The sequence below is a fragment of the Coturnix japonica genome, chromosome 7 (assembly GCF_054131305.1).
Source record: "Coturnix japonica strain WE chromosome 7, WE-NBRP24, whole genome shotgun sequence".
In the NCBI taxonomy this organism is placed as follows: Eukaryota; Metazoa; Chordata; class Aves; order Galliformes; family Phasianidae; genus Coturnix; species Coturnix japonica.
Window position 1 is genome coordinate 24024650 of NC_140669.1, and position 287851 is coordinate 24312500.

Here is a 287851-nt window from a genome sequence, read left to right on the forward strand (position 1 = left end):
CAGGCAGAATGAACATTCTTAACATAAGTCATGCAACTCATTGTAACTCAGGCAATAAGTGAGAAATGTTTACACTTTTCAGCAGAGTACTATGGCAGCAAGTAAGTCTTATCATTGTAGTTCTAACATTGACTAATTCATTCTTCTATGATAAAAAAAATTTTAGTTCAGAACAAGAGAAATGGAACAGAAGTTACAGACAACATAACTCGTATTGCAAATACATCTAACATGAGTTTGATTCATTCTGTAAGAAATACTCATCTTGCTCGACCTTAGTTGTGATCTATGAGAAAAGCACATTCACCAAAACTTCTTTGAACTGCTTCAGAGGTGGCCAGCACTGAAACACAGCTCCCCTCCTCACCCTGACCATCTGTGCTGTGCTTACATGCCCACTACTATCTAACAACTGATCGAGAAGTTTAAAAGGGATTACAGATCCTCTGTCCTTTATACAATGATTTGCCCATTTCTTCTACGAGCAGTTCCAAAGGTTCACTTAGCTCCATTATCAGGTCCACTCAAAATTCAAGTTTTAGACCGAATACAAACTTCTGAACTTGGAATTACCTGTGAGTTACTGTATTGCAAGGAGCGTTGGTTTTGTTTAAAAAAAACAAAACCAAAACCTACAATCCATTTTCCCAGTGAGATATTAAAGAGAACTTTTTTATTCCAGTCTCACATGAAACACTATTAATGGCTCTAAGTTTCCTAATCTCAAACATATTCAGTAATGACATCACCCCAAACTGAACTGTTGAAACTAGACAATCTAATAAGTCCATCTACCGCTACTTCATCACACATATTTTTCAGTTACATACTGTAGAGTCCCTGGGAGAAAAACAAAACAAAAGAAGGTAATTTAGAAGAATCAGCAGCTATGAAAGTGTTGAAGTACCATTTCTTCTCAGAATACAAAAAGTCAGCATCCCTATTATACCGGCCTTAGTGAAAATGTTCCATTTAAATACCTTGGATGAGCACCAGTACCAATTAAATCTGTAGCAGCCTGTTCCATTGAAAAGGCTTTATTGCAAAGTTTCAGCATATTGTAAACCTCAAATAATTTTGGGTAAATCAAACATACAAACTTCTTCTCTGCTTTTGGAAAAGAGGGAAAAAATAGACCAAAATATAGACTCATATTTGTAACAAGAGGCCATTTTTAATGTAAAGATTCTGCAGAAGGCAATTATTCTAATAGCTTTGGATGTTCAATTCGTGTAATTGTCCAGTCCGGTTTTGCTCCTTCTGTAAATTCCCTTTGGAACCTGGGAAAAACAAAGAAATACTTCTGTATTATTCCTGTGAAGGCTCATAGAATGATGCTTATGCACCCATGAGGAAGATACACATTCACTTTTTACATTCTTTAAGTACTTAATACATATTCTGCACTGATACAACACATTTTCATTTCCAAACTAGTTTTCACACCGCTAGCCCTTGGACATACAAGGGGAGAAAAAACTTACTCATAATTTGCAGTTAAAATATGTCTTTTTTCCTTAGTGTTTTCGTCTCCAAACACAACCTGGAAGACTTTGGTTTCACCTGGTACATCATCAGGTAGGTTAGCACCATTCAGATACCAGAAACGCATCAGGATACTAACAAACTTTCTTCCTGTCAGAAATAAAGCATTATATAAACTTCATGTTTCTCAATTGTCAGATGTTCTTTACCCACTATTTAGCTCAGTGTCTACTGAGACCCACAAAAGGTAGTTGACTTCAGTCAGAAAAAGTATAACAGAATAATTAACAACACAGCTATTTAAAGCAGCATTCACATTGTTAAGCAATAACAGAAATACCATCAAGAGAAAGGCATGTAATTTATGAGCTCTACCTCATGAGAATGTATACAATCTATCCGTATAAAAAAGTTGGTTATCACATCATCAAAACCCAACTATTTGTACAACAAAAGAGGGTAGAGGAATTCAATCTCAGAAGTTAACAAGGGGAAAAAAAAATCTCCAATAGCAGGAAAAAAAGCCCACGAAATTCTGATTCCAAGACTCAGGTCAACTTTGACAGAAGATATCATTCAACATTAGTACTTAAAAGAAAACTTGTTTGAGCTTAACACTAGCTTAAAAAAAACAAACAACAGTGTTCTGTAACTATAACTCATGAAAGAAAAATAGTAGTGAAGGCAGTAAAATGTCTTCCATTATCCAGCTTTAATTATTATTCCTGGAAGGTACATATTTTCGTATTGCTAAATCAATCACCCTTCTGCATATAGAAGAGTCACTGCTCGAGTGGTTTGAGATCAAGGACTAACAACAGAGTTAAAATTATAAAAGAGGAATGAACAAAACCTACACAGAATTCAAAACAGTACCATAATTTAGTAACAGTACCAGGTTCTGGTTTAAAAGGAAATTAGGGAACTAAATGCAGGTGAAGTACAAGCAAAAGAACAAGGAATGAAAACAAAAAAACAAAAAACCAAAAAAACAAAAAAAAAAACTAAAAAAACCCCCAAACCCTATTTGTACAGAGAGCAAAGCAAGGAAAAAGACCGCCCATTGCATAAATGTGTTAGAATTCTCACATACCATCATCATCATAGTAAATGCGAACATCTCCTTCTGTTGTGTACATGATTGCATCCATGTCAGCCGCTAAAGCATCCCTGTGGTTCTCAGAGAGTGAAGAAATCTTTTCCTTCAACATCTGAAGTACCTAGGTTCAGAAAATCTTGTGCTTAGTTCTTCATTCAGAAGCTGAAGTAGCAACCTTATCTATAACAGTTAATAAAGAGGGCTCTATTGCTGTAACATTTGTTTAACATTGTAAAACATAGAGCAACTGTGAGCAAAGCACTGGGCGCTCCCAAGCCCTAGCTAACCATACTACAGAGCTATTTAATATTCAAGTCAATGAAAATGTTTAGAAAATACATCAAAGCAGAAGTTGCACAGCAATATATTTAAGTCCAGAGAATACCAGTTAAGTTAGTTTCCACCATCATAATTATGCTTTGCCTTAACACTGCTGACTTTGCTATATGCATATTCTTTACATTTTGATTCAATCATTTCTCAGTACTCGGTGATTTCTTTGTAAATCAGTTCCACTACCACTAAGTTTAACTTTGCAATTTCATGATCCACGCCCCCACTAGCAAATGTTTAAACATTTTCCAATCAGTAAAGAGTAGAAAACCATTCCTTTAGGAGTGAACTTACAGATTACACTCACAGTCGTAGCTTTTGAGCATTCTACGATATACACAACAGTGTTATATAGAAAGGGTGTGGTGCACGAGCTGCATAACCTCAAGCACCACAAAAGGAGACATCACAAGGAAAGATGAAGTTATGCAGCATGTCTTTAACTCATATTCAGTTTTTAATCCTAACTTGAATTTCTTCTTTCAAAAGACAAATTCAGAGGCTGCATGGAGGTTCAAGCATTGTTACCAGACTCTAGCTTCTAGTGCATGGTACGTATGAATTTCACTGGCCAGAGCAAGACACTAGCATGGTATCAGCATTGGCCCCTGCACACTTTGACCATGAGCTACCTCAATGACCTGAAGAATTTCAGATGACCAGAGGAAAAGGAGATGCTTTTTCAAAACATCTGTAAGAAAAGAAAAACCACAGTCTACTGCTAACTCTGCTCAGAGAGGAGGTGAGACTTTCCAGCAGGGATGCACTGTGCCAAAAATTCTGTAGCAGAGGAATTGGTGGCAATAGGACAAACCAAGCTGAAATCCAGGAACAGGGCAGATACAGCCCTGAAGCACGTCCTCCTCTTGACTGATGCACATGCTACCTCTGTCCCCAGGGAAGGCCGACACAACTTCAACAATTTGGAATTCATATATGACAGGTACACCAGAAATCCTATCACACAAAATAATAGGGCAACCGATCCCAATGCTTAGTGGCAAGAACATCTTTTTCCATCATAACTTTACTTCATAATAGAAAACATCAGCTGGCAGAATTAGAGATTAAAGCATTTACCTCTGCTGAAACCAAGCCGTCCAGCAGGTCAAGTTTTCGCTGAGAGAGCAGCTGTGAAACAACGGAAAAGGCCTACAGAAATAAAAGAGAAATACACAAATAAACTATTTTGGGTTTGCATACTCTTCGGGCAAATACATTGTTATAGGGTGAGCTACGTAAACATTATGATTTAAGACTTCAGTGTTTGCAATGTATATTACCATTGAAATGAAACCCCTCACAGCATTAAAAAAGTGATTCTGTTAACTAATAAAAGCCTAAGAGTTTTTCCTATTCTCTTTTAGAGCACATCAGTTTTGGTAATACACAAACAAGTGCCTTTCTGTGTAATGACTGCAATGGTCTACAGCTGTTTTCACACTTTTTTTTAGTAATTCAAAAGATCAGCTGATGTTCCCTTCCCTGACTGACCCCTGCCCAGCCCCTTCCCAAGTCACCTCCCAGTCAAAATAGATGCTCAACGTTGAAAAAACTAGGTTTCAAACGTACTGTAGTCCCTAAATCTCGGATGCTCACAGCCACCCATCTCCCTCAGTTCTGTAGGCAGCATCACACGCACATCACACGCAACATCACACGCACATCCATGAATCCAAACGGTGCACATATAAAACGCTGACGGTATGTTTCGAGATATACCGCACTTACAAACGAACGAGAAGAGCAAAGCAAACAGCGTTCTGTTCACATCGCAAACAGCGTGCCGTGCTTCTGCCCGGCTGTACCTCGGCTTCCCAGGCACTTTAAGGCCACCCCCGCTCTCAGCTGCTGTGTAATGAACCCGGATCCTCACCTGCTTGGCGCCGCGCGTGAACTCCTCGATGCTGAACTCCGAGTCGAAGTAGAGGCGGATGAGCAGGTAGTAGAAGCGGGTGCGAAGCCACGCCAGGGGGTTGGTGATGCGCACCACCACCACCCGCCGCTGCGGCCCATCTCCCTGCGGGCCGCTGCTGGTGAAGCGTGCGGCGGAGAGAGTGGGTACAAGGCCGGGCAGCGGCGGGGCCGGGACGCGCCTTAGGAGCGGGGCTGCTCGGGCCGCCCCCGGGACCAGGAGCGCGCCCGTCAGACAGCGGGCACGGCGGGGAGCAGCGCGCAGCGCCAGCATGGCGGCCGTGCGCCCCGCCCCGGTACGTCCGAGCGGACAGCGCTCCGCCGGAAACGCGGCAGGAGTCGGGGAACGATTCTGCTCCGTTCTCTGTTCCCGGCGGACCGACGGACAGCGGCCGTTGGGGGCGGACATGGAGCGGAGCGAGCAGCCCGTAGTGCAAGTGCCGAGTCTGGACGGCGTGACGAGGGAGCGCTTCGTGCGGGCCGTGTACCCACGGGTACGAGCATGGACACGGGGGAGCGGGGTGCCGGGGATGCGGCGGGGGATCCAGCCATGTCTCCTCCTTGGAGGTGTTCAAGACCAGGTTGGACGGGGCCCTGGGCAACCTGATCTAGTAAAGGTGTATGTTTGGTGGCCCTGCCAGGCAGGGGGTTGGAACTACATGATCCTTGAGGTCCCTTCCAACCCGGGTCATTCTGTGATTCCTCAGCCAGCAGGCAGGAATGAGTGCGGCTATTCTTTGGCTCAGCTAATGATTCCGCAGTGATCGAGTACACCCCGCCTGCACCACCACTGGATACAAATGTCATTCTCTGCTGTTGTTTCTCTTTCTCTCCGTCCTTAGAGAGAGCCAGTTGTGCTGAAAGGAATGGAGCTGGGCCCTTGCACAACCAAATGGACAGTAGATTACCTGAGCCAAGCAGAGGGATCTAAAGAAGTAAAGATCCACGTTTCTGCAGTACCACAGATGGATTTCCTCAGTAAGAACTTTGTGTATAGGTACTTCCATCCCAAATCTCTTGTATTGGAGGCAGATGTTTGTCACTTTTAGAAGCAATTGTGTAAACTTGAAATGCTGTAGAACTAAATAAGTATGATTAAAACAGAATAAGTAGAACCAAAAAACCAAACACTTAAGTCTTAATGTGAAATTCCACAATGTAAAACTGATGTGAGTGTTGCTGCAGTCCCATCGTAAGCTTCATGCTGCTGCCTTGTATTTGTATTGGTTTTGGAATTGGCTTCAATGGCTGTTGGATTTGCTTGCTAGGGTCTGTACTGAAGGCAGTTTAGTAAAGCAGAGAAGTTTGTAAGATATGGTGAGAAAGCTTATGATTTTAAGCCTTGCATTTAGATCATGTTATGCTCACTGACTGTATGAATTTCCATGTTCGCGTTTCAGAACCCTGCCTTTTGATGTGTTTGTACGAAGGGCAGCTGAAGTCAAGCACAAGGACTACTTTCTTTCTGAGGTAACTTCCTTAGTGACACAGTTTCTTCTCTCAGTTTTGTATTTGGAGGGGAAAAAATAATTGTAATGTAAAGTCTTAGACCAGTAAAGCACTGGATTTTAGAGTTAATTATTTTGTGCGGCTTGGAGCCAAGAGAAAAATGTGAGGGCAAAGAATTCTTCTGCATGTGTACAGTATGGTTAACTTCAGCGGTCCTGTTCCTGCTATCGAAAACTAACTGACATGAGCAAAAGCTCCAGCAAGAAATTGAGTGACCTAACCTTGCTTTAAAATACTTGGGTACTTCGGGTGTTGTATAAGAAAACATCATGAAGATATGAGTTTGATTACATCTGCTATCAAAAAATGAATACAGATTTATTGTAATAAAATTTCTGAGCAGTGAACTCATGGCAATCTTTATGCAACTATGTTCAAATTGGATTCTTCAGATAATTATAGTTAGCAAGCAAACTGTTCTAAATGCAAATTTGCTTTTCACTGTTTATGCTACATAGGATGCCATTGATTTGAAGCCAACTGAGATAGCTTCCCATATCAGTGATCTGAAGAATAGGAGTTAGAATCTGCCTTTCCTTTGAATTCAATAAAAGCAATACTGAAGCAGCTGACAAGTCTTCCCCTTCACTCCTCGCTTAATTTACATTTCCCATTTGTTGAGATGAACAGCAGGGAGCAGTAAAGTATAACAAAGTAGCTGAATTTCTGCATCTGTTTGTGTAACATTTTAATGTAGCCCTACATTAGATTAATGAAAAAAATGTAGGCACTTAAGTGTATTTCTATCTCATGTTAAAACCAGAATGATTATTTTTGTGTATTATCTACAGGATGAGAAGTACTATTTGCGATCAGTGGGTGAAGATGCTAGGAAGGTGAGTTACCTGAGACTGCAGTTCTAATGTTGTGAAGCAGCAATTTTTTTTGTCACCCGGCTGTGTGGTATAGCTATAAAACTTGTTCATGGTCACTTTCTCTAGGGATCTGAGTGGATTTATGTCAGAATATTTCATCCTAGGTGTCCAAAATAGTTGCTGTTAAGAGAACTTGGCTGATCATTGAAGAGTATATCCTTTATATTCTATTCTCTAGCCATTGCTGTAATCTAATCTAAAAGGATTTCTGATGATCACTTCTTTAGTGTGATTTCTAGCAGTCATGGTTCACAGCAGCTCTGTCTATTTTTGCTACCACTGGTGACCAAGACTGAGCTGAAAGAATGGCAAGTGAAAAGCTTTGTTTGCTGAATGAAATTCTGGCCCTGTGTTCCTTGTGACATGAAACGATAGTAAGGTGCCTCCTTATTTTAGCATGCATAAATGATTTTCTGACTGTTTTGTCCTCTTTTGTCCAGGATATTGCAGATATCAGAAAACAGTTTCCTGTTTTGGCAGAAGATGTTCAGATTCCAGAGTATTTTGAGAAGGAACAGTTTTTCTCTAGTGTCTTCCGCATCAGCTCAGCAGGATTACAGCTATGGACCCATTATGATGTAGGTAATAATATGATTAGCATCAAATGTTACTGATGGCATTGTGGGGTTGGGATATTAAGTTACAAATCTCTGTTGACAATTTTCTGTTAATGACAAACTTCTCATAGGTAATAGTATGATGGTTTGGGCAGTCTGTTGCTGCAGTGCGGTAGGTTCCAAATAAGATGGTCTTCTGACATGCAGTGCAATTGCAAATAAATGGATTTGTAAGAAAAACAACTTTTTGCAACGTAAAGGAGATTTAAAAAAAATCAGTAGAAAAAAATTATTATTAGAAAAAAAATCAGCAAAATGTGGTGGAGGTAATACTGAAAAAGAAAAAATGTATTTTGCATTATATTTTGCTGTTTAATGTATCTAAAGAGTGGTATACCTTGTGTTTTAAGATGAAAGAACTTGATTCCTGTACAAAGGAAAAGAGTAAAGTTGCTGGAAAGTGGTGTTATTTTTTTTGAACACAGTATTTTTAAAGAATCTGCAGCTAAGGGATAAGATTGCTCACATTCTTAAGTTTTTTTAGCTAGTTCTTAATATATGAGGGATTTAATGCTCTTCATTCTTAACTTCTGGCTGACATCTCTTACTGTGCTCATTTCAGGTAATGGATAACTTCTTAATCCAGGTAATGGGTAGAAAGCGAGTTGTTCTGTATAGTCCTCGAGATGTACCATATTTATATTTGTCAGGTATGTACATCATGCACTACTCATTCAGAGCTTGGTGACCATAGTTGCCCCTCCAGTTCATAAGTGTTGTGCTGTAGGAAATCAATCTGTAACTGATAACTTTAATTGTAAGAAATTATTTGGTCCCTCTGATGCAGTTTGCTTTGATCAAAGCCAAGAATTTTAGTGATGCAAGTTAGGAAATCTGCAAATGAGCCCTGCAGCTTTGCTTGGTTCTGTCTTCAAGACTTAACTGTGGAGCACTGTGCTCTGTCCAGTTTTGAAATGAAGTTATATATGTCAGTGGAATTATCATTTAGTGTTAATAAGGTTGTGGTTGCAGGAGAAATAGAGACAAGAAGAGAATATTAATCTTCAGTAAATGAGGAGCGCCAACAGATTTGCTTGGCTTTTGGACGAGTTACAGAACAATAAACAATACTAAACTGTGCTCAAAAACTGCCGTTTTCAGCAGTGTATTAATGCTTTGTTTCCATTTATTCCTTACTTCTGAAAATGTCCCTAGGTACTAAATCAGAGGTGCTAGATGTTGATAACCCAGACTTCGAGAAATACCCACTTTTTGTGAAAGCCAAGCGCTATCAATGTCATCTGGAAGCAGGAGATGTGCTATTTATTCCAGGTAAGTAACAAATAGATCCTGTCTGTAATACAGTAAATACAGTAGTGGAGGCTTTTCGTCAGGTAAAATTAGCTTGGGTGATTCTGACACTTGTCATGAGTCACAGGGAAGTTTTAGATTGCAATTTTCATTTCAGACACTTTTCTTTCACAGCTATGTGGTTCCACAACGTCATTTCTGAGGAATTTGGAGTGGCACTGAATGTCTTCTGGAAACACCTTCCTGCTGAGTGCTACGATAAGAGTGACACTTACGGAAATAAAGATCCCACAGCAGCCTCTAGGGCTATACAGATCTTGGACAGGGCCTTGAAAACTCTTGAAGAACTGCCTGAAGAATACAGGGATTTCTACGCTCGAAGAATGGTGTTACGGATCCAAGAAAAAGCCTATAGGAATGATTATGGATAAAATAACACATTGTAAGTCACAGTCTTCTGCGGAAGCAGAGAACTATGTGTTAATACAGGAACTGTGCATGCACACACAAACACGCTTTCTGTAAAGATAAAAAGCAATGTTGATAAACTTTGTTATACATAACTGTTGGCCTTGTAGGATGTTTTGTTTTTCCTTATGTGATGTGTTCAGTCCCTTTTCTACAACAAAACTCATATCTGCAGTGCCTGCACTTGTAAATCTACATTTTTTAAATTATTTACATACATTTTTGTAAAAGGAAGTTTTGGTATCTAGACAGATTTTAGCAGAGTGTACACTTAGAAATAACTGCACGTCTTCCTGAATGCCTCCTTCTATACTACAGTTTAGGAAAGCTGTAGAAATTTCTATGGGGTTCAATAGAGCCATTGGTGGTAACGATGATGGTTTCTTTCTCACTCAGCCTGTGTGGGGAGCTTTTGCTCCCTCTTGTGGTGAAACTCCAGAGCATAATTAAAGGCTGAGCTGCGAATAGTGCAGCAGCTTGACCACAAGGTAGATGGTGTATCCCTTGCCAAGCTGAATGAGGCGTTATGCAGGAAACTGTGTTGCAACCAGTCCCGGCCTCAGTGCACTTAGGCATCACTTCTGCTTCTGTAGCTGTAAAATATGTGCAATTAACTTTCCCACAAATTCAATCTCCAGCCAGAAAACCAGAAGTGAAGATATAGGAGATATAGGATCTGTTGGGAGCAGTATCTGGAATGCATTACGTTACCATCTGAAAGGAGGCTGCAATGTATCATTTGGCAGCCAAAACTATCTGTGTTTACAGAAGCCATGTAGAATGAAGGTGTGCATGTCACAGAAAGGGTTTTATATTGCCCCTTGGAAATCTGTTACACGAGCAGTTTGGAAGATGCAGTATTTATCTGACATCCAGGTCAGCCTGTGACTTCCAGCAGTGGGGCTATTTTCTGGAGAATGGTATATTTTCAAAACCCTTTTGACTAGATATGTAGGGCTAATAAAGCACTGGAAAAAAACTCTTCAGAGTAGCAGGGGCTTGCTACACTGTGCCCATTCTTTCTCTAAACCTATTCTTCTTGGCAGTTTAACCCAGCAAAAATGGCTTGCTGCCATGTGAATGGGCACCCAGCCATCGGAATGAATAGACATGAACTGACTCAGTCAAGCGATTCTGATGGGCATCATTGTGCACTTTGTGGGTAGAATTTAGATCTAGGATAACAAACAGGTCTGTAAAATTTTTTCTGCAGTTGAAGGATTGCTTGTGCAATACTGCTTAGATGGAACCTGTGCCTGTTGGGCTGGGAAAGGCTTTGGCGAAGTTGTAATGTCAAGGGCAACACACGAATTGTTTTTGTATGTTAGGAGTAAATGGAAAGGCTCAAAGAGCCTGCAGGATACAGAAAGCTGTTCCAGCACTGTGTCTTTGATGCAGCTCTGTTAACTCTAACTGCCAGCAGCTTCTCATTACGCTAGCACAGAGGAAGTACTGTGCTGATCTCTCACTCTACCACTTCTTAATTCTCTGTTGCAAAACGAGAGGCACAAAAACTAGACTGGTGTTCTCAGGCCCTCTCAGCATTTGGGTATAAATAAGGAAACTGTTCTTCAGATGTAGTTAACCAGTGTGGAGGCAGCCCAGCAGAAAAGCTGCAACAATTTGCTCGTTGGGCTAGTGTGAAGTTTGAATTGGAAAATACAAATCTGGCTGGGCAGAGACAATCATGAATTAAACGTCAGCCAAGAGCTATAGGAAGTGCAGCTACTTCTGCTTCATATTTCCAACTTTACTTTTATATGACAGCAGATGAGGTCATCTCACTGTGACCATCAGCTGGTGGTCACCCAGCCCTGCTCATGCTTCTCTTCCATTGTGTTATGAGAAATGCGAGTGAACAGTTTTTTTCCCCCCTCATCAGTGAATACCTAGTGATGTAAGCACATATTTGAGAAAGACAAACAAATAGTATTCCATGCAGATCAGTGAGAAGGTCAGCACAGCAGTTATTCTGTCAGCATCATAAGATTTTTTTTCCCTTTGAACCAATTTCTTGAGTCTCTTAAACAATTCATATAAAACACATTGCTCTGAAATGCTGTTAAATTAGAAACCAAGCAGTTTATATGTGTATTTTCTTAATCTGAGCATAACGTGTCTAGTGACGCAAATACTGAAGTTAGTGTTCAGAAATAAAACATTAAAAATAAAAAAACCTTGGTGCTTTCAAACCACTGCGATAGATGTTGTGAAGTAAGCAGTAGTGATGAGTGAATGGTGTAAGTATTAAAGAAATAAGCTCCAGCTAACACAGTGAGAGAACATACGTAGCCACATTGAAAACCAATGACTGAAATAACATATTAGAGCTGCTTATGTTCTGTGGAAGTCTGTCCTTTAGGGAACCACAGCAAAATGGGATCATTCCACAGTAAAACACATGAAGTTGTAGAACTGCTGACCATCTTAGACATTTAAAACAGTCACTCTTAGCATACATAACAGGCTAGTTAGCTGATACAGGCTGCTCTGGACCAAGTACTTACAGTATCTGCAGTCAGTAGTGTTGTATTAGGCGAGTGTGCGCTTTTCGGGCTGTGACGAGATAGGTCCATCCCCATGCCATCAAGATATATGGTGTATACGTTTCCAGTGGGCGTACACGAAGGGCATAGGGTATATATACGTGTGTTAGCTTCAATAAATCGCCATTTTACTGCTCATCATATTGGTGTCATATCAGTAATTGGTCAAGCTGCAAACTTCCAGAGAACACTGACAAGATAAAGGTAACAAATGGTGACCCCGGACGTGATTGGAAGTGGAGCAGCTATAATTCTAACGGCGAAGGTTCTCACTGCGGAGCGGTAATTATTTACTCGCGGAGTGGTGAAAGACTGGGACGGGAGGATTGGCCATAACTCTTCGTCAGGCAGTAGGGAGAGCTCGGAACCCCCTCGGTACGGTTGGGGAAGCGCCAGGTTGGGGCCAGGTGGGATACGTTTGGCCGGAGGCGACATGGAAGCCGTTATTAAGGTGATTCTGCATGCATGTAAAACTCACTGTGGGAAGGATGTTCCTTCTAAGAAGGAGATTGCTGCAGTTCTTTCGCTGCTAGAGAAGGAGGGGATGTTAACATCTCCCTCTGATTTATATGATCCCAATAACTGGGATGCGCTCACAATGGCGCTTTCACAAAGGGTGCTGGCCACCCGAAAAGTTACAGAGTTCAAGGTCTGGGGATTAGTCTTGGAGGCGCTTAAGGCGGCAAGGGAAGAGAAGATTGCGGGGGATCGGGCTAGGGAACTGTTGGGGCTGGGGGCGAGGGGAACCGGGGGGGGTCTCATCTCTCCTACAGATCCAAAGGAGGAGAAGATGGCGCCGACCCCCTTGGCTCCAACTGACGTAACACCTTCAAGAACAAAGAAGGAGGAAGTTGAACAAGACCACTCAGCTCCAGAGTACACCCCGCCCCCACCTCCCTATCCAGCACGAAGACTATATCCTTCATTAAAATCATTTATGGATGAAGGGGGAGGGGGACCCTCGGTGGAATGTACTGTTGCTCTCTGCACAACTGATAAGAGGGCAGTGGGGGAGGATGGTACTGTCTCACTGCCAGGTTCTGCCTGTTGCTCTAGTCACTCCCCTGAAGGGGCGGATCACTCCGCCCAGCAAGGGGAGGGAGGGGGTGGTACTTCGTTACTGTCTGGTCCTGCCTGTTGTTCTAGCCACTCCCCTGAAGGGGCGGATCACTCCGCCCAGCAGGGCACTGGATGTGGGCGTAGCACTTCGATGCAGACTGCCCCGGGACACGCCCAGGAGGGGTGTGGTCCTGTGGCATCTGGCCCGTGGAGCCCGCCCACACTCACTGACTGGGCTCGGGTGAGGGAGGATCTCAGAGCAGCCGATGTGACGGATACGTTTGCCTTTCCAGTAACAGTGAATACAGAGGGTACAGCTTGGACCCCTTTAAACTCTAAGGCGGTCACTCGCCTTGCGGATTTGGTCAAAAACAAAGGCTTGCGCTCTCCAGTGACTATGGCAGCAGTTGAGGCTCTCATGGCCTCTAGTCTTCTGCCTTATGATGTGGTCAGCCTTATGCGTGTCATCCTTGAGCCTGTGCAATATACCTTATGGTATGACGAGTGGAATAGGCTGCTTCAAGTTGTGGTAGCCGCTGCGACCCGCGATAATAACCATCCGGCTAATGGCCAGGGTCGAAAAGACAAGACGACTCTTGCGCGTCTTCAGGGGTTAGCAGATGGCATGGTGGGATCCCCGGAGGGCCAGGCGAATGCGCTTAGAGCAGGGGAGTTGGCAGCGCTCACGACCGCAGCCCTTCAGGCTCTGCGGATGGTGGCTAAGGTTGCAGAGCCTGTGCTCCCATGGACAGACATCAAACAGGAGCCCTCCGAGCCATTCTCTGATTTTGCGAATCGCTTGATCCGTGCGGTGGAGGGGTCTGACCTCCCAAAGGGGGTCCAATCTTTAGTCGTGATAGATTGTCTTAAACAAAAATCGCTGCCAGACATTCAACAGATTATAAGGGCGGCACCTGGGACTTTGAACACTCCAGGAGAGATCATCAAGTACGTGCTAGATCATCAGAAAAATGCACCATTGACTAATGAGGGCTTTGTAACTGCCATGCAGGGGATGGCTGCTGCAGTAATGGCAGCCTCTCGAGTTGGGGAAAATAAGGATAAGGGCCCATGCTTTAAGTGTGGACAGCTTGGTCACCTTAAAGCCCAATGCCCTATGAGGATTAATCAGAAGGAATCACAGGGACTGGGGGAACCTTGTCAATTGTGTGGTTGGGCTGGACATGATGCACATCAGTGTCAAAAATTCAAGGTTTTGCCACAGGAAAACTGGTACGGGAGGGTGCCAATGGCCCAGGGCTCCTTCCCACTCTTTTAAACTGGTCCAAGGGTGCAGACCTCATAGTGGCGTTGATCATGGACCTCCTGATCGGCCGCCTAAGGAATCTTGAATCGACAGAGCGCAAAAGAAGGACTTTCTCGTGGATACCAAAGAAAAAGAAACCTGAGAACTCAGAGAAACAACCCTTGCTGCCAACGAGAACTACCATGCTAATGCTGTTGTGCCTTTTGTGTCTGTGTTGGTCGCCGGTGGGGGGCATTCATTTGATTCAACAACCGGGGAGCTTATGGGTTACATGGGCTAATCAGACAGGAAGAACAGACTTTTGTCTTGCATTACAGTCAGCTACGTCACCCTTTCAAACATGCCTTATAGGGGTCCCAGAATGGGATGACTCTGCATTTAAGGGTTACCTTGGGAAAAAGAGTGGCTGATTGCGGTTCTGCAATGGACTAAAAAGAACTTGGAGGTGGCTGGGAAATGATTCTGTACGCTATCTCGGAAGGAAAATGGCTTGTACTATTTGTAGGTTAAACATCACTCTTCCCGAGGAGCCCCAGCAGCTGGATTTACTTGGCTCACAAATGGTACAAAATGATACTTGGGACAAGAATAGCTCACAATGGTTGTCCCCTGGGTGCATGATCTTTGGCTCAATGAAAAGGTTGTCTCTGACTAGGCAGCAACTTCTTGGTCCAGAGGGCCCCTACTGGGACCCGAAAACTAATCAAACTGTCCCCTATACCCTTGTGTATCCCTGTGATGATGAGACCTTTGATATTGATGGAGGATATTGTGGGTTTTACCCTAACGGATCGGTGCCTTATCGTTCTGGAGATTGTCCTATAAACGTCTCAATAGGTGAGATTGTTAATATTAGCAGGACGGATGGGTCTGTCCGAAAGGTCGACTGTGAAGATATGGCATTCAACACAGGTTGTTGTGTTTTCCCTATCCCCAAAGGATCATTTTCGTTCATGGGAGAACTTTGGAACAGTGATACAGCAAAAGCCTTACCACCAGGGATATTTCTTATTTGCGGTGATCGTGCTTGGCAAGGGATTCCTAAGAACCCAGTAGGAGGTCCTTGCTATCTGGGGAAATTGACTATCTTATCCCCAAGTATCTTTGAGATCTATAAGGCATCTAATCATTCGCGAGCCAAAAGGGATATGCATGCTCTGGAGCCTGACTGCGGGGACGACGTAAGGTTATGGGGACCCACTGCTAGAGTCTTTGCTTCTTTCTTTGCTCCCGGTGTGGCTGCTGCGCACGCTTTAAAAGAAATTGAGAGATTGGCCTGTTGGACTGTTAAACAGGCTAATGTTACCTCTCGGCTACTCTCAGATTTGCTTATAGATGTAGAGAGCATTAGACACGCTGTGCTCCAAAACAGAGCGGCAATTGATTTCTTACTTCTGGCACAAGGTCATGGGTGTAAGGACTTTGAAGGGATGTGTTGTTTTAACTTGAGTGATCATAGTGAGTCGTTGCACAAGAAGTTGGAGTGGTTACAAGAACACACCAAGAAGGTTGGCATCCAGGATGATCCTTTTGGAGATTGGCTGGGAAGTCTGTTTGGAGGTATTGGGCCATGGCTCAAGCAGCTACTTAAGGCATTAGTGATAGGGCTTCTTATATTTCTTGCATTAATGATATGTGTGCCATGTATATTTAGATGTCTACAAGGTTGTTTGCAACGTATGATAGAAGGAGTGTTCAATGAGAAAATGGAGTTCCAGCGGTTATACGCGAAACTCTGAGCAGAAGGATGAATGTTATAATATAACCAAAGATGCCTTGAACGTATTAATTAGAAACTACTAATATTGTTAGATATAGCATCGTTTATCTCTGCATGCTTTGCAATCTGCATATCTCCCTTTATAAATTACTTGTTTAGATAAGGACTAACACCTTTATATAATTTAGATTAGGACTAGCGTTCGCGTTGTAACGGGATAAGGCTTTCTTGGCATGGGGAGGGGGAAATGTTGTATTAGGCGAGTGTGCGCTTTTCGGGCTGTGACGAGATAGGTCCATCCCCATGCCATCAAGATATATGGTGTATACGTTTCCAGTGGGCGTACACGAAGGGCATAGGGTATATATACGTGTGTTAGCTTCAATAAATCGCCATTTTACTGCTCATCATATTGGTGTCATATCAGTAATTGGTCAAGCTGCAAACTTCCAGAGAACACTGACAAGATAAAGGTAACACAGTAGTAACCATATGTTTAGGGTGAAATTTGAACAAGTGCTTTTAGAATGTAATCAAGTTCACAGCAACAAAAGTATCAAAGTATCAAAAGTATCAAGGATGACACACAACTTCAAAAAAAAACACTTCTGAAGCATTTTTCCTAATGTTTCCGGTAATAAGAATCAAATGCCAAAACTGATGTCAAAATACTCTTTTAGCATCAAGATTCTGCCCATCATATGCATGCTGAAGGTTTGATGGACCTCCCTTGACTACATGGTTCTCTCCAGGTGTGATATAGATAGAGTCTGTGTTAAATGTCTAATTTAAAAAGACTGGATTCAATCACAAAAGATCAGAAATATTTGCAATTGCTTTCAAACGTTCAGGATGAATATATTTGCCTCATTCACATAGTTAGTCTCACAATTAGTCTATTAACCTGACAGAGGCAAGGATGATTTTACCACAGTAAAGGTTATATTATGTATTACATATATATCTATGTATTACTTTACAGCTTTAAAAGATTCTTTTATTCTCTGGCCAAAATGTCTCTTTACATACCTGGGACATTTAGAGTCAGCCATAGCGTCATCTCTGTGAAGTGCCAACCTATTTGAAAGTGGTGATTTCACAGTGTGAGAGATGAGCTGTAGATATGAATGTTTCTACATCTGTGCAGACAATATAGGCGTTATGTACGCTCAGAAGTATTAACTACTACTATAGAGACATCACTATTTTAAAACCCAAAGTACTCTGAGCAAAACGCCTGCCTTCATGGTGAATCTTAGTGATGTGGAGCAGCCTGTACTGTGTGGGAAACATCTTGGTGGCATTTTTTTTCTTTTCTTTTTGTCAGTGGGAGAAGTGAAATATGTTATGCTAATACTGCTAAAATGAGTTCAGTCAGGAGTGTCTGTCTGGCACTGACAAAAGCAGTATCTGTCTCCTCCACATGGGTGTTACATGACCTTACACAACTTGCTTACTTTATGTGATTTTAGTGGAGTTGAGAACACACATCTTGGACCCTAACAGAATTAAGAGACCAGTAAGATCAATGGACTAACCTTAGCCTCAAGGTTATCATCGGCAATATTTACATGTGCCTAAATATCTGTGAAGTTAAGAATACTATAAGTTGCGTGTTTTATTTTTTTCCTCCTTCAGTCTACCTTCTTTACAAAAATGAAATTAGATTTCAATACAAGATTGCAAAGATTCTGAAGAAGTAACACAAACTGTGATTTGAAGAGGCTGTCTCCTGCAGATTGCAGTCTGAGACACGAGCCTTTGCTTTTTGTTTTGTACAGGGACACCCTGCACCAAATGTACATTTGTAGATCCTGCTAGGCAATACCTAAAAATACGGCACACAAGAGAGCACAGATTAACAGCTATATTGCTACAAGATGGGTTGTGAGGCTCTTGGCTTCTCTGCTACAAGGAATACAAAGCACTGCTCAATAAGGGTTTTATGCTAAAGCAACTATAGAAGGATAGAATCACCAAGGTTAGAAAAGACCTCTAAAATCATCCAGGCCAACCATCCACCCATCACCAACATTTCTCACTAAACCACGTTCCTCAGTATAACTATGCTGGCTGCTACTCAATGTAGCTTATCAGCTACAGAGTACATTGCATATATCCTGTATTAAAACACACCTGGCACTATTGATTATTTGTGTTATCAAGAAACAGTGCAACAAATACCTCAAGCAACATGATTAATGATTAATACATGATTACATTAATACATGATTAATATATAATACAGTTATGCCAGAACCATATATAAATTCTGTAAAAATGATACAAACCAGTTGAGACATCCATAATTTTTCATGAAACGTCTTCATCCTTTCCATTTTTTTTTAATCATTATTATTGCAGGATCACGTTTACAAAACAGTTTAAGTTACCCAGATAGAGAATGTTATGCAAATCCAAAGTATTCTTAAAACTTAATGAATTATTTGAAAGAGACAAGACAGGATTATCCTCGAAAGTACAAAATTCAAGACCAATAAGATCACCTGACAGGACTGAGATTGACATCAACAAAGGCAAGAAGAATAGTAATCAACTTCCGATAAAGTTTAATGATATCTTGGAGGGTTTGATTTTACCCACATCTTTCCTGCTGTGTTTCCATGGGATACCAAATAAGTCAGTGCAGTCTGGTTTTTAACAGACCTTCAGTTATTTAGTTTATTTGATAGATACCTGCTTTGAAACCCTAGAAGAAGATCTCAAGAAACAGTGAATATATACCATTCCACTGTTACACTGAGCATAGATGAAAAATAAAACCCCAGTATAATTTAAGATATGCACTAGAAGTAAATTGATAGATCTGGTATAAACACAGTACTTCAACTTACAGTCTCTAAGACAGAATAAATTCCTTCACTCCACACAGGCAGCAAAGTAACTTCAGCTGAGAAAGGACAACATTCACAGAAGCACCGCAAGAGGGAGAGGTAAAAAAAAGTGACTTTTGTGTCTTCAAATAGCTCAAAAAGGCTCTTCTAGGAAAACTTAAGTGCACAGTCAGATACAAACACATTTATCAATGAATATCCAGACTTCCTAATTCCTGAAGTGACTTTGCAATAACTCCTATGACTATCTAAATACATGTCACTCCTAAAAGTTATCTCTAAAACAGCAATAATGTAAATTTAGCAAGCTAGAACAGCTTACTTTAAAGTACTAGTGCTAACTTACATATGGAGGCTGAAAGATGTTATCACTGGGAGAACAAAGGATTTCAGTAACATTTTAAGACTTGGACCCTCAATCACCTCTCGAAATTTGAGTCCAATTTATTACAGAAGCATCTACAGAAATGTGACTACATTACCTCTTGGTAGGAAACAAGTCAGCTAAGCTTCTGGTATTTAAGACACACTCAAAATGGAATCATTTACCTTACGTGTAATTTGGACAATTTCACAGAACTGAGCAGTGTCTCAAAGGGATTTTTAACAGCTGTAGCTTGAAACATATTAGCATTCCTCAAAATCTGAAGAATCTCTTTCCTATTATCCAAGAAGCAAGCAAGTAACATGAAGGATAACAGCTATTACATACCTGGTTGCAGTAAGGATGGTGTAACATTCCTTACTCCACTCAAAAATATAAGGGTAAAAAAGAATGGAAGCCACTCAACTTCAGGTATTTACATCTAAGCATACTAAAAATCTGCCTTTACAGCTATCCTCAAGAAACAAGCACGTACAAACTATGACCCATGTCATCCTAACATAGAAACATTCACACCCTTAGGTACTTTACAACAGCTTTCCTACGTATGCAAGTTTCCAGGAGGCTCTTTTAGAATGCTGGATGCTAACTGTGCTAACACAAAGCCTGCTCTGCAAAAAAAGATGTATTCAAATAAAATCATTTTTTAAACTAGGTCACCACAAGCACCAGACAAAGCATAACGAACAGAACTCAACTGCTTGTTTAAGCATTTTACACTCACGTTGAAGTGTTTTCACCCATTACAAATAGTTTATTTTCTATATTTTTTTGCATATCATTTTTAACATGCATTGTAATAAACGAGGCACATCCAGCAGAGTACTACAACTGTTAGAGAATGAAAAAAAAAAACAGGCGGTTTTCCCTCCACAACATCACAGTAAGTTTAGCTCTATAACAAAGTGCTTATTCTTCAAACTAATACAGCAATGCTTGAGCTGATTTTGCTTAACAAATTATTGTAAGCCACCTCCACCAAACACGTTAGTGTTATTTCCAAAGGGCAGCTGCTCAGGAACTTCTGAAGATGATGCCAACATTTTAATAGCTGTTCACAAAAGCTTGTAGCAACCCAGTCCTGCTGTTTTGGCTGGCACTCAGTTGGTTAGAAATGGATCTATGATCTGGTAATTAATATGTGCATCAATATTGCAACAGATGTCAGAATACTGTCTCCAGTGAAACCCGTATATTCAAAATATCCCAGTACAGCAAAGATGACCCAGGTCTTTCCTTAAGCAGTTTAAGAGTAACAGGAAGCAAGAAACAGGGGGAAGGGTACGCTAAGCAATCAAACATGGGAACAGTGTTGAACAAAAAACTTCTCTTCAGAACTGAGCTGTATTTGTTTCTACAGTTTTCACTAACTTGCTTTTGTATTTCTATCCTTCAGGAAATCCAAAGCCATTTTAAGCCACAGGTTCACTGTTAAAAGCTGCAGTTGTCTTTAAGGATCCCCTAAGATTTATTTGTAGATAAATAGAAAACGTTGTTTACAACAATTAAAACAAACAAACAACTGCATTACGTCCATCTTCCATGCTGAAAAATACTCAGGTTTGAGGCAAGAGCAACATTTGCCTGGCTTTGATTTTAGTTAGAATTGGGTGTTGGTTTTGTTTTGCTTTTTCTTTTTAATTTCCTGCCTAGAACATTAAGCTTTGAATACAGATCTTTGGACAGCTCTACAAGCAGCTACTGCAATATGTGGAAAGGAGAAGAGTTCTACAAACAGAAGAACTACAAAATGGCTACAGGCAGCAGACCAAAATTTTTAATGCAACTTCTCATAAATCATGTACTTACAGCTTGATCTAGTTGAAAACTAATGCTACGGTTTGTAAGAAAAACTTCACCAGTCCAAAATCAGAAGGGCTACAGTTACCCCTTGAGTTGAAAATGCAGATATTACTGCTGGTCCTTACAGAAGTTAGTCAAAACAATAGCAAGGTAAGTCAAAAGAGCAATAAAATACACCCTTACAAACATTCTTGGTCACTCAACGCAGCTAAGTCTAAATTTTCAAACTCAATGCAAAATGGCTATTCACAAGCAGATACTGCACAATGAATTAAGGAAACTTCACAGGCACAGAAAAGGCAAAGAGCTCACAAAGAAGAAAAACAGATTGACACTATTGTTCCAAAGGGAAATACTCATGACTTTCTCAATTAGGAGAAACATTACAAAACTGGAAGATCTAGTTAAGTAAAGGAAACAATCTTCAACAAAATAAAAAACTAAGATAACTCTAACAATCACTACCCTTCCACCAAAAAACTAATATGTCTGCCATGGACACAGACCAAAGTTTTTAGCCCTGGAAGCTACCAAGCTGACGTATCCAGACATGTGAAAGTCTAGAGTACTTCAAACTCCCATTGAAGGCAGCATATGACTTTAGATACCCAAGACTAAAAATTCTGCCAGTAATTTGACAAGAAACACTCACACAACACAAAACATTTATAGAATAACTCTTCATAACAGTTTTGGGTTTATTTTTTTCCCTTTTCAGGAACCGGGTGATGACGTCTTGCAGATGTCCACCTTTTGAAGCTACTGGAAATGTGTATATTAGCAACTCAGGACTGATTTCATATTCTCTTCAGAAAGCATCTGCTCAAAGCTGTAAATCTAGATAACAGGATCTACCACGTCAAAAGTGCTTTTACGATGAATATACTATTTTGATACAGTCTCAAAATACTTCATGTACTCTGAAATGGTTATCTAAGGAGGGAAGTTCATCAGCAAAATGTAGTTGATCATTTATTTCAACACCAAATTCTTCAAGTACCTGTACAAATTTCTCATGCTCTCTCCCAATCCACGACCTCATTGTGTCAAACACTTGATACGGTGTAACATGAGAATGAACTTCAATTCCTGTCTGTGCGAGTTCTTTCAGCACTTCAGGATAAGTAACCCAAGTATTGCTTCCTCCCGAGTGACCACCATCCAACCAGTACATGGCTTTTATGTTTTTTAGGAAGGCAGCTGTGTTCTTGTCTTTCTTCGCTTCTTTCAGCTCATAAAGCAGCTGGTTCAAAACCACACAACCTTTACTGAAGCCAATCAAAGTAAACGACACTGCATCTACAGCAGACGGTGCAACGAAGTTCATGGTGGAATTATTAGAGCATTCACAATCCTTCTCTCTTTCTGTGGCTGAGCAGCCATTTGCTGTAGGAACAGACTGCGGCTCTGATTTACAAGCAGACACTTTTGCATCCTTGCTGAAACCATGCACAGTTTTCTGGGACTGCAGAATATTCTGAGAGAGTCTGAATGCATTAACTAGCAACGCGTGGAGATGCTTGAAAGCTCCAAAATCGGTGCTGTGCTCTGGTGCCCCAAACATGTTGCTAGTCACAAAGTTGTCATAGCAAGTGAATTTGTGCAAGTGCATTCGAGAACATTTTACAACCCAAATAAAACTATCAGGGAATCGGTGAGCAAGTATGGTAGCAACATTTTCAAAACTCCAGTGCTCCCACTGAAAGTTTTCTGGGTGGCAAGACATGATGTCATAATAGTTCTGAAAAATTAAAAGATAGAAAAGACGCATTACTACATTGAAAAAACAGCTCAGCTCCATCCAGCACATCCACAAGGAGGGATCACGACCAAGAGAACCATTTGGCACTACAGAGATGCTCTCTTACTAGGCTCTAAGAACTAGAAATATGTTAAATATTCCATTTAATATAATTTAATTAAATACTCCATTTAAATTCACCTATTCTACTTCAATTTTTTTTAACACACATTTTTATATGTCCCCAAAATCAACATAATTAAAGTAAGTACCTTCGAGTACACATCATTTCTGTAGTATTCACACTCCAAAAGGAAATTAAAGTATTACTCATTTTAATATGACACAGAATAATAGAATTGCTTAAACTGGAAGGAATTTTAAAGTCCATCCAGATCCAATCCCCTGCAATGGGCAGGGTTGACAACTACTACATCAGCCTGCTCAGGGCCCCATCCAACTAGGCCTTCAGCGCCTGCAGAGATAGGGCATCCACAGCTTCCCTGAGCAGCCTGTGACAATGCCTCACCCCTTCCTGAGTCAAGATTTTGTCCCTACATCTAACCTAATTCACTCTTCTTTTAGTTTAAAGCCATTCCCCCTTGTCCTATCACTATCAGACCATGCAAAAAGTCAGTCCCCCTCCTGCTTGTAAGCTCCCTTTGAGTACTGAAAGGTCGCTGGAGACTTCTTTTCTCCAAGCTAAAGAAACCCATCCTTTAACCTTTCCTCATATGAAAGGTGCTCCAAAACACACAGTTATAACATATTTACTCCATTTGCAGAAATACTGTTTCTCTTATTAACAGACAAACAATAGACCTAATCCTTCAGGAATAGGTTTTCTCACGCATGATCCTCACCCCTGAATCCCTAAAAGCAGAGAACACGGATCTGTTACACGTCCTGAGGGCAATACAAGCACTGGACAAGCACAAGCAGCAGTGGCAACTTAAAGGGTATTCTTAGTCCGTGCTGACCGCTGAAATGGCAGTTAAACACTACCTGATGTGTGCAGTCACAGCGTGCACTGCAGGCTCCTTTCGACGTCTGTCAATGCAGAGACAACACGTGCCTCCTTACAGGCACGGTCATAAACACCTCGAAAGCAGCCAAGTGACCGTGCTATCCACAAATCCGCTGTGGAAAGCTCCCGTTTTCTAGCTCCCCCATCTTTCCCAAGTCACGCTCTGACACAGCTCCACCAAAAATGCCGCCCCGAGCACTGTTTACAGACGTTTCCCCCAGGCTGCAGGCAGGGCCGGCTCCCTCAGCCGCAGGATTCCAGCTCCCCGCCCCGTACCTGCAACGTACCTGCACGTCTCCCGGGAAGTACACGACGTGATGCTGAGGCGCTGCCGGGCCGCGCGGGGCCGGAGGCAGCAGCAGCAGCAGCTCGTTGGCCCGCTGCGGCTCCGCGCCCGCCACCTCCGGCAGCCGCAGCCACGGCGGGTTCAGCCGCGATGAGGAGAAGCCGCCACCGCCGCCACCGCTCGCGGGCCCAGCGGCACAAGCGGCCGGTGTCCCGCAGAGGCTCATGCTCCCGCCCAGGCCGAGGGCGGCGGGGCCGAACAGCCCCCACAGCAGCGACGCTGCGCCCGCCCGGCAGCGCCCGCTCATGGGGCCGCCGCTCACCGCCCGCAGCTCAGCGCACTGCGCGCCTGCGCCAGCCGTACTCACTGCCCGCCCTGCACTCACTGCCCGCCCATCGCTGCCGCCGCCCATAAGGAAACCAGAACGGCGCGTTGCTCGTGCCCATATAACGGCCTCCCACCTCAGCTGTGGCGTCATAGAACTTTGAAAAAGAGCGCGAGGGGCTGCTCTGTGCTAATGCCGTCGAGGTTCTTTTTGTTGCTGGTCACCTCACTGCGCCTTGCTACCTGTCAGCAGGGCTCTGAAGTGATTATTTGTTGAGATGCTCCACTGATGATCCCTTGGTCTCATCCTGTGTTTGTTAAGTGATGCTGAGATGGTTGTGTCTGGTTTATGTTCAGTGTGGCCTTGTTTGGAAAGTGTACCAGACTGAAAAAGTGATGAGGAAAAATTGGGCGGTGTTTTTGTCTGGATTTGCCGCTGTAACCAAGAAGGCCCTTATGTGTGCTGCTGTGGGGCACGTTCAGTGCTGTGGGGTGCCCTTGGTTCTGTGTGGAGCAGTTCATTTCAAAACATGTATGTGGGCCCTTCTCTTTTCTGAAGGTACTTCTGTGTTTATCAGAACGCCTGTATGGGAAACTGGCAATCGTGGCCTAAGCCTCTGGTTCATCAGATGAGGCAAGTGTCAGGTCAGCTGTGGGAGCACAGGCGAGGGTAATTCAGCTGTGATCCCGGAAAGGATGGAGATTGACTCCATCTCTCCTAGACTTAATTTAAGGAATGACCACCACTAAGGCAGCATCTTTTTGAGATCACTCCTCTGTGGAGATTGCCTCGGTGTTTTCCAGCCAGACTGAAGGAATCCATTTTGGTGAGTTTTTCCTATAGGCAGCCTTCTGGATATTTATCACCATCCTTCTTGTATTATTACCATCTTCATGTTATTTTCATGTTATAGCACCTTAGGTCTATCTGTTTCATTTTAGTTATGTTAGCTTGAATATGTGAGGACGGACATTGTAAGAAACATTTTCTGTGTGTTTTGCATTAAGAAAGCTCATTATTCACTGCAAATAAGGAAAAGAGCCTTTCCACCCTCCTATTTTTGTATATTTGTTTATTTGCTTTGGTAGTTCTACTTTGAGCAATATGTGTTTTTTTTTTAGTACTGAAACAAGATTGGAGACAGAACAAGGAGTAACAGCCAGAAACTGGAGCATAGGAAGTTCTGCACGAATGTGTGTAAGAACTTCTTTACAGTGAGGATGATGGAGCACTGGAACAGGCTGCCCAGGGGGGTTGTGGAGTCTCCTTCTTTGGAGATATTCATGACCTGCGTGTATGTCTACCTGTATGATCTGGTGTAGGGATCCTGCTTTGGCAGGGGGCGTTGGACTCAATGATCTGTGGATGTCCCTTCCAACCCCTGCGATTCTGTGACTGGTGCCTTTGATGAAGGCTGCTCCTTCATCAAATGCTTGAGTTGTTATTTTGAAGTTATTCTTTCTACTTAGTATTTCCAGGAGAAACTGGACTTTATAATTTATTTATTTATTTATTTATTTATTTTGTGATTTATGTGGCTTGTAGATTTTTATATTTTAAAAAATTGTCTTAAAACTCATTTCTACTATTTCATGCATGGAAATTATGTTTGGCATAGTTTTCTTAGATCTGTAATGAAGAAAATTTGCACCCTTTCCTGTTCACCAGGAGAGGGCGGTATGCAATGCAAAAACCTGTTCTGGAGCACCCTTTGCTTATAACTGTGGCCATGTTTTGGGGGCTTGATGTTGGAGGTGTGTTTCATTAGATCTAGTAGTCAGTTCCAGAGACTGCCTTTAGAGCTGGAGTCCCTCTGGAAATTCAAGTAATGCACCCTGACTATGATCCCAAGAGTTTAAATCTGAGCAATGTGGAGCTGTGGAGTGGTTATGTCTGGAACTGCTTGAAGCACAGTCAGCAAGAGCAGGTTGTTCAGGATTCTGGAGACTCCACAACCTCCCTGGACAGTGTGTTTTAGTGTTTGATTACGCTCTCAAGATATAAAGCTGTTTTAATGATAAAACAGAATTTCCTCTTTCAACATGTGCCCGCTTTTTTTTAAAAAGGGAATATTTATGGAATGCTTTTTTGATTTTTCTCTGTAAGTATGTCCCAAGGCTGGAAGCTTAAAATGGAACCTTTCAGAACCTCTGCTACTGAAGCAAAATTATGAGGGGGAAAAAGCCCTCTAGTTTTCATTGTATAGATGTTTATTCCAGTTCATACAGACAGTTTTTCTTAATCCAATTTGAGCAGATCTGGTCCACACTGACATAAAAACTTTTAATTGACAGAGCTAATAAAATGTTGTCACTACTATGTTTTATTAGGTAGGAAAAAGTAATACCTGCTCCATATATAAGCACATGAAAAAGCACGAGTGGTTTGGTTTTATCAGGGATATGTTTGTAAAATTGACCAGTTGTCTGAATAGCAACAATAACACTCCTGTACTCCAAAGTCTGGTTACTTGGACTTTGGTAGCTAAGTTTGGTTTGCACAAGGAGAGCTCTGTTATGACTACTGAAGTTCCACAAAGTAGTATGGATCCATCTAAGAGAACAGGCTAGGAAAATGGGAGGCACTCTTTTAGTAAATACTTCTAAGTGATGTGAAAGATTATTATCAATAGCAAGAAAAATCTGTGATCTTGCCCACATCTTGCCTATGTTGTTTCCTCCTGATGGGTTTGGCTTATCCAAAATTTCTTCACAGATACCAACATTTTAACAAATGTTTTAAAGGTTTAAAGTTAATATATGAGGTAGTATACAGGGCATTCGTCTTCATGCCAAATGCTACGTGAGGTTCACAGAAGATTGTGAGCACTAGTCCATATATTAGGCAGAGATCAGGTGCACAAAAGCACCAAAATAATGAAATGGGCTCCTTTTTTAATAGGAAATGATGGTCCATATAATGGGAAAAAATGGAAAGTACCAATCTAGTCCTAGTTTTAAGAAGATGAAAGCAATTTCACTTCCACGGCATAAGAAATTTTAGTGGGACTGATTTCTCTGAGTTTACTTTGTGTGTTTGTGATGCAGCTTTTGCAATACACGGTATCTTCAATGAATCTCAATATCGCTGCTCAGCGTGAAGCGAAATGATGGTGATTCATGCAGCTTTGGTTTCTTAGTTTCTAAATTTATTACATGTATATGGATTAAAAAATTGAAAATAGGAGCAAATGTGACACTAGAAGATGGAACTAAGTTTTTTTATTATTATTATTTTAGAGTGGAAATGTTTTTGTAAGGAGCTGGTTTTGGCTTGGTGATGTGTTTATGAAGTATTTCAGAAGCCAGAAAAAACATACTGAATAAATGTGCTAATAATGCTAAGGATATTAGACTATTAAGTTTAAGTGACAGCACTTCAGTACGGTGTTAAATAGAATATGGGCTCTTTTGTTTCATAGGCAGGTCAGCATAATTGGTTTTTTCTGCTGATGCTCTTTGCAGTTGCTTTTGCTTCTTTCTCTCACTTTCTTTCTAATTCCTCCCAGCACACTATTTCTGTGGAAGTATTCAAGCCTACTACAGTACTTATTATATCTTAGAAGATGCACGTATGCACGTGGTCATCTTTGTATTATAATTGATATTTTATTTTCAGACTGTGTTCAGATTACTAGTTTGCAGCTTGATAGAGGACTGGAAGAGCTGTGAAAATACCTGTTAAATACTGACAGGAAACTCATTTTAGATAGCACGCAGCTGTGTCTTTCATTGTTAAGTAACACTTAGAGGATAGAGTTATGTTTCTCTGTGGTGAAGCGTACACAGAGGAATTCCCAGCAGCTACACATTGATGGATGGTGAGGTCTTGACTCAGATTTCTTACTGTATTAGCGGCAACAGTTCAAATGAAATGACCTCTGTTTTGCTCCATTTCAAGCACTAAACAATTCTGCTGAAATTCCTACTGATAACTATGCTTGCCAGCAGCCGTCTTTTGTGTAAGGATATTCAGGAGAGCATTGGGGAAATAATTATGTTCCAAACGATTTATTGAGTCGTGTGAAAGTGCGAGTAAAACCTTTTCAGGATACAAAATAAATCCCTGTTCTTTTTCTGTTAGAGTTCTATTGGGAACCTACTGAAATAGCAGGGTGTGTGATCTCATTTCCTTTTTTTTTTTCCACTGTTGAGAAAAAGAAACAGGGAGTATAAAGAATTAAAAATTACTGATGCTTTTCTCTAGAGTTATTTTCCTGTGGCAGGTTGTTTTCTTTAATCGGTCTGTCTGCACTACAGTTTATCTATATAATCTATCAGTTCTTCCCAATGGCCCTCGTGACCACTTTCAGTGAAGAATAAGAGTTTTAGAGCAAATAACCTGCGAGTACTGGGAAAACTGCTATATGAATAGATGAGGATAATTCAAATGAATGTCTTCACCGAAGGGAAGTAGGGAGGAAAGTTGGCCTTGGTACCTCCTGTTTGGAAGCAATTGGCTGAAAATTCTGCCTGTGCTGGCTTCACATGTGCTATCTGTTGTCTGATCTGGTTCTTAGAGGGTGTAGTGCATAGAAAGGACTGGAATTATTTAATAGAGAAGTTTAGGACGGAGGTCGTGAGTCTATTTAAAACTAAAACTTAAAACTTTGGTACTTCTGCTATTCATGGAATGCGTAATTAAATAAAAAGCAAAGAGCTTGTGTTGCAATTTGTCTAAGAACATGGGAACAGCTTGTGGCTTAAAGAAACTGCAAACTGTCTGGCATAAATCAATATAAATTGGAAATCTGGTCAGGATATAAATGAGCACGTGGTGGCCCTAGAATTGGAAGGAGGTTTTTATTGTTTAAAAGGAAAAAGTGGGCCAAAGCTCAGCCCCTAACCATTCCTGTGGTCTGAGATGTATCTGGCAGTGAAATTAAGAAAATCTGGCTTGTTCTTGTCTGCATCTCAATTTCCATTCTCTCACTCTTAGCTTAGCTACTGCGAGTACCAACCTTTATGTATTGAATTTCAACATATCGATGATAGCCTTAATTTGTTTTTCTATCTATCCTGGATGCCTTTGAGTTTGCTCATTGTTCTGCAGAGCTGACTAGAGTTGTCCTGAAAGAATTAGGAGTAGAATTCCACCCTTTGATAATTTTTTTAAGTTTTAAAAATGTGAGTTTTAGTGAGAGCAGATATGATTGAATGATGACATGAAATCTGATGGAAGGTGTTTGAGTGGTGAGATTTGAACTTCCAGCAGAAAGCAGCTAATTCATACACAGTGCTTGAATGCTGCCAGTGAGCTGTTAAGGTGGTCGTCTTACTGAAAGGCACTTACTGGGTGATGTTAGTCCACCAAACATTTATCCTGATTAATGGGAATAACTAAGTATAAGAATGCTAACCTCTTATTATGGTTGTCTGAGACTGATACTGTCATAAAGCTAGACATCAAATTTCCTAATAGCTGTTCTAGTCCAGATATTTATCTAAATATTCAATAGTCAGATGTTTGACCTCAGTCATTAGACTACTGATATCTAAGCATCTATTCGAAAAGTAATATTGTCTGTTTGTCACACTGAGATATTTAGCTAAGTGGAAGATGCATTTACAGTGATGTAAATCTGGTTTCAGATGCCCAGTTCTTTTGTTAGTTGAAACATAGAACTGGTGCAAAGATAAGTGGAAATAAGGCAAGGATATTTTAGTGGCAAGTACTAAATTTGTAATGAATAAAAATTATGGAGAAAATGTAAAACATTTTTCCTTACTATTAATTTCTTGTTAAAATACTTGAGTTTAGCAATGAATATAAGTGCATTTTTGTTATGTACCAACTCTGACTTTTGATAGAGAAATAAGATTTGTCTTTTTTTCCCCATTAAACGGCACTGTTACTGTTATAACATGCATAGTTAGTGGTACTGATATTTATGCAGTATGTGAATACCACAAACCATCAAATATCAACATTCAGTGCCTGGAAGGAGTCGTTACTGAGCTTTGCTCAACACCAAAAACAGCTGCATAAAATGTTGATTTTATCACATGTTCTGTCATTGCATTGTATTGATTTTAAAAGTGCTTCGTGTTTCCTAGGAAGTAGTTTACAAAATCTGTGTTTTCCCACTCTTATGTTGAAATACTTCATTTGTGTAGCAGGTGGACCTTTAGTTCAAACAAAGTTACAAACTTACAGGACTTATTATCCAAATATCAAAAGCTAAGAGAACCATTCTTCAAATCAGTGGCTTCAAATGAGTTAAAAATGAGTTTAGTAGGTCAGCTCCTTGGAGCTCCTTTGGGGGCCTTGAATCCTTCTTGAGGAGAAAAAGCATTGAAAAGATTTGATAAGTATTTCAATTATTCTTCCCATAGCTGGGTCCAAATATGCAGAGAATTCTGGCTAAACCACCACTCTTGGTTTTGTTTTCATTTAAAGTTTCTCTGCTATTCAGTTAATTCCATATTTTTGTTCTGAATGCTTAATGGGAGCGATGGATATGCTTCCCCTCAAATAGGCTAAATGTCTGTGTTACAACACACTGTGTTTAGAAATTGTACAGAGTTCTTTTTCTATCAAAATATAACACTAAGCAGACTTCTAAACATAACAGATTAGATTCTAATTTCATTATTTTGCCATCAAATCAGAGGACAGAACTTTATAATGTAGATTTTGTGTTTAGAATTCCAAAACGTTAATTACAAATGGAAATTGGTGATGAGCAAAGATGGAAATAATCCTTCTATTAAGGTCCTCTTTAAATGTTACAGCTTAATTGTGAGTTAAGTTCTGTTGGTGTGGCTTAGTACCAAAGTAAACTCCACAGGATAGCTGTGCATTTTGATAGTTGTGATATCTGCCTGCATTGCAGCTGATACTATTTAATCTGCCAGTACAGGATTTTCAGTCCTAGCTATGAGTTTTCCATAACCCATTTATAAGAAATAGGTGTTATCAACTTTCTCACTCTTAACCTCTTTCAATATCATACTTGTGAATGGGCTACTGATAACAGTCCTTTAAATTGGCTTTGAAGGCATGAGATGAAAATAATGCTTGAAGGTGGATACAATTATGACATTCTAGAAACATACATAATTAACTAAGTTGGTCAAGATATAATTGCCAGTCTTGGCTAGCCTGGCTTGTCAAGGTAGGTCTAGCAAGGTGTCAGCTTTTACGTTTTTTGAGTCATGGTCCCTCTTATTATTTTCCAGATCAGACTCCAGAATGGAGCTCTCACCCATGACAGAGATGATAAACAGAGCTGAGATACTGTGGATATATTTTCCTGCAAAGAGCTTTCTTCTTGCAAGTAACATACCTACGTGGGATTTTTGTTTGGAGGTTTTGAGAGAAGAGGAAGAAGAAATGAATTGAAGGAGGTAAAGGACAAGGAATTAAGAGTTCAGTCTGTAACAAGACTTTGAATATTTCTTGATAATACTTATGGGTGAGGAGGAGGTTGTCATTACCACAGTTAAAAATTGAAACCCTGTAAAAGGAGATATTTGTTATTATTCCAAAATAAAGCTGCCAGAATCAACAGTAATACTTGTAAGAGGTGGCTGTAAGAGGCTGAAATTGTTCTGAAGTTAAACTTCAGAATCCAAAATTTGAAGCAAATACACTTCTTTTTCAAAACATGTAATATTTTAAGCCCCTTGTGAAATTTTGTTAGATAAGCATTACCCTTAACAATCATATGAAGCTTTGTGTACTTTGTGGTTTTAATCTCCGTGTTTCATAGCTTTCAATTGCCAGACAAGCTAACATTGATGAACGAAAGCTGTCAGTTTTTTTTTTTTCCTTTGACAGCTTCGGCTGAAGCAAATGAAAAGCAGCATAATTCATCTGAACAGAGAGTTCAAGTGTTTCACAGTTCTTACAAACAGCTGATCTCAAGACTTGTATTATTCTAACTTTAAGGATTTGTTGCTTTTTATCAGTCCTCATTCTAGAGCTAACGTGTGTTAGTGGGGTTCTTCTTAGAAGATGTGAAATTAAAGAGGAAAGAAACGGGAGCTTCTTCTACATGAACATTTGTAGTGCTTGCCCCTTAATGTCTAATCCAATACAATTTCTTAAAGTGCCAATCCTTTCTGAAAGTGCTGGAATTTGTGAAGCTTAATTTCTGAAAGAAATTAACCCATTTGTAGATCATGTTAATATTGGTCATCTTTCAGTTTAATAGTTGCAGCATTACTATCTGCAGTTGCTGTTAACTTTTTCTTCTAAATAAACCAACCTGATTGAGGATGTAATTTCTGTAATGTCCTGAACACATGAGCTCTTCTGCCATTTTAGAAGAGAAGCAGTGTGTGGCTTTTACTCTCTTGTTCTCCATCGTAACCAGATACACAAAGAGACAGTGAGCAGTTACACCCACCTGAAGTGTATGCTGCTAAGCACTCCAGTTCATTTCCCAGCACTCTTTCAAGCTTCATTGCTAGAGTACGAGTCACCAAAAATTCCTTGTGCTTAGTCCATTGTGTGAATATAAGTAGAAGTTTACACTGCACAATATGGTTATGTACAGTTCATGCTTGTGTTTCTATTTAGTGTTATGATTTCCTGTCATAGTTTCTGGCTTTTGTTTGTTAGTGCCCTGAGTTTATTTGCCCAGGACTAGTCACTTCTCTATGTTTCCAATGTGCTTCTCCATTAAAGCAGGATGTGAGCACTCTGCTTGGAATGGAGCATGTGGGTCTGCTGCAACTTTAGTTGGGTTTGTATTGATATTGGACCTTTCTGTTGAGGATATGCTAAATGGATGACCATAAGAGAAGCTATTTCCTGTCTGCTGCAGAGTGGTATGGCTCAAACTTTACAAGTATTATAGCAGCATATTTCTAACTCACTGAAAAGGACTCCAAAGTAAATTTAGTCAGCAATTAAGACTTTCCAAATTCTGTTGAATGAAAAGTAAAAAGAACAGCATGCAAGATCTGCAGATGGCAAAGATGCAATTTGGAGCAAGCAATTCAGATTTTCCTTCTCTTTCCACTGAGAACAATCTAATTTATTTATTTATTTTTCTCTCTCTCTATCTTACTCATTATTCAGATAACTGTGGGCATTTGTTTGTGGTATCTTTTTGCAGCCAAGTGACTGACTGCATGTATTTGACAGCCCAAATTCTGATATAATACTTTTAATTGGATGTTTAGGTTACACGATGTGTTTCCGTTCTCTGACTCAATGACCTTTATTTCCATTAAGACTTCCCAAATAAATGTTCAGTTCCTAAATTAGCAGCAAATAATTGTTTGTACTTGTACAGTTCCCTGTCCTCATCATTTCTGCTGGGAGCTTTGGGTACTGTAGGATCTGCAAACAATGGCCGTGACCTGAGATTGAAATAAAAGTTCAAGTGAATATTTTGGGGAAAAATATTAAACCATTTTCCAGTTCTATTTCCATCTGAATTTGAGAGTTAATGTTGGTCACTGAGGGTGGAGCACGGTGTCATATATGTACCATTATAGAATATCCTTTCTAGCTGTTTTTTAAAAAAAATAAATTGATCATTTTATGTTTAGACAGATATTTGTACTTTTAAATCTAACTGTATCTTGAAGAGAGGAGCACTTTCTTTGCTTACAGAGCATAATGCAGTTCTGCAAAACATTGTTAGGCAAGCAGTATGTTTTCTTGTACTAACTGTTTTCCTGTCTGTGAAATACTTGTAAGCTGGAATAACTTCATCTGAGTATATAATACCAAAATATCTCTGCAGGATGTGGTTCAAATGTTGCAGTTACACAGTCTGTTAAGTGCATCGTGTCTGTACTCCTCATACCTGCCCAGGTAGAAATCTCTGCAAAAATACCAAGCTCAGATATGAGAAGTAAGGAATATCCCCAGTTCTTGACTTCAACTGGAAGTAAAGGCACTCATGCTTTTTTAGAGTGCTGGAGAACAGAAGTGCCTTGCAAATCATCATTCTATGGCTAGTTGAATGTTGTTACTGCTTCACTGACTTTATAGGCTTTGAAATCTTGAAATTTCAGTTAAGTTTATGACTATCGTGTTTTGTCTTTGAAGAAACAACCAACCTGGTTCATATAGAGCTGTATGTGATAGGTCAGTGGGATAAATAGACTTTTATATAAGTGTCAAAGTGAGTTACTTGAGAATATGGCCAAGTGCTAGAGATACTTATTTTCTATCATACTTAGAAGAGCAAACACTCATTTTGATATGGTACTTGATTTTGCTTTAAATGTTACTGCACTTCAATACTGAGCTGTTCACTTTGATATTACTTGCATGGCTTTAAGAGGAAACCTTTCTGATGGAAAGATGAACATTTGGAACTAGAAAAGCTTAGCAAAAAAAAAAAGATATTTCTTAACCTTAAAATTTTGAGCTTTTTATCAGTTGTTTCCTTTTACCTGTCCTTGTTTCATTCATGTTAATTAATTGACTTGAATTCCTACTCTTGCATCTCTGTACAAATGAATGCTTTGTTAACCTATGGATTACTTTAAAGTATGTCAGACTTTGCTGCGGTCATGGAAATCGAAATCTGCTGCTTTTCATTTTGATCAGTCGTTATGGTTTCCTCTCTAGCACTAAGCAACATCGTCACTGTTTTGGTCTTTTAGCTTTTAAGAATCTGTTGATTTTTCTGTGCTACGTTAGAGGGCAGCAGTAGGCTAATAATGCGGGAATCTCACGGCGTTCTTTTTCTGTCATCTTGCCGCCTGGTGGCAAAATGTGGAAGGCTGTAGCATGTGAAAAGATTGCTTTCAGAGAGAGAATTTCTTCTACTTATATTCACACAGTGGACTAAGTTCGGACTGTTTCCCCACAAATCTGGTTTCTTTGTATTCAAGTGAATATTTAAAATAACCACAATGATTTTCACACAAATGCAGAGTTGAACTCTGCTTGAAAGAGGGTGGAGAAAAAGACTGTCATAGTTTCTTTTCTCAATACCAGCTTAAAATGCTCGTACTCTGCCTTACAATTTCAAGCCTAATTCTGCTTTTGTCAAAGTAATTGGTAAAACTTCTACTGACTTAAGCTTTTGTGCATGTTGTGTATATTAGAAGTATCTCTAATTTGTTTAGTTGCAGTTAATGTCTTCAGTGTTGTTTCAAAGTGGTCATATTCGGTCTTCTCTGTTTTTTGAACAGTTACCACTCAGTAGCAGCTGAAACACTCTTGAAACAGTTTATCCAAACTGAAGGAGACAACAGCTTTGGTGTGTTGAGCAGCACATGGTGAGTTTGTCAGTTTTTTTTTTAATGGTTACCACTGTAGTTACTTTTATATTATTGTAACTGTTCCTAAAACACAACATTCAGTTCTTTAAGATACAGTAGTGAATTAAAAGCTAATACAGAGTTGATGACAAGAATTCTCAAGGTCTAGGGCTCTTCCATTTATTAAAAAAAAAAAAAAAAATTAAAAAAAAAAAAAAGCCACCCCCAAAGAAACCCTTAACGTTTGCAATGTCTTGTTTGTTAGCTTTTAAAAAGATCATTATTATAGGATCCTATTTTTACGTAATTTTCATCTGTTACTTAACCAGAAAAATGTGTGTATATATGGAGAGAGAGAGAGATCTCTCCTCAGTTTTAAACAGATTTTTAACGCATTACTATTTGACTAATTGCAAGCCTTATCCCTTCCCTATGGACACCATTACGAAGGCAGTTGTCTTACAAAGTGATAAAGATTTAGAAGTTTATATTAAATATATTCTTATATATTAACATTTTGAAGTAGACTTAGGTAGATTTTTTCCAATATTTTCATAGGTAGTGTAGGATTCTTCAGAAGTGTACTGCAGTGAAATACTTCATGAAATGGTTGTTGGGCTTTTATTTTTATGTATAAATATAAAGCATACGGATATGTGTGCATATATTCAAACATACATTCTTCAGTGAAAATGATTATTTCGCCATATGCTCAAAAACGCTGCTTTCAGTTAATGCTGTTTTGCTGTTGGTTCTGTCATGATGCTTAATTTTTAATGAAATTAAAATGTAGTTCTTCCCTGATTCTTGGACTATTTCACATTCAATTCCTTAAGGAACGGCGTAAGGACAACACTAGGTTTGCATTAGTTTTATTTTTCAGATCATGCACATTTTTGCAGTCATTGAGGGTTCAAAGCCCATGACAGTTTAAATAAGGTGGCTATTTAAATTGTAGACCTGAGAGGTTTTCAATTTTTAATGTTTGTTCTCTGAATAAGATGATGCTGGTATAATTTAAGGTACTATATTGAATGGAACACAGTGACCTGTTCATGATGAAGTAGGCTCACTGAGGTAACCTTGGCAGTGGTTTAATGCTGCAACTTTCTGATGTTGGTAAGGCAGACTTCAGTGCCCATGCATTAGGCCCTGCCACCTAAATGATTTAATTACTCCTCACTATCAAAATACATTATTTCTTGGCCTCACCAATGGACAAAAGTAAGTATGAGATTTTTCTTATTTCTTTGAGTATGTATGTACATAGGTCACTCTGAAAGCAATACCTCCTATTTATTTCTGTGTAAATTACAGTAGATAGGAAGAAAACAGTAGCACTATTCAATAGAGTTAATTCCGAAGTACTAGACATTGTTTTTTGACATAGTCACAGCCATTATGTATGCAGTGTTGCCAGCAATGAACAAGAACCTGCATACTGTACTTGTAAGGAATCTTATCCAGTAGAGGCGATCGTCTGTTTCTATTGCTAAAATGCACAATCTGCCAGCTTGTTGTGTCACATCCACTGTTTGGTCTCTGTAAATGTTGAGCAAGTGTCGATTAATGTCAATCGGTTCCATTTTTTCCCATGTGAAGGAATTCAGTGACACACCTTTGCTTCATCTGCACTTCCAATGTCAGACACATTTTCGTCAGACTTCCCCACAGCTGGTATCTATTGCACAGTGATAACATGTAATGGAATATTGGTTCAACCTTTACTGCCATACCACCATCAGTTTCATCTGACAGTGTGAGCAAACAAGATAAAATAGAAAGTAATACTTTAGAGTAGCCCTTGTGTATGGGAACTGTTGAGTCATGAGTTCACACTTTTCTATGCTATTATTTGACAATCCCATTCTTTCTAAACTGTGTATGTATTGTGAATATACTTATATGTATATATTTGTATGTGTGTGTGTGTATGTGTGTATATATATATATATATATATATATATACTGAAACATTATTCACTGCTTATTATTATTCACTGCCTAGCAAAGTGAAAGCAGGATGTGATGGTTTTCAATATTGAAGAATTAGAGGTGGAATAAATGCAGAAGCAGGAAAAGTTGTTTAAAATGAAGGACAATATAGACAAAGATTTAAAAAAAATAAATCACAATACCATTATAAGTGTGTTCCTGTAGGATCTTAGTAGGAGGATTCAAACCATCACTATTGATAGTTTAGAATCGAATTTTGTTAGATTAGTGGGAGCAAGGAAACCTCTCTAGTTTTAATTCAGATCCTGACAAATTGGAGTGGAACTGAAAATTGTATCAGTCAGACTGGATCTGTAACCTAATGTGTTCCACCCCCCCATACTGTATTGCTAAATGAGAAAATTTGAGTGCTACAATATGACACAAATATAATATAAAATTCAAATTAAATGCAATGACACTCTTCAATGTGTTAATACAACATGTTAAATGACCAATTCTTTAAATTTTAGTGTTTAACATATTTGTTTTGATAGTACATAAGGGAACTGCTAGAACCACTACGTAAAGCAGTTTTACAAGTTGCCATAGTGATTACATCGTAGAGTTCAACAGTGTTCTTTCTCCTTTCTTATTTCTCTTGCATAATTTTGAAAAGCAAGCAGTTATTTCTCTTTGATTGTAGCTAATGGAAAGTTCAAATAGATCCAAGCTGTTGTGAATTTTGATTTGTGCTCCTTGCCCTGACTGTACTGAAATAATGACCTGTTTCAGTTTTCCTGTGATTTGGGTTCTTTCTGCCTGCTTAACTTGCTTGTGCAGGGTGCAGATCATACAGGGTGAAGTCAATAATTTCAAAAGATCTCTGGTGATGTGTCTATCCGTTCTTGCGTTTTAAGCTTTGTCCCCCTGTGTGACTCCATTCAATACTTCTAAGCTATATATCTGCTTAATAATTGGGAGGAGTGATTTTGTTTTCCCCCCAATCTGCTTTGATGATTATCTTTAAAATTATGAACTCAGGCAGAACTTAGTAAGGAATGTATATTCAGACTGTCTTCTTACTGTTGCTCCTTCCAGAGGCCATAAATTAGCATATGCAATTAGTGTTGCATGAGATGTTATCAAATGGGACCTGTACGAGGGAGAACTGTTGTTTAGCAGAGGGTGGGGAGCCCAAACACCAAGGATAATATTCAGTAATTATGCTATAGTGACCAAGGTAAAGGGCTTTTTCCTAGTTTGAGCTACCTTGTGCACAAATCGCTGCACCCTTACCAATGGAGGTGTGTCAGTGTGAAGAGAGTGACTGTGGCATGAGTGGGGCATAAGATATTTTAATGAAATATCTCCTCTGAGCAAAGAATAAGTTCTGCCTAAGCTTTATTTCTGTAAGGATCTTATATGCCTGAAGAGCACAGACAACATTTAACATCTAAGCACTATTTTACATGTAGAACTTACCATATGTCTATACATATCTGGAAGATATCGTCTCCCTGTACTCAGCTCTGGTGAGCCCAAACTGTGAATTCTGTGTTCAGATTTGGACCTCTCACTTCAAAGAAAGACATTCTTGGAAATTTCTTTCTTGAAAATTTCTTCTCAGAGTGGTTAGGGATTGGAGCAAGTTGCCCGAGGAAGTGGGTGGAGTCATTGTCCTTGGAGAAGTTTAAAGAAAGTGCGGATGTAGAGCTTAGGTATGTAGTTTAGTAGGCAGTATTGGTAGTATGTAGACAATTGGACTAAATGAGCTTAGTGGTCTTTTCCAATCTTAATGCTTCCTTGATTCTATATATTTATATACTTACGTGCATGTATACATGTATGCATACTCATGATGACATAAATAGTGTGTATGTATTCGTGAACCTTCTCAATCTGCTTTTCCAGGCTTTTACTGGGAAGGAATGGAAGCTGGGTACGATTCTGAGACTGTTGGCTTGGGGAAGCCATCTGTTGGCTCAGATCCAGTATGTAAAGTCTTTTGTATTGTTTCTCTGCCAAATGTAAAGCATGTGTTAAAGTGACAATCAATGAGTTTACAGTAAGAACATTCTTATTCATAAATGCTTAATGTTTAATTTTGAAGCAAACAGTGTATCTATGGCTATCACATATCCTTTCATTAATTCATATTAGTAACCTTAAGCATCATTATTTATGTGAACTACAAAAGTTCAGGTGATGCTATAGTACAAAGCTGGTGGAGCCGAGACCTGTTTTACTGGCTGAAGATCATATCATGAACTCAGAACAGCTTGATGTCATGCCAAATGATTGAGAAATTTGCTCGCAATGTAGTTTTTATGCATACTTTCAAATTCAGTAGCTATTTTAGACATAATAATGTAACTGTTCTGAGAGTTTTTGAATGACTGGCAAGCATCTAGAAGTACTTAACAGCTTATATTATTTTATTTGTATTCAAGTTACAGTTTACAGAGGGAGTTGGATATAATATGCCACCTCCTCTCCTTTCAGCACAGTGCAGAAAACATCATAAATTGTCAGAGCCTTGGAAATGACAATGACTGCTTAATCACTCCTAGAAAGCACTTCCATTGACATAGCAGAGAACAAAAATACTCTGGAAAGTGAAAAACAAAAAACATTGCTGTATTATTCGCTTCCCATGTACATGCAAGTCCTGCTTTTCAGAGTGGATGTGTTGGTAAATAACAGGAAACGATTTCCTAGCTCAAACCCTTCTTCAGGTACTACTTGAAGACTTATTTTTTTTTTCTTTCAGGTTTGTGAAACTAGTGGTTTTTTGAGACTGCACCTTGGAGTTTTCTCTTTCTTCCTTGGGGCTTTCCTGATCCCACACCTTTATTTGCAATTGGAATGGTGCTGACTGTTGCTCAGTGCAAGCAGTAGTTTTGCTGACCAGGATCTGGTGTTGATTTAACAGTGGACTCTATCAATTTTTCTATTCCACAGTGGATTTAGTTCTATTCTTCATAGTAATTCTTTCTCATTACCTGGCATACCTGAAGAAAAAAATGAAAACTTCATGTTTATGTTCTTTCTAGTTGCTTATTAACTCATTTTAATGCCACCTCTGATGCAGCCTTACAGGGTATTTTCCTGTGGCTACTCCCAGCATTGAGCAAGCTGGAAAATCGGCAGTGATATACTAGTACAGGCAATGCTGCTGTCAGGACAGCATGCCACTGAAGTGCCTGCTCGTTAGACTGGAACTGTCATCTCTATCAAATAGCTGTTTAACTGTGATTAACATCCACTATTTGAGATATGCTGTTCGACTGAACCCTATTAAACTTGTCTTTTTATTTTGGATTAGCAAATGTACAGCAAAGTTGTCATGGCAGATTTAGTAATTTTTCTCCCAGTGAGACTTGTGCTGTTTCAGTGTCCAATGATGTGGATTCTAGGAATGAGTGATGAATCTGTGAGGCAAGTGACCTTGTATCTCCCAAACACTCTGGGCTGTGCAGTCTGCTTACCCTGTGAAAAAGCTGGTGTGTGGTGCTGTGCTCTAAAAAGTAGGTTCATAGACTCACTCACAACTGGCTTCAACAAAGACAGAAGCAACATCAAATGTGACAGTTATTGCTAAGTGAGGAAACAACCAGTTGTTTTGCTGCTTGAGCCTAAGAATATCTCAATTTGTCATTCTGTAAGAGAAAAAATGTCCCAGGTTATTTTTTTGTTTGTTTTGTTTTATTCAAAGGGCTTAATGTAGTATTTTTAAAGCCTGGATGAGCTAATCAGATGAAGCAGATACAGTCCTAAGTGCAATAATTGGAGTTAGTAAATAAAAATGACATGCTTTTTAAAGGCTATTATTTTCAAAGCTACAGTTTCTCAGTTCAGGGATTCCCTTCTGCCCTCCCCAGCTCCTGCAAAGGCCCACCTAATAATTTTTTATTATGGTATTTTTGTCAATTCTGTAAAGCTAAAAAATTTTCAATATAAATAATTCCTTTTCTATGAAATCAGGAAAGGGACTGACATTACAAAGCTTACTGTTGGTGTGATTCAAGGAGATTTCCAAAGCTGACAAGCATGGGGCAGGAACACTGTAGGAAACCCATGTATGTTGTCTGGTGTAATAACATTCAGGCCTGGCCCCTCCTAGCGGCTTACCTCCCCACTGAATATTTGTTTGCTTTTTCACTTGCAAATTTAGCTTGTGACCGGCATCTTTTCCATTATTTTGCATTACAAGTAGCAAAACTTCAGCAGACTGGATCCTTAAACAATTTATGTTAACATGGTGGAATTCTAAATGAGTTTATGAAACGTAACTTAGAAAACAATGAAGAAAGCTGGACTTTCCAACTCTTTTTACATATTTGGATTATGTCAGGATTAAGTGTGATCAGGAGCAGCATAACTTTCTTTCAACACATGAATAAAGCATTCAGCATCCAAGCACTCTTTGGATAAAAGTTGCTTTGGACTTGTTGGGTGCAAGTCCCTAAATAAATATCTTAATAAGTCACTTTGATATGTTTATTCACTTTCTGTTATATTATAAACAATCAAATTTAATGTCCATCTGCACTGTAGGTTTTTGCACTGGCTGCAAAATTCACTGACTACAAGCTATGCAGTTGCCTTATACAGTCAGTGCCAAGAAGGAGCATACTGCTAATGCACCTTCAAGTGCTTGGGCTGGTGTATGTATGGGAAACATCAAGAAAGGGAGGAACCTTTGTTTTAAGAAAGTCACTTGGAGAAAACACTAAAACTGAATCACCTTTGCTTAGGTTGTCACTGGCCCTCAGTACTTGTGTTATCTTCTAGTCTATTGTAATGCAAGTTGCAGTTTTAAAGATGACATGTAGTAGTAAGAGCAATATAACTGCATAAAATCTCTACATATGTATGATTTTGATGTCTACATCTGAATGCTACAGTTTCTCACTTCTCTCTGTCTTATCTGAATTATCTTATTAAGAATCTTATTCTTACCTGAATAAAACAGTAAACCTTATTTAGCTCTGAAATGTGTAACTAGCTTTGTCAGCAATAAACATTTTAGAAGTCCTGCTTTGGGGGGATTGGCGTGTTGTTGGTAAGTAATTCAGAATTTACTTAATGTCAGTCGCACTGCACAGTAACAGCATATCACCTTTCATGTAATAAAAGAGAAAAATAAATAATTTCCACCACCATCATATCCAAAGAGAGACTCTGATCTGATTGTGTTATCTGCTGTGACAGCATGACTGCCCTTGAGGTTAATGTTTGTATGTGCTTTCCTGCTATGCTGAATGAGAGCTATGGTTCTGTCATGCAGTCCTGTATTTAGTGTATTGGCTGCTTATGTGGGCTCAGTAAGGAGATGTTACAAGGTATAATCTGGGTAATATCAAACATGTCAAAATGGAAACTGCCAGACACAAGTAGAAATAATCTCTTGACATTTAAAACAGTGGGATACAGGGACATTGAGACGCAGAGAAATTGACCTCTGATAGTTTCCTGCTCAGAACCTTACTGAGAGCAGGGTCAAATTCAAATACAACATCACCTCCGATGTCACATCAGAGAGACTGAAGATGCTACAGCTTCTTCTGGCTAGCATAAAGGCAGCCATTGGGTTCTTGCCTGTTAGAGGTGTCTGCAATGAGACTTACTTTCTTCTTACTGTAATAATATTTGATGGCATATTTTGAAAAATGCAACCCTCTTAGCTTCTAGTCCTGGTTACTGCTATGTGTCTCCAGGCAATTCCATACCAGGTTACAATGCTAAATACAGGTAATAAATAGGAACTGATTATATCACTGTATCAGAAATTAGAAACCTTTGTCATGCACAATATCTTCACAAGAATTTCAGTTTTGGGAATCAATTCCTTGAAGTTGATGGTTTATCTGCGTTCCAGCTCATGTTAGAAGAAAGAAAGAAACACCTAAGTACTTCCTAATCTTATTCCAAAATTAGGAGCTTTCCTAATGATGAGAAGGATAAAAAGCATGGGAACTTAGCCTCCTATGCATTTACTAAGCAAGCCCTGTTGAGCACTGCATTGAAGTTTGCCTTTCCTTATTTCTCAGATTAGCACGTCTGGGGTTGCTCTGTTGTGCTCAGGTTGTCCTGAAAATGGACATACTGGAAAGTGTGGAAATAAATATGGTATGTACCAATTAGAGATGGAAATCAGTGGAAAGGCTTACCAGATGTTGGAGCATGGACATGTCTGACACTTTCTTTCTAGTCCTTACTCTGCTCTCTTAGACTAAGTGCACTTCAGGTTGATTTTTGAGGTGGCCTATTGAAGGGTGTTAGTTTCACTCTAGAAATGCCGTGATGATTGGATTGATATTCAGTAGGAAAGGAAGCTGTTAATGTGTGTTCTGCCTCTCAGATGTTGGCTCTTGTAAAAACGTACAGAAATCAGCAGAGTTACTTCAAAACAGAACTCAGTCTGGGAATGTATTTATCCTAAGTCCTGGATTCTAGAGTTATCTACTTTTAAGTTATGGCTCAGAAATTCAGCTACCTCCAGTTTTCTGGCTTTCATGTTTTGCTTTCCAGTGTATATGTAGAATGAATTGTGCTTTGGGATCGCCATTCTAGTAGCTTGTTTACTCCAGCATCAAAACTAGTAACCCTGGCATCTGTTCACAGTGAGGTTATATAAAACCTCCATGTCTTTATGGTGGACTCCAAAAACTGGACTTACCTGGACACATTCAGCTTAGTCCCATTTCTATTAAAATCCATTTTGTGGTAGCAGGGTGCTACTATCAGCTTATTTTCAGGAAAAACTAATGGACTGGACACATCTGTCCTGATGACAGGGTGGGTGTTGATGTCTAATAATGATTTTGATGTTTGGTGTACTGCTTACTGCCAAAGTGTGGTACAGTAAGTGCCCTGAAAGACTTTACTCCAGTATTGAAATACGACTCACAAATATGAAACGTTTCTAAGAATTTACAATTAGCAAAAGATTGCTTTTGAAGAATACATGGCAGTATAAAGCAGCTAATTGAGCAATATATGCCATAAACACCTTAGAAGAACTCTTAAATAAGGGCACTTCGAAAGCTGACTTTGGAAATTCACCATCAGAATAAAGAGCTGATATGACAGACTTGAGCAGCTATAGGGAATTACTGAGATATTGCCAGTATAATTGTACCTGTGTAGTAGGATTCATAATAAAGTCCCAGTTAAATTTCCTTTGCAGGCAACAGAAGTTTCATATGAGCCTGAAGTAAGACTAGAGTGGGGATGAAGCTTCAAATGCTACACAAAGAATTTGGTAATTCAAACACCACTGAAATGAATAGAAGCTAAACATCAAACGCTGTAGGTGGTTTGCAAACAAGTCTTGAATTTTAAGTGATCTCTTTTAAATCTTACTGAGACATCTAGTAGGTGATAGAATAAACAGGAGCTCTGACCTGAGTTTGTCCTCTTTGTAAAGACAGCTTGCTGTACTGTATTTATTACAAAATTACTGACTGGGCAAGGATATTTAATATGTTAATATTGATGTGGTTTTTATGATGGCAGATTTTGTGGTCCCACATTTAAATCCATGGATATAGCAGATTAGAAAATACTGCTGTCCTCATTTATTTTTCATATTGCACAGCAGAACAATTTTTTTTTTTCAGATCTCTACCTCATTTTTTAATTTTAATTTTTATTTTTGCTAAGCAATTTATATAGATGTATAGTTTCAACAAATAAGATCTTAACCATCTGTGGCCAGAAACATCTTAACTATTTGCATATGGGTGATTCTATTGTTGTTATCAAAAGTGCTTGTGATCATTCTTTCTTTATTTTCTTGGATTTTTATTTTTATTTTATTTTTTTTTAACTCAATGTAACAAGCCCCTCACAAGCAGCTCAGCACTGTTTGATTTTTTAGTGCCTGTTAACAATAGAAAGGATTTTAAGTTTGGCATCGATTATCACTATATATATATCATGATGAGTTTATATATTGAAAAAGCAGATAATGTCTCATTTTAAAGTAATACTTAATAAGAAAAAGTAGGAAACACTACTGGAAGTGGTGCTTCATTTTTATAATAATACAGAAGAACTGATCTATTTCATTACATTCCTGAAGAATAAGTTGTGTGGTGTTGAGGACATTAAAACATTCAACATACAACCTACTTTAGTCTTAGTATAATCAGACTTGCATCAAAGCATTTTAATTTGAGAGAAGAGTCTAGTTCTCAAGGTACACCAGTTAAATCCTATATTTTCACACAACACTCAGATGAATGAAAAAACGTTTACTGCTTTTATGAAACTCTTGACTTGGGTGATGAGGCTTAGAATCCCTTAATTTTGGTGTGGGCAGTGCAGTGCTCCCTGGTGGTTTGTATTTTTCTTGAGCTGTGCACATACCATTAATTCATGCCAGACCCTGGAAGAAAAGATCAGTTCAATGGTAGATAGAAAACTGAGATAAAGGCGAAGTGATTTGATGAATGTTGTTGCCCAGATGATGGAATTTAGTGCCCTGCTCAGAGTTTTAGTTATTCTGGGTTTGAGATAACTTGTTTCTTAGCAGTACGAACTCTCCCTTTCCTCTTTTTCACCTGATTTTCAGAATTTGAATATGTCTGCCTGCTCTCATCTCTAAGTATGTCATGCTTTCCCTCCTTTAAGATAGCCTAAAAAGATCCCAGTACTTCTAAAGCACAAGGAGGTATTTACAGTTCTCAAAATATGTTTCAAGTCATTAAAGTCTCTGAAACCTGGTTGCTGGAAGTGCTGAGCTTCTTTCTGGTGACTTCAGCTGAATTTGTGAATTGACACAAAAGCAACTCTTAGAAATCGAGCATATTTGCATGCTTAAGGGTATGCTTAGTTACCTGATTTTATTGAAAATGTTCACCTTAACTGTCTGTATGAAAATATTACAATGCCCACAGAAGCCTTTTGTACTCCATGTAGTGCAATGGCTAGTCAACACAGCCATTTCCTTTTGAACAGAGAGGATAACAGATACTCTTAAAACTGCTCTGTTTGATTAGAAGTTACGTTCATTTCTTTACAAAGAAAACCATACCTGAAGCATGTGCTTGCCCACTTAGTACTGCTTCAGATGCATACAGAGAAGAGAAGTGTTCTTTTGGGGACTATGGTAAGATCTGGACCTTTGTACCTAGTCTAAACTCTCTTTGTTCCAGATACACTCAGAACTCACTATTGCCCATGATACCCAACTACAAAGATAGCCTGAATTGTGTAGTAAAAGGTATTTCGTATCCTTGTAGCACAACAGCTTATTTTCAGATTATCGTAATTATTGGTTTACTTAAATTGTGTTTCACATCTTTACATTGTGTCTTTACTGTGATTACTGATCAAGTTAATTACAAAAAATACAGTCTTCTAGTGCTGGCAGTTGAGAGGTGTGTTCTCTATGCGCTCTTTATGGAGCAGTTGTTAGCTCTGAACAGGTTAGTAAGCATTAGAACTGGGTGGGACTGGTCAGGATGAGCCCACCAAAAAGGAAACCTTTATGTACTTTAGGAATAGCTCCAATGCTAATATGGCCTAAGGCACAACAAACTTGGTGGTTTGGGTGGATTATCAGTTCATTCGTATGAGAAGCTCAAAGCAGACCGTAGGTGGTGTGAACACAGGTGTGAACCGAGAACGGAGTACCAAGATAACCAAACCTCACTTCTTCTACTGTTTTCATCTGGAAGTGAAATGTATCAAGAAATGATACTTTTGTACTACCATCTTAGTGAAGAAAGATGCAGATATTTTTAGACTTCTGGAGATACAATTATCTGCTTTGAGTGGGCTGCAGGATCACTAAAGAATAAATAGAAATCAAGCTTGGGGGCTGAAAGAGTAAGGGACTGAAATTTCTACTCAGACTTGTACCAGACTGCTACGCTTTTATTCAGGTAGAGCAAGAAATCAGAAACTCAGGTTCTGAAGATTCCAAAGGTTGACATTCCAACCAGATCCCGGATTTACTCATCCTCAATTAACAGAATGAGTCCATTTCTATCAAACTGCCTGACTTAATTTTTGTTTTTTGAAGGGAATGTTATCATACCATCTTCTTTATTTGCTGTTCTTATTTATTTATTTATTGCCATTTGTATTTATCAAATCTTCAAACATCCTTAGAACCAGATTACAAACTCTAGTGGAGATGGATGTATATTAGTTATATGAGGAATCAACAAGCCTATCCAGGTGAGCCCATAATCTACCACAGAAGCATAACAAATTAGCAAAGATATTAATCTGTGACTAGCGTTATTTCTTTTTGGTACAAGTCTAATAAATGCATCATAGCAACTAAGGATCTCTAGTGAGAAGCATACTGTACAAAGTGCTGATTACAATCAGAAAAAAAAGGAGATTCCCTGCTCCCAAGAGGCATATAGTTGGTGTATAAACAGCAGCACAGGGGCAGAAAAGCACAGTGAAGTACTGAACATGGGTATTACAACAGAAAGTGTGAGGTGATGTAGAAGAGAACAGTGAAATAGTTTTACACTTTTCTCATTTGCAAAAGGCTACATGAGACAAAGATGGTTTCTCTAGAACTATAAGAAGCAGATAATGAATACTGGTATTACTTGCAGAACGGGGAGCAGAAAGCTGTCATGACAAAATACGAAATGAAAGAAGTAGAGCAAGATTGGTCCTAGATGCTTTTGAAATAAAAATGTTCTACTCAAATTCTTTCTAATAAAACCATGTAAAAGTTGAAGAGCTATGTGAGATTAAAAAGAAAAGATTCGTTCTTTTTTGTCGATTATTCCACGAACTAATTGACCATCTGAGCGTCCTAAAGCACTCGTGAAGTGACTGTCATAGTACAGTGCGCTCAGAAGAGGGCAGCATCAGACTGAATAAGTGGGGAGAACAAATTCTGAGGATTTCAGTCCAGCTGGGAGAGATCACAACATGTAGCACAAACTCAATTGGTAAGTTTGTAAAGATTAGAACCAAGGTCCGTATTCTGATGTTTAAACAAATTAAATCCAAAATTACAGGATTATTAGAATATCTCTGTTGTGACATGGTAGCATTTTGTTATCTTACAATAGTAATACATTAGTAAGAGTACTGGTTACAGGACCTTCTGGCTGTGATACCTAGTCCTCTAGCTGTGGGCCTTTTGAAGTCTAAAAATGGAAACAACACGAGAAAAGAACCAAAATTCAAGAAAATGCATTCAATGATGAAATGCTACTGAAGTCATAGCCAAGCTAAAGTAAACTAGATATCAATACAGGTCGCAGTCCTTACACTAGTCCTGAAGAAAGCTGTCAAGGACTACAGTTTGGCTTGGGATCAGGAATTGAATTAGATGGTTTTGGACTAAAGAAGGCAAATTTTCACATAATTATGTTACGGTTTTAGTCTTAAGTGAACTTACTAGAAGTTTTTACTGTACTAGAAGTTTTTACTTGTGTTACTGGGTTAGCCGTTCTCTTCTAGCTTCTGATGGCAAATAATGCCTAATGCAATGGGTTAAATTCTGTTCCTATTTGAAGAGCCAGTATAAGAGGAACAGATTTTACTTTAAAAAAGTAGCTAGAAATATGGTGAAGTCATACTGATGTCAGTATGTGTGTGGAAGTGCTTTTAAGAGGACTCCAAAATGAATTCCAGATCCTTAGGTCATTAGAATAGCTAGACTGTCAACCTGCATAGTGGCAATAGGTGACTTGGGGAAAAATGTGGAAGTTTTTGTTGCAAGAGCTGTCTAACTACATTTTTAATCAGGATATAGGGAGATAACAGTGTACGCTGAGAATTCCTGCTGGCTTTGATTTTGAAGCATTTCAGTAATTACAGATATTTTGCTGAATGTACTTAGGGTTTCTGGCTGAGGAAGATGCATTATGTTTCACTTGATTCCATTCTTATAAGCTAAAAGAACTGGAACGTGTAAGCTGTTCTATTTTCCGAATCTCAAGGTAGGTTATTTAACCTTGTATTATGAGTCAAAATCCTGTTTCAGTAAAGGCTGCATGTGTATGCACTTAATGAACAAGACCCTAGAGGTTTGTAAAGCACCTAAGTTTATATGTTCCATTAAATATGATCTTCACAGACTAATTAGTTAGAAATTTCACCCTTGCTTATAGTATACATTGTTTTATGGTCAATAACACTAAAATCTGTGTAAACCGTGTTCTTTATTAATAAACATTATGTGCTTCTGGCTTTCAAATAAGGAAATGGATTACTTGTTTTTCTCTTGTGTCTGAACTGCTGGCACTGTAAAATTCAAAGAATTAGAATGATAGATTAACCACTTCATGTGACATATTAAAGCTGTACAGATAATTTAGTTTTATAAAAGCAAGACTCCAGCAAGGACACTAGTACAGTAAACTTAGATCAGCAGGATCCAATTTGGCACGCTTCTGGAAGGGCGTGAAATCTCTGGGGATCAGTACAAAATAGCTTGATTGTCTTCCAGTACTACAGGTTTGGATTCAACCAAGATTAGTACTTGTTAAAATTGATTATTAGCTACTACTTTTTGGATAACTTCTGTTCAGTTCCTACCATATAATGCATATAATTAACACCTTCTCCATATATGGCACTTTTGGCTTTGTAACTGGAAATGGAATGATTCTGGATGTGTACCACCCTCCCCATCCCTGCAGAGGCCTCTGTGGGTTAGCATTTGAAACAAAATGGTGAAAGAAAGGTTCTCTATGGAGCTATAGACTTATGTGATAAACTTCTGTTCTGCCAAGGCATACAGATGTGATCATTCTCCCAGTCCAAAGGGGCTCCAGATGATATGTACTCAGGGATATATATAAACAATAAACTAATTTTAGTTTAGTTAATTTGTCAACTGATAGGATTTCCAGTTTCTGACAGCAGAAAATACCAGCAACCCTAATGTTTTCACCCCTTACTTCCCCAAAAAGTGAAATTATTGAAACAAAATGGCCACTTATCCTAGAGTGGCAGATTTGCTATGTACAGTTAGCCATGTATGCGTATATGAAGACCTGAAATGTGTGGCAGCCCAAACGTATTTATTAAATACCTCTTGCAGTAGCAGTCTCTTCTTTAGCCACAGTTTATAAACAGATGCTGCAAATATTTTAATGATTTAATTAGAGAAATCAACCTAGTAGTTACCGTGGCAATGAATAGAAATGTAGATTGCCTTTGTATTTTGCAAACGTGGTTGTTAAGCAGCAAAGACAGACTGTGGACCAAGTGAAGACCGATTCCTTTTTGTATTGTATTAGTCCTGTCTGAAGTAAACAATTTATCTGATTATGAATATGGTTTTGTTTAAAGCAGCAATGCTACCACATGCTGCATCTGCCCTGGCCCTCCAAGGATGTTTCCTAAATAACTATCATAGTTCTGAAACGCATGGAGAAGCACACGAGCCAGTATCCAGTGGAGAACTACTCACTTTACAGAAGTAGTTCTTAGATACCTAATGTAGACTTTCTTTCATCTTATACATTCCATTTTTTCATTTCCTTTTTTCCCAAGTGTGAAGTATGTTTAGAAGGACATCATTTAGAAGATGTTTCCAAAGGTAAATCACTTTTTCTCTAGGGAGAGGGAGGTGTTCAAATCACAGAGCTGAACCTCCATCTACTCAAACATTGTCTCAGTGTGCTAAAAAAACCCAAACAAACAAAACCAGAAAGTAGGGGGTCTGTGGGATTGAGCAGATGCTTTTCTTGCTGCATGTGAAAGCAAAATTATATTTCTACTTGGATGATGGAATTCCCTTAGTAGGCAGCCATGATCTTGTTTACAAGGAAATCTCAACCATTAGTGTATATGCAGACTGCTTATGGTTGGCTAGTTGGCTTTTAGCAGAGATGTTACAAAGAAGAAATGAGACATCTATTTGGTTGAAGTAAGCAGTCTCTGTTACCACATCCATATTACTAACTTATGTTTAATTGCTCAGCATTTATGAGGTTCATAGTTTATTGTCTTTCTTGCCACACAATCGCCTAAGCAAGTTTAAAAAGCTCCAAGTTTCAAAGGCTGGAGTTTGGGTGCCTGCCAGCACAGATCTGTTTAACAAACAGGCAGCAGGGTGCTTATTAGTAGGTTGTGGTTTGCAAACTGTGAAGCCTTTGGGGCCAGAAACACTGATCAAATACTGGATCTATAGATCACTAAACCCATTAGATGAAAAAGGGGAGTACCACTGCATATAAATATATTTTTCATAGGCTTCAATTAGGCCAGCATAAATGACTCTTGTAAATCTTTCTGTTGACCCAGCAGTCCAAATACTAAACATTACTATAAGTAACAGTTCCAAATTGCTTCTCTTAGAATATCCCAGTGACTTTAATTATATAGTACTTGGTACTAAAAGAACAAGTGCCAAATTCCTCCTATTATTTGTTTATTTCAGTGTAACAAATAGTGCCTACATGCAACTTGAAGTACTTATATATTATTCATAAAAGCATAACAAAAATTGGCAGTAAATCAACCACTGCAACCACCAGGTGATTAGCTGGCTGTAGTCAGCACAGTTCTGTGAAAGTCAGCATGAGTTTGAGTTCCCTAAAGTCACTGAGGCTATGAAAATTTCTAGTTGCTCAGTATCCAAACAAAGGACTTTACAAATGATATTTCACCCCTCTAATTTTGAGCTTCAGTTCTAGCTGCACTAATGTCTGATGTCTGTAGCTGTCAGTAGCTGCAAGCAGCAGCTTCAGCCATGAAGTTTCTGAGTGTAGGTTTTACTGAGTTAATTAATTTAACTTCTCTGGCTTTTTTTTTTTTTTTTTTTTTTTTTTTTCCCCACAATTGTTTCAGGCCGTGAATCACTTGTGAATTATTTGTGACAGCAGCCACTACAATAGTTGTTCATGTTGTACCTCTGTCTAACGAAAATGATGTATTGCACCAGTCTGTAAGGAATTTGTTGCAAATGTTACTATCAGAAAGACATTTAGTTTCAGGTCTCTGCAGGCTACTGGAGAAACATATATTTACATAGTATAAAAGATGATCAAAAACTAAGTTACCTTATGGACATGCAGCTTTGTTTTAGGTCTCATTTTAGCAAGATACTTAAGTATGTGTTGCATACGTTAGCAGTTCCATACTGACATGTTACGGATATTTGTGTGTTTAAAAGTCAGTGCCTTTATGTTGCTCTGGTTAGTGCAAACTGGGGCTTCACCATTTCTCATGTCATCATTTCAGAAGAATTAAAATACATATGTATTATCAGGGTGGCATTTTTTGAATGTGTGCTTTACTTGGATGTCTTTAACTCTTCAGTTACAAGTCTAAATCAGATCATTTAAGGGCTATCTTAGCCCTATCAGGTAGGAAACCAGAGTCAATTGCTCTGAGACTTAATTAGGACTAGAGGCCAGATTAATAAATAATGATTCACGTTTCAGGTTTCTTAAATATCACTCTGCAAGTATACATATCAGAGGTTTATTAGCCTCATTATTCCTGTGCAGAACTGACATCTAAGAGCATAAACAGGAACAAAGACTAACTGAAAAAGAGCCTAATGCTAATGCAGAGTACCTACATACCATTTATATAGGGCAACCTAAAACCCAGCAATTTATCTTATCCAGCGTATTTATTTTTTGAGTTCTAGCACTCTTATTACAAGGGAAATGTAATTACTCTGTGACCTTTGTGTTAAGCTGATCCTTAAATTAAGATGTTTTGGTTCCCAGTTTCTCTTTGGGGCCATCGGCTGTAACTCAGCCAAAGCAACAACTCGCTCTACCGTGTGTGAGGACTGATAGCACTTTCCCCCAGTCCAGTTGACAATACATCTGTTTTTGAAGCCTACAGTGTTTCAGGTGTGTTGCATGGGAGAAGGGTAGGAGCCAGCAGGCCCTGCGTGTTATCATCTTTTTTTCTGTTATATTCCCTATGGCTGGAGAAACTTTTGTCTCTTTGTACAGCTGGAGCAATATGAAATCCTTAACAAAGTAGCTGTGTGGGAGTTAATGCTTTCCAGTACTTACCTGGGCCACTAAAAGGGATCCTAAGTAAAAAGCAGTAGTTGTTTTTTTCCTGCTAGATTGTCAGTTCAGAATAAAGAAAGCACATTACTCCCACATTCCTCTCTGTGTTAATCTTAAAACTTCTGTCTGTGGCTAGCATCTGCAGACAGCAATTGGTCCTGTATGGGGAAACCTCTAGCTGGAGTACAGCAGTATTGCTGTAATACACAGGTGCAGTAAGGAAGGAAGTGATGTAGAAATTAGCTTCGCTCATCTTTCTCACGTTTCAGCTCTTATTTACATGACATCACAACAGACAAAAGGCCAGAACTATTTGCACTGCTCAGATCGAAAAATTATGCTCTATTAAACCAAAGGATTATGGATAATGCTGTGAAACCGGACCAATGTTTTCATGAAAACAAGTCAACCTTATTTGAATTCAGGCCATCTTGCTTTGCCTTATATACACTTTTTGGCTGAAGTTCAGCAGGGGCATTAGGAGCTGCTACTAGATGAGTGCTAAACAAACTCTCACAGCCAAAATTAAGAACAGTGCTGTCTTCTGCAGGGTTTTTTTGAAATCTAATTAAAGCAAATAGTTGAGAATGATTAAAAGGCATACAGCAGTTTAAGATAAGTTTATTATAGTTAAAAAAGGAAGCTCTGTAATTTAAAATGGAAAGTTTGTGAAGCTTCGGGATAAACTTCAGCAAGGAAAAATAACAGGTTTCAGATATTCCAAATATCATGCGTTATCCCCATATGATTGTTTTATAATACCAGCTTCCTTAGTCCACAGTGGTCAGTGTTAGAACACCCGCTCTGCACAACACCTCTTGTAGACAGCACTTAGTCACCTCATGCCTGTTCCATACCAAGGCTTCAAGCTTTGTGTTTGAAAAGGAGATGATGATTGTACGTGTATCTCAACTGAATCTGATTTCATCATGTTCAGGTATGCTTTGAGCAAGATGTTGGGCTAGAGACCTCCTGAGATCTTTTCCAACCTGAATGATCCTACCAGTCTAATAAAACAATGAGTGCTAGAACCAAGATACAATAAGACCAAATAGCCAGGGGATAGTATATTTTGCAAGGGTTTTGGTATTTCAAGTAATATCTTTGCATGAGAGGGAAAGAGAGAGAATATTTAAATGTTATTTAATTGATAGTAGCTGTTATTTAATCTACAGTGTCAGATTTATTTGGTTAGTTACTATAATTAAATTCCAACTGACTATAGAAGCATACTGAAAGTTAACAACTATGTAATAAACTTTCTAAGAAACAATTAAGTGTATTGGGGAGACAAGTCTGCAAATCTTGTGGTGCTTTAAAAAAGGAGGCAAAGTAGTATCTGACAGCAGTATAGTTAAAAGTATGGTATTACATTTAAAAAAAAAAAAAAGCCTTTGTTTTGCCATTTTGGGAGCACCAATCTGATAGTGAGCAAAAAAATACCGTGCAGTAGACTAGTAATGTAGAACCTGCAGCCCACACTTTGAGGCTGTCAGTGTTCTGTAATTGAAATCAACCAGAATACGAGAGCTAGAGTGTTCTTTCTGTAAGAAGAGGAGAAGCTAAGTGACAAATTCTGCCAGGTGTGCTGCTCAGGGTATATCCTGATTCTGAATGTATTCCTTCAATATGAACCATTCTTGCCAGGCATTCTTATGACTGTGGCAAAGTGCAAAGCCTGTTTTTCTTTCCTCCTCTCCCCCCTCCTCCTCTCCCACACTTTTTTCTTTTTTTGTATTGGTATGTGCTTTCTAATTATTAATTTCAACATAAAGTAAAGTAGGCAGAGTAACAAGCACAAGAGGTGCGGCAGAACATATCCTGAGTAGTCTGTGTGATTGACTGTGTGATAGCTAGAACCAGAATAATCTTCAGACTATCTTATTGCTTCTTTGATTTCCTACTTAAACTGCAGATTTTCCCTGCAGGAGTAATAGTTATTTTGTCCAAGTCATGTTTTGAGACACAGTATTAAGAATGTCAAGAGTTTCTATTATTATATATAATATACCTTATGTGTATATTGTTATATGTAATAAATATTTACAGCAAAATTATTAAATGTTAAGTGAGATATTTTAAAGTTAATTTTAGAAGTACTGTGAGATAGATATTCAATACTTTTACATAAAATTAGTTGTTGAACTGGAATGGAAAATCAGTAACTGAAAATCCTAAACCCAGAAGATTTTCTTGGGGGGGGAAGCATAGCTAAATTATATTAGACAGTTCTCTTTAAGTGGTTCTTAATAGCACAAAGAAAATCCAATACTTAGCAAAGTACACAGCGCCTTCAGCAGGCAGATGCAGAGTTCCCTTGGAAGCTCATAGGCAGATGTTTAAAACACATGGCTGTTTTGCAAATTAGGCTGAAATGATTGGTGTGATGCTTCATAGTCTAATCATTTTAACGCTTTAGACTTGGTCTCATGGAAAAATAATATACATAAGTAATTTCAGAAAACTTGGAAGGAATTTCATGCTACCACTAGATGCATGTCCTCCCAAAATGGAAAGCATGTGAAGAATTGTTACACATAGAGATGATGGTGCTTTTGTTAATCAACAGGAACAAGTAGTTCAACAGAAACTGAATAACTGGAAATAGTTCTGTTCAATCAAATAACAAAATAAAATACAGAAAAATAGGAATGCTTCTGATAACTAGCATGAAAGTAATGAAATGTATACTGTATGATTGAAAACCACCTCTCATCTTGTAGCATACATGCTGTGCAAATACGCCTAAACTATTACACCTCCACTCATTATAAACCATGAAAAGCTTTAATGATATCTTCCAGTAGTAGCCACTTGCTTTCTTTACCTTAACTTTTTTTTCTGTAAGATCATGGAAATGATTGCAGAATTTGTTCTTCTGGCCACATACTGCTGGGATAACAACTGCCTGCTTTGATAATGTCTTATTTGGAAACAATTGGTGTTTCTTTATGGTCTTATGGTTGCCACACAGATGCTTACTTTCTTTCCATTTGGAGCTCTGATATGTCCTAAAAAGTTCACTAATTATACTACAGAAAGGTTTCTCAAGAGTGAGCCAACATGACAGGTGATCCACATCCTCTAGACATTTCACTTGTACGTCAGACTCATTGTACGCAGGCACACAATGACCCTTGAAGAACCTGTCATGAAGAGTCTTATTTCTTTGGGTGTTTTAATATAATTGAGTTGTCAGTTTCATTGATACACAGGGTATGATGTAAAGCTTTGTATGAATGTAAAGGAGTGTGTGAGTTTTCTGTGGGACTTAAATATTAGATAAATGACTAAAATCTAAGATGACAGTCACATTTTGTGAAGTGGTTGACAGCATGACACAGAGCTTGCTGGCTGAACTTTTAAGATCTATTTGTCTGGCAGAACCTTTAGCAGGAACCCAGTAAACCTCACTGATATTTAAGAGGGCTTGAATTCATACCCTCAGTGGGCAGAGTAGAAACATGCATGGGGCAAGTCTCTTCTCACTGGTGACAAGTGACAGGTCGAGGGGAAATGGCCTCAAGTTGTGCCAGCGCAAGTTTAGGTTGGATGTTAGGAAACACTTCTTTACAGAAAGGGTAGTTAAGTACTGGAATAGGCTCCCCAGGGAGGTGGCTGAATCGCCATCCCTGGATGTGTTTAAGAGCCGTTTGGATGTGGTGCTCAGGGATATGATTTAGCAGAGGGTTGTTACGGTTAGGGTATTATGGTTAGGCTGTAGTTGGATTTGATGATCTTCAAGGTCTTTTCCAACCTGGGTAATTCTATGATTCTAACACCTACTCAAAGTTAAGCTTAGTTTAGCTTCCATTTATAATCAGGATTTATCTGTTGTGGCAGATCCAGGCATTCATTCGTATCTTCATACATGTGCAGTGTTAACATAGGTATGATAAAGAGGAACTTGATCTTGTATTTCTTACTCAGGCAAAACTCCCACTGACTTATTGAATCTGACTTGGAAGTGCTGTTAATTGATTTTTCAATAGAGCTTTTATTGTAGTGCCCTGAGAGCCAGTACAGGTTTTTACAAGATTATACAATACATGGGTTTTGTTCTTGATTTAGTAAAGAAAAACTACTGTGTTTATGATAACAGAAACAAAGTACTTCTTAGGACTTGACAGAAGGCCAAGCTCTGTCTCGCTGCTCAGTGTATGGATAGGCAAATCTCACACAATTATATTAAGTAGGACTTTTTGACATGTTTTTTCTACACTTTTGTTGCACTTTATTATTAGTTGTTCTGTTAGTTATGCGTAACTTAATACTGTGACTGCTGGTCACCAGATGTTGTGTTTACTGTGGTAAGGAACGTCATCACAGCTGTGAGCATCCATAGGATTCACCCTTCAACATATGATGCTTTTTGCTTCACGTTGTACTGTATTAACAAGCAATAATCCAAAGCAACTCTGCAGCCATAGAATTCAATATTATGCTGTCAGCAATCAATTACAGAAACACACAATATTCAGATACACCATTTGTATCATTATTAGAATACAGTAAACTCTCTTGCTAGAACAATAGTCAAATCTTTACAAAAGATAGGTTAAATTACTAGATTCCAGTCAAAACAATCTCCTTTCATTTTCCTATTGTTAAATTGAAACTTTCATTTGAAAGAGCTTTTGCTTTTCCTTAGAGAATGCCTGAGTTTTAAAGTCATCGCAGTAGCTTCTTGTCACCCATATTTTATATTCTGAGCCATAAGAAAAGAGAGAAAATTGTTTACCTGCCAAGCCTTGACTGGTAGTAAGCTCCCACTGTTTTTTTTCTAGCCTGCTCTCTGCATGCCCGCTTTGTTTCTTTCTGTGTAGCTGTCCTTAGAAATTTTGCTGCAAATCCACAGTCTTGAAGAAAGAGTAAGCACTGTGATAATATGAGCTTCATTTCAGGATCAAAGCTCAGTCACCAGAAATTTCATATTCACACTTTTAAATAAATGCATGTAATCCATTTGTGGGTGCACTGTTTTAAGCAGGTAGTAAACTAAAATCCTTAAGCCAGCATATCCTGTCATATTGTATCCGACTTCCAAATGGACTTTATGATCCATTTCCCTTCTTTACCAGCCACGGTGATTATTTATTAAATGTAGGTACTGAAATACTCTGTAGCAGAAGGAACTTGTGTGATGATGAACTCTGGAGATGCAATGATGCACTTCTCAGCCAGTTCCCTTAATTTGATGAAGTTATCAAATAAAGTACAGTCAAACTCAAGTATTTCTTGTCTAATAGGGATGGCCAGCTTGAGATTTTTAAGCTAATACAAGCCAGATTTTATGATTATCTGTTTAAGTTACCCATCACTGACTATTGGAAATCTCCAGATTCAAAGAAGTTCCTAATCTCATAAAGCAAGCAAACAAGTAGATTATCAGATTCTTTTTAATGCTTTTATGACTGATTTATTTTACCAATTTTTCTTAATTGCTTTTTCCTTAAATTTGACAACTATTTGATCTTAGGATGGTGTGTTTTGTCATTGCTTGTATACATAATGGATATGAATAAAGGACAGTGATATGTAAATCAATCTGTATACTGTGGAGGAATAGAAGGATTATCTGCTTTGACTTCAGTTAGAATGGGTTCCTAATCAGTCAGAGAAACCTGGCAACTTCTTGTGTTCTTTTGTTTCACAATTGGCATACCTTAAAAGGTTACATGTAGTACATGTAGTACATGTGAAAAATTCATCCTCTGCTTGCCAAACATGCAATAACTTGGCTTCCTATTCTCTCTCAGCATGAAGGTGATGCTAGTATCACAATATGAATATTCTTGTCAGAAGAAATGACACCGAGGGACCTTTTAAAAATACATATTTTCTCAGTTTGACTATCTGCAATTAAAGAGGATTCTTGGGGTAACTGCCTGTTTGTCTCTCAGCTGCATTTCTCAAGAGGGAAAGTTCAGATAATTTTCACAACCAGAGAAGGCTCCAGTTTGAGGCTGTGCACAAATACTTTCAGATGCCTGGAAGATTAGACAGAGCTTGGAAGCAGCATCCCATCTCTCCCCATATCATTGAAAATGGGAGAAATTGACACAGAAGAACTCTGCACTTCACAAAATGGGGTCGTATTGCTGTCCCAAGTTTTCACTGCGTTTTTTTTCCTAGGATTCTTGGCTGAGATATTCTTGTCCTCAAAAAGACTTTGTATCTTGAAAATCTAAGTGCAAGCATAGAGTCATAGTCTTTATTTCAAGAGCAGCTGCCTAAGAGCTAAGGGGGAAAGTCTGTAGCTGGCCAGTCTCTAGTCAGCTTGGGAGCCAGGTCCTTTCTATGGCTGGTGGCATACCAAGTACATTAGTTGTATAGTCACTAGTCTGAAGTTGACAAAAAGTGTGTGGAATACAATTTCCTTACAAACTGTGTTTAGAAAGCAAGTAACAATGATCAAAAATTAGCACAACCTTTTATAAGTGTTTCCATTCATTCTTAAATGAGTTTCTGCTGATCTTGTAACTTCTTTGTTTAAAGGTGATGGTACTTAAGCTTTCTCTACAACTTTTTTTTGTTTAAAGTTGGTAGGCTATTTAAGCAGAAGTCAGTTCTACTCAGCAGATGCCACCTGAGGGTGTTATGTTACTTGACAATCAGGTTCTCTTAAATAACATTAAATTTTGGTACTTTCACATTTCAGTGAATCTCAATCTTTGCTGAACCAGCCTAATAAATAAGATACAAATAAATGAATTGGATATGAAAGAGCATCAACTTTTGTGATAACATAATTTATTTTAATACTTGCTTGAAGTGGAATGCACTGGCTTTTCAGAGCATAACTGTAGCTTTGTTTAGGAATTACCTTTCAGAGTAGTTTTAGATAATTTATGCCAAATTAACTAACGAACTGTAATTTTCTCTGCACATAATTTGGTATAATCTGATAATATGCTCAATTGGAACATGAATCATGTGTGAAGGGATGCAGTATACATTTTAAAACACTTCTTGACCTGCTGTGAATTAGTGTGTGTCTGAATGGGACTGAGAACTGTTGTGTTCAATGGATCTCAAAGCATTTTACAGTGCAGCACATTTTTTCAGGTAACTTGATATGAACTGGGAGCAGAACACTCATCAACAGCCTTCTGAGTACTCAGCTTTATCTGCTTGACTCGTATATGTCTCGTGTTCATAATCATAAGGAGGTTTATTGATCTCTTGCTAATGGCTTTTACACATTTCATGTTATTTGTAGTGCTTGCTATATTTGGGGTGGACATCACAGTATTTGTCTTATTTTTCTATGCTGATTTCATGATTCCAAACAGAGTAACATAGCTGGAAAGAGACTGCATCATAGAAAGAGTGTCCAGCTTAGCTTATAGTGTTGTGCTACTGACTTAGTTCTAAAGAACAGCAGATTAACTGACCTTAAAAAGTAACTACAAGTTTACAACCATGGCAGCCTGAGGAGTCTTGTTTCATTTCCTTGTTGGTAACCAGTGGTGGCTTATCAATAATTGTTTCTGTTTCTTGTGAACTTGGAATCTTGTGAAGTTTTAAAAAGTGAATAGGCAAGACAGAAAGGTGTTGTGACTATATTTACAGGCAGTATTTGTATGATTTTGGATTTGAAGACACAAGAAGACTGGTGTATATTCAAACTTCTGATGAAAGAATTCATGAAACTTACCTACACTTTCTGTATGTAATAGTGTTTGGGATTTCCACTTGTAAATGTTCATAATTCATTCAAAGGAGTAGTTCTTAACTGTGCTGTTATTAAATCCTTTGAGGAGTTGTTATTCTTACTAAATTCTGGTATGTAACTGCTCATCTGGTTGAAAAGGAAAATCAGTGTGGAGTCTATTTTTTCCTGTTAGACACCCTTAGAAATCCAGGCTCACAGCTTCTTCAGGCTTACAGGCTACTAATGAACTTGTGCTTGCATGGGAATGTCCCTGAGGACACAAATAAGCAGCAGTCCTTAATATCTTGATCTTGAAGACTTATTCTGCATAATTAAATGCAAGGAGAGCAAGTAAATAAGGATTATGGAGCAAACATATAAGGACTAAATATTTCCAAGATTGCTTGTCACTTCACATTTGGAAATAATAGGACAGGTACTCAGTTCCTGTACACTGCTGCTCCATTGAAATAAACTGTGCTTTGACTGTCCTTCTAGCTGTGGCTTTGCTCCAGTATCAGCTACACGCTGCTGTGTGTGCATGAGCAGCTTTGATGCTGTGAAATAAGTGCGCTTTCCACATAGTAAGCAAACAGAGAAATCTTCAGTAGAACTGTTGCAGAGTTTGGGAGGGAGCATGGAGTGTATTCCGTGTTTTCCTTTGCAAATGAAAGATTGCTCTGTAAGTCCAGAAGGTGTTCTGTTTCCCTTTGATGAGTCAAGGTCAGCTAGGGAATTTGTAAAGAAAAACATTCTCAGCATCCTCCATGTAAAGTGTCCTCACGCTTAAGAGGGCAGTGTGATTAGACAGAATGGACTTGCATTTCTTCTTTGGTGTGTTGCTGAACTATGCGGTTGCTCCCTCTTTTATCTGTTGAGTGGGAAAGTCACTGTGGTTTTAAAGCACTTTGAGGCAAATGAGGTTACTTCTACGTGGTAAGAATTTGCTTACTTCAAAGGCGAGCCAGTGTTAACAGAGGATATTAGCTACAGGTGCAGCCACAAACTATTTATGTGCAAACTTAAGCAGGTTCAGCCTTACTCGCTCCTGGATCTTTGTGTCAATAAGGATTTTATTTCAGATCAGTATTTGTGCTTCTCACCCATTTGCGGACCCTCAGTAGCCTCTAAACTGTGAAGAAATCCTGCACATACTCCTTTGCCCCAAGCTAGGAAACACAACCACCAGGAAAGAGAGGTGAAGAGTGAACTCAAATTTATATTGATTTGTATACTGGGTAACTTGAGACAGAATGACTTGTTTCTCTCTTCTCCCCTGTCCCATAAGCTAAGAAGTTGGAGAAGGTTTATAAATGTTTGTGACACTTTGTAATAGAGTTTGCTGGTACCTAGACAGCCTAGTCTCTCAGGCTATGCAGAGGATGACCAAGAGCATCTTGCTGCTCAGTAGCAAGGCCAGGTTTCTTGAAAAATGCTACTAAAAGGCATGATTTCTCCAAAGAGTATCTGATAGTACTCTGTTTCTTAATTATCACCCACTGGGGCTTTAAACTCACAGGATATTGAACAGTAAAAGAAATTGTAGCTTACTGTCTGTCTCCATAGACATGTGAATTCGACTCTCAGTTGATGCCATGAGCCCTGAGGTGGAGGGGCCATTAAGGGCAATTCAGCACACGTTTACATTTGACTTCTGGTTTCTTAGATGAGGCTGCCAAGGCAAGGAACAGTTAATGCCAATTACATTTAATGCCAATTACAGTTGTGGCTTTTGTGTGAAGAACACCAGTCCAGTAGAAGCTGTCCTGGGACCACCATGCTGTTTTACCAAAAAAAAGTTGGAAATAATTTTCAGTCTTGAAAGTACAGCATCTTGCCAAGGTCTTTGGAAAAACTTCTGCAAATGTTTTCTTCATGTCAAAACCAAGAAATTCCTTTCACTGCATTAGTGACGTCTCTACCTTGACTTTTTATTATTATTTTTATAATAATTTCTGTTTTTTTCACAAGTGCTTTAGAATGATCTTCTGCATGTGATTAAGTTCTGTATGTGCTTGAGGCTTTCATGAACAGAACAGATCTTGACCTAACTTTTCCTTTTCACATAAAGTTATGTGTAACTGAGAGGCTGTGCCAGAATATACTGTGTGAAAACCTCTGTGCCAGGTAGGTTCCCATTTCACCAGGGTAGCACTGATTTCTTTTCAATCCTTGGTTAACATTTCCATACATCTAAGTATACAAGTCCTGGAGGATTAATTTTACATCTTGTAAAGTAGTTGGCTTTGTTCGTGATAATGCACAGCCTTTGTTACTATTACAGCAAGTCATGAGAAGGTTCAACTATTTCATTAGCTGGCTGAAAATAACAGAGTCTAAAGTTTCATTAAAAGCACATGTAATATTCACATTCCAAGATCATTTGGAAACTAATAGGAATCTAAGCCATAGTATCCCAACAAAGTTTGAGCCATGATAATCACTTTGAGGGTCATACTTTAGTGATAAGACATTATGTAGTATTGCAGTCCCAGCCATTAGTGGTAATCTCCATGTGGTGTGGAAAGTTAAGGTAAAGTGGTGCACGCTTTGCTTATGGGAGCATGTTATGTGGGACGCTTTCCTGCAAACAGGTACTAGGTTGAGAGGCTGATTTGGGTACCTTGTATTTTTCTCTCAGGTTAAGCTGTGACAAATAACTGCTGGAGGGTATGACAGATTGTCTGAAGAGACACCGGCAGGATGTAGGCTCCTTAGTTTGAATGCTGTGCAAAGCTTATGTAGGGATTCCCTCTCAGATTAGGATAAACTCCATTTTCCTCTTCTCCATAGACCACACAGTAAATTCTTGTCATTCTTTCTTCTTGTTTACAGATGATTTGACCTGTGCTGCATGCTCTCTCCCATGTGGGTCACTGCTAGTTACAAGCACTGGTGTTCTGATCAAAATCCCCCTTCTTTAGGTTGGAAATGAGGAACATTCAGGAGATGAAGTAGCAGCAGAAGTGTCAACACTTTTTTTCTCATTATAGCCAGGTCGCTTTTATGGCTACTCCTGTCACAAAGAAAGACAACTACCTCTCTCCCTCCATGTTTGTTAGCTTATTCCCTGCACAACACTATTCCCACCCATTTTCCAAAATCTAGATTTTCCTCTGCAAAACTCTCTGCCCTGAACTTTGTAACTAGGATCCAAATGTCCACTGTTTCTTTCAGAGGTCCTTCTGGGGGGATAGGGCTTTGGCTCTGTCTTAAAAAACAAACAAGAATTGCTAAACAACACCTGGACAGCTGATGACAGCCTCACTCTATTCATACACAGTTTTCAGGAGAGCAGCTAACCACTGCATCTGGCAAGCTGGACTCTTACTGAGTGTTTAGGCAGTATCACATCTTGACCAGCTCCAGAAAGATGTGGAGAAATATTGAATGTGTTTCTGAAGTCTAAATTTTATTAGTGTGATCAAATACACCAGGGACTGTGACTGAACTACCTCAAAAGCTGTCCCCACCAACCCACACCATTCTATGATTCTGTGATCCCACGTTTTGCTTGTTTGAATATCTGTTTAACTTAAGTAGTTAACATGGAGAAGGACAGAAGCCTTTGTTAGAAAGTGAAAAACAGAGTCCGTAAAGTGAAACTGTAGAAGTTTTCATTGTATGTGTTTTGAGGAAATCTAAGGAAACGAGGAAGTTAGTTCACCACCATGTGTTGATAATCAAAGGGCATTTTGATAGAAAACACCTGCAGCAACAGCAAAGCACTTTTGTTAGAAATATAACAAAAATCAAGGTGGTTTTGACTAGTTCTCAGGGGTCACTCTTTTAAAGAGGTGTAAAGACTGAAGAAGTTAATCTTAGTATCTGTTTGAGGCTTACTGACAAAACTCTGAAGCTGTGGAGGTTTATCAATTCCCAGTCCATTATCTTTAGAAATAGATGGAGAGCTCAGTGGAAAGCTTACTGAAATCAAGAGGAGAAATTTCCCAGAAACTGCCATGGAATTGAATCAGGTAAAAAGTTTCTTTGGAGTCCTTTGTCCCAAGACTTCAGAGTTGGAAGCCTTGTCTTTTCTTTAATTTCCGTGAGGAAAATACCAGTGGTGAGATGGAATTAAATACAGTAGAGCAAATTTTGTCTGAAATGTAGCTGGGCAATGCATATGCCTTTGGATAAATGCAGAATAGGCTGTAACTGAAGAAGAGATAGTAAAGTCAAAAGCAGTTTTTCCATTGGTAGCAATTTGTTTGCAGTGCAAGAAGTGAGTTCAGGCTGGGGAGCTTGAGAGACTCATCAGCTTAGAAACAATGTCTTTTATGAGTTACTAAACAGGTTTCTTAACCTGCAGAATTCTAAGGGAATCTCAAGGGAATGCTAATGTAAAAGCGATTTGTTAGAAAATGTGCCTGTAATAAGGACAACCATATAATGAAGGAGGCCTGACTGGGTTAAAAGAGAGCTGGGAATGTAGAAGTGATGCAGAATAGCCTAGCCAGTGTTTTTATTTGCTAACACTCTCATGGAATGAGCTGAAGTAATTAAATTTCACATAGTGTTACAGCCTTACTTGTGTCTTGTCTTCATCACACAAAATTATTTCAGCCCAGAAGTAAAACACTAAATCAGAAAATGTGAGATGAAAGATAAGCAGAATACATGATTTTGAGTAGATTAACTGGCTGTAAATACAGGGGTGAAGATGTTGACATTTACAATTATCAAAGCTCTCTTAGCATTTTTTTTTCTTTTTGCAGCACTTTCTCAGCCACAAATGTATTCCCACATAAGACAGTAGCAGTGTTTCTTTGTAGAGGCATTATTAAGTACAACAGAATTCCTAGTGAATATCTAAGCTTTGAATGCAAACTGTTAGTGTTTTCTTTCCTTCCTATGAAAAAGAAAATTAGAGGTTTATTTGAATTATATGTTTTTATCACATTCAGATGACAAAATATTCTACACACACGTTGCTGAGAATTTCTGTTGGTAAGATTTTTCTTAAAGATCTCTTCTTTTACACGGAGCGTGTATTTGAAAACTTCAGATAGTTAAAGAATGTTTTCAGCGTGGAAACAGTGATCTTGCTCTAATTTCTCTTTGACTGATCTGACTGAACTTTCTTACTCACCAGAAGTGGCAGGAACATGCACAAAAGCGTCCTGACTCACAGGGCTGAGGCAACGATAGTTGACTGAGAACCAATATTGCATATGAGGCGTGTTTCAGTCTTTGCTTTTTTGAAGGTTTATTAAGTTCTTCCTTCTTAATTAGATTGTTATAAGCAGCACGGTGGATGAAATGAAAACATCACAACTCCATGTAGGACTTAGGTTACATTACAAGAAAAGTTAGTTATGTCTACATGGCACAATGCAGCACTGTGTAGCTGTACCAAGCTAGCACCGAGGACCAGAAGTATAGCATTGTGAGCTGCAATTATGGTATGCAACAGAGGAAGCTTAGTGATGCAGGCTGGTGGCAAAGTAGCCACAGGCAGGAACACTGAGAGTTTGTGTAGTTGTGACTTCCTTCCTACTCCTCAACTCGCACTGTTTGCTTCATTGCCTGTAACCATAGAAGGTAGTAGATGTACATATGTTCTTTCCACTCTGCTTGTAGACTCCAGTGCTGGATTTTTACAGGAGTGCCTCGGAAATGTTATTTTTTTACAGTGCTCAGGAAGTGCATTCTCTGGATTCATGAACTGTTCCTCAAGGTTACAGTGCATGGCCCTAGCCTCTATGAACAGACCTGCTAATTGCTCTTGCGTACTCTTTTCAACCAGCTGCTAAGTTCAGTTAAGTACTGTTTGTTTCAAACAGTGTCTGCTTTTGCTTTAAAATTAGGATACACATGCAGACAGATTTAAATCTTTATCTTTCTTGATGTAATATTCTACTGATGCTGAAAAGGAGAGAGGGGGATGGACTCTGTATCAGGGTCTGTGGTGATAGAGCAAGGGGAGATGGCTTCAAGCTTGAAGAGGGTAGATTTAGCTTAGATATACGGAAAAATCCTATTACAGTGAGGGTGGTGAGGCACTGGGACAGATTGCTTAGAGATGTGGTTGATGCCCCATCCCTGGAGACTTTCAAAACCAGGATGGATCAGGCCCAGGGCACGTCCCTGTTCATTGCAGGGGAGTTGGACTAGATGGCCTTCAGAAATCCCTTCTAACTAAGGATTCTATGAAAAATCTGACAGCTTTGTATACTGACCCATGTGCAGTTCTACCCAGTTAAACAGTGAACTGTCTCACTGGAAAGTAACTATTTCAGGGACTTTTTTTTTTTTTTAAGTGTCAGTTTTCATCTGGAAGATTTTAGAAGAGGATTAATCACTTCCCAATTCTGTTGAACCTGAAACAAGGCTTTCTGACTGAAATGCACGTAACTTAATTTTCTTGTGGCTGAATGCAAAAACCAGCAAGAAACCATGCCATCCAGTCAGGATACTTTAATTTTGTTGTAGGGAGAATAGGCAGTGGAAATACTCATGAGAAAAAAACCAACAGGCAGTTTTTACCCCTGCTGCAGTGGGCATATCTTTAATTTCAGGAAGCGTGGATTCTTTTGCTGGGGTTCTGGGAGAAGACCATCTGGCAGCAATCAGAATCTTGCTTTGTCAGTTTTGTGTTGCTTGCAAGGAGAGCAAAGGCACCAACACAGACTGAGCACTGGAGTGAAGTGTATTATGTAATTGCAAAAATAGGTGTAAAATAAGAAATTCAGCATTTCCATTTGGGAGAAGAGCAAGCAGAACACATTGGAATGTCCCAGCTACCTTTCATCTTACTGACTGGGCAACAGAGAACTTTGTTTTTCCCACTGCTCTGAGGATGTAAGGAGGGAAAACACACCAGAAGCATTGAAACACTTTCTTACTGCTGAAGTTCTCGACTTGAGGTGGCACACGTTGCTGAAATGTGCTGAGATTCCACTTATGCTGTAAAGCACACTGCAAGCTGCTGAGAGCTCTCAGAGAGCAAATGTTTCAGCAAGAGAGAAAGTCAAGAAGCTTCTAAGAGTGAAGCTGGCCAACAGTTTCATGTCAAAAGACTTATAAAACTAAGAGTGTTTCTAAACAAGATCTTTTGTTGCTTCTGTTAAATGCTTCTGCTTTTTCCAAAGCATTTTTTTGGGGGGGGGGGGAAATAATCCAGGTTTTCTAAAACACTGATTATGATGTGAAAACCTTTTCACAAGGGGAAAAAAATAAAAATAAAAAATAAAAAATAAAAAGGAGGGCTTTGATTTCTCTTAAAAATGAGCAGCAAGAGTCATGATAAAATTGACTTTAAATATAAGATGAAAAATAATTTCAATATTTGAGCTTTTTCTGTTACTGCATTCTGAGTGTAAGCATTTCATCATAAATGTAGTGAACAGCACAAGTGCCGTAAGGTGCCTTACAAGCATATATGAAATAGTTTGTATCTCTGGCTAATGTTCACAAAACAGCATTTTAAATATGTGTCTTGCAACATTTTTACACAATGTAGCTGCTTCCATTTATACATTGTAGCTGCTTCCATAAGACCTCAGTAAGGTGTCAATAGCTCAATTTCCATTTCTTAAAATACTGCTGGGATCTCTGTGCTTTTAGCTTTCATATTATTAAAACTTTGACTCAAAGCATCATGTTAAAGTATTTATGTGTGTAGTGTCAAGTGCGAATATTGGCATTCAAACTTAGCATTTTCCAAACTGCCAGCCAAATGTCTATTTGGGATATTTGGCCACAAACACATAAATAGCTGTTTTTAGGTTATTTTTATTATTCTGTTGTTGCAGGTTGCTTTCTGTGATGGAGTGTGAGCATTACTTTTAATAAGTTAAATATTTTATATAATTTCTCTGTTTTATCCAAGTAGGAATTTAAATATCTGAACAGAGTGGTTTCACAATGTGTTGTGTGTGGAAATAATTCCAGGTGTCACAAAATTTATGTCTAATTTGAGATGTTTTCAGAAACATAAACCAACTAAAAATGTTCCAGATAGGCCACCACAAAAGTGAAGAACAACAAAATCATTTCCAAAAATTTCCCATGTAAACCTTTGCTTTGGTTTGCCATGTCTTAGTCCAACTGCAAAAAGATGAATCTGTGCTCTGGGATATTGTATGCAGTAAGTGTGCCAATCAACCAAATAGCGCTTTTCAAACATAAGTGAACTTATTTTGCTCAGAATAATAATATTTGAAACAGGAACAGTGTGAATGTATGCAGGGTTTCTAACTTGTAAACTATTCCTCATGTGTAACAAACACAGCAGTGAATGAATCAGTGCTAAATGCCACATTATTATCAATTCAAAATCCCCTTTTTAATGTATATTGCATTCAGGGATGATAGAAATTTCAAAGAATCCAAGAAGATCAAGATCCTAAAATAAGATGCACTTCTAGGTCTTCTTTATTGCCCAGAACAGTGCAGTGTGTTATCAGTGCTCATGTTCAATGCAGATGTAAAAGGTTTGATGACTGAGCTCTCAGTCAGTTTGTCAGTGTAGGTCAAATAGATTGTGCTGTCCATTTGACAGGATGTTGAGCCACTTCCCAGCTACTGAGTTAATGTGCACCTGTTGGGTTTGTTGTGACCTTATGAAGGTATTCGCTATGTTTCTGCCCAAGTGTTTGGGTGGTATTGGCTCTTTATTTCAAGGATCCAGGAAGTAATCACTGAATCATAAAATGACATGTAGGAAAAAAAGATAACAACATTCAGAATACCCAGGGATCTCAGCCGAGATTGGCAGCATTTTGCTTGCTCACTGAATCTTCTCCAGAGGGATATACATATTGGTGTTATGATAAGTGTGATATTAATATTATCGTAAACAGAAACCAACATTTGAAAAGAGGATTGTTTATCTTATATGATATGTGATGAGCAGAAGTCTCGGATGCCTTCATGTAGAACCTTTGTGTGTGGCTTCCTTACTGTGTTAAGAAAAAATCCTTGCATTTCTAAGCACATTACAGACATAAGCAGGAGGGAGTATTATGCGTCTGCCTAATTGCCTGAAGGATGATGATTACAGCCACTATAAAGAGGTGAGGAAATACCATTGAAATTTTCTCTGCTGCAATAGCAGAAGCATGAGGTTGCTCCTTGAATTTCTTCTACAATTGGTCCCTAAGGGAGATAAGTGTGGTCAGTTCCCAAATCTGCTAATTCTGACACATATACTTGGAGAGAGGCAAATTAAAATGTCTGCAGGGATTAGAGACTGCTGCTGACAGTGCACATGGCCTGCACGTGAACCTGTGGTCTAGCTGGGATTTCAGAGCATTCTCCACATGGCTCTGAGATGAGCCATCCAGCCTTCTTTAGGAGGGAGCTGAAAATTTGTCAGACAGTTAAAAGGCTACAAAAGAAACAAAAACTTCTGTGGATTACAGAATTGTAGGAGTTGGAAAGGATCCCTAGAGGTCATTGAGTCCAACTCCCTGCTAAAGCAGGATCCCTACAGCAGGTCACACAGATAGTTATCCAGGTGATTCTTGAATATCTCAGGGCAGCCTGTAAAAGTTTTCCTGGAATATTTTCTGCTTAGCATCTAGTGGGTTTGACAGACCTCCTGTCAGTCTCTGGGAGGTATGGCAACGTTCTCCTAGCACACAGTCTGCCTATGGATTTGTGAACTTGGGCTACAACTGTTTGCTGAAGATGAGACCTCAAAAATGGAGGGGGGGGGGAACATAATAAATTCCATTTGTAGCACACACAGCAGCTTCCTGATGGAAAAACTGGGACATCAATGAAGTAATACGAAATTACTTAAACACCTAGAAAACTTCTGTCTTTACCTTGCTGGAAGTTTGTTAACATCAAATTAAATGTATGTGGCAGTTCATCACACATTGTTATTTGCTACCACAAATACACTGCAAAAAGATCTTTAGTCCTGTCTTCCTCTAAAGAGATATATTAAATTAATTAATCGATTGATCCTAGTCGAATCATTTCTTGCATCTCAGCTGTGGAATTTTAGGGTATTAGGAAGTTTGAGACAGAGGAGTCGATTGCCAAGTCAGTAGGAACTTTAGAAGGCTGTGTCAAAACTAAGCTCGTTTGACATGTGGGACCGAAATATTTGAATCTGTATAGTGATGAGAAGACTTGGTTTTGGTTTGGTTTTGGTAGGTCTGGAAGAGCAGTTGGTGTCCTGTTTTGCAAGACATAGATATTATAGTGCTGTGATGTGGAGACGAAACTGCGTTATTTCTTGCATTGTAACAGCAGACATAGTTGTTTCATAGTGATGGATAAACAGTAATGAAAAATGACTGTTGGGATAGAGGTGTCAGACACACATTGCTCACAAATGCATATGTACTGCTTTGGACTGTAGATATCCCACTGATTGTCGTAGTACCTGAGCTGCATGTCTATGACGCATACATTCCCATGCCTGTAGAACTATTTTCTGAAAGCTGTAAGCTGGGACTAACTTAGGTATGTGCCAGTTCTTCTAATGGATTACCTAGCCCCTAGATATTAATAATTACCGTGTAAGTCTTTATCGATGTGCTAAGACTTAAGGATTATTTCAGACTGACCTGTCACCAGGAAGGCTTGAAGCAAGACTGATGTTGGCATGAATAACTCCACTCTCGGAAATCGTTAGCTAATTTGGTTCAATTTTAAAATGCGTGCTGCTTCTTCAATGTAAAATAATAAGAAAATAGCTGTTCTAACTGCTTCTATCTGTAACAACAACGCAGACCTAATGCTTACTTCAGGTGACTCGTCTTCTCAGGGAAAGTGATTCTGGGTGAGGGAAGTGAGCAGTGTTTTTTGTTACACTGTTTTCATTGTTTCAAGAAATGCTGTATTTAGAGATGTGTGATTAGTAGGATTGTGCTGCTGTCTCCTGCAGCAACCTTCCCTCCCTCCCACCTCCTAATGAGATATCATGGTGAGAGAATTGTGTGAGAGAATAGACATATCTATACACAGCATTCATTCAGCTTTGCAGCGATCAGCTGTCAGTCCTGGGAACCCAAAGACTCCTGCGGAGCACCAGTTAGTGGTGACGAGAACAGAGGATCCTGCATACAGTCTTACGTTAGCCACAGGTCCATGGATTCTCAGAGGAGTCCTGTGCTGTTCCAGAAGGGAGTAAATTACATCACTGTCAGCATCAAACTGTTTAGAAACTTGGTATATAAGGTGGCAGGCAGGTCTCCAGAAGTATTTCAGCCAGCTGAAAATGTATGATCTTAAAAAAGCAGTTCGTTACGTTTGAATAAAGATTACAGAACTCTTAATTTAAGACAGTTGAACTGCTTTCAGTCAGGTAAACAGAAGAAAAGCTTGAGCTCAGAAACCATGTGTTCACTTTGCTCTCCTGCAGAATTCCTATGTGACCTGGACAAATAATTTAATCTCTGTTTCCATCTAAGAAGATCCAGTTATAAGACTCCTTTAGTCTGCCTTAAGTTTTTAAATTATGAAGTTTGAAAGCAGGGATTGCCTTTTCCTATATGATTCCTACACTATTCCTACGGGAATACAAGGTATTCAGTAGGAGGGAACCTAATTTCAGCTGAGTCTTTGTTGTTACACTGGTAATAACAGTACCTCTGAAATACAACGATCCAATTATTTAAGATTAAAGGAAGAAGTTACATATAGGCTCTGAGGTTTTTCAGATTGCCAGGGGATTTCTTTTACCTCCTAGAAATCTGTGTTGTTATGGAACTGGCTGGAGGGAGAAACTGAGAATCTGGAACTGCCCTTAGAGTAAAGGGAGGTAATAGACTCTTACATTAACAGAAATCCTGTCAGTGCCTGTGGGAGAGTAAGGGAACTGCTGTGCACACCAGAGCAGGTGGACTGCTGAATTTGGGGCACAACGAGTAAAGTTATGGGTGGGTCACAAGCTTCCTTCCTTCCTTCCTTCCTTCCATGTTTTTGGTAGTAAAGGCAGCCATGATTTAAGTGTCACTGCATGGCTTTTGAATGAGTACAAAGGAGCAGGCAGATGGCTCCACTGGTTTCTGAAATGAGTTGCAATCATATCTGTGAATCAAGCAGTGGCAAATGATGGCTATCTGCATTACAATGCCTCATACTGCTGCTCTACCAAGCTGCAATGCACTGCAAAAGACCTCCTTGCTGTGTCTGTGTAAGGTATAGTGCCATCCTGACAGGAAGACAGAAAGAGAAATGCTTTTTGCTACAGCAAAGAGCAGACTTAACAGGAACCAAGTCTCACTAATCCAGGACTGGTATTATTTGTTACCTTTTGCTTGATTGCATCTCATGAATGGTTTCTACTATTGTTGATTTTTTTTTTCCCCTGTAAATAATGCAGTGTTCTTTAAGTTAGCTGTTTGAACATGACTTTCCTACCAATTCAGTGAAGTGCATAGAGTGTGAAAAGATGCTTTCTTAGAGCTGACACTTTCAAAATAAGTTTGTTGTCTCCTGTATTAGTTTCCACTTCTGCTGTCCTGAGATGCTGTGAGAACAACAGGTTAGCAGATTTTGCCTGATCAGAAGTAGGAATAGGATCAGAAATCCTCTAGCTCCTTCCTCTACTCAGAGCATTTATTCTTATTCATATAATGAAAATGCTGCATACTAAGGTCCTTTAAAAACAACACAGCTACTTCAAAAGCTGAGTTAGTAACTCATGGTCACAGCCCAGCTGGTTCAGAAGTATGTGCTCTTCTCATCACTTCTTATTTCCCTTTAAAATCAGATGGTATGTAAGTACTGGGACACAGACAGGAGGGAAACAAAATATCCAGCCGATAGCAAAATCTCCAGCTCTATAAATAAAATTCAAGTCCTAACAGGTAGACATCAGTGATAGAAATCTAGAAGAAACTTGTTCCTTTCTTATTTACAACCATGTATCCTTAAAAGAAAGACACTGGTATGATTGATTTTTCTCCACACTGAAGACTGGATTTTTTTCTTTTTTTCTTTTTTATTTTAGAATTAAAATAGAATTTGAAATTTTTACATGATTAAATTTATTGGAACCTCAGGATTTTTAATTCTCTAGATTTTTTTACTGAGTAGCATAGAAAAATAGCCTCTGTGCAGAAGGATTCTTATTCTAAAGAGTAGCATGTAAGGGAAAATTACGTATACAAAAATTTTCTAATTAAAATAGCATATGCATTTATTTTTTAGAAATTTTAAATTCTTTATTGTGAAGTAGCTATAGAATTTCTTGCATTTGACTAGGTGGTGTCTAGTTAAAGCAAAGGAAGCATGGCTAATGAATTTGGAATTGTTCTTGTGGTGAAGAGTACAAAAGATTTGACTGTGAGTAGCAGCCCTTTTGGGCTTGTGTGCTAAGTAAATGGCTAATACTTTTAGAAGTACACTTGTATTCACTGATAATGATGATAACTAGCTCCTGATCTCTTGCCTTCAAAAACTCCTATTTAAACAAAAGCAGTTGTTGCTGTCAAGTCTGGAATCTTTATAGTCTTTAGTCCTAATGCAGTAGCTGAATACAGGTTCATTGTCCTGTGCTAGAGCATACTGAGCCACACGTGGAGAAGCCAAGGCCTCCATTTATGCGTGTTCTTTGGTGTTCTAAGTGCAAATCAAACATATTTCAGTCTAGAGATTATGAGAGTGTAGATTTCAGTATTACTTAATCACCACACTAAAAAGTTTCAGGCTAGCTAGCAGTGAAATGTCTTAGAAGCTTTAGGAAGCAGATATTCTGTTTAAATACAATAGGAAGCAGTCCAAACTTGCAAATAATTATGAGAGGTCTGAAGGATTGAAGAACACATATATATGCAGCTCTACATCCACTGTAATTCTCTCAGTTTCTTAAAGGACTTCATTTCACAGTGAAGAGAAGTATAAGACACCCCAGCAGGGCTTAGCCAAGAAGTCTGTTTGCTGCCAGCACTCCTGGAGTCATGGGAGAGTAGGAAAGTGGGGAAAAAGCTAGGAAGGACATGGCAGGAGAGCAGAGCTTTTGCACTGGAGTGGTCGCTTACCCTGAAGCTGAAAAAAAGAGGTCTAAGTGACTGACTCTGAGAGTGTAGAGCTTGAGGAGTGGTCTGCTCTCTGTGATGTCTGAATAGAACCAGTTTTATGAAGACATAAAGAATAAGTAGTAGTTAAGAAAGACCCGTTCTTGACTGGAATCAAGCACATTAAATGAAGATTGTTCAGAAAGTAAGATTTGTGTGACGGATCATAGAAATAGACTCTTTTATGAAGGGTTTTGAAGGCTGTGCCAGAGTCTGAGGGAGCATTTGGCACTAGGATGTTTGCTGAGAATCAGACAACCACTCTGTAATTCTCTGGTCAAGTGAATTCCTATTGTTTCTAAACTATTGACTGGGATGAGTACAGGCACCAGTTTTACTACCGTGAATTTCTTTTTCCTTTCTTCCCTTCTTTCATTTCTTGAAGGTTGACAGTCATTTTTAGGGTGTGCAAGCTTTGCTGTTTTAAGCTGTGGTGAAGACTTAAAGCACTGATCTTGAAAGTAAAAGGAAGGAGTACCAGGCCAGCTGTGCTGGATGAGCTTTAGATACAGGCTCTTCACTTAGGTCAAATGAGTAGTTTGTGCTAAAATCCTCCGTCACTCTCTAAAGTGCTGACCACTGGTAGGAAAACATAGGCAGAGTAGATGGTGAGAGCTGACAGCATGTTACTTTATGGTCCTATCTAGTAATACAGTATATCTAGTAATACAGCATTGTGAGCTTGTACACAGTTGTGTCAGACTGTTGCAATTCCTATTCCACAGAGCATGCAGTGCTGTAGAAGTTTGAGTAGCATCCTAGTGTAGAGTAGCTGTCAGCTGACAAGGGCGCACACTTCTACCACTGAGTATTTTTGTGTAACAAAGCAAACAACTATTTTATCTGTTTAACTACACAATGCAAATTCCTCTTGCCCAGAGCATGTCTTCTCATTTTAAATATGTGTTAATTGAATAACAGACAATATTTGTCACAAAGGAGCAATATATCTCAAGGATGTCTGCCACTGGATACTGACAAACTTTGCAAAGCAGTATGTTTTTAAGCAGCACATCCTCGCTGCGCCATGTGGGTTCTGCTGTGGCTATCGTTCCAGACAGGACTGGCCATAACCTCTGGAATAGATCAGCAGTGTGAGCTTTGTTTTGTTATTGTGGTAACTCTTGTAACTTGAGAAGTCAATAGCTGGCTTCTTTCATTTAACTTATCTTATAATACAGAAATGGCAGTGTGCTTCTGGTATGGAAACCCAATTCTGTTTACTTTTTTTTTCCAATTCATAAAGAAACATTATGTTCACCAAGTCTTACTGGTTCAATCATTTTGAGACTGCAGTCTTGAGATTATGCCCCTGAAAACTCCTAGGAAGGATTTTTGTCTAAATATTCTCGGGAGCCAAGATAATTATTATATGTTTTAAGTGCTTGTCTTCATCTAGGATATCAAGTCACTAATCTTAAAGACCTTTTGGAATCAGATTGTAAGACCATCCTAAGATCTATTAAACAAGTTTGCCACTCAGAGGATGGATACTCTAACTTACTAAAATCAGCTCCTTTCAGATAGATCAAATCAGATACTCAAAATCACTAGTCAGTTTTAAATGCTAGAAACCATCACTTAGTGCTTTTCAATGATGTATCATGTTGACATATGAACTCATAACCACTTAAGACATCTAGAATTATATGAAAAAGTTTGGAATGAGGTTAGAATCAGATCACTCCCCTTTCTGGGATGCATTTTAAAAACATTGTATCAAATGTGTATCAGCAATGGCTCTGTTGATTTTGATGTTAACACTTTATGTACTGTCAGAGAACGCTAAGATGAATCCACACTAAAATACACCATTTTTGGCCTCGGAAGCAAACTACTCACAAGGCAGTAGATTACTGGAACAAATAGGACACACAGGTACAGCTCTTAGTCTCCACAAAGATAGAGAAAGCAAAATGACAGAGTTATACAGGCTTTCTCTACAGCAGGAAGTTCTTGCTCAGATTTACCAACTACTGTCACTGTATCACTCATGAAAAAGCTTGTGATGGAGAGTCCCTGTTACTTGAATGGCCTTAATAATTGCTGTGGGGGTGCGTCACTTCACCTTGAAAAATGTTTGGTAATAGAAACATCAAAATAAAATCGCATTCCTGTAGACCAGGTTGCACTTTGGTTATGACTGGAGATGTAAGTCTTAGAAAACCATACTTGCATATATGCTACAGTATCCTCCTGATTTTTATCCACCTGCTCTGAATGATTCCCCCTTTTGCTTAAAATAATTCACCACTTGCACTGTAATGTGCCTTGTAAGTGAGAGTATCTTGAAGTAGAGCTGTAATTACAGTTAAGGCTTCAGTATTAACTTCTTCACAGTTCAATCCAGTGAGAATATTTGCATAGGAATTGGGAACTGTAGGGTTTTGGGGGAAGGTCATTTTTTCCAAAACACACTGAAATAAATTCTTTTCAAATGCTGATTTTATCCAAGGATACAAGCATTGGAAACATTCTTCGTTGTACTATTGTTTTATTGCAAGCATATTTGTAACTAGAGATGAGCAAAAATAATTAAAATCCAAACTTATTTTCACGTGGCTGGTTCTAAAATTGGTTTGTACTTACATACCAATTTTACTTTTTGTTTAAAGCACCTATTGGGGACTGGAAAACGCAGGCACAAAATCAAAATTGATCTTAAGAACAGTGAAGTAGAAGATGGGGAAAGGAGAGTACATTGAGAGCAGTAATGGTATTGCAGATAAAGGATAGAGAATACCTAGAACAGAAAAATCGATGTGTGTGAAAAGGAATGAACGTGGATATTGCTCTAGAGAATGAGGTATTCTCTACTGCTTTCATGATAACTGTAAGAGTGAAGAATTTTGGTATAGGTATTTAAATATTTTCCGTGGACAATTCAATTCAGCGAATCAAAAATAATAATAATAATCATCATCATCATCATCATACTGCATGGCTTTTAAAACACAGGAAAAGAAAATCATATTCCTATTTGTTTGGGTGAGCACTGCAAAATCCGTCATAAGAATTTCCACAAATCAGAAACTAAGAAGTTCACCCTTCTCTAATATTAAACCTCTGTTTTTTCCCTGACTAATCATCATAGGGGCTTCACAGAAAAGAAAAGTGCAGTTTGCAGGGTATCCTTTCACTTTCTGAGACTCATCTCCAATGTATCTCCGGGGAAATGGTTTTAAGTTAAAAGAGGGAAGATTTAGGTTGGCTGTTAGGGGGAAGTTCTTTACTAGGAGAGTGGTTAGGCCCTGGAACAGGCTGCCCAGGGAGGTTGTGGATGCCCTGTCCTTGGAAGTGTTCAAGACCAGGTTGGACGGGGCCCTGGGCAACCTGATCTTGGTTGCCCAGGGTGTATGTTTGGTGGCCCTGCCAGGCAGGGGGGTTGGAACTACATGATCCTTGAGGCCCCTTCCAACCCGGGTCATTCTGTGATTCTGTATCTTTAGCTGTTTTATATATAATGCATTTGCTTTGATTTAGGAAAGAAGCAGTCATTTTTCAGGTTGCCCTGTAATTGTTGATATAGAGAGGAGAAGAATGGGAACAAATACTGTAAATCAATTCTATTATTAAGTTCACATAAAAGTTCCTATAACCCATGAAAAAAATTTACTGGAGCCATTTATGCCCTTAATGCAACAGCACACATTGATTGTCTTTCAAGAGGAATTTCCCTTTGAGACCTATTTGGTTTTATGTAAAACCTTACTCTTTAATGAATGACCAGAAAAACCATGAATGGGAGCAGGGGGTTGTTTCTCACAGACTACAGTCACCTAGCTGTAATGGGAAATACCAAAAAAAAAAGATTCTGATTTGGTATTTCAGTCTGGTATGCACACTTCGTGTGTATTTTGGATCCATCTGGACTTAGATGCATTAGAAACCCATGGTAACCATAGGGATGTAAACTGAGAAGGACCCCTTAGAGTAGCTGACATCAAGTTCTAGAAGTTCTGTTAAATTTGGACTTGCAGAGAAGCATCAAAGGTGCAGCAATAGCTGGTACTATTCTCCCCCTACTCAGCTCTGGTAAGGCCACATATTGAGTACTATGCTCAGTTTTGGGCCCCTCACTACAAGAAAGACATCAAGTCTATAGAGCATGTTCAGAGAAGGGTAGCAAAGCTGGTGTGGGGTCTGGAACACAAGCCTTGTGAGGATTAGCTGAGGGAACCGGGTTTGTTTACTAGTTTAGTAAGGAGAAAGGGAGGCTCAAGGGAGATCTTATTGCCCTTTACAACTACCTGAAAGGAGTTTGTGGTGAGACTGGAATCTGCCTCTTTTCCCAGGTAACTAGTGATAGGAAGAGAGGGAATGGTCCCATATTGCATCAGGGGAGGTTTGGGTTGGATGTTAGGGAAAAATTATTCTCAGAAGGAGTAGTGAAGCACTTGAACGGGCTGCCCCCTGGGATGTGGTGGAGTCACCATGCCCGAAAGTGTTCAAGAAATATTTAGATGTTATACTAAGGAACATGGTTGAGTGGACAGTATTGGTGGTATTTGGACAGTTGGGCTAGATGATCTTAGAAATCTTTTCCAGTCGAAATGATTCTTTGATTGTTGTGTGGTAAATGCAGATATAAAATATTTGGAGAACGAAAGAATTTGATTATAATACTAAAATTAAGTAAAGCAGATTAGTCTGATGTTAGCAGTATGGAAAAAAGCTGCATCATTCTGGAACTAATGTGCATGGGCAAAGTATTAATGTCAAAAGATCGAATCTTTACTTCTTTTCCACCGCCTCAAGTTTTTGTTTAGGTCTGGGCAGTTAGAGAACACTAATGAGAGTTTGGCTTTGAGAGTCTTCTTTTAAATTTTATTATACACAGGCATTTGTTAAACCTAGAGCCATCCTGCTGCATATCCATATTTTTTTTACTCAATCTGATCCTTTTCCAAATGGCTTGTGATAAACTCAAGTCTGCCAGTTTGAGCTCAAAGCCTTGCAAGACGTTTCAAAAATGCATGATCTGAGAGGGGAAAAAAAGAATTGAGAAACAACTGTCTTCATTCCTGACACTGTCTACTGGTCAGTTGTTAATGAGTTTGCTTCCATTTATGCAGCTTATCTGTGTGTTGGCCAGTATGGCTAAATCTGCTCTGCAAACTGTCATGGGGCCATTTGGGTTTTGCTCTGGAGTCAGCAGAGGAGGACATGAAATGCTGTCTCCAGAGTGGCTCAACGGTATTCACCAACCATTCAACTTCTTGGAGACCCCAAAGCTCCAGATCTCATGATGAAGAATGCATTGTCTCAAGTGAAGAGTTGAACTGTGTTGCAGAGTAATAGGGAATGCATTTTGTGAAGGAAAAAAATAGTTTTAAAAACCAAAGATTTTTTTCTGCCAAGTCAGCATGGTACTTAATTGGCTTACCAAGGAGTCCTTGGCCAAGGAGAAGAGTAGGCTGTGTTGACAAAAGCAGTGGCAGAGAAGAGACAAGTGAGCTTATGGGGAGAGTTCCTAGATTGGCTCAGCTTTGATGTAGGCCCTTATTCTTATAAGACAAAGTAAAAACGTGGAGGATGGGAATCAATCCTAATGAAAAAAAAAAATGACTGGAATTGTTAAGATGTTTAGGAAGAGGTGTTTCCTACGTGGCCATGGAGAATACTTGCTGATTCAGATCAATGCAAGGTCTCTGAAATCAGAAAGCAGGGTCTGGAAACTAGACCCACAACTAGTTCATGGTGGATCTTTGTCTGCTACTGCTAATTTGTCTGTAGACATGTAAAATGATGTGGTTACACATGCAAACGTGGCCCATGGAGAAAGGAGGTTTCACTCCCCATTTCACAACACAGTGCCAGTGCTACCCTGGGGAATTCTCAGTTTTTTTGTGTGCTTTACTTCTTTCGACATATAGTAATTAGAAACAATAGCAGTTGTCATTTTGTGGAGTGTTGTGGAAATAAAAAGTGGAAGGTGCTTGGATGCGATGCTACAACAATGTACTGAGACTTTAGATGGATGACACGATATTTCAGTTCTGCTCAGCGGTAAGGAAGAGTATTCATTTCTCTGATTCTTTTAGCTTTTTACTGAAGTATTAGTATCGTCTCAAAAAAATATGCATTTGTTTCCATCAGGGCTTTCTAAGAGAAATGATTCGGGGAGGAGGGGAACAAAAAAACATATTTTAATATGATTATAGATAATTCAATTTCCATGCTAGTGATCAGCAGTTAATTAGTGGCTGAAAACATTAATTCAGTCTGTGAACCACAAAACTACAGTCTATTCCAACGACTCTAAGATAGAGCAAACCTTTGGAGCCAGTTTAGTAATATAAGTAGAGCACAAATCTGACCAAAGCGATCTAATGAAAAAGTTCAAGCGCGACCCAATGGTCTCTAGAAAGTTAGAATTCCAGAATAATTGAATTCAGAGTAATTTCATCCATTTGTGTGGGCTTCTGTGAAGTGGGAGATGGACAAGAGTTTTATTTCATTCTGGCTCATCTAAAGAAACCTTAGACTTTTCCTTACCGATCAGATTACCTTCAGTTTTCAGTATGACATTTTATAACAGCTTGTTGGGACTGTCTGCTATTGTTCCTCACGTAATCTTATGGAAATTCTGGGTTGAAGTAAGCACAATGATTCTACCGCCATGATTGGTACACATTTTCCACACTCGATAAATGTGAGTGATTTGCTAAATGCCTGCCAATTACATACTGTAACTTTCCCTTTTTATGCAATTATTCATATAATCTAGAGACTCCAATCAGTGATAGCTTGTGAAGCTGCCTTTATAACAATTAAACCAGTTGTGGTATCAAAATGAGTTCTTGCTTTTCCTACCGGCTGCTACAATTTTGGTTAAAAGGATGGTGAATATAATCTACAGCAGTTCCAAAGCAGGGGAAGTGCTGCAAGCAAATTCCAGCATGGTTTCTTTTCTTTTTTTTTTTTTTTTGTCTGGCTTTTTGCAAAGTTCCCAGCAACTTCCATCTGTCTACCTCTGGCATCCATGTAATAAGTTAATAGTGCAATAATAGCTGATGAACTGGGAGGGAGCAGAGAAAGCAGCAGAGCTGTGCTAAGAATGGCATGATGTGCCCTTACTATGATAAAGTGATTCCATTCCATTAAATCACAAAGCTGTCTCCACTCTTCATCCCATATGAGCGGTTGAAGGAAAAAAAATTGTGGAATTGCTATAGCTCACTGCAGCTGTCAGGAAATGATACTAATTAGTTTAATTTGCAATAACACAAGCACTTAACTCTCCAAATAATCTAAGTTAGTAAGTCAGTTTTTATATTATGACAATGACATGTTTAAGAGCCTCTGGAGCAGTGATTTCTTTAACCTCTGACTCAAATGTTTTACAAAGGAACACTGCAAAACTCTTTGTCCCGTGTTATTTCAGTACCTGCTTGGTAGGGCAATTACTTGGTAGGAAACTGTGGCAACAAAATTTAGGAGGAGAAAATCTGACAGCTGTCATACACTGGGATCCTGCAAGGCAACATCAAGAAATCTTATTTCAAACAAAAATCTCTGTCCTATTGTATTAATTGCTGTAAAATTATATCAGTGATAACGATCAAATTGGTCCTATCTCCTCACTTATGCTGTTTCTGCATATGGCCGTGTTCTCTTATTTCACTTTTTGAAATCTAGGCACTTGTCTTCAGGTGTTGCATGTAAGTTTTATTTTTCTGTCTGCTGATGAAACATATGGAAATGGTAGCTCAACTCAGAAATCTTTTTTGCACCAGGTTGGCTTGAAAATAATGAGATTTAAATAAACAGTCAAAATCAGTGAGGTTGGTTTCGTTTACTGCTTGCCTGTAGACCTCATGTATTTTACGCTGGACAGTCATAGGTGGCTATTGAATTGTGTGCAATTGTCTGGTATAGTAAGCAGCCATTTAGTGTAACATCAACATGTCAGCTTTAGAATTGTAGAGTAATCATATATTGAGAATGGATGGGATACTTTATACATAGACAAGTCCTTGTTTCAGGCTCAATTCAAATTCAAATGTTACGTTAATTAATGAATTGTTTCTATTTTCAGTGATTTTAGTTTTGCTTAGGATGATGATGAGGGAGAGGGGAAGAATGAACACTGTTGTGGCTTATCTTCATTTTGGGATTAAGTATTAAACTTTGGAGCAGAATTTGTTACTAAGAGGAATACTTAGCAACAAGCAATGGAACTGTGGAAATTAGTGGTTCCCAAAATACTCTGAGCTGACTTTGAAGACTTGACTGCATTGACTTCTAAAGGCTTTGGTCAGACTTTCGAGGTTATATCTTAAGATCTTTTTATAATTGATACATTTTCACTGTGCAGAATCAGTCATGCCCCCCTAGAATGTCTCCTTCCTCTGCTTTTTGAATTCTATTTCAAAACAGCCTCTTCTAACCTTTAAAAAACGGAATGCCAGGAATAGTGATAACAATTCTGAGAGTAGATCAATGAAGTAAGCAGGCAAAAAAATAGTCTGTAATCACAAACACACACACACAAAAAAAAGTCTTAAAAAATCCTATTTTACTTAAAGAAAAAATTGCAGAACTTCCTCTTTGTCCTAGTTTCTGTAAACCTCATAATTCAGTTTATCAACTGTCAATAACCAAATGCATGCTTTTCTTTTCCCAAGAGCTGATTAAAGCTGTGGTCTTCTCCTTTAATTCGTGGCATTCCATTCTGTTGTTTCTTCTGGAATTTTCAAGCTGAATTGCTGTAACTAATATACCACTAACTCTGCACTGCCTTGACCTTTTGAATCTCCACTTTTTAGCAGAAAATTGGCCTAGAAAATTTCAACACAATGAACGTTTTTAACATTTTTCTTTATCTCAATCCAGAAATACACATACACCATCTTATTAAGTTAGTTGGCCACTAGTATCTGGTTGGGTTAGACAGTTCTAAAGATGAGAAGATAGGAAAGGATGAACTATTGCATTTGCAGTGGATTAGCTGTAACCAGGAGGAGACCGAAAATGTGGTTCTTTTGGCCTCACTCTGCAAATGGGATAATGCCTGTAAGTCATGGTATGTATGCCCATATATACTGTGATTACAAGACCTCTCAGATGTACTTTTCCTATCAGAAATACTCAGTTTTTCATATCTAGGAGAAAGGTTTTGCAGTAGAAAATAACAGTTATTGGAAATAAGACCGTGATCATAACATTTGCTCTTTAGATCCTGCACAAACTGAGAGTATGTCAATTGACAAGTGCTAAATATCTTTTCTAAGTAACCAGACACCATCTTCTTGTGACCAACAGTGCCATGTCAGGACTGCTGCTTGTGATGGAGCCTTAGCAACACATTCTGTTCTAAAATGGAGGCAGTGGAGTTCTATGGAGAGGAGAATATCTTTTCTTAGGCTTATACTATGTGGTATTTGGACAGTTATTAAAAACACTCATTGAGGGGTGCTATGTACTTCATGAATCATTTTGGTAAGTCAGTGCTGCTTTTTAGTCTGCTTTCCTATTTCCTAATGTTCTAAAGAAAATATTGGTATTTTTCAGGCTGTAGTGCGCTGTTTTTGCAGACGCATCCTACACTGGGGCAAAAGCAATGTGTTTTGATCAGGCTAGCACAAAACAAAAAGTGAAATTACCCTTGGTCAGGGAACTCTGTGCTTTCTGGGTAACATTTTCAGACAGAATGACATTTTCCCATGAGTTCTGGCTGGACCATGGGCATGGAGTGTAGAGGAATAGATAAATGACTCAAACTGCTGTATTAAAAAAAAAAAAAAAAAAAGAAGAAGAAGAAGAAGAAGCAATAACCAGGTAATGATAGTTGTCTGGCTGTATGGAATTGCAGGATTCCTTTGAGAAGTAAAACCTTGTTCAACAGGTGAAATGGAAACCTCAAACTAAAAAACTAAAGTGATCTTGTTGCCATCAGAGGGACCTCACTGCACAGGACCAGGAAAACCAATATGCCATGTTTTTCCTAAAAGAGTAGTTTCTGAAACCTTCTTCATTTAGCTGGAGCTAGTAATTCCAGGTAGTAACAGGACAACTTGTAAGTTTCCCCCTTCACCTTTTCTCATCTACTATTTCCAACCCTCATCCTCTGTATACCTGTATCTGGTACTGACTTCAGTGTTATAAAAACATAGGTTTTTGAAGTGAAATCTGGGAACACTCATAGTGTAAACATGGTTCACCTGGATAAATTCTTGTACAAATGACTATCACAAGAACAAAAAGACACATCACTCACAAAAATAAAAATCATAAGACTGCTGATCAACAGCACAAATTTGTTATTAAAATGGGATTTTCCAAAATAGCTCCATTAAACAGTTAAATACTTAAGGGAAAAAAACTTTTTCAGCATTTGAATCAAAGTGAGTAGGTTTAAGGCAGTCTGCTTTCTGAGAACAGCAACAACGTAGCTGAATTGAAATATTCTCCTTCTCTCCACTGTTGTTGGATTCATTTGTTCTTTTTTCTTTTTATTGCTGCTTCTTCTTTTTTTTTTTTTTTTTCTGTAGGTTGTTATATTCTAAACCCATCATGAAAAATATCTTCTCCTAAAATGTGCAATTACCCTCTGTCACTCTCAGATCTCCTCTGGTTTCTGAGCTCATTTAATAATAGTGAACAGATGAGCAAAAGTTACAAATGAAGGTACTATCAATTTGATACACAGCACATAAATACCTATAATGATAGTGTGCTTGTCAGCATCCATTGTTTCCATTTCTGTCCATTTTCTGCTTCTACAGGGAGCATCATCATCTTGTGCAGAAAGTGAGAGACAAATAGGGATTTAAGACTAAATAAAAAGAGTCCAAAGAACTGTAGAGTGTTTAAGATGGTCTCTGTATTCCCCTAGATTTTAGGCTGCTGGATTAAAAACTTTCAAGTTGGAGATTCACATATTCCCTGAGCCAAGACAAATCTGGAAAGGTTTGTTTACAAGAATCAGATTGAAAGAGTGAATCAGGGCAGAACATACAGGCTTATCTCTAGTATGTCAGAAGCAAAAGCTTGTTTTGTATGCCATATTCTATTTAACTTAACTCATATCCAAGTGGATGCCGCAATGAGGAAGTGTGAAGAAATGAGCATTGGAAGGTTCTGAAGGGGTGGCCTATGGGAAAATTAATGGACAGTCTTATTTTGAATGGGAAGGAGAGAGACAAAAGATGAAAGTCCAAAGGTATGAAAACAAAAAAAAATCCCCATAAATTCCCTTACATGTATTTTGACGTGTTAGTATTGCTTTGTTCATGCCACCTCTCAGCACTTTCTGGCAGTCATTATGCAGTCATGCTAATATTAGAGTAGTGTTTATGCACTAGTGGATTGTTCTTCTGATAGCTGTGGGCAGGGCTGGCTTGTAGCGTAGATGCCATTATAAACAAAAAGCTGCGTGGGCCCACGGAGCTTTTCAGTGACTGTAGTGTAATAAACCACAATGTTTGCTGCCTCGTGGGTCATATGTGGGTGGAATGCTTTCAACAGCAGTCCAGGCTTGGAAGGTGCTGTCCAAGCAAGAGCTCTCAGTGTTCCTCTAGTGTCCCATTTAAAGTGTGCAGGTCTGCAGAAACTGGCTGGTGAATATTTTGGCCTCTTGTGTCACCCTGGAAGTGCTGTGCAGTTTTGGGATTTGTCCTGTTTCAGATGTGCTAAATTTGCATCCATATCCTACAGTCTGTTCTAAGGGGAATCCTTAACTTGTACTCAGAGTTTGCTGGAAGTAAAGAGACATCACAGACCCGAATTGATTTTACTCATGCAATTTAGGTCCAATGGGGCTTTTAACAGAGGAACCACGGGGCAATTTGAATGAATGTGTCTGGACTGTGTGACATTCCAGGCTACCCCTGCTAGAAGCACTTGTGCCAGGCTTCAGAGCTCCCTAACTCCAATAAAGGAACTGTGTGTGCAAGGGAGGGCAGAGTGACAGATTACAATTCTAGTGGAAGCTGTGGGGCCATGTGGGGCTGTGCAAACATGCACATCATTTCTCCTATTTTTGCTGTTCACTTCAAACAAAGACAGAATCTGAATCTACTATTTCAGAGATTCACGCTTGCTGCTTTTTGTAGGTAAAGTACTATTCTGTGCTCTGATTTTAATATATTCATTTCTCAACATTTTAAATGGGAAAAAAAATGCCACTGTTCTATGTAATATTTCAAACATCAGTATTTACAGCACAGGCTTCTCCAAATGGGTTGCGCTGATGTTGCCCTAAGAAAGCACAGTACAGATGGGACAAGGCTGGGCTGTGACATTTTTTATGAGCAGTGGGAAAATCCCCTCAGGGCAATCATTTGCTTTGCTACACACAGACATTCCAAGGCAGAGTCAACAACAGTCTCTAAAATACCTTCCTCCAGAATACATGCTTGTTATTGTGATGTGAAATGTCGGACTTCATCAGGACTATTTAGGCAGTGCTCCCATAATGAAATTTTTATTCAGTATTCCACTGTTTCTTAAGGGAGTTACCCCATGTATCTTAACTCTGAAAGGAAACCCAATCGCTACCCAATTTCTGTTGTGGGGTTAGGAAGGTGTCTCAATGTTGATGATAAAACCAGGAATTTTGGAAATGGTGAGGAAGTCACAGATGAGCCCTCCCCTGCAGCAGTTCTATTCCCAACCCTCCCTTCTACTCCTTCTCAATCACTGTGTGGGAGCACGCACATGCATGGGTATGCATAAACCTCCTGAGGAAACTGAAGCTATTATGTCTTCACTCACTGTATTCTACCCATTCTAGTTTGATTTTGTGAGGTGCACAAGACACTGACACACAGATGATTAACTGTAATTTATATTTATGTATAGCAGCTTTTATTCTAGGACTTTGCCTTTTTTGTCTTCTTTCCTCTTGTTCATATAACATATTTTTTATGAAAAATATTGTGTGCATGTGTCAGTTTTATAGGACAACAAGCTGTTTGGCCATTTCTGTGAGCAGGAGTGAAAGTTAAATGCTCTGCTCAATGAATTCAATAAAACCCTTTTTCCATATGTGCCTCTGTTGAGATTGGGTCCAAACTCAGGGCCTTGTCATCCAATCCAGGTGAAAAATTTCTGATCCTAAAACCCCAAAGTCACAGCCTGTGAGTCCCTGTTGCTATATAAATATTCCTGGTTGATCTTCAGCTTCCCACCAGCCTTCTTGTTGCAAACTTCATCTAGGAACAAGATGTTGTCCTGAGATCTACCAGAAGGATTTTTCATTCTGCTTCTGTCCTTGTGCACCCGTGCAGCAGCACCACTGGACTCGTCTCACAGCACAAAAAGCCAAGACAGAGCTGCACAAGTCTTTGTTTGGTAAGTCATCCTTGCAGTGAACAAGATAAGCTGCAGTGCTCAGCTTCAGAACAGTTGTAATGGATGGGGTGACTCACTGTGGAACTAGATGAAATAAACGAATGGGTTATGTTTTTTTATTGATTGAATAGATGTTCAATCAATACAAACCCGAGGCCAGATCTGTGTTGTAACATAGCCCAGTGATTAGTATCTCAGCTGCGAATACCACAATCAACTTCTTGCTGATTTTATTCTGCACTTAAAAATAACTTGCAAAACCACAAGGTGATATTACCTTCCTATAGATCTTCCTTCTTATTAGTTTTGAGGTTTAATTATATTCCTATTTGTTCTATATCTCTCCCAGACCTGCCTCCCCCTTCTCGCTCACAAACATCTGTGTACAAATGATGTACACAATATAATCAAAAGGACCCAAAGGTGCTTTGCTAATTTTGGGCATGATTCTTTCTTTTAAGCCATTAGCTTTTCATCAGTGAAGTGGTGTGATGAGCAGCTAAGCTAGCTGTCAGGCTGTGTCACATAGCTGCAGCAGTTCAAGCTACTTGAAAGAGAAAGTCTGATGCCCTTTTCTCCAAAGAATGAGTGTTCTCCATCCTTATCGTAGTGATCTGCCTAGCGAGGCTGCTTGAATTAGCAGCCTTTGTATGTATGTACACGTGGGAGAACAGATGCTGATTTAAAACAACAACAACAACAACAAAAAACACAAACAAAACAACACTGTGAAAAAGATTGCAAAAGTCATCTGTTTCAATGACCTTTTAATTCTGCTTTACTGGTACTCTAGAGGACATGGCTGTCAATGCCATTTACATCTCTGAACTGAAGGGGATGTGTGGCCATGAGATAAGGACATTTGTTGAATCATACAATCATAGAATGGCCTGGGCTGTAAAAGACCTCAAAGATTACCTAGTTTCAATCCCTTGCTGTGGGGATATTCACCAACCATGAGACAAGGCTGCCCATAGGCACATCCAGCCTGGGCTTGAATGCCTCCAGGGATGTGGTATCCACAATACCCTTGGGCAACAAGTTCCAGTGCATCACCACCCTGTGAGTGAAAAAATTCCTCCTAATATCTAACATAAATCTCTCCTGTCTTAGTTTAAAACCATTCCCCCTGTCCCATCACTATCCACCCTTTTAAACAGCAGTTCCCCCTCCTGTTTATTTGCTCCTTTCAAGTACTGGAAGGCCACAATGAGCTCTCCCTGGAGCCTTCTCTTCTCCAGGCTAAACAATCCCAGTTCCCTCAACCTTTCCTCATAGGAGAGGTGCTCCAACCCTCTGATCATTGTAGTGGCTCTCCTCTGGACCTGCTCCAAGAACTTGGCAACTTTCTTGTACTAGGGGCTCCAGACCCAGATGCAGTATTCCAGGGGGGGCCTCAAAAGAGCTGAGGGGGAGCTTCAGGATCCTGGCAGACACGGGGGAGCCTGACCACCAGTGAAGGCTGAGGTAAAGCACTTATTGAGCACCTCAGCTTTTTCCATGTCTGATTAAGCCAGTTCTCTGTCCTCGTTTATTAGAGAGGGAACACTCTCCTTGGTCTGTCTCCTCCTGTGTACATACCTGTAGAACACCTCCTTGTTATTTTGCCACAACCCCTGCTAAGTTCAGCTCTATCCGTGCCTTGGCTTTCCTTATCTCTACACACGCAGACAATGTCCCTATTTTCTTTAAGTTCCCCTGCTTCCGTGTCTTGTACATTTCTCTCTTTTCCCTCAGTTTAAGCTGCCAGTCCTTGCTCAGCCATGCCAATGACCCACCTCCTCTGCTTGATTTCTTCTGCTGGGATTCTTCTACCATTTGAAGTTCATAGTTGACTTAGCTCACCCAGTTCCTAGTTGCAACAGAGGGATACTTTTTTTCTCAAAGCATTTGTAAGACCTGGCTTTTGTTTTCCTCAAAATATAAAAGCACGAGAGCCAACTGCCAGGTTTCACGGTGTTCCTTTAAAGGCAGCAAGAGGTAGCATTACAGTTAACAAATGGCCGGCTGTTCTGGGATGAACACACATCAGCCCAAAATCCAGGCTGGGACAGAGAAGGACGTATCTGTGGAACTCCGACCATACTGTGTGGTTCTGAGACATATTCCAGACTCTCTGGGTCAGAGCAAGAACTTAAGCTTGTCTTCCACGTGGTAAGACTGTTGCCAGGTTCTAGCTGGTAAAATATGCAAGCTGAAATATAAAATTATATTTTACAGGTAGTTTCATCAGTGAACTACCTCTGATTCTGCTGAAATATTGGATTTCTCTTCCAGTTGCACTACAGTCCTTAAGTTAAGTAACCCTATCTCCAGTGTCAGAACAGATTCCTCTTATACTCTTTAGCACATCTTTTTTCAGAAATAATGTTTCTCCTTATGAAGAAATCAGTAATTGCATCTTTTAGATTGAAACAAAAAATCATTCATACAAGTTCAGGTGAAGTTTGCTTTGTAACAGTAGCTGGATTTTGGCAGCTGAAGCGAGTTTGTGTTCAGTATGTCTAAAGTAAAGAGTCTTACTGTTCCAAGTTCATACTTAGATACCACATCTAACCCAGCAAAAAAATGAGTTTGAGAAAGCTCCTCAAATATGGACTACCAACTAGGAGAGCACTCAACTATCATTTGAAATTATAAGGTTTGTGCAAGTTTGCCTATCAATAAATTATAATACATCTGCCATTCAGGTCTTGTTACTGGGAGCTGGAGTGGAAGAGCATATATTGTAACCTCTGCAGTTTTGCTTTTGCCTGAGGCAAGTTCCCAGCTTCACTGAAAGGAATGGCAATTCTTGCGTGTGTTCGGTGACACAGGGTTTCTTCTCTTTTTTTTTGTATTATACTGGGCAACAGGCCCCACTGACCAACATCTGGGCTCAGTCTCCCTAACATTTATGAAATCTGCCTAGCAGGACAAAGCTCCAGCGTACAGAGAAAATAATTCTGCTTGGAGTTGTTAACACTGCTACCAAAGGGATATAGTATGGTGCCTTGCAACCCCAACAAAATACAGATATGAGAGTTTACTCTGCATCTCACCTGGTCTAAGGCACCCTTCAACTTTGTCTTTAATTTTGCTTATTTTTCCCCCATAGCTGAAAGCTAGATGAATAATTATCAAGGGCTGAGTATACCGCTTATGGCCTAGGCAGCCGCAACTGGGACTCTGCTTACTCTGCTGCCCATCTGCCCAAGGGCTGTGTTTAAGCTCAGCTCTAGGTATCCCCTGCTTCTTCTTGGAAGTAATATATTTTCTAAGTGAGAAGCAAATGATCCATTCAGAGTAAGTAACTGCTCAGTTGAGACTAAAAAACTTTTTGCAGTGCTGAAGTAAGAAATAGAATAGAATTTTGGACAAAGTTAGTATATTTGATTGGAACTGAAGGGCAGGTTTGATTATTTGTTTTCTTCCTCTTGAAATCATTGGTCTTGGTTTTAAATCACTTGTTTTTTAATTTATTTACATTTTAACTGAAAAAAATATATATATCAGAATGAGGTGTGTTGTTTGGAAGATGTGCTGAAGAAACATTTACATCTGGAATGTAAGAATCCTTGTCCCCAGATGTGTTATCTACTGATTGGGAAGTGGCGTTGTGCAAAAATGCAGGTAGTGCAGAGGTCTCTGATTTTTCACATATCTCCATCAGGAAAGGTATAGAAACGTGATGGCTTCTGGCCTTCACTCCGCAGCTTGCTGTCCTCTCTTTTCAATAAATTCTTTAACTGAATGATAGATTCAGCCTGCTTACTTGCAGTTTCTCACATATACTATATAGAAAATACATGCAAAGTAATATATAAAAGCAATTCAGTTGTGTGACTGGAAGGGGTGAAGCCTGGCTGCACCTCTCCTGGACCCCATTGAAGGGCTGACTGCCACTGGGGGAAGATCTCTTTCCTAAGATTGCTCCTCTTGGATTTTTCCCTGTGAAACTACACAGGAGAGCATTTTTCATGTATTTTCAATCATCCCTTTTGAACGTCTCTAGCTATACTACCTATGGATACAATCTAACCATATCACTCTATTTTTGTTGATTATACAGTATTCCTAATGCACTGTCAAATGAAAGAGTCCAAGATCCTGAAAATCAATTTGAATAATTAAATACAGATACCTACTTGTTTAAATGAAATGTCTCTAAACCCTAAGGCAGCAGGATCTGCAAAAGAATAAGTCACCAAAAATGAGAGCATTCATGTAAAGTCAAGGTGAACATCAGACAGAGACTAGCAAATACTGATGAGCTGTCCAAGACTTATAACTTGGCTGGTGGCACAAAAATGGAAACTGATGGTTTCTTCAAGGCAGGTTTCTCAATATTGCAGCACAGTCTGAGCTGTAGGTCAGTGGTTTCATTTACTACCACAATGGTTACCACAGGGACATAAAACTCTGTGTGTCTGTTAAAAAGCCACCCTTTATAAATCTTCTTATCAAAATGAAGTCATTCAAGTGACCCTGGACTTGGCTCCTATGCTGTTCCAGGCTTTCTGAATTCATTTGCAGCTGAACTTTTTCCATCTTTCTGTAGATACAATGAAACAAGTTGAAAGTTATTTCACTGGTTATGGCTCCATATTTTTTGACATATTGTTCCAACTTGGAATGTTCTATGATTCTAAGGTTCTATGATTATTCATTTTTGTTGCATTGATAGTCTTTGAGTAGTGTTCATAGAATTTGTGGCTGGGCGAAAAGAACACATCAGTAGGTATACATACCTGACAAAATTTGTCTAACATCTCTCCTTACAACTTGGTACTATCTATGGATTTTGCAAGTGCAGATGGTGCTGAATTTTGCTGATGTGAGTTGTTTAAATCCCTTGATTTAGTAACAGCAAAAGTAGTTTTCTGAGATAGCTCAGATTACACTTATTTTCTAAGGAGGCCTGGTAGAATAACCCAAAGAACAACAGAAGGCAGAAAGATGGGGCAAACCTTCTTTTGTTTGTTTGTTTTTAGATATTATTCCAAATTCTAGTTAACTTGAACAAGATTTTTTTAAGCTTATATTTAGGCTGCACAAATCTCAGAGTTCTTCAAAAACAGGATAGATAGGAAGGGAATCACCTGGAGCTGTATTCAGTGTTTGAACACTCTCTATAGCAAGAGGGAAAGAATTTAGTGGTATTTATTATGGAGAAACTTAAAATCAAAATATGTTGGTCCCCAAAATGGTGATTAAATAGCAAAAAGGTTCCATATTTTAGCTTTGTTACTTGTGCAATGGTACAGAAACCTGCTCTGGATGCAAGTGCGGAAATGGGAATTTTGCCATTGATTTTTATATATGTAAAATTCAGCCCTGTCTCTTTAGTTTCTTTCCTATTCTGGGTTGGTTATTGATCCAGACCAGGTGATGAGCCAAATGAAGTTTTAAAATATTTAAAATGTGTGAAAGAAAAGATAATAAGCATGCACTATTTTTCCCAGGGAATGTCTAAATGTTACTATTAAAAGAGACTGACAAAATGTGTAATCCAAACATGTGTGTCCCAACAGACAGTTCAAATTGATTCTAAATATGGAAAGACTGTAGATCATCCAAAACCAAACGAAAATCTGAGAATCTGGATTCTGCTTTGCATTTTGGAAATGTTTTCCCTGTTTGGGACGCAGCCTGGTCTGGAAGAATGCTCAGCACGAGGAATCAGGAATGACTGGGGAACCTGCCAGTGACCAGCTGCGTAGCCTTGGGCAGTCATTCAGCTCCTCATCTCGCTTCCGTCTCACACAAAGTGAAGCTCAGCACATACAGAGGGTGAGAAGCTGGAGAGCAGTGGGACAGGGTCCTTGCTGTCTTTCTTGAGCCTGCCTTCATGTGGAACAGCGATGTCACGGTTCTGCAGGCACTTGGCTGCCCCTTGCTCAGGGAAATAGCAAGAACCGCACTTGGCAAGTTCAACATTTTAAAAACAAACAACCAAAAAGCCCTTTACAACTGTCAGCAAACTTACCCTTAATGATCTAAGATTGCCTAATGCGTCAGATTGGTTTCCTTTTCCAGATGTATAAAATAGGAGGTGGCTTGTGAAGGAGAAGCTCTTGCTTGTGCTTTTGTGACTTCAAAGACTGAATCTGGTAGAAGATGAATCAGACTTGTGCTTCTGTGTCAATATTATTTCTGAAGGCTTCACCTAAGAGACCTCTCTATAGACAGAACTGGAGCAAAACCAGAAGTGTAGCACGAGCCTCTATGTGGCCAGGCTGTGTGCTCACTGTCAGACAGGAGCTCCATCAGGCATTAATGGAAGTAACTGCTCATGTGGAAGTTGTAAGATGGCAATACTATATCCCAGAGTACAATTTCTGTTATTTGTTATGTAGCTTCAACTCTACTAAGCCTAAACCCACATCCGGCAAAGCTTTTCCCAAATTACTCTGGCTCTGATGCAGGGTAGATTCAGTGCTTCGTGTCATTGCAGAGTCTGGGTCATTCTTGATGTTTTAGGGCTGGATTTCAGCTGGTGCAGGCTTGCTGTCCTTAGTGGCTTTGTTCTGGGCAGTGGAGGAACAGCTTCAGATCTGCGTGTGCCAAATGTGTTTTATCTGCTTTTAGAGCCTTGGAAGAAAAAATGCCTTCTGTACTACTCCTAGTCCTTAGCAAATACTTTTTCTTTACTGAAAATCTGCATGCCTTAAGTATCTGAATTTTAATCTGTTATGCCTCCTATTACCACCCCCTTCTTCCCCTAGTGACTTCTGGAAACATTCCAGTGGACAATAAAACAAAAAAATCTAGGCTGCCAGTTACTAATTTAGGTTCACTGAATGTGATGATAACCCTTAGCAAAGTTCCTCCAGCACTTGCACTCCGCCTTGGAAAGACACGCTGTCTGTCTCTCATGCCAGATTTTGCTGTGGGACACAGGAAGTGCCATCAGGAAACTGCCTGTATTGCTGCTCAGACACCATGTGAAACTTGTTTCTGATCTGCTGTGCATCACTGCGGTGTCAGCCATGCATTCCCACTTCCACTGAAAGTTTATTTACCTTTCTATTCTCCATTCAAGCGCTAACTAGGTTTCACCACTGAAAACATAAAGAGAAGAAGGTAAGGCCTAGACAAGAGCCTGCCTTCTCTCTGATCTGCCTGAAAAAGCAAAAGGGTCAAAAACAGATAATGAGTGTATTTCCAAATCTGAATTCTTTACTTAATAATTAGAATAGTTATGGTTTGGCAATTTCATTTGTTTGTTTTTTAAACAAAGTTCTGCTCAGTGTTGTAACTGATCTGGTTTCATGAGGAGCTTATCTTCACTTATACTCACTAGGAAACAATAGTAAAACATGTTGCTTGAAATCCTAAGTACTGTTCAATGTATTTTAATGGAACTGTGGTCTTTTCTACTATTGGAGAGGCTGTGACCAAGTACTTTAGATGAAATCTTGATGCTGTAGATAACAAACAAAAGTTTTGTTGTTGTTTTCAATTAGATTAGGAATTTACTCCTAGAAGAATGAGAATTAGAATGGTATTCAAGGGAAATAAGTTTTGCTTGTTTGTGATTTTATTTTTTTTTCCTAATTGCACTAATCTTAGAATGGATCCATTTATAAAAAAAGATCGGATTAGTTGGTTGCAATGATTGTTTGAATGGCAAGAGCAATGACCAAGGACTGATCACAGAGGAGACTTTTCTCTTTTCTGTTTGGAACAGAGAAGTTTGTGAGCTCTGCCTGCGCTCTAACCCAGCCCTAAACCACTAAAGAAGTAGATTTGTTGGTAGATTTGTTGTCATTAAAGGGTTACACTGTAGACTGCCACTCCACTGTACACAGAAAGGGACAGATGTCATAATGACACGGAGAATTAAATATTGAGAGCGCAACACAGAACAACATTCCGATTTCATTTGCTTTTGTACAGCTGTACAGAGGCACATCACAGCAACATCAAGTGTCTGTTTTTCTCCATATTCAGATGGCCTGTATCTGTTACACTGTACTGCACATTTTTGCAGCAGTGTGTGGGAATCTGGATTTCAACAGCCTAAGCTGATGTTCAACTCACACTGCTCCATCTTACTCACATGAAGCTGACAGAAGCAACATCTTGTACTGGTCTGTCTGAAGGGTGCTGTTACTGAGGCTAACTTGCCTGCAACAAGTCTATTTCTGTTGCAGCATCTTGTGTACCAAACAAGGTAGCCTCGCATGAATTGCTTTTTTTGTTTGAAGTGAGGCCTTGGCTAACTCTTGCTACATGCCCAGGGGCTGTTTCAGGGAGCACCAGTTGCCTTGGATCACCATCACATCAAGAATAGTTCTAAGCCCTTGGTGGCACAGGCCTTTGTGTTCTGGAACCTGGGAACATTCTTAAAACTGCTAGATACTTACTACTGGTGAACCTCAAGTGTTACCTGGCACAAAATGCACTTTGATGAATCTGTCTTTTTTTAAATATTAAAAGCAAAGTTTGTTTTTTTTTTAAACCTCCCAGCTGTGTAAATAAATTCAGGTTTGATTGCTGTAGCTGTGTGCAAGTGTAGCAGGAACATCCCAATGTGCTGCTGCTGAGACTATGAGGAAAACAAAAACAGGCAGAGCTCTCCTGGCACCTCGGAGCAGTTACTGAAGGTTTCGACACCTGAGTTGATGATGATAGGAATAAATAAATGTGCTACTTGGTCACGCCTTTGCAGGAGGGGCTGTGTGGTCTTTGTCAGGATAAATAAATGACAGGAAAAAATAGAATGGAGAAGGAATTACATTTAATCCAGAGAGGATTCACTGTGCAAATCATTTTCCCCCCATAAAAGGTGAAACATTCACATTTCCAACTTTTTATGGTGGTTTGAAATAGGAATTGTTTTTAATCAACTTGAAAATTGTATTTAACCAGGAAAACATGCAGCTCTAAGCAAAATACTACAACAAACCTTCCAAGAGGTTATCAGCAAACCAACAGCGATTGTGCAGCCCTCCAGAAGTTCTAAAAAGGACTCGGTGCTGCAGAAAATGTTGACTTTTTGAAGGAGTAGTTTGCATGAATGTAGAAGTGATGAATAATAGCCAAGTAAAGGCTCAAGGAGCTGCGACTGTAGTGAGGGAAGTGGGTGGACAGATCTCTGTATACAACAGTGCTAGGAGCTGTGGAATTGCTAGAATAGCCCCTGCCCAATGTAAACACCTTTCAAAGAACGTTTGAGAGGCATTTTGTCAGTCAAATATAAACAAAGGCTACATTTGAAATTGCAAACTTGTCCAAAGTCATTTTTCCTTCAAAGGTTGTTTCCCTGTTTGTGCTCATTCTTGTGCTTTAAAAAAACAACCCAAAAACTTTTAAAATGGCAAGCTATTTTTAATTGTTTAAAAAACAAAGCAAAAAACCTTTCACAAAGCAGTAAGTAAAACCAAATGCATCTTCTAATAACTTCCTTTTTCTAGGAGCAATAGTGGGTACAATAGAAACTGCATCGAAGCAGCCATTACCCAAGAACTTTTAGGAAGTGTCAGCACTACTTCTGAATCAGAGATCTCATGAGCATATAGAAAGAACAGTACGAATATGGGGTTTTTTTCTTATTAACAGTAAAAAATGCTGTATAAGGATAATAAGATCAGCTCTTACAATGGTTTCCCATTCAAAACCATTCCAGATTGTGTTACAGTCGAGTGGCATGATCCCTTAGCTGTCCCTGTGCTAGGATGCCCCTGGCTTCAAAGGTGCGCCGTGCTCAGGATGCCACGGGACCTTGACCTTGACTCAAAGACAAATAATTCGCAGTGCTCACTTCCACTCACAGTGAGCAAAAACTACAGAAAGGAAAGGGAGCAAACTGCCTGATAGTGTCTTTATTAGCCGTTGTTAAAGGCATGAAAATAAAAATAACAAATCATGCAATTAAACATACTGGGAAATGAATTACGAATGATACAAGTGGGTGGCATTGAGATCAGACTCTGCGTAACATTACATCCGTGTTTATCTCATAGGATATTCTCTGGTCGTTGTTACAGTCACGAACAATCAGTTCCTCTATGTCATGGCTGTGTGCAGCAGGTAGAGCTGCATGTGTTCCGTCTAGTGGCTGGCTGAGCTGTGAGTTTCTTTCCTGCAGGTGGAGCGTTGCTGTAGGCTTTGCTCCATTGATCCTCTATGGTCTGATAAGCCGGCTTTGTCTTCAGGCGGGTCACACCGGAGAGGGCCGGCAGTGCTCTCCTCTCCCCATCTCCCGATGGCAGTTAGTGATAGCCCGTATCTCGGGTCTCCCAGGTCACTTCTACACGTGGCTTGTTTAACTGTCTGCTGAAAGCTTGTGGAGGGAGTGGTGACTAGATTGCAGCTGTGCATTGCTTGATTTGTAGGAAACTGGATTGCAGCAAAATCAGTCATAGGCACTATTTGCAGACATTTGTAGGAATCTCACAATGAAAAATGATGATTATTGGACGCTCCCATAGCTTTTCTTGGTCGCAGCATGTATCACCGAAAGGACTCGCTACGTTCCATTGTATTGCGGCAGGCGGCCCTGGGAAAGCGCAGCCCTGACATCACCTCGCTGCCTTCCTGGGCAATCCGCCCCTATGTAAAACGGGGGGGGGGAGCGGGGATGGGAGGGAGCTGCGGGGATGCTGCTGCCCCCAAGGGGGAAATCAGCGCGCTGCCAGCTCGGGGCTGTACCGTGCAGCGCTGGGCGGCAGCCTGGGCTCGGGATCAGGCCCCGGTCTGGATATCGGGTAATGAGGTCATAAACGAAAGAGAACTGCAGCCTGGCAGTCGCACGGCCACTTTCCATGCCTTGTTTCCCAGCAGCCTACCGCACGTTCTGCTGCTTTATTAGCTGTTGTTTCTCATTTTTGGAAAGGGATCAGGAAGCTCGTTTTAGCCGCAGTGGTAAACTGTCGTGGCAGAAATAAGGAAACAGTTAAAAGGGAGGGGCCGCCGCTTTGTGCGGGTTACTTAATTGTCTTCATCGAAAATATATGGGAAAAAAATAGACCTCGGGCTCCCTGTGCTTTTCATTCCCGAGCCGAGACCCCCGCGCCAGGCCTGGCCGGCAGCAGCCTCCCCAGCTCGGCGCCCATAAGGCAGGGCCTGTAATCAAGGTGGAAACCGAGAACGTGATGCCCTTGGTTCTCTTCCTCGCCACCCGTTGCCGCCTTGCCCCGCGGCGCGTCCCGTTCTGGAGGGGTGGGGGTTCGGGTGGGGGTTCGGGTGGGGGCAGGCAGTAGGGCTGGCAGCGGGCGGCTGCTCCGCTACGTTCCTTCGCCTGCGGTCGCCGCACGTGTGCTGGCGGTTCACGGGCGAAGGGTCCAGGAGCGGGCCCGGGGGGATGTGTGGAGAGCGTGCCTCGCCTCCATCTCGCAGCAAGGCAGCGGCAGCGCTCCGTGCGGCCGAAGGGAAGCGGCCGGGGGGAGTCGTGACGCCGGAGGCCCAGATGGGAGAGCGGGAAGTCCCCGGCATTTGGCACGGGCCGCTGGCCTGGCGTTTCTGCTCGGCCGTCCTTACGTACACGGGGCAGGAGGGAGGTGGGGCGGTGTGGCGGGCCGCCTCGCTGCCCGGCGTTTGCCCGACAGCTGGCGGCCGGACACGGGCGGTGCTGGGAAGGTTCCGCTCCTGCCCGTGCCGTGTCCGGCGGCGTGCTGCGGACGGGGTCTGCCTCGGGGCCCCGACTCCCGAGGCATCTGTGCCCCGCCCTCCTCCAGCACCACGGGCCGCAGGAACCTCGGAGGCCGCTGCTGCCGTCCGTTGTCCCCGGGCCGGTGGAAGCAGAGCCTCCCTGCCCCATCCCTACAGCCGGAGCACGGCTGCCGCGGCGGGGGCTTCCCAGCCCGCCCGGTGCTTGATGCGGCTCCGCGCTCCTCTCACGCCCACCGTATCGCACCAGCGGGGCCGTGCGCAGCCCGTGGCGGCATCGCTGCACCGCGGGCTCAGCGTGGTCTGGCACGGGGGACCGGAGCCCTCTGAGCAAACCCTTCGAGATGGACACTCCTCACCCTCCCTGAGTCGCAGATAGACTCCCCTGCAGTGCCGCAGGAGCCACCGACTCGTGGCCGCACTTCTGGGCAGCCTTTCCAACGAGTGCGTTAGAAAAAGAGCAGGGCTGGCAAAAGCTTGGCCGAAGTTGGGCAAATCCCTCCCTGGTGGGCAAAGGGAGAGAAAACACCCCGCCACCAGCCCACCGAGCAGAGGGCTGGGTGAGCTCCTGCTCTGGGCTCTGGCGGAGCCCAAGGGTCGAGCGCGGTGCGGGGCGAGAGGTGCAGGGCTGCCCCTAGGGACGAAGTCAATGCCCGCGGAAAGCTGGCAGCGCCACAGGTTGGGGTTGTTGCGCAGAGGAACCGATCCAGTAATCACTAGGGCTATAATACCCTTGTTTGTGCTCCGGCATGTGACACAATCCTCAAAATGTAGTAGCACCGAGTTACCACCTCTTTATTACTTTCACGAGCTAATAGGTGAGGTGACTGTTACCTTCTGTACTGGAAGGAGGCTCAGAGAAGCAGACAGGTAACTCCATGCTGCTCGCTTTTATGATGCGAAGGGTAGGGAAGGGAGAGTTAAACCAAAAAAAACTAGAGACCGACCGTGAAATCTGAGATAGTCAGTAGTGACCGGCTCGAATCTTGTGATTTGATTTTATTATTATTATTGTTTCTAACTGCGATTGCAAATATGTCGGAGAATCAAGGACCTCTTCTAGCCGTGTGTGAGCTGCTTTGTTTTGTCCGAAGGTTGATTCGGTAACGGGCGCCTCCCGTTCCGTCACTCATTCGCAATGGCTCCTTAACGGTAGGGTTTTCAATGAAGTTTTTGTTGTCGCGCTTTAGGGAACGGAGCTCGGGACGGAGCCGCGCCGTTCGTTTCCCCCGCGCGGGCCGGGGAGGGCCGGGAGCAGAGCGCTCCTTTCGCAGCCAACGCGGCGGTGCCGGGATTGGTGCGGCGTCTCTGGGCTGAGACGTACCGGGCGTAGGGATGGATGCTAGACAAAGTGTCTCGTGTACAAACCGCTCCGAATATTTACAGGTAATTGTGCTGACCGAGCGCTGAGGTCTCGGGGCGACGGGCACCGTGCGGGGGCCCGGGTCGAAGATGCCCGTGGCCGCTCGGAGGCCGCCCGGGGAAGGTTTCCGTGCCTCCCTCGGGGCGGCGAGGCAGAGCGTGGTGGCCGTGGGGCAGCGAGCGGAGCCCCGTCCCCGCCGCGGACACGTCGTTTTCGGGATCGTTTAACTGCGTGGTTTCCAGCGGCGGTCCTTTCGAACCCGAAATCCGTCACGGTCCCCACGCGAGCCCCGGGAAGGGAGAAGGGCCTGCGCGGAATCTCTGCCCCGTTCGTCTCCTTGACCAGGAGGCCGGCCGATTCGGGGCACGGCCGGGAGCAGCCGTCGCGCGTGGGCACGGCACCGTCGGGGGCCGAAGCGAGGTCGCCTGCGCGGGGCCAGCGTGTGGGAGCGGGGCAGCGGGCGGTACGGGGCCATGCCGTGCCGGGCAGCCAGGACCCGCGGCCTCCGGGAGCCACGGGCGGTCCCGCAGCCGGTGCCCCTTCGCAGAACGAGCCAGCCCCGACTCCGAGAGCTCGTCGCAAATGTTTGTGAACAAGGGAAGGCGATATCCTGAGGTCGCGGGAAAAGACCAAGGGCTGCTTGCAGGCGGCGAGGCGGCGGGGTTTGCCATTTTCCTCCCCCGGGACCCCATATGCGAGTCCTCTGCTGAGCGCTGTTGCTGTCAACACGGGGCTTGCGAAACCTCAAGTGCTTGAGCGCTGCCCGCCGGGCCGCTGTGGGGCTTTGGGCATGGACAGGAACCGGGATAGGGACAGAGAGAAGCCCGCTTCGCGGCGTGACCCGGGAGGCACCGGACTGCCCCACATTGCCGCACCTGTGCGGTATTTGCGCTCTCGTGGGACATTTGCCGCTCTTGTGTATTAGGGTGCGTTTCCTCGATGTGTTCGGCGATATTCTCAGCCTTTACAGTTCAATAAAACCTCTGTTGTTTGTCTTCACTCGAAATTCCGCGCCGTGGCTGCCCCCTTTCCCCGGGCAGCTCCGCAGCCCTCCGCTATTTGCACAGAGAACCATAAAGCCGCAGCCCCAGCCCCGCAGCCCGGGCCCCGGCAGCCGCAGGCTCTGGGGGCGGCGGCACCGCACGGCTCCCGCAGCAGCTCTTTGTGCCTCGTGGTGCGGGCAGGGAGCTGCGGGTTCCGGGTGCTCCGTGCCGTTTGTTTTACGCGAGCGGGCTGGGTGAGAGGAGCGGGTTTGTTAGAACGGGTAGAAGTCGGGATTGAGAACGCAGAGCGCGGTGAGGGACGTGGTGGGATTCGGGAGAACTCCCGAAGCGACGGTGCCCGACGGGGCGGCTCCGTTCCCTCGAGCCGGAGCCGGCCGTGCACAAGGGCTCACACGTCGCTAATTGACCCAAATCGTCGCAATGACAGCGCCGCGTGCCGCGGGCGCAGGCTCTCGGTGCGCCGTACTAGGAAGCGGCCGCCGTCGCTCGCCCGCAGCTCGGCGGCAGGCGGGGGCCGGGAGCGTTCGGGGCCGGGTCGGCTCCGGTTCGTTCGTTCGTTCGTTCGTTCTCGTGGCTGTGCGGGTCGCCGCGCTCGCATCGGAAGCAGCGGAGCCCTCTCTTCGTTTCTGGCCGGGAGCGCTCGCTCGAAGAACAGCCGCAGGGCACGGCTCCGCGCCGCCCGCTCCCGACGGTTTCAAATACAGAAAGAGATTTCTTTTGGAAAATCCCTACAAAGCCGCACGGCCACGCACGGGGCGAGGGCGAGGGAGTCGGGCACACGGCGGAGCGGCCCGCGTGCGGCCACGTGTGTGCGGGGCGAGCCGTGACCGGGTGCGGGCAGAGGCCGGAGCCGGGCGGGGCAGCGGCGGGGCTGCGCCGTGCCCCCGTTGTGCTGCTACCGGGACTCTTCCTTGACCGTCGCTACGCGGCCCTTCGCCGCGTTACCGGCGTTAGCGGCGGCGGCCAGCGACATCTCCGACGGGAAGGATGAAAGCGAGGGTACGGTCTGCACAGACGTTACCCTGCCAAAATCACCGAGTCGCACCTCGGGCGCCTTAAAGACGCTTTTGGTTTGGTTCGGTTTTTCTTTCTGACGGGCACGGCGCGTATCCGCAGTGCGAACTGAGGCGTCGTGAGCCGCGTGGCCGAGCCTCGGAGCTCGCGGGCTGCCGCTCCGTTCGGAAAGCAGAGACGTGCGAACGGGAAGCGGCGATGCGGCCGCCGGCGGTGCGGGCCGGAGCCGGGGCTGTCCCGATGGGTTCCGCGGGACCCGTCCCAAGGCGACGCCTCAACTTCGCGGCCCGGCCCGGCAGCGGCGGAACCGAGGCGCGGCCCTGGCAGCGAATCTCGGCACGGGGATGCCGCTGAGGAGTCGAACGAGAGCTCGGGGCCTACACACCGCCCCACCGGGATAACTTAGACGATGTCGGGGCGGAATGGCGGGGCCCTACCGGGCCTGGGCAGTGGGGCCCGGCGCAGCCCGAGAGGGACGGCCGCTCCCGCAGCAGGTGCTGCTCGCCCTGCCCGGCCGACGAGGGGCCGCGGGCGGGAGGCGCTGCGCCGGCACCGATGCCCGCGCGATGGCGCTGTGCGAAGGGGACGGCGCCGGGCCGGGCAGAGCGGGGACTGCGGGACGGCCCCGAGAAGGGCTCGAGCGCGGGGCTCGAGTCCCGGATGCTGAGAGGGGACCCGGGAGCCCTCGCTGCCCGCGGCCCCCCCGCCCTGCCCGGATTACCCGGGGCCGTCCCGCCGGCAGCCGCGGCCCGGGACCTCCGCGCTTCGAGGTAGCGCCCCGCGGGACGGCGCTCCCAGCCCAGGCGCACGGTGGCCGCGGCCGTGCCGCGCCGAGCAGCCGTCAGGTCTGCGGCGCCCCCGAACGCAGCGATCTACGGGGACGCGGGGAGGACGGCTAGAGCCCGGGAAGCGAGCAAAGCGCCCGAGGACGGGGGTCCTGCGGTCCCGCCTCGAGCAGCGAGGGCGATTGTCGGGATGGGCCGAGCGGGGCGGGCGTGGACACGGCCCGGCCCGGCGGTAGCGCTGCCGGCCGCCTCTGGAGCGGTGGCCAATGGAAAGCAAACCTTGCCGAGGTGGTGGTTCCGTTCGTTTGCTTTGTGCAGAGTTTTTGCTTTTTTTTTTTTTTTTGCTTTTTTTTTCTTTTTTGTTCCGGAAACTTGGAAGCGGGGAGCGGGGGCTCGGGGAGCTCACACTGCTCACGGCGCCGGGCGGGAGGGCAGGAAGCTCCCGCGCTGCAGTTCGCATTAGAAAAGAAAAAGAGGTTATGGTTAGTAACCAGAAATCCATTCCTTCTTCTAGCGAGATCAGGGACGGACGGGAAGAGGCGACGGGAAACAATCGCCCCTTTTTATTCTTTTTTTTTTTCCTTTTTTTTTTTTTTTTTTTTTTTTTTCCGGGGAAAATAATGGCAACGTGAAAGTCCTACACAGGAGGAAAGAAAAGCGTTTGTACTTTGAAACAGAAAGAAAAAGAAATCATTGGGAAAAACACGGCAAAGAAAGCAAACACGCCGTGTTCTAAAATCTGCCTGAATTCATGTTAACGAAACGGGGGCTGCCGGCCGGGACGCAGCGCTCGGTGCGGGTCCTCGCCCGTTCGAAAACAAAACCCTTCGCTTCCGCGTCCGCGTTTCTTACCGCTGACCGCTGCCGGCTGCAAAGTTGGGGCAGCGTTTCGCAGGGCCGCCCGGCGCGTAACAGCACGGACAGAGCCGCCGGCACCGCGGGGCCCTGCGAGCGCCTGGCAAAGCGGGAGAAAAGCAAAGGCCGAGTAAAGGTGCCGAGGGTTCGTTGCAAATAAAGCAATCGCCACATATATATTTAAGTGTATTTAATCGTATGTATTATTCAAACGCCCTTCTGACTAGTTTAATAATTTAGAATCGATAGTTTTCCTAAAAACTTGATGAAATATTTACACGCTATAAAACATTCATGGATTAACGAGGCGGCGTGCTCCGATCGGAGCCGTGCCGAGGTCCCGGGATCCGCACGGCTCCGCTGCCGGGACAGATCCCTGACGCCGCGTGAATGGAGATCCTCCGACGGCGGCGTTTATAAAATCGCTCATTAATGGGCTTGGATTGAGTCCCTCCATCCATCCACATCATCAGATATAATAATAGTAACGAATCAGACGGGGAGATCCTGGCTAAACCGTTGGCATTTTTTTTCCAGAAGTGTCGAAGTCCCAAATTCCCAATTCCGCCAACTTTGCGGCCATTGATCCGCGGGAGTTCGGAGTTGGACATCAAAGGTAAGAACAGAACATTCTGCGATTATTCGATATAGCCCGGGCAAAACGGAACTGCCCCGTGCGCGGTGCGGCACTGCGGCGTGAGATTGAGGAAAAAAAAAAGAAAGAAAGAAAAAAAAAGGTGGGGGAGGGAGGGGGCACCTCGATTTTTTCCAAAAGAAAAGCGACACTTGGCCCAACTGCGGGGCTGCATCGCGAAGGGAGAGGAGGGGCCCCGAGGGATGCCCGGACCCGCTCTCGCGGCTTCGCTCCGTCCCGGCCTGGGGCAGCTACACCGCGGCGGTGCCCCCCTCTGCCCTGCCCTGCTCGGGCTGTACAGCAGCGAGCGCCGCAGCCGCGGTGGCGGAGCCGCTTTTCGGGACCGGGGAGGGAAACGCGGGGCCGAGCGGCGTCTCTTACCCTGCCGCGCTCCGCCGCTTCCCTGCCATCGCTCCCGGCACCGCGCCGGGACGACCGAACGCTCACCGGGACCGTCCCCACCGCTCGGAGCCGAGCCCGGGGCGGCACGGCGGGGTCCGCCGGTGCCGATATTTTCTCCCCCCCCCTCCCCCCCGCAGCCCCCTCTTTTTCTTTTTTTCTCTTTTTTTTGTTTTGACCCTCCGGCGCCACCGTAAAAGGCACGGCTCTTAAGGCGGCTCGGTGAAGAGGGCGGCGTGGCGGGCGGCACTCGTAAAGCAGAAAGCGGAGAGGCGGACGGGAGGGGGAGAAAAGCCGGGGGCACCGGAGCAGTCCGCCGCTTTTTCCCCCCGGCCGTGCGCCCCAATCCGCCGGCGGCAATTTCCCCGCTCCACCTTAACGTGGGGCTCGTTCCGCCGGTGGCGGGCGGAGGGAGCTCGGGGCGCGGGGCTCCGGCGGCCCCGGGCCGGGCAGGGGGCGCTGCGAGCCCTCGGGGCGCTCCTGCGGGCACGGCCTCGCCGGGCAGCGCCGCACCTTGCACCGGGCCCGCACCGCGCCCCGCCGGAGCCCCGCCCGCTCATCCCCGCGCGTTTTGCGCTGCCCGCGGTTCCGCTGATCAATAATTCAGCGGCGGCAGCAGCCGCTCCCGGCCGCCTCTCACCTCCTCCCGGCCCCGCCATCAATTATTCAGAGCTCGCTCGGTAGCCGCCTGCAGCTGGGCGCCGCCGGGGCCCCTACGTTGGCAGGGCCACCCGTTCCCAGCCCCCGGCTCCTGTCAGAGGGGCGGTGGAGGCTGCGTGGGACCGGGCGTGCGCCGGGGCTGGATGCCGGTGGCAGTTCCGTTCCTGCCCGGTCGGTCCCCGCTCCTCAACTCCGGCTTATCCTCTTCTCTCTCTCTCTCTCTCTTTTTTTTTTTTTTTTTCCTCTTTTTTCCCCCCTTTCTCCCCCTTTCTCCTTCTTCTCCCGACTCCTCCTCCACCCCTGCCCCTCGGCCCTCCCCCCGCCCCGCTGCCCCGTCCCCGCGCCCTCCTGCCCCGCTCGCCTCCCGGTTCCCCATCCCGCTGCTCTGTCCCTTCCCCGCTCCCTCCTTTTCCCCGTCCGGCTCCGCTCCGTTTTCTGTCCCCGCTCGCGCCGCTCCATGCCCAGGCGCTCCGGTCCCCGCCAGGTGGGTCTCTGCCTCCCACCGGCGGCCGCGCCGCCGCCCGGGCCCGAGCGAGCCCCGCGGCGCGGTTTTTGCGGGGGGGCGGGCAGGGGGAGGGCTGTGGGGGCGAGGCGGGGTGGCGGTGTTTGGGATGCACAGCCCTGGGACGGCCGCTCCGCGCACACACACGGGCAGGCACACGCACACGCGCGCACACGCACCGAATCCGAACGCGAGGACGGCCCCGAGCGGGACTCGCTTCGTCTCGATGATTCAACGCCGCCGATAATCGCTCCTCCGCTCTCCGCGGCGAGTCCCTCCCGCCGCCGCCGTCGCCGGCAGAGGAGGGAGAGCTTAAAAGCGACGCCGCGGGGTCGCCTCTTTCCGCGCCGCTCGGGAGCGGCTCTGCGGGGCGCCGCGCGTCTCCCGTCCTCGGCACGCGCCGCTCCCAACGCGGTCGCGGTTCCGCCTCTCTCGATCCTCCGCTCCGCACCGCGGCGGCGGCCCCGCGCCTCCCCGCCCCGCGCCCCCGCCCGCCCGCTCCGCTCCGTGCCGTCCGCCGCCCGGGACCCGCCGGGAGGGGGCTCCGGCCCCGCAGCCCGGGGCGAGGGCGAGGAGGGGGCTAGGGGTGGGGGGAGAGGGAGAAGGGAAGGAAACGGCGCGCGAGGAGGAACCGAGAAAACTTTCCACCCTGGATTCTCTACTTTTGATCCATGGACAGAGCCCAACTCAGCCAACTTACAGCCAGGCTCTAAGCAGTAAGTACGGCGGCGGCTCCCGGCGGTCCGCGGCGGGCGGCGCTGGGGGAGGCTGCTTCTTCCCTCCCCTGCTCCGCGGCACCTGCCCGCGGGGGCTGCCCCGAGTCCGCCCGGCCCCGTCCCGCCGGGAGCCGCGGGGTCCCGCGATCGGGCGGCGGCTGAAGCCCCCTCGTTTCTTTTGCCCTAGGTCCGTGCTCCTTCTACTGCGACCTGCCAGCGGGAGCCGCGTCCCCGAGCATGGAGCGGAGGAGCGAGAGCCCCTGCCTGCGGGACAGCCCCGACAGAGGCAGCGGCAGCCCCGATGTCAAGGGCCCCCCCCCCGGGAAGGTGGCCAGGCTGGAGCAGAACGGCAGCCCCATGGGCACCCGCGGGAGGCCCAACGGCGCCGTCGCCAAGCCCGTGGGAGGTATAACTGTGCTGTGGGCTGCGGGAGCGCGGGCGGGTCCTGCGGGAAAGCGTCGGCCCGGCCGCGCAGCGCCTGGCTCGGCTCCGAGCACCGGGAAGCGGCGGCCCGGCCCGAGCGGGGAGGGCGGCTCGGGGTACGGCTCTGCGCGGCGGGCAAGCGGCTCTCGCGGCTGGGATGCGCTCGGCGGGATGTAAAGGGGACGAGAACGCACGTGCGAGGGTCGGCTCTGACAGCTGAACTCTTCGGTGTTACTTCTGCAGCGGTCCCGCAGTTGTTTGCGGTGCCGTAACTTTCGTACTTTGCTATTTCGCTGCCAGTCGATTTCGCGTTCGGAGAGTGCTCCACGTAACACACGTGGTTGCTTTGCTTTCTTTTCCTCCAAGCCGCCCGGTTCTCTAAAATGCTCTGTTTTCCCGGCCGACTTCTGATGCCGCTGTATTTAATGCGGCGTAGCCTCGTGTTTGGAAAATCGCATCTAAAAGTCCCGAAATAAGCAGTGTGCTACGAGCAGGGCGGGCCACACGTAACGTTACCTTTCTTCTAAAGCTTCTCTCCGTATTTGTATTTAAAACAGCGCGGAGAGGGAATACGCAAACGCGGTTGTTTATACACAAAGAGTTTGTGTAAATGACATTGCGAGAGATACTTCGGGCTGGCCGTCACATGACTCCCTGCTACGTGAGATTTATTTAGCGATTTTCCATTAGATGCTGATTTAGACCTCTTTGGCTCAATAGGCGATCTAATTGCTGAGCTTTGCTAAGGGGCTGCAGATCTTATTTTCTTTTATTTTAGAAAAGTAGGACTCATTTCTGTACCTAATGAAGGGTAAGAGACCTCTCCGGTTTTCTCTGTTTCTTGGATCGCTTTGTGTCTGCTTTTAAACTTCTTAACTGTTTTCTTCTAACCTAGAGGAGAAGAAAGCTTTGCAATGAGAGACCTGTAGCATTAATCCACTTACAAATTGATGGAAAAGTAATTATTGAATAATTATAAAAATCAACGAGTTAATCATATACGAAGTGCTGGAGTAGTAATGTGTGGAGTTTTGGATGCCTTTGGGAGACCGAGGCGTTATTGCTGCTCATTTTTATGGGGAATTTTAGAGCTGAGTCTTTTTGCTGGTGGGCCTTGCTGAAGTACTCTTTCAAAGAACGTTTTTAAATGTTTTGTAATCTGCATATTGCTTTCTAATTGCTGCTGCGGTCGCTAAGAAATTCCTAGGGCTTTACCATGATATTGGTGGCTCAGATTGAATCTGGCCTGTTGGGCCAGGGAAGCTTTCTCACACAACAAAGGCTCATTTCTGAAAGTGAACTTTTAAGAGCTTGCATTTTCATTCATTATTCTTTGGCTCGTTTCTGACGCTGGGTTAGAGTGGAGTGTACAAGTGTGGGGCAGGTAATGCATGAGAAAGTGTTTGTCCTCGCTGGTGTTTTTTAAACAGTCGGAATCTCTTCAGTTCTAAGCGATTCATAATAAAGTTTATTCATTACTCCGTATCGATATTGAAAGCAAGAAGAAAATTATTCCTGTCTGAATACTTACCTAGGTTCTATAATACTCAATACTAAATTAGTTAAGGCAGGTTTCTTTAATAAGATAATGGTGCTGTTTAAAATTGATTTCATTTTCTTCCTCTCCTGGAAATGCTCTCAGGATAAATCGACAGCTGATTTCCAGATATTTTTCCTCTGCTCTTTTTCAAGTCCGATCTCTAAGAACCTGTGTGACCGAGCGATCTCTTTCTGGATGCAGATCACACTGTTTCACTATGTCTGGAAGTCTGCATCTTTGCAGTAAATGCTGCAGCATTCTTAATTCTCTTTTCTGTCCAATTGTGAAGCGCAGCTGTAAGCATTAGCAGGAGGAATTGTAATCTACCGACAAATTAGTATAAAACTTCTCTTCAAACAAATATTGATAAAGGCCCTTTTAGAGCTGTTCCTGGTTTTGATAAAAAGGGATCTACTGAAGGATGTGGTGAAATGACATCCAGGGTTTTGATTGTCAATCTTTCAGTTTGTTCTTAGGTTTCAACCTCAAAGTAAGTGCTAAAATCAATTGAATGTGAACTTCAGGAAAAAAATGTGAAATACTTTATTGAAGCCAGAGACCATTTTAGTTTGCATTTATTTTATTATTATTATTTTTAATTTTATTCTGTAATGTGTATATCAAGATTTTGAAAGCCAAGACAGATACCAATAGTTCTTTTGGGCCTTGGAGAGGTAAATGCTGACGCTCCTTCTTCCCTGTCAAGTGTCCTGTTGGTCTGACACTGTGTGTTTCTGAACAAAATCCCCGAGAACAGAAAAGTCAACTCTAACTAACTGGTGCTCTGATGAGAACGATGACCTTTGGTAACAGGTTTTATAGTCACAGTTATGTTTGCTACCATTTTCTTTTTACAGGGACTCCCTGAAAAAATAAAGACAGGTTATATTGCTGTAGGGATTTGTAGCTTTTCTCCTTGGTTTGTGAGTGGGGAAGTGTGTGAATTTCAGCTTTAGTAGAGCAGGCAGAAGAGCAGTTATTCTCATGAAAATATTTGCTTTTATGACTCCTCTTTTTTTCTCCTGTTCCTAAACTGAAGGTACTTAATTCTGAGGCCATTACACAGCTGTAATAAACTAGCAAAGGTCAGAAAAAAGATAAATGAGCTCTTAAAGGCTGCAGTTAATGGGGGCTTTAGAAGATCCGGTGCTGTTTACAATATTGTTAGTGTCAGTGCTACGTGTTAGAGTCCAGTTCTTGTTTGCCCTGACTAGCCCGGTGCTCTGTAAAACATTTCAGCAGTTATCCAACTTGTCTGTTCTGTAACTCATATACAAGGAAGCACCGGTGCTCAGATGCACAGGAGAGGCAGATTTATAAAGGTCCCTGGGAAGACAACAAGAAGAAAGGCTAATATTGCTTTAAAAAACATATGAAGCCTGGGAGAGAGTTTGAAGCAAGTAAGAGCACTGTGGTGTTGACAGCTTTATGTCTCTGTTGGGTAACATTCACTTACTAGAATTGGCGTCTCCTTGCAGTTAGTAATTCACTCCATAAGGATTTACGGAAAAAAAAATCATTAATGGCTAAGAAACTTATATTTGTAAGATTGTTGACCATGGTTCATGAACCTGTTTGTGTGTTAGTGGATGTGCGTACGCTTTTATGTGTTTGTTAGGAAGAGTCTAGAAAATGAGCATCTGCAGCCTCTGAGCGCAACTTACGGTGCCAGGGTACGGGCAGAGCTGTTATGAAATTTGGTTTGCTGAGGTACCAACGTAGAACCTACATACTGCCAAGGAATGTGTTCAGGTTTGGGGTGGGAAATGACTGCAAAAAGATTGCCGATTAGATTATTTTGATGCGCTCTGATAGTAATACATTGTGATTCACTTAACTGCTATAATACGTGATTTAATTGACAAAATATTAATGGAGAAGGAATCTCAGAGATGGCTCAGACTAAATGATGCGGGACATTGATCTGCAGTGTGATTCCCGTGCTTATGTGGAGTCGGGTGCATGGGTAGTATGGATGGTGACTCTCTGATGTAAGCCCTGGAGGCTTTGCTGTGTCAGAGCCATGTCTGCCCAGGTACGGGGAGAGATTTGTTCTGAGCTCTCTCTGGGGCAACAAAAGTACTGACTGAGGGTGGTTAAAGAGTTATTGGTCAGAATCCGTTCTATTTCTGCAAAAAATGTCATAGGATCTTCGCTGTCTTGTGTATCTCTTACAAGCATTTAATGTACTTCAACAGAGAGCAAAACTCACATGCAGCTGGAAGAGTAGAGCTTGCTCAGCTCTGCTATTCTGCTCTAAGCAGTCAGGTGGCATTAAGCACTCGATGGGATCCTGAAAGGAGCAAGAAAGCATGTTCTGGTTGCCCTTACTAACTGAGCAATAGGGTCGGTGAAGTTTCACATGATCTTCCTACCTAGATGAGGGGTATCTCCTTGCTTCCAAAAGGAAGCACGTAGCTATTTGGAAGAATTGAGCGTTTTGAAATACAGAAGCACGAGGGCTGCGGATCCTTGTTAGTTCCAGAACCAACAGTGCGTGACTGTATTTTCTGTTGCAGAATAGTTGGAAAATGTTGCCTTTTGTTTCAGTATGATTCACTAGGAATTACGAGGAAATGTAAATGCGTTTCTAATACGTAACAAGGAAGAGACTTTTAGTTTAACGTGAAGCTTAAGAAAAGCAAGGCAGTGATTTCTTTTCCATGACTGATGCCTAAAAATGGATTTCTGATCTTTTCCCCGATTTCCCCCTCCTTTTCCAGTCAGCTTATGTCACTTAAATAGAATAAACAGAGCAGTCGCTCCTGGAGGGTCATGTAGTGTATCAGCTGTATTTCTGCTGAGGTAGAAAAATAGCCTCTCTTTATGTGTTTTCGGTAGTCGGCCTGTTATTAAAATAAAGACACGGTCGGTTAGAGTATACGTGCAATTGAACATACACATTAAACAGAATATAGGGTATCCACCCATTCGGTGACCTAGGCATAATTTGATGTTTAGGGTAATTTTGGAACTCTAAGTTGCATCTGCAGAAAGCCACTGGCAATTTTGAATTCGAGATTTAAGATTAGCTGTAGCAAGATTGTATTTTTTCCCACAACAGTTCCTAAGTATTTAGCGTCATCTCCCCGCTTCCTCCCCACCCCACACACAGCCACATCAGTTAACTTGATGCGTTGTCCTCATCATGAGCCAAAGGAAAGAAAAAGCAACCATCTCAACCATCTTTGAAGAAATCGCCATTAATTCTTTTTCCCCTCCCTGTGTAAGTCGTGTCCTGCCTTCCCTTTCTGTTGCTGGGACAGTCAGAGTAGATTCATTGTCAATTATTTATAGGGCTCCTGTTTGAAAACTCTTGCTGGAGTGATTCTGTCAGTGACTGCCCAGGATTCTCTTGCTGCCTGAGGAAGATGGCAAAATTGTACTGAAATCCACCAAGATGCCAGTGAGGAAACATCCTTCTGAGAAATGTAGCTGCAGTGTCTTTCTGTCTCAGAATTTATATTAAGTATTTGAACATCAAAGGAAGAAAAACAGTTTTAAACTTTTGTTGTTACAAATAAATGCTTAAAGATTAAGTTTAGAGATTTCTTTCCTAAATGCTTAAGTTTTAGGAGCCTTTATATTCTATTTATGTATATATATATTTCACTGCACTGAATATTTTGTCTAGATTAAAAACGGGAAAAGCCCAGCATAGTACAGTTGTAATCAAATTGTCATTTCGACAGTCTACAGTTGCCCTTGCAGTTGTAGTAGAACCTTTCAGATGGTATCAGGTAATACCTTCAAATGCCTTAAAAGTATTTGAGTTTAATGCTCTTCATGGGGATACTAGCCTGAATAATTCCATGGTTTCTTTCATTACTGCTGTTTTCCTGAGAGCTGTCTGCCTGGGGTGGTGAGGAAAGAGGCCACAATGGAGATGTGGAGCTGAAGTGAGCTGCATGGAGCAGTCAGATTTCTTGTCACTCGCAGGGGCACAGAAGGTGGTGATACGGTGGCAACCACGGTGGTGGGAGCTGAGGACAGCTTTAGTGCAGGCATGTATTTATATTCACCGAACAGATGTGTGACCTGTTTAGGAAAACACTTTTTGGTGTGTGTGATTGAGCAGTCCCCAGCCCGCTTTTAAATCCTATTTTTAAACTTCTTAAAATAGCTGAAAATCTGTAAAACTAAGGAAGATTTTTTTTTCCCCCTGAATCCTAAATTGCAAAGCGCAGATAAGTTAGGCCTTTAATTACCGTCCTTCATTGTAATCTAGTTAAATTAGTAACTACTGCTGTGTTTTAGGATTAAAGGGCCAGTTGTCCAAGGTATGAAGCATTTACCAGCTCCCTTTGAACTGACAGATCAGGATTTGTTCACGATAACCCGTGTCTGCTGCTGGCCCTGGTGACTGCCAGCACAGCGTGGTCTTCCTGGAAGCATGAGGGGTTTGGGGCCAGCCCAGCACGCCTAACGAAGGATGGGGGCCCTCCTCCTGTACCAAGCGTGCTGGGTCATGGACGTTGATCCTCATGGTGATGTGTGTCATTAGCAGAGGTTTAGGGAGCAGTCAGAGCCAACAAAAGGCACCTGAGCAGCTGATGGCTTTTGAGAAATATTTCCTAGCCTCTAGCCATGCTAAACAAAAATTGCCCCCACCCAGCTTAGTACTTGTTGCAGAACACTCGTCAGCGACATACCTGCTCTAGTGTTACATGCAAATCAGTTAAAACGGTATGGAGCACATAAAGCGCGCTTTGCCGTTTAATTTGGGAAGAACCATTACCCATCTCAATGAGGCTGTTGTGGCCATTCACAGCAAACTGACGCCTTTAATGTGCGCTGTGTTCTCTGGCAGCCGGTGCTGCCGATGCTGTTGGAGTTGTAACATTAAGATTTTTTTTTGTTCTGAATTCCACGTTCAGAAGCAGAATCGTGCACTGCAGCTGTTATGTGTACATTGCCTCCCATCTTCATTCGCTTTGATCCAAGTGTTGGTATGGAAAAAGATATCATTCTGTATTTCCAAATTGATTACTTTTATTTTACTTTTTTTTTTTTAATGTGAACTAATATTTTAGTTATTTTTGTTGTTGTTTTTCCATTTTAAATAGCTGGTTTTTTTTTCCTTTCTAAATCCCTGTATGAGCTCTGCTGATAGCACCTGAAAGTTTAAAAATATACCAGAATTTCAGCATTCCGCTGTTAGCGATTATTTGTATTCAAGGCTGCTGACAATGTGAAACCCTTACAAACAGTATTTGAAAGTTGTGTGTTTGTTAAATGTAATTCTTACTCTGACTCCTAAAGCTGTGAACAGTGATGTTGCTGATATCTGAGGACTTATTTAAAACATTCTATGAGTCTTTTCTGCTTGGAATAAGACTACAGAAATAATTTACAGGGTGGCTTAAGATACCGAGCAAGATCCCTGCATTGTCAGTATCGTAATCCTATTGGCAGGGCAGAGGCTGCATGTCTGAGCTGAAGATACGTTTTCAAGTGTCTGTCAAACACTAAATGAGGAGACGGTAGGGAAAAGATAAGATTGTTGTAATTTGTAGTAGATTTATGAAGAGGACTCAAGGAACTTGAGAAAAGAGTCAGGTAGCTCCAGATAAGAGTTTAAGGATGTGACTTGTTTTCTGCCTGATAGTTTAAACCCTGTACGTAATTTCGCTTTACCTGATGTCCTTATATCAGTTGGGCATGCAATATTAAGTAGATGGGCATGCAATATTAAGCAATCTGACAGTGTGTTGTTAGTAGCAATGCCAGCAAGGTAAAAAGGCTCAGAAAAAGTTTAATAAAAATAGCCCGTCAGACTGCTTTATATGAAACTGAGGTATCTCATGAAATAACCATGCACCCACTGCATGTTTGTAGGTTGGACAAAACATATCCCACTGAAATATGCTCCCTTATTTATTTCCAAAGGCACATGAGGAGATGAAAGACGCTGTTGATAGTCTGCCTCTCAAAAGTGCAGAATCTGGCCACAAATGTCTAATGAGAGACCTTTTCTTCTATCCAAACCGCGATTTGTATCAATGCATACAGATGCAGATTGCCTTATTTATCTCTCTTTTAAGATATCCTGTTTTTATTGTATTTTGTTGAGGTGCCGCAAGGTTAGTCTGCCTTTACTTATGTTTCTCTGGCACTGCACTCACTAGAAGCTGCTGACTTTGTCTACACTTGGACTGAGACTTCAGATAAGTGAGGTAACTTAAATATAACTATACCATCCTGGTAATCTAAACTCAGAGGGAGAGTTTTGTCATAAATTTTGCTGACAGTCATATACTGGAAATGAAGCTCGTCATTTTCAGAACTATAACTGAGCTATTTTTCCAAAGTAATATAAATTCATATTTTGAGCATATTTTGGTTTATATGCATTTCCATTATTTATATATTAAAATTAGATGTGCACAATTTCCAATCTTATTATTTTGAGTGGTTATTAAGAAATGTAGTTATAAATTATGAGTTCTACAATACTTCGGTGTAAAAGGTGATTTTCATAATGTCTTTTCCCAACTTACAAATAACTTTTTTGCCATAATACAAACATGCTAGCAGAGCAACATGATAGATGTCTCTTTAAGTATCGTTGTAAAAGAAAATGACTTGTATTCTGAGGCTGTGGATAGTTTATGTTGTTTTGGACCCATTTCCCAAGCAGTGATCGAAAACAGATTACAATAACAATTATACAGTCAGAAGATGCAATATCCATTTCTGCTTTAATTGAGTGAAAGAATAATAAAAACATCATTAAGAAAAATGAGGTGGACCTGTCATATACTCTACCAATTTTTAGACTTGGAGAAAATGCAGAGTAACAGAAGTATGGGCTTTTTTCTCTCTCTCTCTCTTTTTTAAGTTGAGTTTGTAGCTCAAGCTCTGGATGGTAGACTTTGTGACAGCTGCTGCGAGTGAGGATCCAGTAAGTGGGCTTGTCGCTTGACTGCTCTTGTTGAGCATTATCTGAGAGCCAGGGTTTGGCTTAACAAAGGTAATGCTTCTCTCATTGGTTTGGACCTTACTAATTATATTAATACTGTCATGGTATTGCACTGCCTTGCCGAATTGGTGGGCTCAGAGATTGCTACGAAGAGGAGGAAAGACTTCTCCTTCAGAATAAAGTGCTGTGCTACTTTGTGGGGAAAAAAGGAATCTGCTGTAATTATTTTTTCCATGGGTGATTTTTTTTAATTTTTTTTTTCTTTTTCTTTTTTTTTTTTTTTTTTTTTTTTCCCCTCCACCTCACCTAATTGTGAACCTGGTCTTTTAAACCATTAATGAGACAGGTTATTGGGTGACCCCAACGTCTCAGGCTGCTGCCCTGCACACGTTGAGGCCCTGTGCCAGGCAGCATGTGCAGCTGTGCTGCCCTTGGGATAGAACCCAGTTGTAATTGAAGGCTCAAGGCTGGGGGAACCTGGCACACAGTTTTCTCCGAAGCCGAATGCTAGAGCTGTGAGCCCAGTGTCCATTCAGCTGTACTATGCATGGAAGGAGATCCTCAATGCAGCAACCTTGTCTGTAGTCATACACCACGCAGCTTTGTAAATCAGCATTTGGAGTGGCATCCGGAAGTGATCTGGGAGCCAGCTCAGCCTTTGGAGAGCAGATGTAATCTGCTCCCTTTGGCTGACACCTCTGAGCAAGCACGTGCATTTGTAACAGCAGGAGTATCTGGTTCTCTGGTGTAGCTTAGCATGTAGTGTTGGAACTTAGCCTGCTGAGCCCCAAAAGTTTGGGTTGCTGGCTCTTAGCCAGTGAACCCAAGCATGGTAGGTTGGCCTCACTGGGTCCTTTGCACTTTCTCCCCAAAATATAGCTTACTGGCTGAACAGATCAAGTGAACTGTGTAGCTGAGACGGGGGATATGTCTGTTGACTCTTGTGAATATTCCTGAAAGGAGGATCTTTCAAAGGAAGAGTTGTCAAATGTATGTATCTTATTTGTGAAAACCTGGGTTGTTTCCCACACAGCCTGTTATCTTCACTTGAAAAAGAAGGAATCTGGGGATGCCACTCCAAGTTCTCTTTCCACAGGGCTGTGAGATGTGGACAATGAAGTTGTAATTTAAGATTGAGCCTAGATCCCATTCTTGCTCCTCAGCATGGTAAACCATAGATGCACACTCAGTGAAGACATGCAGCATGTTGAGTGGGGGAAGGGGAGGCTACATGCTTCCCAGAGCAGGCTTCTAGAACGTGGCTTCTATGTCTTCTTTAGTTATGGGTTCTCTCTTCCATTCACTCTCCTGAAGATCTGACAGTGGCTTCTGAGGTTCCCTCGTACCAAACAACTACCGTCTGGTAATGATGTTGCTGTAGCATTAGTTGAACTCCTTGCTGAAAGCACAGCAGGATGAAGGGCTCTGTCAGTAACCACTGGGTTTGGTGGCAGTTACTCTTAGACAGTGTGTAATGTTGTTTATCCTACCTTCTGCTTCTAATTTTTGTCCGTAAATGGTTCTGCTGTATGTAGTTTAAAAATGAGCTTTTCTAATGCTACCAGTGTCTAAAAGACATAAGAGAAAGACGCGATGATTACGGATCTACTGAGCTTGTCTTACAGCAGGAACAGCCTGTAAAAGGACTTGAGGAGGGAGATGTAGCTGCAGTCTCAGTAAGCTATTCATCTGGTAACATGAAGGAGGATGATAGTATTTCCTCTTGTCAGGGGTTGTTCACAGAGGAATGGACGTGAAGGGGAAAAGATCTTGCTGGCGAGTCCCAATGGAGATCCCACAGCAGGCCCGAGCATGCTGCACAGCTCTTCTCCAGAAATAAAACCTCAAACCAGCTCCAAAAGCTTTTCTGTTACATTCCAGGGGACTTATCCTGGTACCAGGAGACTAGTTAATAGAACCTTCATTAAAATGCTTTTGCTCAAAGATGTTTTTCTTTTTGCTTTAAAAATTATATAATACGGTGGCATCTGCTAGCACCACCAGTTAAGGGCTTATTAGTGGTTTCAGTTTTCAGGGTTTTAAAATGTTGGTCATTAAAATTAATTCTGGGTGGAACTCGGCTTAAAAAGTCTTATCCCCCTCGCCTTTTATTTTATTTTATTTTTTGTTTTTGAAGTTGAGGGAAAAAAAACAAGAAAAAACAGACCCCCAAACTAAGCAACAAGAACCAAACCAACAAACCCTTCTGAACCCTAAACTTGTTTTTAAGTCACATAAACCAAAACTTAAAACTTATAGAAAATTAATGGCTTTAGAGGACTAGAAAAAAGAAAAAAAGGCCAGCTTAATTTGAAAGGGTTTCCTTCACTGGTTTTGAATGAAATCAGTATATTTTCCATTAGTTCATATTATAAATTACTGCTGCAGGGTATTTTTTCTTCTTGTTTTAAGTGGGAGACGCGTAGAAGCAACTGAGCTGTTTTATTTAGGAAAAATGTAGCAGTAGCGTCTTTGCCTTTCAGTGTGAATTGGAAGGACTGTGCATGGTTCTTGGTGAGCACACAGGCCTGGTGCTGGCATAAGCTCTTTTGTTTGTGTTTGGGGCTGCCTGGCAGGGAACTTTGAGCTGGAGCAACGGGACCGTTGGCTGTGCCTTCTTCTGTCTTGAGCTCCTGTAAAACAGTGTTTTGACGTCCGCATTCTCCTTTACTGCTCATTTTGGTGGCCGAGTGGAGAACTGGATGTGCTTTGTTCTCCTGTTTAATTGCTTCTGCCTCCTGACTGCTCTGCTGCAGTCTTAGCCTTGCCTGGCTTAACCATTCTGCATCAGAGAGATGCACTCGATGCTCAAGCAGCTACTCTTCTCTTAGACCCAGGCAGGGTGGCAGGTCTGAGCTGACACTGAGTTACTGTAACTATTTCAGCAGAGGTAGGGAGCTGCCAGGAGCAGCTGTGCCACTGTCGGTAGCAAAAGGCCTCATATCCCTTGACTACCGATTCTGTCCCAGGCACACAGCTGGAAAGGCTGTACTACAGGTAAATATTCCATGTCCCCCTTTATTTCTCATTTCTCCTTAGTTTAAACACATGCTCTCAATGCTGCACTTTTTAAAAAAAAAAAAAGAAATCTGAGTATTATCAAATCAACTTACGAGTTTCATAATATGTTTCTGTGGTGGGATAGTGGCCTGGAATATTTTGTGTCAAACAGTAAAGCTGTTATTTCAGCTCAGGGAAAGATTCTTTGGCGAGTTTAGCTGTCAGAAGCACAGAAGCAGGGGACATCTGCAGAGATGTTAGTGACTTCTTTATAAAATTTCCGGAGAGCCGGGGTAGTTGTGATGGTTGGTGACTGAAGCCACAGAAAGGACTGGAAGCTGAAGAAGGATGTAAATAATATCTTGTGGTTTGCATTCACCATTGGCTAAAATATAATATGTAGAAATGCATTTCCTGCCTACAGATTTATTGAATATTTAAAGCCAGAAAAAATAACAGAGGAGGAGAAAGATATTGTCCTTAGTTTATTTCCTCTGGCCCTCCTCAGACGAAAACTTCTACAATGTAATATTATTTAACATGATTTTTTATTTGTTTGTTTCTTTGACAAACATTGTATTAAAATCATCTGTGGGCTGAGTTCTTCTTTACTAAATTGCATCCTGGAACAAATTATTTGCAACAGGCTTATAAACCCTCAAAGAGTAGGAGTTTAACAGCATCACATTACTGCTTGTGTACAGAATCAGATATCCCGTGTTTTGTCTAGAACACATTGGAGAGCAGAGGATTAGCAAGAAGCAGGATTCTTCTCTCTGAACAAAACTTCTTATTATAATGAGATGCTTGGCACTTCTTTTTTTTGTTGTTGTTGTTTAGGACTGCACATCTGTGAAGGTGCTGGTGTTGCCTCTGATATTTGACATACAGATTTCCCACAGGCCTCCTGTCATTGTGCACACTGAGCTTTCTTCGTGTCTTTCCAAGTGCTTAGTGACAAACAACTGCAAAGTAACTCCTCTAGTCCCCAGTAAAAAAGATTTATGGTGGAAGAATTCCCAGCCTCATAATGAGACTGTTGTAAGTTGGTGCTGTATATGTAGGAGGCTGAAATACTGTCCATTTACCCAAACTATGCATTTATTGCGAGATTGGTGCAAACTGCATGTATTTTGTCCAAGTTAATTATATTTAACATTTATGAAGTGGCTTGAAAGTGAGCTTTAATGGATGTGAGTGACTCTTGTTGGTATGTGTGAGCTCCATCTCATCTTCCTCTTTGCTGGACTGCACGGATGCAGGCTGTACCCAGGGTCTGCTTCAAGCCTGATCTTTCCCAAGTGTGAACGGTCGTATGTGTATGTGGGAATGGCACAGACGTGCCTGTTCAGCCTGTCACCGTGCATCCTGTATCTGCAGACCTTATTTGGACTCTGCAGGATTTTCTGGGTTAGATCTCACATTACCACCAGCTAGAGCTGTGCTGTGATTTCAGTGTTGAGATCAGAACAGAACTGTTTTTTCAAATACTTTCTGGTTTCCTTTCTCTTGAGGGGAGAAAAAAATAAGGGAATGCAGTTGATCTTATAACTTTTTCTTCCCTCGTTGTATGTTTGTTCATCTAGGTGAGCCCCTGATTTCTGCGTTACGCACTAAACTCTCATCTCTGTAAGCTACAAACCCTGATCCCTCTATTGAAAAAGTGGCACCCTGAAGCTTCACTTTATTTATTTTTTCTTTGTGATGCTGTTCAGTTTTTCAGAATCTAAGTAATAATAATAGAAATATTCATGTTGTACTCGGACGTGGGGTGGACGTCCTTCATGCAGAAACAAAGGTATTTCTGAATAACTAAGGCTGTCCAACTCGTCTGCTTTTTGCCTTTTCAGTTAGAGGGGCAGGATGTTGGGAGGAGAACTGGCGAGCCTTTCCTGTGTCATGTGGGTACTGATTTCTCTCTTTAAAGCGACTTTCTCAGTTTAGGTTCATTTTTCAAATTTGTTTAGAAGAAAGGGAAATAGAGCTGAGTACCAAGTCAGTGTATTTAAGGTCAGCTCTATACCAGTGCAAACGGATATAAATAAATGCACTGTTTTCCTGCCACTGACATTTGTTGAATGAACTGTTCTCGCCTGAAGAAAAAGCAGGACCAGGTTAGATTTGGGGACTTCTGTGGTTTGATTGCTTCCTGTGGCTACTGTCAGTTGTGTAAGCATGTTTGATTGTTAAATGTGTGGAATCTTCACCCAAATAATTTCCTCAAGAAGACCCATGCTTTAGTAGCAGAGCCACAGTCTGTTGCAGGGAAGGGCCTTCGTATGTGGAAGCCCAGGTGAGATTGCTGGTATTCTAGTGTTTTGGAGGCATTCAGGATTGAGTCTCATAGATCAAGTGCAAACGGAAAATGCAATGGGTAGTCAGGAGTGTGGAACAACCTGCTTTTAGCATGTGCATGAGATTTTTAGTCATCTTAGCATCCTTCAGAGTTTTTTTACTTCTTTATTTTTCACTCTGGACTTGGCGGTACATGTGTAAATGAACACTTGTGGATGCTGCTTGCTTTTTCCTGGGCTTGATTTCTCTCCCTTTCCCCGCCCCCCCCCCCCCCCCACTGGAATGATTAGCTTAGAGAATGACCATGATTAGCTTAGAGAATGACCCGTGGTACAGTCACTGCAAGGGAAGTGTTTTCTGCATACAGTAATGAAGAGTTTTCGGTAGTTAATGAATTTTTGAATAAATGTCCTGATTTCCCAACCATATAAACTTGCTTTGTTTTGGAGAGAGATTACTCTGTGTGTGTGTCTCTGTTAAAAAAAACAACAATCAAAAACCCCGAGCATAACGGCAACAACACAAACTTTATTTTCCACTTTCTTCATTTGATAAAAATCTCTCCACTGTAAAATGATTTCCTTTGGGTTTGACACCACCATTTGATCTCAGTTTTTAATAATTTTGGTGGGTTTCACTCCCAGAAGAAAACATGCTTGTGCTATGAAGTATTCCCACTAGAAATCTGGGAAGTCTTAAATCCTTGTGTTACTCAGGGCTAAGAACTGGCTTCTTTATTAATTCTCTGCTAGACAACCCCTGTACAGTAAATCTTTCCATAACACCATGCTGTTGAAATTAATCAAGCTGATGTTTGGAAATTGTTCAAATTAGATTAAATTAAATAACACCTAGATGGTGCTCACAACTTGTGCTGATGGAAACAGATTTTAATCTAAAAAGACACAAATTTTATTGGTGCCTCTTCTTATTGGTTGATCTTCATATTACGCTTATTAGGATGAACAAGCACAGCTTCCAATTTAATGGCCAGTAGAAGTGGGTGGCTGTAATATTTTAACCTCCACTACAGCTTTTCTGTCGCCTTTTCTCTTCTGGTTTAGGTGTTGTGGTCATGTGGAAGTTGGTGATGTGTACAAGTTTGACTGCTGGTAGTGTCACCTTTATTTCTCACTCTGAAGCACTGGATGAAGTATATTATTTGAAAATGAACAAAAAAAAACCCAAAAATTCAATGCAGAATTTCTTAAAGATCTTCCCTGTCCTGTCCTTTAGTTGGCTATTAGAAATTAACAGTTTTGTGCTTGCAAATCTTGCAGCCAAAAGTGTTCTCCAGGGAGCTGCTTGACTTCAGTCTGGTAATATTTTTAACTGGCTTCAAGCTTTTGTTTAGTGAATATTTTGTGTGGTGGAGTGTCCAGAGTTTTCACTTCTTAGACAGTGTACCTGCTTCCGTTTTCTTCATTTATGGAATGAATTACTCCATGGGAAAATAAAACTACAGAGTGAAACTAGCAAGAAGGAGAAAATGTGCATTTGAGCACAAGTCTCTCTGCATATTTAATTGCTTCTTGATTTCTTTGCTGCTTAGATGAGTCTCAACTAAAAGAAATGCAACCAAATTCATGCAGCCTTCTCTGTACAACACAAGTTCTCTATGAAAGCAACTGCAGGGCTTAACTCCCACTTCTGATTTGTTTTAAAAGTATTTGGTAGACAGAGGTACCGATCACCACCAGCCATCTGTTCTTCTGGAAACACTTTGTGTTCCCTTCCACGGAATACGGGGAATTCTTGTGCATAGGTATTCTTTTAAAAGGTTTTATGTCGTCTTATTTTATGTTCCTCTAACACTTAATGCTGTCTATATGGGATTCAAAGCACTGACAGAAGCGCTGAGGAGCTGTTTCTAAGTCAGCCTAATGAAATAATATCAAGTAGAAAAAGTCTTTTGGATAATTTGTAATCGTTACTGATGTTCTGTGTGCAATTCAGCGTTGTGCTCCTCCTTTGAGAAAACAAATGTTTTCTTTTTAGCCCTCAGATTACCCCTGGATTTTTCCATGTGTGAAAATGAATGCCGTATGCTATCCACCATGAGTTATACCGCATCATTCACTAAAGCATCTCTCTAAAGCTGGGAGAGCAAACGTACAAGAGTTTTGCTCAAAAGGGATCTCAGCCTTTTTTGTGTGTACGTGTGAAGAGGGAGGATGACTAGTTCTGGCTGCTCAAGCACTAGAGAAAAGAGCTGAGGGCTTTCAGGATTTATGAGTTAGGCTTTTCTTACTGCACGCAAGGCTTCATTCTGGATGCTTGGTCTCCTGCTCTCTTGAGTATCACTGTAAATTGTTCAACTGGAATGATGATGAGGATGGTCTGGCTTGCATCCCTCTTCTGTAAGGGTCCTGTAGTGAGGTGGAGGTTCCATTTATTGTAAGACATCGTGCATACTGGTGTGTAAAGACTGTTGGTTTTAGCTGCAGGTGGTTTTCCTTCAGATTTTCATGTACCAGAGGTATGTTAATTTAGATTCAGATAATATCAAGGAACAGAGAAGTTCATGGTAATAAATCCATTTGAGATGTTATAGCTTAACTCTTTCCAGTGCAAAATAGAGAGCAGACCAGATGAGATTTCCTTGGAGTGAGGTTTGCTTTGAAAGAAGTTGGATTTCTCTTGTTTTCTAGGAAAGGAAAATTGATTTTAGGACTCCATCCACAGCAGAGGCATAGCAACTTGTTAGCAGTGGCAGATGTGGTAACCTGCCCTTTGTTCTCTCTTTTTAAAGTACTAATGGCAGCTTATTGTCAGTTTTGCTGGGTCATTGAGCTTAGAGCTATTTTTACAAAAGCTGTATCTGTAGCAGTGCTCCTGCAATCCTGGATGACCCAAATGGGCCATTTAGAAAATAATTATGGGCAAGCTTCCTGCAAGTCTATTGAGCCATCCATACAGTGGTGTTGTGACAAGAGCATTTCTACCATCTGAGATCCTGTTTGAGCTAAGACTGTAAGTTTTGGGCATACATTCGATGTGCTGAAAAGGTGGAAAGACAGTTCAGCGACTAGGAAAGCAGGCTGCAGGAGGATGGAAGATGCTGTGGCATTCCTCTCATCAGTTTGCATTCACCCACTTACGCTGTCTTGCCAAGATGTGATTTACACAACCAATATTGCAGTCTTAGCATTTGGCCAATTATCTCTCTTTTTTTTTTTTTTTGTTGAGACATTAATAGCCCCATCAGAAATGCTCTGACAGGCCTTATGTTCGGTGGGAGGGCATGTTTGTTGCTTACAGGGGTTAAATTTCATTTTAACTAGTTAAATGATTTATGGACAAACAATTTGGCTTTTAACCTTGGAAAGGAATAACAATTTTGTCATTGACTGCAGTGAGAACAGAATCAGCCCCGCTCTTTTCAGAAAAGCACACAGGGAGATTTTTCACTGTATGTTCCTGAGTGTGTTAAAATCTGTTTACTTGAACTTGCAAAATGCATTAGTTTATCTCAGCATCGGTGCTAGAGAGGGAGCAGCATCGACATGATGCTGTAACCTACTTACCCATTAATAAAGATGTGATTTAAAGCAGAATGCTAAAACCTATGAACTGCGTGTCTGGGCTTGTAGCTACTGCTGGTCTGCAGTTAGAATGTCCAACTGGGAGCTAATCCCTGCCAGCTACGGCAGTAAATGATAAATGTGTATCTAAAATACATTTTAAGTAAATCTCATCTCTGCAAATTCAGGCCAGGAGGATTCAAGTCCCTTAGCAGGTGTTACTGCTGTGACTGTATCTATTTCTGGGCAGAGTGATTCCTTCTAAAGGGGTATTTGACGACTGGTTTGCAGATACTAGAACTGCTGATAGATGATCTTAATTAATCGGCTTTGTATAGAAGGAGAACCAAAATGTGGCTTTCTCCTCTCTTTCCCTTATGAAGACTGGGGTCCAGGAATGCAGTGATCTGTATCTATCCTTTTATGAATATTTTCATAATAATTATTTCCATATTCTCTACATGAAATTGTCATATTTGTTTCTGAAAAACAGGATTAAAAAGTAAACTAGTAGACTTTGAGGCAAACCCTACATAGCACATTTTGGGAATAGCTTTAAGCTTAGATTAGTCTTTCCCTTAGTATTTCATAGCTTATTTAAGGGCTAATGAATTATACTTATCCAATTAATAAAATTATGTTGCTGGAGGTAATGATTGTTTTCTTCTGCCACGCACTGCATGGCCTATAGCAAATGATGGAAATAGATGTTCCAGCTCAGTAAGTTTTCTGTGTTTTCCTTTCATGCTTTTCCCTCCATGCAGACATGCAGTACTAAGAGGCTGTGTTCCACAGATCAGTTTGTTTCTGGCCTGTCTGTACTATGGGATCCCTTTAAGTTCATGCCCCACAGTTTGTTACCAGAGATGGCTTGATCTTGTTACCACAAAAGTAAATTTACAATAAAAGAGAATGGAATTAAATCCAGAACACTCACTGAGGTTTTTACTTCTGTGATTCACCCTCATCCTTGATCCTAATTCTGAGAGCTGTTCTCACTCTGTTCATACAGTAAGAGGGAGAATACTGTTGGCTTCTCCGGGGCTGCTGGTCCATTAGCTGCCACCAAAGTAATCATTTTCAGCAAAGTCTATGCAAGAGTGTTTACTTTGCAGAACGAGTAGGATGGCCACGGTCTGGAAATGTGTGAATTAACCTAGTCAGTCCAAGAAGTGCATATGGGACTAGCCACAAACAATATCTCCATGACATTCACTGTGCGGAGAGAATCAGAACAGTGGTGTTTACATGTCAGGTTTTCAGATGTCTGAGCGTGGAGAAGCCCTGACCTGCAAGAATAGGACATTCAAGGAACTGTGTGAAATTTATTCAGTATTAAAAAAAATCTTAGTAGAAAAATCTCATTTGTCCTCAAGCTGACTGTTATTTTGTTCCTAAATTGTATTCTCTGGGGCCTTTAGTGTGGTTTGTAAATGAGTCAAGTGACGAGACTTCAGTATTTCCCTTGGAAAGAAAACAACAGCTATCCCCTGGGGAAGAAAGGCCGATAACCACTCACGATGAGCCTTCTAGGAGGTGTTTTAAATTAAAGCTTTTATCAGAGATGTGTGACGCGCTTCATGTTCGTCTCTCACAGACTTCTTTTTTTTTTTTTTTTCATCTAGGTTTGATGATTCCAGTCTTTTGTGTGGTGGAGCAGTCGGATGCCTCTCTTGAATATGATAATCGAGAAGAGCATGCTGAGTTCGTTCTGGTTCGCAAAGATGTGCTCTTTAGCCAGCTGGTGGAGACAGCGCTCCTGGCTCTGGGGTATTCCCACAGCTCTGCGGCTCAGGCACAAGGTATTCACTAAAGTTCTTTTTCCTCTTCTCTGTGCTGACAAAATAGTGCACCTGAGGCTGCTCAGTGCAAGGAGAAAGCAAGAAGATCGGTGGCAAATCTTTTAAGTGTTTTAATCGGATGTATTGATTACTTAAACTAGGTGTAGAACGACACCTGCCATGTTAGCCTGCCTAGAAAGCATTAGCTGGATCTTGCTGAAATACAGTGATAATGATCAGTCGGTGTATTCAGGATACATTTGTTCTGTGTCTCAAGGCAGGTTGCTGCTTTGAGGAAATCAGCGCAGAAGAGCAGGGTAGAGCATCTAAGTGTAGCGTTAGATATGCTGGTAATTCTCTTTCTATCAGAGTCATTTTGAACAGCGTGTTATAATGTTTCACTTCTGAAGCAGTGTATTGAATATAATAGGGTTATATATGCGTGTTCTCTCAAGGGCCAATAGCAATACTGTGAAATGTGCAAACTGATTTTTGTTTCTGCTTGTCTGCGACACTGCTGCAGAGTGCTTTGTAAATCTCTACCATTCCTGCTATTTGAAAGTGATTCTCCGGAAGGAGCAAAATCTTAACATTAATACAGCTTTCCTCTCTATACCCAAAATATCAGCACAAAACCTAAAACTGTATTAATAGGGGAGACAGGCAGGAGGTGGGGGAGCGGGTGAAATCTTTCCAAAATGAACTTCACATTTCATGTAACTTCTTTGCTGAGGAGATTATTTCATTGTTTTCTCTTTTGGATGAGAAGCCTGTGATTTTGTTTCATCCTCATGTCGTCAATTGGACCCCTGCAGTTTAGGGTAGTATAACAGTAGCTTTGCCTGGGGATTTGGATTTTATCTGTTGGTTTTGGTCACTTTGCATAGCTAGGAATTTGAATGTGCAAACAGAGGGAGCAGTGGTAGTGCTGAATGCAGGAGTTCCAGGCAGGGGTTAGTAGCGCAGCACTCTGCACAAACTTCTCTCCAAGCAGGGTGATAATGATTCATTTCCTCTGTCAGCCTCTCTGCTCTGTGAGAGAGGCTCAGGATCTGCTTACGGGCAGAGCTTATGCGCAGATCTAATGTGTTTATTTATTTACACAATACAGCAATAACAGAGTATATATAAGAAGGTAGTTGTTTTGGCTTTTAACATAAAACATTTCATGTCGTTTTAGGGATGCTTCCCCCCCCCAGTAAATGTAAAAGGTCAGTGTATCCCACTGTTTCCATCCTGGTGAGCCAGCTTCCTGTTTGACAGCACTATCCATCTCAGTTAACACAGTTGCTCAACATGTTGTGAGCTCACATGTGGAACACACTGCATTCAGTGGCCAAGATTTCAGTCTTGGCACTTATGAAGGGGAATGGGCTTTGCAGGAAACCTGCTCTGAGTAGGCATGCCACTCAGTGCAGTGATCCACACTGACTGAGCATCTCACTTGGGGAACCTTGCATTTGCAGCATCTCTCTGCTGTGAGAATACCAAGGAGTAGAGACAGATTGAATCACAAATTAGTCACTGTGCAGGGAGGAAACGGCCACTGCGTTTTTAAACTACAGACTTCGACAGGGAGCAGGTTCAGCTAGTAATCTGTCATTTGGTGTTGCGCTCAAATAACTCGTCTATAAAATCAAAGTTGAACCTCTAATTGTTTCAATTAGTCTGAAAGAAAAGATTTCACCATTTGTCTTTAAGAGATTAATTGCCTTCCACTAGAAAACATCAGGTGCTATAATATTTAGAAGTGACGGAAATTACTTCAAAAATCTGTCAGGAATGAAATCTCTCCCTTGGTCAGTGTGTTTACCTTCACACCTAAGGACGAGTTCTCTGAAGTCTTTTATACTTCCTGGGCGAGTACTGTAGGACATGCTGCTTTTAATGTACAAAACTGAAGTGTGCAGCATGTTCTGAAGCAACTTGTTTCTGTGCTACTGTCTGCAAGCAGAGAGATGAGGTCCAGGCAGAGACAAAGTGCTGGCATGGATATCTGAGACTGGCTAGTTTTGTGAGGAAAATTCTGGAATGTTGGGCTATTATCTGTCAAGAGGAGTTTACAGAAACATTCTGCTAAATACTTTATTAAAGGATTTATTGGGGAGCACTATTTTCTGATGTGAAAAACATGAAAATATATAATGCTGTTTGCTCTGTTCATCCTGAATTAGGAAAAGTCTGCTTCTGTTCCAGTAGTTGGGATTGATTTCATTTATCAGTATACGTTGATGAACAATCACTTAGTTCTTCTCTATGCTCTGTGATCAGCTGAATTGCAGGATCTGCATGAGAAGCTGAAGATTTTCATGTGCATTTCTCAAAATGGTGAAGCTTTGAGCTGTTCAGAGCATCGTTGTGAGTAGATGTCCTCATGTCCTCTAGGACAAAGTAAACATGAGCTTGTCAAGGCTTGGTTTTGTAAAGGGTGCTTATGCAGCCTTATCTTAATCTCACATGTAATAGTCGTCACCTATTGAGTTAGGAAAAGGTATAATTTTTCCCATCTGTTTCTTTTGTTGATGCTCAAAAGGAGAACCAGCGTTCACTTCATCTCATAGGACTCTTCCTGTGTTTGTGCATTCTAATGAGCTACATTTCTGATGTCAGATAAGAGCTACTTGTGGGGGGAAAAATGGAGTTGTGGCTGGAGAGAGAACTGCTGTGCAATTTCACACCGCCTTCACTGCAGTTCACCACAGCATTCACACAGCCCTGCTGAGTCCCAAGCAGGTGGTATGCGATGTGTGCGTAGGGCCCCATCTCACATTGCCTACTGTACTGCAGAGTCTGTGTGCCAGGAAGAAGACGTGACATGGAGGGCAACATGTGTCCAAGGTTGTGGGCCTGCCCAGAGCTGCTGAGCTTCCCAGGGGGTTGAGGAGTCTTAGCATAAATATCTTGAAACAAATATGTTCTGGGGGATGTATGTGAAGGTGGCTGCACGCCTTGCTGGAAAAAGCTTTTCATTCCTCCACAGTTTGGGCAGGACGCAGTTCTCACACAAACAGCTGGTTGCAAACATTTTTTGTTGCTGGTGGCAAGAGCAGAAACTTTTCCAGCAAGCACTGCCCTCGTGAAACGTCCCTTTTCTGACAGGAGCTGTGAAAAGTCTTCTGGAACAGAATGGGAATTTGTTAACAGCTTGGCACTGGGGTGTGAAAGTTGGTGGTGTGAATGGCAACAAAGGTTTAATCAACATTTATGTATTTTTCTTTCATCACTTGAGTCTACACCTGACACTAGGGAACCTGCTACATTGTGCCTTCTGGTGAGAAGAAGAGTCATGCTTTAAAAGGGCACCTGTTCTGTGTGTAATTTAATAAAAATTACACAACCTGATGCCTTTTTGGAAGTTATTTTCTGTTTTTTTTTGTTTATTGTTGGGTGTGACCTGTGCGGGAGGGGGGAGCTGGTAGGGACTGAGTGCTCAGACCAAAGCAGTATGAAGGTAGCCGCAATCTGAAGTACTTTCCGAGCAGTCTAAAGCTTTGGGACCTGCTGTGAAGACTGACTCTCTCCCAGTGTGGAGCTGAGGAAGAGCAGTGCTAGTCTGACACTTCTACCAATTTCTTAGAATCCATATGAAAAAATAAAGAAGTGTTTTTTCTTTTGACTGGTTCCCTGCTAGCTGTTGTGAGCATACACAAAACTGGTGTACGTGTCTATAGAGCCTTACAGAGCTTAATAGCCCATCAAAGTAGACTTTGCCTTCGGCTCCAAGGTTTTTCTTCTGGGTATACTGGCAGGGCAGAGGAGTGCCTGCCCTGATGACTGTGTTTGAGGGCAGCTTAAGTGGAGCATTGGTAGAACAGTTGCCTGGGTTGCACATAGTGAATGTTGTTGCTGTGTGGTGTCACTGGCTGTGATCTACTTCTCAAGAGCTAGGCTCAGGGAGGACTCAAACAGAAAGTTAATAGGAAAAGATCCTGTGAAGTATTTATATCTGTGCTGCCTCTGGGACCATAGTAGTTTCCACCTGAGTGTCAGGTGAAGGCAGAATGTACCAACCTGGGGCTTTGTTGAACACATGCAAACTGATCTGATGTTTCTCTATCAAGAAAGATGCAGGAAAAAATGTAACGAAACCCTGCAAAACTTGTGCTGCTTGTATCCAGCTAAGTTTGCTGCAATTGGGAAGATAAGTTGCTTTTTAATACAGGTGCAACACAGCAGTATGGGCAAGATGAGAAGAAACCTGGGTTCAGATATTTCCTGTGCAATAAATTGCAAGGGTGCTATAACCCAGGATCTTCTGCCTCCTTAATACAGTGCCGGGTGCCATTTGTATGTTTGAGCTGTGGCTTCCTGTTTGCATAATCAAATGCCTCTTAGCCTAGGGTTTAATGAGTAGAAGAGAAACCAGCCCAGCCCTCTTCAGGTCTCTTTTCACCAGAGCAGACTTGTTCCATCCTTAGCTCTTTATTCAGCAGTCCCCTCTTGCCTACCTTGCCTGAGGATGCTTCTTATGGTTAAGCACATATCTCTTCTTTCCAGCTTTGGAGGTGAAACTGTGGAAGTCCCCTGTATAATCGTTTAGGAGTAATGATCATGTGAGGTACAGCTCTAACAGGCATCCTACTGTAAACTCGGATACGACATTTAGTGACAAATTTGTCTGGGTTTACTGAGCTGACTGGATTTCTTGCAGTAGAACTCAGCCATTCACATCAAAGTGGGCCTGGTAAAAGCAGCTCCTTCTTGAACTGTGCATTGTTTGAGTTGTGTTCTTTGTCTTTCTCTGTGATGTTTAAAGGAATTGGTCTGAGTACTGCTCAAATGTTTATTGATTTCCCTATACACAGACACTTACCAGCAAATCACTGTTTTGTGATTCACTCTACAAAACTTCATGACAACTGCAAGTGAAACTCAATTACAGAAGCTGAGAGAGAAAGTCAGACTTCAGTGAGAATGCTGAAAGCCTCTTCCTGCTTTGTTTTTAGTAGGCATTACAGTGCATAATGGACATAGGATTTGAAAGGCTGCTGTGAAAAGTTCAGCTTCTCATGCCAATTCAGTTATGGCCAAAGTGTTCTTGCTAAATACCATTTGGAACTATTAAGAAATCTTAAAGTATTAAAAGAGAGATAGAGGCCCATGCTGCTTGTATTCATAGTGTTTACTTAAGTTGTATCGTTCTGTGACAGAAAAAGAAATATTATGGTATCATATTAAAAGTTATAGTTAAGGGAATAGATTTCATGTTTTACTTTTCTATACAAGAAATATAAATTTGTAGTTTAGCTTTGTAGTATAAATACATGTAAATTAAGTTATACATGTAAGTTCTACAGATATATGTTTTTGTGTGCATGTAGAAACAGAACATTGGAACCCAGTACTTTTTCAGGTTACCTCCCTCTTTGTTTGCCATAGTGCTGTGTGAATTACAGTGAATTGTCATTCTTTGATAAGCTCATGATGGAAGTTCTTAACTTTTCAATAGTGTTCAAAGGACTCTGTTTCCTTTTTCTCCCCACCACCAGCCCAGTACTGATGTGTGTGCCATGTGGTATTGGCTTTCTAATCCCAATATATTATTTACAGGATTCTTGTGATGGAACAAAACCTTCCACAAATAATAATCTATTTTTCTAGATGGCAAACATCTGGGTAGAATAAGTAAATGGGTAATTTATTGGTGTTTGAACAGCTTAGAGGCAAGTACCCAAACTCAGCCCTGACCAGCTCAGCACTTCTGGTGCTCCTCTCCATCTCATTTGCGGTTTGTGCCTGGCTGGGAAGCAGGAAACAAGGACAGGGAGAGGAGACAGAGGGGACAAAATGAGCTTGGGCTGTCACAGGGAAGCCCCTTACTTTTGTGTCCTGACTGTCTGAGGCTTCTTTTGCCTATGAGGAGCATTCTAGGCCAAGTACTTCACAGAGTGTCAAATCTGGGTGCTGGCTTTGGGCTGTGGTGAGCTCATGGCAGCGGAGTGCATGTAGTTTGTTTGTTCCATGCTCAAAACTCTAAGTCCCAGATTGTTTTGCAGATAGAGAGGAACAAACGTTTAATGATTCTGTTTCACTTCATTTTTGAGAAACATAGCTGCAAAACCACACCTCTGTTTTGTGAGGGTCTGTTGTGCTTCCCATGTGCTGCGTGCTGCAGGCTCTGGGCGAGGGTAACTGGGCAGCGCTGGAGTTTCTTCTTGCATCACACTCTTTGAGGACATATTTTCATACGTTCTGCTTGTTTAATAAACCAGTAAGGAAATGCTGGGGAAACTGAGCCACAGACTTCTTCTTAAAAATTATTTCTATTTATTTCTTTGTTTGTTTGTTTGCCCTGCCACAGCAATCCATGTAATCACTTGGCAACAAATAAAAACTACACTCTCTCCAGAAGGCCTGTATGTACTCACTTATTAAAAAAAAAAACTCAGACCAGCTAATAACAAATTCTGATTTTCTTGGCCCCTTCCCAACCTCTCAGCTAAGCCCACAAGCCCACGAACCACTGGTATTTTTGAGGAAAATTGGGAAATGATGTTTATTCATTTTAATTTAAAACAAAATAATTGTCTTTCTTGCATGGATTTGATAAAGTGCTGTACTTAAAAATGGGAATAAATTAGGTTAGTCTAGGTCTTTCCCTGTCGAGAGCAGGAAAATGAAGTGCATTTAGCAGCCTGGTAGCTAAGAAGCTAAATATACTTCAAAAATTCAGTAGCATATGAGGAGAGCAGAGCCTGGTGGCGCTTCACACAAGTTAGAGGAGCTTTTTTTGTATTTGTTTTTTCTTTTAAGATATTCTTGTCTGCTGAGATGCTGCTGCCCTTATCTAGAGCAGGGCCTAGAAAACATTTTAGATCTGGGGCATGAGGAGGATGCTTTCTTCACAGCTGCAAATGGCCTTGCTCCTCCATTCTCCTTGTGGGCTTGGCTCCAGCTGCTGCTTACCTTGCCTTGACAGGGGCAAGTCTCATGCCCTGCATCCACTTTTACTTTCTTTGGGGGTCAGTTCTGGGTTGCTTACCACCACGTAGAAGCATTGTGGAAGCGATGTCCAACTTTGGACATCCTGGCCCCACCCACAATGTACATGAACTCCATGACAGATTGCTGTCTTTACGTTTGCATCTTTTTTGCCTGTAGAATTTTATATAGGGGCAATCTGTCTGCCTGTATCGTTTGTCATCAGGAATCTATAGGATGTGAAATGGCTAAATATACAGCACGGAGAATGATAAGCAGAAGGCAATTCTATTACTGACTTTTTTCCAGCCTGGTCACTGGGACATCATTCCTGTTAGGATGATTAAGGCTCCAATTAATGCTCATGTTTCAGCTTGGGCTGAGAGAAGCTGGCATGCCTGTCCTTCTCAGCCCACTGAGCTGCTTGGCTTTTTGTGGTAAGACTCTCTTTCTTCCCCTGCTACAGGGCTTGTGGAGGATCATTCACACTGTTTTTCTGTCCGTGACTACCTTTAGATTATCCAAGGGAAAAAAGCAATACATTCTAGGATGAAGTAGCTGTCAATTAAACAATAAAGCTATAGTAAGCTAGGGTCTGGGGTCTGTATTTTAATCTATTTTTACTTCCCAGTTCTGTGCTTGCAGCATTTTCAACTTCACCTGTCTGTTTCTGCAGTTCCCAATAAAGAGTTAAATTCAAACAAGGAAGCTAGGAAGAGAATGTCTGCGCCAGTCAGGATTCTTAGCTAAATTGCTTTCATACTTTGTTTTCATAATATATTTGCTGCTTAGCCACATTTTGGCCTTCTTCCTTTTTCTAACAAAAATCATTATGTGGAATAACGAGTAGATAGTTCCTACTTCCACAGTGACAGCTTCGTACTAAAAATGTCCCTTGGCGTAGGGATCGCTTACTGATGGCAATTTGTCTGCCTTTCTGAATAGGGTTTTTTTTTGTTTTTCTTTTTCAGCATGAGCTGTAGGGTCTGTGAAATAGTCTGTGGGAGAAAAAGTATTTATCTTGTGCTGAAACTGAGTATGGATGAAATGCTTGAGGAAAGGAACGTAATAATAAATAATAATACTAAATAATAATACTAAATGACAAATAATGAGCTATAGATAACACCAGATCTTTTGAACATCCAGGAAGAAGGTGTTTACACATAACTGTACAGCAGTCGACATGAGAAAATTGGTGTTTTATTTTGTATTCCATAGATTGTTTCAAACATCACTATGTATCCGCTTACACAATCAGCATCTATTACATATATTGAAATGGTGATGATGGGTCGAAAAACTGTGTGCATTATGAACAGAAAACTTTCTTTTTCTGTGCCTTGATTGTGGAGGACATGTGTCTTTCTGTATCTGAATGCTGTATTTGTTTGCTTAAAAGAACTGAAAATGTCATTCTTTTGGTAATATTTACAAGTATTTATTAATAATATATTGTCATGGAACTTTTATATAGAGGGCTGCACATGAGAATATATACATATATATGTATATTTTTCTGAAGTCTCTGCTAAAAGAGCACAGAAACACCTCGCATTTGCATTTTCTGATCACTGAAAAAAATCCCCCCTACCATAAACGGTATGTGAAACTGAGAACCTAATTAAAAGATTAACAGCATGTACAGTGCTTTACACAAAAGGCAAGTGTTAATTTGTTAAAACACTAAAGATTTTTATGCTGCCTTTTTTGACACGATCAAAATATTTTCAGTGAAACTGGTTGAACCTGGTCTCTTTATTATAAATTCCTCTGCAGAGTAAGATGACTCAATTTCGTATCTAATTGCACAAGGAATTATAATTTATCATTTCTAAGAGACCTATGACACTAAAATGCAGAATGAACAAATAAAACTGATTTGTTCTGGTACAAATGAAGATACGTGGTGGTATTTTTATTATAGGCACCATTTGTTTGGATTGAGAGTCTGAATATTTTCCAATAAGACACAAAGTGCTCTTTGTAGAGCAGTCATTCTAGCAGTGCATCTTGAGGTGTTTTACAACTAATTGCCATGAAATGAAGAAACCCAAGTCAACAAGAAACAGCCACTTCCATAAAAATAAAACCCTGTGCTGAATGGGATAAATCTGTTCAGAAGGAAATATGCTGTATATGCATTCATGGAAACAGTGAAATCTTGGATCAAGCACAGAACTTTTATTTTATTCTATCTTGAGGAAAGACCTGTTGTTCTCAAAAGTGTTTTTATCTCTGACGAAGATGACTTGCTGCATCAAAAGCAGTAGTTTCTGACTAAGTGAAAAGTCTAGAACACAAAGGTGAATTACTGAAATTCTGGTTTATAATGGGAAGCTGCAGTTAGGGTTTCCTTCCCTCCTGAAGGCTTCCAATAGGGATCTTCCGCAGTTCGCGTTTTTATACTCTCCTCGGGCGTGCCTGCCCTTAAAACACAATCAGGAGGTATTTTTCTGAAACAATTGGATATTTAATGGCAAAATGTACAATAATAATAATAGTAATAATAAAATAATAGAGGGAATTTAATATTAACCCATCTGGCAGAATTTAGTAGAAACTGGCAGTTGTTAACGTTTGTCTTTTGTGACTGTTCTCCTCACTAAAACTTTAAAATATTTTATATTAAATTTACCATTTTGTACTGAAATGTGTTGGTGTTTTTGCCGAGGCCATTACAATGTTACTGAAGTTCTAGTTAAATAGATTAGATTAAACCCTGCTAAACTCTTAAGGTCTGGAACAGTTATACTGCTCGTAACAGGAAAAAGCAGTCACATTCTACTGCCCTTTTAAGGGTTAAATTCATACATTTATTACAGGGATTAATTTTATATTGTACAAATAGAGATATTCTTTTATTTGTCCAGAATTGCTTTTATCGTGAAGTTTTCTGATAGAAAGCCGCTTCTGTTAAGCTGGTTGTGATTCCCAGATTCTAAAATACCGACTTCAAATTGTCCAAATCCCAACGTGTGCTTACGAATTTTTTTAGAAGGGAGCCTAAGGGTTAATGTGTGACTTCACAAAAACAAGTAGGTAACGGACGTAACAACTTTTAACTAGAGAGCTTCCACAGTTTAGCTTGGATGGTATGAGAAAAAACTGCAGCATTTATGGTGAATGGTGGATTACACTAAAAAAAAGTAAATACATAAATATATATAAAGACATATACATTTGTGTGTGTGTGTGTATGTCTTTACTTACGCCTTACAATCAAAATTTATTGGAATAGCAAGGATAAGGTATATTTATTTTATTGTAAAACATTAGATTTTTTTTTTCTTTACCCTTCTGGAGCTGTGTAGAAAAATTCCTTTCTGTAATGGATTTCATTGCTGTGCAAGTGTCTTATCTGCACGGTAAGGTGGGGAAGGAAAGAGCTAAAGAGACAGCCAAGAGAGCAAGTGTTCCCAAGCTGTTTGTGACCACAGTGTCGTTGCTCTGGGAGTGGCTCAGTTTCATATTTGATCCCACAGTAAGCTCCTGTGCCATCCCAATAGGACAGAGCGGCCCCTGCTCACTGCTTTTCTTCCCCCTCTGAGTGAAGCACAGTTGGGATGAAGGCCCAGGCTGCGCTGCAGTGCTAAGTGGCACACTGGTGCTGGTGGTAGCAGTGCGGGTTTTGTTTAAGGAAAGGCTGTTACACAACAGAACTGCCATCATGCATCTTCACGGCTTCTTCTGAATCCTTTTCTTTTTATGTGCATCTCTTATGCTGATATTCTGGTTTTGCATATACATGTGTCAGAGATGGAGAAATCTTAGCTGCAGATGGAAAGAAAAAAAGCACCGTCTTGATATTTTAAAAAATCTAGAATTAGAAGGAGATAAATTTACGTAGCCTTTGCACCATAATAATGTGGAAAGACCTGACACGAGGCCATAAGGCTTTTTTCACAGATTCAGTTGTCTGGAAATTGTGCAATGTTGTCTAAATGGAATGACTTCTAACAGATCACTATAAACTTAAACATAAAAATAAACATCATGTTTTCACCTAGGATTACACGATGGCAGTGCTAACTCCCATGCAATTAATAGACACACTGTACTTTGTTTCCTTTGAGGGCTTAGCACTTTGTCTAAATTTTATTTAGCCATGTGTCCAGGAACTGGCTATGGATGCAAGCTGCTGCTAGCTGAACTGCATTCAGGACTACTGCACCACCCCATGGGCTGTGTGATAAGATCTCTAGTTACATTAGGATTGTAACAATTTAGATTTAGCACTGCCTAGGGAGATAGGCAGCTCCTACTCCACAGGTGCACCCTGACCATGGTGGGGAAGTTAGATCTAGAAGATCCTTAAGGATCCTTCCAACTTAAGCCATTCCATGATTCTAATAGACTTATGACAAAGTAACTTTTATCTCTATAGCATTTGTCTTCTATAAATCAGGCAGTTACTTTTATGTTTTCAGTTGTGGGATGCAGTTTGTGACTTCACAGGTCGATGGGTGGAATAGGTTCTAATTTTGGCTCAGGTCATTGGCCCGTTGAGTGAAGTCTCACATTGAAAGTGCTCCTTGAAGCTCCCTGTAGAAGAAGTCTGGTCACTGATCTCAGGCACCTACTGAGTGCCATTTTACATGTCTCATTTTGTGGTGTGGTGTTGAGGGGGACAAAACACTGTCTAATGTGAGAAGCCGTGAGTTTAAATCTAGAAGCAAAGTACCCAGTTATTTACATATAAGTTTCCTGGAATTAAACCTTTTATATAGTGTGCTTTTTAGAAAAAGGGCTATGTTTGCAGAGGAGGAGGTGCCAAAACACCAGTAGAAATATAATAACTCATCTGGTGGGTGGATCAGACTTCTACATGCTATTCTGGAATAAAATTAACTATATGGAAGTATAATACCTGGTATTGTTAATTCTTGACATTTCCATTTTCTTCCCCATAATTCTGGGTCTCCTGATGAAATCAGCCTTATATGTTCTTTATAAATGAAAACTGTACAAATAAGAAGATGTTAGAGGATTCCATTGGAAGCTCGCGAGCATGACCTAGTCTTTGGCATAGGAACATGCAAAGGAAAAGAAATCAAGTATTTTAATTGGCTGGGGGCAAAATGAGAAGCTGTTTGGTAACTTTAGGATATTGTATTGCTATCTGAAACACATTACTTTGTGGGTGTGCAGGCACTTGATGGTGTGATCGTGCATGGATATGCGTTGGTTTCAAACATGCCTGGGGCCTTCTGTGACTCTTTCATTATTTTTGAGCCTTTGGCACTGAGTGTCAGTGTGGGATGTGCAGATATGGGGAAAGCAAGAGAAGCTATATATTAGAACCTAGTAGCAAGTTTAAATTAAGCAGAAACCTCGGTATGTTATAAACTTGTAAGGCTATATATACACCATGACATGTGGCTGGACCATAGTCATGCTCAGCAAACCACTGAATATTATAGTTATATTATTCATATGTTTTCTAATTCTTCCCAGAAAAAAAAAAAAAAAGAAAATCTTGGTATGGAGCAACGTCTTATTATTCCATTTCTGCTATCAGCAGCACAGTAATTTGAACTTGCAAAAATAGCAGATTAGATATTTGCCTGAAACTACATATGCAGTTTTGCATGTTGCTGATGCTCTGGAAGGATATCACAGGGCCTGACGGAAACTGGGGCTGAAAGAGACTTAGGGGAGCTACTGTAGTGTAGCAATGGTTACAGAAAAGTAGAACTTCTCATTAAAAGTCCTCTGAAGCATTGACTATTTAGGTAATGGGGAGATGGAAAAGGAAGAGAGATGCCAATATGGGAAGTGCACACCATCAGCACGTCTTTTTTTGCTGAGAGGAGTCAAGGCTGACAGTTCCTCTGGGGGTTTGTTTCTTAAGGAGAAAGAACTAATAACAGAAGTGAAATGACTATTAGTGGTAAGTAATGTCCTGACCATTTAAATCTTAACATTTTGCCTACTTCAGGGTCAACTATTCCTTCCAGTGGTGGAGAGTTAAATACAATCTTTTTGTACTTCTGTAGTAAGGTCAAAAAGGGAATTGGAAAGCTTTGTTTTGGTGTCAGATGTGAAAATAAACAGGGATCCTGTTGTATTATGTGTAATCCAAAATCAGTGCACAGAGTGGTGCTGGTGTTAATAACTTTTCATCCTGTACTTCAACCAGGGATTCTTTACCAAAAAAAGTGAAGCCTTGTTTTAAGTTACAACGATGTAAATAAATCTGAATGATTCTAAAGTCAGTGGAATTTTCATTTCCCACTGATGCAGTTGAGGGTGGAAGTTGAAACACGATTTTTATTTCTAGGCATAACTCAAGCTGTGTTTCAAACCTTGGTTTGGGGTTTTTTTTTGTGAAGAAGTAACTAACCTGTTGAGAAGTGGGCTGATTACGGAGCAGGTAGCACAACTTCAGATATGTTTATATATACGATCAGTAGCTGCCAGTGACACTTTGCAGAGAGCTTGTTTGGGCTGTTCTGTCCACATAATTTTTCAGCTGTGTCCTAATGCAGAAAAAACAAACAAACAAAAAACCACCCTAATTACAGCTATTCTAAGGAGAGTTACTTAGCTCCATGAGGGGCAGGCCAAAGCCATTTAATGCAGAACATTTTTCCTTTTATGAAAGTCATCAGTCTGCAGGATATTTTTGTCTAATGGTCTTCAGATTGTTTTGGTTGTTTATTTTGTAATATATCATACAAGCTTGAGTTTCAGTTCTTGCTTGATTATGTGAATACCCATGTAGATGTAAATACATTTAGGCTGTAACAGCAAAATAGACATTAATCATAGGAATCCTCCTATTTCTGTAAAGTGACAGAGAAGGATTACCTGCATCCTCAGAGTGTGGGACTGCCAAGTTTGAAACTTGGGAGACATGTTTGTTTTGGTTAATGGAAGGCTTGACCTGATTTCAAGTATTTTTCTTAAGAGGAGGGGGGAGAAAGCTACAGAGGGTACGGAGACTCATGAAGGCAGAGGCTGGGAATCTTACAACAGGCTTATGGCATTACTTCAATTGAGTGTATCTGACTGATGGTGAGGGTGGCAAACAGCCACCTTTTTGGCAAGGACAGGTAAGTTGGTCTTTAGCTTGACTGATATCTAAGTGAATATGGCAGAGTTTTAAAGGAAGAGAAAGATATTTGTTGTGTTTTTGCACCATTCATGGTTGAAATATCTTAAATACTTGAAATAAAGGAAATGCAATAGCTGGTCTGGAAGCAATGCTTCCTATTTTGTTATCCCAGCCCATGATGTCAGAGGTGCACGTTGGTGGTATGGCATTAGAGGTTGAACCTTTTGCCCAGTGTTCCATTACATATTGTTGCCATGCAACAGATGGCAGCAGAGGGGCAGTCTGACCAAATGGCATCTGACATGGAAGGGTGTGTGAAGCAAAGGTGTGTCACTGAATACCTCCGTGTAGAGAAAATGGATCTCCATTGGAGTTGGTTGTTGGTTGATGCTTGCTGAAGACCAGACAGTGGCTGTGAGCACGGTGCATGGCAGCAGACAGTGCACTTCAGCAGTGGTAACAGTGGTGTGAATGGCAAACCACGTTCTAGATGGCCATGCAGATTTTTACAGGAGTGTCATGCAGGCTGTTGTTCATTGCTAGTGAAAAAGCACAGCTAATGATGGTGACCTTGTTGAAAAAAGTGTTTTGTAGGTGAAAATTTGTTCTATTGAATAGTCTTATTGTGCTCTTAGTAGTTGTTGTAATTTCCATGGAAATAAGTAGGAGGCATTACTTTCAGAGCAACCTCTGTGCAGTACTTTTTTTCCTCAGCAAACATGTTAGAAATATTACCTGAAATTAAGATTCATAGATTTTTGTGAAGGAAGATTTTTGTGAGGCTTCCATGTAAAATTTGGGATCCCTGTGTAACCGCATCCATAAATCAAGACAGTGCTTTCTTTTCTTTGGAAGTGAAGGTGAAGCGTTTCATTTGTAAAGCTTGGGGTGGTTAGTACTTGTCTGTAGACTTGTAAACAGTGCATAAATTCACAAGATTTTTCTTTGATTCACTATTTTTGTTCCATTTATTAACAAGGTGGTTATGTGGTGCCATTCATCAGAGGCTTTAGAAATCATGGGAGATTGATGATGTCATATGATGTCATTACAGCAGTGTGCTGCATTATAAAATTTGAGAGTGACCACTGCGTACCACAGAGTGAATAATGGAGCATTCATTCACTTCTACCAAATCCCAGCATAAAATATTCCACAGGCTCTCTTAAAACAGAAACTGTACCCATAGGAGCACGTAGGGCGAAGTTTGGCCCTGGAGGGTGCAACCCGAGTACAGCACAGGCAGTCGTAGATGCTTGAATTCCCAGCAGTTCCGGTGCTAAGGCTGCCCAAAAGCTGGAGCCTCTCTGAGGTAAAATCCCTTCAGAAGGAAGTGGCTGAAAAAATCTTGGCTGACTTGTGAGGAGCTTGTGAGAACGAGTACTAGAGGCCAATTTCTGCCATGTTACACCATCCCAAGTCTGGAGCAGTGCCAGGGACGAGTGCTTTCCCTGCTGTGACTGTGCTGGAGGGAGCACAGCTCGGAGGGGTCTAAGCAACCAATGACTCTACTCTAAACCACACATAAAATGAGTTTAGCAATCTTGGACTGTTGAACAATGATTCATTTTATAATATGACCACAAAATGTAGCTGACTTGGTAATGATTGCTTCAAACAGCTCGAGAAACTGAATGAGCAAGGAGGCAAGATTACCCTTAGCCCTACTCAGTGTCCTTGTTAGGCTGGAGGTCAAGGCTTCCCGGCACAGCTTCTGCCTGGACAGGCAGGGGTGAGCATACAAAGGTCTCATTTTCCAGTGGTAAGCATGCCTTAGCAGCCACTGCTGCGTGATGATGCCTAGAGCTAAGTGAAAGGAAATGTTAAGTGTGCTCTGTGTTTCTTGTTCAGGATGTTAAACAGCTGTATAGCAAAACCTCCTACAGTGTATGATGAGCCAGAAAGGTACAAGCAAACTTTTGCAGTCATCCTTTCGTATCTATAATCACATCCAGACATAATAGCACAGTCATTTCATTTTGCCAAGGAGTGTGGCAGCCCTTTAGGTGCAATTTCTTGGTGTTCTGTTCCATCCCACAGGGTAGAAAAGGTCCATTGCACCCTGTCCTGTTTTGAAACAAATCACACCAAAGTGTACAGGCGTGCTCAGAGCCCCTCTTTTTATAGACTACTGCCATTTGTTGTAGGGGTTGCCATGGCAAACAAGGGCAGAAAATCCCATCTTGTTGTTGGAGTGAAATACTTAGAAATCGTAAGGAGACAGATTTTGAGAATATAAATTAATTAAATGGCAGTAATTGCATTATTGCACTATCTTGCCAGGGAAATAGCTATTCCTGTGAGTCTATTACTGTGCTAGGTCTTGGAGCAGAGTGTAATTTTTTAAAGTGTTCCAGATTTTCCAAGTGTGGCTTTATGCCTTTATTCTAACTCCTGGTAAACAGCTGCTTAACCCAGCAGAAGTGGTCATCGTCCTGTATGCTTGAGCTGTTAAGGCTGCAGGAAGTACTTACAGTACGGCCTTAAGTTGTCAGAAGTAAATAACTATAACCTCACAAAGCTGGCCACTGTAACTGCTTGGTAGCTTGCCATGCTGGGATCAGTGTCTTTGGACTGGGACGGGAAACATTAGGTTTCTTCCAGATAGCAGACTGGTGTGTGTTGTGTTCACTGACTGCTGGAGGTGCACAGTGTCAGGGAGGCAGCAAACATTGATGGTAAGTTTCTTCTTTTGCAAGAAAAAGAAAATACCTGAAACTGCTTTATGTTGCTTGCCTTATTTTTTTCCCTGTGTCCTTAATAACTACTTAACATTGAAGACCTTGCTGTGGTACTGTCGTCCTTCAAATCCCCAATGAAAGAATGAAGAGTATGCCTCAGAAAAAGAAGTAAAAAAGTGGATGCTGCCTGGCATATTTTTAGTCTGATTTAACAAGCTGCTCAGAAAAATCTTTTGCTTTCAGTGCTGAAAACATGCAGTTCTATATCTTTACATCAATAATAGCTATTCATTAGAGTATTTCCTTGCATTTTTAAGTGAGTCTGTGTTAAGTCCCTTTGATTAAAGTCCGTGAGCAAATGAAGATTAAAATGCCCGCATTGCCAGTCTGAAACAGAAAACTGTATATTAAAGGCGAAAGAGATTAAAATAATACTATACATAAAAAGAAATAAAATATAATCAAATATGGATTTAGTAAATAAATTATGTGGAACCTTACTCATTTGGCTCAGTGACTGACATCTTTCCTTTAGGTGGGGCAGATGCTTGGCATTCTTTGAGCATCCTTAATCTTCACTGACTTCATCTGGGCACTGGTAAAGCCTGCTTCTGGCTGGTTGAATGTGTGTGTGGGTCATTGGCTCTGCACTCATACTGCCAATATTGGCGGTCCTAGGAATTGCCTACCTGCTGTTCACTTTTGTCTGCACGTAAGAATTGGGCAGCAAGAGACCAGGTTTGATGCCTACATCAAGGTTCAGGAGCTCTTGAATTCTCTCAGTTTTGCCATCACCTGTTTCTCTTTGGGAATTCATATTTGTCTCGTGCTACAGCTTGATTAAGTTAGTTGCACTGGTGAGAAAAGTTAAATATATACTCTGTTAAACTTCCCGAGTTCATTTTAGTGCACTGAGAATATCATTTTATACACTCCACTTAAGTTCCTGAATAGGCAGTAGGCTGTTCTGTGCATCCAAGGAATGTAGCATAACAAAGCTTTTTCGTTGTGCATTGACTTGATAGCTTTAGGGGAGGGGAAACAGCAACTTCCCAAATGTTTACAAGTAGATCAATTCAGCATCCTCATCTGGAACTGTTAAAGTCTGTATCAAGATACTTTTAATGTGCTGCAGTTGTCAGCTACCTGTTAGACTGACATATATATGAGAGTTCAACTCTGTTTTACAAAAAGAAAGATGCCTCTTCTGGAAGGCTGAACAAAGATTTTTCCTCATTTAATATTATTTGAATCCACTGGTTTTCCCTGTGTTTAGCGTAGAATTAGTCTTTCTTATTATGTTTATCATTATTCAGTTGAGAGGCTTTTCACTGTATTATCCATGTTAAAATTATTTCATATTCAAGGCTAAAATTCAGGAGTTTTGAATACCGTGGTATTCTGATTGTTACTAGTATGGAGATCAGATGTAGATGACTGATTGTTTTGAAAGGTAAGTTCATATCCACTTCTAAACTTTTATTACCTTCATAAAAATAACAAAGAAAACATATATATATATATATATATAAGTATGAAAAGAGTTAATTCAAACCTACTTTTCTATAATTGTGGCAGTCGTTCCTTATGGGTAAACATATACATAAAGCACTATAATTGCACCCACGACATTCATCCTTATTAGATGAGTACCCCTTTTTGTGCTAACTCTGCATGTTAAGTAAATAATTTCTATCTTAAATTCTACATTTTTCCTCTCTGGTTACAACCAAAATTATACAGACTCCCTGTGTGGAATTATATCCTCAACTACTCTACCCCAAGGTATTTTTAAACTTTTCTCCTATACGATGTACGTTACTTTAATTACAGAACATAACAATTATCTGGAAGCTATTGGTTGTTTTGTCAGTCTGAGGTGCCACTTAAGACCTTTTCTTCTCACAATTAACCAAATAATTGTTTCAAAGGCAGGCTACGATATGAAGCCCAATCAAATCCTAGCAGGCATGTCGTTATCATGGCAGGGGAAAGCAAAGGAGCAGGTCTCTCCATGGGTGCAACCATCAGGAAGAAATGGGTAGTCATATTTCTTTTGGCAGGCAGAAGCTGTTGTGAGGCAAAGACCCAGCCAAAGCCAAGTGAGCTTTGAGTTGACTCAAGCCTTTTATCAAATGTTTTTGTGAACATTTGCTTTTTTTTTTCCCATATTGTTTTAATCATGCTTCTCAATGTCGTGAGAGACACACTAGACCTACTCTGTTTCAGGCTTATCTGTGAAAGGATTTCTCATCAGCTAATAGCCTTAATTTAAAAAAAATCCTCATTGTTTGGGTTAAGATCTGAGCTCAGATGTGTGATCGCATAAGGGAAAATTCCATGGAGATTTGAAGTGGAACGAAGCCCCCTCCTTAATACTTTTGTCTAACATATGTCACTGTATTAAAAATAATTACTTTGGTTCCTTAGAGGGGAAGTAGGTGTTGCTTTTAAAAAAAACAAACTTGGAATTCTATATCGAGACAAACAAACTCCTGAGACTGCTTGCATTTGAAAAGGATGTTTTAAATTGTACCTTTTACTTGAACGCTGGCCAGTTTAATTTGGATTATTGCTTCTGACAATTAACCTCATGTTGGGCTGTGCTTGTCTCATTAGCAATGTGGCAAGTGATGAACTTGGACCATGAAGGCTCACCCCTCACCTGGGAAACTCACCCACCAGGGCTGCGTTGCGGCTCTGACAAGTAACAAACCCACTGAAGGGCAGCTGGGGAAGGGCTGGCCTTGAGAAGCTGAGCAAATACGTGAACAGCCTTATCAGATTTATTGAATACTTCTGCTGAGAGAGAAAGTTAAGCAGCAGGGGAGGCATGGGGCATGGAGTAAAGAAATATGTTGTTTCAGATCGATCTGGTCTTGATTTTCTTTTTTTCCCATATCAGATTTTTCCTGTTGGAGATAGATTTCAAAAGAGAAAATCTACTTTAAAAACACAGTTTTTAAAATAAAAAGAGAATAAAACAATGGGGAGTAAGGATGGGGCTAAATAATTAAAGAATAAAACTCTTTCATTCTCTTTGACCGTAATGCTTCATCTGCCAGGAAATTATCAGTTGATTTGTTTTTCTTGTAGGCAAAAACAGTTATGCAAGTTGTGGTTTCATGAACTAACCGCCCCCCCCTTTCTGTCTTGGATTTTCATCCAGTGAAGCAAAATATCCATTATTTCCAGAGTTCACTGTTCTGTGCTACACAGGGAGCATTCAGAAAAAAACGCTGCCTTTAGGGGTGGGTTAAGGAGCAAAGGGGCTGTAGGTAATATTAGCAATAGAAAAAATGACTTTACCAACTTTGTATGTCTGACAACTTGTTGTTTAAATGTTGTCAGAGAATGACTACTTAAGTTCAAGCTCTGATATATAATACAAAGAATTTTCTGGCATTACTTGGAGAAAAAAAGATTAAAAAAAAGAAACTCCTATTTACTTTTTAAAATATTTTCTTTTCTTTAAATTTACCTCGCGTTTAATTGTATCATCTCCCTACAAGTACTTCACTACCTCTGCTATGAAAATCAGTAAAAGGAATATAAACAGACTTCTTTGTTCTCTCCCATTATATGGCTATGTATATCATATTTGCAGCAACTTAAAAGGCTTTATACGTGTTCTATAGAAATGGTTATTTCACCAGGTGTTTAATAATGTATATGTAAAACTGATCCATAAGAGACTACCAGAAGAAAGATTTGCCATGGCAGCTACATGGGTTATTTCAGTGGAAAAATGAAGTATTTTTTCTCCTTGACTGTAGGGAGAGATGAGTCTGTGCAGTCAGCCTGTTAAATGCCTAGCCCATATGCGTGTGGACAGCTAACACTGAGGTGCAAATGTGACCAGCAGGGACTGCCAGAGCTGTCTGCAGTGTTCCTTGTGCTATCCCAGAGAATATGGGCCTCGCCTCTTGGTGTCCTGACATAGGTTGGAAGGGCCTGGTGGCAGGGAACTGGGCACACCAGTGTGGGCTTCTGGGGAGCAGGCATCCCTCACTCATACCAGCAGATCAGAATCATTGCCATCTTTAGTTATGTCCTCTTCCTCTTGTGTGTGTGTGTGTGTGTTTTAATTTATTTTTTATTTTTATTTTTTATTTGGGTAATATGCATGGGAACATAGATGAGAACAGAAGTCATGACTCAGGCAGAAGTGAGAGTAACTTGTTATCTTGGGGTAGGAAGAGGGGATGTTAGAGGTTTGCGGTCTGGAGATTTATTCCTGTAGAGCTTGGTGGTGGCTGGCCATTGTTCCAAGATGAAGCTAAGTGGCATGTGTGAGAGGTCAGGGGTGGCAGGGATGTAACCCCAGGGCTGGCAACAGCAGGAACTGACTGGTCTTATTTAAATACGATATGAAACACAGCTAATACAGTATGAAGTCTTTTGTATTCTACATACCTGGATGAAAGCTGGTTAAGCCCTCTGTGTCTTCATTTTGGTACCTCTGATTCATGACTGTTCAGAGTTCATGTTACCACAAGACAGAGTATCTCCATTGCAAACTGTTATACTTTGTATCAATTAACAATGTTCTTTAGATGTTCCCAGATGAGGGTCCTCCAGATCTTCAGTTCCCTGATCCAGGTACCTAGCAAAAATACTTTACCTTAGAATAGGTTGAGGAGGTAACAGCCTACATTTTGGACCACCAGCAAGAAATACACTCTTCTAGAATCATAGAATCACAGCATTGCTCAGGTTGGAAAAGACCTTAAAGGTCATCAAGTCCAATCACAACCTGACCTCAGTACCCTACCTCTAACAGCCCTCTGCTTAATCATGACCCTGAGCTTCTCTGGGAAGGTTGGGTAGAGCTTCATTTATAGTAGGATTTGATTAAACAGCTTCAAAAATCCTTTGTAAGCAACATGTTAAGTCTAGAAAAGTATATCTAAAGAAGCCATTTCCCACAATATCTAATAGATTCATCCACTGCTTAGCAAATTTATTAAATATTTCAAATAGTTTTCTCCTGTATTGTGCTTTTCACACAGTGACACTATTATATTTTATACCTAGACCGTGGTGTTGCCAGGTCACACTGACTGGGACCCTTATTACAAGAGCTTTGCAAAATAGTTTATCTGCGATAAATGGTAAACCAAGGCCATCATCTGGAGAACATGAAAGCTGTTTTAAAGGTGATAAGGCTCTCTGGTTGAATTTTTATGCCCTATAAACTCAAATGTGAAATGGAAAAAGGAGAGTATTTCTGAGGCAGCAGACATTTATTTGTGGACAAGATTTAGCAAAAAGCTCAAATTAACAGAGAAAGACCTGTTCTCTGAGAGCTGCAGACCTGAAGCACTGGAACAACCTCTTCACTCCACATACGCTCTCTCTCTTTTTTCCACCCATAATAATTAGAAACAAGTTTCAACTTGTTTTGTTGTGTGAATTATTTTAATATTTCAGGCATCCCAGGATTTGTGGGTAATTCTTTGGTTACAAGGCTTCTACTTGCTCAGAAAATCTCCCATTCTTTGTAGTTTGTACCTGTCTTCAGACATGCGGTAGGTAACAACTAATAATCTTTAGTCTCCAAATGAACAACAGGCTTTGGGGGAGTAAAACATGCTTTCATTAAGATGCAGATACCCGCAATACAACCCACATCCCACCACCTGAGTGAGTGCCAAGAGCAGGGAATAGATACTGGCTGTGGGAAATGGCTGTGTTGGCAGAAACCAGATTGAGGCTTTCCCTCAAGGGTGACCTTTGAAATCAATCAGATTGTGAAAACGATAAACCTCCCAAAGCTTCCTCTTCATTTTATGCTTGCTGTGCCTGTAGTGCTCCTTCAGTGCTGAAGTTTACTCTGGTTTCTTGTATGCAAGAGGAGAAGGAATTCATTTAGGTTATTAGAGAGTTGTTCAGCTGTGTGTTCAGGAGTACATGTACGTGCAGTGTTTTCTTCTTTCCATATGAGACTGGGAAGTATTAATTTGTGTCTTATTATGAGTTTTATCTGTGGTGTTATTAGTTAAAGAGCTAAGTCAGTTTCTGAAGTGGACTTAACTGGCAGCAACAGTATGGCTGTACATTATGGTAGAATGGCATATTTGGTAGGGATTCTCCAGTGTTGGTACCAGATTCCGAATAAGGCATCATCCCAGTGTATCTGTATGTATTATTCCCCAGAACCATGGTCAGGCCTCTGGATTCCCCTTTTACTTAGTAATGTAGAAGCTACGTGGGTCTGAGACACCCAGAACTCTGTGAAAGGACTAGAAGTGACCATTGTTTTGCTTTTTTCACTTAAGATATCTCCATGATGGATTTTTAGCCCTTCCCATTTGAACATAAGATGTAGTTCAGGAAGGAGAAAGAAGTGATGAGAGCACTGAGCTCAGCAGGAATAGAATTCTGGTACAGAAATTGGTTTAGTACAGAAATTCTGTTATTGATCAACAGTTTGTTTCTCCGGAATACCCATCACAGGGCCTGTTGTGATAATCTGTGTCTTAAGGTGCTTGCAGTGCCACAGAAAAAGAGACCTGAGTGTGCTGGTGTGTTGCCTTCCAGCATGGTAGGCATGAAGCACTGACAGCTCCTTCTTAGAGGGTGAGTCCCAGGAGGTACCACAGCTCTTCACTCTCCTGTGGCTGTTGGCAGTGCCACAAGTGCTGGAGACTTTATTGAGTCTTGCAGCATCAGTTAAAGTCTTTTAAACTCCACAGCTTTTAAATACTGCGATTAATTGGTAATCTTAACTGCTACGTAAAGAAGCACTAAACTTCTGGAAATATTTTAAAGTATGATTTGCCTGTGCAAAGTTTTCAGATCCAAAGTGTGAGTAACTCTTTCTAGTCTTTTCCAAGTGCATTGAATTTATATTTTAAAAAAAAAAAAACAGAACAAAACAACAGAAAGAAAAAAAAAACAAACCCAAAACAAAAAAAACAACAACAACAAAAAAAAACCAAACCAAACAAAAGAAAACTTATTTCAGTTTTTTACTCACAAATTAATGCGAGGGTGAAAATGCTAACAGGATCCAAGAAGGATCTTGTGGCTTTGTAAGGAAATAGATTCAGTTCTAGGAAGATGTGGGCTAAGAAAACAAATCTAGGTTCATCTCAGCATGGTGTGGGCTCATCTATGGTATTAGAGGAAACTGTTCTTTTCAAGTCTGGTAACAGTTCCTGCTCACTCTGAGTCATCTCCTCTAGCGGTGAAGGACAGTCCTTTTTTTTTCTTTTCTTCTTTTGTTTTCTACTGGTAGGAAATTTATCACGGTTTGGTAACCAGCATGGCTTTATTTAAACTTATCAGAAATGCGGAGTTATTTTGCTCATCACTGGAATAAAAGAGGGAGATGAGGAATCAGGTCATGGAGAGAAATGGATGTCGGTAATGGAAGAGTTCTTATTTAGTTTAATGTTATATACCTGAACTTACAATGCTGCTCCAGTTAGAGACTAGTATTTTGAAATGAAAGATCGCAACCTTAAAGATAATATTCTGTGTCTTTCTTTAGTAGATCAATTTGTAAAGGAAGGGTAAAATTTGATCCTTCGCTTCTTATCTCTTTGTGAGCTATGAAGAAAACCTTGGCCTAAAGGTGAACAAACCTTCAGTCTCTGGTATACAGCACATTTTAAATATATGTATGCATGCTTGTTTTTATATAGATGATCTTGCTTCCGTATATATTTTAATGATTCAATATAAATAATACTGAAATACAAGGCTTGTTTTTCTTGTTCACCTGCTTCATAGTGAAGCCAGTTCTTAGCCAAATGTTGTAGAGATGCTAGAATTAAGCCCATGGAGATTAATCTGGATAAGCTTTTAGTCAGAATAATACAATTCCAGAGAGGAAAAGAGTTCTGAGTCAAATTACAGAGGTAGCAGCAACCAAATTTTCGCATGTTGCATTTATGTTACATTAGTGGAGGTGACTGTTCTTTGGGGTTTCCAGCTGAAATCCTCAATCCAGCATTTTCCTCAGCAATTCATGTTTTCCCACCCTGCTTGTTAGATTCTGTCCTACCAGTCCTTCTGTTGTTCTTGCTTATTTTTTGTGGAAGTCAAGAACTGAATGTGTAGTGGGAGGAAAAAAAGACAAGGCGAGCCAAAAGTAGTAATTTTGTAAAGAGCCGTTCTGGTAGTTCTGTATACAGTGTAAGGAAAACCCCTCAAAACCACAAATTTTAAACTAAGAAGATTAAGCTGTTAAACTGCATGGGCCAAAATATGAATCTGCATTTAGTTTAGGGGTTTGTCTGTGCAGCTTCGCATGCTGTGTGTCCTTATTTTTTCTTTGGACTTGAGACCCATGAATTTTCAAATCTACTTGTAGTTGATTCAAGACAAAAATGGTTGGCTACTGTATTTCTACAGTCTGAGCCAGATTTCTGTGCTCTCTGTAGTTGTGTTACTGTGAGTAGGCAGGATATTCGGATTCATACAAGGCCAAACAATGTCCGTAGGCTTAATTCTAAGCCTATTAGCCACTACAATGTCCTATTAGCAACGCTTTTTTATAACCTTTAAAATGTGTTTTGTGAATTCAATTTCAGTGCCATGTTATTGTGCTTTTTTTCCTGCTCATTGGGCTGCCTTGCCGTGTGCAGCTTATAGGCAAGCAATGAAACTGGGTGAATTGAAGGAGTCTGGGGGGCACTTGCGTCTTTTTAAAAACAGATACAGGTTTGCCCTAAAGAAAGAAAACATTTTCTCTCTCTCTCTCTCTCTCTTATGCATCTGGAAGTACCACAGTCCACCATCCAAGAAAGGTTTCTGGAGGGAGAGGGCTGAAAATGATCTCAGAGTTTGTCTGCTCAGATGCCTTGTTCTTCAGCCTGAGGCGCATTTGTGGTGGTTGTGGTGTGCTGGCAGGAGGATATATTAAGAAGGTTAGAAAGCAAAACTTCTGCATGAAGTTCTAGTCTGTTTATGTGTGTTCTGCCTCTTGTAGGTCATGAAGTGGCTACACAGTTACCGAGTCCAAAATTTTGGGCTAGTTGATCCAGGCATCTTTTGTGGCTGATAAAGAGCCAAACTGTGCATAGGAGAAAAGCAACAACTGTTGAGTATGCTTTTCATGTTTCTTAGTAACTGAGGCAAATATGTTAAAGTTCCAGTTTTCAGCCTGTGAGACTGAGATGGTAAACATTGCAGGTTCTCAGCAGCCTGCATTGGTTCTTTGGGAGACAATGAAATATATACAGGACCTGTGGTCTTGGTGCCAGGCAGGGTGGCAGAAAAGCAGCCAGTGTTTGTCCTGGGAGTCTGGGACTCAAAGGGATGCAGCTGTTCTCCAAAATAAAAGGAAGAATGATGGTTTTGAGATAGCAAAGCAAACTTCCATGCATGGGAACAGCTGAAGAGAAGTCTTTGACCAGGGAATCACCTGAGTTGTGTTGCTCCTGATCCAGATTTTGCAGATTTTGAGCAGCCTCTTGTCCCTGTCAGGAGGTGCAGCCTTTGCTCCCGTGGTCTGAGCTGGGAATAGACGTGCTGTGAGAGTATAAGTGGTCCAAATGACAAACATTTTATGTAAAAATAGAGCATCTGTAGTGTGTTGGGTTTTGTGTGGAGATGACATTAGTGAAGGAGTGGGTGCTGCAACCCTACGGGAACTGGGGCTATTGAATAATACTACTGAGAAAGTTGCACTGTTGTGATGGTGGAGGGCAAAGCTGAGCTTCAGAGGGACAGTGTTATGAAATGCATCTGCTAAAAGCTGCTTAATGCCCTGACCACAGTAACCTTTCTGTCATGAGTTTTGATGAATAAAAGGACTTTTTAAAAATTTTTTATGCTATGGAAATGATGCTTGAGGAGTGGTTGTATTTCTCAGAAACAAAAAAAGAATTGGAGTATGACTTCCCTTTATATGTGTATTACTTCTTGCTGTCCAAGGTAAGTACAGACTGATTCCCAAAATAGCAAAAGAGAAACGTTATGCTTGGCTAAATGCTATTCCTCAATGGAGATAAAGGTTTAAAGATAACATGGGAAAGGATTTCAAAAAATACTGTTTGGTAATATTTTGTACCTCTTCTTGTTCATTATTCTCCTGTATATTCGTAGTGTTAATCTATCACATAATTTATAAAAAGCCTTTTTGCTTTTCTTTTTTTTCCTGTTTCCTTACCAATTATTGGCTGTTTTTCAAACAGAATAGGGGGTTGGAAAATTAAATAAAGACTTCCAAAATAACATGCTTCAGAAACATTTATTTAATTTGTGAGTTCATTCTGTTCTCTCTCCCCCTACCTCCCTCCACTTCTTTTTTTCTTAAAGAAGATCTTTATTAATTTAGTTTAGTAACTTAGTGCCTGTACTAAATTAATCTAATAAAAGTCAGAGTCCTCACATAACATTTCCCAAATGTGAAGCAGCATCTATTACATGAGGCACAATCTTTATATAGTAAAATGTGAACCTGATATGTAAAATTACAAGGCTGTTTGGTATACATTATTTAAGTCAAATACTTGAGTATAGTCAAGCTGGAGGAAAGGAATGGGCAACGCTACCATTTGAAACATTGAAAACTCGTACCAAGCTTCACATATCAAAGCAGTTTGTATTTGTGAAAGTAAAGTCCAGCAACTGAACCTTGAAACATTAGCTCTTTCTGTTGACGGTTACTCATACCCATGTTTCTATAAACATTTCAATATATAGTCATAAGAGTATATAACCTATATAAAAATGTGTGTTGCTATAGATCTGCTAGTCAGAAAGTCTAGATAAATGTACTTAGATCGACCAACCCATTGTACTGTTGCACCACAAAATTTCATTCAGTAAGTCCCTTTTTTTTTTGTACACATGGTTTATGGTAGTGTTTTTAAAACAGCAACAGAAAACATCTCCATGCAAGTGGCCTTGTGCTGCCAGAGCTTCAGGTGGCTCAGCCGTGCCTTTCGCTTGGGTGAAGGTCATCCTTTTGTGCAGAGCCCTAAGGTTACACGTGCTGGGATGTAGTGTGGGTGTTCCCTCTGATTTGTGTGTGTGTACATCACAGTGTTATCACATGGTTTATTCCTCTTCTCTCACTAAATTATTTATTACGGTCTGAAATGAGGAGAAGGGGGTTTCTTTTGTATTGGTACAAACACAGTATTATGTTCACTGTGTGCTTTCAATCACTAAATCACCAATATATCAATTGACATAATACAGTCTACCTCACAGGGATGTTGCAAGGCTTAATTAATTAATGTTTTTAAAGTGCTTCAGGATTCTGTGATGAAAGGCGCTTTAGAAGCGCAGAGGAGGATTATGCTGATTATTTTTCCCATCTATTACCCCAATATGTCACTGATTGAAATTCAGTAGAATATGGGCACCCCTATAATGGCAGGGAAAGGCAGAATAATATTTTTAAAATTATCATAAGAGCTAGAAAAGGAAACTCAATAATACAAAATAATTACAAAATACAAAAATTAATGTGGTCGTCTTTTCTTTTTAATTTCTCCTGTTGCTCTTTTTCCCTCCTTTCTGCTTGAAAATTCATTCCCTTTGCTGGATTAACAGTAATAAGTACAAATTATGCCTTTATGTTGTTACGCTTTGATGATATATTACAGCCAGGGCGCAGGTTAGAAACACAGGCTGAGTTATTATGTACTGCAGGGTAGTGATTTCCTGCAAACTGATTTATGGGTAAATAATTCGATGTACTTATTACATGGGACAGGCAGTTTTAAATTTCTGTAACAAAGTGCAGCTGAACAAAGGAAAATCACTTGCTACAGTGTAGGTGCAAGACAAATCTGAGAATAAACAGGTCTAATCAGTGTAAAACCCCCTGTCCTGCAGGGGTCCCTGTTAGCAGTGGTTGTTACAACTTAGTTATCCTCGGGCAGGGGTCTTGTTGAGTGTTTCATTGAGGTCTGTTGTTTGGAGCTGTAAATTAATCAGAACCGTTTGAGTACTAATGCCAAGCTGTAGTTTCTTCTGAATCCTAGTTGTTTTTGATAAGGACTCTGTTGAAAACTAAGACTATTTAACTGAACCTATGATTCTGTGATTCTGTGAACCAGTGGCATGGCAGCAGCTGATATTCATGTTCTTCAAGCAGCCTTGTGTTTGCAGTCAAATGCTTTCAGGTTGTGATCATGTAATACAGTAAATTGAACTTTGGAATATCCATAGCAACATGGGACACAGCTCTGGTCTGGTATAACACTGTCAGATTTTCTCCAAACTTTTTGAAGTGGTAAATATAGCCCAGGAGACCATATGCTGGCTTGGGTACTGCCCATTCCCTCAGCTGTTTGGAAAAGTGCCGGTCCAGGGTCAGAGAACATGGAGCTGGAGTGTTAGGAAAGAGCTTTGCAGTTCACAATTTACAACCTTACTGTGTAAATCTATCTCTACAAGGAGATTGATAGGCACATCCTATATGAGTCTCAGCAGGTTACATTTGCTTATGCTTTAGTAAATAGCAGTTTTCAGTGCTATGCATCAGGGATTCAAATGGCTTGTCAGCTTATAACTGACAAGTGCTTTTCTTAATCATGCTTGAGAATCTTAATCATGCAGAGAACTGCTATTCTCTGCAACCCCCCTTTTCTGTGTTAGCCAAAGATCACAAAATATCTTCTTTTTCACTTTCTGTACACACTTGGACAAGCATCACTTATGATTCATCTTGTAGCTGTCTCCAGTAAACTGTTGAGGCAGCGGTGGTTCTGCTGATATAAAGTGTCCAGTTGTTGTGGATGAATTTGACAAGTGAGCTCACAGAAGTGTGTCACCAGTCTGTTATGGCACGTCTGCAGGTAAAGGAGGTTGCACAAATTTCAAATTAGACTGCTCTGCCTTATTTTTCATGTCTGCATTTTGATAAAACAAATGAGTGTGAGTGTGAGTGTGTCTTCAGTGCCAGGTGAACGCATTGCTGAGGTTTAAGTTTAATGAAAGATCTGTCTTTGGCAGGAAATGCCACTAAGGAGCTAGCAGTCAACATGAGTAGAAAATCTCTTCTAAAATACACTCAGACTAAAATTTTTTTTGAGAAAGCTGTTTGGTCTGCTGTTTGTATTGAGTTGGCTGGCTGACCTGGGCAACAGTCAACCACTGCTAGTGAGTTTTTGAGAGCTGTTTTCATGTCTAATCATTTCTTTACTGTGTAATCTTTGAAATCTGTTGAACTTTCCTTCCAAAGAACTTGCAACAAGGTAAGAGTCCCAAGGGGTCATTGATACAAGAAAGAGAGAGAGACTCTTTAAGAAAAGAGTTTTGTGGATTCATGAGGGATGTGCTTTCAGATTTCCTAAGCAAGCTGATCTGCTTCTGGAGCATTAGGCTACTCACCAAAACAGTGACCTTGGCTCACTCTTGTCCTCACTCCAGAATTTCAGCTCAAGGTGGAATAAAGCTCAGTCCCACTTGTTAAAGTGATTACGCTTCTGAGTTGTGCTGTATGGAGTCAATGAGCAGAGCCATAAAAAAGTGCACATAGAACATACACATTGCTGCTGGGCTGTTCTCATCTGTGGGTTGCTGCTGCATTAGCAATCCAGCAGTCCTAGTGAGGAGGGATCTTCTTAGAGGGAAAGCTTTGGCCCACAGGTTTTAAATTCAGAGACATGACTTGTAGCTTGCTGAGAATGGGTTTGTTCAAAAACTGGCATCATCTTCCCAAATGCAGCCCAAGAGTTCCCTTAAATACAGTCTAACAGTGTTAGACCCATGAAATAAACCACCTATAAAGTCTGCTGAGGAGCTGGATGGAAACCATGGCTTCTGGCTATCATTTGGACCAGCTTAACGTGTTCTGGAAAAAAAAATAATTCACACGTCGTATCACACCGGCTGAAAAAATAGCGTACATCAGCAGTGCTGTAACATAGAGTAAAGGACTTGCAGCAGGTGTTAACGTGCAGAGGCACGGAGCATTCTGGTAACACCTGTGTTTGTCTAAATCCAGCCAAAACAATTTCCTCTCCAGTTGTAGAGGAGGATTAAAAAAAAAAAGAAAGAAAGAAAGAAAAAAAGCCTACCTGCCTTCCTGTAGTAGCAGACGTTTGCTGTGAAGCAGTTTGCATAGTATTTTCCATCATACACTCTGGCCGTGCTTATTTTCTTTTTTTTTCTTCCCTGTTTTCCTTGAACTTTTTAGTTTGGGGACTCCTTTGATAACTTCAGTGCCCCCCTACTGCCTCTTTGTCTCCCACCGGCATTGCCAGGGCCGAGCAGTTGCAGATGGAATGCTCTCTGAGTGCTTTCCTTAATTGAATGAAAAATAAATATTACCAATTTGGATGTGACTTATGGGGCGCATATGATGCTTATTTTTTCAATTACACGAAAACTTGGCATGGTTAAACATAGGAAGCCAAGTGTTCTGTGAAGCTGGTATAGATTTCTGGGTTTTTAGGTGATTTTGCTTTAAATTATTATGTAGCAGAAGGGGGTGAAGGAAGTCAGCTGCTAAACTGTGTTTTCCCAGCATGTATTTCACTTGGTGGACCCTTGATGCTCATTTCATGACTAATACACACCGTACTATATGCATTTCTTGTTGTCACCAGAGATAACATTAAGTAAACTATCCCCTTAAGAAAAACAGCTTTTCTTGGCAAGTGGAGTATGACTCAAGGAGCCAGCATTGGAGACATACGGTGCTGTGAATGAGTGCTGTGTGTTACTCTACTGGATCGGAGTCCAGGCACTATTTATACTACAGCATATTCAGCACCAGATTGTTAAATCTTAATACTGAAACAGTGCATCATTTAAATGTTTTTATTCTGTTTATGTCCCATTTTCAAGCATTAGATATCAAGCAATACTAACTAACTTTTTGTTGCATTTGGACAAGATCTCTGGGTGCCGAAAGTTTTCTAATCTGCTCTTGAAACATTAGCCTGTCTGTACTAGCATGTTACGTTGAAACTTTGTAACGTTGAATACAGATCATGTCTCTTCTGGCTTCTCGCAAGACCAGGTGATAGAATACTTTGCAAATCACTGTATCAATGGTGAATGCAAGCAATCAGGTGCTACAGAAAAGGAGTTATTCTCTAATTATTTTCTCAGTTATGCCTATGAAAGAGGAAAAAAACTACTCCATATCAGGTATTTAATGGTCTCAGCAGTGCAGTATCCTCTTGTGTCTGTGCAAGAAATTTTGTATCACTGTTTCGGATGTGTTATTTATTTTACAGTTGCGTTTTAAAGATGAGGATAAAAGGCCTTTGCCATTTATTTAAGTTAGATTAATTCCAGAGCTGGTGATGGTTCAGTTGAAAGTAAGGTGAGGACTGGTGTCTTTTGGCTTCATAGCATCTTTCAAGAGAATAACTAGGCAGACCTTGCCAGTGTGGGAGAAATGGGAGAAAAGGTGATGGGCATCTTGTGGGGCTGAGCTAAAAGAAGTTATGTGGGCAGAGCAATGGGGCAATGGCAACACGGTAAAGCAGAGAATAAAAGTAATAGTTGTGATGTGTTATGCTGTACAGAACAAGGCTGAGCTGTTTTGTTTTCATGTACGGTGTCATTGTGGCTTTTTTGTTTATTTGTTTGACCTTCTTCCTGGAAGTAATTCCTGGATATTAGTCATTGTTTTTGGTGTGGGCAGGCCCTCTGCAGTTGTCTAAACAGAAATAATACCTCTACACCAAATGGTTTACCATTTAAGTTTATAGACTTCATGACAAGCACATCCAGGGAGGTGATGATCCCTACTAAAGAATGAACAGGAGTAGAAACGTCCCCACTCCCCCCATGCTATTTTGGATCTGTGGTCAGCAGCTTGCAGTTGTTTTTTTTGCTAACAAAAGCAACTATTTGCATAGTGTGACTGGCAGCTGGGAGTGAATTTCTACTTCATGGATTTCCAGTGCTATCCATCTGCACTGGGAGTAACACCATTATTAGATTTTAACTGTGCTGAAAACCCACATGTAGGTATTTTCCTGTTCAAGTCAAAACCAATTTGTTTATTTGCTGAAAGGTTTTGAAGGCTACAAAGTGTGGACTGTAGAGTACTGAAAGTTACTTGTAACTCAGAAAGGCAGTCTTTAGTGAGATGATGAAAGATGTGAAGTGAGGAAGCATTCTGTGCTTCCTTGAAGTAATTTAAGAGCCAGGAACATGTCAGCAACTCTCTACTAAGAATCTGAAGTCTATTCCTACTGTTTCCCATGGTTTGCTTGAGGATTCAGTACAAAACTATTTTGAGAAAGACTGCAATAAGCCTCGAGGAACATATTGAATCCCCTAAACAAACTATCTTATCAAAAGGTTTTGTAAATAGGCAGTAAAATGCAAAGTATGAATGTTGTGTTTTCTTTCAGGAATAATCAAGCTTGGGAGGTGGAATCCCCTCCCTCTCAGTTACGTGACCGATGCACCAGATGCAACAGTAGCTGACATGCTACAAGATGTCTATCATGTTGTGACACTGAAAATCCAATTACAAAGGTAGGTATTTCTAAACACGTCTTTTTCTATTCTAAGCTGTTTTGTCAATTACAGTATTACTATAGAGATCAGCACATCCTGTCTTCATTAATTTCTAGTCTTTTGATGAAAGAGCAGGAAAAATGAAGAGAAGGGTAGGTCATCTGACAGCTATTTGGTGCACATTCTGAATTTTTTGTTTGTTTTCTGAAGTAGCAATATGATAGTTAAAAGAGGAAGGGCAGAAACTCACCTAAGTAAAGGTATGAAGTCTCTAAGGGCAGACTTTTCCACAATCCCTGATTTGTTGGGTTCTCAAGGCCTTAATGAGAGCAAAAATCGAACACCTTGCCTTTTTCCAGGGGTTGCATTGTGAAACTCAGGTCTTCTACTCCAGCTGTTGAGACGGGAGGAGAGGAGCTTGCTGACATTCCTTTATTCTCCAGTTGTCTGCCCAGAGAAAGGCAAGAAGATGAGGAAAGGATCTGTTACTGCAGCTCCATTTGGCCTTTGGAAAACACTTTCCTTTTTTGAATGCTTGTTCTGACTAGTAAAGCTAAACTTCCTAATTCTTTTACACTTAGTTGCCCTCATTTCCCTCACTTCTACAATTTTCCCCCCATTTTTATCTATTGCCTTTGGAAGAGTTCTTAAACAGCAACTGGTGCCTGTGAAAGGAGTTGTGGCAGGGTACATGGCACGCTGTAAATGTGGTGGTAAGCCTACGCTGCACAGTCATTTGTAGCTTTATGGACAGGAGACATCAGAGGAAAGAGGCAAAAATAAGAGACATGCTGAAATAATTTATGCAAAGCTCATACTGAACAAAATAAGGGTCCATTGGTGGTGTATACAAAACTACCAATTGTTCAGTTTACTTTGAAATTTGGAAGTAGCTGGCTTTTCACTAACATTCAACTCCTAAACTCCAGCATTTCCTTCCTGTTATCTCTAATGTTGGTTGAGGTTTCCAGTTCCCCTTACAGACCTCTCCTTGGTTTGATACACTGTTACCATCTCTTGCCTCGGTTGCATCTCTTCAGCATATTTATGAAAGCATCAGGAGTCTATGCTTACTATAAAAGGAGTACAGTAACTCACCTCTCCAGAAGTATGAGCTACCAGGAGTTCATCTAGCCTATTGTTCTGTTAGTGTTACCAATGAGTACCAACCAGGATCAGGGTCTCACTTTTTGTCTTCAAAGTGCCTGAAGGCTTGGATGCAGTGTAAAGAGAAGATAGTCCATGACTTTGAAATAAAGATGGTCATTGACTACTTGAACACCTCAAGCACAGCTGAACTTTCAGCTCTTAGGGAAAAACCTGCCAATGTAGGTGGAAAGCAGAACCACCTCAGAGTGTGATTGGAGAATGTTCACTAAGTCTCTCAAGCATGAATGGCAATGACAACTCTTCCCAGCTTTCTGATGTGCTTCTTAGATCTCTCCCCATGTATGTAGACACAGAGACCATGAGCTTGTTAAACTAGAGGAGGCACAAATCACATGAAGACAAGAGCTTTACTACATGAGCAATTCTTGTAAAATGAAAGTGGAATGAGCTACACGTGACAGATGTTGGGCATATGGCTTAGTGTGTTTCTGAAAGGCTCTCAGATACTTCAGCCATGAGGACAATCTATGTATCAATGTATACATTCATTCAACGTATCCAGTGAAATACATTTTTCAGACTTGCTGATCAAAGCCTTGTTTCCACACAACGAGGACCCTTGCTGTTTATTGATTTTGCTAGTGACATTGTGACATGTATGTTTATTTTTCTATCACAGCAGGAATATTTTTGTTTGGAGAGCATGGCTTTATCCAGTCAATTCTGTGGCTTGGTCTGCATGGATTTTTTTTGCTCTCTACCAAGCCCCAAAGGAAATGGTTATGCCACATGTGTATCAGAGTGGATTTAGCTGCTTTTCCTGCCATGTACTATCATAATTTTAGTTGAACTATACATCTTCTGGGAGCTGGGCATGATGGGGAGGAGAGAAACATTTTGATGGACTGGCTTAGCAAGAAACTCATTCCTGTCCACTGCTTAAAGGTCTATGGCTCTTGTACACTAAGTGTAAGCATCTGTGAAGGTGATGTTTCTATCTACTTTTACTTTCTGTTTTGACAGTTGTTCCAAGTTGGAAGACTTGCCAGCAGAGCAGTGGAACCATGCCACAGTTCGCAATGCCTTAAAGGAACTGCTCAAAGAGATGAATCAGAGCACATTAGCCAAAGAATGCCCTCTTTCACAGGTTAGTATTTTTAGAAGGCTTAGGGAAAGCCAGATTCCCAAGATCCAATATTCAGTGAAGGGCTTAAGCTGAGCAATTCTTCTCTTTAAAAAGGAAAAATTCTAATTAATGTGAAATAGTGTTTTTAATGCCATATTTTATTAGTGGGTCATCAGGTGAAAATTATGAATGGTTTGTTTTTTTTTTAATTTTGCAGTTCAGAGAGTCTTCATCCGGACTTTTATCTGAACGTTTTGCAATAGGAGTGATGATTATTAAATGCAAGATTTGAGTGGCTTCTTTTTACTAGCAGAGGCCTGCCTCCACCATGTAATACATGAGTAGATCTCACCAGTCTCCACCTATAAAAAAATATAAAAAGATAAAAAATATACATACTTAACAATTTTGCCCAAATTTCCAGAGAACAGTAGTACAAAATGTATGTAATTATCTTTTAAGAAGCAGAGTAATTCACTGGCTCATTCTCCATGACTGCTTTATGGATGAGAGTACCATCATGTCTAAGATGTAGGTTCCTACAGATATTGTGAGCAAGATTTGTGTTCCAGATCGTCATAACAAGAGATTCAAAAAATATTTGTGACTGAGATCTCTTTGTCTCTCCAAAAAACAAACATCAAAAAATCAAATAACAACCACAGAAAAACACTTCAGCACCCTGAGAAGCAACGTTGCTGGGAACGAAAAATGTATTGCCCTCTAAAAACTCCATTAAAGACTTTTTTGTCTATTGCATCTTTAAGAAGTCAGAAATCAGTAGTTCTTTCTTGCTAAAAATTTAAGTGCATTTCCTAGCCTTTATCTGAATTTGTTTTCTCCCATGGCTGTCTATCTTGCAGCTCACTGTATGCTCATCCTGCAATCTATAATCCAAAGCCTCTGTGAACCGAGAGAATTCTTTCTATGTGTAACCAGCACAAATTTGCCTCACTGTCTCATGATTATAACTCTAGGAAAAGCACGGGGCTACAGAAGTGAGATACAGAGCAGAATTTAGGTCTTTGGAATTGGTAGGAATTGCTTTACAGCTGAAAATGTTCCTCATCTTCCTTAGTTGTGTTGGGTCTGCAGAAGTAGAAGGAATGAGAAGGCTGCAAGGAAAGTCTGTGTAACTTGTCTTTCTTACTAAAGGAGTCGCAGTGACTCTAGATATGCACAGAGCTTAAGTGTGTTGAATACGGAAGTATTTTTCTTTCACACAGTTTAAGTGTAATTTCTTAAAATAGAATTACCGGTGGAATATGGTCAGCTAATGATGATTGCAGCATATGGTTGTCTCTGCCCAGTCTTCTTCAACATGCAGTTTAACTAAACCATGAATCATTTTATATGCAGAATTCATTTGTTGTTTAGGTCTCGTTCCTCCCACTTTAGTTTCAAAGCCTACTAGGTGGAAATGCTGCAGTTGGTTTACTCTCTTCATAACCTCAGTTTGAAAAAATATTAATAAGACTATTGATGTCAGGACTGTAGCAGCAAGAATCCTTGCCCCAGTAGTTATTTAGTGGTCAAAGATAAATGGAGAAAGGAAATTGAACTTGTTTGCCTTTAAGGATAGCTGTTAGTGACCTTGAGTAGTGACTGACCTCTGAACTGGGACTGCAAAAATACAACATGTATTATTATTATTACCACAACATTTCAGTCTCTTTTGTTTTTGCTCACAAAATACAAAAGATACAAGGAAGGTTGTGTAGGAGCTGTCTATTACTATCATCTGAATATGCCTGTAATACAATTCCTTCTCCCAAATCAGTTTTAAAAAAATATCGTGCCAAATGTGAAATGTCATTACAACCCCCTTGTGGTTAATATATTATTGACAGCAGCAAATTGCAGAGTGGTCTCTTAGGAGTCAAACTGCCGAGTAAATGCTGCTGTTTATTAATGTGTTCACAGTGCCTCAAATATAAAAGTGGAGAGGGGCAATGAGGGGAGCTCTCTCTCCTACCTGCGACGGTACTGTCTCTGGTTCTTGGTGCATGAGCTTTCCATGCAGCCCAGATGAGGATTCTGATTGCCACTAATGGGAAATGCAATCATTCACTTTGATTTAAAATTATTCTGTTTTGTTGTTGTTGTTTTTCTGCAAGGTGTATTATGTGGCTGCAGCTTAGCTATCCTTATCATAAGGCTTCTGTTTAAACAAATAAATCCCAGTTAACCAAGCTGGGAGGGAGGACGGTAGGTAGGGGGGAGTGTGTATGCCAGAAGGAAATCCAATTACTTCAGCATTTCCATCTTTGCATAGAGACTTCTGTCTTTCCTGTATACTGTATAACTCATTTCAAAACTGATCACGTGTTTTGTCTTCTTACTAGACAAAGATTTGTTGGCATGTGTGCATGTCCCGTGTTTTTCTCCTTGAACTTACTGCACCTGACTTTCTTTATGGGAATATTTTTCGGGTTTTAGTCCAGTGAATTTTCATTTCACTTGGTCATCATGGCCACACACATCCCAAACACACTGACTACTTCATATCATCTGTTCCTTTCTTAAGGATTTTCCCAGGAAGGATACTCATGAGTTAGATTTTTTTATTTTAGATTTGATTTTTTTTACTCTCTTCTCAATAGATAATCCTTTTCTGCAAACTCATCAAGGTTCCTGACAGAAATAGTCATAGAATCCCTTCCAACTTTATTTTGTGTGTGTGTGTAACTTATAGGGTATTTTTCTTTGTAGTTAGAAAGTTCCACTGTTCTATTGTCAAGTGGCTGAAGAGAATTTGTCCTGGGATGTTCTGCCAGTGGTTCATATATTAAGTTTCCTATTTAGCTTAAGCCTTGCTTTCTCAAATAAAGGTTAATAGGTTAATATATTCCATGATATTTAATAGTCCTTCAATTTTTGTAATGTTGGTTTATTATAGAGCTAGAGAACTTGCAGAAGAAAAACAGAAAAGTGAAATCACTCTATAGGCAGAGTTAACAGTTGTCCCACCAGCCCTAAGTGACTGAAGATTTAACTAAAGGAGCACTAAAAAATGGAAGTTAGCTCCACATTGTTCAGAATCCTTCCTTAGCAGAGACTGTCACTGTGTTGTGCTTTCAAAATACTATTGCCTGTTAAACTGATTCAAAACAGGCAAGGATTTATAGGAAGGGAATTGTTGCTGGCTACTACAATGCTAGGTTTATGTCTCAAAATATTGATTTTAATTAGAAAATTGAATCTCAGTTTTAGAAATCGAAACTGCCACTTAAAAAGGGTCTTATTTTATATAGCATTCCAATTCTACTACAGTGCACCATAGTAGCTTTCTAGTGGAAAAGTTAAAGTGCAAAGGCAGAAGACCCTGTTTACTGAAAGTGAAATTGTGTGCCAAGGACTGAAACCCATCTACACCATCCATTACTCTCAAGTCTTGGTTTTAGTCATATTGGTATTTAAGTCCCCCTAAACTCAAGGTTTAGGAGCAACTAGAGCTGCTGGAGTGAATTTGTTAGGAGACTGGATGAATGTGGCGGAGGGAGGGAGGGAGGGGTTGATTTTTGTTTTAAAACAACTGCTAAAATTGAGTAAGCCTACGTGTACGCCTTGTAGCTTTACAGAGATAGCTTAGATGCTGTTTTGCACAAGAGCTTACAGAAACCTGTGAGAAAGAACTTGAACTTTTGTTCTCTCATGCCTGTGCAGAAAGGTTGTGCAATGCTGCCAGTGCTTTTCTAGGCTTTCATATTAAGTGAGGAAAGAGAGTAGAAGAAAACTAGTTTCTGAAGAAGGCACATTGACTCACATGCGTTAGCAGTGCTGGATTGCACTCCCTTGAGTTTGTACACATGCTGAGAGCAAGTAGCCCTGGAAGAGTTAAAGGAGGAAAAGAAAAATGAAATTCCTGAAAAGTTGCCTCCTCTCTAGAATGGATGAAAAACCTGAAAAATAAATAAAGGAAGAACTACCAGTAATCAGACTTTTTCCCACTTAATCCGCAGAAGCATCCCAGATAGGAAGTATCATTTTTATGGGCATCAGGTGCTGCACAACAGCACTTCTCCTCTCTGCTTCCAGGTGGCTTGCAATTAGAGCCACTAAGAGAGAATTCACAAAGAGCAGAGTGGTGGCTGTTAAACAAGTGGTACTTCAGTTCTGTTGATCTGTGCTGTGGTTTTTGGCTGTTCTGTATTGCAGTGTGTGTAGTTCACTGTGAACATCACTGTTAATTTCTCTTTTGGGTGATTTTTCACACAAGGGCTAATCACACGTTTCTATAAATTGCATTAATTTAACTTAACCTAAACGTTGTTCTGTAGAGAGTAACACGAATGTTCTCTTATTCTTGGCTGTGTGGTCTTGCTGCACTTGGAAGCAAAACACAGACAGCTGATTTATTTGGACTCTGCATGCTGGAGCATCTAACCTTACCTTTAGGATCTGGTTCCTAAGTCATGGTAGTTCTCACCTGGATGCACCAAGCACATGCTCCCCAGCATGGCACTATGTGTTGTTTTGCAAATAAGTATATATATGGTAATATCACAAGTACTCCCACCTTCAGCCTATGCTGTAGGTTTCAGTCTGGGTTTGTCCTGCATAGTTTTTGCTTTCTACTGAGCCAGAGTAATTAGGTTTGGAGATCTACAGTGAAGAATAAAACCAATTTTGTGTTTTCACCAAACACTGTTTTTTGGTTTTAAAGGCAAAAATGGATGATGGTTGTGCATTTATGTGTCATTTGCTTTCCCTGGAAAAATATCAAATTATGCAAGATATTTTAGGTCTTTTTTGTCTTTTCTGTACTTTCAGAGTATGATTTCATCCATTGTAAATAGCACATACTATGCCAATGTGTCAGCAACCAAGTGCCAGGAGTTTGGGAGATGGTACAAGAAGTACAAGAAGATTAAAGGTAAATTGATTTTTTTATTTTTTATTTTTTTTTTAGCTTTTGAACTTGTTGAACTTCTGCTGATGCTTGCAGTGATTTACTTTAAGTAAAGGTGATGGTAAGCTTTAATAATATTAGTGAGTTTGTCTACAAAGAGGGGACGGTCACAGCACATTTGAAATGTGATCTGAGAGTTACAAACAAGGCTGGCATGAAAACACAGGCCACACAAAACATGCTTATAATATCCCATTTAGTTGTGCTGAAAGACCCACTGTGTTTTGAATTATGCTAAGATGTTTTGGAGAAGAAGTGTTCTGGTAGCTCAGAATTTTACAGTTAAATTACTTTGTAAATCACCTTAGTTGCATTATAATCATTAAGCCTAAAAAAGCTTGTGTAAGTAACAAATGCCTTTGCTCGTTGTTTGAAATCCTGCTAAATATACTGATATTCCTGCCATGTTTTCTCATGTGGTATCTGGATACCAGAGGAGCATTTGGTACCTGGTTGTTAGGAGGCGTTGCTAAATAGCATTATTTTTCCTTTTCTTTTTTTTCTTTTTTTTTTTTTTTTCCTGGTACACCACTGAAGGGAATATTCTTTGTCTGAAGGAACGCATAGGCTATTCTTGTCTCTGTCTATGATCCTTTCAGTGGCCAGAACAGTCTTAACAGCATCCATAGGTACTGTACAGAACTACAGTAACGTCTTGTTCTAATGGAGTCACACAAAGATTAGCATCTTTCAAAAAAATCTGCAGTCTTTTTACTTTGAAACAAACAAACAACAGTGTACATGAGCTGGTTTCTTTTTTTAGATAGACTAGAAATCTGTATGATACCTTCAAGAATCTGCTTTTCAGATTAAGAGCGTGTGAAACGAAATTGGATGAAATATCAGGAAAGGTTCTGAGGCATGTGAATTTTCTCTGATGCATGTCTGGTGTGCACAGCACATACCTGTAGGACTCCCAGCTGTCTGGTGATTAGTTTTTCACTTGTCAGAAATAAAAAGGGGTGTTTTATATGAAAACTATCTGTGGAAGGAAGGAAAGTTGTTCATGCAGATGTGGGTAACAATGTGGATGTGGAAATACAGGTGTTGCTTTTCACCTCTTAAGACAATTTAGGCTTAAAGCAAAAATGCTGATGCCAAATAAACTTGGTAGTTTCTTCCCTCTCTAAATTGCCATTGTGTTATGCAGAAGTGTGTCTTTTCCCTAAATGGTATCTCTTAATAAAAGAATTTTATTTGGAGTGCTGTAACGCATCCTCTTGGTTAAGAATAGTCAAAGGACTCAAATAGCTTCAAGGTCATCACTGTTTGCTTTTACTTGCTACTCTTGAAGAGCAGAGATGAGCTTCCCCCCTCGCCTCCCCCCCCCATCCAAACTGGGCAAGGGAGTAATGCCAGTTGCAGAGGCATTGGAAGCCGTTAACTGTAGTGTTCTTAGTGGAAGAGATGCCACTACAGCTTCTGAGTGTTTCTAGCACACTGTTGTCTTCCACTTTCTTCTATTCTTAGAGCATTGAATTCTTTAAGCTCTTACTTTTTTTTTTTTTAACTTAATAAGTGCACAGTTAAATTGTTAAGTGCCATAAAAGCAGAATGAAACCTCAATCAAGAGGTCAAGGATCCAAACCTGAAGAGTTTGCCAGATAACTCTGCATACGTGCTATTCAAAGAGGTGCAGCCAGTTGCTGCTGTTTGGAAGTGTATGTGTATGCTAGTAGGAGGAGGAAAAGGAAGGTTAAGGTATGTGTGAAGTAAACACAAGCTGCTATAAAGCAGTTCAAGTCGTGTTGATTCATCAGCCATATGAGTGGGAGATAAAACAAAGAATCTATTGCAGGTACTTTGGTGTACAAAGAAAAAACAGCCAAGGAACTTCAGGGCTGTAATGGAGGCCCCCTGGAAACAGGAAGGGCGCTTCTTTGGGCAGTTTCAATTTCTCCTTATTTCTGTTTTCATGACTTTTTTTCTTTTGCACTGATAGATATTTTTACAGGGCACCTTAATTAGTTCTCATACTCAGTGACTTATGTGCTTCATTCATCATGTGTTCCTTAAAAGAAAGGTAGATGTGTGACACAGCATTTCATTTTTAGGGTTGTAATCTAGATAGCTTAGGTAAAACTCATTTGGAGTCACTGAGATAAGAACCCTATCCATATGTACGTCTAAAGCTGGTTATTAGAAAGTAAAAACAAAAATCAATTCACATGAGCTGTGGTAAATGCAAAATATGAAGGAGCTTCAGAATAACTTCATTGATGTTTCAAACTAAATGCAGCCTACAGTGTTAAATGTGTTTCTTATTATCTGCTAATGTCTGTTTTAATAAAACAGTGGGAACTAAATGGTTGCTTCTTAATCAAAACCATGATTTCCTAAACATAAGCTTTATGATTCTGTTACAAATTGCCACATATAGATCTCCTAGGTCAAACTTTTTTCCTTTTTCATAGAAATAAATAAACAGTAAAACAATTATACTCTCTGGAAGATCAAAGTAATTACAAAGAAGCCATGCAAAAGTTAGGAGTTCTTTGGAGGAAAAAAAAAAAAAGCATCAAGTTTCAGAGAATGTAGTTCATTTTTAAATACACACAAGAAAGTGAACAATCAATGATACAATATCATTAGCAGCACATGTAAGAGATGTGTACAAGTGGAATTGTATGTAATCTCAAGTAAACGTTCTCAGTGTGCATTCTGGTGAACTCACCAAAAAGACAACTAACCTATTTTTGCGTACAATTTACAAGAAGTTTTCAGTTAGTTCAGCTCAGCATGGTAATTTTGTCTTGTGTCAAGACCGTGCTAGTGTAAAATTCTGCCTGGGTTTTTATTCCCAGCCGCCCCACCCCCATGAGGTTTTAAGACGTTCACAGTTTACTCAGAGGGATGAGAATATGAAAACTAGTGCACAGATTCTGGAGTCACTAACGTGAGGATGGAGGCCTTTGTTTTTTTGTTTTGTAACATTCCCCTTGTTCTGAGCCTTCCACTGCATATTTGTGCAAGGACATGAGCGAGTTTCTAAAAGGATTTCTGCTCTTTCCAGCTTCCTTGGGATACACACATGCATTTCAAAGATAGCTTTTATTAACTCAGATCTTATAGAAAATGCGCAGTGCTTGGGAAACAAGGATCTTACACTTCTGTGAACTTTCTCTTCATTCTGTGGACCTGTGTAATCATTTGGAGTGGCAATTAAGCTATTTAGTTTGCATTGTACTTATGTCCAGAATATACACCATGAATGACTTAAATAACGTCATGCTCTTTTTAACTCTGTTTTATGGGTGTTTTGTTTGTTTTTTTTTTAGTATTCTAAAAAATGCTCACCCTTTTGGTTCACAGCTGCATACATGCCAAGGTTTGGGTACATTTAAACTGCTTGAATCAAGAGCCAAGCTTTCCCATTTTTAATAAAGGCTACGTGCTAGTGACTGTGGTGATAAACTGTACAACATGCAGAGATGAGTTTCCAAACTTCACCACACAACTAATGTCATTCACAAGGGATAAAATTTGCACCAGTAACTCATTGCCCGGCCTTTGGGTTCATAGCATTTCAAACGTTTTTTAGTTCTATTTTTCAATAGATGTTGCACTTCCCAAGTGTCATGCTTTCTATTTTTGTCAGGAGGACTATCAGTTTATCAGGATCTTTTCACAACTGACTGGTGTAAATCTTTTCTTTTTTTGTCCGCTGACACAGCTTGGCTTGGTGGGAGGAAGTTATGAAGGCAGAGGGGAGAAATAAAAATACTGTGAACTTAAAAATAAAGAGATGTATTTGCTTTGTCTGTGTATTAGGCACATCTTATTTTCTTGCTCCTGCCATCAGTGACTGTCAAACTACAGCTTTCTGTGGATGCGAGTTTTGAGACTGGCTGTCTCAAAGTTTCTGTGGAACGATGAGTCCTTCTGTTTAAAGGAGGAGGTCCCGGTTATTTCTATTTCTATGGATGAGGAACCGGCTTCCATAAGAAAGAGTTTTATAGCTTCCTTGAATTCAGAATCTGCTTTGGCTGCTCTTTGTTTTTTCCAGTATTAGTGATGTGTTGTCTGCTGTTTTGTTCTTGAGAGTATGTTTGCTTACTTCCCATAAGAGATTGACAAATTGATCTGTTTTTTGGATTCTATGTTCTAGAGGCCATTCTAGGTTAAGAGAAATTAGAAACAGGATTCAGAGGGGTTCCCAGCTTTGTTAGTTCTAAACTGAAGGAGCTTTGAATTGCAGCATGGTCATAACATCAGTGTGACTTGGTGAAAATTTTAATTATGTGCTTTGTTGAATAGTTTTGAATTGCTCCTCTGAAGCAGATGCTGCAGAAGCCTAATGAAAAGGCATGACAGAACATTCTCAATCATTGTTTCTGACTTTTAACAATACCCCATTTATTGATACATGTGCATATATGCATAAATAGAAGGCCACAGATATGTCTATGTAAATAGATGTAGGTATGTAAGTATATGTACCTATAGATTTTGACCTTTAGCCTTCTTAACTAGTTAGTTGAAGCAAAAATGTTAAGGCTTTTTAAGCAGAGATAATTTCAAATGTTGTTTGGATATTAGTTGCCACTCTGACAATGGGTCAGATAAGGTCACTTAGGTTATCTGTGGTGGCTCTTGACCTTACCGTACTTTTTCCTTTGCTTCCTTTCATACTCCTGTGTTTTTATTCCATTAAAAATAAGACTTTAAAAGAAAAATGTAAGAAAATAACATCATTCACAGACGAGCTTTTCAGTATCTAGAACGCACACAAGACATGAAGATCATCTCTGACTTGAACACATCCTCACATTATGTAGATTGCTGTGCTGTCCTGTTTTATGAGCAGTTGTTCATCTTTTTGCATTAGGCCACAAAGAAAAAGTGGAATCTCTCTCTTTAAGCATAAGCTGAAGTTGGCTCGTTTCAGGAAGATTTAGAGACCCCTTGACTACTGTTTTCCCACCCATATTAGAATACTGTATTTCAGCATAGCCGCTGATGTTGAGTACCAGTCTGGGGGATTTGTGTGCTTGTATTGTTAAGAGACAATTTACCCACTGCAGTATGTTCTGGGAGCTTTATAAATTGTGACCCTCTTGGCTATTCCTCTGTATAAAGAGAATTAAAGCAGACAATTTTTATTTTTTTTTAAACTCTTAACTTTAATCTAAATTAAATGCATTTATCAATTTCAGCTCTGCAGACTGTCTTTCTTTTTTTCTTTTCTGACTCTTCTGGAGTCGCTGGCTCTCACTCTTAATAGCACCTGTGGCATGGCAGAGGAGGAAGGTATATCCACTAGCTGAACCACCTCATGTGTACGCATGTGCCTGAATCTGCAACTATTGCTGCTGCAGGGAGCGTATGTTAGTTCAGTAGAGGTTGGAAGACTTTCTGTAGAGAAACGGCTTAGCCCTTTGTCCTTTCTATCTTGTCTCTGCCGTGCTAAAGGTTTTTATGACTACTTGCTTTTATCTCTCTCTTTTTTTTTTTTTAATCTGTGGATGATGACTGAGTCTGCTCAGACAATCTCACTGTGTCAACTTTATGGTTTTAAAATGCATTTGGTTCCAAGTACGGTGCTTTTTCTCAGTGAGGACCAATTGTGTACTAAGGCTGGGGCTTCTGTCCAGCCATTTTTGATTTCATAGTGACTATGGAATGGTCTTAGTCATGAAAGTACTTTTTTTTTAAATCTTGAGAACTTCAAAGTAAAATTTCCTTCATATGTGAAGAAAATGTTCTTATGTGCTGCTGAACACAATAACCTTTGTTAGGTTGATAGGAAAGGAGTTTTTAGGAAGAAAGCACTATTGGAGGCTAGGTTGGAAAGGGAGGAAGACGTGACGCTTAGACACAGATATCAACTTTCTTGGTGTGAGAGCTGCAATATGGCTGTCTCTGATGGTGTGAACTTCATAGAATATAAAATCCATTCTGTCGCTGAGAACAGAATTGAATTCTGTTTACTCCAAGTGTCTGAAGGGCTTACATGTCTTTTGTAATGATGTTTGTGTTCTGTCTCGTTCCTTTCATCATCTTTGCTGTTATGAGTCAGGAGGAGATGTGTACCTATCTCCCAGAGGGGCTGCACAATTGTCTGGGTATTCTAGGCAATTTGCACCTCCCTCTTGAGGTGTCCACATAAGGTTAGTGCTTAAATAGCAGGGCAGACTTCCATCACAGTACTTTGACAGGGAGCAAGATATTTTTGTATCAAATGAGACTATCTAACTGGTATGCTATTTCTGTCTGTTCTGACTAATGTTTGTCCTAATTCTCCTTTTCCATTTTACACAAACAGCATTTATACATTAGATTATGTGGTCTCTAAAATACCTTCAATGTAGTGATTTTTTTCTGCCTTATGAGGAATAAAGTTCATACTGTTATGTGACCTCCTTAACCTATATGGTAACCCCCAAATAATCTAGAATGAATTCATGTTATATTCTTCCTTTCTGAGAAGCAACTTTTAGAAACAGTGCAGTTCAGGGACAACCCATGAGAAGAATGACTTCCTAAATTTAAGCATAATTGACAGAAAACATGTTAGTGTTTGTGCATCCCATGGGATGATTAGGATCTAGTCTGTAAGATGAGAGGAAGGGAAAGTCTGCTGTGCAGAAGTCAACAATGTTAGTTCACTCTACTCTGTTCCCCCAACAATGATGCTGATCAATGGCCCACTTTTTTGGTGGTTCTTTCAAGCACAAAAATAGTGACTTCTGCTTTGGGAACTGAGCGATTTGTAGTGCAGTGGAGAACAGACAATGGCCTTTCCTGTCTGTTTTCCATTAGACTTGGATAAAGGCCGTTGCTACCCACAGCCGGCAGCCAAAAAAATTTCTGTATGTGCTCCATAGCTATTTTGAGGTTATTTGTTATCCTGCAAGAGTAGAGGAAGTGAAAGGTTTTAAAAGTTAAGTTTTCTTACCAAGCGCGCTGCTCTGGTCAACTCACTTTTTCTCCAGTTCTGACTGCAAGAACAAATGGCCCAACCAGAGGTCAAGCTGTAAATGAAACCAGTGGATGACTTTGGGTCAAAAATTTTTGGGACAAAAATTGAATGTTGAATGAAAATGAGACTCCTCAGACCAGTCCTTTGCACTGAAGTGGTTAAGTGGGCTGTGATTAAAACAAATAAGTAATTATGCTAATTATAGATAAAAAGATAGAGAATTACCACTATAAAAGCACCTCCTGTGCTGTGGAGTGGCTTTGTTATATTTACAAGAGGAAGCTGATAATTATAGGGTAAGCAAAAGGGCACCCTGTTGGTGTAGTGCAGCACCCCCAGCTCTGCACTTCACTCTGAGATGGAGGGTAATATGGTGTCAGAGCTTCCTTTCCCAAGCAAAGCTCCATGGTTTGGAACAGGTTCAGCTCCAGTGAGTAAGATGGTGCTGAGCTATGAAAAACTGTGGGAACCTTTCTGTCTCTATGCCTGTCATACTGAAGCTCACAGAGTTCTTTGCTGGCACAGGCTAGCTCAGTTTAGTCTTTACCACTGCTGGTAATGGCCTTTATGATCACCAGGTTTTAAGTAATAAATAAAACAAAGATGCAAGCTCTGAAGCTGTTGCACTGCAGAACAACCCTGGGGTGGTGACATCCTGTCACAATTGAAACATGGCAGTCCTGCTGACTAGTAACTTATTACAAAAAGTTTCTTTAGCAGCCTCTTCGTGCTCTGTTTTGTGCAAAATGCTTGTATGCCAGTGGGACTGAAAAGTTGGGGACTTGCTGGGTCACGGGTGCTGCAGGGCCCTCTTTGTGACCGTGGCAGCATGGTGCTGGGAGACATGTTAAGGTCTTGTTCTCCCTGCTGCATCCATTATTGTGTGTGCTAAAAAATTTGGTTTCCAATGCCTTCCGTCAGTACAGTGCTGTTCCTAAGCCCTTAATACCCCACAGGCTCTTTGTCAGAATGTTCCTATTAACAACTTGGTGAAAATAAAGGGTGAGGGGAAGGGAAGGTGGAGAAATAAATCTTAATTTAGACCTAGTTTCATTTTAAATGGAAAGTTGCATGTGGACCACCCCAAGCTATTGTACTGTGGACAGTGTCAGCTGTTTGTACAGGGAAGATTTGGATAGTGGATAAGAGCATCGCGCAGTGTAAGGGTGCATTGGGTTGTTTCTGTGCTGCATCCAGGAAGTTTCTAGCTCAGTATGAAATTGAAATACATTTACACACGTGGTAATCATTATGAGAAAAGAAAAGAACATTTGCTGCTTCCATTCTGGGGATTATGTTGGTGTCCAAGTGTTTTGCAGAGGTAGTGACATCTCATAGCAGGAGATGGACAAATGAAGGACAGATACTGTTCTAGGGTACTCAGTGATCTGCCTGCCAAGCTTTTACGTGGTACTTGCTGTCCTGGTACCTGGAACCTGCCTAAGTAGTACGTATGGTTTCTGGAGGCTGGGCTCCTAAGTGTGAAGGTGGTGTTGGATTTGGAGCAAAATTGTATACCAGGTAGCATGATGCAGGAAGAGAAGGAAAAACACTGATGTAGTTTTTGCTGTGGTCGGACCACAGATGGGAGGTAGATAACAGCCTCTTGGGCCAGCTTTTGCTTAAATAGAATAGGCATTGCAAGCAGAGAAGGTCTGTCAGCATTACTTGAACACAGACTACAGGCATCCATGGAGCCCCCCCTCCTTCCCAGTTTAAGGTCCTGTTGCTCTGTCTTCACTGCTTTGTAAGCCAACCTGTTCAAGTACCAGCCAGTTCAGTTTCGGTGGAGCAATAGCAGATGAGGGAAGGACAAAGGAGAGGAGGAACATGGTGTAGAAACATGGAAAATGGAGGATGCAAGAGGGAAAAATCCCACATCAAGAAAATCTGAAGCAGAACATTGGTGTCACAGAAGTGCTATGGCTCCTGTATGCCTTTTTTTCATAGAGCATTGCCAGGAAGCTTGCCTGTCTCCTGTGACAGTGCTGGCTTCTGCCTGTCCAGGCCCACAGAGCCCCACCAATTCATAGCCACTGGTGAGCAACAGAGAATCTGATATGGGAAATCTGCCGGAGGAGAAAGAGCCTTGAGGAGTTGAGTAAAGCACATATTTTCTGTCTAGCATAATTGTTAATGGTAACCTTTTATTACTGAAGGGATTTAAGTGACTATAATCTGCTTGGTTTATTGGGAATGGATGTGTGGCAATATAGCCTAATGCGATCAAGAAAGGAAACTGATAACAAGGGAAAAAAAACACCTATGGAAGCAAGTCAAGTGATGTCTCTGTGTAATTGTGATTCCAAGGAGCACTGCAAAGATTAACAGCCTGGCAGCCTTTTCATCTTTAATTTTATTTTTATAGGGGGTTTATGACTTGGCACTGAAGTCAAGAGTGGGTGGAAACTTGGCGAATGTGGTTCAGCCTGGAAAGTGGTTGTTATTTATATTTACTTCTCACTAGGATTTCAAAAACACTTGGTTACTGTTTTTGAGTTCTAACAAGTAGTAATTTATTGGTTTCAGTGACTTATTCTCTATATATTTCTTTAACTACTAAATAGTTGGGAAAATAGTTTCAGCTCTCCTGAAGCCACTTGTGGAAAGACTTTAGATCTCCAAGGGTGTAAATGCATTTTGAAAGTAGTTCTTGACACATTTCCTTCTAGCAGAATGCTCCTATTATTTCATGTACACCAAGCAACATCTTTATTGTGTGTACATTAAGTTAATTCCTGATTCTTAAGTAGCTGTTGCATCTTTGGAATAATTACATTTGGTTTTCTTGGAAACAGTGTGTATTTAATAGCATTATTCAGGTACAGGCTCACCACAGAAAGGCTCAGGTGATCCCATGGCCATGTGTTTTCTGTGTGGGCTGTGGCACTGGATGGGGTCTTCTGCAGTGTGATGGAGCAGCTTCTCTGCCCTGTGACCCCACATGCCTTCTGTGCCTAATGTTTGGTAACAGGTACTGAAATCAGTATTTAAATAGGAATTTTTAGTACTTTCAGCAAACCGAAATGCTATGTTATGTGTTTAGTAGGTTGTGAGAAATTTATATAGTTGGTCAATCATTTACAATAGTGTGTGTGTGTGCTGCAAGTATTGTATGGCATTTCATAGTTGAAACTTTGTGCACAAATAAACAGTTATAAAATCAGTTGAGTTGAAATGCTGGCTTTTGTAGAAAGACAGAATTAAGAATTTTATTAGAAATGTTTAATTTTTACTTATTTTTTCATTAATGAGGATTTTATTGAAGATTAAAGGTCTTGGGAATTTTTCTTAAGAAACAAAAAGGGCAACAGGGCAATACGATTTCTTTAAAGTAAAATTCCTGGGTACTAATTTACCTAGTTATAAAAATTAGTACTAGTGATGTTCTGGAATGATGGCTCTAAGAAGTTACGTGTGTATGTGTGTGCGTGTTCTGGGCATGATTCCCTCCCCAGTGAGAATTCAACCCTCTCTGTCTGAGATTAACTCTGAAAGGTGAAAGGAGCTGTCTTTCTGTTTAAAAGGAAACAGGGAAAGTCATCAGTGAATTGTTGCATAGATGAGGTTTTAAAAGAGTTCAAAATCCTTGTACCATTGCTGATCATTGCACAAGTTCTGATTGTGTTACGCTATTTATGAAATAAATCCTGTCTCCTTATTTAGCAGGAGCATCATAAAAATGAAGTAGTAGTTTGCTTAGCTGTATGGATACGGTCCCCAGACACTTTTAGATCAATAGATAAATGCCCAGTTTTATGTAGTGAAGGTTGTGGAATCTTCAACTTTGTATAAAGTGACTTCTGATTACTTAGATAACATTAAGTAATAGTTTTACTTTTTTATTTTATAAACTTTATTTCTAATTTCAAATACTAGTTCTAGAGGGAATTTGATTTTGTTATACAGGCACTTGAGTAGGCAGTTGCATGAAAAGGTGCTGCAGTATTACTGATGTAAGATATCTGAAAGGGCCATAGCTGTGTATATGATTACAATAAACGCATCTGGTTTGTTTCATTTTTTTGTAATATGATGTCACTTAAGAATAACAGGTCTAAATATATTATAGATTTATTTTGAAGATGGTAAAGCCATAAAATAACAGTATGAACCAGTAAAAGGTTTCTATCAGAATATGTTTTCTGTAAAGCGGACATTCATGTGTAGCTCCTTAAAGGTTTCCAGACAGGATGATGAGGCTTTAGTTAGAACAACTGTTGCTCTGAAATCTTCTCATTTGTGAATCAAGGATGTACATGGTTAGGTAGCATGCTTTCAGGCAAGCAACCTGATTCTGCTACAGTGCATCTAGGATAATTCACATTACCTGGTAACTTTATCTGCATGTGTTGCAAAAGTTTATGTTGGAAAACATATAATTGCTGAGTTTGTAATGAGAAGTTGTTCCATGAGCTGCACAGGGAATGGTCTGGTTTCCATTGAATTGGTGTGGATGGATACTAATTTGGGTTTCTTTTCTTCGGCTACATGCCAGTGATTCTAAAATGTTTCCCCTCTTTTAAGAGTTATTCAATTTGATGACAGATTCAGAAGTTACTGACAGTGTGAGTAGAAATGTCTAAACTCGTTTCTTTAGGAAATGAGGCTGGAACAGACACCTGCTACCAGTTTTATAAGGAGTTTTATCTAAGGACAGCAAGTGAAACCTAAGAAGGATGAAAGTATCTTAAATATTGTTGCTCTTACTTTGTACTGCTTTTCATATGTTTTTGCATTGCTTTTATGCAAGTGCAGATTTGAAAACTAAAATGGGTACTATACACCTGGAGTAATCCTTACCCAATTAGTCCTCTTGTAAGTGGTAACTGAAATGACAGCAAAATAATTTTTCTTTTTTAACAGTGGAAAGAGTGGAAAGAGAAAACCTTTCAGACTATTGTGTTCTTGGTCAACGTCCCATGCACTTACCAAATATCAACCAACTGGCAACTTTGGGAAAAACTAACGAACAGTCTCCTCATGGCCAAATTCACCACAGTACTCCAATCCGAAACCAAGTGCCAGCGATGCAGACAATGATAAACCCTGGGCTCCTGTCTCCTCAGCTCAGTCCACAACTTGTGAGGCAGCAGATAGCAATGGCCCATCTGATAAACCAACAGATTGCCGTCAGCCGGCTATTGGCTCACCAGCACCCACAAGCTATCAACCAGCAGTTCTTGAATCATCCACCCATCCCTAGAGCTGTCAAACCAGAGCCATCAAATTCATCGGTGGAAGTCTCTCCAGATATTTACCAGCAAGTCAGAGATGAGCTGAAGAGAGCCAGTGTATCTCAAGCTGTCTTTGCAAGAGTAGCATTCAACCGCACACAGGTATCCATTTCTGTTCTATAACCAAGAAGTGTTGAGGGGTCAAAGTTATGATTCTTGTGGGGCTATGTGGTTGTTGCAGATTAAGGCAATGTGTACAGAAACTGGTCAAACCATCCACCATTTTTTCACCAGTTTCATTGGTATGATTGAGCAAGACTGTTTCCTCATAGAACAGCTGTTTGCTTGAAGTAGTTTACCCCAGTGCTGTTACCCTGAGGTTTGTTCTCTAGTTATAAGTCTGCTGGCATGAGTTCTTCACTGAGTTCTTCTCTGTAGTTATGAACTTTCACATCTGTCCTGCCTAATGGCTAGGAACAAGAGACTATGGGAATCAGCAGCATCTTTTAGTTTATGTCAATTTAGAAGTTCCTTCTTGCAGTAACTACTCTTGATTGCACAGCTTCTGCCAGAGGCTACTGGTGCAGAAGTAAGACAAGTGTTCATAGGCCTAGAGACAGTCTTGGTGCTGGCTGCATAAGAGACAACTGATTGCTGGAAAAGATATCTGCCATTTGCAGCTGACCCATCTGACACAGGTTTTCTCACTCAAATATTGAAATTCAGATGTTAATATGATTACACAGTAGCAACAGTATAAGCCTAGCACCTGGAATACCCTAGGTGAATGCATATTCAGGAATGCATGCTATTTATATTTATCTCTCTGCCAGACAGCATTCAAACATACAAAGCATAGTCTCTGGTTGGTTAATAAACCATTAGGATTAATAAACGGGAAATAACATCATATTCAAATATTGGTACAGTTTTCTTTGTGCAGTCAGAGCTGATCTTTGAGATTAACTTTACCAGCAAGAGAAGTCAAGGGCCATGTATGTATGTGTCTGCAGGAGGTCTGACTGTAAGGCCATGCAGTGCTTTTGTACATTCTCCTGCATTAATGATTTTCTTTGGCATTGCCATTTTGGAAATGCCATATTATGAGGGAACTAATTAAAGTATGGAGCACATTTTTATTACTTCCCTTTTTCCATTAAATTCATAAGATGACTGCACTCAGAAAAAACATTCATGTTCAATCAACATGTCTTTGAGTTCTGGGGTTAGCCTTGAGGATATCGAATGAAAACTGCATAGGAATGTATGAGGGTTTCCTCTTTAAAATGCTGCTTTTAATTTGGAAAAGCTTTTCATCCTTCTGAGATCGTAACCTGTTGTATATAAAGCCTTTTATAATCAAGGTAGATGGTATTGACAGAATGACACATTCTACACTTGAGTGAGAGGTCAGCGTTAACCTTGCTGGTGAGGGTTGTGCTATTGTTACTGAACATGATGTTTTGCTTTAGCTAGACTGGGACAGATTGGTAATACTCAAATCTGTCACTAGACCACAAGTTTATCCCTGTCAAGCTGTCAAACAAATTGTGTGTTAAACTGGCCGTTCAGTTGTAGTATTTAAAAGGAGGCAATGTTTTATTCTGTGTGCTTGGGAAACCCCACACCTTGCCTATCCCTGACTGAACATTGCATTTGACTTCTAAAGGCATCAGTGAGAAGGCAGGCATTTCTGAGAGAGCACTCTGCTCTTTTTCTAGTAATTGCACAGTTTTTCATCCACCTATGGTGTTTAATAGCAGCCATGACAGAGATTGCAGCACAGATTATCAGAATGCGGACTAAGGAAGCTGCAATATGTTTTCTTCTTGTTGTTTATTTGGCATATTTGTTCTGCAGTGTAGGAATTGCATGCTGTTGCCCTGTACAATACAGTGGAGAAAGCACCGTGCTGCTCCTGGGAGCTGAGGCAATGTGTCTTTGTGATTCTGTACTTCACAAGTGTAACTGTTCAGACTGAGCTCGCACACTGGGAGCACAGACCTGAGCAGCCCTGAGCTGACATGCCAGTGTAACGTCCTTTGGGATGGTGTCAAAGCACCTCTCCTGGACAGGACTGCACCAGGAAATGAGATGTAATGCTCTGTCCTACCAACCAGTTTACAATTGAGACTAGTATACAAAACGGTGTGTAACTCTTGGGTATTAGTATTACAGATTTTGTTCATCCTCCTGTCCTGCTGATATTTGCTTCAGATCACACTAACTTTTCCAGCTTTCATTTAAAAAAAAAAAAAAGACTGCTTCATTGCAAGTTATGAGACACTTTGATTTTATATAAAAGGAAATTGTCTACTTCTCAGTCTTCCATTATACATAATATGATGTACTGCACAGCCCGTGACAGTGATTTCAGAACAGGCTAGTCTCAAACATCCTTATGAACTATCACTGAAGCAAAATAGCGGAGTTGCATATTTATGGATTACTGTCCTCAGCTTTTACTTCCAACTCAAATCAGTCTCCCCTCAGGTCAGAGTCTGTTACCCCAAGTGGTAAGAAGAGGTGCTCAGCCTTCCACTGCATGGTAGAAGGTGTGGGATAATCCCAAACACCCGTGGTGGAGGAGTAGAACTTCCTGATGTGGTGGTTTACGTCTGCCCATAACTCCTTTCATTCCCTTTTCTGAGTCTTCTCAGGAAACATGGTAATCTGTGCATTTCTCTCTGGAAATGTTTGGATTAGAAACTGAAGCCCTGTTATTTCTCATTATGATATCAAAGAATAGATGCTGTGTGCCAGCCAGCAAATAATTGTATTAATCGCTGCATTATGGGCCACTGCTTAATCCTTCTTCACGGTAGTTCTGCAGCACGCATTAGCCTATAATTAAGTATAGCTTCATGAAATATGTACTGTGAGACTTGCTTAATAGATAAACTATCCCCTAATTTATTTTCAAGTCCAATGACCTATATACTCAGTGCTGAAAAACCCCTTCTTACGAACATTATTTCTCCCCTGAGACCTTCCATCTGAGCAAATCTGTTAAATGAAGTAGAGGAAGCTTTGATCCAAACTAGGCTAAATTCATTGGAACAAATGGCCGACACATGTATGTATGCATATATGTGTATGTGGGAAGGAAGGATGGTCAGAAAATGGAGAGGTGCAGTTGCATGGTTTGTGAGACATCCAAGCCTTCTTCTAAAAGCTGGAAGGTCATAGCTTCAGACACGCTATTTCCTTATGCCTGTGGCCATCTTGTTGTCTGCACATGTGAAAATTAAGTGCTTTGGGACCGTTGTGCTGCATGTTTGGGCCCTACTGGAACCTGTGAGATACAGACAAATAGGACAGAGCACAAAGGGTGTTTGTATTCCTGGCCTGCATTAAGCTGCAGTCATTTCCTACTCTCCAAGGTGGCCATGGAGACCCTCAGTCATACAGGCAAGGAGGGAGGTGTGAATCAAGCCATGAAAGAAGCTGGTTATGGTGAAGGTGTTCAGCAGCATTGCTGGGGCAAGAGATGCAGTTTCTTGCTCTTGTAATTACTACTAAGTCTACTGACTTGTTCCTGGAGGTGAATACACATAGGAATTTTCAGCATCCTCTGGGGAGCGTCATTGTACTCTCTCCCTCTTGTGCCATAGTGTCTCCTAATATAGCATCCAAGTTTCAACTGAGAGGCTGTTGTCACCAAAGCTTGTGGTGTCACGAGTTGTAGAGTATTAATAAGTGGGCACATGGTGATGCATACAGAGATAAGAGAGGACTTGTTTAAAGGAAGTGCATGAAAATGCTCTTTTTTTTTTTTTAACCGAAGTAACCTGTGCTCTTCAAAATCTATAGCTTTGAAGCAGGGGATTTGAATCTTGCTATGCATGAGAAAAATGAACTTTTTTTCCTCTTGTGACTGCTTTCTGCTTTTTGGCCATCCCTCATTGCTGCAGGCTCAGACAGGGATGGATGGTCAGGCTATTTTTGTAAGGGTCCAGACACCCTAAATCACTGGATCAGTGAACTGCTTTTCTCCACTTTGGGAGTACCCCATCGACTGATAAGCCTATAGACCGAGTGTTTTCTGTTTATATCTTTTTTTTTTTTATTACGCATCTTTTTTTGCCAATGTTTTGACACAATAGCCAAAACTAGTAAAATGTTTGGGCGAATGGCCAGTGCTTGTTTTACTGAGCAGCCTCACAAACTGGGAATATCCGTGAACCTGAGGCTTTTTGAATGAAACAGTTGTGGTGCCAGATACAAGAAAGCTGAAGGAGCAGGCATGTTTGGGATGTGTGTAACTCTTCCCAAAGAAAGATGGCTGCATCTAACCCTCTTTTTTCTTGCTCTATCAATTGTTAGCAATGGGGAAGCTGGCTTTTGAGCATGTCGACAGGAAGGCAGGTCAGCTCCGGTGCATTAGTGGCTGTTTTTTGGGTAAAATCAAGTAACAGAACAGGGAGGGGGAAACTACCGACCTCAGATGTAATGACATTTGTAATGAAATAAAATAAACTGATTCATCTTGTTTGAGGGATTCTGCCATACCTTGGCTGCAGGAGTGGGCTGAGGTGCAGGCAAATGCAGACTCAGTTCTGAGCACCCCAGCTCCTGGTGTGACTGTTGGCAAGACCTGCCCACAGCTCCTGCCACAAGGAAAGGGACAATAATGCTGCCTGGCTTGCAAAGATGCAGCAACTGAGGTGTGGAGGGGCTTGGAGGCTCTGAGGGCAAATGGAATGGTTGGTGAGGAAACTCCAAAGAAAATCTTTGGAGGCAAACAGAGGGGGAAGTGGGTGGCAATTCTTCATTCACGCCTAATTCTGCTTTCTTTGGCAAAATTCCCCCAGACTGGAGCGGGGACAGAATTGGGTCCCTTAAGAGGGTTTTTAAGGTTGGAAATATGCTCTGCTGAAATAGTGAGCACTTCCACCTCTGCTTGCTTGTGAGCCAAATCCTGGACAGAGTTCTTCTTGGAAGTAATTCTTCCTTTGACTTAAGTGAGATAAAGATGTGCAGCTCCCATTCTCTGCCTACTATCTGTTGAGACATTCATGCTGCATTCATTGCTATGGTGTCTGTCCCATTGTGCGCAGACTTTCAATTAGTGAGGGTTCTGGTTTTGTTTTGTTTTTGTGGGGGGATTTTTTGTTGCGTTTTTTTTTTTCCCCATAGAAAACTCTCTCTTGTTGCATGAAACCGTTTCATGCTGCCTCCTTGTTTTATTCTTCTGTGTAATGTGGCACAAGCAGCGTTCTGTTGTACTCACAGGAAAGAAGGCAGTCTGTAAGGGAAGTGCTTAATTTAATAAATTGCAGATTTTTAGTACATGGGATATTTGTTCCAACAGTGGGTTTTGCACTGCCCAAAATTTCAGTTTCAATTAAGTTAATTGTATTCAATAAGCTGAATGAAAAGATCTTAAGTAGCATATGAGTCAGGCTTTCAGAATGTGTGTGTGTCGGAGGCGGCTGCTGCCTGCTCAGCTGACGCACAGGAGTCCTGAGCCTGGGAGCAAGCACACGGCTGGACGGTGTGCATGAGCGGGGTGTCCTGCTCACTTTCCAGCATGTTTCAGTACAAAGGTTTGACGTGCATGTTATAAATGGTGGCACTTTGTGGCTGCAGGTGGTGTGTCCTTCTCTGCCTGCTTTTCTCCATGCATCCACATTCAGCTCCACATGCACATCTTGTCTTCCCTAATAAAAAGAAATACTGTAATAAAAAAGAGACTTTATTAAACTAATGCAATAAAGGCATTTTCTTTGAGGATTTAAACACTTCATTTTTAATAATAAAAATCAAATTGTCATAGTTGAACCCTGTATAAGTTTTATTCAAATCAGCCTCGAAATGCTGCATGCCTAAGCAGGTCTCTCCTGAGATACATGTATTTTAGCATTAGTTAAATGAGTTCAAGAACGCGGCTCATGCTTTGGCTGTTGGCAGTGAATCTGAGGATCAGGAGATTTTTTTTAGTTGTTGTTTTTTAATGGGAGATTGGTGCAATGCATTCAACTGCACCGAGGGTGTTATGAGACAGCTGATCTCCTGTTCACACTGATGAAATACTGCACAAAGCTCCCTTTGACTTCTGTAGCTCACATATATGAACAAGAGCATTGCACCACAGAATCACAGAATTACCAACGTTGGAAAAGACCTAGAAGACCATCCAGTCCAACCATCACCAATACTTCCCAGTTAAATCATATCCCTTACTGAGAGCGCACTCAATGCCCTCATCCAGGTCATCAATAAAGATGTTGAAGAGGGCAGGCCCCAGCACCGACCCCTGGGGAACACCACTCGTGACTGGTCTCCAACTAGATTTAATCCATTTACCACCACTCTCTGGGCCCAGCCCTTCAGCAAGCTCCTTATCCAGCCAAGAGTGTACCCATCCAAGCCACGGGCTGCCAGCTTTTGCAGGAGAACATCATGGGAGACAGTGTCAAAGGCTTTGCTGAAGTCTAAGTAGACCTCACCAGACACTCTTCAGGTTGAGAGACAGAAAGAGTTGGTCAGGGAAATGGGTGCAAATACAGTTTTGTGTGATGGAAACTGTGACAGGATAGATCTGAAGGTGCTTGGTTTGGCTAACAACTTGAAATTTTCCACTGATTATCTAAATTAATTTTGCTGCACAAAATTGGACTGGACACATTGCCAGGATAAGCATTTCTAAGCAACTTCTAGCACTTCTGCTTTATATCCTTGATGAAGTTAGGAAGAGATGCAAGGGAATGGAAGCAAATTGGGAAAAGTGGGAGCTATTAGTAATAGGTGAATGGTTGGACTGGATGATCTTTTAGGTCTTTTCCAGCCTTGGTGATTCTATGATTCAAAGCTGCATCTGAAAATGAACTGGACTCCTAAGAAGCAAGTACTTCTTATAGAGTTTGTTGAGTCCTGCATAGGCAAAGTGGATTCTTTTAAAAAATGTTCAGTGCATCTTATTCAGCACAGAAGACAGTACTGGAGGTTGAAGTTGGAACTTCTAGTTAGAGCCACTAGGAAGGAGCAGCTAACCAGTGGCTCCCCAGAGGTGCTGCCTTCCCAAGCTGGAAATGGATCTTTCATGCTGAATAAGGATGCTGAGAGGGGACAGGCTTATTGCACTGGTTGTGGAGGTTCAGATTTTGGTCTTGGTAAATGTCTAAACTTTCGGATCCTAATTGATCATATCTATACCTGAAGGGAACCAGAATAGCTTTTCTGTTGAGATGGCTGGTTGCATGTTCTGTTTGGGCTATGAGTACTACAGAACCAAAACTTTTCAGCATTTTCACTGTTGCTCTTGGCAGTAGCTGAAGTACGGATAAGCACAAATCAATGGAAAGTATGAAAAAAGTGTTTATGCTTTTTTAGTTCTTTGTATGTATATAATCTTCTACAGAACACACAACCTACTGGTTGAGGCACTGAACTTGATATGCATGAGGTGCTGGCCAGTGCTGTGAGTCCCCACCTGCCTGATGGCTCTCACCCTCCTCTGTCCCCAGGACATCGGTGGCTGAGCTTTGCTGCAGTATGACCTCCTCAACCTGATCCAGACTACTTCTGAAAAGCTTTAGTTGCAGAACTATCCTTCCTTAAGTCATTGGTAGTGCGGTCTGCTGTCCCACTGAGACCTCATTTATGCCTTTACAAGCCTGAACCCTTTGGGAAGAAAGCAGAAAGACTTCACTTGCCTTCCATGGGCTCTGGTCTAGCCTTTGTGTTGACCTCAAAGGCTACTTAGTCGGTCCTTTGGATGGAGGAGTTAGCTCCATTGTAATGCATTTTCTTTCAGAAGCTGCTTGAAAAAGATTCCTTGTCTGTGAGGTTTGACATGTTTGTTCTGGAAATTCTGTATCTTGTAAAAAAAATGAGCTTACAAATGGGGCTTCATAGGGTGAGTGCAGGGCAAACCCCCAAGATAGTGACTTTGCTGAATTGTTTTTGAAAGATTATATTTCTGCTTGTTCGAAAAAAACACTGTCAAAATTGCTCCTACCTTAAATAGCTCCAAATCCTTTTCAATTTTGATTGGATGCGTGCTCCTTTCTCCACCTCTGGCTACTATTTTTTATTAAAGTCAATTAGGGATCTGGTGTGTGATTTAAGAAATAGTGTCAATTCCAAGCTTAAACAAAACTGTGCCTGCGCAGAGTCCTTGTCTTGGGATGCTTGTGTAGCGCAGCTTAGCTGTGAGCAGAGCCTGGGCACTGTTCAGCTTTTCATCCATTGACTCTTCAGTAACTGGCTTAGAAATGATGGCTTGTAAAAGCAAAGATTTTAATAAGCTACCTAACCTGAAATTCATCCTATAAGCTGCGTTTGGTAAAGGAGACCCGCTTGGTCTCTTAAAATCAGTACAAGACTTTCTAGTTCCTGGGGATCTTCTCTTAGGTTTGCAGAGTTGATTGCTCTGTGAACTGCCAGTGTTATTTATTTATTTATTTCAACACGAGATGAAAGTAAGTCGGGATGAGCTAATTTAGCCAATGGGATTTTATAACAGAAGTATGAATGCTGTGGGTTTCCCTCCATCAGCCCCTCCAGCAGAAATATAGTTTTCAGAAATGAAAACATTCTCTGGCTGGCTTTAGGGTTTTCTTAAAAATAGAATCAGTGGGGTTTGGCTGGCTGGGCCAGTTTCCCCACCGCACACCTGGTGTATATCACTTTAAAAAATAAATTATGCCTCATTAAATTACAATTAAATGAAATCACGATCATTTGTTTTTCTGGAAGGAAGATGTTTTGCATATTGAAAGCCTAATTTGTTGCAGGTGACAAAAAGGCTGAACGGATTATTTAATATCACTTTATTTTTATAATGTTGCTCTCTGGTTAGTTTGTGTATACTTCAGTAGCTCAGAATTATATTATTGTAAACGTTATTGCTCTCAAGACACTTAATTTTATTGTTCTACTCTACCGCTCAGCTATCTAACCACTGTTGTTTACCAGCACTGTTTATCTTTAGTTGCAGGAGGACAGGAGATTTTTCCCTCTGAGTTGTTTTTCTTGTTATCTGTCCTGCTGTTGACATGGCTCTGGACCTGTCGAAGTGCTTTGCCTACTGCAGCTGAGCTGCAGGCCACTTGTTGCAGCCAGACTTCCTACCTGCAAGTCTGAAATGAGCACTAGGGCAGGGCCCAGTGACTACTGATGTGGAGTCTAGTGATTAAGATGTGGTGCGCAATATTACTAAGCTCCTGTAAAGGAGATCTTCATAAAAACACGAGGCACAAACTAAGTGTCAAAACCACGACTCTCTCTCATGATGTGCCATTTCTGGTGCCAAGCTGGAGACCCCAGGCCCAGAGCTGGTGTATCAAGCAGTGAGATGCCTTGTCAGTGCCATTACTGAGCCACGTGTACCTGTGTGCCCCTGATTTACATACAGAGTCGATGACGGCACTGAAAAGTAATTGCTGGCATGCTTTCACATATGTTTCTGCTCTCCATTTTTAAAATTGAACCATAAATTCAGCCAGGCTAATATGGGAGGAGAAAAAGTGGTCTTAGAATCAGCTCCAGGTATCTTTCTTTCCACAACCCCATTAATTTTTGGAAGCTGACCCAAAGGGGGGGGGGGGGGGGGGGGGAAGTTAAATATCCTTTAAGACCTAGAAAATGAAAAAAATAGCGAATCTGTAGAATTGATATTTGTTTACTGCCTTTGGAGAATTTTCCACTGTCTTTAAGGGGAAATTATAATAGGGCCATGCTGTATTGATCTTGGAATGCCTCAAGTCACAGACTCAGCCTTCTGAAATGTCCTGTTTCTGTTCATCTGCAGCGCGTGAGTCTGGCAAACGTAATTTTTTTAACTGAACATCCCTAGTTTCCCTGAGGGATGGTAAGCTCTAAGAAGGAGCCTGGGTACAAGCTCATGCCTGTGTCAGGGCTGCAGAGTGACAGAAGCAACACCAGGGTCTGCCTGGCACCGGTGTGGGTCTGTTCCACCAGCCAGTCTCCCTCTAGCCTCCTCCTCCCATTCCTGGTCTGAGGGTCCTGCCATGGCTCCAGGCCAGTCTGAGCCATCTGGGATCTGCAGGAAAGCCATGAGGGGGAAACTCTTCTCTTTATTGTGTAGATTAGGAGCTGAAAAGGTGAGCTGTGTCCAGCCTACCTGCAGGTTACATACGGAGCTTATTTCAAGCACTTCAGACATACGTGCTGCTGAAGCTGAGCTTGCACATATGTCTTTTAATGTAGATGTTCCGTAGCAAATAACGGATAAAAGAAGATACGGACACTTGTTTCACTGCTGGTTTTGTCAGGAATTCTATTCAGTAAGATCAGTAAATAGCAAATATGCTGGCATTTGCACATTACTTAACTGTATATGACTGGTGTTTTAACAAGTCTTTCTGGGGAGACTCTCTGGTATGGAAGAAAATAGGCTGAATATTACAGGGTTTTGACTGGGTGCCTGTTTTCTGGTAACATTTTCCTTACAAGAAAGAAGTGCTTGTGAGACAGCTTGCCTCAGTCACGGCTGTGCAGCAGTGGTGCAAAACATTAATGTCAGCAGCTGTGGCTGAATTGTGGTAGGGCCCTTCGTCCCCTTTGTGGCTGAAGGTCGCAGCTCTTGTGGTGGCCTCGGGCTTGCAGCACTGCTTCATTGTACATCAGTGTATGTGAGCATTTGCCTCAGGAAGGGACTGTTATCGCTTCTGGGAGTGAAATGGCCTCTTGAGAAGTGGGGATGTGGTGGGTGCCTCTAGAACGTGGGTGGAATGTGCTTTGCTCTAGTGGTCAGTGTAGGCCCCCATCCCGGCTTGTATGTTGTGTCCTGACTTCCAGATAAGCTGTGCTTGCAGTTATGCATTACTTTAATCTCATCATTAGGTTTAAGCCTCCTTTAATACTATTTTCCTCTCCCTCCAACTAATTTGTTTATTTTTAAAAATGTTGTGCTGGTTACCTCCCGGCAGAACAGTTTTTGTTAAAAATAGGTGAACATAGTGTTGATTTGTTTCTGCAGGAAGAAGCCTATGGTGTTTTAAAATAAGGCATAAAATAATGGGTTAAATCCCTAGAGCTATATTCTAAGGCTTTATTATTTATTGCATTTTCTCCTGCCTGAAACAAGTGTCCAAACCAAAATGAACGGACTGTAACATCAAACCCAACCAAATGTTTTTCTTTATAAACCTCCTGCACTGTTTAAATGTCGAAACTAAATTTACCAAACTTGGCAGATTTGTCAAAGATGAGCAGGCCTGCCAAGCATTCCCAGCATCAAGTAAAGACAGAAGAGAGAGGGAGAGGGAGACATCTAACAGCTCCTAAAATATTTGCTGCAAGCACCTGGTGGTAACTGCAGTTTCTTCTACCCAGTTCACCTGCCTTCGTATTCAGGATTTCTATGCTCAGATGCTTATTCATATGCTTATTACAGTGCCAGAATAGGACAGTCACAAAATAAACTCCAGCCCTTAGAAGACAAGTGCTTTCCTACAAAATATCCCCTGTGGAAGAGGCTATGAGGTTCTGATGTAGGCTTTCAGATTTCTAAACAAATTTAAAACACAACCATGTGACTGGATTTTTACAATTTCTTTTTAAACCAGGGCTTGTTGTCTGAGATCCTGCGTAAAGAAGAAGACCCTCGGACAGCTTCCCAGTCCCTCCTGGTAAACTTAAGGGCGATGCAGAATTTCCTCAACTTGCCTGACTCAGAACGGGATCGAATCTATCAGGATGAGAGAGAGAGAAGCATGAACCCTAATGTGAGCATGGTGTCTTCAGCAGCCAGCAGCCCAAGCTCCTCTAGAACCCCCCAGGTAAGACATGATCCTTTGTTACCTGTTTGTTATGCGGTCCTGTGCTGATATTCATCCAGGGAAGGAGCTTCTCCCTGCCCTTCCCCTGTATGTTGCTCCTTTTGCCCAGGTGAGTTGTGGAAATCCTTTTACAAGGTCTTGGAGAGGCTGTTGAGAGGTGTTTATTGAATTGCAACAAATCTTAGTGATGATTCTAGCTTTGATCAATGCTGTAAATACAAAAAAGAGTCTGTGATTTTAGTACCTGAATGGGTGCTTGTCGGCTTTGCAGATAGGGTTTTTTAGACTACGTTTTAGAAAGTATTTCCATAACTGTTTGTCTTAGTGCTCTGTCATGTTCTACAGAACACGGTAAATTTCTGAGCTTGTGGAGAGGTTCAGATATGTTGCAGGTAAAAACATGCAGTGAATAGGAGCCAACAGTGAGTTAGAGATTAGTGCACTCTGCTTAGGAAACGACAGTCCTTTAGTTAGTGTACACTAGCAATTATTTGAAGTACAGAAAGTAGAGATGGGCACAGTGCTAGGACAGGAGATGCTGCTTTCCACTTCTCTAGGTAAGTTGTTCCCTTGCACTAAGAAAGAACATCCAGGTACTACATGTCATGGTATATCCACACTTCAGCCAGGCTTCTTGCTGTCCCATACATATACTCCAAAAAGGAAAAGGTGCTTGCACAGAGATGACAGTTAACTCTTGTCATGACATTTGTGTAACTTGAGTTTGAAATTTCTAACTGTGCAGTTGTGACAGCTCAGGTCTAGCACTTCATCTTTTATAAACAGGCTGCTGTAACCCTCCTGCTCTAGTGCTTCCACAGTCATGCAGTCAGCAGAGTCTCTGGGTGCTTGCTCAGGCTGTGCATGTCTTAAACATGCTTATAATATTACTGAGCAATTCTCATCCTGAATACAACAGCTGCAGTGGCTAAAAATAAGTAGGAGTCTTGGGGCAGGGTGTTAAAGGCACATGGATCATCCTTAAGGTGTGCTGATTCTGTAGGAACTGTTGAGCTCAGCTCAGGTATTTGGGCGGACTTTACTGCTACGCATGATATAAAGAACTGCTTTCACTGAAGGCAAGCATATCTTGCCAAGCTGAATTCAGTGCTGAATTTTTTGTAATATGTAAAATTCATTGTTGTGTAACTCTTAACTGTTTTTAGTTATCTTTCTGTGAAAGCAGAATTCTGAAGAGAACTATTTTAACATCTAAACAGTGTAAACTCTTTCTGTGTTTAAATTTTCATGAATTAGCTTACTACTGCTAATATTTAGTGCAGTAGATTTTATAAGTTGAATAGAATAATAATAATTAAAAAAAAAAAACAGACAAAAGAAAGAAATGGGTGAGTTAGATGCAGTCCAGTGCAAGTAAAAATCAGAGCTCTGTCAGATCTGTCATTCTGTCTCTTTCCTCTGTCAAAATAACACATCTTCCCCATGTTCTTGTGACAGCTTTAAGTAAGGAAAAATTTGTTCTTCTTTTTAAGAGTACTGTTAGCAAACCATACACTACAAATATAAAGCAGCTCACCCTTCCCTTATTTTCTCAAAGTATCTGGTAGAATACTGTGAGATTTTTAATCACCAAAAGCAATGCAGAAACCTTTTTGTACCGAGTGCTTGTCTTGTGCCCGCTGGATAAAATTTCCCCAGTCCTCTGAGGGCCAGCACCAGTCAGCACAGGTGCTGTTTTGACAACTTGGACACCTCTGCAAATTAGGCTGCTTCCCAGCTCCTGGGCAGGCAGCTCAGCTACTGTGCTTCCCCATATGCCTGGTATTGGTCCCAATGAGACAAGTACCCTGTTCATAAACCATGCAGCGATCCTGCAGCATTGCCTCCCCAGGCAAATGTGTTGTATACCCCATATATTGGTGCTTTGGAGGTAGCAGTGGTAACCAGTGAGGAGGAACTATGCTGGCCTTTCAAGAATTGCGTTATAGTGCTGAAGAAGTTGATTTAATGTCATTTTGAAACGTGGTTTCCATAGATACCAATCTCTTGAGGCAGTACTTCTGGGAATAATTATTTTAGTGTGCTGGATAGAGTATGGTTAAGTGCTGGGACAGCCGTAGAGGTGAGCTCATGAGCACAAGGAGTTACTCCATCGCTCTGGAACCCAAAGCCCCTCAGGGTATTCCCCAAGCACAGACAGATGCGATCTAGCACCACTGTGGAGGTGAGAACAGCAGATCCATCTAGCAAGAGGATGCAAGTGCTTGGGGGAAGAGGTTCTGAGCTTTTAAAGGTTATTGTGTACCTGTTGCTCTCTTCTCTCTGTTGAAGAGCAACAGTAACTGCTGGGATTTCAGCACTCTAGCATTGTGATTACAGACCCTTTTTTGTTTTCTTTTTTTTTCTTTTTTCTTCCCCCTCCCCGCCCCCCCCTCCCTATTTGCAGTGAGGCATTTCAATAATGGCAAACTTCTTGCTAATATGAAGATCAATTTTGAATCCAGGCCTCTGGCATTAAACACTTGTTTGTGATATTTCTGTTTGGCATTTGTCCTACCTATTCTGGTGATTAAATAAAAAAGAGCCCAGCTTTCAGGGTGCATAGGGCAGGGTGGCTCCTGACCTCTGGCTGTGGAGCTGGCAACACAGGAGATCTATGCTGTACCATGTACCACTGTGTGGGTTGTGCACAGTGAGCTGCTCCTGATTCCTAGACTGGCTTCAGAAAGAGAGGAGATACAGGTTGACAAAGGCAAGCACTATCTGCAAGCAGTAGGAAGAGTGATTAGATTGTTGTCTTGATTGAATTTTGGCTCCATTATTAACTTGGGTCTTGGAATAGAAAAGATGTTAGGGACAGGAAGATTTGGAGGAAAGCAAAACAAAGAAGTTCAGAAGACTTGGTTTTGCCTAGTTAACCTTCTCATTAACAAATAGGCATTTGGGCATGTCTGCCTAGTTAAAAATTAATATTAGATGTACTCTAGCAGCCTTCAACTGTGGTACAATGGCAGGAGCCAGCTGAAAAGGGCCTCTGCTTAGGGCAGGTATCTGAATATCACCAGGGTTTATGGGGGGTTTCGATCTACCTGGAAGTGTGAGCTTTGTGACTTAGCTTAGTTTGTTTCCTAAGACTTTCACATCTCAAGAGAAAATGGGGATTTTATGTCAGAAGCCTATGTATTTCCCTTCAAAGATGTAGGAGTTCAAGGATCAGCCATGGCAAATGCGATCTGAGCTCCAGGGGGCTGCTGGTGCTCTGAGTGCTGCCTCCTGTCCCTCACCTGCCTCTACCATCTGAGGTTGGCTGTGGCTGAGAGGCTTTAAAATAAAAATCTCATAGAAGCCTGCATACTGATAGCAGCCTTGCAGGGGTAGTCCAGCCTGGAGAAGGTACTGGCAGCATCCGTTATTGTCCTTCATTTGTCACAGAAGCTGATGGGAAATCATTCAATTAAAAGGAGTGCAGTGGAATACACAAAATCTCAATATGAGTTTAGGAGAATGAGGGCAGCACATCAAAGGCATGCCAAAGCCCAGCTTTATGAAATGACTTTTTTTTTTTTTTCATTTCCACTGATTTCCTAGGTGAAATTAGGTGACTGTCTGGCCAGCATAATGATGATAAGGCTGGGAAACCATACATACTCAAATGACATACGTATAGTTTTAATAAAGGATGAGAGAGACTTGAGGGAGTGCATTAAATTGAGTAATAATTTATTATTTAGAGACCTCTACCCATTTACTCATTTTTTCTGGGAGAATTGGCTCTTCCTCCAAGGTGTAGGCTACTTTTAAAGAGGGGGGAAGAAGGTAGAGGCTGGTGTCAGTGCCGTGGCAGCTAGCTGGCAGAGCAAACTTCAGTGGCTGCCTGCAGCCGAGCGCCCGGCTACCTATCGTGTTGTTGAGCTGCTCAATAAACATGCTGGGAGAGGGAGAGGGGGGGAGTTGACAGGGCCTTGTATGTCCTATAGGAATGCACTGCAATTATTTCCAATCACAATTAACCTGATTAGAATAATGGACAGGAAGTGTCCCTCTGTAGCTAATGCAGTTTGGCATCAGCTGACTGAAATCCTTTGATAATTTCTGCACAGATGGCTGGGCTGAAAGCAGCACTTTTTTAATTATTATTTTCATGGTCTCTTGGTAGGCCAAAACCTCGACACCAACAACAGACCTCCCCATTAAGGCGGACGGCGCCAACGTCAACATCACAGCTGCCATTTATGACGAGATCCAACAGGAGATGAAAAGGGCCAAGGTATCTCAAGCTCTGTTTGCCAAAGTGGCTGCCAATAAAAGTCAGGTGAGTGGTAGAGGGGATTTCGTTCTTTTTGGGGTTTTGTTTTTAAAGCCAACTTTGGGGTTGGATCTAGACCTATATTCTCCTCCCACCAATAAAAATACATCTGTTCATACAATAATAATAACCTTCATCTCTGGGGAACCTGTCGTGTTTCTGGCATTTGCCTGCTTAAGTGGTTTCCTTTTTCTTTTAAAATAGACTGAGAAAAGGTCCGGCTCGCAGCTGAGCTTTCTCCCCATTTTGTACAAATACACATATCTTTTCCCACTTGTAGTGTACAACTTATGCGTCTATTAGTAGGACAAGGACCTTCCAAAATGATGATACACTTCTTGTTTCACAGGTAAAAAACAAACAAACACCTGTTTTCTTAAGTAATTAACAGAAGGAAGGTGATGGGAAACTGTGTATTAGGAAGGTGTTTCCTTTTTTTTTCCTCACGTTGAATGTGCTTCATGCGATATTGCCATGTGAACAATTCACATCAAATCCAATCAGTTTTACAAAAAAGGATGAGAGGGCACTGCAGTGTGTTCTCCTGCATTAATTTTCACCTTGGATGTAAAAAATACATGTGGGCAAACCCAGTCTGGAGTGAAGTTCTTGAAGAGAATCCATTAATTTAAAAATTTCATCCAACTGTTTAAAAAAATATAATGTATCAGTACGAATTTCATGGAAAGGAGGACAGCATTTTTTGTAGGAAGGACCGCAAGCGGGTGGTGGTTCTGATGGAGACCATTGGAAGGAATTGTTTACTCTGTGTGAGAAGAGCTGCTTCTGATCCTGAAAGAAATTACTCTGTCGTGTTAGTAGGGGAATCAGTGTGCACACAAGAATGTATAAATGCATCTGTGTGAAAGGGTTAGAAACATCTAGGTGCATGTACACTACTAAATACATTTTTTCCCTCTGTGCAGGAAAGCAATATTGTAGTCATTAAAGTAGATGTAAAATAAGAAGTTGAAAGGCTTATAAACAAGGCATCAAAGGTTATCAAAGCACATGGGAGAGCCTTGTCCTTGTTACAGGTATTTGTGCCCATGCATTTGGAGGGCTGATCCATTTTTTTCCTTCCTCATTTATTCATTAATTTTCTTTGTCTTTTGCTTTATCTTGTCCAAGTACAGGGGTTACAGTCCACAGCCCCTAAGCCCCCCAACAAAATCCCAGGCACAGTATGAATTACATGAAAGGAAAATACCATGGAACCCTCTTAAACTGTTAAATGCATAAAAATCTCATGTACCACATGGCAAAATATAATGAGAACTGGAGCTGTTAAACGAATAAAGCTGTTAAAAGCATAATGCCACTTGGCACAACTACTGTGCATTTAACGGTTTTCCACTGTGTAATAAATGACATATGTGGTAAACGTGCAGTAAATATAAAAACTGCACAATTGATTTTGCAAACGTGCCCCTTATTCTTTACTCCATGCAGATATCAAAGTTCCACCCAGAATCCGGACTGGACAGATTTTAATAAGGAGCGTGTAGCACAAACTGAATGCCAGCTTCTCTGAAGTTTGGCTTAAAATTGCTTGTAAGCTTCCTGTCCTTATACCCAGAGGCTTCTTGAAATAGAGAGGGTCTGAACCACCCAACAATAATTTGGGTGGCTCACCAGCTTCAGTGTGTGCCAGTTTCTCTGGCAGTGTTGCACACCAGCACCAAAACAAAAATAAGCTTCATAGTCTTTCACGTGGAAAAAGAACAGGGCAGATTTTGGAAGCAAGATACAAAAGGATAAGCACAAGATCCACACATGTTGTCGTTTAAAGCAGAGTTACTGCCCATAAAGGTTTTGTTTCTTCAACAGAGGCAAATAAAGAAGCATTTCGCAGGCTGATGTTTCTTTTGTTTCACAGCCCTGCCAAAGCAATACTGGCTCCCTGGGATGACCCAGCATTTGCCATGCTGAGATGTCATAGCTCTCTGCTGGAGCATGAAAGTGGTTTGTGAGGGAACTGGAAGGCAGGGAGAGAGAAGCTACAGCCACAAACCCTAGTGCTACGTGGCTCCCCTGCTCCAAAGCCCACCTGCATGGCCCAACCCTTGGCCTGGCTGGTTGTGCTTATGCTCCCCTGGCCACATACCCCCCATGGGCAGTGTAGTGCTGAAACTAAGGACATAGCTGTTTGTAGGGGAGGTACTGTGATATGGTGGAAAAGACAGTGTCAGCTTACCTAAAAACTGGCTGTGGGGCTTTCCCATTGCTTTATACGGGTCTGCTGTGCCAGTTGCAGTCTCTCCTGATGACAGTGGTGCTAATTTCACCAACTCAGTTACATGGTGGGAAGTGCACATTGAAAAGTGCTCGTATTTACAAAAGAAAGAGAATTTGAAAGAGAAGGAAAAAAGAGCTAGTCTGAGGGTTTACTTGGACTCTTCGCCAAGGTTTGTTCACTTGCTGTTCTCCACAGGCCTGGCTTGCATTGCACTGGCTTCCTCTATTATTCCCTCACCCCAGACAACTGAGAGGCTTCCAGTTTGCTAACAAGGCATGTGTTGTGTTGGGCGCTGCTTTTCTGTCAACAGCAATCCACGGTGCTGTGAGATCTTCACAGTTTTAGCAGCCAGTGAACCTCCGACAGGGGGTTCTGACATTTTATATGTGGGGCTGTATGTCGTGTACCCAAGAGGGAATTCAGAGCCAATGGAGGCCTCATTTCAGCTCCTGTCTTCATACAGCAAGATCAGTTCCCACTGAGAGCAGTTATTGCAAGCGGCATCATCTACTGGTGGAGTTATTTGACTTCTAATTTAACAAGTAGCCATCTTTATTCTTAAGTTGTGGCAGATTATCGGTTCAGCAATGAAAGCAAAGGGCAGCTGATAGAAACTGAGGGTACAAATCGTGGACCGCACAAGTCAACATATATGCAAGGTGCAGGACCACGTGGAAGTATGGAGGTAGCGTACAAGACTCTCCTTTTAGGGGCTCAACATTCATAAAGGTCTAAAGCCATTCATTTTAGACTTTGACTTATTTCTCACATATTTTCATTACTTTGCTTTTTATTTCTTGTGACGTATCTTGATATTTTTTAATCTTGTTTGAGAAGTGCTATGCATCCCTTTGTCCCCAGCAGGAGCTGAAGTGCACAGCACCCATCACACTTAGCCTCCAAAGCTGTCATCCTATTCCAGATGTCAGCTGTTAGTGACATACCCACTGGACAGCACGCTTCTCTGGGAATACTGCATGCTAGTGCCCTTTGTCCCTTACATGACTAAGTCTGGGACCTCTAGTATCACACTGAGAGTGTTTCTGAACTCTGGATTTGGCCTCTTATCTGTGCTCCAGAATCTCCTGGTTATATTTAATTCATATGGAGTTACCTGTTTGCCATTTTAGAGAGATTCGAGTGGCCAGTGTGCCTCCAGAATGGGACGCTGGGACAGGCAAGGATTTTGACCCTGTGTTGCTGCAGGTTTGAGCCAACTGTTAAGACAGTCGTGACAGACTTCTGGTTTCTTTGTCCAGTTCTGCAACTTCTCTATGGGTCAAGTTTGGGAAAAGCCATTTTCCTGTCACCTTGTGTCAGTGCTTCTGTAACACTATGCAGCAAGGTTACCCCTCTGACCTCTACTAGTGGGTGTCCTAGCTGAGACTGAGCTGTGCAGAACAAGAATATAGATCTGTTCATAATAAACAGTCACTATCAAAATAAATAGTGGGCATATCTGACTGGAGCCCTTGCTGACAGTCTGAGGGAGGGTAAAGATTGTATGGACATGGGAGGCTCAATTTCTTACAGCTCTCCCAGGGCAGGAGTCTCTCTGTAATCAACCTGGGGTGTGGAGGAGTGGTGCTGCTGAGGATCTGCCGTGGGCCAGGGCAGGGTAGATGGAAGGATCTGACCTCCAGCATCATTAGTTCAGTAAAAACAGAAAGCAAACGCCAGCAACTGAAGTTCTTCCCCAAAGGACCAGAATTTGTTTTAGTTATATCGCAGTAAAGTAAGAGAGAACCCTTTGAGCAACTTTGGAAAAAAAGCATTAAACTGGCAAAGCTCAGTCTCTGGTTCTTATCTTTGCCTCATTTAAAAATAAACACATCAAAAATAAATGTGAGATTTAGGGGCAGAAAAGTTGAGGTCCTTCTAGTTAAGAGGAATGTGGGGCTATGGATAGAAATACTTTTTGCGCAAATTCCTTGTCTTTTCCCTGACTTTTCCTTGTGAAGTCCCTGCTACTTTTCTCACAGCATGTTCTCTGGCCAAAGACAGGTGGGAGCTCCACCGTATGGGTCCCAGCCCCTTGGCCACCACTGTCACACTGTTCTTGCACTGAGCAGAATGCACAGGTACTGTGAAAGATGAACAGCCACCGCTCTGAGGCAGTTTTTATCTTTTACAGTCTGTCCCTCCCAACTTATATCTCCTTTTTCAGTATGATGGAATGCCTTCCCTCCTCCTTTTAGCTTAGAATAGGTATTTCCTGTGCCCTTAAACTAATTAGCTTCCAGTGACAATGAACAACAACTAGAAAAACACAGCTGGTTGCAAAGGTGCATGTAGTATATGAATATACAGCATTTCTTCCTGCTACAGCACTTCAGTGCCTTTATGGTGCTTATGCATCTGTACAGCTCGGGCTTATCTGTTGTACTGATAGCTTAATGTTCTTGTCACATATGTAGGAAGTACAGAAAGACATTTCTCACCATGACTGAGCTTAAAATTTCTCTGAAGTGTGTTTGGACATTGGCTGACCCCCATCCACTACAGCTTCTACAACAGTGCCTCTCTCAGCCTCTGAGCAAAGCATGGTCACTTGTGGAGCTGCCACTTTGCTCAGGAAGCCATTGACAGACCCGGGAGCTGCTGGCAGGCAGCTTGTCTTAGCCATGAGCCTGCACTACCTCTCCAGTGGAGAGAGAAGCTTGTCTGAATCTGGCACACTGGAAATATCTTCAGTGAACAGCATTCTTCCCTCTGAGCCCAAGAGGTGTAAGCAGACTTGGTGTTCCCATGAGTCTAAGGTGTGTCACGGCTCATTCTTTTTTTTGTATTGTCTCTTCTTTTATGAGACTAATGAGAAACTAGGCACAATGGAAATGCTCTGTATTTTTCCTTAAATTTTTGTAGGATGAAAAATACTGCATGTTACAGAAAACTCAGGCTATCGAGTGACTAACCTTGAACTGTACCAAAATGTTCCCAGTAAAGCTTCTCAGGTTTAGTCCCCCTCCCCCAAGCCCTCATCAAGAATTCATTGAAGCCATGACAGAACTCTCCATTACAGTTAGTCTTTTATCCATTTCAGCTTTCTTGATTAGGTTATCTTGAATCATTAGGGGGTTTATTTATTTTAATAGACACTTATTGGATTCATGGAAAGAGAGTTTGGCGACCAAGGAACAAGAGCTGAATATTATCTGGCTCATTTCACGCTGCAGAGAGTCCCAAACTGAGCAGAGGGAAGAGGCTGAGAAAGTTTGACCAGAGGACTCCCTGTGATCCTGTGTAGAAAGGGAACTTTCTCTGGATAATGCATCGTTTCTTTTCTAATCTTTCAAGACTTGTGTTGATCATTGCTGCTTTTTTTCCTTTTGTCACATATGTTGACATTTTCTGCACTGATTATGTGGGTGAGGAAATGGCCTTTTACATTTATTTTTGAGATTTATTCCTGAATCACTCTTACTAAAAACTCTTCATTTGCCTACTCATACTTTCGTTGGAGACCCTAGAAAATGTCAGTAGAGAAAACCAACTGTATTATTATTAGTAATTTCAATGTGAATGCAGAGAAGCATGAGATTGGTTTAGTTAGCTTTATCTAGGCTGGAGGTTTCTCACAGTCCGGCACAAGGAGATGGGCTGCTTGTGAATAAGCTCCATGGACACTCAGCTGCTTCTTTCTTCTGTGGGTCTGAGTAGAGATGCTGCTAGAAGCCTATGTACTGGCCTTGTAGCCCCAACATAACTTAACTTGTACTTCAATCAGAAATCTGGTCCTTGACTGACTATAAGTTGATCACCGCCTGCAGTATGCTTGTGCATATGTTCTTTGAGTGCTGGAAAACCTGATCTCGTTGTAGCCTGGTAACTCTGGCTGCCAGAGCAGCCTCCCCTGTTCTCGGATAAGACTAGCAAAAGTGAAAGGGTCGGGCTGCAATAGAACAGCTCAGGATAAATGAGAACAGAATATGGCTTGTAGTTGCTGCACCACCAAACTATCCCTCAAGGGGGTTTTGGTGTGCCAGGGCTAATGCCTTAGTGTAGTAAGCACACTGTTTCTTTAAAAGCATAAAAGCACAATGGGAATGGCTGGCTTCCTGCAGATTTTTGTTGATGTTTGCTTAGCTATGTGGAATTGTATTTGATTTGGAGACAGAGAGAGAGGTTAAAAATAGGAAATTAATATGATATTATTTGTTTTATCAAATAAAATGCTTAGAAAATGTTTATCTCGTCTCACGAGAACAACAGAAATAGAGGCCAGCACGTTTCTGCAGCTCTCCTCAGTGAACTGATTTGGGCTGCGTTCTCGATGCCTCTACAAGTTTTGGGGTGAAATGAAGGAAGTTCTGAGTAGAATTCCTTGTAACCACAAGCACTGGGTGTGCCTGACTGTAGAGCCAAAAGCATCCTTTAATTGTGCTGTTTTTCCTCCTCTTATTTTTAATGGAAGACATTCCCATTAAAGAGCCTTAGAAGCCGGCAGTAAGGGCTGGATTCTGCCACCCATACTGAGGCTGACGTATCAAACCCTCCTGGTAACTGTGGCACTGAAGGGGGCTGGTTGTGCTGTGGAGTGAGGCTTGTGATGTGCAGGGGAGGCAGGATCAGAAACAGTGCATTGCAGCTCTGGGGAGGGTGTGTTATTTGTTAGGGTTTTAGAGTATGTTCACATAAGTTGAATTTACTTGTAATAAAATGAGCTCAGATGTGGATGAGCGAGGGAAAAGGTGGCAAGACAGCATCTTGTTCTTTACTTTCCCTTCTTTGTGCCAATAAATGTAGCTGTAGATGAAAATTCGCTGTAAGTGGCTGTAGCTCCAAGATTTCTGTATGTGAGCATTTTTTAAACGAAATAATTCTTCTGGAAAGCGCTGTGTAACGTACACAGACCCAAAGAAATAAATACAAGAAAATTTAAAAATTACGACCAAAAAAACCCCAAGTTGATTTTTTTTAACAGAAAAGGGGGATTTGTGTATTAATAATTCATGAGTTCTCATTGAACATGCACGAAGAAACGGTGCTATTCAATAGAGAATACTGTCATCTGTCACTGTTTTATTTGACATTTACACTTCTTTTTTTTTTCGCCTGGTACTGCAAAACTTTCTTGGATGGCGTGCTAAGATCGCTTAAATAAATAATTAAAGAATCCAATGCAGACTTTTCATCTGTACATGGGGAAGGCGGTTACTTGCAATCATAAAGAACGTGTGAGTATGCTGCAGTGCCGCGTTTTCTCGCATACTAACCCAAGCTATCACCTAGTAAGCGGCCCCGTAAATGGACGGAGACTTGAATGGAGGGATAAGAGAATGGGAACTCAAATAAATAAAGAGGAAGGTAGGAAAAGAGCAGTGAAAGGAGAGATTTGATGCAGATAAGCATGCACACGCATGTGGTGGATATGTGCATCTATGTGTGGGGGTGAGTGAATGATAGCTGTTGTGAAGAAAGCTGCCACAAATACATTGCTGTTACTGATGGAAAAATAAATATTTATAAATGGCACTGGGGGAGATCCAGTCACCCAAAATGTGAGAGAAGACAGGGCATTTAGCACAAAGACAATTCAGAGTTAGGCGCACCTTGCAATTTCTTGCTAATATTAGGCTCATGAAAATCTTTCTGCTCTGTAGGTTAGTTATTATTTATAAAAATCACAGAACCAGCTGATACATTCATAAGCTAATTATTGTAGCAGCTGGGTACACATGGTGCAATATGTCTGAGGCTGTGAAGTATCACAGATTTCTTGGGGCCTGCTGTGGTGGGGGTGTGCTGTTGAAGGCTAGATCCCTTAATCTGATCAGCCAAGCAAATACTTTGTGGGGAAACTGGATTAATATCTCTCTAAATACCATGGATGTGCTTCACCTTCAGAACCAGGCTCCTTTAAACGTGCCATTAGCTTATGTCCTTCAGGGAATTGAGAAGTTCTCAGGTGTCCTCAGGATGACGGGGTCTTTGCCTGGTGCCTGCCTTTGCCAGAAATTAATTTCGTTTGCTCATGTCTGCACACATGGTCACGCTGCAGTCTAATCTTTTCCCTAATAGCTCCAAGGTCAGGACCTCGCATGTTGCCAGGCAAATTGAGCGCTACCCTTCTTAAAGACTAATGGCAGCGAGTGCGTTGTCCATAATGAGGCCTGTAGTGTTGCTCTAAGTGATTGTAATGAGCACCGATTATAAGGGGACAGATAAATCAAGATGCAGCCCTTGCTGTTGGGCTGGCTGGGCCAGCTCTACAAAGTGGAGATGGCAGTGAGGAGCTGGGCAGTCCATGGACTGAGAGTGAGAGCAAGCTGTTCTTTTGCAAGTCTGTCCTGTGCTGAGCTCAGCTCTGATGGGTATGGGGCTTTGCTTTTCTTTGCTGCTGGAGGATTGGTCCTGGTGTTGTGGCATCCCTGGGGAGGTATTGAAGATACCTGCCTGAAACATTTGGAAGAGTTCTGGTGGAAACTTACTCAAATCAGTGAAAAGCAGGGAGAAACACGAGTTTATTTTTTTCCACAGATGGTTTGTTTTCCATCTCAAAAATTATTTACTTTATATGGAGAAGCCCCTGAGAGTTCACTGTAGAGCTGTGAGATTTTTTTCCCCTTTATTTTCTCCAAAATAAAGTTTATAGGGATTTCTCAGCTGAGGAAGGGGACTGAGGAGTGCTGAGGGCAAGGGATGTGGTCAAACTGAACTGAAATGTAGGCATCACCTGGATGAGAGATCACCCAAAGACTAGTCAGAATACTTGGGAAAAATATAGATTTTTTTTTTCTTTCCCCTAAGTAAATGATTAGATATCTTGTTTTCATCCTTGCCCCACTACCCCCAGCCCTCCTAGTTTATTGCAAGAAAAGATCAGGTCTGCACAAATGTGGCCTCTCACTTGTAAAAACAAGGCAGTGTTGTGTTACAGATTAGTTTATAAATCCCTAGTGGCTTCACAGTTCAGTGCCTACAGCTGCTGCAGATGGGCCTGGGTTTTTGTCTCTTCGCTGTGCTGCAGCCGGCAGTTGAAGGAGAAAATGGAATGATCAGGTTATTAACATGTAGGCCGCGAGGAAGAAGCTGCACAATGAGAACAGCTGGTGTTGCTGTCTTGGCTGATGCAGCGGAGATAATCAAATCTTGCCTTTTTTGGGGGGTGAAGGCAGAAGACATAGTGGAGAGTAAGACAAACAACGGCTTATGATATTATATACAGGGTTTATAATGCATGTTAGAAGTTGTCAATGGCTTACAAGTTGTGATACAATGAGGCAATAAAAAAAAATAATGCTGCATGGGCCTCTAGTGAACCTGTCTGTTCAGCTTACTCTTGTCACTGTTTGGAAAAACACTTAACATTGATCAAATTGTCTTTTAGGTATTGTAAGGTGTCTGTCGAAGTGGTGTCAAAATGCTGAGTTGCAGCTCAAAAATGATGGGTTATAGAGCTACTAGGTAAAATATTTTGACAGGAGTCACTAAGGCGCGTTGACAGCATCCTCAGCATTATCTTCTCATTTTCTGTCATTTGCATCCTGTCTCCTTGTGCACAGGCACGGGAGAGGCATTGCTGCTCTCAGCCCTAAGGGGGCTAGCTGCGTCCCCTGCATAGGTGCAGCAACAGCCCCATCCCTGGGTGACTGCTTGGGACCTGGGGTCACCCCCACACATGCTTTAGAGCACAGGGGGCTGTTCTCACATTACAGCTCCTGCCACATTGCCCTCTGGCTGGATTTGTGTTTTAGAGTTTCCATCTCCTGAAGTGCTGGCACTTCCTACTGCAGTGTTCTGAGCTCTCAGAGCGGTCCGGAAGGATTTAGTAGAGTGGTAACTTTTGGACGACATTTCAAACTAACTATTGAATAAAATAGCACGTATAAACTGGATTATTAGGATCAATAGCTGATCCTAATAACTAGGAATATTTCCAACTAGAGACTCTCTTTAAGTCTGCTTTAAGTCTAGCTGATGTTCCATTCACATCTCGTCCCTTGGTGCTTAGTGAATTAACTGTGCTGACCCTCCTGTTGCAGGGCTGGCTGTGTGAGCTACTTCGCTGGAAAGAAAACCCGAGCCCAGAAAACCGCACCCTCTGGGAGAACCTCTGCACCATTCGCCGCTTCCTGAACCTTCCTCAGCATGAGAGGGATGTGATCTATGAGGAGGAATCCAGACATCACCACAGTGAACGTATGCAGCATGTTGTCCAGCTCACTCCTGAGCCTGTGCAGGTCAGAATGCTAACTTCCTTCTCAAGGAATTTTTGCAGGGGAACAGCCGTCAGAAGTAGAGAAAAGCAACTGGTTTGAGCTTCCCTGTGGTCAGCAGGTTGAAACACCGATTTACATCTGTCTGTAGGACTGCATGCAAACCACAGCTCTCAAAGTCTGAGCTCCTTGGGTGTGAGTGTGTGCAGGTTTGTGCTGGTGGCTCAAGAAGAGGGATGTGCCAGACCATGACACCACCAACAGCGAGCTCAGCATTAGTGATGTTATGGAGCTCCTGTCATGTCAGTAGCTGTGCTGTGACTGAAACAATTTAGCTGCAAAGCTGCTGGCATTTGGAGGAGCACAAATGTGTTCCTTAGCAGCAGCAATAGAAGCATACAGCTGGTTAGGAAGAGGAGCAGGAGCAGGGTTTGGTCAGTTGTTCCTTCTCACAGAACCTGAGCCCCCCTGATGCTTGCTCTGTAACTGCGTCCAACAGGCAACTGCAGTCATAGTTTGTAGTTTCTCTCTCAGCCTTATAGGTATCTCTGACAACTAGTGAGGCATGCTACAAAACCAAATGTGTGGTAGTTGTCAGAAGAGACTCAGGACTGGTTGGAAGTGAGAGCTGGACTTCAAAACTTACAAGATCCTTTCTTCACTCTGTATTCTTGTGAACCCATAATGTAAAACAGTTACCTGGTTTCATGGTGGAAGGAGAGATCGTGAAGTGTTACTTGCACTTTGGCCATGTTGCCAAACATTAGAGCAGCTGTTGATCTGAAGGCTCTCTGTGAGGTGTTGTTTTAAAAATTAACCAAAATGAATACTGCTATTCTACTGCAAAGATCTTCCATGTGACACTTGCAAGCGTCATGAAATCAGTGAGACCAGTGAACAGTAGAGGAGGAGATCAAGCCAGTAATGGGAAGAGCTTTCCTGAGAGACAGATTGTTGGGTGGGCTGGCTCTGGGAATAGTATGAAAAAGCTATTTATTCTTCTGCTCGTTTTAAGTATGTTATCTAGGTTGTCACAATTCTTCGCTAAAGTAAGGGAGTGTTACGGAAGAGTGTAAAGGCCACTGTGGAGAGAGGGCAAAAGTTTGATAACTGACAGCATTGACGATATAGGGCAGACAGATGTGTGACAGTTGTTGAAGCTCAGGAAAACTTGGGGCGCAGAAACCAAATGAATAATAAAGGGGATGTGTATGCTTAATCTAAAGAATCTGGAGTGACCCCTTCCATAGCAGGATATTGTCAGTGGTGGCCCTCAGAGCCATTTCACCTGACTGTATTGTGTGATGATTGTCAGTCAGTTGTGTTTCTCTCTGATAATCTCACGGTTCCTCTTCCCACCTTTGCACTCCCCATTATGGTTTGGTCGCAACTTGCACTGCTGTGTGACTCTTGCTGTGAACCTTGGCATTCAGCCTATGCTCTTTGTCTCTGCTCTTGTTCTGCTGCTATTAGAACTGCTGCCAACAATCTATTCACCTTTCTCAAAGATGGGAGGTTTTCCTATGTAGTCCTGCCCCTTCTAAAACACCTTTGTCTCACCAAGATTAATTATTGCCTAGTTTAGTCTCCTTTGTCTCTTCTGCTGCTGACTTCCTTCTTGATCTTCATTTTGTCTTTGCCAAGGAGAAAAATATGTGGTTCCTGGTTTTTAGGTTCTCAAAGCTTTAAAGTAGAGGAAGTGCTGTGAGTAATGAATATTGCAAGTTTCGGCTTAGATGTTCCCAAAAGTTTGTGAGATCTTGGAGGCAAAGAACTACAGAAGGGTAAAGGGCCAGACTAACGCATGGGAAGATGACTAGAATTGTGTAGATTTGAGCAAAGTAACCCAGTTCTGGTGCCCACACCAAGCAGGAAATATCCTCTAAGGGACAGTGTGAAGAAAAAGTTTCCTTGAGCTCTTGTTGGTGACCTTGATGATTAGCCTACTTTCCAAAGTCTTCTGATTATCACTTTGCTGTGTAGCGCAGGTCGGCTCTTCTGAGTGACACGTTACAGTGCATTGGAATGTGATGCATTTGTATTTGTCAGCAAGTTACAAAGCCATGGATTAATTATTTATTACAGTCAAAATATGAAAAATGAAGAAAAATAAATGGAACCAGCTGGCAACTACATAAAACAAAACTCTGGAGACCCTGGTATATGGTTGATACAGTAGGTTTGTGTTTTGAGGGTGTTGCATTTTAGAGTTATGTTTGCCCATCCAAAAAGCCCAGTAGGCTTCTGCATGGCATGCTACACCAGTGCAAGACACAGGAGGCTCACTGTCCACCTGCTACCTACTGCACCAAGCAGTTTTTGTGCCATTTTCAGTCTCTGAGACTTGAATTGTTTCAGGCAGTAAGGTTAGTTTTTTGGCTTTGCTGCAAGGGTCAGTATTAGGTAATTAGCCATGAAGAATCAAAGACAGCAGCAAGAGACACAGAACTGAGGTCCTCACACTTGCAGTCGCTGGAGATTTTGTGACACTTTACATAAGGGTAGGGGTCTTGGGCTCAACTCCTGGCTGAACTCCAGGCCAAGTAATTACATTCTGCCTATCTAAAATTCCCTCTGTAGTGTCAAATGGGGAAGCAATGCTCATTTCCTTCTCAAAGCAGCGGTGGGTGCAGAATGTCTGCTGTGGTGCTGGGATGCATTTTAGCAGGGGTAGAAACACTGAAGAGCTGCAGATGCTGTCCTGCTTCGCTTTGCAGACCTTGCTAGTGAAAAGTGCATTGTAAATCAAGCCTTTACATGCAGCCTTCAAGTCACAATGACAGTCCTCTGAAGGAAGTATGAGTAGCAGTGCCGGAAGTAATAGCAGGTGTAGTGCTGTAACATTGAAGCAGGCAGGAGTCTCTTCCCTCTGTTTGCTTTCTGCTTGTCCCCTTCTTCCTGCCTGCTCTGACAGACTTGATGTATGTACAGTGTTTTGTTCCTGGTGCTTCAGTCTCTCATTCCTCCAGTGATGAGGCAGAGCCTGAAATCGGGCCACCCCATGCTGCTGCCAGAGCTCCCTGCCACCACTAGCTGAGCCCTTACTGGGCTGGGGCACCCTTCCATCAGGCTGGAAGAACCTCCTGGCTGTCACTGTGAGGCACAGCCAAACAAAAGAGAGTGGGTGGATCAAGTTTAGCCTTTTCCTGGCACTGTTTCTTGGAAATGGCAAAGAGTCCATTGTGATGGGCTTTGCATAGTTCATATGGTGATTATGGGCTTGCGCACACCTTCAGTGAGGGGATCACCCCGAGGCTGGTGTGGTTTCTGTACAGTCACAAGGTGTGTGCAGTGGGGCAGTCGGGGTGCTGCAGAAGATGGACGGAACTTGGCTGCTGATCTTTGAGGGACTGTTGTTTTTCTTGTGGTAGGTTGTTGCCCTCTGTTCTCTTAACACTAGCCCATGCTTCCCTGTTTAGTTTCAGGCTTGGTGCTTTACAAAGAAACATTTTTTTTTCTCTCTTCCATTAGATTTTTCCTGTCAGCCATATATTAAGCCATTTAATTAAATATTTTCCTATTTCTGAAATGAAAAATGTGTACAGTGGAAGCTTAATGCACAAGGAATTCTTCCCTGCACACTTGATTTATTTGTTATTGTGCGGAGAAGTCATAAAATCTGAGCCCTGTGGAGCTCTGTGACATGGCAGTGCTCTCTGGCAGCATTGCGTGTGACCATACGGACATGCTGGGGCACGGACTTTCCTGCACATGCCAACTGCAGAGCATCCACACTGCACCTACACATTGCTGTGCAGGCCAACCCAGCCAGCCACAGCCTCTGGTATGCACTGAGTTCCTCTTTCTTCCTCCAGTTCTCTGCAGTGTGTTGCGATCAGTGTGTTCTGCAATGGAACTAAGGAAACCCATGAGCTTGCGCCTAGCTGGATCCCACAAATACTCCACCTCTGATTTGTAGTGTCAAGTTGCAGGCTGCTAGGGATGAGAAGGCATACTGGAAAGCAGCATTGTATTTTTGCACTCTTCTCATCCTCTTCTGCCACCATTAGGTGTGGGACCCTGACTGGAACTTTGACATGTCCCAGTCTGACTCTTTTTTTACATGGATTTTCTGGACGGCCATTTTGCAGCAAGCAGTCCTGATGCTTCTGTGTTCAGCTTCCTGTTCTGCACAGGTGAGAGTGCCCTGTCATGCTTTCCATTTCTCGCCAAATCCCACTGCTCCCAGCTGTTAGCTGACTTTGGACCTTCCTAGCACATTAATGCTGAGAGGTGCCTCCAGCCCCTTCCTGCTGCTAACCAGGGATTTAGTGTTTGTTACGGACATGCTGGGACACAGTAAATCTAATTTCTATCCCTTCTCCCACTATTTGTCTGCTGTATACAAGGTGACCACTCTGGAGAATAACCATGTTGCCTGACACTTTAAGATGGTGCTAATTCATTGTTAATTGCTGGGGCAGAGAAACCTGACTCAGTTGGGAAAATGATCAATCAAGCTGTTGTCTCTGGAGCGTTAAGGTGGATAAGCCACTTCTCTGGAGCCATGAGCCACCACTACAGCAAAGTACCTGCTGTTCAGAGAGCAGGGAAGCTTCGCCTTTCATTTTCTGCATAAGATGTCAGAGAATCTTCTGAAGCTGAGTTTAAGAGCAGTCAGATATTGGCTTTAAAGAAGCCGGAATGGTTTTCACATACTTTCTGGTATGTTGTTACTTCTGTAGCTTTTTAAAAAATGATATCCTTCCACTTTCTTATTTTTTTAATCCTCCAAAGCTTTGATTGAGACAAATCTGGCAATTCATTATAGCTCAGATTGCAAATCATGGAGGAGTATTAGTAAATAAAGGAAGGCACGGCAGAAAGCTGTAGGAAAGCTCTTTTGTATTGTGCGTTCATTGCAAACATTGTAGTCTTTCTTTAAATACGCATAAAATAACATACCATAGAAGTAAAAGAAATACTAATTTTGTTATCTTTTTGAGGGATGGAAGGGAAGAAATATTTTAGACATGACAATGCCTATTTTAGACAAAACAACAGAACGTGGAGCACTAGTAAAAATGGGTCAAGGCAAGTGGTGATGGCAATCCAATGAGACTAATTTCATATTCTCTTTCTACAAGTAATAAAGAAGGGAACGAACACCACAGTAGAGCTTCCTAATGAAATATCTAATTCTAAACAACATCTTAGAGTTCATGGGTCACGCAGTACATAGCGTGCAGATGGGAAAAACAGTGATACTTAAAATTTCTGCTCTTAAAAATAATATCAATTAATAATATTTAGGCAGTCATAGACAATGAGTGAAGCAAAGCTGCGCTATTCCATTGAGCAGCATAATGTGCTTAGTTATTTTTAGGATGATGTTCACAGCTCTTACTATGTTTGTGTGTTACAGTAGATTTCATATACTGGAAGTCAGGACTGGGTTATCAGGGAAACCCAGACAAAAACTACTTTCCCAAGCCATGCCAGCTCTCTGACTTGGTGCTTGGTTTTATCCAGACCTGGCATTGATGGGTCAAGTCCTGTGGTTCATTGTTAATGTCTGCACCCTCATATTTTTGCTTGTTGGTCATTTCTCTGCATCCAAAAGACAGATAATAAATGATACCCACTGCTTTTTGTTTCTGCCATCTCCACACAGTGGGCAGTGATGTCTGCTCAGACGGAGTGACTAAGGCAAGTTGTACCCAGAAAGCCCAGGTGGACTTTTAGAGGTATTTCTATCACAAGTTGATTTATTCCACTTGGGAAGCTCAAAGCTTTGGATTGAGTAGACTGCAACCGGAGTATTTATTTTCTCTTTCCTTTAGATCTTTAGGGGAAATCATGTCAGAGCTACACCTGCCAATGTGCAGAATATCTGCCTTTCTCAATTTTTACCTTTACTCTTTCTTACGAGAAAGAAGAATAATGGTCAGTGTTGGTATCTCCTTTCAGTCTAAACCACTGAAAGATGACTGAAGTCAGAGAGACTCTGAGAGGGTGGCTGGGTGTTATGGGCCAATGCTCCCCAGCAACCTGTAAGTGTGAAGCCTTCCCAGACTGCTGCCCCTGAGCTGCTCACTGGTATTGCTGCAGTGCTTTGGCAGATGTACCATGTTGGCAGCAAGCTCTGGCTGCTTGTCCATCCAAATGCATGGCTGCCTGGTGAACACTCTGTTGTCCACTGTTTATCTGACAGTCTGTGGTTACTCAGGAGCCTAGCACAAGTTCTGACATGGGCAGCAAGAGCACATATCTGAATATTAGCCCCTTATATTAGGCTCTGAGGTATCCGATAGAGTTTCTTATGATAGTTATCCTGATTGCAGTGGAAAGCTGCTGAGCTTTAACTGCTACAACCAAACCTACCCATTGCACCTTCTCAGCTGTTTCTGCTTAGTATGGATATCTAATACACTGCTGACTTGTATTAACTTTAAGCCCATGATTCCCCTTATAATGATAGTGAGGAGTGCACTTGCAGTTCAAGCTGTACTGCTTCTGCTCAGAAATTAAATTTAGGTTTATTAATCCAGTCTTAGTTGGATAAGCTTAGTTGGATAGTTGTATTTTTTCAAAGGTTGTGATTTTAGCCTCACTGTAGTTGTAGCCCCAGTACGCCAGAAGACCACACATCTTTTGCTTTCCCTAACAGACTCACAGAGCTGTACAGCCACCTCAGTGCCACCTGCTCCCGAGCATCCCATTTGGTGCAGAATGGACCAAGAGCAGGGACTGAGTGAGGCATGAGCGCTCAGTGGGAAGCTGCCTGCCCAGCTGGCTGCTTTGCAGAGCTCCTGCAGCTCTGCTCCTGCTGCCCCAGCTCCCACAGGAGGCTGCTCAAGGCAGAAAGCCATTCAAACCTGAATGTGCCGATCCAGTGCTATGGAGACTTGGCAGGAACCGGCAGGGTGATGTTGGTCTGATGCGTCATCTCTTCAGCAAATTACACTGCTGTAGCTTTGGCCCCTGCCGTCTCACACTTTTGCCTTTCACACACAATTTGGCTGGGTTTGGCCCTCATTTCTTCCAGCACTGGCCCTGTTATAAATGTTAAGCTGCCAGTGTTGTAAAGAGTCATGGTACGTTGAGGATGAGCAAACATCCAGGGCAAGATTACTAAATAAAGCTCTTTAAATTCACATAACCTTTGAAGCTTGCGCTGACTGGCAGCAGGCAAATCTGGAAGGCTGAAAAGCTGCTGGCCCAGCCTCCGTTCCATTTATTTCAGAAAATGTTTGCAGTTAAAAACATTGCTCTTTTTCATTTCATTTTAATAGTCCTTGAATACTCTCTATTCCTCACATTTGTATATAAATGATAATATCGGGCTTTAGAGATGTGTGTTCATATAGGCTATTGGTTGCATGCAGCATTTTATTCTCCGACTCCTTACAGAAGTCTTAGGATAAAGTCGGAGTCCCAGATCATCGCAGCTGGCAAAAATTACATGGGGAGGGAAACAATATTGTACTGTGCTATCCGAGCACATTGCACTTTTTGTCCCCCAAAGATCTCTGACAGAGAGCGAGCTGCTCTTCCTCTCACGTTGTACAGCATCCCCCAAGAAAGCTGCGGCTTAAACGGCAGCTTCTGGGCAGTGCTGGGAGCCAGGCAACAGCAGAGCAAGAAAGAGATGCTTGCTCTCCCTGCCCTGGGCCACTCTGCTCATTCATTTGTTGGTGTGGATTTCTCTCTCTCTCTCTTTTTTAAATTTGGATTGGCTGGAAATGCCCAGAGACTGCAGAATGTGCTGGGATTGGCTTTTTTCAGGGACAGTGTGTGTGTGCGTGTATACATGTTGTCCCGTGTTTGTATGGACTTTTATAGGAATTACGGATTGAAACAGGAAATGATTCTGTGTATGCACTATTCTCACACATTGAGTATCCAAAAGTACAGTAGCACATATTTTTTCTCACAGTCATCTATGCTTACAGTGTTTCAAAGAATATTCCAAAATATCTTGGCACAGACAAAGCGAAGCTGTTTGCAAGATCCCTAGCTGTGGGACAACAAAGGCTACATTCCGAACACACATCACACATGACTTTAATAAAAGTCTTAAACAAAAAAGTCAGATAATGTATTTAGAAAACTGAACTTAACCGTGTATGATGCCGGTCACATTGTGGGAGGAGAGAGGTATCCAAAACTCTTGGTCAGGCTTAGGAAAAACTAGCCTCCTCAGCCTAGCTTGCAAAAAGTTTGGCAACTTAGATTTCTTTTTACTCACTGGGGTTCTGGTAATTTTGAGATTTGAAACATCCAGGATATGGTAGAAGTACAGCAGGTTTCTGCCCATAAGATGTAGGAGCTCGCTCCTTTTCTATGCTCAGTTGAGAGTGCCTGTGGTGGCAGCTGTGGATCCACCCAGCTGCAGCAGAAAGAGACACTCTGAAATTCCAGGACTCAACAGGCCTCTTACAAAGATCTGTCTGGACAACACCGCGCCAGTTAAGTGCTATGTTATTATTATTATTTATTATTTATTTCCTCTCCTATTTCTTCTCTTACCAAACAAGCAGGAAATGTCTTTGTTCTTTCATTTTAGAAGTGAAATAAATGTATTCCCTGCAGCTTTTGAAATTTTCATAATCCATAATAAATAAAATCATATCTAATAGCATAACTGCTTTCAATTGGCAATGTGATCTAGATGCATTGCAATGGCAGAAACATAAATAGTTACAGCCTCTGAAAGCCTACTTCCTATTTGCTAAATATACTTGGCTCGCTTTAAATTCCTTTGTGTGCAGTCATTAATACAATCCTCTTTGACAGCATTTAATTAAAGTGCTTTTCTCTATTAAATTCATTAAAACTTTTTTTTTTATATACAACTGTTTCCCAGACACTGAATGTTAAGGACCTGTAGGCCTCTCTTTAAATAACTTCTCTCTCTCCTTGTTGTAAATTGTTAATTAAATTTTACTTAGACTGTTTAAAGATGGCTTGGAAAAGAGAGACAGATTTCAGGATATGGTCTCAATCATGTCTGACTTTTTTTTAACACAGTTTTTTTCCATGTTGCTGTAGACTGTGTGTTATATTGTTTATGAATGTTGCTGGAACCACACAAAGAAATATCCTTAAAAACTCATTTCTGACACAAAAAACACATCTTTTTCGTGCAATTTCATAGCCTAAGAGGGGGAATAAGGAGGGAGGAGCTGCTCAGTATTAATAGATTATTGACAGTTTAATGTCTTGGCACCTAGACAGCCCATAAGGTATAATAAACAGGAAGCTGTCTGTTGTGAAAGCAGTCAATAGCGTATTCAATCAGAACCTTTCAGTTAATTGCTGGTTGACCTCAGAGATTTCCTTTAAGTGAAACTGTCCTTTGCTCAGATCTCATCTGGTTTTCAGGGTTTAATTTGAGAATGCCCCATCCATATGGTAGCTGATGTGTACAATCCTGCCTGCATTTTTGCTTTCTCCCATGCACGGCATCACAGGAGCCAGCGCCTGCCTGGAGCTTCACAGGACACGTGGACATGCATAGCACGTGCAGTCCCTCTGAGGGCTGTCAGTGTGGCCAGAGCCATCACAGTCCTCAGGAGAGCACCGAGGCTGTGGGGATGGGCACCGTGCCACACGGTGAAGCTTGCACAGCATTGATGGCAGCCTGGGACTGGGACACACAGTGGGGGCATGCCGGTGGGCACCAGCAGCGTGGCTAATGCAGGCTGGGTTGTACAGCACTGCCAGGAGTTTTTCAAAGTGTCTGAGCTGTTTTCCAGTGTTTTTGAATAGAGCTTGGCATGCAGTGGCATAGGAGAGGGCTGGCACTACTGCACTCACACCCGACCCCACCACACGCCATGGGTGCACATCGCTCTGCTCCCTGGCACAAGCACAAGCCCAGACTCATTTGTACTTTGTTTCCCTAATTTCTGTACTTAACTGTTCTAATTTCTTTTGATTGCGTTTCTTGATGAGATCTAGATAAGCTATAAAGGCAAGCAGGCAGGAAACCGCACGGGCAGGCCCTGACCCTGACTAACTGGAAACCGTCTGCTTACTTGGGGGAAGCTGCATGGAAATGTCTTGTAGCAAGACTGCTGTTTGGGTTTCTCTTCCTTTCCCTCCAACAGTTGCATTTGAGTGTGTGTTTTTCCTAAGTGTGATGAGGGAAGCTCAGCTGCAGCAGCCCTTGCTTGGGTTTCCCAGTGGCAGCAAGCACTACTCTGTGAAGGAAATTCCTCTGCACCAGAGCTTGCTTAATTTACTTTTCATTCAGGCAGGAGACTTTTTTTTTTTGTCTCTAGATCTTGCAGCTATTGTGTCTTTTAGCCACTTATCATGAATTCAGACTGTGGTTTGCTGAAAGGAGTATTATTACTTTTAATCTCTAATTTTGCCCTGGTTTTCATTGATTTCTGTGGTTGTCTTTGTCCGTCAGCAAAGAACAAACTGCTTATGCGTTTTTAATGGCCTGATTAGCACCAGGAAGCACTGCTGACTTGGAGTTATGTTGCTCCTGCTGTCCCCTTGTTTAAATGAGATCAGGCTTAAGAACGACAAGCTGCTCCGCTTGGGGTCCATTTAAGCCCAGTGTGGTTCCCTCACTGAGAGAGGCTGTAAATTTCTGGGATTCATGAGCATCAAAAAGGTGATGAGGAATAGTGGTAAGATGATGCCTCCTCTCCTGAAGAGGCTTTTTGGAGAGAGTGGAACAAAATACTGTGAGTCAAACTGGAGCTGAGGAGGAGATCCCACATATGTGTGTGTCCCTTTGGAACATACATGCTTTATGGCAAGATGTCCCTAGCCAGAGATATTCAGAGGGACTTTCTGGCTTTATCAGGCTTACTGACCAAGCTGCTAATCAGTGTTACGCAGACCAACAGGCTCCCACATGCAATAAAAATCATATGCTTTATTGGATTTTGAGATAGGAAAGACTCGCATCCTGTTCCTTTTATAAACTGTGTTACGTTTTATTCTTACCCACCAGTAAACCTCTTTGTAAATGTGACCGTGAAGTCTGTAGGAAGTTAGATGGCTGTGAGTTTCCATCCTTGGTGGTATGGCCCAGAGCTATGGAGGTGCTTGAGCTGAGTTTAAGAAATTGCTGACATTTCTGAACCACAGAAAGAAAAAAAAGTTGATGCTTTTATATTTATTTTCCATTCAAATAGGAAAAAGAAGTTTGCAGCAGTTTAGAACAACATAATCCTTTAAAGGAAAATGGAAAGGTAGAGTTGGAAGGCCAAAAGCTGTTCTGAATAAAAGCAGCCAGAATATGCTGTTTCATGAAAAATGCTTGAACTTGGTCAGAATATTTCCCCTCAATCAGGCCAGCAGCTTGGCAAAGTAGGCTTCATTTAGGCAATATCCGTCACTCAGTCAGAGTTTTTGACGGAAAGAAAGATGTTTGGCAGAAAAATGCCATGCAATTCTTATCTTAATAAAGCAAAGAATGGTGTTTCACATCTCTAGCAAAAGCCTGGGGCTCCTCACGCACAGATCTGTGCACGCTGCATGCTTGTGTCAGCCTGGGTCTTTCCCCTGCAGTTGGATGTATGGTGTCATGCAGGGGGCTGGCCAGTCATCAGGGCTCTCCTCAGAGGTGGTGGGAAAGCTGGAGATGGGTCCCAGTGCCACAGCATCTTACCCTCTGTTGTCCTACATAGTAGCCCATTAATTAAAATTTATTATTTTTTTTAAAGTAGCCCATTTATTAAAAATGAAAAGTACCTTTTATTTCTCAACTGCATATTTTCTTGTACTGTAAAGAGAAACTGCAGGTGCTGCAGGTCGGAGACTTTCTGTAAAGCCTTTTTCTTCCAGCATCCATAATCTACAAAATAGGTGCAGGTCAGGGCAGAGAGCCACCGGGAGCGCTTACACCAGCTCAGCTCCCTCAGCTGCCAGAGGTGCCCACCTTTTGCAGAGCGTAACCAGGAAGACAAAGGATTTCACATCTAATTCTGCAAAGCCTTCTATCCTCAGCGCCCCAATCTGTGGGCCAGGATGTACTTTGGTTATTTGATTTTATTTATCCAGTCTCAAGCTAAGGGTATAATAAAGCACATTATGCCAGTTGCGTGTGTGGCAATGCTGGATATTTTGCCTTTTACCATGGTAGTTGATTATAATGCACTTTTAAAGACATGCTTTCTAAAAAAAGGAATATTGGTACTTTTATGTGTTTGATTCACACAGTATAGTTTGCTCAAGTCCTGTTATTAAGTGTGCTGGTGGTTACATCTAGAAAGCAAAAAACGTGCTGAGTAGTGTTTTATCAGCACAAATCTACCATTTCCACTAACCATAACAGTCAGGTTCTTCTGACTCCTAACTGCCCCCACTGTAAAAATTAACGGTACAGTTGGGTATTCCCGGAACCCCAAATAGCCATCTGTGAGGACATAAAGCAGTTTGAAGGGACAAATAATTACCCCTCCCCCCAGCGAATGCAGTGCCTAATCCAAACATATCCTTCCTGAAATAATTCAGTGCCTGCTTCTGAGCTGACTGACTGGAAAACAGCGTGGTTATGGTGGCGCCACTCGTGCCACCATGGTTAAGGGGACGGGGAGCGACCTTATGCACTGTGTGAGGACGGGGCTGCTGGGGAAGGACCTTGCTCGGTCCACCAGCTATTGCTCCTCTGGCTTTTATAATGAAAAGGAGAGCATGCGTAGTGTTAATTAAACAAAAAAAAAAAAATATGCAGAGGATGCCAGAAGTATTTCATCTGAAATAAAGCAAACCAAAATGCCTTTTGTTACTTCCTTAGATCTGTGGCGCTGTGCCAGCTCCTCATTAGGATTAGCAGGGTTGGGACGGGGAAATTCAGGATCAATCTGAAATCTTTGGCAGACACTCCCTCCTTCTGCAACCAGGCCCGTTTGGAAGCTGCAAAGCTGGGCTCTGCATAGCAGCACCCATGAGCCTTGTAGGGCTGCGAGAGAAAGCGCAGAAGAGCCCAGACAGGCCCACAGAGCTCACCGTCTTGTTCTGAAGAAGGTAAATGTTAAGTTAATGGTTTTGAAGTCCTCTGTGCACACATATGTTCTAAGTCCCATATGGTTGGGACTACAGTTAGCGTCACCATGCAGAAGAGCTGTGCAAATTTTTATGGGGCTGTTGCTCTGTCCCCTGTAGGGTAGGCTGCCCCACTACTGCAGGTTATGGGCCAGGGGGGCATGTGTTGGTGTCTTGGAGGCCAGCGGGGCCCTGCCTGCCTGCTGGGGGACGCAGCCAGCCCCATGCCAGCTGTGCTGGCCGTGCCCCATCCACAGACAATGGAGCCATCCATCACCGATGCCTTCAGGAGAGAGTCTGCAGCAGCGTTGTGCAATGCTTCCTGGCCTCATCGGCCTCCCTGTCACCAGCACCCTGGCTTGTGCCAGCAGAAGCCGGAATGAAGCCGGCCGCCGTGTACTTATACAGTAGGTATGTGCCGGCTCCACCTGTGGCTGAACAGTGTTTGTTTACAGCACTCCCAGTCTGCAGCTGGATACTTGAGAAAGGGATGTTCGCTGTTGTGCAGTTACTATGCAGTAAAGCTAGGGATCTGGCTTAAACCAGCCAAAGATGGGAATTTCAGAGCTAATCCACTAACGTTCATCAGCATGAGCTCATTTATGTTAGCCCATAAAATCAGCCAGTTCTCAGGCACTTGCACAGCAATGAAAGTTGTGCCTGTGCTTTTGTGGGAAGAGTTGAGTTAGCGTTCGGGAGAGAACAGTTACCCCAGGAAACACCGGGACACTGCTCTGCATTGTCAGAGTTTAGTGATTTATTTTTTTAACATTATACAGACAAAATAGTGGCTATTGTGTAGGCACGTGCTGTCTATTAGTGGAGATCAGGAAAGGGAAATAAACCACGCATTACTGAAGAATAAGATCATGATTGCGGTCAAGTGATGGCAGAATTTCTTTTTTCTCTTTGTCAAGCTGATTTGTAAACATTCTTCAAACAACTGTGCAGACAGCAGTTCCACAGCTTGGGGAAAGAAAAGCAAAGATGAGGACAAATTCCTCTGTGCAGATGTGTTACAGGAACTGTAGGACCTGTCCAAAAGTTATCTGGTCATCTCCAGTTGTCACTGAGAGCTACGCTGCACATGCAGCCTCTGAGCAGCGTGCTGTAATCAGGCTGTAATTTATATTTTATCTCCAGTGATGATAGCTCTTAAAAATGTTTTCTGGTGTATTTGCTCTTTGATGCGTGCTAAGCTCCTGTTAGCATTAATGGGAGCAGCATGTGCCGGGGGTGGAGGGGGCAGACACCTTCCCCTGCCTTCATGTCAGGATTAATTGCATTTTGCTTATGCTTATAACTTCTGCGTGATGACAGATGCCATGCACAACTGAAAGTTCTGCTATTTCTTTTTTCTGTTTTTCATATCTTTCTTGTGTCTTTTGTCTGCTTTTCGACCACTTTTTGACACTTTGAGCCTGGAGGAGAGCTGCAGGATTGGGCCCATATTTCAGAGGCCAGGTGTTTGCTCAGTGCTTGCCATGCTTTCAGACCACTGTCTATTTCCTGCCCTTGAGCAACATGACTGCCGTAAAGCAAAGGGAAGCATGTGGAGAGTATGCTCCAAAGATGTTGAAATGAATCGCTTCAACCAGCTCACATTCCAGCCTGGGAAACAAACTTGCCTTTGAGTTTGGATTCCCTGTGGAATGCAGTTCTTTCTTCCCATTTTCCTCTTATTCCCCTTTTTGCGTGGCTGACAGAGAGAATCATGCCTTGGAATGAAGACATTTAGGACACCGGGTTTTTCTGGTAGGGCTCCAGGTGCGATCAGTAGCAGATGAATGGTGATCTTTAGGGAAAGGCCTGCCTATCCAAGGGATTTTTTTTCCACTGTGACTGCTTTGTCTTTGCATCTGAATAGGGCACAGGGCTCTTGGGTTACAAGTGGCTCTAGCCAACAGCTCATAAAGCTTTGCTCTGGCTTGCGTGAGATGGGGCACATCACATCACAAACAGGTACTATAATTATCTGTAATAATGGTGTTTGCTTTTGTGAAGCAATTACTAAACTGCATTGGAAAATGCACAGGATGTGCTGCTAGTACTTGAGTTACAAAATTAAAAGAAGCTCAGAGTGAAGTTAGATGAAAGTGAACATATTTATCCTTGTCAGACTTCCTACCATTTTGCACGCTCATATTGATTTCTTTTGACACGGTCTTCTTTTATTGTGTACCGTATATATTTTTTAAATCCCTTACCGATAACAGTATCTGCTAAGGGCAATTGTAAAAGGAAACTGAAGTATATTAAACCTGCCTGGAGTCAAAATGTAATCTAACACCTGTAGTCTGCAATTTGTCATCACTTCATAGATACTTTTCCTTTTTTAATAACAGTTGCGGATTTTCCTGAGTTTTGACCTTAGGATACTGTATAATCCAAGAAAAGCAAGGAAACTAAACCACAGTCTTTAACACAGCTTTATGATGTCAAGGTGTGAAATCACTGCTGTGAGAATGAGCCCAAAGAAAATACTTCATTTGGGGCTGGGATTGGTTTTGCAGTGTTTACCCAAGCAGATATATTTTTGCAAGGAAGAAAAAAGGTAGTAGAACTGCCACATTTTTTAAAAGAGAGAAATGAATGCAGGTGCAAATTGTAACTTCTGCCACAGTTTCTTGTACAGACATTCCTAGGAAACCTGTAAAGTGTCTTGGCTCAGCAATCATGTCTAATTGCTGTGTTAGCTGCTGCAACCAGGAGGCTGTCAGGGTGCAATCTTGTTTATTGCAGCCGCTTGCTCTGCTATATCCTTGCTTGCTTCTCTATATGAAGATAAGCTGCTGGAGACAAGGGGTAGCGGGTGTAAGGTTGTTTGAGTAGGCTATTTCTCTAAGATCTGCTATGAGGGGCAGGCCCTACATCCTTCCATGTATAACATTTATCTGCAAAGTGGTGGAAATTGTCTCATAAGAAACTCCTGACATGATAGCCAGCACTGTTTCTAATTGGCTGCAGTGGCTGCATAGGCAACAAAACGTGGCACTGCATGGTGTTGTCAGCTGGTGCCCTGATGGCAGCAGGCAACTGTCTGTGCCTCCTCCACATCCCACCTGGCTCCACTCACTGACTTCACATCTCTAGTTCCAACCTGAATGAGGGTGGGAATGGAGGCGAACATTGGCAGAACAGTGAATCCAGACAGAACTCAACACAGAGCAGACAGCGGCTTCAGTGGCACAGCGTCCATTCAGTCTGGGTTTGTTCACCTTTTGTTGTTGTGGGGACGGCTGTCCCAGCTGCCAGAGACAGGTTTCTTCTGCAGAAACATCCTGAGAAGCAGGGAATGGGGCATGTGAAGCTATGTGGTGATCCCTTCCCCCCAATACTTCTTGGCTTTGGATTTTAGAAAGACCACAAACCCTTAGCTTATTACAAGTAATCCTGATCACTCCCATAATGATACACTACATTATATACTCTCCTAAACTTAATCATTCAATATCTCACTTCCTTCCCTGTAGGCATGTACTATTATATTTTACACATGGCTTCCAGCTGGTTTTCATTGCGGCCTTCAAATCGTATTTCAGAACAGCGCGACTTAAGACCAGTCATTTTATCTTTTAAAGTCAGCTTCCATCATATTAGTTTTCCTGCAAGTTTTCTGCCAGGGCTGGTTAATTTGTTTGAAAAAATGACTTTGTGTATGAGGTTAAAGCCTGCCTGAATGAAACTTCATAACACAGCATCTCTCATACCTGCTCTGTCTGGACACGAGGAACACAGCAGTGCCTGGTAGAGTTTAAAAATGGAATCTCTTGAAGGGATGGAAAAAAATAAGTCCTCTGGGCATGGAAGGAAATCTATATCTTCACATTTGATTCGAAAGTAGATGGGGAGATGGTGAGGAGGGAGGGAAGGGGAAGTCAGCTCCAGATGTGGTGGCTGTGGCGGGGCTGCTCCACCTGTGGGCTGGCAGCAGTGGGAAGGAGACACGGGTGGAAAGTAGAGGTGGGACCACAGAGCCTTCCGAGGCCTCTGCTGTGAGGTGCCTGCAGGGCAAGCTGAGCCTGACACCGAGCGGAGTGAGGGAACACAGCGTCAGGGATGTGCTGGGGATGCACTGCAGAGGGAGAGGGGATGGGAAAGGCAGTGGGCAGCGTGCCTGCCCCTTGGGACCTTGCTGTCTGTAGAAGGAAAGCTGCACCTGGCTACTGTTTTTATACAGTTTAGTGGCACGTTTAGGACGCAGTTTGGACATGTCTAGCTGTGTTGTGAAATGTGCTGTAGCCTGTTATTTCATCACAGAATAGATGGGCTTTTCTTTTTTGCAGTATGGAAGCAGAACAGGGCTGACTCAAAATACAAAGGGTACAGCAGGCTGTGCAAAAGGGCGTGAAGTCGATGGAAATGGTAACCATAGATTTAAGGGCATAATAACAACCCTACAACCTAAAAATCTGCAGTGTGAATGCTGGGCAGTTTGTTTGAAGAGGATGTGGTGCGCAGAGCCAGGCACAAAGTAAGCAAACTGCTGAAATCAAGCACTGTATTTTAGAAATGCAGTTCAGAGCAAATAGCACAAACGTAACTTACATTTCATTTTGTACCATGTGCCTCAATTGTTTATTCGTTTCCCATGGAAAGGCACGCACTTATATACTAAACAGCCCGTTTTATTGGAAGGAAATACAAAACTGATCGCAGCCTAAATCCAAAGGAAATTCTGCAGATTTATCTGCTCATATGTGTAATGTCATATCACTGAAATGCATTCGTAGTGCCACTAGAAATCCAGAGCGAGCCCCCAGAAATGAGAGCAATCCTGAGGTCTTATGCAGTGCAAGAGCAGCTTTAGGGTTTTGTGTTATTTAAGAAAACAGTAAGACAAATGAAGAAAACCCAACCTTTTCCTAATGGTTTAAACTGATAATTCCCGGTTTATGTATTTTCCTCTTTTGGAAACGATGGAGAGGTCACTCCAGAGAAGGAAGGGTTAAGGAACATTATTCTTTCCCTCCTGCTCTCGGCCTTCTTTGGTTGATTGCTTTATAGATGCTGTAGGCATCTCTTCATCTCCTTCAAATTAAACATTTTACTGCTGCTGATCCTGTATTGTTGGATTTTTTTCATCATTATATTTGATTGGAAGTCTTGTAACGTTTTTCAGGCTGGATCATTTCTCATGCTATTTGTCAACTGAAGAGGAAGAAAAAAACACTTCTGACTCCAAGAATGAACTGAGTAATTCACACTGTTTCTGGATGTGTTTCTATCTGTGTTAGCTGCTACTTAAATTTAGCTTCTGCTTAGCAGTGCTACATGAGCTTTTTCACATGACACCGTCTGTAAATTCACTGGCGGTTTGTAGTGTGACATCCTTTTCTTTTTGGCTGCTCTGGGCCTTATGGTCAGGGGGCAGGTCCAGAGGGCACTGCAGTGGAGATAATGTTGGTGGGGTCTGTGTTGCAGAGGCATGAGGCTGGGTCCTCAGCTGGCATCAGCAGCCCCAGTACTGCCAGTACAGTACATCCCAGGCTCTCAGTGCTCCCTGCTGATGTTGGTACAGATCTCAGCCTCATCTGTAGTGCCTCTCTTTGGAAACATCCGTCCTTTCCTTCGAGAGCAATCCATTAACAAAAAAGAAATGCTCAAAGAGCAACTGAGCTGTTCAGTTCAATGGAACGTTGTGCTCTTTTATTGCATGATATGTAGTAAAACACATAATACTCAGCATTTCCATTTGAGTTCCTCCTCTCTCCTAATCCTTGGTTAGCTCCATTTGACACCTGGAGTGTTTACATGCTTGGGAGGAAAACGAATTCATTGGCACCAAAATACATCTGCAGTTCTACTCAACAGAAGCTCTTCCACGTCCATATAGACCCTCCTGTCACTGGTGGCAACACCTGCTTTTAAGTGACTGCTGTGGAGCTGCCTCCTCGTTCCAGTGCTTTGTCACTGCCATGAGCATCACTCTGTGCCGCTGCCATGTGCTGCAGTCCTTGGGATGTGCAGGTGCAGTCATACAGGTGCTTTGCCCTGCCTTGTATATGGGTGTTGAGCTGGGACAAAGCCCAGCATGCCTGCAGTGTGCCTCCTGCAGCCAGAGGCACAGGCAGCGCAATACAGCTGCTCTGCCAGGACCTGAGCTGTGTTGCATTCACACTGACTCCTCCAGGCTCAGTGCCCTGGCAGAATGTGTGCAGCGGGCAGTTGGTGGGGAGCATTGTGTGCTTTTCACAAACTGTGGCTGGAGATCACTGGTGGCGTACGTTGCAGTGGCAGTATTTGATGAAGGAAATGGCTAAAGGGCTCTTCAGGACAGAGCCATTTCATTTCTCTGTGTGGACAGTCTGATGTTCCACAGTGGACTTTCATTACGCATCCATTAATAACTTGAACAGAAGAGGATTTTACTGGGAGCCCTGTGTGTGTGTAAAATTCAGTGCAGATTCTCAACAAATTTCCATTATTTACTCTTATTTTTCCCTTTAGAGAGCTTTAACGTAGGGCTGATTTTCTTGATGTTGTTTGCAGCAAAGCTGTTTTCTTCTTTGAGTGAAGAGCCAGAATTCCCTTTTATTTGTGGAAGGAAATATTTATCCATATTGATTTTGCTAGCTCTGTAGCGTTGAGTTCTAATAATTATTTCCCTGCATCTGAACAAACCCCTAGGCAAATACAGCCTTCAATCCTGTAGGGGATTTTTGCCAGTAATCTCTCTTGTATAGATTTTGTTTTAAAGAAAGCATATGTAGTCCCACCGTGTTTCTAGCAGTTCAGAGCAAGTGTTTTTTTTTCCTGGAAAACAGGCTATACAAGGCCATTCCTTAGCCATTTTAAGTGGCTGTTAGGGAGATAAAGAGCTACCCAGCTTTCTTTAAACTTGCCAAAAAGGAGATAACTGTTATGACCGTGAGACTATTGCACTTTTTGAATTAATTTTTATTTTGGCTATGTTTCTTTTTAATGCCGATGTTCTGTGTTTATTGTTTTGTATTTTTCTATTATTATTTTTTTTACGCACATTGTTTGCCTTTTGCATTGCTTTCTCCTTTCAGTCTGTAGTTACCAGTGCAGCCGCATTATAGGTAAGAAAGAAACTGGAAAATTAATTAGTACTTTTCTTCATTAAAACAAATTAGACCCTGTGTGGAGACATATATAAGTGCCTCTTATCTCAGGCACCAAAGGGGTCACCATGTACATGAGGCACTTGTCTGCTTAATCCTACAGGTGCTGCACAGACAGCAGTCCCAGCCTGCAAAGGAGAATTCCCCACCGAGAGAAGAGGCTCCTCCTCCACCCGCTGAGGACAGCTGTGCCAAAAAGCCCAGATCCCGCACCAAGATATCCCTGGAAGCTCTAGGTATCCTTCAAAGCTTTATCCACGATGTAGGTCTCTACCCTGATCAGGAAGCCATTCATACCCTCTCTGCTCAACTGGATCTCCCCAAACACACCATCATCAAATTTTTCCAGAACCAACGTTACCACGTAAAGCACCACGGGAAGCTAAAAGAGCATTTGGGAACAGTGGTTGATGTGGCAGAGTACAAGGATGAGGAGCTGCTGACAGAGTCGGAGGAGAACGACAGTGAGGAGGGCTCGGAGGAGATGTACAAAGTGGAGCCTGAGGAGGAAAACCCCGACAAAAGCAAGGCAGCTCCAGCAGACATCGACCAGAGATAATGTGAGATAGGAACACAGAAAGCAATACCGTGATCCAAGGATGTTGTTTCTGTTTTTGTTTTTGTTTTTTTTACTTTTTACTTTTTGTTTGTTTTTGTTGCGCATGATCCATGTGCAAACTGAGTGAATTCGGCATTGCCCAGTCAGACATCGCCTTGACACAGACACTTGAGTGTTACACATCCTACATGTGACCGGAGTAATCATTGTAATCACATAGGATTATGCCTTCATTAATCTTGCACTTGTGAAAGGGACATCTAGCAAGTAAACGGGAAGAAAAAGTCCTATGAAATCAATGAAGGAAAAATAACAACTTTGTGTGTGTGTATATATATATTTACATAAAATATATATATATTAAAATTGCATGGGACGGAACTTTGCAACCTGAAAGTATAGACTGTGAAATGAGTTCTTTAAAGATGAGACTTGTTTATGTATTAAAACCACTTCACAATGAGTTGCTTTGGCTTTTTGATAAACTGCCGCCTGCTCTCAGGGTGTGGTGACTATTTTTGAATTCCTATTTATTTTCTATGTTTATCCCTGATTTTTTTTTTTTTTTAATTATTATTATATGGCTTCCTATCTGGCAACTTGATGGGTAATTTTTGAGGTATGTATTTAAAGATGTAAATCAACACTGCCAAAAAAAAAAAAAAAAAAAGAAAAGAAAAAAGAGGAAAGAGAGAAAATGGAAAAACAAATCAGGGCACCTTAAAAAGAAAACTAGTAAGTTAAAGTACTTTAAACAAAATGCGCACTTAAATGGATACAGCATGTTCCACTCTTCAGACAGTCCTTTCTGTAGTGAACAGACGAATCTTCATGAGAGTAAGGATGACTAAAGCTGAAGTTCAATGCATAGAAGACTTGTTCACTAAAGAGGTCTTTATAGAAAGCGAAGAAAAATTACGTGTTGAGATTTGATGTATGGAATTCATACTTTGAACCACATTTTACTGTGGATTTTATTTACTTGTTCTCTGTTTCAGATCTTAAGACTTATAAGCTTCCTTCTTGTTGCTTTTTGTTTTTACTGAAGTGAAACACATACACACACACACGCAAGTGTAAACTTACATTGGGACACAGAATGCCACAATCCCAATAATCCAGGTAGACTGCTGAGAGATAAAGGGTTTGCGTTGCTGATTCCCATTCACCCTCCTCTCCAGCCTCCCCGTGTTTCTGTTTTAGCTGGGCTTCCTCTGTGTCATGCATTTTGTGCCAGTGAAATGAAGTGTTTTCAGCCACGGGTCTCCCAAGCTGCAGCCCCCACAGCGCTGAGCACCCGAGGCCTCCCTGCCATGGGGCACCAGGCCCTTCACCCTCACTCACCTCCTCCTCGAAGGGTTTCGCAGCGACCTAGCTAGCAACTACATCAAGTTACACAAAGCAGAGCTAATACTGACTGACTCTTCAATGGCGTGAGCGCTAAAGCTGCAATCTACTATAGTTTCTACCTGTTTTGAGGCATCATGTCACAAGAGACACTAAGTAGTATTTACTTTTCACTTCTGTGCAAGGATTTCCCAGGAAAGACCTCACCTTTGCTACCGCCTTTGCAGCTGGATTGATTTCAGACGCCTGTTCAAACCGCAACCAACCGTACCAACAAGGTCTCTGGTTATTTTTTTTTCCTTCACAGGCTTTTCACGTAACCTTGACAAAGACCTCATGCAATATCACTTGGAAAGTTATTTTCTGTTTACTACACCAGGCAATGTAATATAGCTGTTAATACTATTTATATATTTGAAAGGTATAAAAGGTAGGAGATAAAAATGAAAAACGAACCTCTATGTGTAGATATTTACTCAGAACAGACAATATACAGGGAGAAGACGTTGCAATACAAGCTAATTCTAGCTGCTCAGTAACCTCTGGAATTTTTAAGGGATTTTTTCAAAAGAAACGTTTGAAATGTAAGAGTATCTCTGCATAAATCTCATATACCTTTGCAAAATATCGGTGGGTTGCTTACTTAATACCCTTTTTGCTCATCATCCTTTACTTCTGTAGTACGCTGCAGCTTTAATCAGAATTTCAATGGTTGCTGCTTTGTTTCTCTCAGAGCTACTCTTTCAAAACTGTCTTCTTATCCTGTAGCTGAAATCACTCCATACATTTGAAAGGAAACTGAATTTTGCCAAGCTACGTTAAGTTGTTCATCTGATGATGGCATCAACATTTGGTATCTTTTACACTTCAACCAAAAATTTTATTAGGTATTTTTTCAATGCTGAGTCTTGCCTTTTTATTTTAAATTTCACTGCCAATTCTGCAGTGATTCTAAGTGAATCTGTGGGCATTTTAGCCTGTGGTCTTGCCAGAACTTTGCGAATTACAATGCATATATGTCTATTTATTCAATATCCATCATATAATATCTATTTGGAGAAAGAAACTTTTCTTGTAGTGCCTCTTAACAAAGCACAATTTTCCGCCTTTTTTTGTGAAATAAAAAATAAAAAAAAAACCAACAAAAAAACAAAAAACAAATTGTGTTTTATTGCGGTATCAACAATGTGAATAAGGATTAACATATTGTAAATGTTCTTTTTTTTTCCATGTAAATCAACTTTATCTTTGTTATCACTAAGTGATAATTAATTTTTAACTTATGTGCATTGTTAGGCTGTTAGAATTTTTTTGGTTGTTGAAATAAAACGCATTCAATAAATATGACTTCATTTGTCAAGTAATTTACTGGGCTTCTTAAGAATTTCTGCTGAGTTTAAGTGGAACGAGGTCTGCAGAATGGGAGAGGAGAATATCTGCAAGTCAGAAGGGCTGATCCGGGTGGTGTAAACAGAGGCTGAAAGACTTCTGTGAGCCCACTTGGGTGGGCACAGTGGACAAATTCCTACCATGCAAGACTTTACCGGCTTCTTATGCACACGTATGCACACACAGTCTCCTGCGGGGTCTGGAGGAGGGTGTGGGTGCTGTCAGCCCATCGGAGAACATGCTCAACACACACAAAGATCCACTTCCAGTCTGCTGTCTTCTTTTGCTGGTAGATGTTTTCTGTTTATAATTAAAAAGCCACAAATGACTGCGTGTCAGGAAACTTTTGGAGCACACATGTCCATGGTTAATGGACATAATAAAAGGCTTTATTATATTTATAGCAGGGCATCCTACTGAGTGTCTAGAGGAATGCCGGAAGGACTGATCTATCTGAGAAATGTGCGAAACAATTTTGGGGAGAATAAGGATAAATGGAAAAAATTGCTCAAAATTCTCAGGCTAACAACGTGGTGAGTGTCTGGATTCAATCCTAGCAGACAGAGCGTACAAAGCACGTCAGACTTGAGTTGTCTAGGAACTGAGGTAGAGCAATTTCTAAAAGTATTTAATATTTTCCTATAGTTCTAATACAGTTTTCTTCTTTTCAAGGCATATTTACATCTTGCACAAAACGCGTCTGTGCTCCCTTGAAGGAAAAAGAGAATGGAGGAGTGACAACAGCTACATCTTTTGATATCCAACCACCTGCTTGGTGCTTGAATTTAATCTGAGACCAAATAAAAATAAACGTCTGTCTGTCCTCTCAGGGAACCTCACCGCTCCGAAGCTGTGCACAACAGCATCCGGCCACGTGCTGAGCTCTGGAATGCACGACATCTCTCCCTGCATCGCCTCTGAAAAGCTCCTGGGCTCCCTTTGCCCCTTCCATAGGAACAGCAAGCAGGCAAAGGAGAACCCAACACCTCTGCGCCAGAGATGCAGCCTGTTTGCACCAGCAAACTTGGAGCTGGCCAACTACCTTTTGTTCTCAACTGCTGGCAAAGTCCTGGTGCGTATGGCAGGAAGGCGGGGCTGCGGTTCCACAGGCCTCAGTGGGGCACGGGCCATCCCTTCAAACTGAGCCCGTGCCCTGGGCAGCTGCTGCCAAATTGTCAGTGGTGTTGGACTGGGGCCCTTTCCTGCCTGCCTGCAGGGCAAGAAACAAAAGGAGCAGCAGCCCTTGCTTTGCTGATAGATAATTTTATACATGCACTCTGTGTGTGAGTCTAAATAATATTTACAGAAAGGCACACACACACACACTTTAATTGGGGGAAAAAAAATCCTATAAACATATGGGTTTTTCTTAGAAACAGTAAAAAAAAAATAATTTAATAGCTGCTATAGCGGAAAATTTTCTATTAATGCTTCTAGTTCTCTATACTTTACATGCTGCTCCTCCTATCTGCTTTTCATGTTTTAGTCATCCGGACATATGTATTTCCAATTGCAAACCTGTGTGAGTGAAACATAAACATTTTAAGATCAGTCTGAAATGTTTTTAAGACAATGAACGTACAGCCAGTTGCCTGAAGTTCGCTGTTGTTTAGATAAAAGTAACTGTTCAGTCTCTTCCCACTTAGTAACCAGTTATTTACACTAGACTAAATGGATTAGAATCCTTCATTGATGAAATTTGGTTTCTATCCTGAAGCTGTTAAACACGCGGGGATAAAAGCTAGGTAGGTTTGACAGTGAGCAAATGGCATCTTAAAACCATAAACGAGTCATTACAAAAAAGCTCCACTTACAATATAAAGTGCAGTGATTAATTAAAGATGCAGTTTTGACTTATTTATAGCCATTAAAAAAACATACCGGTTTTAACACAAAATAACACGAGCCAAGTCATCCAGGGGGAGAGATGCTGGCAGTCTGAGACTCAGAGAGCAGGCAATGTGACAAAGCCAATAGGGAGTGGCAAATGCAGGCCACCCCTGCAACCTTAGGGTAAGTTCACAGGAGGATGGGAAGAGGTGGCTCTGCTGTCCCTGCCCAGCTGCTCTGCTTTTTGCTCACATGCAGACCTCAGCTGCAAAGACTGTTTGAACAAGGGAGCAACAGCAGCAGTTTGAGCACTGCTTTCTGCTGGATTGGCTCTCCCTGCAAACACACTCATGACCGAATGCTGGTTCTGCTTCATTGGTGGGCGACAGTTAATAGAGGCAGAAGGAAGCAATCCAGGCAATCCATTTGAGGACCTCAAAAGCCAGAGGATCCACCAGTGCCCTCAGTAGTTTGTTTGAATGGTGGTTTTCCTCCCTGCTCAATCTGTACCATATTCCAATGGAAGCTTGGCTGGCTTTCCCTTCCAGCCTTTGTTTTTTGTTAGGCTTTTGTTTTCCAAGTGAACATCACAGGTAGCAAAGGATGCTTTGCCCTCGAGTAGCTGCTCTGACAGGTGAATGCTGCCCACTCCAGAGCCCAGTGCTCAGCAGAGCCCAGCTGTGGCCACTTGCTAATGGCAGAGTTCACCTTTGTGCTCGTTTTTAGAGTGAAACAAGGCGCTGACAAGTTTGTTGTGTTTTGTTTGCAAATGGTAACTGTTGCCCACAAAGAACCTCACACATTCACAGCCACTGCCCGCTGCACTTTGTTACACAACTTCACCCTGCGAATCCACCACGTTTGCAGCACATCACCACCTCATTGCACCTGAGCAGCAGCAAAGCTCTGCCTCAGGGTGATGCTGAGTCGCCCAGCTGTGCCTGCTCACCCTGCTCCCACATGGTGCTGCCTGCGCCATGCTGCTGCACGAGGCCTGCAAGCCAGCAGGGTCCCAGCCAATGGGAGAGGTGTGCGCTGCTCCATGAGGCGGCCGTTGGATCGCCCCCTAGCGGCCATTTTAGGTACCGCAATAGCGGCTGTGCCGTGCTGGGGTCGTGGCCGGCGAGGGTCCCTTCTGCTCTGCGTCCCTGGGATGTGGTGTGGAACATCCCGATAAGCGCCATGACGAGCTCTGGCACCGGGATTCAAAGCAAAGCCCATCCCTAGGAGAAGGGGAAATGCTTGCAGCTGCCCCTGTAAAGCATGGCCGGGTCACAGTGCAAGCCCATGCTCCGGCTCTCAGGAAGCTTCCTCAGCTCAGAACGGAGAAGACAAAATGGCCGGAGAAAGTGAGGTAAGGAAAACCCACAACAGCCTGGAAACACCTATTAAATGCAGAGCTGTGCAGTCATGGGGTGGGTGAGGTTTGGAAGGGACCCCCTGGGATCCTGCACTCCACGGGTGTCCAGCCTTTGTCTGCATGGGCTGCACGTGTGTAGGTCACTCCAGAAGTAATTATCCTGTTTATTCCCATGCACTGTAACGCTGATTGGTAGAGCACGTTCTCAGCTACAAAAAAACCTGTTCTTCAGCGCAGGCAGCACCATTAGCTCTGCATGTTTGGCAGCAATGAACAGAGCCTACGTGCTGTGCTCATTACAACCTGCACCAGCAGAGCTGACCACTGCCACTGCTGCTGCTGCTGAAACAACTGGTCCCAGCCACTGTTTGGTCTCCATTAGCGTGCAGCAAGTGTCAGTGAATGGCGCTGGGTGCCATTTCTCCACATGGAGGAATTCAGTGACACACCTTTGCTTCTTCTGCACTTCCTTGTCATTTGGTCAGCCTGCCCCTCTGCTGCCATCTGTCACAGGGCAACAACATGTGACAGAATATTGCTTGGAAGGTTCAACCTTTACTGCCACACCACCTACATCTGCCTCTGATGCAGTGGGCTAATGTAATGAGATAGAAGGCATTACTTCTGGAGCAGCCTTCATAAAGTACATCCTACAATTAATGTGCATAAGTAACAAAGCGCTTTAATTTTTAATATATGTATTTTTTGTTAGAACATTAAAAAAAGGAGAGTGACAAAGCCATAAAACTGGTGGGATGCGTGACCTTGTATTTGTGAACCTAATGCAGCAGTTTGGTTGTGTCCTACAGACAGAGGGGCTGTATGTGGGCCTTGTATGTTACATATTTTACCCTTAGCAATCTGTTGCCCACAGTGCAGCCCTGAGCTGCCAGCTGCTGCCATAACATTGCGGGGCACACAGGAGGTCTGGTGCATGGAATTTCAGTGGGTGCTTTTGTTGCTCTGGCTTGTTCTGTCACCGTGTTCAGTGGTGAGGATGTGCAGCATCGATGACACCCTCTGCTGTTGTAGATCCATCTGTGTTTTATCTCAAAGGCATTGATATCTTTTCCTCTTGTTGCCTCTAAAAATGCACGTGTGGCTGTTGGGTGAATGCTGGTTCCCTAACATGGTCCTGGCAATATCCTGTCTAAGCGCCGCTCCTTGTCACATCGATATCATCTATCAGTGCCCGATGTCTTTATAGCGATCTTGAGCAAACAGTTTTATTTCCAATGAGGACATCACACATTGATCTAAACGCTCATCTGTAATGGATCAATTTACATTAGGAGAACAGTATTTTAGCATTGCCGTTCATTATATTGAAAGAAGTATATGTTTAGTTACAGGCTAAAATCAATTAAACAACCCTCTGCCTTTTGCTGTGAGGAAGTCAACAAGCCACTCTGTCTTGGACAATTATCCATCTACAGCTCCTTAAATAAAGGCTTCCAGCATCGCCCCAATCCTCTCAGTTCTCATTTTCTCCTTCAGAGACCCCTTCTGCAATGATTGGCTGTTTTGCAGTCGGGTAAAACACTCTCAGCTAAAAGGCAACAGAAACGAGCCCATTGCTGCTGGTTTGGAGGGGGCTTTCTCAGGGCCATGCAGAGCCACACATCCAGAGGGGAAGCCTGCACGTTCAGCAGCAGGATGCTGGTAGCACACAGTGCTGGCTGTGGGAGATGCTGGGAAATGGTGATGGTGCTGTTTGTATCTTCATGAGTGTATCTTCATCATCTCCAAGCGGCACTGATTTCAGGGGGGGAGAAAAGGAGGTACTGGGAGAAGGGGAGGAATTTGTCCGGTGTGATGGTGTTGAGTATTTCAAAGTAAGACAGAAGGCTGCAAGGAGTGCTGGCGGCTTTCTGACAAAGGGAACACGATTTTAGTTGGTGAGTAGCTGCAGAGAGAAAAGGAACCTGCAGTTTCAAAAGCAAAACACATAGGGGAACTGCAGGGCAATGCAATGCTGCGATCTGAGGAGCTCATCTCGCGGGGCTGTGGCGGATGTGGCCCTGGCAGGTGGAGGCATTACCTGCCCCAGACACTGCCACAGCTCGGTGTCCTCCACGTGCCCACACCCTGTCTGCCATGTGCATCACTATGGAGCTCTGCCCGTATGAGTGCTGGGCTCTGTGCCCCAGTGCAGAGCTCATGGTCTGGGCCAGGTCTGTAGCACTATGTGTATGTGTATATATCTACACAGAGATACAGTTACATTCATTCCTTCTCTACCACACAGGCAGCTCCAGCACTTGTCCTACTCTTTCATGATACACACAAAACACTGCTGCAATGCTAATAATAATAATGAGAGGGAAGGAATAGCAGATATTACAAAGCATATTAAGAAATTGATCTTTGTTTTTCTCTTGAATAAAGAGGCAGACCTTGAAACTGCTGAAGCCATTCAGATAATTGGTTATTGGCTCTCTTGAGTGATTATATCCACCTCGGTTCCACCAAGTTCAGCAGGTCTCGTGCTGGTCAATTAGCCTTTGGCATCTGGGAGAGGAAATGCTTCATTCAGGTTTTCTCAGAGCCAGTTTCTGTAGCATATGGTGGCCTGAGCAGGAGGGGTTCCCCATGGGCAGTTTGGAAACTAAGTGCTCACAGCCTGCCCCTACACTTGGGCATTTTGGCCTGGCTGTCTGAAGAGTGGCATGCTGATAAGAGGAAGAATCTTCCCCAGGGACCGCCCTGCAGGAAAGGAGGTGGGATGAATGGGGTTTCCTCCACCCAGCATATGATGAGACCCAACTTTCCAATAGGCCAAGTGGAGCCACAGGGCCTGAGCCTCACACTGCGCTGCTGCCGCACATGGGCAGGCTGCATGCTCCCCCAGCACTGCTGCTCCCATCCCTTCTGCACTACCAGGGCTGTATGGAGCTAAACAGCTGATGCCAGTTAGTGGCTTTTCCTGCCGAGTGCTCGGTCTTGCCTTCACTGCGATGGCTGGCCAGAGAGCTCCAACACTTGCATTGCTGTGAGGCAGACCCTGAAATAATAGTTGGTTACATTCAGAGGATTCAGTTCAGATTTTAAAACCTCATCAAATAGTTAATGACTATTTCAACACAGCAGTTCCTGCAAGACTTGGGAGAGAAGAGAGAGGGAGATGGAAAAGTTATTCATGTCCCATCTGTCTGGAACGCTTGTCCCCTCCCTCCCACCCACTGAGTCACTTCCTCTCTTTATATCTCACTTAAATATTTTTTTTTCCCCTTTAGCTTATGATTAACAGGCACTCACCCTCTGCAAATTGTCTTTTTTTTTTTTCTGTTTGAATGTTAAATTTCTATTGGTAAACAGATCATGTTGTCTTGCACACAGACGTATGGGCTGAAATGCAGTGTATGTTGCATGTGACCATGTAAATGAATGCATCAACTGCTGCAACACCCTATAAACACACCTAAAACTTCTGGAGGAGGAGAATAGGTTGTTTCCAGGATGAAAAGGCCTGTGTGCTTCCTGAGTATGTGTGTGAGGTGATGGTGATCATCACAGTGAGGCTGTAAGCTGTAGGTAGGTGGAGGCTGGGAGGGGGAAACAAACCTCCTTGAATAGGTTACATGAGTTCCTGAGGCTTCCTGGTGAAGGGTGAGAAGATGAGGCCTTTTATTGGACACTGCAGAAACCTTGCCTGTGCTCTGCCTGCTTGAGCCTTGTTGCATGTAGTCCAGAGATGGGACGTTGTATCTTCTTGGTACCTGTACTACAGAACAAGTCTTACTCCTCGGGAATGTTGGGTTAACAACACTCAGAAAAAATAACTGTGCTTTGTTTTAGAGCCAAACACTTGAGCAGCTCTATCTGACTGGGATAATTCACAGAGAAATACCAGCAGTGAGTGCTCAGCTACTAGCTGCTGCCTTTTTCTGTAATCCCTTTTTGCAGCAAGATCCCCCTGGCTTTTCTGGTTCCAGTCAGTTGGCCATCAGCTAATGGGTGATGCAGTAACCTGGGTACCGTGTCTGCTGAGGGATGCGGTGCAGGCTGGGGCACAGATGTGTCACACAAGCTCTGCAGTGAGTCAGCCTGGCTCCTGCTGGAGGTTGTAGCTGTGTGCAGGTCCTGCAGGGCCAAGGGATGGCCCTGTGCCAGCCTCCCAATTCCAGAAGCTTGCTGCAGGGGTGCCCAGCCTGCCTCTGTGCTGGCACGGCTCCATCACTGCTGGTTTTGGCTCTGACTCTATGTCCAGTGAAAGTAGCTGTCCAGTGCCCAGAACTGCACCTTACGAATTGCTGGTCTGGCTGGCCTCTGAGACCAGTGTCTGCATCTTACATGTGTGGATGGTAGTGCAGGCAGGCTGGGACGAGAGCAAGACCTGAGGGTGAGCCTGACTTTATTGTAGCTTCACCAGGCGTGACACTGTGCCTGTCAGACCCTGGCAGATTCCCTCTTAGGATGGTGCTGAGTGGCAGTGAGACAAAAGTTTAAACCATTTTGCTTTCGTAACACCTAATGGAGGACTGTTAATTGGCCAGGCAGGCTTGTGGGAGGGCTGATGTATCCAAGGACGGTGTGCTGTGTTAGTAAAAGCTGAGCAAGCACAGGGCTGACGTTGCTGGGTGTATTTTGTTTTGTTTTTTAAAGGAAGGTTTGTTAGTTTATTCTCCCAGGCCTTTTCTCTGATGGGTAGCAATGCATTCCTTAGGGATTTCCTCCTTCAGCTTATTTTTGGAAACAGTTTTACAGACATGCATGCGCGGACAGTATAGCTGCCCTTGTGTTATGTATGATAGCTAATGAAATTAGTATTTCAGTTGCCTCAGGCAACCTTTGGAAATAACACAATAGCTTCAATTGTTTATTTCCCTGAGAGATGTTAATGATTAACTCTGAAAAAAAAAAAAGTGATTCTTCTACCTGTACTGCAGAAACTTCCTTAGCTCTATGCAACAGCGAGATATCTTTAGGTAATATATGGCTTGCAGAAAGCTAAGCTCTGTAACATTACTGTGCAGATAGATAGAATTGGCTGCTGGAAAACTGCTTCAGCCTATGATTTTAGTGCTGCCAGCTGGCAGAAATGATCACATATGTAAAACCCTCAGCTGAGCCAGAAAACCTGAGTTCAAATCTCTTGCCAAGGATTGTAGGATAGAATGATTAACCTGATTTTATATTTCTGGATAACTATCGAGTGCCTGAATATTTATAGTAATAAATGTCTTCCATATGTGCTGATACTGCATCCACAGAGTGTGATAGCATGATATAGTTATTGTCTTACTTGAAGACGCTAATTATAGCTAATCCTATAGGCACATGAATCATGAATCACTGGCCCAATTTCTGCCATCTCCTGTAGGTGCATCTGACTGCTCATGTGAGCAATGCGGGTCAGCAGAGAGCTCAAGGCAGGTTACAGATAGTGCTGGGGATCCTGAGCTGTGTTCTCAGAAGCTGTACGAGTACTTGGTATTTAAGCAAGTGGGCTAGTATAGTGCCCACCTGCTGCTGATACCTTTTGAGAATTACTAGCAGATGCCTTAATGTACCTTTAAGCATCAGGATGCCACTGAACATGCACAGATTTTGAGCTACAGGCCTGTGGTTTGAGTGGCCCTGGGAGCTTCTAAGTCAAAACTGTCCCGGGCTCCCAGGTTCCTTAGACTAGTTGGTGCCTGTGTGGGGGGCAGTGCATGTGCTTGCTGAGCTGGCTCAGTGTGGTAGTGAGGAGGCTCTGCTCCTGCAGCACGAGCGCTTCTCCACTAGTGCGCCAGGTTGTGCTCTTAAACACCCCTTAATGCAGTAAAACCTCCTCAGTGCAGCAGCTGCTCTCCACTAGGTTGGAAAAGGCAACAGAGGCGCTGTATGAAAGTTATGGTGTTGTAGTACGAAGGCTATAAAAACAGAGGAAGAGGGACTAAACCACCGTTCCAGTAGTTTTCCCTTCGAAGAGAGGTAAGCCCGCCCAGACGTCTTCCTTTTAAATACTGACTACTGCATCTGTTTTAAACCAAAAATAATACCTTTTGATTGGAAATGTTTCAATAACATTATTTGTGCATTTTATTGAGGCAGAGGTTGCAATTATTAGAGTCGCTAGGAATTTCAGACATTTAAACACAGCCTTTATTTCTCCAGAGTAAACCACATCCCTGTGCAATTATTCTTCTATCTAAATGCCTTTAAACCAAGTCCTGAACCAAATCTGACATTTATTGCTGGTGGTCCCTCTTACAAATCACCCCTTGAAATGAACATGTGGGACTAGACAAGGACTGAAGAGGTAGGGACTGGTGCCCTGGGCTGCTGAGGAGGGCAGAGCCTGCTCAGCTGTGTTGGGCAGCCCTGGGTAGCTGCTGAGCTTGCAGCTGCTGGTCTGGTCAGGTATTGGAGTCTGGGCCTTGCAGACTCTAATAGAATAAAAAGAAGGGATTGTCTGGTCATGGAAACCACTTCAGCCATGTGATCACTTTATGGCTTTTCTCTCAGCTGGCCTCTCACCAAGAAGCAAACAACTGCATCTGTGGCTGAGAAGGGAGTCAGCTCAGCAGCCAGAATGCTCCCCCAAGTGTGCTCTCAGTGTTGCCCCTTAATCTTTTCAGCAAACCTTTTCGGAAACTTTAATTAAAACCCTGAGAATGGTAAGGGTCCTCTAAGGCCTGAATTTCCTTTGTCTTCTGGCCTCTCTGCACACACTACTGGCAGCAGAGTCTAGGCACTTAAGTACTTTCAGTTTCAGTTTCTTCTGGCACAGTGTAAGGAAGGGTTTGTGCCTAAAAGTTCTTTAAAATCTTGACATCAGTCAAACAACAAACCTTGAAGCCAATGGAGGTGCACAGCTTACCTTGGGACAGCTTGCTTAGGAGGTGATTTGGGGCAGCAGTAATGAAAGAGAAATCCTCCTTACCTCCCCAAGGAAGTTTCACACCTGCTAATTGAAATCCCTAGTCTGGCTTTTTGGAGGGAGCAAGATTAAGCTCATAGTAGAGTGTGAGGGTATCAATCATTACCTTTGTCTGCTATCTCTATTAGCTAGGAGAGTTTACTCGCAGGTACTGCTCAAGAAGCAGTGCTCTGAAACCTGCGTAGCATAGCTGGACACTGGTATGCCTGGAGAGGAAAACTGTCGTCTCACCTGGTAAATCTGTGGGAGCTGTTTGCTGTCCTACAGCACTTGGCCAGGGTTTCAGCTTCCATAACTCTATCCAAAGTGTGTGCCCCCTTCCTTTCCCCAGGGTAGTCTCATGTTGATTGACCCCATGCCTGAGGCCCGAGCAGTTCTCCTGAGAAGCATTGCTCTTGCTTATTCTTGTGATGATGGTGAGCAGAGCAAAACACGTAACTCTATTAAACAGGGAAAAAAAAAAAAAACCAAAAAAAAAAACCAAACAGCAAGATGGGCCTCTAACAATTGCTCATCTGAGGGCCAGCAGGTTCCTGGCAAGAGTGTGTGTGTGCGTACATACACACTTTGAGGTTTTTGTCTATATAGCAGACCAGGTCTTGAGTGCCCTGTCAATTAAAGTCAACGATTCAAAGTGATTCACAGCAGATTACACCAGCCTGTCTCTTGATGGAGTTTGCTCTGGTCCTGCGCCTGCAGGTGCTGCACAGGCTGCCAAGCCTGGAGCAAGCCTGCAGTTATGCTGTCAGCCTCGCTTAGATCTAATGCTTTATGACAACTGTCTACCTGTAATGTGATAATGGGCTGAAAACATCTGCAAAATTGATAGGGTCTCTCGAAAGAAGGAGAAACTTCAAATGTGGCAGGCCTGACTCTTTCTTCCACAAGGTTTGCATGAGCTGCAGAAGGTGTAGCTGGGAGGTCTGGTTTTCCTTGTGCCCCACCAAGAGGGGTGGCTGTGTTGGTGGCTATGAAGATGCCAGCCTCCAATTCTCTCCAAGTGCAGGGGAGGCAATCTGTTGCAATTTCAGGTGTTTTAGATCCGCTGTTAACTCTGAATCCTAAGACAGTCTGGGCTTCTACTTTTTAAGGCTTCCCGTGTTCTCTCTCCATAATCTTGGTGTTCTGGATAAAATAGTCTTTTACACATCAGATATTTCCAGAGTTTATACACTAATTTGGTTATGTTTAAACCCCGAAATATTTGTCATTGACTAGAATGAGTAACTGGTAGCACTTGTAAAGAGATAATACGTGACATCAAGTCACACAGCCTGTATCGAAGGGGCCAGATTCATGCCCAGCTTTTGGCGGTGTGGTCCAGGAATAACAACAGTGACTGTGGACCATACTCTCGGATCAGAGTCCCTTCTGGAGAAAACAGAGGTGTTTACACAGAGCAGGGTTGTCCTAACAGCCATGTGATAATTGCTGAGAGGCCCGAGGCCACAGCATATCCCTTCCCTTCCACTTCTCATCCTCCAGAGCATAGGTCCTTGTGGTAGCTCTGACCCCCACACTGCTTGCTGTCACATCTGTGGGCTTATCTTGCTTCTTAAAGAGCCCATAAACCGATTAGCTCTGGGTAAATGATCCCTGGGCTGTCTTTAGAATAATTAAAACCAAAAGGCAAAGAGTTACTCTGGACTATCAGCAGCCTATCAACAAAACTTGTGCCTTGAAATGTGTGTTCAATTTCTGTTATTAAAAGGCATGGAGCCATATGTGAAACATTATCACGCATCTTTGTGAAATTAGCAGAACTATTTGAACAACCATTTTGTCTCTATCAAAACAGAGCCTTGTTATTATTGTTTTTTCGTACTGTGTAGGAAGGTGAGAGGGCCCTTGGAGAGCAGGAGGGCTGAGATAGGAATCGACTTCTGTAGGCTTGGCTGTATCTGTCTGCTGTGGAGAGCTGGGTGCTGCCTGAGAAGCCCAGGTAGGGCTGGTCATAAAGCAGGGAGAAAAGCAAGAGGAAGAGCCCGACATTACCTGAAATCCCGTGCAAGAAAGGTTACCTGTGTTTCCTCTAACGTCTTAATTGCTCAGCTTTGAGTGAGGTTTTCAGAGGACTTGCCAAGTCCAGTTCCTGATAAAGTCAATGGAAGCAAAAAGGAAAAAAAAGAAAAAGAAAAAAAGCCAGTCCTGAGTGTGCTTTTGTGCTTTGAAATCCCTGCTGCTTATGGTTGGGAACACAAGCTGGAAAAGTGATGTCGCTTCTGACAGTGTGTGAATTTTCAAATCAGGCTTAGGCTTCTTTTAAAATAAATAAATGTAGCCCTCAGTTTCTTGAACTGCCCCTCTGAAAATGGAACCAAAACCAATTCAGGGCAAGGCTTTCTGGAGGAAAGTGAAGAAAGAAGAGAATCTGTTTCTGATGAGAAGCGACCAAGGGCTGCTGGTAAATTCAACATGCAACCTACAGTGGGGCTGACGGAAAACATGGTGTGTTTTGTCCTATAATGGATGCTTTAAAAATAGTGAAAGAAGAAAAAAATCAAGTAGTGACCTGTTTGGCAACTGACCCTAGCACGCCAGTCTGTCCTGTGGGCCAAGTGCTGGCTTTGCATGGCACGCCAAGGATTTGTAGCTTTTAATGGATGAAATTGAAACCTTTTTTTTTGAGTATGCATGTCTGGTTTCAGTGGTGGTGAAGATGAACAAGATTGTATTTGGAGAAGATAATCGTTAAAGAAAATGCCGTTGCTTCTTGCCAGCCCTAGTTATCAGCCAAATGGACTGAGATAAGGCAAACAAAGCTGAAGAAATACGTACAAAATCAGATGATTTAGTCTGCTTAGTCAAACTGAACAACAACATCCCTTGGTTGTCGTAGCTGAACCAGCAAATATAAAAAAACCAAAGACAGCCAACCCTACACTTACATCCCACTTGAGGTTTTCACGCTGACAACCCAGTCGCTAAGTATAAATGGTCCTCCCACTGCTGGTTTGTCTGAGTCTCGGGTTATATTCTGGGATATGACTGCATCACTAGCCTCTTGATCTTGTTTCTTGGTGTTTTTTTTTTTTAGCTGAACAACTACATTAGGACTGTTTTTCCTGTGCCAAGTATTTCTGCTAGAAAATATTTTGGAGAACTCACGTAATAACAAACATGTGAAGGATTTCTGATATGAAAGAGTCTTGCTTATGTTCGTTTTTTAGCTCCAGAGTGAGATTAACTTTGTTCAACAACTGCTTAAAATCTAAACCCATATGTCTCCAAAAATGCAGTGCCCAGAACTACAGGCTCTTGGTTCCTCTAAAGTAGAAATAAGATATTTAGTAATGTTTGACATGACCCCCGATTACCTGGGCTCAGCACTCCGTTATTAATATAGAGTGGTGGCTCTCATCCTTTTTCTGCAGAGCTGTGGCTTCCAGTTGAAATTTGACATGTTTTGCTTTTCTGAGATCTTCCATGCTTCCTTTTAGAAGCAGCTCACAAGTGCCCAAGGTTGTGAGTACCAGAGCTAAAAACCAGGAATAGAGAAAGAGAAGCTCCTGACCTAGATATTGTGCTGTATTTGTGCATTAACAGTTGTTGCATGTAATTGTCATTAGTAAATAGGCATATTGTCATTGTTTTGTACACTGAGATTCCATCCCTTTTCCTCTGACAATGTTATATGGAGAATTTAGGATTTCTGATATACTGAAAATGAACCAAACCAAAATGCTTTCAGAGACGCTTTCTCAGTCCATAGCAAATAGCACTCGGAGCTTATGTGACATCATAATCCAGTAAACTGAAAGCACCTCTAAATGTGATAAATTGCCACTGTTAGCAAAAGGTAGGCATGTTTTGGGGCAGGACAGAGCAATGCACAGCCTGAAAGCTCTCACTCTGGTTAAGCGCTGGGGGCTCAGCAGCCATTACAAGGGACTTCTGCACATTCTCTTTTATGAAATCAAGCTAACTTGCAAAACACAGCTACTTTTTTGGCTTTACAGAAGGATGTTATTGTGCCTGGTGCCAGTAATGCTGACTGTGTTAGAATGGAGGAAAGGGAACCACCTCCCTGGTGCGTCTGGGCCAGCAGTCTGGCAGCATCCCATCTCACTGCCCAACTGAGGATATACGAGTACTTCTGGGGGACAGGAGCTGGGAAGTGACCCCTCTGGCTCTCAGCTCCTGCCTCGAATGCAGATGCTGCCAATGCAGTTAGTGGTGTGCAAGCACTGCCAGGAAGGATGCCTTTCCACATTTTGCTTGGACAAGGCAATATTCACCCTGAGCATGATTCCTCAACAAGGGGATCTGGGAGGAGCAACAGTTACATCTGTGTGTTTTACCGCTGTATTTATTAAATGCCTGAAATACAAAAGAATATAGCTTCCAAGACCTGAGGAAAGACGTAGAAACATTTCCAGCAGGGACTAAGTTAATAGTCGGTCCGATAAGCTGCAGTGGCTCTGATTGCAGTGGAGATATCGGTCTGGAAGACTGCCCAGTGTGCTGTAGCAAGAACCCTGTAATTAGCACGTGACCACCGCTGGTGGTGGGTCGGGGAGTAATAAGAACCTGATGAAGTTCGTCATCTCTTTGCAGTTGTTGCAGGCCCTTGGTCTCCAGCTCTTTATGAAGCTGTGGGTAGCCCTTTAATTAAAGCTACCAATTATGTATTTGACAGAGATCCTGTTGGGTGGCGAGCTGTAATGTTAAATGCCAATTGATTATGGAATGTCTCTGCAACTTTGCAGCCCTGTGATCCACCCCATATCAATATTATACTTGGATGTCTTCTGAAATTGTATATAATCGGCGCCTTATTAAATCTGCAGCATCCCTGTTAAATTACGTGCTGTATGTAGTGGTTGTTAGAGAGCTGAATCTCGGTGAAAGTGCTGCGTGTTTAGGGAAGTGGGAGTGACTTTTTGCCGGTAGCTGCAGCGAAGTGGAAGGACGGGTTGATGCCTCTGGGGGCAGCAGGGGAGACTCTAGGGCAGGTGAGCCCTTTGAAATGCTCCGGCTGGAACAGTCTGTGTACGGGCAGGGATCTCCTTACAATATAAGTTGGGGGTTTGTATCTTCCAAATATTCTTCTAACAATATTTTGAAATGGTTTATTTTAGAATTCTTCTCCCTTTGGTGCTTTTGTTTTTCATTTTCTCAGCAATTGCAAAAGGCTAATTTTTAAGGTTTATCCCACCTCTCCTTCCCTCCCCCCCAAAAAAAGTAATGTATTAAATAATTTGGAAAAAATGAAATCCTATTAAAAATTCATGGCAGGAGAAACCACAACCACAAAAGAGACTGTCTCAATGATGACGCCGGAAAAATATTTGTCGTGGAGGGATAACAGGGTACATAAGCTGTGAGTCTAACTAGTCTGATGCTGCTACAGCCCCTTCCCTGATGTGTATGGACTGAAAGTTTAATGTGGAGCTCACAAGTTTGTGTAAGCACTTTTTGAGGCATTTTGGTTTTACAACATCCTGTGGCAATGATTTCCACAGCCTAATTGAAATTATTTAATGCACCAATTGTCAATTAGATGAAGAAGCTTTCTTTATCTGATTTATCCATAACTACCTTCACTACGTAATAATCTCTTTCAGGAGAACTAATAATAAGTTTAAAAATGCCTACTTTTGCGTCAGCACTATAATTTATGTATCTGTCTTTACAGCACTCCTTTAATACTATTCAGTCACATATTCTGTTCCAAGCTCCCTGCTTTGCAGAATGGATCCCTTGGGGTGACAGGGCTGTGGGTCTGTGCTGAGCTAGTTAAATCCCATCAAGGGAGAACACAGTTGTCCTGAAAACCTTGACTTTTCCCTGCTTTTTTTTAGCACCTCATAGTAGCACTGTAGTATAGGGCCTGGTGTTTGTACAGATGCTCAGAGCAGCTTGCTGGAGCTGACTGCAAGTGGGCAGTGACCTGGGGAGCACTGCGCTTTGTTCTTTGCAGACCAACTAATTAGTGTGGGCAGGGAGCCCTGCTGGGATGGCAGCACTGCTTCAGGTCCCCAGTGATCCCGGGTATCTGCCCTGAGCTGAGTTGCCCAACAGATACACATTTCTTGTCTTTGCTAAATGCAGCTTGGAGGTGGAGAATGAGGCCTTGAACATTCTGTGCTCCTGTCACTTGGGAGCTGTGTGTCGGTGGGTGCTCAGTTACACTTGCCATTTGCAAAGCAGTCACCGGGAAGTATAACACAAATCCGCTTTCTGTTCTCCTTCTAACACAGGTGAGTTTCAAGCTTTTCCAGCCCAAGCTCAGGGCAAGGCAGGAGAGCTCTGGCAGTGTTGCAGCTGTGTAATTGCACCTCATGTAGAATGTATCCCAAGTATGGTATTGATTTAGAAAGAAAAGATGTGTCTAGAAGTTATCTCTTCATTTGTGTTTATTAGAGAATTGTGTAAAAATGCATGCTCAATTGCTGCTGAATTGCTATAATTTATTACATTATACCTTGAACATTTGGTTAAAATGTATACACATTAGAGCTGGACCCGAACAGAGCTTTGTGTCTGTGTTCTGCAGGAGCTGAGGTAGGGATTTCCTTTCTATTTTTGGCATTTAAGTGCTTTGGAATAAAAAAGTCCTTCCAAGAGCCTGGACCCAAGCAGAGAAGCTGAGACGCTCCCCCCAGCACTGAGTGTCAGCCAGCACTGGCAGAAATGTGCTGGCAGGAGTTCTGCTTTCTCACTGCTGCTCGCACCTGGACTTTTGTGTAGCTATGTTCATAGTTCTCACATACATTTGAAAGTATTTCACCCGCTATTAACAAAAGAACCATATCCCTGCTGAATTCCCAGTCAGAGTTAATTACCTCCTCCTACACTGGTTTGTGTAGGAATTTGATTTTTCCTGCTCCTGTAGCATAAGCTTTAAGTCTAAGGGCATCAGCACTGAACAAGCCACAGGAGGAAAACTAGTACTACTGTACTAGAGTGTAAGTCACTTTTACCCCTGAAGACCCATGTAAGGCTGGGAATCTAAGATCATGGCTGCTTCCAAGCCAGTTCAGTGAAAGCCTCCCACTGAGCCAGGGAAGCAGCTTCACTGGCTCAGAGCAGGGTGCTCCCAGTCAGTTGTGGTATGTTTTACCAGCATGCACACTGGCTGGGATACGTGTGTGGTGGTACTTAATTCCTACAGGGAGAGGATATGTGAATTCAGCACAGCCTAGGAAGATGGACAAAAGGGCAGTGACAACAGTGGACTGTTTGCTGAGTTCCCACCTGTTACCCTGACTTGCAGATAGGTCTAGACCCGCGTGTGGGTGACAGATCTGCCCCCACACACTCTAGTACCCCTAGTACCCCTGATCTAGTACCCCTGATCACACTGCATCTTCCTGCTGGTTGCCTTGCTGCCTGCATAGGTTCTTGGGCTCCTGTTTAACAAAGATGTTGCAAATGCAAGTCTATCTGTTCAGTGTCAAGGGACCTCGTGCATTCCCAGAAGCCTGAGCCACGGTGTCCTTTAAGGATCTTTTCCACATCCTTGCTTCAAACTCTGGCAGTTTTCTGCTGCCCAGTTCCTGTGTGGAGAAGGAGGAGGGTATTGTTATGTCAGGGTTTTAGAGTCGTGTGCTGTATGGCATTCATGTGCCACAGCACTTAACACGCTGTAGTGATCCAAGTGCTCTGTGGGGTAGGAATGTCATAGTGCCCACCAAATACGACCACAAACTGCCTACGGACAGGTTGTCCAGAGTGCCAGCTTGTGCTGTGAAGATCATCAGGAAGTTGAGGTTTACAGGTACTGTTTCTTCAGTTCATGGACAGTTAGAGATCAGCCCTGCTCTCGGTAAGGTTCAAAGGCTTGGGGAGGAGGGGGGGAAGTGGGCAATAGATATGCTCCTCTGCTTCATGCTCCAGTTGGCTTCAGATCTCCCATTTAGCAGAATAGGTACCTTTAATGTGATTTCAAATTGTAGGTCACAAATGACTTGCCAAGTGATTTGCTCATATTAAGTTGCACTTTAGACTTTCATTCTCAAAGGTGAACATTGGCTTATTTACGATTCTCCAAGGGAGAAAAACAGAATTTAATAGAACTTGCTAAATAAAGCAAATGAGGCTGCGATACAGCATCTCTCTGTTATATATTAATCTAGTGTTATTAAGTGTTAACTTAACAATGTGTTGTATGAACAGCTAAAAGGGGCCAGGAACAGTCTGAGTGTCAAACATGTAAACAGCTAGTTTTTTATTGGAATCATTAACTGCACTGCAGCTAAATCCTTTGTTTTCATGGCTGGTTTAAATTAAACTAGCAAAATTGTCCTCTTTTTTTAAAAAACAAACAAACAAACCCAACATTGCTGTTAGTACATATCAAAAGGCTCAAAAGCAAAATTTGATTCTATGTCTATTTAAAAGATTTTGTAATTTTTTAAAATTTGATTTACTTCAATTGCCTTTGGTACAAAGCTGGAATTGTCTAGGGCTGCTTCAGGGAAGCATGCTTAATGTGTCCTTTTTGGAGGCTCTCATAGTGCAATCCATTGATATTTGATCTTTTTCTGTACATGATAGAACTTGGGATTATCCTCCTGAGCTGGACCCTGAGGAACATGGCTGATGTCTGCTGAATTTCAGACATTTGCATATATAACTCCATTAGGTTTCCAAGGAAGTGCTCAGCCACTGTCTGCAACTAAGACAGCAGGTTTAATGATACAGCAATCTTTAAGTTGGCTGAAGAAGGTGATCAGCATCGTTACTGCTTGCCATAGAGCCTGGCTGCATATGGTTTGGGGTTCTCATATTCTAACTTGGGCACTGCTGGGACTTTCTCCCCCAGTGGGTGCTCTCTACAAGCTTGGGGGCTAGCCAGTCCCAAGGGTGCTGTAAACCCTTGCCATTCTCTGGACAGACCTTGTGTCCGTGGGCTGCCAGATGCTTCCAGGTGACTCACATCTTGGGGAGGGAAGCTTGGTGACAATGGTGGGCTTACAGGACCCCACCCACAGAGCTGGAATTGCCCTCCTGCTTCACTTTGCCTTAGCAGCAGTTACACAAATCATCCCTGCTGGCTGCTGAGCTGTGCTAAGGGTCTGTTCTCTTCCATCTCCCTGCTTGTTTACATGTCACTCAGCTGCTTCTTCCTGCTTTTCTTCTTTCTGCTCCATCCTTCTCCTCTCCTACATGCACACCTGGCCGTTGCAGCCTCTCAGCATGCAGATGGGCCTGCTCAATAGCCTGTGTTTGTTGAACAGTCTCATTTGAAAACGTACACATTTTCCTCTTATATAAATGTGTTTATGCTATACTTTTGCACTTTTACATTAAATATTGGATCTCCCTCACAGGAAGAGAAGATTTGAACATGACCTAGAGCCAGATACCTTACTGGTCACAGGTAGGGGAAAGACAATATAGAACAAAACATCCCTGTCCTTCCCTCGCCTTTCTGGGTGTACTTCAAAAGGAATGAAATGGGCAATCAGTAAATGATTTGACAAAATGCATCCCTGATTTATCAGCAAAGTCAAATGAAATTACTCAAACAGTGTAGATATTAGGAGAATTGCAGAGCTCTGCCTCTTCCTTGAGGGAGGTACAACCACAGTTTTTATTTACCAGATCTCTAAAATACAATTTGTCTCAGTTGGAGATGGTAGGATCTTTCAGGCAGTACTGACTTCCCTTCAGGAGGGTCTGAGCCTTGCACAGAAGGCTGGGGGCTGCAGCTAATATAAGAGCAGGATCTGTGTTTCCAAGGATATACTGAAGAACAAGCCAGGGTGGTGGCAATAACCGATGCCCCAAATAATTTCTAGGGACTTGTTGCTGAAAAATCTACCCACAGAACTGCTTACTCGGTTCCCCAAGCTTTAAATAGACATCACTTAATGCTGGAAACAACAGGGTTCTTTGTCTCCTATGTTTGTGGTTGGGACTGTCTCTCCTGTGGTGTTCCTACAATACATAGTTTGATATTCAAATATATACTGAATACTTCCCGGTCCTCATTCAATGAAAAGTCATGAAGAAGCAGTTTTAGTAACAGACTGCACAGAGCCTTCCCCCTGCACTGAAGGAGGGTGTGGAAGCATAACAGCTCAGACTGGCCCCCATCCCTGCAACAAAAGCTTGCAGGAAAAGTGTACAAGCATAGCCTTGTTCTTGGAAAGGGCTTTCCTTGAGCCAAACTGTTATTCATCTTGGTGTCTCGACCCTTCAGTGAAGTTAGCTTACTCCTGCCTCAGACGAGGAGCACTGTAGAAAGTGAAACAGGCAGGCATTCTATAGGCTCTTTGAGGACTTGCAAAGCAGGAAGGAGTAAAAAAGTGAAATACTTGTGATTGGTTGAGGAATACATCTATTGCCTCATACACCATTGCCCCTTGAATTCTGTTTTTGGCTCTTGAGATTGGTGAAAGAAGATGCGTGAAGGCACCGGTAGAGGTGACTGTAGTGGTATTCTTCTGTTTTATCTTGAGAGAATGTCCAGGCATTGTGGAGCTGCATTTTAGTGACTTGTGCCCTTCTCAGCAGCACAACTGATTCATACTTAGTTAGGCAATAACTTAAATGCTTCGAAGTATTTCTTTTCTGATAGTATATGCAAAAGCTGCTACCAGTTTAAGGGGGGAAATAATTAAAACAAGTATTTCCCTATTTTTATTCCCCACCACTTTCCACATGCAGACGCAATTTCCTTCTCTCCTCAGCGCTCTCCAAGGGATATATAGAAAAGTTTTGTTGAAAGATGCTTGGAATGAAACCCTGAGTTCAGTGCATCCCGTGCTCTGTGGATGTTCCAAGTCAAACCCAAACTGAACAGCTGGAGTCTACCTTTATGGTTTTTTTTTCCTCCTGCCTCACAGCTACTGATTGCTTTTTGTTATATGACCTGGGAAGCGGAAGTCTTGCTTAGAAGGTAGTGCTGTACTCTGATAGGCAAAGAGAATGATTCACAAATCTTCTTTTCTGACTAAAATAATAAGATTAGGAAAAAAGAAGCAATTACAACCGAAGACCGACCCTGGGGGTGTTTAAGGAATGACTGGATGTTGTACCGAGGGACATGGTTTAGTGGGAGCTATTGGTAATAGGTGAACGGTTGGACTGGATGATCTTTTAGGTCTTTTCCAACCTTGGTGATTCTGTGAAGACACGTGGATGCTGGAACAGGTTGCCCAGGGATGTGGTGGAAGGCCCATCCCTAAAAACATTCCAAGCCAGGCTGGACCAGGCTCTGAGCAACCTGACTGAGCTGTTGTGTCCCTGTCCTTGTGAAGGAGTTGGACCAGATGACCTTTAAAGGTTCCTTCCAGCTTTATGGATTCTATGATGCTTCTGTCAGAAGAATGAGCAGAGTGAGAACTGGCAGGCAAATTCTGAACTCAGAAGAAAAACAGAGCACTGCAGCAAACTTGCTCATTGCACACTGCATATTACTTCTTGTGGAGCCACTACTGTTTCTTCTTGTTTGTGTGACCCCCAGGTACCACGTGCCTGCTGGCTGCAGGAATGAGACCACTCCAGGAGGGCCCTGGCAGGCAGGCAAGCTGCTTCCACCCCATGCAGCATCTCTCCCCCTGCTTGCTGCCCTTGCAGGCTGGCTGAGCCAGCTGGCTGCTGGAGGGATTTACCAGCTGCATCCATCTATTGAAGTGCTGGAGGGATGGGGTGGCTGTTTCATGGCAATTACAGTCCTCTCACCAAGCAAGGCCAGGTTCTCCTCTTGTTCTGCACTTCCACGTCTGTAGAGTTAATCCCAACCTACAGTGATGCTGGAAAACTCTGACCTCGGCAACCAATTTCCAATTGTAATCCTAAAAGAAGAATGGTTGGCTAGTTTGGGTTTTCTGCCCGTGCTTAAGTGCGTTTTGTTTTCATTATGGGGTGTCAAGTTGTTAATATTTATGGAGTATACAAAAGAATGAAAATTCTGTTTCGTGTTCAATCTGACATCTTTTGGCACTGCAGCCCTTTACTCGTGGTAGTAGTTCTGTTTCAATTTGACTGTGCTCTTTCGAGATGAAGTCCTTTAAAGTGCGGTTTGGCTCTAAGGAGGGATTCAATGCAAATGGTATTCAGGGGGTCTGTCGTTATTGTTTCAGATATTAATAATTTCCAGATCAAATGCAATTTGCTTGGGTTTATTTTCTTGCTTTCTTCCTGTTCTCTCAATGTGGTCAAATGCACCCTGGTGCTTTTAAAGTCAACCTGCCTCTTTCCTTAGCAGATGCCACACTGCCTGATGAGGTTTGCAGACCTCCCTTGGCTCAGATACCCCTTCCCTCTGTATCCTCGCAGACCAGGGAGTGGGGCCCGTATGACCACTGCTTGGCCTGGCTCCACGTGGTCAGAAAGCTGTAGAAGGGGAGAAGGAGTTGGGTGAGAAACCAGTTCTTTTTATACTGTCCTTGTATCTGTCGGAATAAAAAGTGAGTCTTGTGCAGAAGCCAGAAGTTTAGAAGGTGACTTCCGGGGCCTGTACCAGAGTATGTGCTTCTCTGAGTGGCTTCACTCAGCCACATTTCTGTGAGCCTGTAGAGGGACGCTGCTCTTCCTTGCTCTGGGACAACTACCTGTGTATGCCAGCACACAGCCAGATCTACTCAGCCCAATCCAAACCTATGAGGTTGTTGCAAGGGATCACTGAGGGGTGATGTCATTACTGCCATCACTCATGTTGTGATGCCTAGCCCTGGGGGCCTCTGCTGCTGGAGCAACACAGCCATGCATACTAACATTGATGAAGTGATGCTGCTTTGAAGTTTCTAGGGTCAATGTAGTCTGTTTTTAATGGAAGCAAAGGAGGAAAGCAGAAGGTATGTTAGCACCACCATAGATGTATACACCCTATTGTTTGGCAGCAAAATAATCATATTCCATGCACCCTCCTGAGAATTATCCAGAAAGCTGAGGGCAGAGAGAAAATGTTAGTGAAAAGGACATTTAATTCTCTACCTGTAGATCTTCAGAAAGTTAAAGAACATTAAGATATAAGCTACACATCTGCATTCCCTGATATAGTTTGTGCGTTTGGAGATTGCATGTTTACACATCAGCTACATGCTCATGAGCATGCATCATTTGTAATACATGCTTTGCATGCAGAACTGAATCTGTGAAATACAGGATGGATGCAGTGCAAACAAGTGATGACTGTTGAAGTAGTTTATAGACATAAATGCACTTGGTGAAATCAAGGTGATCTGGAAAACCTTCCAAGAAGTGCACTGTATTCCCTGCTAAGATTTCATTCAGTATTTGGTATACTAGTTTGGGCATGTATTGTGTATCTTTAAGTTACCAGATACAAAATACTCAGACCAAATCTTTCTTGTGGAATAAAACCATTTAGGTTTGAATTCCTTGATTGCCTGCTTATTATCTTCACCTTCTTATTCATTCATTTCTTATAGTTCATTCCTGCACTATATTCTGCTATTGAACATATACTCTGGTATTAATAGATTTCTAAGCAAAGATTTGTATAGGAGGAAAGAAGCACACACAATGTTTCTAGTAGGATGTAGCCAAAAATGAAAAAGTAATAGTAACCTTTGTGCTAGAGGCCTAGGTCATCAGTCACTTAGATAACTGCTTGTTATTGCCAGTGATCCTCTAAGTACAGATGTTAATGCTGCATGCCCTCTTAAGGGTACGCTCTATCACACACTCCATGCTAACATCTAATGCACCCTACACCAACTGAGTAGGATGTAACGCAAAAGTTAATTTGCAAACTTTCCACATTTTCTAGCATATTTCAAAGTCCATCCAGACACTTTAGTTAGGGTGATGGTGCCAATGGATTGCAACCTTTGATCTGAAGGAATCCAAGCTTAGCTTTTGCTGCGCTCACCTCCCCCTGTGGTCTGTGTGAACTGTGAGTGACTGTGTCCAGTGTACAGGAAAACAAACCGGGTCTTGGTTCTGCTCAGGAGGAGGATCCTGATGTGAAGCTTGAGCTGAAGTGTCCTGGGATGCTGATAAAGAGTTATTTTCTGTCTGTATTTTAGTGACCAAATGAAACTGCAGTCTAGAACATCCTGTCTTCTGACATGCAGACAGGGTGCTCATGATTTTGTCTTTTTTTTTTTTTTTCTTTTACTATAAAACAGAAAGTATAATTTATTTATGGGATCTCTAGTGCAGTCTCTCTTCTGCTTTCTTACATTTGAAATGGAAAACACCTGTAGGTGCCATCAATGCTTGATTTGCTGCATGGGAATGGTTATGGTTGCAGGGAGCCTAGGGACAGTTTATGAGCTGTTAAGTAACTCATTAACTAGGAGGCTGCTTACTTGACATGAAAGACCCAGGTAGGCTGGGGTGTCTTCTGATACAGTGTGCAGCAGTTTAAGATGCAGTAAATGAATGTTCCCTTAGTAGTACAAAAATAGGCTCTCCCGTCTCTTATAGACAGCATTTATTTTTTAAATGGTGGGCACAATTTATCACTTCTGCTGAGTCTTTCCCAGAGAAAACACCTGTTTCTCACATAGCTGATATTAATGCTGGATAAAGCTTTCTGTGCTATGAGCAAATGTGTGTTAGGAAGTGAGATTGTTCTACCATTAAACTCTTTTTCTCTGTAGTTTTAATGCATAAGTTTCAATATAGAATCTAATTGTGTCAGTTAGTGGTGCTGTTTTTGATTTATACCTTAACCCCAGAGTTCCTGGGTCAGCTGTAGAACATGTCACAGCCATACACAACCCCCTGCCCCCATTCCCTGGTATCTCAGCAACTTTAACAATAAACATGCGGCAGGAAAAGAGGGTGCAGTACCAGCAGAAAAGTGAACTGGTGAATGCCTCCCCCTGTGAGAACAAGGAAGAGCAAGCCCTTTCCCCTGTGAGAAAGGTGATCCTTTCCCTGAATGGAAAGGAGGGCAACCATGCAGCCTGTGTAGTGGTAAGTTAAGGTTATAATGCATGGGCCCACCTACTCAAAAAACATACAAAACAAACAAACAAAAAAAAACCATCTTGAGCCATTACAACAGTTTTGGAGAAGCACTGTAAGAGCTGACATCAGAATACTCACTGCAGCGCTTGTAGCAGTGGGGTCAGAGCTTTTGAGACCAGAGCAAGGGAACAGAAACCATAGAAATTGTGCACTGTTGAGTGCAGGTCAGCTGGGTTGCACTATTAACCCATTTGGGCCAGTAACAGACTGTGTTCTCAACTGCAAAAGACTGTGAATGTTTTTAGGGAAGCTACTGATTAGAATGATGATTCCAAATTAACTGAGTTCTCCTGTCATTGCTAATTGAGAAAATGGGCTGTACATGTATTTTGGCTGGAGAATCAGTTGAAACAGCAGTCTTCTTTTGGATTTTGAATTTGATCATCTCTAAGTTCCTAAGAAAACATAAAAAACTGGACACCAGATGGATTAAGCCTCACTTGTTGTAGCTCACCATGATCAAAAAGAAGAGAAAAAAGAGTCACACCATATTATTTTGTGGTTAGTGTAGATCCTTGCAGGTAAGTTTTCATGATAAACTGACATCCTGACTGCTTAACATTTCCCTGGCATCTCTACTGTTTGCAGATGACCCCTTGGTGTCGGGCTCAGGAGCTTCATAGAGGTATGCAGTAAAAGAGGTAAAACAAAAGGCATGCCCTTTGTTTCACTCCCAAATAAAATGTCACAAATAACTCAAGATCTAGAAGAATTTGGATGAGTTTTCAGATTTGAGATGATGTGGCCAAAGCAGATGGAAAATAGTTGTATGCAGTTTGGTCAGAAGTTCCTTCTAAGTATTATAGATTTGTGGGGTTTCAGCATAGTCACCAACTTCTGTGACTGAACTGAAGGGAGGAAAGAAACTGCTCAAATTACCCTGTAAATAGCAGGAAATTATGTAAATATTCTTCAGCCTACTTTGAGCCCTAGATTTCCTCATTCACTTGAAATCTTTTATGATGTGTACTGTAGGCAATATACAAAATTAAAGTTGAAAGATGAAGCTGCTTATAATGTTGAAAACCATTCGCAGTTAATATCAAGATTTTTAAGCCCAGCTATTGGTAAACTGTGACTTTTGCACTAAAGCAGAGTCTGAAAATGTTTGAGAATTTAGACTTCTCAGTTGCCCTTCTGGCTTCTGTTTGTTTGTTCAGGTTGCAGTGGGCTTCTGTTATGAGTGCTTTCCCCACCTGTAACTAAGACAGCTTACAAGTGTGTGGTTTAAACAAACGCAAGTTAAAATTCTCCCACGTTCACCTGACTTACAGCTGGTGCTGTGAGATGCTTGACAAATATTGCAAGACTCCAGCTAAATATTTTGGCAAGGCTCCCAGTTGCTTCCAGCTGATAGATATGCTTGACTTAGATAATATGAAATATTGGGGATACTCTGAAAAGGGGTGCAGTAACACGGAGTGAATGAAGTAGGAAAAATGGTTTGTTCTTTTGTTTGAAATTATTTTTAGTGTTCAGCTTCCTCCTCCCCCACCCCCAACCTGGTTGTTGTGATGGGGAACAGATGAGACTAGAAGGGACCTCTGGAGACCATCTAGTCCCACCTTCATGTGCAAAGCAAGGTCAGATAGAACACTTATGATTGGGAAACAAGGCTGGTTACACTAGAGAGCCCATGTAGGTTTTTGCATTTGGCATTTCAGAAGTTCAGTTGATTTACTCAAACAGAAAGCAAGGAGGAGGAAAGTGTATTGGGCTCTTAAAAAGCAAAAGCGGCTGGCTTCCCTGGGTGCTTTTTAAGAGTTTACTCTGAATACACCGTTAGTTGGTCTGATCATGCACCTTTGTGTATTGTGTCCATTAAGTCTCATAACAGATATGCATTCCAAGAAGTTCTTTGCTGAGCTAAATGATGGCATGGATATGTGAGATGTATGTATATTTTAATGAATGTCATGCTTGAGAAGGGTATTGTAGCTGTGCAAAAATGTAGACTTCTCTAATGTCAGATTAGAGATGTGTGTAGCTGTGGAGCACAACTAGAAGCTTAATCATAGGCTGTCCTGGGTTGAAAAGGACCACAGTGATCCCATCTAGTTTCAATCCCCCTGCTGTGTGCAGGGTCACCAACCACCAGACCAGGCTGCCCAGAGCCACATCCAGCCTGGCCTTGAATGCCTCCAGTGATGGGGCATCCACAGCTGTGCATCAGAACTGGTAGATCCAACACACCTTGGGCTGGTGCACTTCTGGCAGCCACCACTCTTGTCTGGGGTGGCTCTCCTGGTCTCTGTCCCAGGAACAGGAGGCTGGAGGCAGACAGGTTATTGCAGGTAATGACTGACCTGGGCTGTGAGAAGTCCAAGCTACTGGGTAACAGGAAGTCTAAGGGTTTAAAACTAACTTCTAATGGAAGCAAAAAATAAAGATCTCAGCACTTTAAGAGAGGCTAATTCAGGAAAATGTTGATTATTTCCCTAGAAGTTGTTCTGTTGGATGTAATGTTAAACATGACAGTCATAGTAAATATGAATTGCATTGCTGCAAAGAGTCAATGTAAATATTTACTACAGCATTAACTGTTATGATATAATTGCAATGGAATGTTTGCAGTGTTGTAGAATCATAGAATCCTTAGAGTTGGAAGGGACCTTTAAAGGTCTTCTAGTCCGGCTACCTTGCATTGAACAGGGACATGTTGATGAGGTTGTCCAGGGTCTGATCTAGCCTCACCTTGAAGTCTCCAGGGACGGGGCAACAACCACATCACTAGGCAGCCTGTTCCAGCACTTCACCACCCTCTCTGTAAAAGACTTTTTCCTTATATCCAACCTAAATCTACCCTCTTTAAGCTTAAAACTGTCTCCCCTTGTTCTGTCGCCACAGACCCTGCTTCTTTCTTGTGGCTCCCCTTTAGTTACTGAAAGGCTGTTATCAGGTCACCTCAGAGCCTTCTCCAGGCTGAAGAGCCCTAGCTCCCTCAGTCTATCCTCATAGGATGGGTGTTTGATTGCCATGACTTCTGAAATATTATTTGAGAGTGTTTCAGTGACTACATCACCTGATTCCTTCAGGGCTCTGGGATGCATCTCATCTGGACCCATAGATGTGTGGATGTTCAGGATCCTCAAGTGGTCATGAACCTGATCTTCACTTACAGTGGGAGGGAGGTTGCTTCCTGATCTTTTCTTACCAATCCAAACATTTAAGGGCTGTGTGGCAAGCAGTTACCGGAGAAGACTGAGGCAAAAAAAAGCTGTTTGGTACCTCAGCCTTCTCCTTGTCTGTTGTTACCAGCTTGCCTTTGTCACTCACTAGGGGTGTAAGCCCTCCTGGACTTTCCTTTTCTGATTGAGATACCTGTGGAAGCCTTTCTTGTTCCATGCTCAAGCTGGGCCTTAGCTTTCCTGACCTCCATCTCTACACAGCCCAGCAGCTTACTTACACTCTTCCCACAGTATCTGTCCCTCTTTCCACTGCCTTTGCATTTTTTTCTTGCTCTTCAGTTTGAGCAGCAGGTCTTGGTTCAGCCATGCCAGTCTCTTGCCTTCCTTGACTGACTTGTTGCACCTGGGGATGGAGAGCTCTTGTGCCCTTAGGAAAAGCTTCCTTAAAAATCTGCTCTGTACCTTTGCCCATGAAGGTGGTTTCCCAGGGTGTTTTGTTGACTAACTCCCTGAACAGATAGATTTTAGCTTTCCTAAAATATAGCATCCTGATTTTACTCTTTGCCTGTCTTATATCCCTCCAGAGCACAAACTCAATCATAGCATGGTCACTACAGCCCTGGCAGCCACCAATCCTGATGTCATCGGTCAGTTCGTTTGCGTTGGTGAGCAATGCAGTATTGCATCCCTCCCTTCTTTTACTCGCCTCAGGGTTATCCTCAGTGCATTCCAGGAGCCTCTTCAATTGCCTACAGCTTGCTGTGCTACTTTTCCAGCAGATGTTCTCTCCATTAATTTTATCATGATCAACATGCTTCCCCATACATTTTGCTTTGGACAAAGTGACATCAATCTTGGTGACTGTTTTAGTCAGCTGTTTTCCAGGCAGTGGTGACATGTAGGGTGACAATCAGGCTCCCCTTATTCCTTCCAACAACCCACAGACAGCTTTTCTATTGGGTTGCTCTTTTAGATTCTAGCCTGGGTTGAAGCAAATAGTGTGATGGAAAGAACTTTGGGCCAATTAGGAAGAGAAAGGAAGTCATAACTGATGTTTTTGCTAAGAATAGAGCAACAACAGAAAGGAGACGGCAGGCTCCTGGCAAACTATCATGTTTGGTTTTTGAGAGAAATCAAGTGCCCTTAGGCATCCCTCAGCCTATAACAGCCGTGTGGGGCTTTGTCAAGGCCAGCCAACTCAGGCATGCTGGGGTGGGGTCTGTTGGAAAACCCGAGGCACTGGCCTAAAAGTGCCAAAACACCAAAGTCATGAGCTGCAGCTCTTGGATCTAGGTTCTGAAGTTGGGGCAAGCCGGCCCTCCCCAGGACATCACTAGGGCAGCTGTGCTGCTGGGGCTTGGGGGGGGTCTCACTGGTGGGATGGACCCTGCACCTCATTCTGGAGCCACAAGGCTACTTTACTTTCCCTGGCTGCTGGCACCCTCCGTCACTGGTGCAGTTTGACTTTCTTGCTGTCTCCAAAGTCTTGCTTGCCTCCTAGGTTCACATTTGTGCTTATCCTATCAGCTCCATGTTCTGAAGCAGCCACTGTAGGAAAAAGTTCAGGCAAAGCTGATTTTAAGCAGTTTGCGGTGGGTTTTTATCATTTTCCGCTTCTGTGCAGAGGGAAAGCCTTTCCTATGGCTTTTTGCCGTCTGTGTGTGGTGGAATAAACATCTGCTGGGCCAGTTCTAATTTGCAAGCGAGGGCAATTACCCCTGGCACAGGTGTGTTATCCTCTGAAAGATTTTATTTCTCTCAAATGTGGACATGTCTGCAAATAATTTGAGGCAGTGCCATTTTATAGCCTTACACCCTGTGGAGGGTAATTGCTGAGCTTTTTTCCCCTTCACCTTACCATATCCTTGTTTTATTCATCAGAGGCATACTCCCACTTATGCTCCTCCCACTTGCCACATAAAAACTCTCTTTGAAGTGGGAATACAACTCACAATAAGTTTATTGTTAAAGTAAATTAGCACTGAATGAGAACACAGTGTATGTTTATGAGCTAATACATTTTGGAGAATGAGCCATTAAATTCCAGTAGTTTGGCTCCTGTCTTTGTGGTTTGCAGCTGGCTTGTGTGAAGGTTTGATAAGGATCAGTGGAAGAATGAACTGACCATCTCCTGCAAATAGAACACTTTTCTTTGACCTTTCTGTTTGCAAAATACAGAACCTTTATGGATCTGTTTCCTTTTGTTGCCATCTGCATCTGCAGATGATTGGAAACATACCTACAAGTCCCAGGATGTTCAGATCCAAAGTCTTGGAACTTCAGTTCTGCACCAAACCCTTTGAAGTTCATTCTCCTCTCTGCAAATGACTGATGGAAATGACTGAGCATCTGAAACTTGTTAAGAACGTAATCCAAGGACTCCCATTTAGCTTAGTGGCGTTTGGATCGGGCCCTCACCGTGAACTCTCCTGAAATAAGGGGCATTCATTTCCTATCTCAGTTTTGGACTAATTTTGATTGGTAGGAATCTGAAATGGTGAGACAAAGTCTGCTGAGATTTTTCTTTATACCTACATTCAATTCAGTAGCTTTTAAAAGGCAGCCTGGCATAAACTGATATTTAAAACTAAGCAGGACTAACAAGTTTCAAAATACTAAAGAAAATGGACATCCCTGAAATTTGGGCTGGCTTGCAGCACTGATGTGCTTGCTGGCTGTTTTCTGAGTTCTGAACTTCATCCTGGTCAATTCATTCTGTTCTCAAATATGGTAGCAAGTTCATATGGATGAGAAACAGCAGGAGTGTGGAATGCATTGATTTCTGGCTCAGGCTCCCCTTATTTTGGGGGGATTTCAGATCGTGCTGTTGGTGCACAGTACAGATGGGTTTGGGAAAGTCTCCTTACCACAGGGAATTCCAGCTCTCTGGGAGCTACCAGCCTTAGGCCTGGGCTGCAGGGCTGGGCACTGGGAGCTCTGCTTGCCCTGTGCTGGCTGCTGCAGCACGTGGCAGCTGGAAGCATGGCATGGCAGCTCTCAGGTTCCTCCAGTTAGTACAAGGGTTCAAACCTATGCAGTGAAATATTTCATACTCTAGGTACTGAAGTGCTAAATGCAATCAGCTTAGGAGCATGAGGCCAAGTAAAGCATTAACACTGCAGTTAAGACAAACGAATTCAGGACTAACTAATATTGTTGACTTTGCTTGCACAAAATGTCACTTTCTTTGAGCATTTATTCTCTCCCATAGGAGCAGGTTTAAGGGCAAACACAAATATTAGTCATCTTCCTCCTATTAATTATTGTTAAAGATTTAAGGGATCATAGACTTTGAGGTTAATGCCCCATTCAATGTGGGAAAAGGCAAAACTGAATCCCCAGCATGGTGTTCGTTCTGGCTGGCTGGCTGATCACAGACCAACTGTCCTGCCTTATGATAGCAGCACATTTACTCACAAGCAGTAACTGTGAAATGGAGCAGGCTTCAGGGGAAGGGAGTGAGTGCATCAATGTGCCTGATTGCATGCATTGCACACACGTGTGTAGGTGGGTGAGTGCAGTGGGCTGCTAGTAAGTCCTGGTAAGCAGGCCTGCTTTTGTTGCCATTGTGCAACATTCTACCTTTGCTTATCCTTTAGAGTGACCTCTTTCATGTCTTACATAGAGAACAACTCCTGAAATGCTGGATCAACTCTGAAGTAAAAGTTTTGACTTCTTCACAACACAGGCAGCTTCAGTGACCTGCCCTTTTCCAGAAGCAATTCTCCAAATGGCATCACAGGGCTCCTGAGTTCACATTTGTCCAATCTATTTTGTTGGGGCTGTCCTTTGTCAACCTTATGCAGGCATCACCAAGGGTGGAATTTAGAGTCTTCAGAGTCATTGCAGGATATGTGTGTGTATAGGAGAAAAGGAACCAAACCTACTAGGTGGCTTTTAGGAAGATCTGAAGAATGGGACCATTTCAGTTAACTTAGCATGTTTGTTACACAGTATTGAATACAATATTGAGTATACATCCATTTACCTAAAGGTTTTGTTTGCCCCAACATTCAGGTTTGGAGCAATCAAAGCCAACCTCTAATCTGAATAAAATGTGAGGATTAGTTTTAGCTGTAAGAGTTGTAATATTTAATATTATATCTGAATAACTATACCTGTATCAATGCAAGCTGCATTACACGCCCCAAAAGCATTTTGTCTGGGGCATTTATATTGTAGAGCTGAGCATTCTTTTCTGCATTGATGTTCCAGACTTCAAAACTCACATTTATGAGTTGACACTTTTCAGTTCTGTCTGAAAAAAAAAGGAATCCAATATCTTGAAGCAGTAGTTTTCTTTATTATTTTAAGCTCGGGTGATTTTTCTGAAAGGCTTAAATAATCATGAAGACTTTTGCGTCAAGATGACTCCAAGGTTTGCTTAGACTTAGGATAAGATTTAATTTTTAAATATTCTGCACAGCCGCTGAACCCAGACCTCCATTGTTTGTACAGCCCTGCTTATAATAATCGCCAGGGAAGTTGCTGCCTGGCAGCGGGACTTGTACCCACACTGTTTCCTTGCCAGGGAAACCCCCAGTCACTGCCTTCCGGGCCATTCGGGGGTTTTTGGCTCTCCACCCCATCCAGACTTACCTGAGTACTGTGAGGTGGAAGGGAAGGGGACTGACTTTACCATCTGCTCTCACGTTTCTGTACATGGGAGTCCCTGATGTCAATTCTTCCCTTTACTGAAAAAATAGTACATTTTTTTTTTTTTAATTGATACCTACTGTCTTGTTCTGCACAGCAACGTTTGTAAGAGTGAAAAAGCACTTTTCCCTCCTTCCTGAATTCATCCACTCTTCTAAGAGTGGCAGGCTTGGGAACGACTGCTGATAACGACAGGTGAAAGTCATGAATGTGGAGGGACTGGGTGGAAAATTGTGCTGCAATCTGCCATCCCCCAGTAAGCAGGAGGGAGATGGTGCTGTGCCAGCATGCCCTCCGTGCACACTGCTTAAGCGTAGGGGGCAGCTGGACTCTCTCCCAAGCACCAGTGCTGAGCTTTAGCACGTTTCAGTTCTTTAAGCAAACCGGAGAGCATCCTGGAGGCAGTGCTGGGTCTGCAGCAGGGGCCAGGGCAGCAGGAGCCCATCACCTGGCAGCCAGCAGGTTGAGGCAGCGCTGCAGAAAGCCACTTGGCAATGGGCAGGTGGGCCAGACAGCAGGGGAGCGGCACCATTTGCTCCGCGAGTTGGCATTAATGAGACACCTATTGGAATTCTGCACACTCTTTAAAGACCTTCTGTGCGGAAAATTGTTACGTTTACTATAATCCCTCACAAGTGAAAAACCAAACAGGGATCTTGTCTGCTGTACTTATTTGTGGGCTTCCTAGGAGGCTTTTGGAGCCATGCAAGTAACTTTGCTTTGAGGATGGAGGTGCTGAGAGGTAGACAGGTACTGAAAGCAAAGCCCAAACTGGAGAACAGTGGGCATGAAGTGGGTAGGGCATATCCTGAAGGGCTATTATTTGGCTTGACAGTCAGGGCTGGGTTGTTCCAAGTGATACCCTCTGTGTACTCACTGCTGAAAGCATTGTTACGGCGTGTGCAGGAGAGAGCTAACGTGCCACGGGTGAAAGCACACAATGGAGAACACCTCTTAGAAAGGTGGACCCAAAGTAGGGTTTTGGTTTTTAGTAGCTTAAGCATCCAGTGTGCTTTGCTGCTTCCCACTGTGGGATTAGCACTGAAGGGGTAGGCTGTGAGCTACCCAGGCTGTGTTTAAAGGTACTTTGTCTTAATCCACCTAGAAAGGGGGCTGTTTTGAATCAAATGCAGCCCAATGTGCTCCTTAGCTTTTGATGCAGGTGGGCAGCAGGGAGGGAAGGTGCCTTTTTCATATCATAATGCTGCTGATCATTTACAGGGTTTCATTTCCCTGCCAAGGAGGCTCTCCATCCTTTATACTTTGAAGCACCGTTGCTCTCCTGTCCTGGTACTTTTCCTTCACTATCACTGTATGAACACAGCACCTGCCTGTAACCTCTGGTGTTAGCCCTGAAGCTGTGACCCAGCTGCTAGAGTGTCCATGTGAAGATCCTGAGCCCTGCCCCCAGCGAGCTGCTCCTCCCCCGGAGCCGGCAGCTCCCTGCTGCTCATGGGCTCGCTGATTCACAGCTGTTCACCCCACCCGGTCACTCCTTGGCCCACCTATATAGAAGGACGAGGAAGACAGAAGGAAACAATAGAGAGAGAGGAACTGTGCTTTTGCTGAGGGAGGGTTGGAGAAGTCCTGTCACTTGCTGTAGCTGGGAACATGTATAGCATCCTCTGTAGGACCAGAGCCAAGAGGCAGAGGGAGAAATGTATAATCATGTGCCTGGTGTGCTAGGGGGAGGGGAAAATGTCTTTTAAAGTGTAATAACACCTAGGCTTTATAATCCTGCCCAGCTCAGGCTTGACAATTCTTCTGATAGCCTAAATACTATAAATTTAGTTGAAGATAACAGAACAGATGGGAAAAACATATGGTTTGTAGGTAGTGTGTGGTGGTTGGTATTTGTGGTACATTAGGGGAATTTATTTTATTATCTCCTTTTCCCTCTATAACTTTTTTTGATACTTCTTTGCATTCTTTCTGCCTCTAGGTGAGCTTAGGGTGTTGGAAATGTCTGTTAACTTGGCCTTGTTCAATAAAAACTATCTGTTGCTTTGTAAATCTCCTTTACTATTAGGAATTTTGTTGCCTGTGTGAGGTTTCAAGCTCCTGTTTAAGCAAGTAGAAGCTGGATCACCTGGAGCCCAGTCACTTGTTCCATCTGTCTCACTGATATCTATGGAGAGCTTGAATGGACAAGTGACACTGGACTGGGACTTGCTGCTGCACGGCTGTGTTAGTCAGTGTGATGTGTGTTGGCCAGGAGGTGATGCAGCACAGGAACGTGCTGGCATGTGTAGGCAGGGCCACAGCATGGCACTGGGGTGACTGGGCAGTGGCTGCAATCCCTCCTGTGCTGGCTCTTCTTGCCCTAGCACAGCAGCCCCGACCTCCCTCTTGGTCTGTGTTGGAAAAAGCCTGCCTGCTCTGCAGGGGGCTGTTGGAAAGGCACCAGAAAATTAACCCTGTGGTCTACCTGCCAATCCACTCCCCACAGAATGTGAGTGTTGTGCCAGAGCTAGAGATGAAGTTCAGATTTCCTGTGATATGAAACCCAGGAAAGCCAAACTGGATTTACAGCATAAATATGCAAACCCTTTACACAGTTGCCAACTGAAGCCATTCTATGATTTTATGAGAAGACGTTTAAGAAGTACAAGTCATGGCTGGAGCACAGACTTACCCTTAATGAACAGGAACTTTATACAGGAGCTCAGGAGATAATACATTTGTCTGTAACTGTAAGAATAACCCTCTTGTCTTTGGAGAGGACTATGTAGCCATAGTTTGAAGAGAAGGGATATGTTTTTGCCATAGTAAAATCAGGACACCATAATAAAAGTAGGGGTCAGCTTTTGATGAAGGCTGAGATCAGGCTTGAACTAAACTCAGACTCAGCTCTTAGAATTTTCTGTCTCCTGAGTCCCACCTAAGTGCTGGGAGGTCTGAGATAGGCTGCTGGCCTGCTGAATCTCCACTCTGTGTTTGTATGCTTCTGGTGCAGTGCTTGGACCAAAGCTCCCAAAGTATGTTCAAGGTTCTGTTATCCAGTGATTGACCTTGGTTCATCATCTTAAACTCCACAAATCAGCCTGGTGATGTGTGATCATTCATTAGAGATATGGCGTATGGGCACACCCTGATTAAGTGAATGCTGCAATTATTTACTGTTTTGTAAACGTTGTTGCCCTGTGGAATAGATAGTGCATGGCACCAAGCTTATCCTGTTGAGAAAGCCAAATGTGCCATGGGGAACAAGCTGCAAGAAGCAGAGTTTCTTCAGCAACTTAGTTGAGACATGTTTGGGTTGATGTCCATGTTGCTGGAAGCAGGAGGTACCAAATAGTTGTGTTTTTTTTGTCCAAGGTGTGGAAATTCAAGCTGAAGATTTTTTTCTTTGGCTATATGTGGAAATATGTTGTACAAATTAATGTGAAAACAAGGCTGTGATCCTGTGAAGTGTTCTCCATTCAGCAATCAGATTGTGCTTGATCTGATCTGATCCAGCTGACTAGATCAGTTCTACACTCCTATTGACAAGGATGGGTTTTTGATTTGCTTTGTGGAATTGACTGGGACAAGCTCAGTGACATAGATGTGTGTTTCCAGAGCAATTGTCAGAGTCCATCTGGCAGATGGTCACTGTGAGTTGACATGGAAAGCAGAGCTCAATGGTGAAGGGAAACTGTAAGAGAAGGATTTTCTTGGCAATGCAATTTGGGACTACGAGAATGTTAAAACTGATAAGCCTGTGCATGCCATAATAATGAAGATCCTTAACTCTGGCATCTCCCCCTTGAGGCCAGACTTTAAAATTACAGAACTCTGAGGATCAAAAGAAACAGTTCAAAATAGCACTGACATCCCAGAGCTGTAGCTCCTAGTGGAAGGACTTTTGACTCCTACATACACAGGGTGACCCTTCCATTATGTCTGCCTGGTAGCCCAGGAAATGTGCAAGTCAAGTTGTGCATACATATCTACTGAGACTGGTGTGAACAAAGCATAAATGATCAGAGCTTGGCAAGGAGAAAGCTAAGTAACAGGCCTGATGTTATGGCAGAGGACATACGATTGCTTCCTCCATCTCTGAAGGCCCATAGAAGGATGCTATGGTGGGTATGGGATCACTTGCCCGGGGTGCTCTATAGATGGGCCTTTGGTTTTCACTTGACAGGAGAATGCTTTTCTGGCAAACATCCATTTTTTGTTTGCCTAACTTGTTTGCAAAGTGACTTTACATGCCTAGAGTACATTTCTTTTTAGAAAGGGAATGCTCTGTCGTTAGATTTTTTTTCCCCCCTAAAGTGGTGAAGTTTCTGATTGTGTTTTATGTATGTTTTGTACCTCATAAATATTTACCTGAGAAGGACGGGGACGCAGAACTACTCACTTGGCCTTTAAGGACAGAGATCTTTGGGCTGTAACAGTGTCTTTTATTCTTAAATTTACGCTTATAATTAAAAAGTATATGACAGGCTTTCACATTCCTGAACTATGATCCACTGAATGTAATTGGTTGTACTTGATGTCTTTTTCTTCCACTTTCCTCTGTCTGTCTTGAATTCCTAACTACCAGGTAGCCAAAATTATTTGCTACCAATGGCTTTTCCACCCACTAGACACACTTATTTAGTGGTTCAGCAAAGCAGTACTTTGAAATAACTCAGAAACTGATTTTACTTTGGCTTACGCTGATTCTCTATGGCTGTTGTTCCAAGGGAGAGAAGGGAGTCAGTCTCAGTCTATAAACATTATTCCTCTAAAATATTTGACAGTGACTTTTTTTTTTTTTTTTTTTTTTTAAACCTTACTGCAGAGATTTCCTTTGCAGGATCATGAAAACCTCTTTTACATCTGACAGGGCATTTCACTAATAATGGTTCCCTCTGAGTTTCAATAAATGCACCTTGTCGGAAACTTCACTGAGAGCCCTGTTTGCAGGGGGATGGGACAGAGCAGTGCTGTGGCCTGCAGAGGCTTAGTCTGGAATCCCTGCTGAAGTGAGGTTGCTCACAGTGGAGCTCATGGGAGGCAAACCCCATTGTGGTCCTGAAGCCATGTCCATCTGCTTTGTGCTGGTACAGGCTGCACATTGCCCACAGAGCTGTGCTTGGCATGCTTTCATGGGTGCTAGATGAAATCGGGGCTAAGTGAAGCTGTACAGGTATCAAAAGATACAAGGAGAAAGCAGAAAGCTCTTGGCTTTGCTGTGGAGGATGGGTAAAACACTTGGTAACAAGGATGGAACAGAAGAGCTGTTGGCTTTACGGATGGCTTAGGGTTGCAGCCTCCATTCTGCAGGCTGTTTTGTAGCACAGGTGCCCAAGACCTCAGCTGTCCCTGGTATCCCTGAAGTGCTGTGGCCCCTCCTCAAAACCCTGCATTCTGCTGTCACCTCCTCGCAGGGCTGAAAGCTTGTAGGCTGGGTTATTTGTCCCCTGTATCTGATGTCTGTAATTAGTTGTCCATTGTAAGGGAAATGTGAACGAGGGGATAGAAGGAAAATGTTGACTTTCAATTCCATGGCACTTATAATTTGTTCAATACAAAAAATGTAATTTATTACTGAAGACTTGTGTTCGTGCTATTCTTTGTATTGTTGCAAAGAAAGTCTAATTATTTCTCTTCTTGGATTTATTTATACTGCTCACGCATGCTCTTCTCCCTGCCCTTTAAGTAATGTGAAGTCCAGCAGAGCTTGGTGGCAGCAAGGGGCTGTTTGTCCCTCTGGGAGGCAGCCTAGCCTGGTGCTTTGCCATGCACCATGTTAGTAGGAGCACAGCCTGGCCCAGAGTGAGGACATGCTTGCCCTGCTGACACATCTGTCCTGGCTTCATTTTGGCCCAGGGTATATCTTCCTCCTGACATTTCCCTCTTCTTATAATCTCGTGGCTTGAACTGAGACAACAGAAAGGGAAAGGGAAGAGGGCACACAAGAAAGGGAGGAGAATCATGTAGAGGTATGGGGAAAATGGAGGTAGTGTCTGGCACTCAAGGCAAGTGGGAGCAGGCTGAATACAGCAAAGTGTGCTGCTTTTCATCGAACTGTCCAGTCTGGAGCTTGTGACATTTAAGTTCATGTTTGGAGAAGGACACCTGGTCTCCTTGGGCACAACGGGGTAAACTTGGTGAGGCCATCCTTGTGTCCTTGTAGTGATGCTGTTTGCATGCTTTTGCTAAATGTGTGTAAGCAAGTGCATGCAAACAGGGTGTTTTCTTTTTGCCTGGAGCTAAATGAATAGGTCAATAAATAGGTCAATAAAATATGTCTTGGGGAGGAAGTAAAGAAGCCACTTTGTGTAAGTATGTGCCAACGCCTGAAGCACCCTAGTAAAACAGGCAGCTGCTCTTCTGCCAGCCCCTCCCAGGTGTCCATGTGAGGGCTGTGCTGGGTGTTGCTACTCCTGCCCAGCATCGGAAGAGTAAAGCAAAAAACAAACACTCCTGAAAATGAAGAGGCAGAGGAGCTTGGCATCTGATTTGGGAAGGGAGGAAGTGCAATTAAATATTTGAGGGAAATAACCATTTAAGACTTCTCTTTAGGGGGGGCAGTCTGTCGGGTTTTGCTCAGGCCAGAAGGATGAGGCTCTGTGTTTGTCATCAGGACTAGGTACACATGGCTCTGTGGATTTTGTACTTTTACAGCTGCTCTGCGATAGTGTAAGAGAAAAAAATAATCCTTTATAGTCCCTGATTATCGGGTTACAGTTTATTAGAGATATAAATGCCAGCAATTTAAATGACTCTGTATTAAGTTGTCCTTGAAAAATCATGATTTGTAACTAAAAGGACAGTGCAAGGAACTCTTTATGAATCAACATTGCCTTATTAGTTGGAACAAGCATTATATATTTAGAAATTTTAAGCCTTTAAGTATTTTTGAGCAAAGTTTACATGCAGTGATTATCTTCCTTCTTTATGGACAAAAATATTTTATTGCTAGCTATTATGAACTCCACAATCTCTAGGCAGAGATTATAATGGACTAGATACAGGGCACTATCAATAATCTGAGTTAACATGTCAGCTCTATTAGCTTACTACACTGATAGCGGTCATTGTGGACTGGCTGACAATCAGAAGTATGCCACAAGACAATTGGACAACATTTACATTTATGAAGAATTATTCTGCAGGGCCAGATATCCCACTGATGTCTGAAAATCTCACTCTTCTTCATGCTGCAGTTTGCCACTGCTGTTTCACTGTGCAAACGATTGTAAAGCAAGAAGGTTATGGGAGGACGCTTGTGCGAAGCTCTACTGAACACCGGCTGCGGTGGCTTGTCTGTACTTGGTTGTCTTCCAGATCTCTGGGGTTGGGCTCCACCTGTGCCAAAGAAGTGTGTCGTCTAGTGGTTCCCATCCTCTCCAGAGCCAAGCCTCATGTTCGAACCCTGGCAGTGTCCCATGCTTCCTTGGATCCAGCTCCAACTGGATCAGGGCTCGAAGTCCTGGTTTGCCGCTCGCACATGTATGCGTGCACCTGCGTCTTGATGTGAAGTGTTAGCAAGTACAGTTTGGCGTGTCAGTGCAAAATCTGTCAGAGCAGGTTGCCCACCTGAAGTTGGTTTCTTAAATGTAGGGCAGCCACATTTCTACTGTGATTTCTGTGATTCTGGAAATCCTGTTGCGGTTTAGAAGGGAGAAGCTGTGCTGTCTTCAGCTCTCTTTCCAGTCACACTGGGAGTTGGACCAGGTGGTGAACTGCAGCCTCTATACCCTACATCTGTTTGTGAACATAAGGGGTGTAAGTTAAAATTGGTCGGGGCTTCTCTGCCCCAGGCTGTGGTGCAGGCAAAGCACAGCGATAGTTTTCCAAACTCTTCAGTGCACTAATGCTCTGGGTATGAGCTCAGTCTCCCCCACAAACCTTACTCAGACAAAACTGTTGAGCAAGCCATTTCTCGGTTGTTTTGCTGAAGTTCTTCACATTGGTTGTTGATCCAGTACTTGGAATGTGTTCTCTTTTCCCATTGATTTACAATGAGACATGCATACGTTTCAGGGTTTTTTAAACAGGCACACTTTCCATAACCAGGACCAAGTGTTGGTGTTCATCACAATTCAGCAAGAATTTCAGCAGGATGTACTTTTATTTCCCTTCTCTTAAACTGTGCTGTTTGTAAGATGTGATAAGTATGATAAGTACAGTATCTAGGAAATACTTTGTACTTGCAGTTTAAAGGCAGTTGTTAGTCAGGTAGGCATACGTTTAAGGAGGTCACTGCTACAGCTTGGAAAATCAGCCCATTAATTTAAAATAGTCTTTGCTGGGTGGAACTATTTGGTAGAAAATGTCTGTTGGAAATCTACTGCGCAAGTCTTTGATGATGGCAAATGTAGTTTCTTCCCAAAGAAAGGTTGACTTTGTGTCGTGGTTTTGTGTCTTGACTATCAAAACCAAACAGAAACTGTTAATTTCATCTGGATTCTTCCTAAGTCTAGGTGGCTGATCAGATGGAGCTGCTTTGGGCTAGTTGCTTGGTACCCTCTCTTTATCAGTGTTAAAGACAGTTGCTATCAGGTGTGTTTGCACAGTATGTCACAAGCAGACACAAGCCAAAATGTTTTTATAGTAAGCCTCAGGATAACATTAGTGTGGCATCGAGCTTGAGCTAACAGAACTCATTTCTCACCAGGGCTGTCAAGTTTGCCTCGTGTTGCTGGGCTTTTAGTGGAATAATGCAAGTCTAAGATCTCATTTTTACTTCACTGTCCAAAGAAGTGTATAAGATACTGCCATGCAGATCATAAATATTCAGATTTCCTTCATGCTTTCTTTATTAGCATTGTTTTGTTTTGCCAAATTCTAGGTTGAGTTGGAACCACGCTGCAGAAAGGCAAATTATGTTGTCTGCTTTAGCCCAAAAGAGTACGCAAAGCAATGGAGCTCTCCAAACCCACGTCAAAGGTGAATGTGCCCTCTGCTGCTCCAGACGTATCTGTCAGAAAGGATAAGCATTTGCTTTCGTGTAGGAAGATACTTAACCTGCCTACTAATGTAGCAAATTATTTCTGCCCCTCCTAGCTTGAAAAAGGCACTTGAAATTTAAACCGTGTAGTGCTGGCAAAATGCAGAGCTACTCAGGTGGCAAACAGCTCCACAGAGAATATCAGAGGAAGAGGATGTAAGAGAGATAGTAAATATTCTGAAGAAATGTGTTTGGTGACTGTGTCTTCCAGTGTGCTGTACGAGAAGATCCCCACAATAAAGAACTCTCTCTTATGCTCCTGACTCTGCTCAGGCAGGAACAAAGCACGGAGGACTTTCAGGCTCTGTGCAAAGCAGGGTATGGGGGACTTGTTTTGCCTAAAATCTGTCCCACTCGATTACTGTCAGACTGAGAACCAGACTTTGCTCAGTTTGTACAGCTAGCCTCAGGCTCCTGTAATTTACTTTGATCTACATGGATCCCTGAGGATCTCTTAACTTGCGAGTTGCGCTCTGCAGCCTGTTCCAAATGGAAATAGTTTCTTAGTGACAGGCTGGTTGCAAAGCTCCCTTTCTTCCACCTCTTCTCATAGCAGGAGGCAGTTCTGCTCTGACAGTCAAAGGACGTAGCCCTTTTCTGAGAAGTGGCGTTCCAACAGGGTAAATACAGTTAATGATGTGCAGTCAGTGCCACAGATTGGGCATGTCCAGCCCATATCCTGTGGGTCATGTGCAGCCTGGCTCTGCCCCCCTGCCCTGGCAACTCAGGCGGGCTTTTATTATAAAAGCTGGATACATGCTGGCAAATCTGGCAACTCAAGCAGGCTTTTATTATAAAGCTGGATACATGGTGGCAAATGTGGCTGAAAAACAAACAAACAAAAAACAGAAACAGTTATTGATGGTGAGTTTATTAGGTAGGTGTGGAAAACATGGCAGATATGATTTGTCCTGACAAAAAATACCCTCAGATTTTTCTGAAATCAGTTTTTCTCACCAGATCGTAGCCAGGTGAATTGAATAAAAAGGAGTATCTATCAAAAGAAGTGGGGAAACTAAAGCTGGGAAATTCAAATTTCTTGCTTTGGTGATAGCTGAAATACAGTACAGTAAGAAGGTACAGCTGCAGCTCGACTGGCTGTTTTCATTGGAGTTATTGATAACAAACATAATGTCACTTAAGAAGTGGCATCTTTGGTGCCATTAAAAGGTACAGCTAAATATCGTCATTTGTGTGAAGCAGTAAAAATGACGTAAAAGTGTTTTTATTCAGCATTTGTCGTCATATCTGGTATAGCTACTGATGGCACCCGAAATGGTTAATTATAAAAAATTAGTAATTACAAAATTAATAGAAGATGATGCAGTTGTTGCCGGCAGCACATTTGGTGAAATATCGTTGCATCAGACTTAAAGAAAATGTATGTCTGAAAGCTTTAAAGATGGATAAAGTTGTGCAAATTGAAACAAATTGCATGGCCGTCTGGAATGTGGTTTGTCTTTCATGTGACTGTCACCACTGCTGAAATGCACCCCTGCACTGCTCACATCCGCTGTTTTTCTCCATAAGTGCGTGGTGTCGATGAATGTCAGTGGGTGCCATTTTCTCCACGCGGAGAAATAGAAGAAATTCCATGTCAAGACACCATTCTGTCAATGGATGTTACGCCATTTGTGTAATGGAATATGGGGGGAAGGTTCAACCTCTAATGCCATACCACCAAGATCTACATCTGATATTGTGGGCCAACATAAAAAAATAAGAGCACAGGAGTTTTATTCCCTAGAAAGTTTCCTGTCTATGCCTGTGTTGCTCAACTGATACTACTGCCTTAAAGGTCATCTGGCATCCAGGGATGCTCCTCTGGATTACTCGGTTTTGTCTGAGAGCAGGGTGGGAAGTTTTCTGTCTGTTTTATTTCTCACAGAAAATACATTTGGGGAACGCTGACTTCAGGGAATTGGAGTTTGAAAGTTATTTTTCTTTCTTTTTATTTAGAGTCAAACACTTACATTTGAAGGAAGCTTACATTTCTTTGTGGGAAATACCAGCTATTTTGGTGGTTCCCTCCCTGTCAGTTTTGCAGCAGGAAAATATGATTATGTACAAATGGGTGTGGAAGGAGGACATTAGCAAAAGTTTTCTACCAAGAAGTCGTATCTTCTGTAGCTGAACCACATATTTTCTGCTTTGTTTGGTTGGACCATTTGACCCCCCAGAACAGAAATGTTTTACTTGGGGGCCCAGATAAGCTCCCCAGGCCCATGGGCCTGAGACCAGCATTCACCCTGGAGTTCCCCTTTCTGCACAGGCAGCTTCCCTGCTGCTGTCTTCCTCCACAGTTGGGTTGCAGTGTGGATCTCAGGCTAAGGAGGAGAAGGCTCTTTAGCCCCTAGAACAGCTTAGCTCTTGAACTGCTTCATGAAACATTTTTTGCCTTTCTGAGCAGAGCTGTTTCAATGTCACTTATTCCACAACTGTAGGCCAACATGCAAAATAAAAGTGATTTCTATATGGTGGTGTAGCGGTAGATGTTGAATACTGGCATTTTGCTCATGATTGAAACTCTGTATTTTGGCTGTTAAGAGGAGAGCCCAGGTTTAGACAGCAGAGTGTTTGTGGTTTAGCTTCCTAGTTCCACTTGCGAGGATTTACAGTACTGTAAACCTAGACTAATGTCATGTAAATCTATAGTAATGTGACTATGTTTATTTCCCTCCTTGGAGCTGTCTAGATTTACACCAGTGAGAATGGGAACAGTATTTGGCCCTTTAATATCTATCTCCAGATAATAAAAGTCAGATGAGGGTTTCACTAAATATTTGGCAAACCTACTAAAACAAGCCCAACAAACTGCACAGGACGTAGATTAATTTCCTCCACCAGCATCTGGGTTCAGCATTATAATTAGCAGCAGATCTCCTTGCGATATGCCAAACAAAGATGTTTATGTCAAATAGCTGTTTCTTAAAAGAGAAAAAAGAGAAAGGGGGTGGCTTAGATTTATGGAATACCTTGCAATCAGTCCACATTGCTAGCCTGTGTGATAAGCAGTTACTGCCAGAGATGCCTAGAGATGGCACAGCCTTCAGTTAAGTTACTGAGTTTGTGCCAGCATTGGGCATCTGCACTGTGAGAACAAGGGGCAAATAATAGTTTTCCTTTCTAACCTCTTGGAACTTCCCTTTTGATCTTTTGACATGCCAATCACACTTGTTCACCTGGGCTAGCCTGGCTTTAAATCAGCTGTGCATGCAGAGCGCACCTCCTGCTAGTGACAGGCAATGCTCAGAAAAGCTGGCACAGGCGCCCCCTCAGCCAGCAACCGAAGTGCTCACAGCCAAAGCCCGCAGAAGCCTGTGCCCCCTGGACTGCCAAAGCAGGGCTGTGTTGTGGGGAGGAAGTTCCTGGTGATGTTTTGGAGCAGGGAGATCCCAGTCACTGCCAGGAATCTGTGGAGAGGAGAAAGAAGGAACTATTCAGACCTCTTAAAAGCAGATACAGATCTACATGTGGCCTCAATAAAGGAAACTCTGACCTCTCTGAGACCAGACAGTTGCTCTGTAACTAGCAGAATTGCAAAGTGTCAATTGAATGTGGAGGAATTCAATGAATTTCTGAAATGACTGAATGAAATAACCATCCAGAATGATGAGGAGCAGTCAGAAGACAGATTTGGCAACTGTTCTAAGCTTACTGAGTTTACTACAAAAACAACATTGGGCCTGGAGCTGTGGCACACTAACATTTGAACCTTCAGTTTGTGTGTTACAGGGCTATATCTCCATCAGTGACATGGGATGCTTTTACTCATTCATAACCTAGAGACATTAGATATCATAATAAGTTCAGTATACCATTTTGATGCTCACATATCTGTTGTCTGCACTGCAAACTTCTCAGTTAGCATTCCAGGATTATTTGTCAGGCAGTAATTAGAATGATGCCTTTTAAATCTTCTGAAATGGTGCCAGGAAGAAAATTGCTTTCCATTTTGAACAGTGTTAGTGGTACAGCTGGAAATGCTGCTGCCTGATGAAAATACTTTTAAACATCTTTTGGTCTGCGTTTGGTCCCAGCCTGCCTGAGGAACGCAAGCAGTGTCTTATGTTCCCTTTGCCGGGTTGCAGAAGAAACTGCTTATGCATATGAAATAGTGCAGATTGGAACAGCACTGAACACTACTGCAAAGAGCTGAAAGTTGTATCTGGGCTTTATGCTAATCTTGCCTGATAATTGGTGGGGAACATCTTCCTTCCAACATGTATGATCTCCCCAAAATCCCCCGTGCATTTGATACCGTGTTCTGGATCCTAATTCAGAGAGCAGCCGTACTTATCAGGACGTTTGTCACCAGGATTTTAGTTCACCTCAGTAAGAGAAGTGAAGTGTCACTTTAAATCTATGATTTTTAAATACCAGTGCAGAGATACGACCAGGAAATTGACAGGCTTTTCTGGACTCAATTCATAGCACAAGAATGAATATCTAGTATTAGAGTTTGAAATAAAGCTAAAAGAGGGAGGTTTCAAGACAACATTTACTGAATCTTTCATAAGTAACTTTAGTATTTATGGTTGTAACTGCCACATCTATGATGAAATGTCCTAGTGTTTCATTTGTCTGTGACCTGTACCCAGGAATGAAGTCTCTGGGTTAGATTATGTCACTGTAATCAGAGCATTAGGTAACAGAAAGTCTGACTTTAGCTGTATTATCTCCCACTCAGGTTCTAGAGTAGCACTCAATTCATCCTGAGTTTAGAGAAAGTTGCTGAATGAAGAAGTGTCAACATGGACTCTTTCCTGCCTGAATCAGTAATAAAAACTCTTGGTAAAGCAAAGGAGAAATAAATATGTGCATTAAGGGTATTCAGATGCTATTGTTTGGCCACAGTAGGTTTTTTTTTCGAGTTAAGTAAGCATGTAGGAAAAAAAATAGTGGCTGCATTTTGCACTAGATATGAATCTGTCTTCCACTATGTGGAAGTCCACGTATTCCAACAACCAGTCTTTGGGGATGTCTAAGATGTTTATTAAGGTTATTTAATTAAGATTAATGGTGTAATGATTTATCACATACATTTTATAATGAACAGCAGGTCTTCAGCTGATGTAAATGAGCATAGCAAGGCTAACCTGTGCTGATTTAAAGCAACACAGGGAAAGACTGAGGGAAAGTAAAAGAGTATCATTGTCCTGTATAATAGAACTGAGTGTATGTGTGTTGGAGGTGCTTTCAGTACTTAGCTCTGTTTTATTGTTCTGCTCACAAACATTTGTGCTTGGTTGCCTACAAGGATGAGGACTGGTATCACTGGGAAGTGCTTGACGGATAAGTCTGCTTGCAGATATTCTTTGGCTCTTGATCTCGAGCTGTCACACTATTTAGGATCTTCAATGAGATCTTAGTCTGAGCACTGAAATCCTCTGCAGTGTCCCCTTTTCCACTTGTACTACACATTGCATGATCTCTACAATAGTTACAGTTGTTGTGCTTCTGTACTTGTTTCTGCTACTTCCACATGGATCCCACCTGTGCTGGAAACATAGGGAGAGGATCCCTGTGTGTTCTGCCTTCAGACTACATAAATAAACAAAGCACTGTCAGCGTGAAGGCTATTGATCAATGAAGGCCCACACTAGCTGTGTAGCTGGACTGGATTTCCTGCCCCTCCCTGCAGGAGTGCCTCTCCCTGCAGCTAGGTGTCCTTTCACTGTACTGACTGCTCCCATCATATTGTGTTTGGGGAGAGAATGAAAACAACGCACGTCATTTCTCTTTTATATATTGAGGAAGTACAGTGTGTGGATCTCATGGCAGAGTGCAGAGGGACCACAGCAGTAAAAGTGGTAAAAGAGGCACAATGTGACCAAACCTCTCTTGGTAACATGGTCTGATCCTGGCTTCTGCTCTGCCTTGAGACCTGCCACAGCCTTCAGCACCACACAAGTGTCACTGCACCTCACCTGCCGAGTCTCTGAGGCTACTGTGACTGCCGGGGGTGGGGAGTGGCAGTGCCCTCCACAGCCTGACCTGCTGCTGGCAGCTCAGGGTGATATTTGTCCCCGTTCCCAGAGAGACACCCCCTCTCTGTTTGCAAAGTAATGGGAAAGGCGGATCTTCTTCATTCTCTTTTTCTCAGTACAAGGTGAGCCACAGTTTGGCAGTTGGCATGCAACTTTATTCCTCCTGCTTTCTTTTTCTCTCGCTTTCTCTCTGTAGTACAAAAATAGTATCAGTAACACATTTATATCCTGCCCGAAAGGTAACATGTGGACAATGTTGTAAAACTCCAGGTGGGAGCTGTGGCTGTCGTACAGAAATGACATATGTAAAAGTTATGAAATATACACAGAAGCTTTGAAGGAGAAAGGTGTGATTTCAGAGAAAATCATCTTGTGCTTCCTGAGACAACTGGGAAACCAGGTTGCTTGCCCCTCATGGGAGCTTTCGTGGCACTGGATTACTTGAAAGTAAGTAAGTTGGCCCTGAAAGTCCTTATGCAAGGTGGAAAACATCTTGCCAACATCTAGCTCTCCTTAGTAGATTTAGAACAATATGGTTAGGTGGTGGCACAAGATCAGGGAGAGCTGTGGGAGAACACACTTCTCACGGATAGCCTCTCATGAAAGCTGTCTCTGCTCTCAGATGGCTCTGAGCCATCTCCTATTCCATAAGAGTAATCCTGATCCCATATATTTCTGATCTTCCATCTATCTGCATGGCTCACCCCTCCTTGCTGTTGTGCTTGCTGTTCCCTGTGAACTCATGCCCTGAATGTTTGCTGTATGAGTCAGAGTGGTCAAGGCTGAAGACACTGCTTTAGCTGTGCCCATTGCCCAGATCGCTCCTTAGCTGTATGCTCTGTCTTTTCTAGGAAATTCACTTGCAGGCAGGGACAGCTGCATGAGACAACAAGGTGTTTGACTTCCTAGTGCCATCTCCATGCAGAGCTCACTTAGCAGCAAAAAGCCTGCAAATCCTACCTTATCAACAGCTCTGGGCACACCCCTCAGCAGTGTGTTGGTACAGAGAAGAGAAGTAGAGATATTTCCATTGAAGCCAGCATTCTGTCTACTTCATAGGAGCCTCAGCTACATTTCCAGCCTTCTCTGCATGTGGGACATGGTAGCTGAGCTACACCTTCCATGTCGCACCACAGAAAGGGTCTCCAGCAGAAGCAAGCTCCTCTTAATGAGGCATGCTGCATGGTGGTGCAAACTGGGCAGCCAACCAATACCCAAACCACAGTGCCTAAGTGGCATTCCTGCTCACTCTGGTATGAATGAAAAGTATTCTGTTTCTTTTTTTCTTTTGGAAAAATATCCATTTCATTAAAAACAATCAAACAAAGTAAAAGAAAAGACAGAGAGGAAAGTGGTTGGTAAGTTTTAGGCAAGACCAGATTTCCATCTCTTGGCTCTTGTTCTGTCAGTGGTTCCTTGGTAGTGTCCATAATTTGTCCATTATTCATCAGAGCGCTCTCCCCTTTCATGTGCTGTAGCACTTAATTTCAAGTTCACATAAGGAACTGGTGAACCTTCACTTTGTCAGGAACTGGGCCCAGCCCTAAACTCATCCCACTCAGCCAGATACTCTGAAAATTGTGATCATTTCAGCACAGATTTTGTCTTCTTTCAGCTCATTCTACATATAGACACTGGAGCATAAGCTAGCTCCTTAAATAAAAACCAAAGCAAAGCACTTGACTTAAGAAGAATAGAAGACCCAAAAGGAAAGAACAAAACAAAAACGACACTTAGGTACTGGATTGAGCAGATGCCGTAGGTTGTTATAGCAACTTGAGTTCTAAAATGAGAGAGAATACCCACATGCTGCCACATCTGAAGTCTGGAGTGTGTTTCTTCAATAGAATTCAGGCTTCGAGGGAACACCTATTTGCTATTATTAAAAAGGAATCAGCATGTAAGGCTTCCTCCGAAAGATCTATGTACATTTTCCTGTGAAAGAGAAGAGCTCTTTAAGATGCTTTGAAAAGGCTTGTGGTATCGTTTGTTTATGATATTTACAGCAGTGTGTGTGCATGCCTGTATGCATGTGTGCAATGTGGATTTCAGCTCACAAAGAGAACTTGAAAGCCTTCCAGCAGAAACATGAGTGCTCTGACAAAGAGCTTGTGAGGGAATAACTGGCAGCAGCAGATACTGAGGTGACAGTAAGCGGCTGTAACATCAAACCTGAAACACTTACAGTTTTGTGTACTTCTATGAGAAATAATGACTACTCAGATACTGTCTGTCTCTGTCAACACAAGGAAAAAGCACCAATTACTATCAAATCTATGACATAAAGCTTCAGGAAGGTATAACTGAAAGTTTTCACTGCAAAATGCTCTATTTTACATGAATATATGTTAATTGGACTCCGAGTCTGGGTTGAAATATGGCCTAATGAAGTGAATAGGAGTCTTTCTCTTGACTCAGCTGAGCAGGTTGGGTGCCAAGATACTTGCACATGTAGGATTACTAGGCTTGAGATCTTTACTCCAGTTTCAGCTGAGTAACTTGTGTGGGAGCGCAACAGCCTGAGATGCTTCCCTGGAAAATTCAGGGCACTTGAAATGCCACATTTGGTGATTATACCCTAATTTTACTTTGCAGCTCTTTTTTCTTTTCCTTTTTTTTTTCTTTTTTTTTTTTTCTTTTTTTTTTTTTCCCCTCCTCAGTGTTTGCACTGTAAGTCATCTGTGAATCCATGCCTTGGGTAATCCACCCACCAGCTGCCTTTACGTAGTGAAATTGAGAGTGAGTGGCTTGCAGCACCAGCTGAAATCAAAGCCCGCACTTAAATAAAGGCCGGCTGTGGAGAAGGGGCAAAGTGAGCATGGGGCTGCCCTTGGCACTCAGAGAACTGGCCAGCCTGGGGTAGTGGGGTGAGGCTGGTAGTGGGCACAGACCTGTGCAGCACTGGGTCATTGCTTGGCACTTGGGTCTGTGGCTCTTACACTGCACCTCAAAATCACTCCTCAGTGTCTTTGAACTTTTCTCTCTTACCTTGCTGTTTCCTAGAGGTATAATTTTTGGTAGAAGCTAGCTTAGGCCAGCTGTTTTTTGTAGTCATCTTCCAAAAATAGTGCATCTGGTTGGAATTTTTCTTCTCTCTCCCTCTAATTCAAATACGGCTGAAAGACGGTGCCCAAACATACCTCCAGTAGTAATAATATTTAACGATACATCTTCAGACAGAAAAGAATATGGAAGCTATTAAACCCAGAGGCAAATATTTTCTGAGTTATGAGTGTGAGAAAATTGAGTTATAGGTATAATGTGAGTGGTTTTGCAATCTTCATAGCAGGTGTTAAGGCCAGTCTGCTAAAATAATTATTTATTTGCCTTAAAAGTGTAACCTTGACTTTTTAAAGCTATTCTGGAGGGAGTGTGGTTTTCATCTATGAATGAATTGAGTTGGGGTATGAAGTGCAATTATTAGAATTGGTGGAAAGAGGAGGTGAGGTTTTAAAAACAATAATCTAAACCAACAACAAAAACAAGAGAGAAATCACACGAAGAGCTAGATTTTTCACATCTGTGGGTGAATGCCCAGCCACTACTGGAAGGCAGTCCATGGTTCAAGTTCAAGTACATATCCAGCACTGGTATTTTGTGGAACAGCTGTCAGCTTTAATTCTGGAAGATCTGAGACAAAATAGGTTCTGGGAGAGCTTTTTTTCTGGCATACTGGCACTAGTGCTGTGTTAGACATGGTGCAGTTATTGCATGAGCTAACTCGCATCTTCTGCAAAGTCTGCGAGTGAAAAGCTACCACGTAGTGCTTGCTCTTGTATTCTCTAATGGATTTGTCAGAGAGGCTTTTCTTAATGGTTATGTCTGTCACACTGGATGATAAACATGGGATTGTTTTTCCTCCCTGCAGAAATCAATGTCAGGGATGGGAATAAAAGCAATAGAGACGCACACTAGTACAAAACCAGCCCAGCACAAGGAAGTTGTCAGCAGCTGTGGACATAGAGAAAGGAGCAAGGACAGTTAGAAAACCTGCTGGCCAAGTGGCAGCCCGGCTGTACCTCCTAGGTAAGCTTGTTGGGTCTCAGCAGAACACCTTTTTTGGGGTCACAAGGTTCCAGGACCTGAGATAAGAAGGTCCCACCCTGCACCCAGGAGGGAGGATGCAGCCCGGGGTATAGGCCTTTGCTGTATGGGAGCTACTACAGGTGCCTGGAGAAGTGGCACTGCACTTTGGGTTGTGAGGAGTCCCCTTAGCAAAGTGTAAATGCTCTGGCAGTAGAGCTCTAATCAGTGTCGGATGATAAGCTGGATATTTCCATCTCAGGAAACATGTAACAAATGGAAAACTTGTGGACAAAGTAGAGGCAAATCAGAGTTTCATTCTAACAAAACAAGAGCTCTGCCTCAAATGGAATTCACACAAAGGCAAATCCCTGCTTTGCCTGATAAAACATGGAGTTTTTGATAAGGAACCATCCACAGTTTCCCTCCTAAGATTTCATTTAGACGGTCTCATTGAAGTTGAGGATTAATGTGGAAAAGAGGGTTTTTCTACCCAGCAGAGATCCAAAGAGATCCAGACTCCCATTTCACCTCCAGCGGAGACAAAATCTAATTGTTTCAACTAAAAAATGGGATGCAGGCTTTATTCTCATGTAGAGTGGTGGAGTAGAAAAAGAATAAAAGACCAGATTTTGTCCTTGAGCTTACTAAAAACCCTTCTGAGCTTTCTTTGAAAATAATTCCTGGCACAGTCAGCTTTAAACCTAAGTTTGACTTTTTTTTCCTCTCCTAGTACCAAACATGATTAGAACATAGTATGGATTAATTGCTCTGCCAAATGTCATTCCTATAAATCAAATCTGTTTTCTGACATATGAGTGAGTGTCTGAATACTCCAAAGCCATTAAAAATATCTGCATAATTTTAAAACCTGCTAAATGTTGTTGTTTTCTCTCTCCCTCTCTCTCTCTCTTTCTCCTTTCATTCTTGGTACAGTATGGTATTTTACTCTGATACTCTGATGATGAGAAGTTGAATGGCAAGTTTCAGTCAAATGCTTTTTTTTTTTTTTTTTAAATCCAATTCTAAAATCTTAACAATGACACTCACAGCGGGAAATGCCACCAACTGTAAATTTGCACGAGGACAAAACTTGGCAACCTCAGTCAGCTCTCTTTCAGGCATAACTTGTGGGATCTCTGCCCACATTCTCTCTGCAGGAATTGGTGTTATCCTGCTACTAGAGTATTCATGTCTTAGTGCTCCAGGTACACAACAGCATGTGGGACAAAGTCTCCAGATCTGGCTCAACCTACAAGTTTGTACTGTTTCCTGTGTAAGATAGTAAAAATATTTGCATGGGGTAATAATGACTGCCCCACTCTCTGATTATCTGTATCATACAACAAGAACTGAGAAAAATTATCCAGCATGACATCCTTTTTTCATTGGTTGTGCTGATTCAACAGATCCAAAGCAGTTTGTGGGGCTCGTTCAGTTTTGCCAGCTCTTGAGAGGAGTTGGCTGCACTTGTAGACAGACCTGTTCCAACAAGCTGGCATGACTGTCCTCTTCTAGAGACCCATGCACTTCCCAACAAGGTGCTGGGAAACATTTGCAAGTGGCTTTTGTCTTCTCTCTGTTACGCCTAGGAGTTTGTTCACCTGACCTGGGGACACAATCGGCCTGGAGTGGCTGGCAGCCTGCATGACAAGCTGAAAAATTCATTTTTTTCCTTCCTCTATCCCTCATATTTCCTTTCCAATGGAGGATAAAAAGGTAATAAAAAAGATAACTATTAGAAGAATAGTTTCTGTCCTTTTTTACAGAAAGTCTTTTTTAATCTTTCACAGGTGGAAATTTGGTTTCTGACTCACATTTGTCTCTTGTTACCCCATGTCCATATAGAAAGATGAGTTGCATCTGGCCCAGGTTTCCTTCCTGGACCTGCTTCTGTGTCTTTTGGCTGTGACAACGTACAAAAAGATCTCAAACCATTCTGGGGAGGGGACAGTCTGGCCATGAGAAAAATATTCTTTCTCCCAGCAGAAATTGCCTTCCTCTGAGACAGGCTCTTCTGATTCATTCTGGTGCCATTCTCCTTTAAGGAAAATGTGACATTTGCTCTATGACACCAGCACATCTGCAGGTAGCCGTGGCAGCTGTGGTCCCACGATATGGGGTCACCCATCCTTTGTGAGCAAGGAAGAGCTATTTAACAGTATGTGAACCTGAGCCCACAGACCACATGCAGTGAATTGCAAACTACCCTATGTGACTCATGATGGCTTTTTGTATTTTGGGATCCCTCCTGTTCAGATCAAGCTCAGATATTTCAGTCCTAAGAAGTCTTCTGCGCTCACTGTTCTATGATTTTGTCCCCATTTGTCCCTATTTAGTTAATTTCATTCAAAAGTCTATCTCAAAGGAAATTACTGCTTCAAAACAGAAAGTTAGAAACTTTTGTTATTCCCGGTAATGTTTCCCATTCTGACAAAATATTGACTAAATTGCCAAATACTTTTAGTTGTCCTACTTTCTTTCTTTCTTTCTTTCTTCTTTCTTTTTTTCTTTTTTTTTTTTTTCTTTTTCTGGAAAATGAGCTAAGAAAATCACCAGCCTTTATACTTTTCAAACTATTTCTCATTTGAATAAATTCAAATAATACTATTCAGCATTAAGAGGGTTGCCATGCTGCTCTGCAATGAAAATGGATGCAGGTTATCATATAATTAATTTCAGACCTTGTGCTGAACACCATGGTGTAACATGGAAAATGGGGTTCTGTCCTCTTTATCTTCTGTGGTATGGGACTAAGTTGTCTCTTGGAACCGAAGCAGCAAGCTGGGAAACTGTTTCTCGATTTCAGAATTTGACTAAACCCTAAGTGTGTTGCCATCATTAGCTAAACAAATGCAGTGGAGATGCCTGAGGGATTGAGTGACTTTGTATGTTTGCTGTTGCTGTAAGATGGCTTTAAATAGTCAAAATAGTCCTTTAGTTGCAGATGTACCCTTGTGTCCTTCTTGCAGTGTATGTGCTCCACCTTTGAAGAATTGTTTCTGTTGGTTTTAAACCAAAGAAAGCAACAAAACTATTTCAAGAGGTCATAGAGCCTGCTAAGATTAGTGTGAGTAGCCCAAAAGAATCATCTTCCAGTTCATTATGGCTTCATTGAAAATGTCTGGAGAAAGTAATGCAGTGTGAGACTGTGTGATACAGGAAGGGGTGGTGGGACCTAAAAGTGGAAGTGTTCTTGTCTCACCATTTATCACTGGCAAGATGTTTTACCTTTCTCTTCTGATACAGATTTGTCTAATCTATATACTTAGACTGTGAACTTTAGAGCTTAAACTGTTCTGTATTACGTAAGAAAAATGTGTGTATTTCTAGGGTAATAAGAACGGTACTATTTCTTTGGGATGCATATAAGGGGAAGCCTACTGATTTTGAAAGATTCTGGTGAAAAATGCTTGTGTGAGTGCAAAAGTACAAAGCAAGGCTGTTATTATTCCATTTTCATATGAATTGTTTGTGTCTGGGCTTAACATACAGCTACTAAACCAGAGGTCCCATTATAAGCTGATAGAAAAGGCAGAAGATATGATAACCCATATGAAATCTTGCTGATGCTGGGTGAACCTCACTATGTTAGGTCTCTCCTTCCACCTCTGAGCTGCTCCCAGGAGGCAGAGGGAGATGTGATGGGAGCTTAGCCAGGAGTCTTCACATGCACAATCCAAAATGTCATGGGTGGATGTTAAAGGCCAAAAGCCTCCTCACGCACAGCTGTTATTCCTTTACATGTCCTCCTCCATGGGGCAAGAATAAGGCAGGCAGAAGTTTGAGAAAGGCATTCTTATCAATAGCTGTTGAAAAACCTGCACTGGTAACACAGCAATATAGTTTCCTCATTATCGTTCTTTGTTTCGTAAAGTGTATTCTTTACACATCTTTTCAGTTCAAACACCTGGCCATGCAGTAACTTGGGAAAGCAGAGCAGGTAGAGCAGCTGTTTAGGTAAAATCCTTCATTTTGTCAAGAATGCAGCTTTATGCGGACAAAGTTGATTAAGACCAAAATAAATGGTTGTCATGGTTGTTTTTTTGCTTTTTGTTTTTTTGGGTTTTTTTTGGTTGTTGTTGTTTTTTATGTTGTTATCATTATCATTATTTGACTTAGTACTTTGTTAGTTTTTTGCCTTAAACTGAAAAATTACTGTTGTTCTGTAACTTGCTTCTACAATCTGGAATTTCTAACAGAAGATAAGTTTCAACTTGAAACTAAAGCAAATGTTTCCCCCACCCTGCCCCCCATAAACAACATTTGAAATGTTAATAAATAAATAAAAGAAAAACATCCCCTCAAAAGAAAGTAAGACTTTTTTCCCCACAACCAGAGGCAAAGTGTGTCCAGGATCCAAATCTGGCTCTGCCCTTAACACAGTTGTACCAAACTGCATGGCTGGTGGTAAATATGCATTCCAGACAATGACTGTGGGGAAAATGAAGGTCAAACACAGAAATGCCCAGGTTATGTTAGTCAGCTGAGAGGGAGAGTACAAACAATCTGCTTGTAGCTTAAGATGCCGTATCCTCTTCTGTGAATCTCTAGAAAAGAAGAACCCAGGCTGATTTGCTTTTTGTGAGAGCCAAGCCTGCTTCTATCTGAGTCCTCCAGGCAAGTGAAGTGGGAAAAAAGCTTTTGTGTGCTGCTTGGAGCAACTGTAGGTGTTACTGCATTTATTCTTATGGTATCCACAACAGATTTGCCTGGGCCAGGTACTGCCTTTGAGTAGGAACTGTTGAGGTTCATAAGGAGAGCACAGGCTCAGGGTGTTCCTGTTTGGGGCCTGTCCTGCTGGCTTTCCTCCCCTGGACAAGCACAGACAAGGGTGAAGAGCATGATGCTGTCTGATATTGATGTAGTGCTGAGGGAGCTTTTTTAATAGGTCAGTGTTTGGACTGGATGATGTTTTAGGTCTTTTCCAACCTTGGTGATTCTATGATTTTATGATAGCTGAGTTTGGCTAGCATCCCTAACAAACGGCTATAAATTAGTTCATTTTATGCCACTTCTTCTCAAAACCAATAAATAGCTCGACAAAACCTGAGTGCTTTAACCCTAAAAATGGTTTGGTCTTTAAATAAACTAGTCTCTGCTATCCTCTATGTGCTTTGTGCTTCCCCAGCCAGCCAAGTTCTCTAAGGCTGGGGAGACAAGGCTGGAGTTCCTGGGCACTGCCTCTGACAGCATGTGGGCTTGTTATGGCTTTGTAGTGACAAGGGGGGCTCATTTCTGATCTCAAGGTGGCCTGGAGCTGCATTTTGAGGAATGTGAGAGGTATGTTGATAATGGGGGCTGCAGCAAGATGAGATAAAGCAAAGATCTTTTAAGTAGAGATGCTCTCTCTCCTAATTCAAACCTGCTCTTCTACCAGGAGGCCAGCTTGTGGTTGCAAAAGACAAGCCCCCATATGATCTCTGTGAGAAAAGAAATCTGAAGTCCTCCTAAGGCCTGCACTAGTGCCTGGAGGAGGAGGAAGGTCTGTGAGTGTATGCTGAAGGCCTGCAATGGGGAGGGGGACCTAGCACAAATAACAGAGAGAAGAAACAAGAGGGCTAAGTGTTACCAACTTAAAACAAGGGAAGCTGAGGCATGTAGGGGCAGCTGTTCAGATGATGGAAGGAGCTGGCACCATTTTCATACTGGAACAGAACTTTGAGATGCTGGGGTAATCAAGGTAGACGGGGAGGGTCTTCACAGGGTGATAACACAGCTGTCTGTGGTGCTACAGTGAATGTGTTTGAGGTGATGGACATGAATCTGCTGCTCTTCTGTGTCTCAGTGATGTGAGAACTGCAGCCATCACTGGAGAAGTCTCTCCAAAAGGATGAATGTTGACTTTGTATGTAGTGACAAAAGAGACAGAGGGGGAGTGTGATCCATGTGTCTTTGAGAAGGCATGAAAGTGTAAAGGTAGGAAACATCTCCTCTTCTCTTCTCTTCTCTTCTCTTCTCTTCTCTTCTCTTCTCTTCTCTTCTCTTCTCTTCTCTTCTCTTCTCTTCTCTTCTCTTCTCTTCTCTTCTCTTCTCTTCTCTTCTCTTCTCTTCTCTTCTCTTCTCTTCTCTTCTCTTCTCTTCTCTTCTCTTCTCTTCTCTTCTCTGAAAACTGGGGCAGGCAAACCAAACTTCTGAATCCACATTTGAATCTACTATAACTTATGAAAAAGTGGTGTGGAGTTTTTTGTTTGTTCCCTGATGTGTCTTAGAGGAATATAGATTTAAAGACAAACAAACAAACAAAAAGCCACAAAAAACCACACCTCCACACATTTGTAATTCAAAATTGTTTGGTGAGAAAATAGCCAAGCATCATTCTTGCTATGTGCTGTTTACTCTAGTTTTGGGGACTGCACAGTGTAAAGCAGCCAGTAAATTATAATGTCATCTGGTTGCTATGAGCTTGTTAAGGGTTACAAGTAAGTTTTTTTATTTTCCCTAAACTGTTCAGCCAGCTTTATATGCTTCTTTTGTTTGCTGTAATGTTCACT

General features: G+C 41.9%; 6 protein-coding genes across 16 annotated transcripts; 3 read left to right on the forward strand and 3 right to left on the reverse strand.

Annotated features, from left to right (window-relative positions):
• Positions 1-1154: 1154 nt before the first annotated feature.
• On the reverse strand, positions 1155-5131 carry MAIP1 (matrix AAA peptidase interacting protein 1). Its single transcript, XM_085552762.1, has 5 exons — positions 4794-5131; positions 3998-4069; positions 2579-2705; positions 1485-1635; positions 1155-1280 (listed from the first exon to the last, which is right to left on the reverse strand). Exons 1-5 carry the CDS (start codon positions 5103-5105, stop codon positions 1202-1204), a joined length of 741 nt encoding a protein of 246 aa, XP_085408888.1. The 5' UTR covers positions 5106-5131; the 3' UTR covers positions 1155-1201.
• A 75-nt stretch (positions 5132-5206) lies between these two features.
• Positions 5207-12238, forward strand: TYW5 (tRNA-yW synthesizing protein 5). 6 transcript variants are annotated; one of them, XR_014948089.1, is made up of 8 exons: positions 5207-5325; positions 5674-5828; positions 6232-6301; positions 7132-7176; positions 7656-7797; positions 8395-8482; positions 8988-9104; positions 9258-12238. XR_014948089.1 is itself a non-coding variant. In XM_015868180.2 (8 exons), the coding sequence occupies exons 1-8, from the start codon at positions 5239-5241 to the stop codon at positions 9512-9514; spliced, it is 957 nt and encodes a 318-aa protein (XP_015723666.2). In that variant the 5' UTR covers positions 5207-5238; the 3' UTR covers positions 9515-12238. The 6 variants fall into 6 exon arrangements, 1 of the variants encoding a protein (XP_015723666.2); XR_014948092.1 differs by having other exon boundaries at positions 5674-5809; XR_014948091.1 differs by having other exon boundaries at positions 5674-5809; positions 7656-7793.
• Positions 12229-16553, forward strand: LOC146760122 (uncharacterized). Its single transcript, XM_085552905.1, has 2 exons — positions 12229-14432; positions 14834-16553. Exons 1-2 carry the CDS (start codon positions 12531-12533, stop codon positions 16160-16162), a joined length of 3231 nt encoding a protein of 1076 aa, XP_085409031.1. The 5' UTR covers positions 12229-12530; the 3' UTR covers positions 16163-16553.
• Positions 16554-18324: 1771 nt separating this feature from the next.
• Positions 18325-24582, reverse strand: C7H2orf69 (chromosome 7 C2orf69 homolog). Its single transcript, XM_015868178.3, has 2 exons — positions 24242-24582; positions 18325-22927 (listed from the first exon to the last, which is right to left on the reverse strand). The coding sequence occupies exons 1-2, from the start codon at positions 24545-24547 to the stop codon at positions 22088-22090; spliced, it is 1146 nt and encodes a 381-aa protein (XP_015723664.3). The 5' UTR covers positions 24548-24582; the 3' UTR covers positions 18325-22087.
• Positions 24583-105392: 80810 nt separating this feature from the next.
• LOC146760123 (uncharacterized) lies at positions 105393-108367 on the reverse strand. Its single transcript, XM_085552906.1, has 4 exons — positions 108343-108367; positions 107414-107992; positions 106233-106805; positions 105393-105906 (listed from the first exon to the last, which is right to left on the reverse strand). Exons 1-4 carry the CDS (start codon positions 108365-108367, stop codon positions 105710-105712), a joined length of 1374 nt encoding a protein of 457 aa, XP_085409032.1. The 3' UTR covers positions 105393-105709.
• On the forward strand, positions 105713-230660 carry SATB2 (SATB homeobox 2). Of its 6 annotated transcripts, none has more exons than XM_015868181.3 (11): positions 105713-105833; positions 108316-108534; positions 127458-127634; positions 160565-160691; positions 162807-162930; positions 167683-167785; positions 179610-180082; positions 191458-191670; positions 195788-195943; positions 206162-206359; positions 226481-229630. In XM_015868181.3, the coding sequence occupies exons 2-11, from the start codon at positions 108366-108368 to the stop codon at positions 226934-226936; spliced, it is 2196 nt and encodes a 731-aa protein (XP_015723667.2). In that variant the 5' UTR covers positions 105713-105833; positions 108316-108365; the 3' UTR covers positions 226937-229630. The 6 variants fall into 6 exon arrangements, with proteins under 6 accessions (XP_015723667.2, XP_015723671.1, XP_085409519.1 ...); XM_015868185.3 differs by lacking the exon at positions 105713-105833 and adding an exon at positions 107211-107394; XM_085553393.1 differs by lacking the exons at positions 105713-105833; positions 226481-229630 and adding exons at positions 107850-108128; positions 230503-230660.
• The last annotated feature ends 57191 nt before the right edge of the window (positions 230661-287851 follow it).

Coding starts and splice junctions, on each gene's coding strand:
- TYW5 (XM_015868180.2), top strand. CDS start 5,239: ATGGAGCGGAGCGAGCAGCCCGTAGTGCAAGTGCCGAGTCTGGACGGC. Junction 7,794..8,394: donor AGCTATGGACCCATTATGAT/GTAGGTAATAAT, acceptor TGCTCATTTCAG/GTAATGGATAACTTCTTAAT. Junction 9,105..9,257: donor AGATGTGCTATTTATTCCAG/GTAAGTAACAAA, acceptor TTTCTTTCACAG/CTATGTGGTTCCACAACGTC.
- MAIP1 (XM_085552762.1), bottom strand. CDS start 5,105: ATGCTGGCGCTGCGCGCTGCTCCCCGCCGTGCCCGCTGTCTGACGGGC. Junction 2,706..3,997: donor ACGGCTTGGTTTCAGCAGAG/GTAAATGCTTTA, acceptor TTCTGAACCTAG/GTACTTCAGATGTTGAAGGA. Junction 1,636..2,578: donor CATTTACTATGATGATGATG/GTATGTGAGAAT, acceptor TATTTCTGACAG/GAAGAAAGTTTGTTAGTATC.
- LOC146760123 (XM_085552906.1), bottom strand. CDS start 108,367: ATGCTCGGGGACGCGGCTCCCGCTG. Junction 107,993..108,342: donor CGGGGACGCGGCTCCCGCTG/GCAGGTCGCAGT, acceptor CCCCACCCCTAG/CCCCCTCCTCGCCCTCGCCC. Junction 105,907..106,232: donor AAGCGGCGGAGCGCGGCAGG/GTAAGAGACGCC, acceptor CTCACGCCGCAG/TGCCGCACCGCGCACGGGGC.
- SATB2 (XM_015868181.3), top strand. CDS start 108,366: ATGGAGCGGAGGAGCGAGAGCCCCTGCCTGCGGGACAGCCCCGACAGA. Junction 167,786..179,609: donor GAAGTACAAGAAGATTAAAG/GTAAATTGATTT, acceptor CTTTTTTAACAG/TGGAAAGAGTGGAAAGAGAA. Junction 195,944..206,161: donor TGGCTGCCAATAAAAGTCAG/GTGAGTGGTAGA, acceptor CTCCTGTTGCAG/GGCTGGCTGTGTGAGCTACT.
- LOC146760122 (XM_085552905.1), top strand. CDS start 12,531: ATGGAAGCCGTTATTAAGGTGATTCTGCATGCATGTAAAACTCACTGT. Junction 14,433..14,833: donor AGGGCTCCTTCCCACTCTTT/TAAACTGGTCCA, acceptor AAGAGTGGCTGA/TTGCGGTTCTGCAATGGACT.
- C7H2orf69 (XM_015868178.3), bottom strand. CDS start 24,547: ATGAGCGGGCGCTGCCGGGCGGGCGCAGCGTCGCTGCTGTGGGGGCTG. Junction 22,928..24,241: donor ACTTCCCGGGAGACGTGCAG/GTACGTTGCAGG, acceptor TTAATTTTTCAG/AACTATTATGACATCATGTC.